Source organism: Paramisgurnus dabryanus, chromosome 19, assembly GCF_030506205.2.
Source record: "Paramisgurnus dabryanus chromosome 19, PD_genome_1.1, whole genome shotgun sequence".
In the NCBI taxonomy this organism is placed as follows: Eukaryota; Metazoa; Chordata; class Actinopteri; order Cypriniformes; family Cobitidae; genus Paramisgurnus; species Paramisgurnus dabryanus.
In genome coordinates, this window is record NC_133355.1 from 22,013,290 (window position 1) to 22,301,647 (window position 288,358).

At 37.4% G+C, this 288,358-nt stretch overlaps 11 protein-coding genes and 1 long non-coding RNA gene across 18 annotated transcripts in view; 6 read left to right on the top strand and 6 right to left on the bottom strand.

The window, feature by feature from the left end:
• Positions 1-7,724: 7,724 nt before the first annotated feature.
• LOC135773707 (CD209 antigen-like protein C) lies at positions 7,725-10,059 on the bottom strand. The gene is made up of 5 exons (XM_065283445.1): positions 9,966-10,059; positions 9,571-9,894; positions 9,310-9,437; positions 8,342-8,448; positions 7,725-8,231 (listed from the first exon to the last, which is right to left on the bottom strand). The coding sequence occupies exons 1-5, from the start codon at positions 10,057-10,059 to the stop codon at positions 8,102-8,104; spliced, it is 783 nt and encodes a 260-aa protein (XP_065139517.1). The 3' UTR covers positions 7,725-8,101.
• Positions 10,060-22,380: 12,321 nt separating this feature from the next.
• rnmt (RNA (guanine-7-) methyltransferase) lies at positions 22,381-49,008 on the bottom strand. Its single transcript, XM_065293096.1, has 11 exons — positions 48,926-49,008; positions 48,477-48,616; positions 47,631-47,769; positions 47,273-47,395; positions 37,868-37,983; positions 37,063-37,244; positions 35,380-35,544; positions 33,567-33,684; positions 31,614-31,715; positions 31,488-31,521; positions 22,381-23,313 (listed from the first exon to the last, which is right to left on the bottom strand). The coding sequence occupies exons 1-11, from the start codon at positions 48,942-48,944 to the stop codon at positions 23,276-23,278; spliced, it is 1,176 nt and encodes a 391-aa protein (XP_065149168.1). The 5' UTR covers positions 48,945-49,008; the 3' UTR covers positions 22,381-23,275.
• Positions 49,009-49,585: 577 nt separating this feature from the next.
• Positions 49,586-53,446, top strand: fam210aa (family with sequence similarity 210 member Aa). Its single transcript, XM_065293110.2, has 5 exons — positions 49,586-49,719; positions 49,953-49,985; positions 50,334-50,734; positions 52,050-52,161; positions 52,296-53,446. The coding sequence occupies exons 3-5, from the start codon at positions 50,358-50,360 to the stop codon at positions 52,548-52,550; spliced, it is 744 nt and encodes a 247-aa protein (XP_065149182.1). The 5' UTR covers positions 49,586-49,719; positions 49,953-49,985; positions 50,334-50,357; the 3' UTR covers positions 52,551-53,446.
• A 4,814-nt stretch (positions 53,447-58,260) lies between these two features.
• Positions 58,261-164,005, bottom strand: ldlrad4a (low density lipoprotein receptor class A domain containing 4a). 2 transcript variants are annotated; one of them, XM_065293122.2, is made up of 6 exons: positions 163,838-164,005; positions 119,155-119,599; positions 101,706-101,843; positions 61,281-61,435; positions 60,757-60,810; positions 58,261-60,599 (listed from the first exon to the last, which is right to left on the bottom strand). In XM_065293122.2, the coding sequence occupies exons 2-6, from the start codon at positions 119,192-119,194 to the stop codon at positions 60,069-60,071; spliced, it is 918 nt and encodes a 305-aa protein (XP_065149194.1). In that variant the 5' UTR covers positions 119,195-119,599; positions 163,838-164,005; the 3' UTR covers positions 58,261-60,068. The 2 variants fall into 2 exon arrangements, with proteins under 2 accessions (XP_065149194.1, XP_065149210.1); XM_065293138.1 differs by lacking the exons at positions 101,706-101,843; positions 119,155-119,599; positions 163,838-164,005 and adding an exon at positions 80,881-82,415.
• LOC135782687 (uncharacterized) lies at positions 78,438-80,873 on the top strand. Of its 2 annotated transcripts, XR_010545464.2 has the most exons (4): positions 78,438-78,797; positions 78,897-79,085; positions 79,790-79,918; positions 80,018-80,873. It is a non-coding gene; the product is annotated as an uncharacterized lncRNA (long non-coding RNA). The 2 variants fall into 2 exon arrangements; XR_010545463.2 differs by having other exon boundaries at positions 78,438-79,085.
• A 2,401-nt stretch (positions 164,006-166,406) lies between the features above and the next one.
• Positions 166,407-175,174, bottom strand: seh1l (SEH1-like (S. cerevisiae)). 2 transcript variants are annotated; one of them, XM_065293160.2, is made up of 9 exons: positions 174,921-175,174; positions 174,665-174,715; positions 173,140-173,286; positions 172,815-173,026; positions 172,382-172,480; positions 172,129-172,269; positions 170,212-170,369; positions 169,804-169,951; positions 166,407-166,926 (listed from the first exon to the last, which is right to left on the bottom strand). In XM_065293160.2, exons 1-9 carry the CDS (start codon positions 175,029-175,031, stop codon positions 166,758-166,760), a joined length of 1,236 nt encoding a protein of 411 aa, XP_065149232.1. In that variant the 5' UTR covers positions 175,032-175,174; the 3' UTR covers positions 166,407-166,757. The 2 variants fall into 2 exon arrangements, with proteins under 2 accessions (XP_065149232.1, XP_065149241.1); XM_065293169.1 differs by lacking the exon at positions 166,407-166,926 and adding an exon at positions 167,444-168,511 and having other exon boundaries at positions 174,921-175,173.
• Positions 175,175-176,348: 1,174 nt separating this feature from the next.
• Positions 176,349-195,210, top strand: ptpn2b (protein tyrosine phosphatase non-receptor type 2b). 2 transcript variants are annotated; one of them, XR_010545508.2, is made up of 11 exons: positions 176,349-176,561; positions 177,648-177,738; positions 178,795-178,895; positions 179,914-180,012; positions 182,974-183,111; positions 183,297-183,506; positions 185,473-185,634; positions 185,751-185,947; positions 186,717-186,818; positions 190,348-190,475; positions 193,836-195,210. XR_010545508.2 is itself a non-coding variant. In XM_065293340.2 (10 exons), the coding sequence occupies exons 1-10, from the start codon at positions 176,505-176,507 to the stop codon at positions 193,879-193,881; spliced, it is 1,203 nt and encodes a 400-aa protein (XP_065149412.1). In that variant the 5' UTR covers positions 176,468-176,504; the 3' UTR covers positions 193,882-195,126. The 2 variants fall into 2 exon arrangements, 1 of the variants encoding a protein (XP_065149412.1); XM_065293340.2 differs by lacking the exon at positions 190,348-190,475 and having other exon boundaries at positions 176,468-176,561; positions 193,836-195,126.
• A 2,347-nt stretch (positions 195,211-197,557) lies between these two features.
• psmg2 (proteasome (prosome, macropain) assembly chaperone 2) lies at positions 197,558-201,789 on the bottom strand. The gene is made up of 7 exons (XM_065293344.2): positions 201,617-201,789; positions 201,290-201,461; positions 201,135-201,193; positions 200,918-201,036; positions 200,654-200,827; positions 199,611-199,731; positions 197,558-197,782 (listed from the first exon to the last, which is right to left on the bottom strand). The coding sequence occupies exons 1-7, from the start codon at positions 201,671-201,673 to the stop codon at positions 197,702-197,704; spliced, it is 783 nt and encodes a 260-aa protein (XP_065149416.1). The 5' UTR covers positions 201,674-201,789; the 3' UTR covers positions 197,558-197,701.
• A 6,038-nt stretch (positions 201,790-207,827) lies between these two features.
• ncaldb (neurocalcin delta b) lies at positions 207,828-228,465 on the top strand. Of its 2 annotated transcripts, none has more exons than XM_065293272.2 (4): positions 207,828-208,029; positions 218,760-219,156; positions 224,304-224,409; positions 225,064-228,465. In XM_065293272.2, exons 2-4 carry the CDS (start codon positions 218,779-218,781, stop codon positions 225,156-225,158), a joined length of 579 nt encoding a protein of 192 aa, XP_065149344.1. In that variant the 5' UTR covers positions 207,828-208,029; positions 218,760-218,778; the 3' UTR covers positions 225,159-228,465. The 2 variants fall into 2 exon arrangements, with proteins under 2 accessions (XP_065149344.1, XP_065149350.1); XM_065293278.2 differs by lacking the exon at positions 207,828-208,029 and adding an exon at positions 208,855-209,104.
• Positions 228,466-230,003: 1,538 nt separating this feature from the next.
• Positions 230,004-257,218, bottom strand: grhl2b (grainyhead-like transcription factor 2b). Of its 2 annotated transcripts, XM_065293246.1 has the most exons (16): positions 256,921-257,218; positions 254,526-254,712; positions 254,232-254,299; positions 253,792-254,149; positions 253,335-253,390; positions 252,916-253,072; positions 250,637-250,748; positions 243,254-243,348; positions 238,066-238,224; positions 237,751-237,808; positions 234,848-234,987; positions 234,278-234,315; positions 233,969-234,060; positions 231,616-231,701; positions 231,176-231,240; positions 230,004-231,015 (listed from the first exon to the last, which is right to left on the bottom strand). In XM_065293246.1, exons 1-16 carry the CDS (start codon positions 256,941-256,943, stop codon positions 230,901-230,903), a joined length of 1,809 nt encoding a protein of 602 aa, XP_065149318.1. In that variant the 5' UTR covers positions 256,944-257,218; the 3' UTR covers positions 230,004-230,900. The 2 variants fall into 2 exon arrangements, with proteins under 2 accessions (XP_065149318.1, XP_065149310.1); XM_065293238.1 differs by lacking the exon at positions 256,921-257,218 and having other exon boundaries at positions 254,526-255,158.
• A 9,319-nt stretch (positions 257,219-266,537) lies between these two features.
• Positions 266,538-270,168, top strand: znf706 (zinc finger protein 706). Its single transcript, XM_065293182.1, has 3 exons — positions 266,538-266,658; positions 268,230-268,365; positions 269,478-270,168. Exons 2-3 carry the CDS (start codon positions 268,231-268,233, stop codon positions 269,571-269,573), a joined length of 231 nt encoding a protein of 76 aa, XP_065149254.1. The 5' UTR covers positions 266,538-266,658; position 268,230; the 3' UTR covers positions 269,574-270,168.
• Positions 270,169-274,257: 4,089 nt separating this feature from the next.
• Positions 274,258-288,358, top strand: part of ywhaz (tyrosine 3-monooxygenase/tryptophan 5-monooxygenase activation protein, zeta polypeptide) — a 19,822-nt gene continuing 5,721 nt past the window's right edge. Inside the window, exons 1-3 of the mRNA XM_065293192.2 lie at positions 274,258-274,416; positions 275,992-276,294; positions 278,990-279,113. Coding sequence (XP_065149264.2) covers positions 276,004-276,294; positions 278,990-279,113 — 415 coding nt within the window. The 5' untranslated portion in view covers positions 274,258-274,416; positions 275,992-276,003. The remainder of the gene's footprint in view (positions 274,417-275,991; positions 276,295-278,989; positions 279,114-288,358) is intronic.

A 288,358-nucleotide genomic window follows, 5' to 3' on the forward strand; every position in this document is an offset into this window, starting at 1 on the left:
GCTACCACGCCGTTACCCGTAAGACTGGATCATCTCCAGACCAGCCAGAGCGGTGCGGTCAGCCCCTCCAACGATCTCGAGCCCATGCAGGTGGGTCGAGCTCGGCTTTCCCGGGAGGAGAAGCTCCGGCGGAGGTCCCTTTGATTGTGCTTATACTGCGGTAAGGCCGGGCACCAGATCCATCAGTGCCCGGTAAAAGACCAAGCCCGATAGTAAATCTGAGGCTACTATCGGGCGGGATCTCCTCCATGAAGACCTCATCGACATCTACGCTCCTCCCGGTGAAACTACGGTGGTCCACTCATTCTCACGACTGTCACGCACTTTTGGATTCGGGAGCTGAGGGGAGTTTCATCACACAGCTCACACAGCTTACTCACCAGATTGCCCCGTTCGCACTTAATAGACACAAGCTTCCTACCATCACCCACATCACGGAACCTGTCTCCCTCATCACATCGGGCAATCACCATGAGAACATTTCTTTCTACGTCACTGACTCCCCTCTCTCACCCATTGTTCTTGGACACACCTGGCTTCATCAACATAATCCGAAGATCGACTGGTGTCTTGGGACTGTTATCAGCTGGAGTGAGGGGTGTCACAAGTCTTGTCTTTTGTCTGCGTGTCTAACTGTTTCTGAGTCTGTGTTTCAGGGGGAAGCAGTGGATTTATCTAACGTGCCCGCAGAGTACCATGACCTGAAGGAGGTGTTCAGTAAGTCGCGGGCTGATTCTCTACCTCCTCACCGTCCCTATGACTGTGCTATAGAGTTACTTCCCGGTACTTTTCCGCCTAAAGGCAAGTTATACTCTTTATCTGTTCCTGAGATGAAGGCCATGGAGAAATATATTTCTGATTCTCTAGCAACGGGGTTCATTCGTCCTTCCTCTTCTCCAGCGGGGGCGGGGTTCTTTTTTGTGGGGAAGAAGGATGGATCCTTGCGACCTTGTATTGATTACCGAGGGTTGAACAACATTACGGTAAAGAATACGTATCCTTTGCCGTTAATGTCTTCAGCTTTCGAGAGGTTGCAAGGAGCGTCCGTCTTCACTAAATTGGACTTACGTAATGCTTATCATTTGGTCCGCATCAGGGAGGGGGATGAATGGAAGACTGCTTTTAACACCCCTCGTGGCCATTTTGAGTACTGCGTCATGCCTTTCGGATTGACGAACTCGCCAGCGGTCTTCCAAGCACTCGTTAATGACGTGTTGCGAGACATGATAGATCAGTTCATATATGTCTACCTGGATGACATATTGATTTTTTCGTCGTCTCTCCAGGAACATGTGCAACACGTACGACGAGTGCTTCTGCGGTTGCTAGAGAATGGGCTTTTTGTCAAGGCGGAAAAATGCGTTTTTCATGCACAGTCTGTTTCTTTTTTAGGGCACATCATTTCGACTGAGGGTGTCCGCATGGATCCTGATAAGGTTAAGGCTGTGGTGAATTGGCCATCCCCAGATTCTCGCAAGACCCTGCAGAGATTTCTGGGGTTCGCCAATTTTTATAGGCGTTTCATTCGCAATTTCAGCCAACTAGCCGCTCCTCTGACTGCCTTGACCTCCCCTACTACTGCATTCAGGTGGTCAGACGCAGCCGAGGCTGCGTTTGCCAAAATCAAGAGCTGCTTCGTTTCAGCTCCCATTCTCGTGTCCCCTGATCGCACACGTCAGTTCATAGTGGAGGTCGATGCATCAGAGGTGGGGGTAGGAGCAGTGCTTTCCCAGCGCACACCCTCAGACGGAAAGGTTCACCCCTGCGCGTTTTTGTCTCATCGGTTATCCCCGGCGGAAAGTAATTATGACATTGGTAACAGAGAGTTATTGGCAGTCAAACTGGCTTTGGAGGAATGGCGTCACTGGTTAGAAGGTTCGGGTGTACCTTTTATCGTTTGGACCGACCACAAGAACCTCGAATACATTAAAACTGCCAAAAGACTTAACTCCAGGCAGGCTCGGTGGGCTTTATTTTTCGGACGTTTCGATTTTACTCTTTCATACCGTCCGGGTTCCAAAAACATCAAACCCGATGCTTTGTCTCGACTTTTTGAGCGTTCCGATCGCACTTCTACTCCCGAGCGTATTTTACCGGAGACTCTATTCATCTCCGCGCTCACATGGGAGGTCGAATCGAAGGTTTTGACAGCCTTAGAAGGGGTAACGCCCCCGTCTCGTTGCCCACCGAACCGCTTATTTGTGCCGGAGAAGTTACGGTCCAACGTAATCCAGTGGGGTCATTGTTCCAAGGTAGCTTGTCATCAAGGGGTGAGTCGCACTAAGTTTTTAGTCAAACAACGATTTTGGTGGCCAGGTATGGCTCGTGACATTCACGATTTTGTTTTGGCTTGCTCGGTGTGTGCCACTGGTAAGACTTCGAATCGCCCTCCTGACGGGTTACTTTTACCGCTGCCAGTCCCTTCGAGACCCTGGTCCCACATTGCGCTAGATTTTATTACCGCCCTCCCACCCTCCCAGGGGAATACGGTGATTTTAACCGTAGTGGACCGATTCTCGAAGGCGACTCATTTCATCCCCTTGCCCAAATTACCATCAGCCAAGGAGACAGCGGTCACTGTCGTAGACCACGTCTTCCGGTTACATGGCCTTCCGACAGACGTGGTCTCCGACAGGGGTCCCCAATTTGTGTCCAAATTTTGGAGAGAATTTTGTAAGTTGTTAGGAGCGACTGTTAGTCTGTCCTCCGGGTTTCATCCCCAGAGCAATGGTCAGACCGAGCGAGCCAACCAAGATGTTGAAAGAGTGTTACGATGTTTGGCCTCCAAGAATCCTTCGTCCTGGAGCCAACATCTCTCTATGGTGGAGTACGCACACAATTCGTTGCCAGTGTCATCTACGGGCCTATCTCCATTTGAATGTAGTCTAGGTTACCAGCCACCTAATTTTCCCAGTATGGAATCCGAGATTGCGGTTCCCTCCACTCACGCCTATGTCCAGAGGTGTCACCGCACCTGGACTAGAGCTCGTGAAGCTCTACTCCGGGTGGGGGCGCGCACCAAGGCTAAAGCCGATCGCCACCGGTCTAAGCCTCCCGTATACGTCGTCGGTCAAAAAGTGTGGCTTTCTACTCAGAACATTCCGATGCGTTCCGTCTCGAACAAACTTGCTCCCAAATTTATTGGCCCATTCGCTGTTGCCAAGATTATTAACCCGGTGACAGTTCGCCTTAACCTCCCTCCTGCGTACAGGAGAATTCATCCTGCGTTTCACATTTCTAAAATTAAACCAGTTTTTCGTTCACGACTTAACCCGCCAGTCCCGGTTCCCCCCCGCCTCGTCTCGTAGCAGGGGAACCCACCTATTCGGTGAATCGTATTCTGGACTCTAGGCGGAGGGGACGCGGATTTCAGTACTTGGTGGACTGGGAAGGTTACGGTCCGGAGGAGAGAAGTTGGGTACCTGCTCGGGACATACTGGATCACTCCCTTATTGATGATTACCATCAACAGGTACAGCAGGCTAGGAACGTCAGGTGACGTCCTAGGGGAGGGGGTACTGTCACGGTGGGTAAATACACTGCTCTCTCTGTGTCTCGTGTATGGTGTTTACTCACCTGTGATGTCATGTGCTCGTTATCCCGATTCCCTTCACCTGTGTTGATTGTCTCACTCCAGCTGCTCATCATTACAGACTCTCCATATAAACTCACTCTGCTCTCTGTTCCTCGTCAGATCCTTGCTCTTTGTTTGGTCTCTGTGTTCCTCTGGATTATGTGTACAGCATTTGTGGATTGTATTCGTGTCGTCTTCGTGTTGGATGTTCCGGTCTCTGTTTCCTGGATTATATTTCACTACAGACCCATCCACCAACGATCACTACAACCACCGTCACCCGCTTACCACCGTAGTCCTTCGAGCACCATTACCATCATCTGGACATTGTATTGTTCCGTGTTGCTGTGTTTGTCTGCATCTATAAATAAACCTGTGTTATTTTTCCTGCATCTGCTTCCAGCGTGTTCTATCGTTACAATTTGTCTGTAAGTACAACATATTTACCATATATGAACAAAGTAAGTACACGTACTGTAAAAGTGCTACTGAATTGTTTCTAAACACACTATATTAATTGTAGAAATCTATTGCTGAAACATGTTACAAAAACTGTGAGCTATGTAGTCCTGAATTGTAAGGTTACACCGTTACACTGTTTTTCCATATTTCTCTGTTTAGGATTATTTGGGCGGGGCTTACAATGGTGGCTTGATGATGCACTGGAGCCATTGACCATTGCCCCACCCCTAACACAATCGCAAGCATCCATTCAGGTTGTAATGAGTTGAGAGCTGAGAGAGATGTCAGTTTTCCCACCAGTGGGCGTGGTTTCAGTGTTGACAGAGGACACGCCCCCCAGCATTTAAGAGCAGAGAATGCTACTCATTTTTCCCAGATTTTGATAACTTCTTTTATTTACTTGCCATTATTTTTATCATTCAGATTTGTCTGGGTGGTTAATAAGACATTTTTCTGTGGTGTGACAAACTCAGAACGCATATTTAAGATCAGTTTACACTGACTTTTAATTTTATGCGGCGCTGCACAGCCCGATTGGCATGTCACTGTGTATAAATGTGCCGCAAGAGCAATTCGAAAGCATAACAAGCAGTCTGATCTAAAGGTGCTTTGATGTAATATGACAATCGCCCTGTGCAAGTGCTGCATACAGTTGAACATGCTTATTATCAACATGGGTCTTAATATAATGCGTATGCTTGTCTAAAAAAGCTAGCGTGTGTAGCAGAGAAGACAGGAAAGCTTATTTACTGCATGCGAGCCACACATTAAAGCTTGGTGAGACGTGCAATGAGGAACACTGAGCCATAGTATCAAATGAAAGGTTAAACCTAAAACTTTCTATTAATTAACTGTGTAAAGTAAAAAAAAATACTTTTTCATTATTATTCCCAAATCTTTGAGTACTGTTTATTGCCAGCTCGTTTTATGTTAAAATACTGCGGAATGATTAAATGTCAATGAAAAGGACAATTCAATTCTGATTCATAGTCAGTTATTAGTGATTAGTTCTTCTAATATAAAACAGACTTGTGGTGATTTCCTCAGAATTTTCATATCCTCAAGGCTCAGTGTCCTCATCACACCCTCATGAGAAGCGTCTCAGTCCTCTTCTTGTTTAATGTTTTTGATATACCCTGCAGGCAAACACCAGGCTGTGAAGGTGCCTCATAACTAAGTCAGTGTATCTACTGTCAGCTGAGTGAAGAACATGAGAAGACCAGGGGTCTTTCTGTTCTCCTGAGGACGATTAAGAATGAAAAGTGATACGTGTTAACCTGATAAGAGCCCTGTCCTTTGCAGAAAACATTTATTTTCAGAACATGACAGAACATCTGAGACTACAATTGTATTGAGGCTATGAATTTTCATGACAGCTTTCTTCTGTTAAGCACAGACGACACAACTGAAGCTCAATCAATTAAACTTTATTGTTGGAATTTCTTCTCACATCCCACAGCATTTATTGTCTTACAATGATCTACAACAGTAATCAAATTACTTTAAAAAAATGAGACACCACAGCATCAAACAATAACAATAAACACAACACGTCCAAATACAATTACAGTACCATTTTCAAGCTCCTAGGGGCTATTTAGATCCCCAATTCTGATATAGATATAGTCTTTTATTTGATTGTTAAAGTTGATATTCCTCATATTATATATATGAGAAGGATCAGACATGACATTCTCTGTCAGGAACAGCATTTCTTTCTCATAAAACTTATTAAGCTTGGCTCAAGCATACACAATCTTTGAACATATAAATATCAATCTGACCAATGCTCCAACAGACAAGGTATAGGCTTGTTGTTGCACTTTATTTAAAGAATTATTGAAAAAGGCCATTGAATTATTCAAAAATAATGCACACCCAAGGTGGTAATGAGGCCAGTACATTTACATACGCACACGGTGTGCATTTTTTTCATTTATTTTACCACTAGGCTGTTGAATGCTTTATTCTGATTGTCTGAAAAAAATGGGCGTTGATTATTTTCCTGTATAACGCACACCTAATCTGTCAAATGTCTTAAAATAACAACCGGAGCAATGTGCGTGGTGACTGGTATAAACAGAATAATTGATTCTGGTCCTTTGAATTACTTGAGGAATGGGCCGTTGAATTATTCAGAAATAATGCACACCCAAGGTGATAATGCTGCATTTGAAGCGGATAGGCATTATTTAAAAAATTATCAAAGGTCCGGGGTCAAATATACCCAGTGTTGTGCCTGAACGAGTTCATTGAAGACAGTTAATGAACTCGTTCATATTTTGGGCGAACGTGAACTGTATTACTGCCTGATGAACGTGAACTGTATTACTGCCTGATGAACGTGAACTGTATTACTGCCTGATGAACGTGAACTGTATTACTGCCTGATGAACGTGAACTGTATTACTGCCTGATGAACGTGAACTGTATTACTGCCTTTTGAACGTGAACTGTATTACTGCCTGATGAACGTGAACTGTATTACTGCCTGATGAACGTAAACTGTATTACTGCCTGATGAACGTGAACTGTATTACTGCCTTTTGAACGTGAACTGTATTACTGCCTGATGAACGTGAACTGTATTACTGCCTGATGAACGTGAACTGTATTACTGCCTTTTGAACGTGAACTGTATTACTGCCTGATGAACGTGAACTGTATTACTGCCTGATGAACGTGAACTGTATTACTGCCTTTTGAACGTGAACTGTATTACTGCCTGATGAACGTGAACTGTATTACTGCCTGATGAACGTGAACTGTATTACTGCCTTTTGAACGTGAACTGTATTACTGCCTGATGAACGTGAACTGTATTACTGCCTGATGAACATGAACTGTATTACTGCCTGATGAACGTAAACTGTATTACTGCCTGATGAACATGAACTGTATTACTGCCTGATGAACATTGTGAACTTGCAAAACCTGCGAGTTGTCATACACATTCACAAACCCCCTTGAAGCACCTGGCTAGCCTTTCAAGGTATATGGAAGCAAATACAAAAATTAAAAGACAGTCAATGCTAATGTAAACTCTGGTTGGATAAGGATTTAAAGTTGGATATGAAGATGAAACTGATAAAATAATTGCTGTCTGTGGTTCTATATGGGCTATAATGGCAATAATTAAAAAATAATAATATGGGGAAAAATAACTATAAATTAGTTCAATTTTGGAACTGTGAACTAGAATTTTGAAATACCAACTATGAACTGAACTAGTTCATTTTAAAATTTGTGAACTGTGAACTGAACTAGTTCATGTAGAGAGTGAACTTTCCCAAAACTGAATATACCACGGTTACCCCCAACATTGCTCTGGTGGTTATTTTAAGACATTTGACAGGCCAGGGGTGCGGTTTACAGAAAAATAATCAACACCCATGGAACATTTCTCAACCAATCAAAATAAAGCATTCAACAGCCCAGTCACAGTGGTATAAAGCAAATATAATCTATATGCGCATTCCATGATTAAGAACAAACAAATAAACATTTATCGTTTTAAAGATATTTTGGAGCATCTAAACCCACCCTTTCCCTAAACCCAACACGTTAGCAAAAGTACAGTCACAGGTGTTTATTGCATAAATTGACCAAAAAAACAGCATTATAAAAGTATTACAAACTATTTGCGTGGCAAACCTTGTGAACTGTAGTCATACGATCACTTTATATGTAAAAATTCATGAATGCGATGGAAACGGTCCGATCTCATTCAAATATAAACTGGAACATAGATCATGATGCAGTCGCTCACGACAGCCAATAGGGCTTCAGTTTCATAGCTAACGTAATGATGAAATCGTTCACGAGACACATGTCAAAGATGACGTATAATCGCCACTTCTGGCGGCAGTTTTTGAATATGTATACGGGTATTTCTCAGATTAATGAACAAATTGGGTTGCTGCAATTTTGAAAATTAAAATTCCAAATTTGACTAATTGGTATACATCAAATTATCTGTCCTTAAGTCAGGAGCGACGTTATGAGCTTGGTTAAGCTCTTGTGTGTTCACAGATTATTGAATTAACATGTATTTCATTTAACAACTTATATCAAAAATTTCTTTTCACAGATGCATTTATAAGCATCATTGCAGGGGTAATCAGCCCAAAGTGATGAATGTTTTAGGGCACAGTTCTCTTTTCTACCACCATTGGGGTCTCCAGTATGCCAGAAGCTGAAACAACAGATCATCATTAGATCTTCAGTGTTGTTTGCTGTGTGATATAATACTGACTGTGAGAATCATTTATTGGATAATAATCGTTACATTTAGTGATTTCTTACTTAGAGTTCAGTGTGCTGCCATCAACCCATTTCCATCTGCCCTCCTCATCACTGTCAGACAAACCAATCCAGACATATTCTGTACCAGACATTTTCTGAAAGAAATCCTAAGAAAAATGATGAAACAACTGCATACTTATACTATCCCCCCCCCCCACACACACACACACAGTGCTCGAATTGAATCAAGTCTTATGGGGGATCCACATCATGACAGCAGCAAACCCAAATTTTTTTAATTTTGCGCGTCAGAGTATTTATGATAAAAACGGCAAATCACAAGTTCCGTTTTTATATATTATTGGTATAGTATTATCATAATGATAATAGGCTGTATATTAATATATTGGGAGAAAGTTTTTATATGTGAAATCAGATAATGTGCACCCTTATATAGCCAAAATTGAATAATCCTCATTTCATAACACATCTGCGACGATTCGACTGTGGAAGTATTGGAATCTTCGACATTCAGGGTCACCCCTAGTTTTTTTGTTGTTGTATATATTAAGATTGTTCAGAGCTCTGTACAATGCTCACTATAGCTGCAGTTTTTGTGTTTGTATTACCAAGATGTTTGTTTAAGGCGCGTTAAAACTTAACGTACCAAAGCTATATGTATTTTCTAGCTGGGGAAATTATATGCATTCAAGTCGCCCCCTCTTGCTATTTTAGACACACCCCTTCAGCACTTGGCTGAAGCAGCGCTAAGCAAGTACAAAACTAACACGCGCTTAGCAATGGACATTCACCTGTTTAAATTAGTGTAAAAAAATTAATTCACAAAATGTACTACATCCTTACGAGTTTATCAAAATTATTTCTACTAAAATAAAAATATCCGAGGGACCCCCTGAAGTATAATTTTTACTTCTTATAGGGGGTCCCTAATGCCTTATGGGGGATCCCGGATCCCCCTAGCATCCCCCCCCTCAATTCGAGCACTGCACACAATATCTTTTACTCACATGTTCCTCTCCATTGTTAATGATGATCAGATCTGCTCCTCTCTCTCTACAGTATCTTCTGCTCTCATCCCAGCTCTTCTTCTCAGATGAAATGTAGTACAAAGTAGATTGATAGTAAATCCATCCACCTGTAAACACAAACAGCTAAATCTTTATTTTTGACCACAGTGAACTACTTAACTTAGTGCTGTTCAGTATACAAAATATATTTAGTAGATTATTTTAATATTTAATATTTGTGTTGTTCCGTTGTATTATTACCATTAAAATGTCTCCGCAGCTCTTTTTTCTCCTGATTCAGTTGTTCATTTTGTTCAGTAATAATATTGTATTTGGCTATTAATTCATCTCTCTCATCTGTCATGCTGGTATATTTGGTTAGAAGCTGTTTTCTCTCTTCTTTGAGGTTGGTGTATTTGGTTAACAGCTGGTCGTTCTCTTCTGTGAGGTTTTTGTTGTTAATCTGTTGATTGTTTGTATCGATCAGGACACACAGAACTATGACTGCAGTCAGTAGAAGAACGCAGAAGAGCACCAAACACACTGTAACTGATCTGTAACTTCTTATCCTCACAAGCTCACTTCCTGAAGATAACAGATGACAGAATTGTATCTTTTTTTGTTTTGTTTTTAGGCAAATAAATAAAATTCATTACCTGTAGACTGAAGTGGTTGTTGTCTGTTTGTATCAGAGTCTGTCTGGGTCCTATAGACATTTTCACCTTCATAGATGTCCACCATCATCTCCATTCTGTCAAAACCCTGAATCTGAGTCTTGAGCACATTGTGATAAATAACTTTAGATATTTCAGATCTTTTACACTTAAACATAATGGATATGTGCTAAAGATAATTGTTCTTCCTGTGTAGCTTTCTGCTCTTCTCTGTCTTCTGTTTTTATATTGATGAAAATGACTCAAGATATCGAAACTGATCTGAGAGCAAAGTGTGAAGACCATGAGCTATTATTTGCACCTACTAGTGTGCAACATGTATCTCTGTGCAGTTACCATAACATGCAATTGCAAAAATAATGTTTTCATAAAGGTTTCTTGAGCTCTTCTCTCATGTACAGATACAGATACTGCAGACTTGAGCCATTTTATTGAGGGGCTTTTAAAGTAAAGAGAATACAGAAAAAATAAGGAATAAAGTAAAAATGTGATCAGATTCAAATAAATTGTCCATCTGAGCACCATAACGTTGACCTTTATAAAGCACTTTTCAGTATTGTAAAAAAAAACTAGATAAAGGAAAATCGTCAGAGATCTGTGCTGATATCAGTTGGAGGAAAACAAAATTAAACCTCTGTGGTCAATGTGTCAAATCTGAGACCATGTGACATCCAACAAGCACAAGAAGTTGCTTGTAAAGTGAAGCCCACGCACAAACAGGTTATCAGCCATTCAACAATATTTACATTATTATTATTTTGTTTTATTTTTTAAACAATTATTATTGCTGGGAGAGATCGCAATGATTAACATGGTCATTCTAGGCCAAACTTACAGTAAAAAAGCCACTTATCAACCATTAAAGAATGACATCATCTGGGGAAGGGACGGGTCTTGCTTTAGCAAACATGACGGCACCGTGATGCGACTTTCTTTTAAAGACTTTTGTAGCATCCACTCCACATAGACATCCAGATATTTATAAGGTAACATAATTTCAATTAGTTTATTACTGTCACTTTATTTGATGCATATACTCTGACAAAAGATCATTTCCTTTGTTTTTTCATCTATAATAAGTGAACAACTTTCCACCAATCTATTTGTACAACATTAGTATTCATCTTAAATCCCCAAGAAAGACAACAACACAGTATCATCTGAAAACTTTGATTTATATGTGTTTACATTGTCAGTTTTACATTCATCTGTATACAAAGTAAAGAGAACGGGGAACAAACACAGCCCTGAGGTGCTCCTGAATAAGTGACATTGGATTTTTGAATCAGTATTTTATCAAAAATTAATAATACCTTGAAACAGATAAGGACTAATTTCCATTTTAATTATTTTTGTTAGTAGAAGCTCTGGTTTTATGTGGTTAAATGCAGAGGTAAAATTAAAAACGGGCCAAGCCATAGTTTTAGGCTTCTCCAGACGTTTCAAAATTAGACTTCATGTGCGATTTAACTTATATGCAAACTGATACATATCCAATTTATCCACTACAGGCTTTAAAAGCTGTTTTACCACAAAAGGTTTTCATAATATAGGAGTTAAGGCAACAGGATGATTTTTCATTCATTTGCAGAGGTATTACATGCACTGTAAAAAATACTTTGCTCCCTTAAATTTTTTTGTTGAATCAACTCGGATTTACAAGTCATTTTGACTTACTATTATTTATCTTGACTAGAGATTAGTTGTTAGGTAACACTTTATTTCGATAGTCCACTGTAGACGTTTTACTAATTATAAATAACTTTGCAACTACTTATCAACTACCTAACCCCAACCCTTACAGACTGCTAATACACTAATGACAGTTAGTTGACGTATAGTTGCAAATTATCGAAAGTTGGTTGACATGTAGTTGCAAAGTTATTTATAGTTAGTAGAATGTCTAAAGTGGACTATCAAAATAAAGTGTAACCAGTTGTTATAACTACAGGTAAATTGTTATAACTTATAAAATTAAGTTGACTTTTCTCAACTATATTTTATAAGTTGTGACAACTCATCTCTGTTGATATGACTTGTAAAACTGAGTTGATTTAACAAAAAATTTTAAGGCAGCAAAGTATTTTTTACAGTGTGTGATGTCTTCCACATTTTGGGAATAATATGACTATATAGGGTGACCATACGTTATATTCTTCCCGGGACGCGTCCGGGAAGAATGGCATGTATGGTCACCCTATGACTATAGCTTGTTGCCCAGCAGCTCAGTACCCAGTACAAACTACATGACTGTAATTTAGTGCCCAGTACACAATACACGACTGTAGCTCCACGTCAAGTAGGCCTACACAGCAATGTACGTGTAAATACATTTACACAATCAAGCTGATCTGAAATACACAAATACGTCATTGTAATAATACAACAGTAGATTGAAATGTACCTAACATGCACACATTAATACTTACAGCCTTCTTATTCTTTTTCATGTTCATGAGACTGACACTTCAACTGGCCTTTAGGCAGCTGTTACAGTACATACATGCAGAAAAATACCTTATTGTAAAATTATACAATATCTATACTGTTTCTTTCTTATGAAATTGTGCATATTCCCTTTAAAAAGACATTTCATCCTTTTCAATTAGTAAATTGTTGTTGCTTTTAATAAAAAAAAATCTTCTAAAAGGTGAGTGTTTGAGTACAAAGACTATTTTACTGTAATTAATCGAACATTTCACGTCAACGCTAAGCTTTACTTGGTGTAATAATGCATAGTTTTATATTTTTAGCAATAGTGCAGCATGCTTTTATTTAGTGATAGAGTAGAAATGTTATTCCAGATTGAATTGGCGATGCATAAAAATAATTTAAGCATGTAAAAATAAAATGTAAGTATAAAACATCTGACAAAAGGATTAGAGAACTTAAGCAGTTTAGAACTTCTGCAAATAAATCAGAAAGAAGATCGTCTAACGGTCCGGAACGAACATCTGTTTCATCCTTAAAAGAAAACCGAGGTAATTGTTTCTGAACTTATTTTCCATCGGAAGTAAATCAAATGATTTCATTAAAGCAGGCATTTATGGGAAAACACAGACTGCGGTTGTAAATACCAGTGACTGTTTTTTTGATTTGGAGGTTTGATAAAAGCCTTGAGTAATGTGTATTCATTTGGTGAACACACCATATTATATCAGCAAAACCTATACTGCAGTCTTATATTTCATAATGAAATATGCTTAAACTTGTGCTAAGTTTAAAGTTTTAAAAGTTTCCACTTTTTTTTGTCTGGGTTAAATTTTTGGCCACTATACAGATGCTGGTCATATAATTAGAATATCGTAAAAACGTTCATTTATTTCACTAATTCCATTCAAAAAGTGAAACACTTTACACACAGAATGATTTCAAATGTTTATATATTTATTTATTTTGATGATTATAACTGACAACTAAGGAAAATCCCAAAACACCTCATAGTAGGCCACACTCTAATCAGCTAAATTAAATCAAAAAACCTGCAAAGGCCTTTAAATGATCTCTCAGTCTAGTTCTGTAGGCTACAAAACCATGGGGTAGACTGCTGACTTGACTGCAGTTGTCCAAAAGACAACCATTGACACCTCGCACAAGGAGACAAGACACAAAAGATCATTGCAAAAGAGGCTGGCTGTTCACAGAGCTCTGTGTCCGAGCACATTAACAGAACAGCGAAGGGAAGGAAAAGATGTGGTAAAAAAAGTGTACAAACAATAGGGATAACTGCACTCCGGAGAGGATTGTGAAACAAAACCCATTCAAAATGTGGGGGAGATTCACAAAGAATGGACTGCAGCTGGTGTCAGTGCTTCAAGAACCACTACGCACAGACGCATGCAAGACCTGGGTTTCAGCTGTCGCATTCCTTGTGTCAAGCCACTCTTGAACAATAAACAGCGTCAAAAGTGTCTCGCTTCTGGACTGCTGCTGAGTGGTCCAAAGTTGTGTTCTCTGATGAAAGTAAATTCAGCTTTTCCTTTGAAAATCAGGGTCCCAGAGTCTGGAGGAAGAGAGGAGAGACACACAATCCACGTTGCTTGAGGTTCAGTGTAAAGCTTTCACAGTCAGTGATGGTTTGAGGTGCCATGTCATCTGCTGATGTTGGTCCACTGTGTTTTCTGAGGTACAATGTCAACACAGCCGTATACCAGCAAGTTTTAGAGCACTTCATGCTTCCTGCTGCTGACCAACTTTATGGAGATGCAGATTTCATTTTCCAACAGGACTTGGCACCTGCACACAGTGGCAAAGCTACCAGTACCTGATTTAAGGACTATGGTACCTCCCTTCATAATTGGCCAGCAAACTCACCTGACCTTAACCCCATAGAAAATCTATTGGGTATTGTGAGGAAGATGCGATATGCCAGACCCAACAATGCAGAAGAGCTGAAGGCCACTATCAGAAGAACCTGGGCTCTCATAACACCTGAGCAAGGCCACAGACTGATCGACCCCATGCCATGCCGCATTGCAGCAGTAATTCAGGCTAATGGAGCCCCAACTAAGTATTGAGTGCTGTACATGCTCATACTTTTCATGTTCATACTTTTTAGTTGGCCAAGATTTCTAAAAATCCTTTCTTTGTATTGGTCTTAAGTAATTAGAGTAATAACCATTTTTGCTTCGTTTTAGGGTTAGATTTGGTGTTTGCGTTAGTATGTCACTTAAACTATTGGTTTATACAATTTTTTTTCTGCTTTATTCTTTTATAGTTTTTTAACTTTAAACAATTGTCGCCTGGCGTTTGGGGTCAGAGTTGGGTTTAGGTAGGGATGTCATTTCATGTAAATCTAACCCTAAACCAAAGCGAAAATGGTAAGAAAATAGGACAAAACAGTTGAGTAACCAATCCGTGAGAATGCCACGGAAAAAGACAGTCCGTAGCAGGGCCACGGAAAAATGCGGAGATCCGCGACTATCCAACGTAAATTAGTGACATCAGGCTGGCCAATAATCATGCAGTGTATCCCAGGCTTAAAGGGCTGATGCTGTGTGTGCAGTGAACATTATTTATAAGAAAAATTACTTAATTATGCACAATTCTATTTGTGAGTTTTTACTTAAACATTTACAAAGCAAAATCTGTAATATTCAGCACAACTACATGTAATTATAAAATGTTCATAATTTTATAAATGGCAACCTTTGCCTCAAACTGCAAAAAAATTATTACTAGTTGAGCCACTGGCACAGCTTAGCTACTTTACCTCAGCTATCCTTTCACAAACAATGCTCTATTTAATAATTCATGACTTGGCATTTTCTTTAGCCATGTGCAAAATGTATGCTGACATGCAGAAAAAAATCACATCTTCCCACACGGGAGGTTTCTATTTCAGTCTATTTTAATGGTCACAAAATTACCCAAACTTACCACATCTCGGCATTTTGTGCAATAGTAAAAGTGATGCACCACCACTAACAAAAAATTGATATGTGGAGACAAATATTAAAGGGATAGTTCACCCAAAAATGAAAATTCTGTCATCATTTATTTTGAACAACGAAATTTATACAGGTTTGTAACAACATGAGGGTAAAAAAATTATGACAGGCTGACTTAAACTAGGTTTCCCACTGTACTCATACAGTATGTGTTACCTTAACAGAGAGCTTTATTTGTGATGGCTTTTAGTATTCACCTTTCTCTTCGTTTCTCCCCATAGCGGTGACGCCATGGTTCAGAGGAGCTGTTGGTTTATCCTCCAGAGACCTTTTAGATAATGACACCTCTCAGTTTAGCGACTCTTCCTCTGCCTCTCGCGCTCAGACAGCAGGTGATGTTGCATAAAAGCCCTCAGCCTCAAATTCACTATTCTACTTCAAGCACCTGCTGCAGCTTTTGTCACAACATCAGCCGGGTTTTTTCATGATCGATTGGCTTTTGATTTTGACAGGATTTCAATAAATTTCATGCAGTGCCGATATAAAACGCCACCAGTTTCAGCACATGACTGTCAGAGGACAGTTCATCCACGACGTCTCTCCCTAAATGTCAACAAATATAATGGCATTGTTACTGTAGAAATATAAAAACCCTGTCTTTTACTGTTCAAGTAAAATAAGTGAGCAAATAAGTGTGGAATTTCTTTCTCAAACCATTTGTAATGACATTTAAAGTAATCATTTATGTGGCCTTTTAACAAGCACGCTTAGCCAATAATGCATTCAGGTTATACATTTGATCAGTATGCTTGAGATCGGAGTCGGACCCATGACTTTTGCATTGCTAACACATCTTTCATGTGATGATGTGAGCTACAGGATTTAGCTATTGGACCACTATTGTAGTTTACTTCGGTTTAGGTGCATAACTGTGACAACACGCGTGCATCCGATAAAACCATCAACCTTCAGTGGTTGTGCAATTTAAAAAAATGTATTCATTTTTATTACACTGAAAAAAATGATTCATTGAATTTAATAAAAAAATTTAAGGTAAGTGGTTGCAATCAATTTATTTAAGCTACATTAAAATAAATGTTATATATTTTATTTTACTTTACTAATCTTTTTTGTTTTAATGTAGCTTAAATAAATTGATTGCAACCACTTACCTTAAAAAAAATATTAAATTCAATGAATCATATTTTTCAATGTAGATTAACTAAATGTTCCTACATAATAATGTGTACTAATAAATCATATGATTAAACCAGAAATGTGCATTATAAAAATGCAAAGGTCTTTTATTGGTAGCAACTATTACAAAAAAACAAGTATTTAATGGCCATGGAGAAAATACAGCATGCCCTGGAGGTCTGGTTTGGACTGCAAATTGTTCTCACAACCAAGGGTGAACACCTGTTCATGACAGAGTTTGATGGTAATTATCTCAATTAGCATTCAAGACGATGAAACATGAATAATTATTGACGTACCAGACGAGGAGTTAAAATAAACCCATATTATGACTGCTAAATCGTGCACAAGCTGACGCAATATTAGGACATTGTGCAAATAAATCACGTTGAAGCTGTCAAAAAGGCATACATCCAGCAAAAAAATGTACAGATGCAGTCAGAAAGTGTCAACCAAAGTCCTGTCATCAACGATTCCTATGGGCATAAACAGGTGGGGCAGCATGTCATTGTCCTCATAATAGATCATGGGTTCATTGGGATTCAAGACAGAAAATAAATCCCACACGTCTGTAATGAAGCTCTTGTCGGGGCTGCATTTCTATTTTAACAAGCTTCATCATTATACCGCAGTGCAAGTACAGTATATGGACAGAAAACAAGATCAGGATTTAAACCCTGATAATAAGACCTGCCACTGTTTACACCTATTACTTTCACTTCTATTTGGTCAACCAAATTGCATGCATTTTTCCAAATAACCGCTTACCGTGCCACAAATGACCCGTAACTTTTGTATGTTCAGTCTGCCTTCAGCTTAGAAAGGAACGTAGTATCCTTAATTCATTGATTCACTATAGGTTTGTTTCAGCCCTCACATGCCCACTGTCGCCCAAACAAAATCGACTGAACCTAAGAGTGCTGATGAGCTTAAATGATGTCAACTAGTGATTTTTTTTGTGTGTCAAATACGCTTAGGAAGAGGACATAAATTTACTGCTTGAATGCGGTTTGTCAACAATATTACTCTAAATAGAGTAATGTTAAGGGGGGGGGTTAAAATTATTTAAACTTATTAACACGGTTTAAGAGTTGAAATAATCATGCTAAACATAAAAAGTGTCAAAAAGCAGTTGAACATATGACAGAGTATTTCTGTGCTTTATTTCTTTTATGCGCAATTTCCATGCAGGAAGTACAGTGGAAGTCCTTATATGGGCACTTTAACCAGAATAGCACAGGCACACACACCAACCAAGAGCTAATACGAAATTAATGTCACCGTTGTTGTTTGTGAGGGGAATTTATTTAGTGACTGCTTATCTGAGAGGCACTCATTCTAAATAAGTGTTCGGAGTGTCATGTGTGTTGCTTGCGTTTTCAAAATATGTGTTTGTTGCGTCATGTAAACCATGTGTATCACATGTTTTGTCAAAATAAGTGCCTGCTGCACAAGCGTCAAAACCGTTTATGATAACAGAGTTATCACGTTCACAAAATACACTCAAGACACTCACTTAACAGTTAACTCTGATTACGCATGAAAAGAGCGTCTCTTTTAACATAAACCCGTCTGCAGCCGGCACTTATTGTGACAAGACATATGATGCACACAAGATCTCTCGATGCACAGAACACATATTTTGAACAAAGGAACCACACACATAACGGGCTACATGCATGTTGTGACGAACTTTGCATCGAGCAACGCAATGATTGCACATCTTTTAAAAAACACAAGGGGGAGCTGCAGCGCTTGTCTAAATGAGACAGTATCTAATGGTGCTCCTTGATTGACAGTGTAACGCGATACATTGCAAAGCCATTCAATACAGTGGGAAAAAACTCTATATAAAGAAATGCTGCAAAACTTCGATAAGCAGTATGAACTGCCAGGTAAAACATACATTTCAAAAACAGCAATTCCAAATTTAGCGAAGTGAAGGATGCTATTCTTAAGGGTCTGTAAGGAATTGATTTGTTTGCAGCCACTACAGACGTGGTCCAGTATTAATATGACCTTAGTAGGATTGGCTAAGATATTTATAGTCAGTTTATTTTTATTGCATTTTTATTTTCATTTCTTTTTAGACATTTTATTGTGTTTATTTCTTATGAATAATTTTCAGTTTTTGAAAGATATATTCATTTAATTCATGATGTTATTTAAAGGAGTAGTCCACTCTGTAGATGGGGCCCATTGACTTACCATAGTATTTTTTTCCTACTATAAAAAGTCAATGGACCCCATCTTTAAAGTGGACTACTCCTTTAATGTTAAACTATGTGAGTGGTGCTCTGTGGCGCAACAGGTATTTGAGCAGTGTCCAGAGTCACAGCGGACAGCCGCCGCCGGTGTGTGTACATTCATAGAAAATAATGTGTTCTGTTTTAAGATTCATGGCTTGGTGCTGTGCGTCCGGTGTGGGACCCCCTTAAATAAAAAACAATGGTGTAGATGCACTTAACATGATTTTTTACATTTTATTAATTATGTGTGGTCATGGACAGCTTAACAAAGATGATGAAAATGTGGTGTAATTTATATTAAATCCAGATCATTCTTGAACAAAGAAGAAACAAAAAAAAGTTTAATGTTTGAAAGGACACAAGGCTGAAACGATGCATGGTCAAGGTCAAGCTTCCCTTACGGGCAATTTTTGGTACAGCTGTAGTCCAAAAATACAGGAAAAATACACAACAAGCTCATACATCACAATAAAAAATACATAAAAATAGGTATAAAAGACAGTAAACTTTAAACATTAAGTTTCTTAAAAGTATCCCAATGGTCATTTAACAGCCGGATAGCAAAGGGGACAAACGAGTATTTGTAACAGTTACATTTCATCATTGGAAGTCTGTAACATAAACCTGAGGGCAGCATTGTAAACTCTGGATACTGTGGATGTTCACGGTCTAAGACTACAGATTTGGCACAACTCTGTTAAACAGAGATGATAAACTTCTTTGCTTTTTTCCCCACTCAAAATAACTATTCTGTTTAATGCATTTTTATGTTTAACACTCAAGTTACCGAACCAACAACTAATGGAAAAGGACAAGACTGACTCAATATAAGATTTATAAAATAGTTCCATCAGAGTTTTGTCTATATTAAAAGATCTCAATTTTCTCAGACAATATAGGTGCTGCTGTCCCTTTTTGCATAGTAACTCTGTGTTTACATCAAAACACAATCTGTTATCAATACTAGTCCCCAGGTATTTATAATGGGTTGTGTTGTTTATGCCCAGTTCTGAACCGACCATCTGCAAGTCACAGCAGAAATCAAGATTCATATGAGCAGGCAACATTTCCCTTCATTTTAGCTTGGATGAGTCTGACTACTGCAGCTTTATATATCTGCAACCTGATGTTACCATCTGCTGTGACCACCCACCTTCAGGCTGAATGTGTCTTCAGAGATGCTCATCTGGAAAGCACAGCTGAAATAGTGCTCATGGTCAATTTACCCCAGTTACTATTCTCTTTCTGACAGCATCTTCACATACGTCTATATGAAAGGTTTTTTTGTCCACATGCAGCTGCTGTGCTGCTCACTGGATTGTTTTCGAAACTAAAAAGCCTTACATGTCTGGATCACGTTTCTTTACTATTCTGACAGTTGGTTTAAAATGGTCATTTTATGAGATTTATTTTAAGATGTAAAATAAGTATTTGGTGTCCCCAGAGTGTGTATTTGAAGTTTTAGTTCAAAATACCCTACCGATCATTTATTATAGCCACTTTGTATAGGCCTGAGCATAAATGTACTTTAAAATGCAAATAAGTGGATGAAATGCAATGATGGTGGTTTGTTGCAATTGAAACTCAATTGTGCTGTCAATTATTTATTTTTCTTTCTTTCTTTATTGGACAGTGCAGATAAGGGGCGGTATTAGGGCCAATCTCATTTCTCTGTCTTACCCCTTCCCCTTTGTCTTCGAAACCAAGTGAAGGGAAATGGGTAAGACAGATCGTTCGTCTAAAAAATGAGACACCACTCGATTACCGTTTGCATCACCTTCCCTTGCCGCTAACTGGCTGGTACGTTAACAGACAAGCGTTGACAAGAAGATGCCGTCGTCTCAGGTTGTGAGCGGAGCTCAACAAATAGCGCATAACTTAGCGGCTATAGCTAGCGCCTTAACTAGCGATTCAAAACAAAAACATTACAATTAAAATCACTTGAACATTTTATTCAAAGTATCATAAAACATGAGTGTCATAATATAATCTCAATTAAACTGCAGAAAATAACGTTACTTTCATTTTTGCGACTCCTTGACAGTTTGACGTTCATCAATAAAACGTCTTGATGCCGGCTCTCCTGAGAAATTCCTACGTTAAACTTTACCCCTCTCTTTCAAGTGTGGTCATTATCACACTTCGTTTCAAGGGCTATGTATCCCTACGCCTTGGCCCTAGCCCTTGATCAAACTGAGAATTGAGATGCCACTTCGCCTCACATGAATGCGCAAAACCGAGGGGAAGGGGTAAGGGGAAGGGGTAAGACAGAGAAATGAGACGCACCCTTAATGTAATTGGCCTTGCTATCTACCTCACAAAACAGGCGAAATCTGAACAACCTAATTTTTCACATGCTTGCAAAGAATGGCTTACCAAAACTAAGTTACTGGGTTGTTCTTTTTCACATTTTCAAGGTTGAAGAACATGGAAGAAGTCAGATTTTCATGCTATGACCCCTTTAAAGGGATAGTTCACCCAAAAAAAAGATTTTTGAGTTTCTTTATTTTGTTGAAAACAAAACATAAACGATCTTAAGCACAGTTGACGGTACCCTTTGACTTCCATAGTGCTTGTTTTTCCTACTAAGGTCAGTTGTGTGGTTACCATCATTTATCAAAATATATTTTGTATTCAGCAGAATTAAGAAACTCATACAGGTTTTGAACAACTGCAATTTTATGATCCCTCCGATTTTTTTTTTTTAGAGTTTGCAGATTCAGATGGATGTTAACATGTGAGCTCACACTTTCAGACAAAAAGGTACAAAAGTTGTCACTGGGACAGTACCTTTAAGGTCTTTATATGTACACGTATGCACCTTTTATGTACAAAAGTGTACTTTTTAATAAGGTACCACCCCAGTAAAAACTTTTGTACCTTCTAGTACATTTTCTTTCTGAAAGTGCATCTATATATTTGACATCGGTTTGTTTGTTTACGTAACTTACAATCGCAAAAACATTTACTTAGGTGTTGGTAAACAGCTACACCTTAACCATGAGAAATGTGTACTATTTTTTTTTCATTTAAAATGTTCTTTTATCCCTTAGACATAGTCAGCTAACTCTGGGGCCTCATTTATAAAATGCTTCGTAGAAACCATCCTACATTTGATATTCTTACGATCATTTATCAAAAATGCGTACATGGGTTTCATAAACCGAACGTACGCGCAGAAAACGTGCGAACCGCTTTCTTTCAGATGCGATATTTATAAATCGCAAATGATCTTGAACTTGTGCGCAGCCAAGCAGTTTCAGATCCCCGCCTTTAAACAATGCCTTATTAATGTCATTGACCTATAAAAGAGCGCTTGTCAATGTTTAAGCCTGATTTCGAACAGCATTTTTCGAACAGCGTTTTTATAAATATGGAAATTTTTGCGTATGCACACTTTACGATCAAATCTGTGCGTACACACGCTATATAAATGAGGCCCCATCTTTCCATGTTTACTGTATTTTTAACCCTTTGAAGCTCCTGTGGCCTCATGCATGAGAGTAAAGCATCAATAAGAAAATAATGAAAAATCTATAAAATCAGTAGACCATCTGGGTATTTTTGCGTAGTTTTATTGAAAACGTAGGATTCAGACGCACACTAGTCAAGCGTTACAATTTTGATTTCAGAGAAAATGTGCAGTGTTCTGGGTCAACAACATTGGTGAAATTAATAACCACAAACCTTAAGTCACTAAAACAAAATGTAATTGAATATTTAAATCACCTAAAATAGATTTACAGACACAACACCAAACAATGAAATCCAAAACTTTATATTTTCAGATAAAGAAAAAGTAAGAATTACAATCTTAATTAATTACAATTGATACTAAATTAAAGACTAAAAATACTGAACCCAGTTAAACCTGCATTTACATGGATTGCTGTGAAGGCTCCTTTCGTGCATAACAACGGCACATCATCCTACAGAAAATGCATTGGTCACACATCAAACAACAAACCAATTAACACTTCACAGCTGGACAAGACAGTTTGCCTGACAAACAGAGCTTTGGTTGAAAGAAATGAAGAAAGAAAAGAGATTTCCTGGAGGTGGCTGTTTTTTTAGATAATCAAAGTGTTCAAGTCAAGCCTAAGGAGAAAGCGGAGTCTGCCGATCAAAACAAAACCCATAGGGACTGTAAACCCTGCTTGTTTGTTAGATAGACTGACTTGAAGAGAAAGGGTGCCAGGTGAGCAAAGGTTACCAGTAAACACATAAATACAGTATCCGGCTAAATATTTATCACATGCCAGTCTTTTCCTAACACATACTCAAAACCACCATTTCTTTCTTCAGCCTCCCACTCGGAAAGATCCGACTGTATAAAATATTTGATGTTTTGTGAAATTGAAGTGCTCGGCAGGCTTCTAGAAGCTGAGCGATCGGACAGGAGACGTCTACTGCACGTCCGCGGTAATCACCCGGCACCATGGTCGATTCCTTCGACTTATGACATTTTCTCAAACACAAACACCAGGTATAAGCCTGAAAAAGAAAAACAGAAGACAAACAACGAGACATAGACATAATTATTGTATTATTATTGCTAGTTAGTTATTAGCAATAAGAGACATTTCAAACTAGCCTGTCAATGCAATACTAATAAACCTAACTGCACATGAAAAAAGTGCATAAGGAAACTACAGAGCAATGACAAGCTTGTGATGTTCTTTCACACAAACAGTTACTTCGGCATAAACCCAGACGTACCCGAAACAAACAGTCTCTTGTTTTCAGTAGCATTAGTGCGCACATTACCCAAGTGATCGTATGCTAGGTGCGTCAACTATAGCATCATTCTCTTTCAGAGTCCCGACTGACGCTACAATCCTGAAAAACTCAACATTTGATACAAAGACAGGCCTTGTTGCTATCTTTGCACTGTGCTTAAAAAGATGTGAGGACAATTTGATTATATTTATTCATTTTCAAACCTCCCTCCCAATGCATCACTTTAATTCTTGCTTCACTGTCTCTTCAGAGAGTACAGAGTAGAGCCTGACCGATATACCGGCAGACCGATATTAGGCATTTTCCAAACTATTGGTATCGGCGTTCATAATGGCCGATAAATGAATATTTAAAAAAAAAAAACGGACGAAACAGCCTTCATTAGATTTCCTCACTGTTGGCGTTTTTGACAGAGCGCTCTGATCCAGTAGTATTTTGCTGTTGTTGTTATTTATCAGAACTTAACAGAATTTGTCTCCAGTCCTATTCAAAGTTATATTTATAAACCAAGTCTTTTAAAACTGGTAACTTTGATTTGGTTGTTGTTGTTTTTGTGTTTTTGTTCCAAAGGGCTTTACGTTTCATATCTTAAGTTTGTATTTTTATACATTTTATTTATCAGAACTTTAATATATTTTGATGTTCCTCTGTTCTGTTGTGACAATAAAAGAAACAAGTTTCTTTTTAAAATGCATTATCACATTTTTTTAGTTAAAACTCATAAATAACTACAAATAATATCGGAATATCAGATTTTTAAAACCAACAAACATTTGTATAGGTATCAGCCTTCAAAATCCTTTATCGGTCCGGCTCTAGTACAGAGAAACGTATTTCTGACATCTAAAACAGGCTTCCATCCACTTATTTTTATGCACATTTTGGGATGAAAACTAAGATGGGAATAAAATTTACAAAAAGTGCATAAAAACCTCATCATCATCATCTTGATTGAGGTGGACAAAAAGAAGATTTGAACAAATTGCAATTTGTTGAATCATATAATGTATGTTTAACAAGATGTGAATAATCTTTTATGAAGTTCACTCGCACAAATATGAAGCTCAGAGCTTTTTCTCTGCATGTCCCATGCAATTTATTACATAAACAGCATGCTGGTTTCTCAAGTGGCTGCAAACATTTCCATTTCGTGCCTGTTTCCCTGAGGAAATTTTTGTTATCTTGAGCAAATGGATGGAAATGCTGTTTTGGTTTTATCAGATTTACTGTATAAATGAAATTTGATGCTTCAATTGAAACTTAAGGGCTAATGTCAAGTATCTCCTTTAACCATAAAACAAATAGTAATCTGGAGTTTTATCACACACTTGATTGTCATGAAATCTAATGTATTGTGAGTAGGAGGATCAAAAACAGAAATAAATTCTAAATAAGCTTAGTCGTGTCTGGGACTCTACTGATACAAAAGCTGTACCTCACCCACACATGTATTTAAAAAAAATATATATATATGTAAAACAAGTCTAGATTTACTAAAAATAATCGGCAGGGTTAAAATGGGTTAAACTAATTCACACTTTTAACCACTTATAAATCACAAAACGAAAATGTGGTACTATTTTTACATTTAAACTATCGTACCATGGATTGACACCATAAGAAAAAGCTATTTGTTGCGGTTTAACACCAAAAAAAGTGTCTGCACAATCTTTCAGGGTTTAACGTGGGCAAGACGGGCACAAGAGAGACTTAACTGTTTAAAAAGGCCACAAACTATCAGTTATTCTTTGGAATTTAACAGTATGCTGCATATTTTCTTTGAATATAAATAAATATTAATTTCAATTGTTACCTTAGTTAAATATACAATTATCCATAAGAATTCATTTAATGTCATATTAATAAATCTCATTATAATATATTAATGTCAGCAATTAAAATGTATGCTGTACACTGTAAAAAACTGCTGTTAAAAAACAGCCAAATTTAACAGTATGATTCTGTTTTTTAACAAAAACAGAAGTATACTGTTAAATTCTGCATTCTGTAAAAAAACAGTTTTCAGAATAATGTGAATTTACAGCCCTGAGAGTCCACTGTTAAAGACTGCGTCCCAAATCACACCATACACCCTCATTCACTATTCCCTACATTAGTTTCCTAATGATCCACCTGAAATCAAGTCAATGAGTTCAGATACTGAAGCATTAATGATGGACACCTGCTGCTAATAAACAGAATCACTGAAGAAAAGATAAACAAAAAAAGAGAAGAGATGAGCAGAAACATTTACAGACACAAAGACTTAGATGAACATCAACTGAAAATAACACAAGACATTAAATCTCTCCATATATCACCAGATGAGAATTAAACATTTACACAAACACCATTACCATCTTCACTATAAACCACTTTGACTTTATTTCTGTTATACATCTACAAAAGTTCTTACTGAGAACAAACAGGGCTTTACTAGACTTTACAAGCATTTTCTTTAAAGTCACCATTATGGTGATCACTGGTTTCATTAGTTGGGCTCTTGACTTGGTTTACAGTCTGGTTGCTATAACTGTGGCTTTATGATGCATGTTTGTTATGGCAAAGAAAACCAAGAGATGATAGACTCTTGTGAGGTTGGATGTCTGATTATTGATCAGTAGTTTGTCTTACCAGCCTTATGAAGCTTAATCATAAAAATTAGTAGTTCTTAGGAATGTTTATGAATAAGTATTTACATATTTGAATCAGAATCATTACATGAATTATTAGTAAAACAGTAATCTGATAGCTTGACAGAGTTGCCTACAAATGTATTTTTGCAAACTTGAAAACAGTCCTCAGCTGACACTCACAGACATCAAGAATCAGCCTATGATTCTCAACTAGGGTGACAAAAGAAAATGGAAAAACAGTTCATCGGCCTAATGAGTTTTGTACTATGCTGATACCCAGCATGCATTGCAGCATGAAGCTTTTCATTTGATAGTCACCATTGTTGAGATTCGTAGCCTGATTCTTGATGTCTGTGTGTGTAGTTTGCTCGCGTTTTTTAATTTCATTTAATCCCAATGTTTTTAAGATTCCTCTGGCTACCTCAACACTCAGTTTCTGTCACATTATAAGACTACTATAAGGGGTTGCCACCCATCTAATCAGTTATGAGCTTCTGTATAAATCAGTAAATTACTTTTGACTCATGAGACTTACACCATAACAGTCATTAGTTAGTGATAATACTTTATTTATACTTTTTTGCCATATTCAATGTCTTTCAAATCACATTGATAAGCATGAATAAATATAACACCAAAGGGTAAACCCAAGGATCAAGAGTCCTAGTAAAGTAAACACTGATCACGAGAATGGTAACTATTATTTAGGGATTAGACTATTAGACTAGAGCTGTCCAAACTCAAAACAACTTGCACTGACATATTTTAAAATACATCAGTGCCCTTTGTTTCGCCTGAAAATGCACAAGTAATGTTTTTAGTTAGGCATGTTTGTTAAAACTTGTTATATTTCCTAATTAAACTATTCCTGGTTTAAGATAATACCTGTTTAGGAAACCCCACCGTATGATTTATTTCTCAGTAAGAGCTAATGTACATATAAAATAAAATCTAACTGGTTTGTAATAAGTGAAGATGGTAATGCTGTTTGTGGAGTTGTTTGATGATCTTCTTGTGAGATCTTAGAAAATCTGAGTAAGTTTGAGTCTCTTCTAAGTCTGTAAGTTGAGTTTCTGCTTGTTTTCTCTTTTACTTGGTTCTTGTTCATCTTTTATTCAGTGATTGTGTTTGTTAACAGCAGCTGTTCATAATTAACTCAATCATCACTTCATTATCTCATTAACTTCAACATTGGCTCTGTTTCTTTTACTCTTTGTAGTGTGGACACATTAAGCAGTGTTCTTTTGACACCAAGGATTTTGCGATGGGGTTTAAAGGGTTAAATATGTAAGATATAAAAACACAGAATGCTAATGTTTTTTAACAGTCCGAAGGAGACCGTAAAAAAACATTATCTTGCTGGCAACCAAGCTGCCAGTTGATTACTGTTATTTAACAGAATGTGCTGTTAAAAAACAGAAAGCTTAACAGTCAAATTTGCATACAGAAATATGTTTATTTCACACAGACATTAGAGAAAAGTCCTTGTATTTTGTTTTTTAAATCATGTGAACTTAAAAACTGATCAGGGGATTTACACAAGATGATAATGTGAGAGATCTCTTAGTGTTTAATGTTTTGTTTTGTTAGGATTTGGCTCAGTTTTTGGGTTACCATTGTGCTGAAGAGTAGTGTGGTTGTTTAGGTCAAGGATGGGCAGTAGATCATTGACGTTATGCTGCCTGTTGTTTTATTTTAAAGCAGGAACTGTGTAGTTTGCTTATGGTGAACTACATGAGATTTGTGTGAAAGTTTAAATGTTTGCAGTTCAATTTTAGAAGTAATATTTGTTTTCAGTGGACTCAAATTAATTAAGTTCACAATACTAACACCACCATGTAAATATATATATTTATAAACTTGAATGGATCAGGCAATTGGTTTCCTAAATGAAATGAGTTGCTTTCAGGGCATTATAAAATTAACATACTGTTAAAATAGGAGAGCTGTAAATTAACGGAAGTAGAACTGTATTTTAACAGAGGCAGAACCGTAAAATAACATTATCTTGCTGGCAACCAAGCTGCCAGTTGATTACTGTTATTTAACGGCACAATTTTTTACAGTGTATTCTCCATTCTAAAAATGTAATGTTTTCACAATGTGGGGAACGGTGCATAGCGAAAATCTAATTAAAACTCGCTTTGCAGTCATATTGATTTGCTACTACTTTTCTGGCTACGACGACTTTCAAGACCGTTAAATGACTTCACGGATGCAATTTAATTCATTTGCATGCTCTCCCGTATTTTGCGAAAGTTTAAATTACAGGGATAGTTCACCCAAAACTTCTGTCATCATTTACTCTCTTATGTTGTTTCAAACCCATATCATTTTCTTAATTTTAATGAATTTTTCCAACCAAACAAATCAGATATAAAATTGACTTTTATAGTAGGAATAAAGAATACTATGGAAGTCAATGGGGCCTCTGACAAATATCTTCTTTTGTGTTCTTCACGACAAAGAAATGTATACATGCTTGTAACAACATGAGGGTGAGTAAATGATGGTACAATTTTCATTTTTGGGTGAACTATCACCTTAAAGAAAACTCACAAAAACAAACATAAGGCAACCCTTAATAATCTGCATTAGTAAATAAGCGTAGACCTTTTCAGCAGGTGATCGAGTCTGCACTTCTGATTGAGTCAGAAGGTGAATAAGACAAAAAGGATTAGTCAAATTTCTTTAAAAAATCCATATAATTTACTTACCACCATGTCATCCAAGATGTTCATGTCTTTCTTTGTTCAGTCAAGAAGAAATTATGTTTTTTGAGGAAAACATTCCAGGATTTTTCTAGGGATGCACCGATACCACTTTTTTGGAATACGAGTACGAGTACTTGCATTTCAGTACTTGCCGATACCGATACCGAGTACTTAATAAAAAACATGATTTAAATTTACAGGTAACAGCTAAAGTCATATAATTTAACAAGAAAACAAGGGACTAATTTTCCAGTTTGTTGTAAACTCTGCCTCTTTGGACAACACAAGAGGCATTAACCCCTTACACGCCGCTCAAACATAGACATTTCTCAGACCGTGGTATCGATTCCAGGTATCGAGGGACTTTCAACGAGTACGAGTACTTTAGAAAATGTGGTATCGAGGCCGATACCTGATACCAGTATCGGTGCATCCCTAGATTTTTCTCATTTTAATGGACTTTAATGGACCCCAACATTTAACAATTTTAATGCAGAGTTTCAAAGGACTCAAAATGATCCCAAACGAGGCATAAGGGTCTTATCTAGAGAAACGATTGTCATTTTTGACAAGAAAAAAGATGCACTTTTAAACCACAACTTCTCATCTATCTCTGGTCCTGTGATGCACCAGCGAGACTTCACGTAATATGTCATCACGTCAAGAGGTCACGGATGATGTATGCGAAACTACGCCCCAGTGTTTACAAGTGTGGAGAAAGAGGACCGATCCGACGTTGTTGTATGTCAACTGATACTAATTAATGTCTTTATGTCAGATTATTGTATAAAATGGTCCACAAATGTGCGTTTCATATATGTAACACGTGACCTTCCACGGCATTACGCAATTACGTGAGGTCGCATTGGCGTGCCGCAGGACCAGAGATAGACGAGAAGTTGTGCTTTAAAAGTGCATATTTTGAATTTTTCTTGTCAAAAATGACAATCATTTTGCTAGATAAGACGCTTATGCCTCGTTCAGGAGTCCTTTGAAACTCCGTTGAAACAATTTTAAACTGCACTGAAACTGTTAAGTGTTGGGGTCCATTAAAATGAGAAAAATCGTGGAGAGTTTTCATCATAAAACATAATTTCTTCTTGACTGAACAAAGAAAGACATCAACATTTTGGATGACATGGTGGTGAGTAAATTATATGGATTTTTTTTAAAGAAAATGGACTAATCCTTTAAGTGGAAGTATTTCATCATTTGGGGGTTTTTTCAAATCCGATTTTGTGCTGCTTGTCAAAAGAAGGCTAAAACTTTTGAAGATTTAAATATGGTGTAATAGAAATACCTCAGATTTGGAAAAGTATAAGCTCACTGTTGTTTACAGAGTAAGTTGAGCTGATTTTTGTCTGTCTTTATGGTACTACGGTGTTATAATAGGTATATATTTCTGGTAGCATACAAGACAAATCATATAAACTGAAATGCATCATTTTGATACATGCATATTCTGTTGTCAGTGTCAGTCAGAATGTTCATTAACTTGACATAATAGATTATCTGGTACAAAATAGTTAAATTAAAGACTTTGTCTATGCGTTTAAGAACTCTAAATGTCCCTTATGAAAAATTAACCATGTTTTTTTGGTGTATTGATAACTATTAGCAAAACCATGGTTTATCTATGGTTTTCAAACCCATGCTTATTTCGTGGTTACCATGGTTTTATTACAGTAACCATGTTTCTTTACTGTATTAAAACAACGGTTAATTTTTGTAAGGGGTATAATGCAATGTAATAAACCAAATAATAATACCATTGAATAACTATAGTGCATGATTGAATGTTGGGTACAATATAGTTTTGGTTAGTAAGGAGGAAGGTCAAGTAACCCCCTTAAACTTATTTTAAGTGCAAATAAATTACATTTAGATGAAAAGACCCACATGGTGTGCTATAGCAGAGGGGTTCATCCAAATGATAAAATATGTAATTTAAGAAGAGAGTTCCCACAGAGGTGCTGTGGTCTTATTTGACTTTGGTGTGAGCTGAGATACCTTTCAATACAGACAAGCCCTTTATAGATGTTATGCTCTGTGTTTAAAATAAAATTTTACCAGAAAAATGTAATAACGCTCACTGCTTCCAAGATGTATATGTTATTTCTTGCTTACAGTAAAACCAAAGTTAATAAAGAAAAATCATTAAAGCATCATCACTGCAAATAGATATTTTCTTTCACAAAAGTAGTGTTTTGCTTCAAAAGACTTCTTAACACAATGGAAATGGCTTACTGTACTAATAAATCTATGTGCTTTTTGGCTTTAACATTGAGTCCTGTGTAAAAAAAGTACTGCATTTTAATATATTTGTTTGTTTGTGACTGAAGTAAGGGATTCAAATACATCTGGGATGGCATGAGGGCAAATAATTAATGTTTTTTTTAAACAGCTTCGTTAACAGTTACTACCATTGTCGTGTTTGGTACAACAGCTAAAGCCTTTAAGAAAATTAGCTGAGGTAGTATTTGAGTAACATAAAGCATCTTTTTGTCACAACGTGATATTTCAAAAGACACTCAATAAAATAATCTGATTTAAACAGAAAGTGCACATCACTACATACTTGTAGCCTCCCACTCAGACTTGCTCAAGGTTCCCTGTGGAGAAAGAGGGCTTAGTATTAAAACAGAATTATTAAAAAGGGGAATAAAATGATTTCACTAGATGAAAAATGATGTTTAATGCTCACCAGCGGAAGCCTAACAGCAGGATTTTCAGATAACGTCTTGGCGTGGTCATACTCTCCCGGTAAATCGGACGCCAGCCGGCCTCTCTCATCCGGAGGGTATTGCTATGACAACAAGAAGAAAGACAACTGTTTGATTCTGCTGAAGTAAAGATAAGATGGGGCAGATAAACAGACATCATTATCCACAGATAGATCGGACTCACGGAGGTAACCAGAGGATGAAATGTGCCGTAACATCCAGTCTAATGCAGCAAATATCTTCACATTGCTACCTGAGAAGCTAAAGGATTACAAAGGCATTTCTCGAACTGCCAAGAGGCCTGGAGTAGGGCCGTGTGATATTTACAGAAAATGCAATATATGATAGCATGCTAAATAATGCGCTATTCTCTAATCTATGCCATATTTCTTTTTCCAAAATCAAAATGAAATGATATTAACAACATATTTTTTATATCTCACCATCAAAACAACTTCTGAAAGTGAACATCCATGTTTTATTTTTGCATAAAACAAATCACATTCTTCAATAATGTAAACAAACAATTAATAAACAAAATACATTTTACCGCTATCATGCACAGTATCGCACACGCACGCATATCCCAACTAAAATCGACATGCCTGAAAAATATATTATTATCTCATCAACCATATGTTACTTTTTAAAGTATAAAAATAAAATAATTTATTTATTACAAACCGTTGCGATATGCATATGCATATTTCTATGTAAAGTGCTATAGCTGGGTCCCCAGTGCTAGAAAATGTTAAAAAGATCAACCCAGTAACTTAGTTTTGGTAAACCATTCTCTGCAAATGGTATCTGAAAAAATAGGTCATTCAAATTGGGCTCCCCTTGTGATGTCAGAGGGGGGTTACACAGATCCACTATCCAACCACAACACTGCTATTTAATGCAGAGTTCAGCTCATTTGCATTTAACGGGACACACCCCAAAACCATATTTTTGCTCACACCTACAAAGTGGCAATTTTAACAAGCTGTAATGGATTATCTGTATGATATTTTGAGGTAAAACTTTACATACGTACTCTAGTCTGGAGACACCAAAGATTTATTTGACTATTTAAAAAAGACTTGTGAAATGTCCCCTTTAAGCAGACGTGCACAACAAAGCTAATATGCCCACAGCCGGCGTATGTTTTCAATTGTTTTCCAATGGAAGCTCGACGTTTTTCAAAAAAGCCAGCAACTAGCGTTTTTTCTGCACCCAGCACTGAGCACCGATTTTAATGTCAGTTCTCACATGGACGTCCAATCACAGTGAAGGAGGGCGGGACAAATATCACAACAAGCAACCAGCTCACCTCTCAAATATCAAAGCTACCAAAGCGCTCAGCTGAAGAAAACAGCTGGCATTCGGTGTCCTCCAGGCATTTCCAGGCACGTTTAAAAGTTGTGGTGTGCACGCCCCCTTATTTTGTAGCCCCCTACTATTACAAAATAATAGGCATATTTGGTAAAATTACAGTCACCAAATCGTTACTGTGTCTACATGGCGATCCTAATTTCCTAACAAAATCATTCAAGACATGTAGAAATTTTCAATATAACACCAAGCCCAGTGTGTGTCGTAAAAACAGACATTTTATATTAATATTCCCATCTGTAATATTATCACTTAATGCAGTGTTTCTCTATCCCCCGATGTCTCCCTAAATAAAACACCTGATTCACCTCATCAACCCTCTCCCATGAAAGGCTTGCTTAACTTCATGTGGTAGTGTGAGAGCGATGTGAAAGCATACGGAGTCCTCTATTCCCAAATCGCTCTTGCCAATTTTACAGATATTTTCTGGGACCAAAGTGCTGTGTGAATGAGGTTATACGGAGAAATCTCAAGTATTCTTGGAGGGAAGGGTGCAAGAGCTGGAATTAGTAGTAAAAAAAAAAGATATAATGTCGAAAAAAGGAACAGAGCACACAAACCTCTAGTGCCTGCATCCACTGCATGAGAACTTTGTTTTTCTCATCTTTAACTTTCTCCTCAAAGAATTCTTTGAACGTTTTCTTATAGACCAGACGCATGTTGTACTTTTTTGCCATCCTGGATAGAATAAAGAAAAAAAAGAATTTACCTTTTTTTAGCACAAACCAATGAGTGAATATTAGAGGAATACTTCACACAAAAATGAAAAGTCTACCATAATTAACTCATCCTCATGCCATACCAAATCTATAAAAATCACTATTGGATAAATGCTCAAATGTGCATAATATATAAAGGTGCCAAAAAGTTAAAACTCCTAAAAGCACATCTATCTGTCATAAATGTCATCATTAAAGTAATCCAGAAGACTCCAGTGAGTTAATAAATGCATTCTGAAGCATATTCAGGGACTGCCCGATGGCCCGAGGCCAGCGTGAGAGACGCTCAGGCCAGTAAACAGTATTGTCACTGGCCAGATTGGGCCAGTGCTTTGCCCTCCTCAGTCACTAAAATATATTTTCTGTGGTCATTTGTATGCATGTATTCTTATGCAATGTTACCATGAGACCATTTTAAGCGTCACAAGCTTTAACTTCTCAGCGATGTCAAAAGGTTTTTCCTACCTTATTGGTTGTTGTGGGCACTTCGCGTGTTATGTCAGCTGGTAGAGCAAAGAGATGTTAAGATGGCGCCGCCGCCCTCGAATTACGAGGCCAAACGAAAATGTAATTATTTAACATCTTTGACGCAGACATTTACAGTATTTTCCGGAACAGAAGTCACACTTTTTTCACAGTTTGGCTGGTCCTGCGACTTCTAGTCAGGTGCAACTTATATGTCAATATTAAGTCATATGAACCAACAGAAACCATTACCGTCTACAGCCGCGAGAGTCCGCTCTATGCTGCTTCTGTATTTATGTAATTCAATGGATTCAGTGACTTCAGGACCTTTTTGAACTTGATTTGGCTTGTCGTGTTAATTTAGCCTATTCAGCCTCCAAGGTATGTTCAATATGCTATTGTGTTCGGTGAATAAATGGTAATGTTACGTTAACATGTACAGACACCTATTCAGCTTGCTGTTCTGTGTGCCATTGTTTAGTTGAATAACTTGCCTTGCCAGATTAAATGTCTGTTCTTCGGCTTGGATTTTGTGAAATCATTTTCTAAATAAATGTGACGTGGAGTCCAGTGCAACTTATATATGTTTTTTCCTCTTCAAAATGCATTTTTGACTGATTCGACTTACACTCCGGAGCGACTTATACTCTGGAAAATATGGTACTTGGGTAAAACATGACGAAAGAAACAATGCAATTATTTGCAATCAGCTTTTTAATTTCATAATTATTATTCTAAATACGTAAAACTGAAATCTTTGTTGTTGGGGCCAGTAAAAAAAATTGGCTGGGCAATTAAAAACCTGAACAATTATAAAAAATCTTTTTGTTAAGCCCTGAAACTTCATATCTCTGAGTATACATCTGTGATGGCATAAGGCCGGGTAAATTATGAGAGAATCTTCATTTTAAGGTGAAATATTCCTTTAAACACAGTTGCTCTATTTTCAATCAAATCAAAAAGAGCAGGTTTTAAATAATAATCCCATAATCAATAAAATAAACTTGTTATTCTATCCATCTAACCTATCTGTCAAACATTTCCTAGAGCCAGACAATCACATGAAAGTATGACATCATTAGTATCTCAGAAACTACAGATGTTTAGCGGGAGATTTATGAGTCGCCTGTGCCCTCTGTTGGCAAATCATGATATTACAGCTGCAAAAAAAACAATATGCAATACTTACTCCTCAAACAGAGGGAAATACACCAGAAACTCTGGGACATTTACAACTCCCTCCAGGCTGAAATCATACTGACAGCCGAAAAGAGGATAGTCGCCTTTCTTCTGGAAGTTTACAGAGTAAACTTCATTTCCAAAGCTGTTGGAGTCCGACTCCTCCAAGCGCTTCCTGTGGACCAAGACCAAAAATATTAAAATACAAACTGAAGTGAAAACAGCTCAGACTCAGTACATACAGCGACAGACAGTAGTTTGCAATTTTTTTTAAAGTTAAGTATTTGATGAACATATAATAGCATACGGTTAATATCATTTTTTTTTTTATTGACGTAGGTGGGGTTTAGCACCTCATGCATCTTAATAATTGCATTGCGTTACTGTGCATAAATCAGGGGCTATACAGTTAAATAAAGCACCACATTTAGTGATGATACAAAATAACATTTTAATAAACATTTGTGTCCTTATATTTTCGATTATTAATGCTGAAAAAAAACATTGTGCCCAATAACACCTTCCAATCAAGACTATATTTATAATAATTCACAGCTTCTCATAGCTTATTGCTTAAAGGGATAGTTCGGCCAAAAATGATATTAAACCCATGATTTACTCACCCCCAAGCTGTCCGAGTTGCATATGTCCATCGTTTTCAGACAAACACATTTTCAGATATTTTAGAAAATATTTTAGATCTTTCAGTTGATTAAATGTAATGTTACGGGGTCCACCCATAGCCTCCGTAGGCTGCGTAAGCTCTCATGCTGAATGCAGACGCGACTAAGATGGCGGCGCTACCGGAAGGTAGTTATACGTTAATAAAACTTTAAATATGGATATTTCTACAACAACACCGCGTGGATTACCCTCAGAAGACCTTTGTTTATCATCCTGGAGCCGTTTGGATTTAATTTGTGAAGGATGGACGCACTTTTTTTGGACTTGAAGGTCGTGGACTATGGGTGGACCCCGTAACATTACATTTAATTAACTGAAAGATCTAAAATATTTTCTAAAATATCCGAAAATGTATTTGTCTGAAAAACGATGGACATATGCAACTCGGACAGCTTGGGGGTGAGTAAATCATGGGTTTAATATCGTTTTTGGCCGAACTATCCCTTTAAAGGTGACATAGAATGATTGAACGGAGTATTTATCCTTGTTCTGTGATGTGACATGTAGACAAAAATATTTTTGTTTGGGTCTGTAATGCCTTAGAAGCTTCCTAAAAACCTCTCTCAGATAGCTGTATTAGGGTGGGGGATTTTAAACAAGTGGTTTTGCACCTATTTGACTCCCCCTACTGGCTTAACTTGCAATCTCATTACTGATTGGCTGACTTTGCTGCCACTCAAAAAATGTAGCCAATTATTTTAAAGTGGAGGGGCAGTGAGATGCCTTTTATGTCATAAGCATCAGTTTTTCAGATTGGGCCGTTTTCTGGCTGACATTTCTAAAAGAGGAATTTCTATGAGACTGAGATGTTTAGCATGTTTAGCACTTTTTGTATGTTTGTGAATGCGGGTAGACTACCATTATTCAACAAAGACAAGGTAAAAATGCTTTTCATTCTCTGTCCCCTTTAATTAGACATAAGTATGACAATAAGTGTGTGTGTGTGTGTGTGTGTGTGTGTGTGTGTGCGTGCGTGCGTGCGTGCGTGCGTGTGTGCGTGCGTGCTTACACCAGCTCATATGCATCTGGTGTTGTCCCAATAAAGAATCCTCCAGGTCGCAGTCTGTCACAGGCGTTTCTCAACATGGTGTCAGCCTGCTGTTCGCTCTCAAAGGAATAATGATACACAAACTGACAGCTGCACACGTCAAACTGCAACTCAGGATCTCGCAACTTTTCAGACAGCAACTCCTGATACAGAAAGAAAGAGAGCATGTGACATTGTACTGTCATGCGTTGATGCTCAAAGACTTTATTTTATGCTTCTTCCTTTGGAGAATAAAACTGAGAACCCCTGAAGATTTCAACATGAAGATGTGCTTTGCACAAATGAAACAAGCTTTTAAAAAGTGCAGTGTTTAACTACTGACGTTAAACTAAAAAAAATTTAAAAAAATGAACCGGTTAGCTGAAATATCTGAATAGGTTTACGGGCCAAACTCAAAAAATTTGTTGAAGATAAAAATGTCAGACAGCTCACACAGAACAATGTTTTAAAAGTGGTTCTGTATTCTTCGGAAAGTCTTACAAATTACAAATTACTCCACTTTGCAATGGGGCAAAGTATTAAAACCGTTGAAACAGTATATTATAAGAGGACACTAAAATCTGTTCTTATTTAATGTTAGGTGTCTAAACCTAATAATTTATAAAGATTTTACCTGTACAAACAGTGTACCCTATACAAACTTCTGTCAGTGTTTCTAATGCAGTTACATGAGCACATCTAATGCAGATCTTATAACTGGTGTAGGGTTATAGGTAAACTGTAAATCTGTTTTTCCAAAAAAAAAAGAAAAATGACAAGCACATACCCTGCTGCAATCTGCAGTTATAAACTCGGCTGAGTATGTGCGATCATTTGGGTGTCCTCTCCGTCTCATGTCATTATAACGCTGCTGACACTGTTCAATGGACACAGCTGCAATATCTATAACATACAAATAACAGTACAGTCAAGCACTTACAAAACTTATGCAAAACCATGAGCTGTGCTACTTTTTTGGCTTATGTTGTTCTCTAGTTATAGGAATTGTTCACCCAAATAATGAAAACTCAGCCTCATGTTATGCCAGATAAACATGACTTCTTTCATTTTTTAAACACAAACATATTATATTAAAATGTGGTCACATACAGTTTCGCTTCAGAAGACAAATATTACACCAATTAAGTCAACTGGTTTGTATTTAATTTTTGAAGCTTCTCCAATTTGAGCCCAATATAAAAAAATACCATGATGGCATATTAATATAAATAAAAATGTGTTGTTTCATTAAATGTGTTCCATTAACTAAAGAAACTGAAAGACTCTTGATGTTTCTTACATATAAGTAAGGGTGTTTTCACATATACACTGTTTAGGTCGGCCCAAATGACGTGTCGCTCCGAGTACGGTGCGTTTGGGTCAGTGTGAACACAACAGCCGCACTCGGGTGCGCACTAAACGACCGCTCCGAGACCGCTCTAAACAGGTGGTCTCGGAGCGGCTGTTGCCGAACTCTGGGGCGACCCACCTGTGGTGTGAACACTGCTGTACCTCGGGCCGAACCAAATACAGGAAGTTCTCCACATGTTTGAGCCCCTGGGCTTTCGTTGTGACGTGAGCCTGGTGTTATATTGTGGGTTAACAACAAACAAGCCAATCCTGGTCCGTTGCATAGAGATTCGCTGTCTCCTTTACGTTTGAGCTGATGATTTTATAAATGCATAGCTGTCCTTCACACACAAATAGTGACATTACGGGCTTTTAGCAAACGGCTCCGTGAGAAAGGCTTTAATAGAACAGCTACGCAATTTCGCGTTAAAGCAAAGAAACTTCCCAAAGACGTGCATCGTTTATCTCCACATCTTGATAGCTGCGCTCTCTCTGTCAAGCTGGTTGTCGTGGAAACGTGGGGGTGGTCATGAGACGGTAAGAGCTGTCAGAGACCAATGACAGTGCTGACCGTTGTCACATGGTGTACGGTGCGGCATTTCGAGTAAAGTAAAAAATATATATATGTGAACACGGACCGCACTAACTGAAAAATGATACAATGTATTTTGGTGCGCTCCGAGGCAGCACCACGGTGCGCACCAATATATGTGAAAACAACCTAAGTAAGGAAAGTCATAAACATCTGGGATGGCATGAGGGTGAGTAAATTATGAGATAATTTTCATATTTGTGACCACAAGACCAGTTATAAGGTACATTTTTAGGGGCCAAGCCCGCAGGGCGGTAGGCCACTATTGCAATTGATGGTTTTCTTATTATTAGGGGTCAAGCACCGAAGGTGCTGAGACACCTATTGTAATTGTTAGTATTATTATTATTATTATTATTATTCTGCTTCTTCTTCTTAGCCATAGGCGTCTATGGCAGCCCTATGAACCGTACATAGGAAAATGATGAAATTTGGCACAGTTGTAGTGGTGGTCTTAAAAAGTCATGTGACCAAAAATGGGGTCTCTAGTACTAACTCTATAGCGCCACCAGCAGTGCAAAAATTCAATGTTCAAAGGGTTATAACTTCTGATCCGCTTGATCTATGAAAATTCTACTTAGTACACGTGATTGCTCTCCTCATGCTTGTTGCTTTTAATACCTTACAGTAAAACTCCACCCATTACAGTAGCGGCCATTTTGAAATGTACAGTATTCCATTTTTTCGCTACTCCTCCTTCAAATGTTGTTCAATTCTTATGAGATTTGGCACAGATGATCTTTGGAGTAAGCCGCATAGAAATGACTGAACAGAATTTTGATATTTATCTTTGTTCAAAAGTAATAAATGCGCAAACTTAACGAGGTTGACGCAAAAATGGTTCTGAAGCTGTAGCTCAGTCATTCTTTGATCAATTGAAATTAAATTTGGTACACTTCATGTGGACCATGAACTTGGGGTCCATGCCAAATTTGGTGACAGCGCCACCTATGGGTCATGAGATAATAAAATAGGCTATTTTTGCCCATAACTTCTGAACTGTTTGTCAGAAAATTATGATCTTGATGTCTATGGATTGCTTACCTCATGCCGCATCTGTCGATGTGTATTATGCCGGGTTTGACCACACACATCTGTCCGACATTTTGAAATTTGTCATAAATTGTTATATCTTTTGAACTATTGGACATATCCGTGCAAAAATCAGTAGGGAGATTCAGCATGATGTCTTGAAGGTACCTTGGAAGTCAGAGTATAGCGCCACCTATGGGTTATAAACTATAACAGTTCTTATGGAACTGCTTATAACTTCTGAATACTTTGTCTGATATTAATTTCTTTGTGAAATTGTATTCACTGGTTTATGCCGATTGCAACGATACCTCGTTTGTCATTTTCCAACATTCTGTTCATGTGTTATTGTAAAGCATATGGTAGATGATTTTTTCGCTACTCTTTTTACAAATTTTGTTTATTTTATGCCAGGTACTGCTCGTATAATGTTTGGAGCAATCCGCACAGAAATGACTGAACAGATTTTTGATATTCTGTTTTCTTTTTCTTAGAAATACCACTCCAAAGTTGACCGTGCCTGTGACGTTGTCTATTTGTCATAGTAAATTAATGTTACTGTATATTACATTGTATAGCATTACTATACAGAATGATCTTCTTGTCTTCAATCTCACTTGAGCTTTTTGATTCTCATATACATTGTATTTCTGTTAGTTCTGCTCTGCACTGTCAGTTCTGCATCTGTGTTGATTGGCATATGTCAATCCTTGCAGCACCTAAGCTGTTTATTGCTGCCCTTTGAGCTGTGTTAACTGAGTTGCGCATCTGGTTAACCACATGCCATGAGATTCTGAGGTCATGGGTTTGAATCCCATGGGCTGTGATCTTTTGTCTTAACTTTTTTCTCACTTAAGTTTTGTGATTTTCATACAATACATTGTATTTCAGTTATTTGTGCTCTCTGTTGTCATTTCTGCACGTTTGGTAATTGCTGGATATCAATGTTTACAGCTCTAAATCTCTATTCTATAGCTTGGACACACCAACTCAGTGGTTTAATCGTTTACTCAGTGGCGCATGCGGTAACTGCTGTGCTTTTGGAACCCGAGTTCATGGGTTCGAATCCCATGTGCAGTGGTTTTTGTCTTAACTTTTTTTCTCACTTAAGTTTTGTGATTTTCATACAATACATTGTATTTCAGTTATTTGTGCTCTCTGTTGTCATTTCTGTACGTTTGGTAATTGCTGGATATCAATGTTTACAGTTCTAAATCTCTATTCTATAGCTTGGACACACCAACTCAGTGGTTTAATCGTTTACTCAGTGGCGCATGCGTTTAATGCGTTGCTTTGGGAACCTGAGGTCATGGGTTCGAATTCCAGCTCTTACTTTCACTTATTGAGATTTCCTTTTTTGTTCCCTTTAACACGTTCTTCTCGACCTGTCTGGTTTTCCACACGTGTTATATTTTTGCCATCTTTACTGTTGTTGCTCCGCACTGCAGTGGTTCTGCTCTGCATTTGCTTTACTTCGGGTTCGGGCTCTGTATTGCGCGCTTTCTGCGCTTTGCGCATTTGCTGCGTCGTGCCGTTTTTGCTGTGCTTTGGGTGCTCATTGCGCTGAAGGTGCTTGACCCCGTATCGCTGCTTGCAGCTATATTTATTATTATTATTATTATTATTATTATTATATTTCTTCTTCCCCAATGGGAGTCTATGGCAGCCCTATGAACCGTACATAGGAAAATGAAAAAAATTTGCCACACTTGTAGTGGTGGTCCTAAATAGTTATGTGACCAAATATGGGGTCTCTAGCATTAACTCTATAGCGCCACCAACACTTCAAAAATTCAATATTCAAATGGTTATAACTCTAGAATAATTTGATCAACAAAAATTCTACTTAGTACATCTGATTGCTCTCCTCACGCTCATTACAATGAACACCTTACATTAAGACTCCACCCATTACAGTAGCGGCCATTTTGAAAAGTACAGTATTTTGTTTTTTCGCTACTACTTTTGCAGCGTTCATTGCATTGTTACGCAATTTGGCACAGATAATCTTTGGACCGAGGTGCAGAGAAATGACCGAACAGAATTTTGATTTTTATCTTTGTTCAAAAGTTATAAATGCGTACATTTATCGATGTCGACCCAAAATTCGTTCTGAGTCATTATCTCGGTCATTCTTTGATCAATTGAAATAAAACTTGGTACCCTTCATAAGGACCATGAACTGGGGTACCATGTCAAATTTGAGGACAGCGCCACCTATGGGTCATGAGATATGAAAAATGGCTATTTTTGCCCATAACTTTTGAAATGTTTGATAGAAAATTATGCTCTTGGTGTCTATGGATTCCTTGGCTCATGACAAATCTGTCGATATATATTATGCCAGAAATTACCAAACCGCCTGTCCACCATTTTGAATTTTGTCATATATTGTGATAACTATTATTCGATATAATGTATCGGCACAAAAATCGGTAGGGAGCATCGGTATGATGTCCTGAAGGTACCTGGGAAATCTGAAAACAGCGCCACCTAGGGTTTATAAACTATATAAAACAGCCTATAACTTCTAAAAACTTTGTCCGATATTCATTTTCTTTGTGAATTTTTATTCACTGGTTTCTGTCGATTGCAACGATATCTCATTTGTCAGTTTCCAACATTCTGTTAATATTTTATTACATAGCATATGTGAAGTAGTTTTTTCGCTACTACTTTTGCAAATTAAGTCTATTTTATGCCGGGCTCTGCTCACATAAACCTTAGAGCAATCCGCATAGAAATGACCAAACACATTTTTTATATTCTCTGCCATTCCCGAGAAATACCTCTCCAAAGTTGACTGTCCCTGTGACATTGTCTCTTTGTCATATTAAATTATTATGACTGTATTATAACATGTTGTACATTCCTATACAACATGTTTTTCTTGACTTAAACTTTAACTGTTCTCACTTAAACTATCTGATTCTCATATAAATTGTAATTTTGTTATTTCTGCTCTGCAATGTCATGTCTGCATCTTCCTTGATTGTGCCATTTGAATGTTTGCAGCTCTGAAAACCTTGGCTAGCTACACTGCCTGTGTAGCGCAGTCTACTAAACGCATGCATCAAAACTCAGAGGTTGAGGGTTCGAATCCCACCTGATGCATGTGTTATGTTTTACTAATAAGATTTTGTTTTGAGTTAATTCTCACCCATTATTCTTAACCAGTCTGTTTTCCATGTTCTGCACTGCTTGTCATAATTTGGTTGCCAATCGCCACCACCATTTCAAAAATGCAGTAGCAGCCATTTTGAAAAGTACAGTATTCAGTTTTTTTGCTACTACTTTTGCAGTGTTTCTTGAATTGTTACACAATTTGGCTCAAATTTTCTTTGGACGGAGCCGCAGAGAAATGACCGAACAGAATTTTGATTTTTATCTTTGTTCAAAAGTTATAAATGCGTACATTTAACGATGTCGACCCAAAATTCGTTCTGAGTCATTATCTCGGTCATTCTTTGATCAATTGAAATGAAACTTGGTACCCTTCATAAGGACCATGAACTGGGGTACCATGCCAAATTTGAGGACAGCGCCACCTATGGGTCATGAGATATGAAAAATGGCTATTTTTGCCCATAACTATTGAAATGTTTGATAGAAAATTATGATCTTGGTGTCTATGGATTCCTTGGCTCATGACAAATCTGTCGATATATATTATGCCAGAAATTACCAAACCGCCTGTACACTATTTTGAATTTTGTTTTAAATTGGGATAACTATTATTCTATATAATGTATCGGCACAAAAATCGGTAGGAAGCATTGGTATGATGTCCTGAAGGTACCTGGGAAATCTGAAGACAGCGCCACCTAGGGTTCATAAACTATATAAAACAGCCCATAACTTCTGAAAACTTTGTCTGATATTCATTTTCTTTGTGAATTTTTATTCACTGGTTTATGTCGATTGCAACGATATCTCATTTGTCAATTTTCAACATTCTGTTCATGTCTTATTTCATAGCATATGTGAAGTAGTTTTTTCGCTACTACTTTTGCAAATTAAGTCTATTTTATGCCAGGCTCTGCTCACATAAACTTTGGAGCAATCCGCACAGAAATGACCAAACACATTTTTGATATTCTCTGCCATTCCCGAGAAATACCTCTCCAAAGTTGACTGTCCCTGTGACATTGTCTCATTAAAATTATTATGACTGTATTATAACATGTTGTGCATTCCTATACAACATGTTTTTCTTGACTTAAACTTTAACTGTTCTCACTTAAACTATCTGATTCTCATATAAATTGTAATTTTGTTATTTCTGCTCTGCAATGTCATGTCTGCACCTTCCTTGATTGGGCCATTTGAATGTTTGCAGCTCTAAAAACCTTGGCTAGCTACACTGCCTGTGTAGCGCAGTCTATTAAACGCATGCATCAAAACTCAGAGGTTGAGGGTTCGAATCCCGTCTGATGCATGTGTTATGTTTTTCTATTAATATTTGTTTTGAGTTTATTCTCACCTATTATTCTCAACCAGTCTGTTTTCCATGTTCTGCACGGCTTGCAGTAATTTGGTGGCCAAGCATCATCACCAGTTCAAATATGCAGTAGCGGCCATTTTGAAAAGTACAGTATTCAGTTTTTTTGCTACTACTTTTGCAGTGTTTGTTGAATTGTTACACAATTTGGCTCAGATTATCTTTGGACCGAGCCACATAGAAATGACCAAACATAATTTTGATATTTATCTTTGTTCAAAAGTAATACATTTGTCAACAGGAATAACTTTTAAACCATTTAATCAACTAAACTTCTATGGAGAATATTTGATGGGGTAATCTATGCCTTCCCAGTAGCTCAACCAAATGCGTGATGGGCATGAAATCCAGAGGTTGCGGGTTCAAATCCACCATACGGCGGCAATCAAAATGGTTCATGTAGAGTCAAATGTTCGAATAGGTTTGACTACCTACAGGGGTTTTAAAAAATATTCTCTTCTTGAGAAAAATCTCTCCAAACTTGAACATACACATTGTCACTTCAGCAATCTAACTTAAGCAGCTGTCTGTACGTATGTCTCCCCTGTAGCTCAACCAGATGAGTGACAGGCATGACACCTGGAGATCATGGGTTCAAATCCTGGCTAGGGCAGCAATTGAAGTCTCTTACTTTAGAGTCAAAAGCTTCAATTCATTATTTGTATTTTACTTTATTATTTTAACAGGTATTATTTCGTTTGTGCTCTTTTGGTTTAAGTCTCATGTGTAACATGTATGATGCTTTAGTGGTTCAATTGTTTTCTAGGTCAGCATTGGACTAATCGGTCCTTCTTTCCACATGCACATAAATATTATACTTCAAAATTTTTATTTTTTCATTATGTTCATTCTCATCTCTGAGTCCTGTGTGCTGATAGTTCCCATACATATCTGCTACATTGCATTCTTCAATTGCATGTCCTTTCAGCTTCGTTGCGTGTTGCAGGACCATTGTTGCTTGGCCCCGTATCGCTGTCTACAGCTATATTTTGTAATTGAGATGTATACATTATAAATAAATAAATAAAATAACAAAAGCTTTCCATTGAAGCATAGTTTGTCAGGATAGGATATTTGGCTGATACACAACTATTTAAAAATCTGGAATCTCAAATTTCAAACAAAAGCTAAGTATTGAAAAAACTTATTACAAAATATTATCCTATCCTGACAAACCATGCTTCAATGGAAAGCTAATTTTTTTTATAAATATTATATTATTTATTTATTTATTTATTATGTATAAATCTCAATTTTGAGATTGACCCTTATAACTGGTTTTGTGGTCCAGGGTCACAAATATAAAAAATTATCTTATAATTTACTTACCTTCGTGCCATCCCGTGAAAGCTTCCTTTCTTATATGCAAGAAACATCTAGGGCCCTATCTTGCACCAAGCGCAGTTGACTTTGTCAGTGACGCATGTATTATTCGTATTTTGCACCGGCGCACAGCGGGTTTTTCCCTCCACAGACGCACGTCGGCAAACTAGGGAATGAACTTGCGCTCCCTGGGCGGTTCAGCGCAAAAAAGGAGGCGTGTTCCGGCGCAAACCATCCCTGATGCTATTTTGCAGTTTCAAAAAACAATTGCGCCACTGACCAAAAAAAACTAGTCTAAAGTCAGTGGCGCGTTGTTCATTATGCTATTTTAAGGGCACGTGCTTGACCATAATGTATAGCGTGCACAACGCGCACACACTTTGCTTATCTAATCTACACAAATGCAACAGTTATTTTTGCAAATCATAAATTGTTACAATAAAAAATATTAACACATGAGATAAGGGGAATCATAGTGGTGAGCATTGTGGTGATAGTTTTTATTTATTGTGTGGCTGCGTTAAAAAATTCTCATGCAAATAACGATTAAAATATTTTCATAAGAAAATTTACCAGTGCGCCTGGTAAATCCGTCATAATAATAGCAACCCGCCATGGAACTTGCGCCCTTGCGTTTAAAGGGAATGTTGGATGACGTTCTGATTGGTTTATTTGACGTTACGCCCAAACCACACCTATGAATAATGAACCTACTTCAGACCAACCCCTTATTGATTTGCGCCTGGCGCAAGAGTTATTTTTCCTGCCGAGAAAATAGCAACAGCGCCCAAGATCCGCCCACAAAGTCACTTGTGCATTGCGCTTCGCACTTGCGTTTCAGATCGTTAAAATAGGGCCCCTAAAGTCTTTCAGTAGAGGTTTTTAAGTTCCAGCTGAAAACATATTTCTTCAATCTGGCCTTTGAGGCAGGGACAGTTTGATGTGGGTATCTTTCATTATGTGGCTTTTGTGTACACTTGTTTTATGTATTTTTATTATCGGTTTATGTGTACCATATTTCTGTTCCTCTGCAGGATTTTAATTTGTGAAGCACTTTGGGCAACATATGTGCACTTAAATGTGCTATATAAATAAATGAAGTTGAAATTTGGACCTTTGGATAAATTATGATATGATGAAAGAGTCTAGAACCCTAAGCTGGTTGCTTGCTGGTATTAGATAGAAGTAACACGTTTAAAGCTGGTCTCTGATTTAATTTCTGAATGTAATAAAAAAAATCCCTAACTTTTTACATTTTTGGCTGTACAGTCTATAGAGTATACCAGATTTACATTTAACTATAGGTTGTAAATGCATATCTATGTACGTCACACAAAAATCTTGCATCTTGATTATACGACGCTGGCCAAACATGAAAGAAATTCTGTGGTTACCTGCACAGACCAGTTTGTCGATCCGTCCTTTTTTCCATTTGAGAAGATCTCCTCCTTTCCCACAGCCCAGATCTAACACAGCAACATCTCTCGTCCTCTTCCTCACGTTATCCAAGATCTCAGCTAAGAAGAGCAACATACTGACCTCAAAACAGTTTCTAATTACCTATGATTACTCTTATTTACTGGCTATTTAAATCACTGAGATTAAAAAGCCACAACATCAACAAGATCAGATGAGAATTACGAAGAACACAAGTGCAAAGTCTATTGAACTACTACTAAAGGGATCTAAAGTTTGCATGCAACAACACAAGCATTTCATTATTTGGTAACCATGCCATGCAGTGTTTCTTACCAATGAGCACACTCTTCAACCAGTTGTTGAAGTTGCGCAAGTGGACAATCCTGCTTTTATTGCGCTCTGCCAGACCACACTCCTGAAGTTTGTTATAATGTGTGGCCACTTTTTGACTGTGAAGTGATTCCTCTTTGACCTGAAAAGCACACAAAAGTTGAGTTATGCCACACATCTCACTCACCTAAAATGACTTTGCCTACACTATACATCAGCTTTTGTTTTACATTTTTATATCTATAAAGGCACATACATATAGTCTTGTCACCTACAACAGAGGTTCTCAAACTTTTTGCGGTCAGGAAACCTTGCAAGAGAGAAACATTTAAGGATCCTCTTAAAATTGTAACAGTTACTAAGCATAGTTACTAAGTTTTGTTTCAATTCCATTTGGACTCTGCGGACCTGTCGATCACAAAGCTATCATAAAATCAACAGTAGCAAGACAGACATGGTTCTTAGATGTATATAACCCCTTCTTAAAACAATGCAAATATATAATTTATTACAAATGATTTCACGGCCCCCTGGCTGAGCATTGAGGACTACCAAGGATCCCAGGACCCCACTTTGAGAACCCCCTGTCCTACAAGACAAGCAGATAAGTACTAATTCCTGTAGTTCCGCTGGCAGAGCATTGTGTTTGCAATGAAAGGGTTGTGGGTCTAATTCCCAGGGAACACACATTTTAATAAAATGTCTACCCTGACTGGACTTTATAAAAGCATCTGCCAAATGCATAAATCTAAAGGTATGGTATGTGCCTTATACAGACATTTTGAGAAAAATGTGTAACTTAACATAAACCAATCATAGAGGGTTCAGGCGAGTATGTGATTATCTTACCAGCTTCTTTTTGGGAGAATCATCTTTATCATCCTCATCGACATCTCTTGGTCTCTTCAGAAATGAAGATGAAGTCTGTGCAGTATCTCTCCTACACTCGACCTCTGGATCGGTGTATTTACTCTCTGTCTCTAACAATCCTGTCAACAAACAGTGTATTAGTGTATATATGTTTTAGGGAGATCAGATGCATATTATACAAACATGTGAAATGCTAACAGGTTTATAATGACATTAACATTGTATAATTTCGTAATGCACTGTGTTGTTTTTAATATTAAAACATGAACGCAACTTCCATGTCAAGCACGTGCTTCATGTGTAACGTACAAAAACAGATCGATGCTTTTGCACTATCGAAACCTTACAAAACATATTTAGATTTGAATGGTGAACAGCGGCATCAAAGTTGACTGCTGAAGACTGAATGAATGTTGCTGTATACTCACTTGAGTTTTGCGCCATCATGTATCCCGCACCAACAGTGTTCACGATTGTTCACTGGAGTAATATTGTGTGCAGTGCAGAAGCTTAGCGCCACCTACAGGACTGGCGTGTATAAAACTTTTGTACGCTACGACGAAAATAACAAAGTTAAGTTAAATTTATCCAAAGTAAATTTGTTTATTTTTTTGTTATTTTTATGATTTATTTCAGGAATATTCTACAAGGCAGCTCATCTAATGTTTGCTAAAATATATGTTTTTTTACACTTTTTTTTCACTTCCTGAATTCATTTCCTGAATAAATACTTTTTAACAATACATACTATATAATACTACATAACATTACTTTTCTCCTTTCCTTTCGAAACATTGAAACATTGAGATATATACTTCAGTACAGCTGATTTGAAACCAAATGTAGTTTATGTAAGCCAACGTTTTTTTTTTTTTTTTTTATCATTTTATCAGTTTCATATTTTAAAACTTTTAGGAGCTTTTCGGAGATATATTGTGAATACTTCTAAAGAAAATGCAGTACATAAACGTACATTAAATAAACCAATAGTTCAGGTCTTTGCGATGCATTGTGGGAAATGTAGTTTAACACAGTTTCTGCTGCGCGCCTCTGTTAAGACTTCACTACAATTCCCACCCTGCATTGCGGCTGTGGTCATCATCATGTGCAATGTCGGTGCTGTCCTATGGTGCTGTCTCACGCTGAATGACAGAAGATACGTAAAATAAATAAAATGTGGTTTCGGTGGAAAAATGGCATCATCCCCGTTAAAGCTATCTATGTATGTAGCCCGATAATCGTTTTACGGCAGTATGAGGGCCATTTGATTTAGTTTAACAGGTCAAATATTAGATATTTGCTAACATTATTAATGCTAGCGAACTTCGCACGTATGATAACTGTTATAAAATACTCATGTTTATTGAAATAAGTTTATTATCATAACGAGATTCGTCTTTATTTCATTGTCGATGTGAATGTAATGTTCTAATGTTGTTTTCTGTATTATTTCAGCCGTTAAACCACAATCACTGTTAAAGGATAAAGGTAGGGACGTTTTCTTAGATAAAAAATTGATAAAAAAAAATTCTGTCATTATTCTGTTAAATGAGTGCACTCACCAATGTATACATGTTAAAGTATTTTCATGTGATGCATGTAAACTTTTACCGTTTACAAGTAATTCAAAGTGAAAGCATATGCTAAATGTACCAGTTATTTCATTTTATGTTATACTTATTAAAGTTGAAAACTTGGAAAAAAGTTCAGTCTTTAAACTGTTTGTGTTAGCATTGAACATTTGAACACCAGAAAGAAAAGTGCATCCATCGAGCCATTTTAATAGCAAATATATGCACACACAGTCTAACTGTCTGCTGGTTTTTGTGTCGACAGATTATAAGACAAAGCTTGTGTGAGATGCAAAGATTTCTATGCATTCGAGTCTTCAGGCAGACTGATGCTCTGCTGCAGATCAGACCTCCATCTTTTTTAAATTGTACTACACAGTCACCGGTACCCACAGAACACGGATGCTGGAAACACCTGAGCTCCAGCCCACGATGGCTCAGCACATCTACTGTGTCTTTCTGTCCGTCTCCTCAGAGTAACTCCACCAGAGATCGTCCAGTCAGTGCAGTACCAGGACAGGATGAGCCCGACCCTCTGCAGGACCAATCGATGGGCCTCATGCAGCGATTCAAAAGGACCTTTAAGCAGTATGGGAAAGTCATGATCCCTGTGCACTTGGTGACGTCCACAGTGTGGTTCGGCACATTTTATTATGCTGCAATGAAGTAAGTAGTACGTTAGTGATTATTAATTATCAGGGGTGCACCGATAAATGCCGATATACACTAAAAATACCTGGCCGATAACTTTTCTGAATCACACAGCCGATATTATTCACAGCTATTTCATGTACTAACGTTACGTCTTTTGATCCGTAAGAACATATCAATATGAAATCAATGTTAGTTTGAGTCATTTATAACATGCATTTGAAAAAGCAACACTCATCAAACATAATCATTATACATATTCTTTATTATCATGAAAATACCTGCAAAGGTTTGAAGAACAGCAATATAAATATATCCTTAAGCCTTTTCCTGGAGCTGCGTGTGTTTATGGTTCTTCGTCTGCAGCGCATAATTGAGTTTCTGCACGAGGGCGCCCTCTGGCTTTTGGATGTAGCGGCATTTCACCGTAATTCTTTGAGAAGCGTAGTAAGCATCATCGGACGATTTATCGATGCATCCCTAATAATTATGTGGGTTTGTTAAGGAGGTTAAGACATTTTTGTCAGTTTAAATAAATACTGGAGACCCAGTTAACACTGGCATAGATGTACTTACTGTATGTCCTGCTTGTTAGTAAATAAAATATAATCAATATGACAAAATACAATCAATTGCAAATACACCCTGAAGGAAATTGCACAGGCCCTTGCTTCCTATTTTTTGCACATGTGCAGACATTAGCAGTGTAGATGAGTTTTGTTATGGTACTTGGATTAGCCTTAGTAGTCAAGTCATATTTCCTACTGGTTTATTTAGGCGTAATTTATTCCCTACTATTGTAGATTTAACCCGATAAAAAAGGAATTTGTAGTTGAAGTGCACATGCATTACAAGAGTCAGGTGGTAATCGGTTAACAAAGTGCTTGCATATTGGTACGTGCGTTACAATGACCAAGCAAAAAGTCTCTTTATGGCTGGTGGTGAATCGAGGTAAATGGCACGTTGGAATGTTTACTCTGCAATATATCTGGCTGAATGTGGGTCACCACTGTCTAGACGTTTCAGAAATGTGGGAAGTGGTAATGGATGCTCAATAATGGGCTGTTTCATTCGCCATGACCTCACTTGTCCCAAATGTCTGAGTTATCAGATTATTTGCCTCACCAGATGCCCACAGCTACAGTTTATAGCTAAAATTTAACATGGTATTTTGTTCCAGTCATTTCACTTCCATAGCATTCGTCTTTGCACTGTCTGTGGGTCTTTTAAAATTATTTAAGGTGTCCTAAAATGTCTTGCATTGAATAATTTGATAAGTCGATATGAAAATATTGGCACAAACACGGAAATTCTTTATTCTTTCTCTTAGAGGAGTGAATCTGGTGCCATTTCTTGAATATGTTGGATTTCCTGATAAGGTTGTTAAACTCCTGGAGAACTCTCAGAGTGGCTATGCACTAACAGCATATGCCATGTACAAGGTAGGACTTTACTTCATATACCCACTCATTTGTTCTATCTATCTATCTATCTATCTATCTATCTATCTATCTATCTATCTATCTATCTATCTATCTATCTATCTATGCAAACAATTTTCTCCAATTTTCTAAAGATTGCCACACCTGCAAGGTACACGGTCACTTTAGGAGGAACGTCACTGTCTGTGAAGTACCTGAGGAGGCACGGCTACATGTCCACTCCTCCACCTGTGAAGGAATATCTCCAGGAGAAGATGGAGGAGACCAAAGGGAGAATCTCTGGCAAAATGGAAGAGACCAAGGATCGTTTATCTGAGCGAAAGGACAAATTCAGTGAAAAACTTCAAGAAACCAAAGACAAAGTGTCTTTCCGAAAGAAAAAGGAGTAGGTTTATAATGGCTCATGAAGGGAGTTTTTAGGTGTAGATTTATGTGTCTACACAGTATGTGAACAGGGGCAATGCACTAAAGCTTTGATCTGATGTCTCCCAATAACGGTATAATGATTCACTTGATGTTATTTGACAAAATAATAGAGTTAAAGGAAAAACACATATGCAAAATCTAATGTAGGCTGCTCATTCTATACTTATTGTTCACAAAGTATGCTAAGCTGTTACAAAATAATAAAGTCGTAGATATAAAAATATTATTGCACATTGAAGGCAAGAAAATTGTTAGATTCTTGTAGTATATTTACAAGAATATGTACATGTTTTTATTTTCTAAAAAAAATAAAAAAATAAAAGTAGACGAGTCTACTGTTATGTGTCCACATGTTAGGTCTGTGTAATACTCCGTAACTCTGCCTCAGTCCTTCTTATTAATAATTATATTATTAAGCTAAGATTTGTAAACAGCCCAGAGTTGTCATACGTTTAGCGTACGGAAGATGAAGTAGAAAACCTGCATCTTTTAAATTCTCTATACTGTACACTGAATTTGTGATGTCCTGTTTTTATCATTGTGTGAGCTCATATTAACATACTGTTTTCTTTCTTTACGGTATGTGCACTGTCATGCATTAAGTCATCTTTTTGCTTTAATGTTATATTTTGCAACATAGATTTTATAATCAGCAAATGTTCTGGTCAAGCACTTTTTTGGAGACACCTACATCATGATGTGATGACACCTGGCTGTACACTTACAATAAAACATTTACACAGCATTCTGTTGTTTTATTTAGGGCAGGCCCCTAGCATTTTTGCTTATTGGTCCCATAACCCCCCCCCCATTACATTACAGAGTATGCGGCTACAGCAGATTACTGTATTACTAGAAGTGATGTGTCAATTGACATTACTGTGCTTGACTACATATTATACTCATTAAAATGGATTTAAACAATATTTAGTTACACTTTATTTTATGGTCTCCTTATTACAGTGTAATTATTAATTTAATATGGAGTAATAATGATTAACAACATTATTGGGTATGTTGTTGGGTTTAGGGTTAGTTTCATGTAATTATACATAATTTACTGTTATTACGATAATAATTAAATGTAACAAAGACATGGTAAAATTAAGTGTTTGAATAACAATTTGTATGTATGTAATTACAAATACACCCAAAAAGATAACAAAGCTGTGCATATAAGATTTATTCGGTAATACTTTACAAGGTTTTGTTCATTAACTAATTCATTAGCTAACATTAACAATAGGCAATATATTTTAACAGCATTGATTAATATCAGTTATCTATAATTATATAATATTAGTAATACTAGGGATGCTTAACGATTAATCACGATTAATCGATAGCAGAATAAAAGTTTTTGTTTACATCATATATATGTGGGAACTGTATATAATAACTTTGTATAAATAAATGCACACACATGCATGTATATATTTAAGAAATGTTTACATGTGTATATACATTTGTATATTTATTTATAATTTATATTATATATAAATATAAATACCTAATATATAAATATTATTTTTCTTATAATTATACATGCATGTGTGCATATTTATATATACATAATTATTATACACAGTTCACACACATATATGATGTAAAAAAAAAACGTTTATTCTGCTATCGATTAATCACGATTAATCGTTAAGCATCCCTAAGTAATACTAATCAATTGTTTATTGATTATTAAATCTGTGCAATACCTACTAACACAACCTCGGAGAGGGTGCAAAATAGCTGTCAATTTTTCTGGTGGTTGGGTGTTATGAAAATGGATGGGTTTTAATAAGTGCTTTAATTTGTCCCAATATCTCCCATTGACCCTAATTTGGGGGCCCTACGACATTAATACTATAAACAGCATTATAGTATCCCATACACCAAAAAAATATTTTTAAATATATTTCAAAATATACAAACAATAGCCAAAAAAATATATTTGCTGAAATATATTTTGGAATATGTTTACAAAAATGCATTTTTCACTAATAAAATTTTAAAAGCATTAAAAATATATCTAGCCTACTATATCTACTTTGTTTATGTTACAAACCTGTAAACATAACTGTTTTAAAAAGATTCAAATTAAATATATTTTCAACTTATAAATATACTTTATACATTAAACTTGAATTTATCTTATATTTTAAATATATTTGTGCAAAGAATACTTCTTTTGCCATATGGGATGTAAAATTGGTGGTGGGGTGTTATAGACAAAAATATAGTAAACAAGGTTGGATGGTTTTTAATAAGTGCTATAAAAATTTGTGTCTTTCTATCAAGTTGTTTTCTCTGCAAGGTTAACTAATTGTGATAAGAGTTGAATTTCCCAGAACTGGATGTTTCAGAATTGGTGTGATTTGTTTTTATGTTTGACCAAAGTTTTTCAGACCTTGTGCAGGAGGTCAGGCGGCCTTCTTGAAAAGACCAAAATACAAGTCTCTGTGTTAATTTTCACTTCAGCCTCACATGAGATATAGTTATTTCAATTTTTTTTACAACTTGAGGCAATAACCTTGTGTATGTGTGTGCGCGCATGCCAAGATGCTTCTTTAATGCTGTTAATAGAGTGCAGGATATTGTGAATGTCATGTATGTATAATAGGTATTAACTTTATTCCTCTGGAGATCAATCATATGTTTGACATTTTAAAGATCCATTTACTGGGACTCCTGCAATATAGGACCTGTCAATTACTGACACTGGCTATTTAAGCCAGTTTATATATAGAAGCTTGGGGGGGAAGAGGAGTGGGCATGCTTTTGAAAGTTTAGGTTTTCTTTATTAAAGTGGAGACAAAATGCTTCAAGTTTTGTTTATCTTTGCACCTTTATGTATTTGCTACCTCTTCCCTGGGAGCAAATAAACACTTTTTGGAAAGAAATAGGAGCCTTCCTATCTCCCATTGACACTAATGTGGGGACCCTATGACATTAATACTGAGCATCATAGTGTCCCTATAACTTTTAAATATATTTCAAAATATACAAAAAAATCGCCAAAAATATAAATATTTGCTGAAATATATTATGGAATATGTTTACAAAAATTCATTTTTCACTAATATATTTTTTTTTGCCAAATTTTAAAGCATTAAAATATATCTAGCCTACTATATCTACTTTGTTTATGTTACAAACATGTAAATGTAACCGTTTTAAAAATATTAAATATATTTTCAACTTCTAAATATACTTTATTCAGTGAACTTGAATTTAGCATATATTTTAAATATATTTTGGCAATGAATACTTTTTTTGCTATATGGGATGTAAAATTAGAAATGTATTTGCTTGCCACCCTTGAAATACATTTTGAAATATACAATATGTTGATATATGAAGGTTAAACCTAAATATATTTCCAAATTCAAAAATATATTTAATTGAGCATAACATTCTACAAAATAGATTTCGCATATATTTAAAATATATTTCTGGCCGGAGAAATGTATTTTTTGCCATATGGGGTATACTACACCGTCAGAAAAAAATGGTCAAATAATGGTCCCTAGCTTTCACTGGGGTACACTTTCGACGAGTATATAGGCTATACCTAAATATTACATATTAAGACCTTTTCAAAAAGTGCCAGTTTGGGACCATTTTGCTACTGTATTGTGTACAGTAAATACACTATACTACAGTATTTTATAATGTGGGAAGTGTAAGAGGATCTTTCAAACTCTTACCGTGCTCCTTTAATTCTTCTTACATTGCATCTTTTTTGAGATGTGTCTTCATGTTTAAACATATGCCCACAAATCACTTCTGCTACATTATCAACCATTCAGATGTTTGTTACTATATTTCTTTTCAAACATATGTTTTAAGCTTGATAGATAGATAGATATACACAGATATACACTAATAATACGTGTCCGATAACTATTCTGAATCGACAGCTATTTCATGTAACTTACTAACATTACGGCTTCTGATTAGTAAGTCCTTATCGATCTGAAATCACTGTTAGTTTGAGTCGTTTATAACATGCATTTGAAAAAGCAACACTCGTCAAATCAAATATAAGTTAATCATTATAGATATTCTTTATTATCGTGAAAATACCTGAAAAGGTGTGAAGAACAGCGATATAAATGTATCCTTAAGCCATTTCCTGGAGCTGCGTGTGTTTATGGTTCTTCGTCTGCAGCGCATGTTGAGTTTCTGCACGAGAGCGCCCTCTGGCGTTCGGATGTAGCGGCATTTCACAGTAATTCATTGAGAAGCAGAGCAAGCATCGGTGCACCCCTAATGTACCCTTTATATAAAGAGCACCTTTGTACCTAAATAGTGCAAATTAGTACCTCAGAGGTACATTGCTATACCTAAATTACATATAAGGACCTTTTTAAAGAGTACCCTCCCAGTGACAATTTATGTACATTATTCTGCCACTGTGGTATGAGGGTATCCTGTTATCATACTTGTAATTTTCCTAGCAGCTTTATTTAAAATGAGAAAGAAAAAAAACACTTCCTGATACTTTACAGGAGACATGTGATTTGCTTATGGTTGATTTCAATTTAAAGAGAATAACAGGATGACACAGGCACAAATAAGACAGTGAGTTTTTTCCTCAACTTTAATTGCTCTCTCTGGCCATTTAATGACAGTGAAAGAACAAGCGTGGAATTGTTTCATGATGGGCTACAACAGTATCTTTAAGCAATAGTTTTATTGTTTTATGTATTTATTGTTTTTTTTTTTTTAAGATTTTTAGTCACTTTTTCCTGTAAAAGTATTGCAATTAACAGACCTCAAACTGAAAACCGCTGACATCACAATGACTTAAATAGAAGAATAAAAATAAAAAGGCGCAAGGACAGCAGCGTTCCTCACTCACATAACTCTTAAAAAAAATGCAAAACAGTTTGTAGTCCACAACAGGTCAAACGGTCCTGTGATGTGATCTCGCTCAAGGCCAATGACGAACATTGCTGTGGATTTCTGAGTAATCGAAATTCCAGATCCATGGAACAAGATGAACTGACCCACACAATTTATCAGCCATTCACTCGTTTATTCGTTCAAGCACGTACAGTGAACACACAGTGTGTTTCTGGAGAGGAACCTTTCGGTGCCGAGACCGCCATGCCGAGAAAAACAACAAAATGAACATGCAGTAACAATCAGCTATGGGCTGGATTTCCCCGTGTGCATCTGATATCCCACACACTTGACTGTGTATAAAATGTTATTCAAAATGCATCCCATTGTTGTCAGGTATAAAACCAACACAATACAGCCTCAACCTGAGTGGCTTTCACTCAAGTAAACCTTCTGTGTTTATTTTCGTTAACTACGATACAATTATGTTATGTCAGGTTATTTTCTGCGATCGACTGAGCATGGTTATTATTACAAGTCCAAAGAGCTAGCAGTCACAAAATCAAATTCAAATAAATAAAACGACAAGCGCTGGCGTTTATAATCCTTTCTCTGGAAGCTACAAAAGCAGCAGCTAGTTATCCTGTATATAACCCAGAATATTCGTGTTTCATCACATAACAGATTTGCATTTACTGTATAGGAAAAAAATATAAGAAGTCTTTTCGTATTTATATGGCCATACTGTAGCATTTCTCTTTGCAAACTTTACTCTGTTTTACAAAAAAGACAAAGCACAATTGAAGGCATTCACAAAACTCGATGCCACCTTGTTAAATTTCTCTTTTTAATATTATCTATACATTATATTACAGTATTAACAATGCTTTCTTGTTGTTGTCTACCCATTGGGTAGGATATGTGCATAATATATTCAAGTTATATACAGCACCGTACAAATAAACAGAGTTCGACTACTGAAAGAAGCACCATAGGAAGTGAGGCACAACAAAGGTGGGGACTTTTGAGTGCAAGTGGGTTTCTATGTCTGCTTAAACATCACCGTCAGGCACCGAATTTGCTCGTGTAAATAAAAAACATGCTGCCAACGGAAATAATAATACATTTGGATTCCTAGTGTGAATATGACAGCAGAAAGTTACGATTGTTAACAAACTAAAATAAAAAAACAATTATTATGTCACGGTTGATAAGCAAATATAAAGGAGAAGCGAACATACAGAAAAAACAAACAGCAGCAGCAGAAATAGCAGCGCGTAGCAGCAGCAGCAACAGCAGCAGCAGTACAGTACAAACTCAAACTGTGTGCTCAGAATGAGTGATGGGAAGCAGAGCCAATGACAAGAGCTCATTTCAAAGCCAAAGCAGGATGACATTTTCAATAACGTTTGATCATAGGAAACATTTAACGAAGAGGGTGGTATTTTTCCACCCGCATGAAGTAATGTGATAACTTTAATAAATAGCTAGTTGATAAATAAATAGCCTCAGCCCTGATAGGTTTTCTATGGGACCTTCTTAAGGAAATTTCGAATGAATGAAAATCGGCGTGCCTGAAATGTGTGATGATCGAAACCAAAATCGGCGCAAATGTGGATGTACCTGGTACACCAGGGTGGAAATCCGGTAATGAGCAAAGAATAAATACTGGTGACAGATAAACTAACAAAAAAAAAAAACAGTGTTCCCGTGCCATGGAATAAAATGGCAGAGGACAATAAGAGATAAAATATGACATCTGTATATGATTGTCAACTAAAGTATATCATGGATAACTGGAAAACTATATGCATGCTTTTTAGATGAAAATGGTAAACATGTAGCATGAGATATGACACGCTCATTCAAAAGAGGATGTGCATAAGACTAGAGTTCCCATGATTCCCTTGCACTTGGACCCCATGACAATGCTGAAGTGACGTAAGTTTAAAGTGCTACTCGACAGGATGAAAGCGGCGTATGTGTCGTTACTTCCATCCGCAGATATCCGTGCCAATATCTCTCGCTTGGTCAGTGGAAAATGATCTGGAATTCAAACAGTTTTTTTAAACCCCCTTTTTTTTAGGTCAGTGCCACGATGCAGTTTCTTCGTAGAGGTTTTAGGCTGGATCAGAGTCTCCGAAAAACTATTTCCAGGTACCATCAAAGACAGCATACCTGTGCATATAAAAAGTAACTAAGGGTAGCCATATATATACTGGTTAAAGAATAAGTGCAACGTAAAAACGTTTTCATCATGGCACTCGATTTGGGTTTCGGTTGTTCGTGTTTTTTGTGCACAGGTCCTGGAAATGCACAAACAAATGGTAAATTTCTCAATCCTATGACCGATGTGGTCTCTGACGCAAACGATCTGTGCCGACACGCGCTTTTCTTTAAATACAGGAAAGCGTACAAAACTGAAGATAGAGGGCACGAACATCCATACAAGGCCCCAAAGTTCTAGCAAAAATGAAAATGTAAAAAAAATAATAAACTTTGTAAGCTTGGTTCCTTAATTTTCTATTTAAATTGTGCAAGGGGAGTGTGCCACGAGTAACGCCACTACCTCTTCGAGATCCAGGAGGCGGTACCAGAGAGCACGGGCGACGGATCGGGTGCTCCGAGTCTTCTAGTCACACGGGCTTGTCACGCCGGCCTTCCTTGACCTTGACGAACGGGGTTGTGCTTGCGCCAGGTTGGGTGGAGCGGCCGGCTGTCCTCTGATTGGAGGGTGGTGCGTTATTGCTGTGCTGGTGCATAAAGGAGGCGGAGCCCGGATACGTCTGACCCATCACCTCGCTGTAGGTGGGTGGCGGTCCCTCCACGTGCGAGTTCGAGGCACTCTTGCCAGAGTTGCTGCTTGGGGGCCGTGGCCCGCCTCCGTGCACGTAAACGTCTATCAGGTCGCTGTCGAAAATGGTCCGGTTGGGGGGTGCGCGCACGGACGCGCGGCTAAGCTCGAGCTGTTGCTCGGGGTCTCTGAGCTGCAGGGTACAGGGGCCCTTGTAGGGCGGCAGCTCCTCTCCATCTGATAGACAGATGGTGGGTGGCAAGTGGATGTCCTGCTGCAGGTACGGGTAGGTGGGCTGGAAGCGGCTGAATCGGTCCCTTTGCATAAATGACGGTGCGTTGAAGCGCTCTCCGCCTCGTGGCCCATACATCGCCTGAGTATGAAGAAGATTGACAGGAAATTTTGAGCACATCTTAGTATTAGTTAAACACTGAATCCTGTCTTAAAGTACACAATTTGATCTATTTTATCCAGCAAGTATATTTAGCAGTGCGGTTAAGTAACAAGTCATGTCAGTTGACTCAACTAACCTCAGTGGCTCCTTGTTGCGTCACCAAACTATCTGTTGGCCATGCACAGCCATCCTAAAGACAAGATAGAAAGAAGTTTGAGTCAATAGGAAAATAAATGAATATCACGCATCTTTAAGTCAGCTGGTAAGTCTCGCCAATGCCGTTTCAAATTTATGAGCTTGTACAACATTATCCTATCATTTTACGACTCGCTGTGAGGTGAAATGGATGGCAGTCTAGACAAGCGAGCGAGACTCAGCACTCCAAACTACAGGATGTAAATCAGACACGAGGAAGTATAACACGCAGGCGTGGGTTTACCAGCACTGCCACAAAGACTCAGAAGTGGGCGCACACGAGTCCCGCGTGAACACGGTCAAAAAGTCACACATGTGGCGATCAAGCGACACAACAGGAACTCGACACCCACTCGGCTCAGACAGTACACACATGGTGACTCCATAAACAGATACAAACAAATGTGAGGTGGTGGAGCTCACACGTGAGCTTGCGTTCGACAACATCTGGAAAGATGCACTTACCGGTTGCATGCCCTCTTCTCTGCGACGTGCCTGGCTGTGGCGTGTGAGGAAGGCCCAGGCCGACAGACGATAGTGGTTTAGCAAACAGATGATCACAACTACCATTACAGTCATCACCACAATTATGATTATTATCTGAACAAACTCCAGTTCAGCTGAAAGACAAGAAAACAGAGAGAAAATCATTATTGTTCATTCATTTACACATTTCACATGTTAAAGTAAGAGCATTTTTGATATGGCTTTAAGTTTATAAGAACTTGTTTTGTTTATTTTAACATCCACCATGTCACTTAGGTGAAATGAATAAAGCTTTATAGTCATATGAATGTGCAAGTAATGTCATAAGATGTTCTTTATTTTTACCAGGAGGGGGCAGTAAATATGACAAATCTGAAGGTTTTGAGATTGGGTGTGGAATACTGTCCAAAATCAGACTAAAGAATGCTTCATATTTGCAAATAAAATTTGGCATTTTTCTATTTTCACAGGACATTTCAGTTAATGTCAGTTAAAGGGAGATATGATGTGAGCTGGATTCAAAATCACATTGTCCAAATGAACTGTAGACCTCAATTGGTAACAACTTCAACAGGATAATAACTCTTTTACCCCACACTTGGATAGTTTCATGTCTATCATAGGTAGATCTTTCCCAATCGAATGAAGGAGCGGATTGTTTCCCAATCTAGCCATTCCTCTTTTTCTTAAGAGCAGGCAAGTGTGAATGAACATGAAGCTCGACACTTTATTTTTCATTTTGGTTCACTTCTCTAGCAATCTAAAAAAGCCACTGCATAGGATGTGTTTTATCCAGGCCCTTGTTGCATACACCCTACCCTTCCCAACACGCAATCGCTCAAAGACAGGTCCAAGTCAATAGGCTCTTGTTTCCAAGTCAAATAGAAATGTGCCACACATACATTTAGAGAAATCTCAGGAACGTTCACAATTTCACTCAACACACTAAAGTTTATGAGACAATGGAAAATCTGCTGCTAAGCTGTTAAAGTAAACCCAGCTGTTTTAACACAATCTACACTGCCGTAAAGTATGTACATGACATCAGCAACACACTGGATTTTAGGACCACAGTCTGACTTTATATCCTCTAATGTGTGAATCTACAATAAATGTTACGGCTTAAAGTTAAAGATGTGCAAAACTACACATTTCCAAAATCATATTTGTGGTGGGTTGTTTAAAATACATTTATATGACCTTTATAAAACCATTCAGATTCTATATATATATATATATTAGTATTGTGCAAAAGTCTTAGGCCACCACCACCAGACTTGTTTTAGAAGTTTTAATGTCCATCCACATTTCTTTTTCAATCTTCTTTATTAAGATACAAACAGAAAATTCAGGAAATATGTACAAAAATAAAAATTTAATTTTCAGGACTAAATGTCTTCTTTAGACATTGTCAGTGTTTAGTGTGACCTCTCTTGGCACTAAACACATCTTGAGCGTTTTTGAGCAGAATGAAGTAAAAACACTCCTTTTTTTTAAATAAGAAACTAGGATTTAATTTTATTTAGATTTCAGAGATCCTGCAGTTTCCTTCTATTGCTCAAGTGGAAGGGGAGTTTACCCTAAAAACTTGACACATCAGTTCACATTTTTATACAGTTTTTAATACTATATAAACATTTCCTGTATTTTCTGGATGTATTCTATTAAATAGACTGAGAAATAATTATATTTTATCACCATAACATTGCATAAACAAAAAATCAAATTCTGGAATGGTGGCCTAAGACTTCTGCGCACAGTACTGTATATATAACAAAAAAATAGTTTTTAAAAAATATTTTCATTTAAAGGCTTTATTTTTACCTGTCATACATGTTTGTGTGTTGCTTACTAATAAAAATCATCATGTCCAGTTGTTGTTTGTATACGCAGACATTTAAAAATAACACATTCTAGGGGTGGTTCCCAGACAGGGATCAGACTAGTCCTAGACTAAAATAAATGTAAGAGCTGTCCAAACTGAAAACCACTTACACTGACATATCCTAAAACACATCAGTGCCCTTTGTTTTGCCTCAAAATGCACGCCAGTAATGTTTTTATTAATGTAGTTTGTTAAAACAAGTTAAATATCCTAATTAAACTAAGGCCTAGTCCCGGCTTAAGCTAATCCCTGTCCGGGAAACGGCCCCATCGTGTTGCAATGGCTAGTTTCACATAACCACCCGTAGTTTCTTATTATGAGCGGTCTTGTTCTTGCGAATGTTTCTGACCTTCCCATCATGGCCACTCTCTCACTTACAGAACATACCCAGAATGCAGCTGGGCTGCGTAGTGACATCATTAAAAATGGCACTGTGCCATGGCTCCATTGGAGAGAGTGCTTGCGAGACAAGGCCCCATCTGTTAAGGGCTTGGAGGAAAGGACCAGAGACTAGACGTATAACAGGAGTTAACCCAGCACAGGAGATAAAACGGCTTAAATCTGCCACCCCTAACCGGATTATAGCCTGGACCAGCTCAACTCAGACAACTGGTGGTAGATTGTGGAGGGGAGAGGGGGCAAAAAAGTCTCCAACTCAGAGACTCGACAGTTCTGTTATCAACTAATCTGGAAGCTCCTTATCCAGGACCATCCACTGCAGTTGTAATATGCTGTAACAGTTTCGTCTTAGTGGCCAGGAAAACTAATTTTATCAAGTAGCTTCACCCTGTCCTGCTTCGAAATGGTTCTGACCTACACAATACACAAAACAAGAGAGGCTTGAGTTTATTGTGAGGAAACTGGCCAAGGGTGGACATTCTGACAAAAGTATTGTCCGTTTGTTAGGTTTACCTGTCATAATGTCTTAAAGCGACACTATGTAGTTTTTTACCTTTAAATAATGTCTCTAAAATTATTTCAGTGATAGAACAACTTTTAACTGGACAAATTGTACTGTTGCTGCAACATGAGCGGCCTCCTAGCTGCTACAAGCACACTCTGAAAGTGCCGGTGGAGGGTAGAGCACACAGCCCCGCCCCTCCCCCTGCCTGCAAAAGAGTGTCTGACACCAGGCACTGTTGCGCTTTTCAACCACATGGGGGAGCTGTAAGTCATTTTTACATGGAAGCTACATAGTGTTGCTTTAAGTAACATCTAATTCTCACAACATGTGTTGTCCGGAGTTCTTTGTTTACTGGATTTTCTAAAACCGTAATTTATTTTATTGTTGATCGCCTGAATGGTTGACACCAAGTAACAGTACGATTCTTTGAACAAACTACTTCTATCCCTGAAAGGGGACAAAGAAATGAAAAACCATTTTTACCTTGTCTTTGTTGAATAATGGTAGTCTACCCACATTCACGAACATACAAAAAGTGCTAGACATGCTAAACATCTCAGTCTCATAGAAATTCCTCTTTTAGAAATGTCAGCCAGAAAACGGCCCAATCTGAAAAACTGATGCTTATGACATCACAGGCATCTAACTGCCCCCTCCACTTTAAAATAATTGGCTACATTTTTTGAGTGGCAGCAAAGTCAGCCAATCAGTAATGAGATTGCAAGTTAAGCCAGTAGGGGGAGCCAAATAGGTGCAAAACCACTTGTTTAAAATCCCCCACCCTAATAGAACTATCTGAGAGAGGTTTTTAGGAAGCTTCTAAGGCATTATAGACCCAAACAAAAATGTTTTTGTATACATGTCACATCACTAGGCCTGTCACGATAACAAATTTTGCTAGGCGATAAATTGCCTCGGAATTTATCGCGATAGGCGATAACATTGATGCTCCGGGACCATTATAATAATGCAGATACACCTTTTCAAAGATCTATAAACTTTTATTTCTAAACAATAAGTAATACTGGAACTGGAAGACATTTTAAATATCCACAAGAAATGAACAAAATAACAGGATGATTGCGTTTTAGGTGCATATGCATGTTTGTCGTGTTGCCACTTTTAAGTGCTACGTTTTTACCACAAATGCGACATAACAGCTCGTTCAGGTTTAGTGGTTCACCTCGGTCATTAGGTTTAAATCCAAAGTACTCCCACACTGCAGCTGTAGCGTTTGGTTTTGAAACTTGGCTGTTTACACTTGGTATTAAGATGTGTTTTTGATCAGATCACAAGTGGACGAGAAATAAGATTGCGCAACTTTCACACGCTTGCAAAATGAAACTGCGTGCGGAGATCACCCGCTTTAGTTTATCAATGAAAGGCTAAAAATAGCACTGTTCACCTTGTGTCAGAAAAGTCAGAAAAGACGTAAAACATTGTGATCCGATCGATGAAAACGCATGTTAATGACAAGTGTAAACAGCCTCTAGTAAATCCATCTTTTTCTCCAACTCTCGTCTCAACTAGTGTTTTCTCCTGCTACACTCCTCACGCGGCGCTCATCCTCCTCAGTACGCCTACTGTGATAGGCTACGCCAGGAGTCCCCCCTCCCCACACAGATCATGCGACTGACAAATGACTGACGAGTGTTCACTTCTTGTCACTCGTTGCACGGAGCGGTCATCCAGTCTCTTTGGTAGAGAGAGAGAAAGACAAGGAAAACAAACAAGCATGCAAATGTGAATTATTGCGGCCGAAAAAAATGATCGAGCTCATTTTATTTACCGTGCGATTAATCGATTTATCGTTTATCGCGACAGGCCTACACATCACAGAACAAGGATAAATACCCCATTCAATCATTCTGTGTCACCTTTAACTGAAGGTTGGAGCTGCTGGTATAGTGGGTAGTGCTCCAACACGTACCTCCGATATGCTTTCAGTGACTCAAGTTTAAGTACCAACTCCTGGTCTTTTGCCAATCCTGTTCCCCTCTCTTCACCATGTACTTTTCTGTCTCCTTACAATACTGTATGCCAAATAAATGCAAAAATGCCCCTCAAAAATTGCATCAAAAAAGTAGAAACTGAGTATTTCTGCTTTGGTTCTTTAGAGTTAAGACAAACCTAGTCAACAGACAACCATCAGACCGCTTAGTTACAATGTGGTTCACAGCACAGGCCCGGGTGAATCCACGCTGGTCAATTTTTGTCCAGTGTCACAGGAAAGTCAGTGAGGGACTTCATCCTAAACTCCTGAGCTTTATCAGCCCTCACTTGGATACAATGTTGAGCACCAGACTTAGCTCCAAGTTATTAGCCTTATTTCATTTTATTGCTTGGCTAACAGTGCAAGACAAGTTACATAAACTCATAATCCTTACATAAAATCATATTTATCAAAACCTTGTTTAACCTATCTGGGGCTAATCGGAGGACTCAAGTCCTCAAGTCAGACGTGAGGGCATGTCAGTAGATCTGTTAATGTGTTATGATTACCGGCGTAAACCTCAGACAGAGCAGACACAACAAACCGTCGTCAGCCTGTTTGCAATGGGCCAGAAATGTAAACAGACTGCGATAATGTAACGACAACTGCACAACATCGAGCCTTAAAGCGAAGGAGAGAGGCAGCTGGGCTAATTCGGGTTAGCCTCATGTGGACTTCTTGAGATCAGACAGCTCAATCCTCTTACTGCCATGTATGCTGCTCCATTGTGTCGTTAGCTAAGAGATATGTGCCAACACCTGTCACCAAGCCTATAACAGGCTCTTAGCTAAACTGTTCAAACTCTGCAAGTAACCGTCTCTACCACATCTCTAAGGTCAGAAAGTCTTCCCGCGCAGACACGTTGTAGAAACTGCAGGTCTGTTGTCTTTTGTGGAGACCAATCTGTTTCTGAGCAAGGAAAAGGAGGAGGCATTACATAAGCTTATCCAAAACTTTTTCCCCTCTTGCTTGCTTGCTTGCTTCCCTTTTTTATAACATGCTCAAAAGACAACCGAGTCTGGCCACCAGATTTATATTTCATGAAGCCATTTCCTGTTTCCTCTTCTCCGCAGTTTCATAACAGAAGGAAAACAGCTGTGCTCTCACGATTTAGGAAGAAAGAAAAGGAGAGGGTGGAGGAGGTGGGGGAAAGGCTGGAGAATGGGGAGCCATCTGTGCTTCATCTCCAAATGTCTTCCCAGTACAGTACAATTCTCATGGAGTCGGGCACAAGACACGGATACGTCATGCCAGATTCAACAGTAGGGCTCACGGTCACAAGGAAAACTCCTTAGACTGGGCTTTGACTTCATACCAAAGCACACATTACACAACAGATTTCCACAGCAAAGAGTTTTGTGTGTGTGTGTGTGTGTGTGTGAATAACTAGTTTCCAAGTGACTTCATCGGCATGGCAAGACAGTGAGGACCAGAGAAAAACAATGAATTTTTTTGCATCCACCCATTGAAACAACATTTGAAAATGAGTATCTGCAATCAGGTTGGATATAGCTGATCAAAAGCTATCAGCCATTCATCTTGGTCCTCTTAACAGTTGGGTTGTAAGAAAAAAAAAAAAAAAAATGACAACAGCACAGTTTAATCGAGCACAAGCCGAAATCTAGTTAAGCATCCTTTCACCCACGTCAGACCAAACACCAGACAACAAAGGCATTATGGGAACTTGAGAGGGGAGGCATTGCCCCCCTTCTTCGGTGTTATCTGAGTTGTCCCATCAGAATGCCAGACAAAAGGGATAGGGCCATGCCAGACGCCCATGTGGGCTGGAGACTTGAAAGAAAGACACAATGATAAGGCAGAACAGAATTGTATCTCACTGCTGCAGTAAATGCCCCTTTCTAGAACATTCCCTAGCAACATACTATGAGTCACTTTATGAGAGGCTGTGGAAGGGGCAAAGAAAGGAAAGCATGCAAAAACACGAATAAAAGAAAAACACATCCACGCATTGTGTAATAGCTCTGTTTTTGGGAAAATGAGGAAAAGACTTGCCACACAGAGTCTCTCACCAACAGCAGCTCTTTCCTGGTGTGACAGACATTTTCCATTCACGCACAAGGTGTATGAAAAAATGCAAGTGCAAGAGAGAGAAAATGTGAGAGAGAGAGACAGAGGGAAGGAAAGAAAAGACAGTCCAATAAACTGAGTCTCATGGAACAAATGAGATCAGTGAACAACCCAAAAAAAGGACCAACACCATGGACCTAATGCACATCATATTCAATAAAAAGCTTAGTAAAAACGAAGGCTGCCATTGAACCCACAGCTTTTCAAAATGGTAGAGATAGCAGGAAGTGCAGTTAGAGAACTAGGGCGCATTTAATCGTGCCAGGAGCAGAAGCAATTCATCTGTGCTTCGCTGGCAAAAGCGGCACTGTCACCTAAGCAGGGCGCAAGCCACTGACCTCGCTCTCTAATCTGAGATAAAGTGCTCGTATTAAAAAGAAGCCCCATACGTCTAGACTCCTCATGCCATAACACCCACTTTTCTTTAATTATTTAAAACCTCCTGGTAAGACTGTAATGGTTAAGCTTTGCCTGAGCCTAGACACCACCTGCTATAGAGTCCCCCTACGTCCACCCCCTACTACCTACAGCTCATCACGTCCCACTGGTGACACCAACTTACCACGAATATTGTCTTACACCCCTCTGCATCCCTCCTCCACCTCTCAATCCAGGCAGATTGAGTCATATCCCCTTGAAACAGGACCCAGCCCAAGGTTTAGTTCTTCATCATGCAGCGTTTGGTACATTATGTTCTCTCAGTATTTCGGACAGCTAACATAGCATAGCAGGCACTTTGCAATATAGATCTTTCTCTACAAATCTTGTATGCTTGGTATGCATGCTCAAACATACACAGAACATTTTATCAAAGCTTTAGATCCATCGTTCATCCTCATAATCCCGTTTCATCCCCATAATCAATGTTGTTTTATAGTCAAGCAGTTTCTCACTGGTGGTCTCTTGTCCACAGGGAGACCCTTGAAGGCATGTGGGGACCTCACACTGAGGCATGCTGGGATACCACATCTCAAAACAACTCATCTCAACCCATATCCTGAGGGGATGAGGAGAGGAGCATCTCACACGGTTCCGACTGAGCACATCAGAGCTTTTTTAGCATCACTACTGTTCATCCGTACTATTATAATAAGTTACAAACAACCATAGAGACAAAAGCTTGATTCTAAAGGGATGCTTTGCTTTCTACAGTCTACATTCTGAGATTGCAAATAACTTGTATTTGTACATTAGTGCATTACCCCTTTTTTGTAGGGGCAACTGAATACCATTTTGGTTTGTTACACACCCTAAACAAGACCCGATGTTCTTGTTTGCAATGCACGGTTAGGCAACTAAATAAGTTTAAGGAAAGAGTTAAGAAAATACAAACTTCCAATTACAACTTATTCACACATCCATTGTCAAAGCTACTAGCAGAAAGTGACAAAATCATGCAAAATATGGAAATTGTGCCATGTTGTGTCTCGTTGGAGAAAAAAAACAGAGACTCAAATAAGGCAGCCAACCAAATAGCAGAACAACAACAGCCCAAACTATCAATTTTGGATAAAAAAAATTCAAGTCTAGTCACCTCCTTTTTTTTAAACCTCAATTTTCCTCCATTTTGTGCTTTTGCTCTATGATCCAAACAACATGAATGGTGGGACAGCAAATGTTTCAGTGGCTTTTACAACAGACGCAAGTGGCGCAGAGCAAATAGCTCAGTCTCAAACACGTGTCAACCCGCCAAACACCAGACAAACTCTACATTTCCAAAGAGATAATGGAAATTATCGCAGTGGGAAACCATAAAGAAAGATTGATTAGTCTTGCTAGCTTTGGACTAGGCAGAAGAAACATCTAAACATAGTGCTGGGATAACAGAGAACATCATGTCAACATCACTATGATTATGTCTATGATTTAAGCATGAGGCTTCGGTGATTGCAGTACAAGTGAAGATAAAGGTATCCTTTGAAAACTGACTCACTAAATTGACACACACAAAAAACCTCGCCCTGAGGAACACACAACCTCTAGTGCATCATCTACACAAATGACACAGTGCCGTACATGTAAGTGGTTAATAAATGGAACAAAAAAACAGAAAACAAGAAAAGAAAAAAGACAAGAACAAAACGTGCTAGTGTTTGCAGTACCAACACACACACACACACACACACACACACACACACACACACACACACACACACACACACACACACACACACACACACACACACACACACACACACACACGTAGTACTATGAATATTTACAAAGTCTTAGGCCACCATGCAACCATTAGATTTGTTTTTAAAACTTTGCTAAAAAAAAACAAAGCTGGTGGTGGTGGCCTAAGACTTCTGCAGGGTATATTATAAGGAGGAAAATGTATTATATAGGCCACACACACACACACGTATGGCATATGGGTGATTCTTGTGAAATTAGACTTAAAACATTTTGATAAAAAATGTAAATGCAAAGTAAGAGTATCAAAATAAGAAGCAGACAGTTACAAACATCTCTTCGTGTACTATTTTGCAAATGATTTCAAATGACATCATTCAAACCAATTTTGTTGTTTTTTCAACATTTAAGGTGAAAAATGTCATTACCGCAATGTGTCCATGACTGGATTTGAGTTCTTCTTTGACATGGAAATTTATAATAAAAAAAATCTAAAAAATACAAAGCTTCAGTGCATGTTATACTATAAACATTTACAGTAAAGAAACATGTGGTATTTGGTGATCATTGGTAAATGAGGAGACAATACTACAGAATATAAATGTGTTCAAGACCAATTTTCTCATCCTCCGCAACAATTTTTAATCATTGTTAAGCCCTCAAGGAACTAACATTTTCAAAAAAAAAAAAAAATGTTGGAAGGGACATAATTGACTGTGACACTCAAGATGGCTACCAGGTAAGCAGTTCTTATTTTTTCTCTCCAGATAAAAGTAGAAATTGTGTTTGTCATAGTACCTAGACAACTTTTTAGTTCTCATTACCGAAACATGTATGTAAATGCATATATTTAATGTAATATCATGTTATGGTAATGACAATTTTTGATAATGATAATCTAAAATAATAGGGATGCACCGATACCACTTTTTTGGAATACGAGTACGAGTACGAGTACTTGCATTTCAGTACTTGCCGATACCGATACCGAGTACTTAATAAAAAAACATGATTTAAATTTACAGGTAACAGCTTTAGTCATATAATTTAACAAAAAAACAAAGGACTACTTTTCCAGTTTGATGTAAACTCTGCCTCTTTGGACAACACAAGAGGCATTAACCCCTTACACGCCGCTCAAACATAGACATTTCTCAGACCGTGGTATCGATTCCAGGTATCGGGGGACTTTTAACGAGTACGAGTACTTTAGTTAATGTGGTATCGAGGCCGATACCCGATACCAGTATCGGTATCGGTGCATCCCTATAAAATAAGTAAATAATTTTATAGGAAATATTTTTTAAATCCTCTAAAAATAATGGTTATAGTAAATTCAGACCTTAATCTTATATATGCAACAAAAATTTTTTTTTTATTTTACTAATGCTGGATACCTTCTAAATCGTGATTTCGTGACAATTACCCATATATATTATATAATTATATTTGGTACTACTGTTGCTCCTGTGAGCAGTGTGAATAACATTGCTTTAAAGCATTCACTACATTCACAATATAGTCTTTACATAAAACATGATACATTTTCATGAGCAAGAGATGTTTTTCTTAATAGGACTGTATCCCTTTGAATTGAACTGTGTATATGACTAACATTCCTAACATTAAGGTCAGACCATTGCTCTTATGACCGACATATTACGTACTAGAGGTGAGTTTTACTCGTATTAAGCAATTGCAGAGTGTTTACTTCAGACACGGCTTATAGATAAATCTAATATCTATTATAAAACAACCAGCACCACATGTAATACAGTCTCTTGTGACTGACTCAGTGTCTGCAATGCAGCGAGCACAAATTTGATTTCTACCTCCAACAACACAGCTAACACATGCATATTTCAAACATTTGGTAACTTTATTTACAGGCGTAATATCTTCAAACAGACCAGCTGCTGTCTACATACTAATAAAACAATCCTCCCCCACTCTCTTGGTTTGGGGTCAGGTGCAAAAAGGGGCGACCACCATAATCTGGTCTCACTTTGACAGACTTTTAAATCAGGGTCATGTCACATCCCTCCCCCAATATCAGACACCAGCCACACAACAACAAAGCTTATTATGACATAAAATGAAAATGCTAATTTAAGCTCTTAGTTTGTGCCAACATCTAGAAGAGTTCCTACATGAGATTTGGTTATAAAATGAAGCAACATCATGAATAACAAAATGAGTTTAATGGACTTTTTAATTTGGCCATTAATTATCCAAACATTTAGTTGTACTTGTTCGCGACTTAAATTAGCAAGAGAGCAAACGTCTCTGGTTGAAACTACAGAGTTGTTAAGTTTGATTCATTACATTAATCAGTTCAAACTGTTCATTTCAGTAAATTAGTTTAAAACTTTGCATTATGCATCATAATCCAAAAAAGTTCCAAGTTCCTGCATGGTTGTTTATTTACATGCTTAAAAAGTTTTCATTTATTTAATACCCATGTAATATGTTGTCATAGTAGTGCATTTGAACAATATTGTTTCTAGGTCTGGGCGGTATATAGAGTATTGGTAATATATCAGTATTTTTTCCCATTGGGATACGGGATGAGACAACACCGTCTATATCTGTATGGTCTAATATGATCTTCCTCCATTACAACAGAAGCTTTGCCAGAAATGTAGACTGAGGTCAGACGTAAGCTTTCCAACCAGATTGCATGTTGTGCAGCTGTGTATTTTCAAAAAAGATGTGTATAGCACATTCTCTCTGCACTTCCTCTTCAATCATTAAACACATGTATTAAAAATTAAAAAAATTGAAATTAAAAGCTGGTTGCACAACAATTCCTTAAAAATGAATACTGATAAAACGTAGGTCATAGTAGTTAGTTCATCACCTATTTTAAAAAGCCCCTTACAAAGTTTACTCATTAATGGGGTCATGCTTACTCAAACACATCATATAAATGTTCTGGGATCGCTCCCATAAAGAGGACCTATGGGCGGTAGATCATTTAAAACTGTGGCACTGAATTCCCTTAGCCTGGTATAACCAGACTCTCGTACATTCATTTCATTTGTACAGAGAGTCTGGCCACGCTCCATTGCAAAGCGTCACTTCCGTTAAGGAGGGTCCATTGTTGAAGTTTAAAACTATTGGATCTGCCCAGAGTCACTCAGGATCTGCCAAAGCCAATCGCTAACATGTGGTCGTGACGTATATCATGCACCGAAACCGTCCGGATACAACAAGTCAGAATAATCAGACAAACAAAAGTTAGCAAACCTGGTTCTTGCTCCGGCTTTAACTTCTGTATATTCGGCAGTTTTGCAACAACGCACCGAATAGCTTTTCTCACGTCTTTCTCCGCTGCCATTACTGAACTACAACTCAAACTGACGCACGACCTCAACGTCATCGTTCTTAGCAACCCCCATCTGTTCGCTGATTGGTCCTGCAGATTTTTGCAGGAGAAAACGAAACTCTATAGAGCCATCCCAGACGTACTGCTGAAGCGAAATGAAAAATAAGCGGAAGCACGTAGGAGGGCGGAGCCAGGCTAGAATTCCCTCCCACTAACCATCACACCGTGTATTATCACTTATGTCTATCCATGTATATTCATGCTCTGTGTTGATCTGTACTACGTCTGTGGTGTATTCCAGAAAGCGGGGTTAACTTGGCATCAGCGAAACTCTAAATTGCGGTTGATTAACCTAAAACCTGCTTACCCTGATCATATCGGTTCTATGGGCACCTGATGGAAGTTAAGCGTCCTACACCGTACGCGCAATGTTGTAGGATGGTGAATGTGATTTTACCAAGTAGGATGTGATCCTGGATCAACAGCATTGTTGGTCCTGGATCAACATTTTCATTAACCAATCAGATAGCAGGATTAGTATTTGTGTGTGTTAGATTTAGGTTTTGTATTGGGTTAGAGGCTTTTAAGAAATACTCCTCAAACTATTATTTCACACTAATTTGAGGGTTTAAAAGTGGTTAGGGTTTGAGTTAAGGGTAAGTTGGGGTATCTTTGATTAAAACGTAAAATTTTTACTTGGTGAAATCACGGCGACCGTTGTAGGATACGCGTCAGTTTTCATATATACTTCTGCGTCGTCGTCCGCGTCGAGTGCAAACACACGCGCAAACCGCTGGTAGTAACCAAAGTAGCAGCGCGACCGTCAATGAAGAAGCAGCTTGGCTAGTTTAACTGGTAGCGTTAATGCACGCAAATGGAGAATATATAAAGACGTTTTTAATTTCCAACAAATGTATGTCACATAACCAGCTTTCTGGAATACCACCCTGCTCTTTTTGATACCTGACTATGTCCTGATGATATCCTGATGCCTTTTTTTTGTGACTGACTTTATGATTGATTTTTCAATCATCTGACTTAAAGTATAAAAATAATATCAATACATACATACATTTAAACAATTTTAAGATAGTAATGTTAGGCTCCCATGAGTCAAAACAAGATTTATAATGAACAATGTTAATTTTGTAAACACTTCTTATTGTGCACTGTGTAATATATACCCCACATATTTAAAATTATTTAAATGTTTCTTTGTGTTGTTGAGGCTATAAATTACATCAGAGTCCCAGCTGAAAAGCAAGGTTTATTCTAAGTAAAAAGCCAGAACAAAGAAGATTGTTTTTATATTTAAATCAGGCAGACTGCACTCCACATGGACAGACACAATGAATAAGAGCGGGGCTAAGGGTTACCGCGACGACTTTCTGACCTTTGAACCCCGAGAGAATAAAGCAGGGGGCAGGAGGGGTGATGTCTGGGAGCAGAACCCAGTGCATACACGCCTGATGAGAGGGGATGGGTGTGAGACACACAGTCTGATAACATCACGTCTGATCTGACTCTGTTGCGTCTGCTGTCTGCTCGACCGTCTCTCTCGATCAGAGCACCAATGCACCATTTTGCAACAACAACAAAAACAGCGGAAGGGAGACCAGACACTGTGTGTTATACAGAAAAATCGTTTACATTCCTGGGTAAAAACTAAACAGTGACACTGCTGTAGATGTGTCTGCAATCTGCTGAGACTGTTTTGAAAACCACAAGGAGGATTTTTATACATCCCTGTCTATGTTTTTTTCTCTATAAACTTCATACAACGCTATTCTTAGGTATTCTCCTTACAGCTAACGGACATCCATATAACTAATGTGAAACAAACTAAATACATTTTGGTGAAAAACATTTTTTACATTAACATTGAATGTTACAACTTACAGTTTATTATAACAGCATACATTTGTTGCTTTGTTTTGTGACTGTTAGATTTAAGTAAAAACCTATTTTTGTGCATTAGCACTGAATTGTAATGTTTGCTCATTATTGATCACAGAGTTGTGTGCCATACTACAAGAAACAGCCTTTTAAAACAAAACCTGACATTAGACACAAGCCTGGTTCTCTTGTTTCACAAAAGCCAAACACAGACGAGAGACATCCCCATCAGACGGCATAAATACATACATAAGTTTGTCCAGATACGACTTGGCCAGACCCATACAAACACACAACTCCCCGCAGGGCACGCAACCTTCCGACGTGACTACCGATCTCCTCTGAGATGGGTCCCTGGGGGCCATTGGTGAATCCCAGGGAGAGGGTGGGGGGCCCAGACACAAAGGAACGGACCATGGCCAATGTCAAGGCTGGCTGACTGCTGCGGGGTGAGGCTCAGCTGCTGCTGTCAGAGGGCAAAGCTTATCGCTGGCAGGGGTAAAGGGTGGCACTCCACCCCACAGGCTGCTCCCTTCTTTCTGGCTTCCAAAGACACCCAAGAATACCATGGCGAAACAACCCAACACCACTAAAACGCAAGAAGGGTGGGTTCTTGGCTATCCAGTCACTGTTGGGGAGTAAAAGTAGCTAAAAGTAGCAATGATATAGTGACAGTACATTAGATGTTTTGGCTTATATTAACTATTCCTTTTTTCAGCAGGTAGCATTTTATGGCAACAAAAGGCTACATTACAGTGCCCTAAAGCGCTGTAAAATGGTATTTATTTTAATTCACGTTCACATTAAAGAAACGATTCACGTGTCTTCTTGGTATTTTCATTTTTAGACAAACATTTTAGTTAAGGTACAAGTATAGTCCCGTTTTACGTATTCACAAGGTTCCACATACAGTGTATGACACAAATTTCGTCATTAGAATAGTAGCCCAGCAGATGCATCGCATTTTCTCGCAATGCTCATGCGTCAAACGTCGGTGTACACGTACGAGGTACACTCACACCCCATTCAGACAGCCAGCGACCAGTAGTAGCAGAGCGACGCATTCTCATTCATTTCAATGGAAACCGGGGCGTGAGCGGAAGTGACCGTTGGCGACCATATGTGCGTGTCCAGCGACGCGAGAAAGATAAGAAAAGTTTAACTTTATGCAAGTGTCCAGCGAATTTCAGGAGCGACTACCAATGAGAACGAAGCAGTGGAGTTCACGTCATCCTTCTCTCGTCAGTTACTGGCGTGGATGGTACTCACTTGTTTATGACACGCAGATTTAGAAACGCCTCATTGAAAGAGACGGGCGACACACGGCAATAACATCGCTGGCTGTCTGAATGCGGCTTTAAAAGTACAGTACACGTACGATATATACTATACTATGCTTTGCAAGGCTGTGCGTTAGATTGTGCACGTACGTTTGGTGCACGTACGTTTGCGTGCACGTACGTTTGCGTGCTCTAAGTTTGCGTACACGTAAAAAACTGACTATACACCAAGCTTAAAACACTGCTGTTTCGATATTAGTTATACAAATTACTGTATCCTATTTTTGTTGAATTTAGAGCTAATTAAATTGCAATATAAAAGATCACCCGTTAAACCCTTTCAGTGTAGCTAGCTACTTTTTGTTGATAGCTTCTTGTCTTGCTTACTACTTTGTGGTACTTTGTAGTTAAACTACTTTAATAATGAGTAGCTTGTAACCCAACATCGGCAGTCGCAGAGACAGACATTTTTAAGTGGACACATTGCATTAACAGACTGTCATTATCTTGGTGAAGTGGATCTTTGAGACCTTTAATAATTGGACGCAAATGGAATGGTATTAGCGCGTTTCATTTTAGTAGCATTGTAAATGATAAATCTGGTTTCCCTTCCGCAGGCTGACCTCCCCCATGAGTCTTAAAACCCCTTTGACTTTACACCCAGCGCACACACCCCCTATTCGGTGTGGGAGCAGGCCGTACGAAAATTAGCAGGGGGGGTGACAGCTGACCTCCGGCATGACCTCATCACACTCACTCGCAGACGTGCACACAAATCCCCCCTCCCCTGTGAGCTCATATATTTGGTGCATTTCATTATTTCAAGGAGCTCAGTTATGGCCGGGGTGGGCCTGTAAAGTCCAACTTTGATTGCCTTGCCTGGGGTTACAGGGGCAGGAGAGTGACCTTGAGGCAACCCTGGAGCAGTGCGTGAGAGGAAGAGTCGAGCAGTGCATGCAAATTCTATTGGATCGAGTGCTAGGGCCCAAAGGGCTGTTTGACTGACACCTCTCTAACAAGGCAATTACGGATGCCTCCGATGCGTTCGCGCACTTCACAAAGTGCTCGTCGCACAAACACTTATGCACAACAATGTGAATCAGTACCGCATTTCCAGCAACGTCACTTAGCTAATAACTGACTGTAATAATAAATGTAAGAAAAATAAATGCAAGCCCACGTTATCAGCATTAGTCAGACACAATACTATCTGGTCAAACGGTACTCCGGTTTCAAAACTACCATAGTTATCTAGCTTCTCCCTACCACTTTATACTATTCTTACATAAAACATAACAAACTGAAAACGACTGCTCCAACCCTACAAAAACAAAGAATAAAGATATTCAAAAATAACATCCTCCCATGCTAAAAACTTTATATAGCAAGTTTATAGAGGCGTTATTTGCAATAAATAGTTAACCGCACAGACAGGACCTCTGGCCTCCGACAATAAACACTCGACTCCTGTGTCCCGTCTCAGGCCTCACCCTGCAGCCCGTGCCAAGCTTCGGGCCGCCAGTGGAAAATAAAAAAGGTGCCAAATTGATGCAGAGATCAGATATTGACGAGGATGGTGTTTTTGTCCCTCGCGTATTTGTTACAGCGCACTGGTGTGCTGAATGCCAGTATAATATCCTGTTTCCCCATTCTGGTGCTTGACTTTGGCCGCTGCCCCGTCGGAAATGGATTACACTAACCCAGTGTGCAGACCGAAGATGCAATAGTCGTGTATTTCTTCTTGCATGCAGCACAGTAAACCATGGTGCTGTTCCACACGGCACCCTAATAATAGCAGAGTTCTGTTTTAAATGGCCGTATGCGTTGAAGCCGATAAGATAAGGAGCCTTTAGATTGCAAAACCTCAGATCTAGAGCGTGCCTAAAACATCAGACAGGACGATGAGGCTAGATCGGGAAAAGGGGAACAATGGAGGAGACCTAACATGCACACTCATGGAACTGCAAGATAATGTGTCCACTTGAGGTAAGCCAATGCTGATGCTTATACGACGCTGATTATGTTGGTGGGTTTTGGAAGATGTGTGTCCTTTGTGAGTGTCTGCTGTGTCACCGACTCCCCCAGTTTCTAATCCTTGCTGGATCACGGGCCCTGAACACAGCCAGCACTGCAGTAAAATGTGAGTGCCAAGTCACTAGGCATTCCACTGTCTGCACGTCCCGTCCTGAACACCACGGCACAGACACAAAAACCCACAAACTCACACACAACCATCGAAAGCATGTCAATGTCAAATTTCATCCAAAAATCAAAGTAAGACATTTTTATTCTGCTTATTTTAAGGACTTTGCTTTGCAAAAACATAATTTTCATGAGAATTAAATGATATTCAATTACAGTAATGTGATAATATTTATAGAGGTTGGTATACTGTCCCATGCTTGTTTTAATTAATTGTATTGCAATACTTTTTACTGTATTGTAGTAATAATGATGTATTCACTGTTGAGAATAAATGGAATTTTAAAAAATCTTAACATGTTGCAGTAATACAAATTTGGCATTAAAATGTGCACTTTACAGTAAGATTGTACTTGTTGACATTACTTAATGCATTAGCTAACATGAAGCAATAAGAAATACCATTTTTCAACATTTCATCTTTGTTAATGCTAATACAGTTATTCGTGTTAGTTCATGGTGCATTAACTAATGTTACCAGTTACAACTTTCGATTTATTACTATGTATTAGTAAATGCTGAAAATAACATGACCGAAGAATAATAAATGTTAGCTAATGCATTTAAATGCATTTAAAGTGACTCAAAATCCCCCCACTAAAATCAAATTGGTCCTATTTGTCATGTTTTTATACAGAAAAATACTATTTCCTTGTTTTGTATGATATTGAGCTTAAATGTGACCCGCATGTTTTCATGAGACCCCTGCATCTACACAGAACCCTTTTAATATCCATTTTACATTTAACTCTTTTCTCAAATTCTCATTTATGTAGGATTCACTAGCTACAGGACCTATGCATCACACGTCATGCAATACAAAAAGCAATTCAAGTTCATGGGCATAAGAAAAGTTTCTGGGCCAGGACATCAGCATCGACTACCAGGGGCCTTTCAGAAAAGAGGTCGGCTCTTCGTATAAAGGGTTTACTTTTAATAATTCATCCCATTTGGAGCAGAAATAGCCCAGTGCTTATTATGACAGGCCCTTTTGTCCTCCATAGATTCAGACAGCTCCAGGTCTAGGCTGGACTTGAGTAAGACAGTCTGGTCTGATGTGAGGGAAGGGTTGACTGACTGGCTGCCTGTACTCCAGACTGCAGTAGACCCATTTCCAGCAAGACATGGCTATATAGAGCTTTGAGATCTTCGGTTACAGTTCAGTCTAACAACAATACGTAATCGCAAGCAGGTCCAAAGTAAGGGCGCATTAAGTCTAGTTCTCATGTAACATGACACTAATGTAAAATGTGATCAAATTGTGTTTTAACGGTGGGAATGAGTGCATCTGATCAACTATAGAGGTGTGTTTGTCTGGGAATACAGCAGAAAAGGCAGAGTTGAGGAAAAATGTGCGCAGCCCCCACAACAACCAGCAAAATTCAACTAATGCATAGAGTTGTGTTTCAAAGCCATCATAAGAATTTACGCGCATTATTATTATTTTATTTAATCGACCAAGTCTTTTAAATACAGCGAGAACGCATGCGTTTTTAACAAATAAATCACATTTTTGGGGGAGCTTGACGAATACTTTAATACGCCACAGACAAATTGGGTGTGCAAGTGAGATACTGACAAATAACGGTCAAATATTTTAATAATTCAGCGTGGGAATGTTATATATATATACATACGTGTAGACGTCTCGTTTGTCATAAAAAGCATAAAGACTTCAAAACAGGAATATTATCAAAACGCGTTGGAAATAAAACCAAACGCTTTAATTAATCTATTCGCGGGCACGCGCGAATCAAACGCGACCGTTTCAACGATTCGTTTCATTCGCGCGCGTGCAATACCGCTTCAAATTAGTAGCGAATTCGAAAACGTTTAGGAAAAATCCCACCAAACCCGCCCTACTTACATATATCCATTCCCTGTGGCTGGGATAGGGTGCAGTTGCAGGAGCATGTGTCATTGGAGTTGGCGTTGTTGTTGCTGGAGCTGCTGTCCGGTGCCGTGATGTTTCGCATGGAGGCTCGGGAAAGTGACGGGACGGGGGGCAAGAGAGCCGCCGCCGGCTGCGGCCCTCACGCGAACTGACGGACACTTTCACAGCAGCGGCCCGCTGACAGTGTCGGCCTCTCGGTTCGCTCGCGTTTCATGCCATAGCCCCTCGGTTTTCCGACACGTTTAGCGCTGTTGGACTACGGTAAATACGTTCCCGGCATCTTGACGGTGTTTTCCAGTCGCTTTCATTCAGAAGAATGGCTTTCTGTGACTGTGACGGTCTCAGGCTCACACCCCACCTCCTCCCGCGCCTGCCTCCTCCTCCTCCTCCGAGAGGGGAGCAGATCCAGACAGACAGACAGGACTCAGGAGCTGTGGGAGGGGAGACTGGCGCTGACAATGGCAGTGGTGTGTGCGCGTGAGAGAGAGAGAGGGAGAGAGAGAGACTGCGCGTGTGCGCGCGCGGTTAGAATTACACACACGCACGCACACACACACTCATTAGTGCCAGCCACGAGCAATCAAGGCAGGCATTGAAGAGGCTTTAACCTTGGGCTGACCCCACAGTCTAGCAGATATTCAGCAGATGTGTCAGACACCCCCCTTCTTTCCCAAACTGTCTGCGGTCTATAAATATATCCGGGACGGTTTGGTGTGGGGAATGTCCGGCTGAGTGGCCAAAGTGAAGTAAACTCAGTTTGTGCAAACACTGCAGCTACAGTTGACATTTGAGTCCGATTTAAAATGTGTAAGTGTAATAATAGTTTAATAAATCGAAAAATCAAATTATGGTCATACAGTTACAATAGTTAATGCATTAGCAAACATGAACTAATGTGTTGGCATTAACTAAATATTACCTAATATTAATAAATGCTGAAGAACTACATTGCTCATTGTTAGTTCATGTAAGCTAAAGCATTTATTAATGTTAACAAATGCATTGTTACAGGGTCATGTAAATTGGCTAGGGCTTTATTAAGTGATTTTTGTTGATTTAACTCAAATGTAATTTTTCTAAACAGTATATTTTATTTTTTAGAATTAGAAACATTTTGTTAAATGTTTTCCTAAGGTCTATTATGCTGTCTTTCCCAGAAATGCCATTTGGTAGAATTCTTGTTAACTAATGCAATAGACATTTTAAGTGTGGTTTGAGTGTATAATGTATCCCATATTCCTAAGAAAGAAATACTTAAATATACTTGGCTTCAAAAACTAATTATATTTAATTTAAAATCTGAAAGTACATTTTCTGAATTTCTCAGATCATACTTCACATTTTTAAGTATGCACAACATTGTATTCGTTTTTATATACTATAGAAGCATAATACATTTACTGTAAATACAAGAATGAAAAAATCTGTGATATTTAACCAAACATCACTGGTTAATGGTCTACTACAGTAATGTAACCTAGTGTAAACTATCTACTAGAATAGACAAAACAAAACAAAATGTTTACGTTTTAAAAATAAAAACAGAAAAAAACTCTTTTAAACTATTTAACTCTTGCAGTTGCGCCCTCCGGTGGCGTCTGGTGTCATTGCACCCCTGCATTGCTTTGAAAATGGACAGAGTGACCTGTGTTTGTGTTCTACTTTCTCCTGTGACCTCTCACTGATGGTGTGATAGTTTAAAGTGTTCCAGACGGAGTTAAAAGCACATTTACAACGAGAAGAAATCCGCAGTGAGACTAGTTTTCTCCCACAAACCGGTCATGATAAGGTCATAGAGATAAGTTTATACCAGTATACAGCCTTTGCATTTAAATCTTAAGAGGAATGAAAGAAAAGGTAATGTACCACAATATTTATACCATTTAAATAACATATCTACTTTAATACTGCATTTGTACACCATACATGTTGCTATAGCTCAGTGGTACACCATTGCGTTAGCAGCACACAAAAAAATGTGGGTTCGAAACCCAGGGAATGTAGTTAAGTTTGATAAAGATGGGCAAAACAATAAGCCAGATACATATACTGGTCCAAACATAAGTGTTACAAAAATGAGAGTGACATATTGAGGATCCAAATGCAAAATTTAATGTAAAGTTAATCCAGAATTATTAATTCAAAATAACAGGCAACTTGTAAACAATCCAAACAACCAAGACCCCAAACTAAACAATAAGGACCATGTTAGAAGTAAATCTGATCACTGTAAAGTCTGTATATAGCAAACAGCTCTGTAATAAGTCACATGATTTGAGGTATCATTCATGTCGATAATCATAAATTCACCAAAGGAAGAGGTTTGTCTAAATCGCTTACCCACCATAAAACCAACGGTAATGACATTTACCTTAGGAAACAAACACAAAAGTCAAAGACTTAAATGAAAATGCAAGGAAATCTGAAATAACATGGTACAGATTTTAGAGTTTCCGAATATCTAATATCAAGCCTTCTCATAACATCATCTCACACCACAAACTCATTTCAATCTTCTCCAGTGTCTTTTGGAATGAGTCACAGCGTCTGTTCTCAGAAGCGAAACTCCTAACGGCTGAGACGCAGACACATCAGTCTGGCTCTGTTACACCACCTGTGATTGCTCAGGTGCAAGTCTAAATCACACTGCCATCAGCCACCACATCAGCAGAGATCAACATCACCCTGGATACACTGACAGACCAACCACTGCACTGTCTGGACAATAAGACAAGAATACGAAAATGTAGGCAGGATCACAACACACAGACAAACATACACATACATTTAGGCTACATCCACATTCATCTGGATACATCTGAAATAATCCTGCAGTTTAAATCAAATCCAGCTCCTACTGCCTGTGATTTTTAAGTGATCCCTCGGGTGGGTCCGAAATAGCCCCCTATACCCTCATTTACTATTCCCTGCATTAGTCCACTAATATAGTTCACTCAAAGGATTACTCATTAATCCACTCATTATTGCGCTGCATTGTGGAGTTGATTGTGTGCACTCAATGATGTCCACTATGATTTCAAAAACACCACTAAAAATGGATGTTCCCTCAAATAGTGCACTATTTAAGGCTATAGGGGGCTATTTCGGACACAGCCCTTAATTTAGATGGTTGATTGGAGTTAGGGTAGGGACACACCGAACCTTTTTTGCAAGTTCATTCCCTAGTTTGCCGACGTGCGTCTGTGGAGGGAAAAACCCGCTGTGCGCTGGTGCAAAATAAGAATGATGCGTCACTGACAAAGTCAATTGCGCTGGGTGCAAGATAGGGCCCATAAAGTTTAGCACAGTTTCTATGAGTATGCATCCTATTTGCAAAGATACAGACTTTACAGTAATCTACTTTACATCTCTGACGTCTCAAACACCAGATTATTGTAAATTAGAGGACTCACTGCCATCAAAACACAATGCTGCATATGTCTGAACTTCACAAAAGACCACCTGGATATGCCACTTCAATACTGGAAAAACATTATGTGCTGATGAAACCAAAGTTGACTTGCTTGGAAAAAACACACAATGCTGTGTGTGGGTATGGAAACGCTATGGAAAGGCACAGTACAACAACATCGTTTTGTCTCAAGGACAGCTTACGATCACTGATGAAAAAGTGCATTGTTACGTTTTTCAGAAAATTTGCCGGAGAATGCAAGACAACGTGTCCACCAACTAAAGCTCAGCAGTAGTTCGGTGAGCAACGGTGAGTAAATAAACAGCAAAATGGCTTTAACAAAAGAAAAATCAGGGTTCTGACTGATCCAGTGAATTTACCGTGTGGCCTCAAGAGAGCGTTTCACACCAGACATCTCAAGAATATTGCTGATCTGTAACATTTTTCTAAAGAGTAACAGTGGAAAATCTCGGAAGCATTCGGCAGGAGACAAAGCAGGTAGATTTTGGGAGGTTGCACTGTAAAAAATAATTTGGGGCTTAGTAAATTTAACTAAATAAAATGGAGTAAATTCTATAAAAAATTTATTCTTATGTTTCAACCAAATTTTTGTAAAAATTAACACAAAAATGTGAGTAAATTAACAAATTATTTAGTAAATTCAACAAAATTTTCTCATGTAAAATTTGTAAGAAGGAAATGTAATTTATAATTTTTGGTTGAAACTACTTGAATTATTTTGGTAAATATTACTAAGTAGGCAGTGGAATACAAAAATAATAGGCTATATTTACTTAAAAATGTAGTGCATAATTTTTGCATCCACTTTTTAAAGTAAATTTTACATGGAATTTAAAGCAATTGCTTAAATTGCAAAAAATTTCATGTAAACCTTACTTAAAAAAGTGGATGCAAAAATGATGCACTGTATTTTAATTATTTTAGTAAACCCAGCTTATTATTTTTTTCAGTGTAGTTATGAGGCCATTTTTAGAAATCTGGCCCCAGAAGTCTAGCGAAACATAACAATTGCAGACAATTTCCGTAAAATTGGCAGAAAGGCTTCTGTGTGAACACAAACACGTCCCGTAAATGTTCTTTGATCGCTCCCATAAAGAGGACCTAGTAACATTGCCGTAACATTCAGGAAAAGCGTTCTGTGTGAACAAGACTCCGAAACAATGCCGTAAGGGGCCTGCTGTAGTAAGGACGCCCGTGTCATCACAACCAGAAGTTATGGTTCAGCTCTTTGACACAGGAATTTAAACGCAGATCAACATTTACATTGAGAAATGTCAGCAAACTGGACTGAAGCAGAGATCAGGAGCTCTTCAATATCCACGCTGACGCCGAGATCATTCACCAGCATGACAGAACAGCGCATCGCGTACTCCTTATGATCTTGTCCTAAACTGAAATGCACGGTTATGGTTTCCCAAAAGAGAAATCATGGATAATTAGCAAACTTTAGATGCTGTGGAAAATACGTCACGTGTCTTTACAAGATCTTAACGGTTTGTGTCTGAATTCACGCATTCATTGGCAGTGTGAAGCAACCAAAAATCAAACGACCCGGAAAAATCCTGGATGCATTTTCCGTTTATTTTCCGTAATCTTTGTGTGAAAGGGCTTATAATGTTAGAGCCCTGAACTGCCGCCCACAAACTGACCACAGTCTATTCAATGACCCAAAAATGTTTAATTTAATTAAATTTGATTGCTTAGATTTCCACAAAATTTCAGGAGTCGGGAACAGTATCCAAACTAGATGTGTATATTCTGATATGTCTTTGAGTTGTCTGTAAAAATATGAATTTTAAACGTTACAGAAATTTCAAACAAAAAGTCTACACACATTTCCATTAAACCTATGGTGTTTTCTGTACAAACAGTCAACAAGTGACACTGTTTTGATATTACATGAACAAATGCGACCCTTCCTGTGAAATCCAGGCTAAAGTCTTAAAATCTAATGATGAGATTAGGAGCATAAAGTTGTATTTGAATTATTGATTTCACATTGATTTTAATCTTTGACATGACCTTACTCCTTCAATGTTATATCAAGGTTATATTTTCCGAGAATATTTTTGACATTATGTAGGATGTTTTTTTTAAGAAACAGTATGACTTTATCTAGGTTTTCGTACTTTTGTGGTATAAACTTATCAACAATTAGATAAACCCTAAATGTAGAAAAAACAGCTGTGGTTGGTTACTTTCATGTCAGATGGTGTCTTCTCATCTAAGTGGGTGGTTCTCGGTCAAAATAAGATCCAAGGTCGTTCCATCAAAAGTTTGGCTATGCAAAACTAAGTCAAACAAGAACCAAAGCAGTTATCTAAAGACAAATAGGAAACAGTTGTGATTAGGTTTGATTAGAGGAGCTTCAGTGTAATCCTCATTAGCCATCTCTCTGTCTCTCTCTAATAGGACTATGACTAATACTATACAATAGACACAAGGTATTGAAGAAAAGCAATTCCAGACAAATTTGAGTTTCTGGTTTGTGTGTGTTTAGCTGAGGATGGGAGATATTGATAGGCTGTAAAGTCATGGGCGGTGAGTGTCCGTGCCCCTGGGAGCTATGCAGTCTCTTACTCCTGCTGTGATGAAGTGTTTACATGAAGGGATCGCCCTGAGGGGCCGGTATTCATTAACCAGACTTACAGACTCAGACTATTGACTTCACGCGCCAGACTGAACCTCTCACGCACACACAGTTACCTTTAGCACACTTTTTAAAACTTCTGTATGAGCTTATGCTCTTGAACTTGGACTTATGTTTCTAATACCATTTCAAATTGAATTAATGAGTGCCTCATTTTGTTTGGTAATGAACATTGCAAACGAGCCCTAAACTACAGCTCGAGGGAGTCTTTAATACAAAAACATTAAGAATGAAAGTTAGATTTCTACATTTTCTAGATCTGTGCAACGGTGTTGCTTATTCACAATCATAAATTCTGGTCGCAAAGTATGGCCCAGTTTCCATTTCTCGCCCGTTTTATCATCTTTCAGGTGGAAACAATCATTTGAATCATCGTTGATATCCATAGCACAAACAGTATAATTCTAAAGTATCATGTTTATTGAAATCCATAATCTTAAAGGGACACTCCACTATTTTTTAAAATATGCTCATTTTCCAGCTCCCCTAGAGTTAAACATTTGATTTTTTATCGTTTTGGAATCCACTCAGCCGATTCCCCGGTCTAACTGTACCACTTTTAGCATAGCTTAGCATAATACATTGAATCTGATTAGACCATTAGCATCGCGCTAAAAAAATAACCAAAGAGTTTCAATATTTTTCCTATTTAATTCTTCTGTAGTTACACTTTGTACTAAGACCGACAGAAAATTAAAAGTTGTGATTTTCTAGGCAGATATGGCTAGGAACTATACTCTCATTCTGGCATAATAATCAAGGACTTTGCTGCTGTAACATGGCTGCAGCAGGCGTAGTGATATTAGGCACTGGCCGAAAATAGTCCCCTTGGTTACTTTCAATAGCAGGGCACTATTTTCAGGCGATACGTAGTATCAATGTTACAGCAGCAAAGTTTTTGATTATTATGCCAGAATGAGAATTGTTGGCAATCGGCGTGTAAGTGTGTGTAATGTAAATGACACGAACATTTAGTGAATCATAAGTTATCCAGAGATAGCAGGATAATGTTTTGTGTGTATTGCTTGATTGTGACTCGCTCCACCCGCGGTACGCCTCCAAGAGCTCTGGTTTATTCTGAATGAATCGGTTAAAGCTTATCTGTCTTTTATAAATCTAATCAAACTAAAGACTCTTTGGATATATGAAAGATGAAATACTACTCTATAGGTACTCAAGATTAACATGAGATAAGCATGTGTTATGTGAGCTTTTAGCATGACTAAAATGATAGCGAGTCCTTACTTAGTAAACTTCACTAACTCACCATCTACATCTGGCTAAATATACTTTACATGTGGCACATTCAATTGTGTTCTCCTTTTCTCATGAAAAACACAATAGACACAGAATGAGACACAATATGACACAACTTCCTATAAAAGCAAAAGCTAAACAGACAGAGGGAAACCACAGGCCTGAAGATATATACATACTGTATGTATATATACAGCCTATACAGTTTTGAGAAGGCAGAAAACAGCATCGCATAAACCACACTTTAACAAGTTCTTAGAAGAAAATTCAGTGTTGCGTCTGTGCAATTTCCTCCCGCTTCATGCCTAGTGCAAGACAGTTGCGGTAACACAAAAGAGCATTGCAATCCACCGAGGGAAAACACACACACACTGTGGTTTGTCCTTTACTGACTTTCTTTCATGGCTTTTAGCAGCCTTTAGAGTCTCTGCTGCATTATTTTGACCTCAGCTTAAGCAGCCTGATCTCATGGGAATTCCTATATATGAAATTGTAAGAATATTATCGTTATAATAATTATAATTTATTAAAAATTATTCATGGGTGCAATATTTCAGAAGGCTCAGTAAAAAAAAACAAATAAAAATAATTTTACTGAATTATCAAAAACAGTTTCAAAGTCACAGAACAAGTAAACATTTTTTTACTTTAATACGAATGTGTGGAAGATGTAAGACAACAAAGCATCCTATTTCCAACTTTATAGAGATTTCTGAAATGCATCTGCAACATGCAGTTTTTATGCACCAGTTTCTACAATTATGTATCCACCTTATTTTCAATGTACAATGGGAAAGTCAGTCGAGTGTTTGTACATGGAATATACTCAGAAATCGTGTTTTTAACCTTTTCAGGCAATAGTTTAAATGTCACAACTGTCCCTCTGGTGTGAGTTTTTTTTTTACGGCAATTTTTAATCGATTTCGTTGTCGAGTTTTTATGGCGACACATCAAGCTTCACACGGTCTGACAGTCAGCAGCATCTTTCCAATTCAACACATTTTAAGTTTTTTGAACGAACTATAATAAACATATTAAACTACTACTACCACTAGACTATCATTAGCTGTAGTGGCTCACTGGAAGTCTTACACAAAGGAGCTCAAATATGGCGCCCACATTTATGTCAAAAATAAGGTGGATAGGTGGAGCAGACGATTTACCGATCAATTTCACCTTTGTTTGAAACAAAATGTAGCACTTATGCGGCTTATGCAGTCTTGGCTTCACAAATCCTGTAAAAACTTCTGCGTGTTAACAGATCTTGCCAATTCTATATTGGCATGAGTGCTGCAGAAATTTACTGCAAATGCAAAAGTGCAAACACACAGTATACACGACTACACTGTAAAATATTTTGCTGTAGTTATGCAGCTGTTTCCCAGTAACTTACTGTAGATTTAAATGTACACTGTAAAAAAATTTGCTGTAATTATTCAGCTGGTTGCCAGTTACTTACTGTAAAGAATAAAGACTGAAAATGGTTCATGTTCATTTAACTTTGTACAAATTGTTGCTAATTGTTAAATAACATAAATGTAAAATCTACAGTAAGTTACTGGCAAACAGCCAGTAATACTGTAATTTCGACATAATTTTACAGTGTACAAATTTGTTTTGTATTCTCGACCTTTAAATATAATACTGTGATGTCAGAAAAAAATGTTATATGAACATTAAACATTTTCAGTCTTTCTCTTCTACAGCAAAATATTTTACAGTGTAGTGTATACTGTATGTTTGCACTTTTGCATTTGGAGTAAATTTCTGCAGTCTTTATCTTTACCCGTATAAATAAACAGCCTAATGCAAAGCATTCTGGGAACTCATCAACCTTTTTCTGCTTTTTCCTTCAGATTGTGGTTCCCAGAATGCTTTGCATGAGGCGGTTATTTTAGTTTTAATCTGTAAAGATAATCCTTGTTAATGTTCATTTAACTTTGAACAAACAGTTGCCACAAAATAACATAAATTTAAATCTACAGTTAGTTACTGGCAAACAGTTGCGCATTAAATAAGAGACATAACATGTCCGAGTGTATATATTATAGACTGCACTGTGAGGTTTCAAAGCGATGTATATATTTGTGTATTTTTTTTTATTGAGTGCAAATGTCAACTGTCTTGTGCAATTGAGAGGCCGCGGTAAGAATAAGTATAAGATAAAACTTTAAAATACATAAACATAAAATTAAAACAAAGCGAAATAAGGAAATACGACTATTTGTTTAACATGAAGCCTGTTGAGAATTAAGTTTGAAGACAATGAGATCCCTGATTTGTGGGGGAACAAAGCCTCAAGTAACTCAAGACCACCTTGTCTTTTCATTTATGTGAGCGTTATCCCTGTCTTTCTTCATTACTTGCAGAATAATACATAATACAATACATAAGCAATGATCTCATGCGTCTCACATTTTAACTCAGTTCAGTTTAAATTGATGATAGGTTCGGTTTACAAATAAATCGTGAGGCTTAATATAAAATCAGTGTCATCGGGCAGAATCTAGCTTTAAAATCAGAAATCTGCAGTCTTCTCCCCCCCTGTTGCTTGTTGCTGATGCAGAGTCCCTGTCTGTTTTGGAGATTGCTGCAGAGAGAGAGAGAGACCTGAACATATGAATACTCTCTGCGCACAACTGCCAGAGGGAGGGAGCGAGCACAAAAATATTTAAGGGCCGACTCCACTGGACTGACAAACAGCAGATCGACATCTTGAAGGCCAGCGACGGTAACTAAAGCACACTGTTAGCATTTCACAACCTCTTGCTGCATTCAGAAAATACAGAGAGGCATTTTAAAAGCACAAAGACAGATTTCATAATGCTGACGGTATTGTGTTTGTCTTAAATCCACCTATGCATTCTTGAATTATTCTTTTGAAAACTGAAAATCCTCTCTTCAGGCAGCACAGGTCAGGATGTCGTGTTTGTTTGTGCATGGCAGACAGACAGAAACGGCTGAATATAACCACCGTGCTTTTCAATACGCTCCAATTACATCCCACAGATTTTTTTCTTTTGTGTTTTCACCTCCTAAAGTTCCCTGTGGAAAAATACAGTAAAGACCACCGGATCATACATCTTCAAATTGGTGGACAATCAAATTGGTGGCCATAGATGTTTCCTTTATACTTCCAAACTAAGGGGCTGTGCTGTTTTTCAATTGTTGCTCTTCGAACACATCCACTAGACAGATGTCATTGCGGCACACAATGTATAAATCATTTTAACTGTATTGACTAGATAAGTTGCTGTAACTTAGAAAATAAAGTTGACTTAGCTCATCACTCACTTGAAATCCTAGATGACTACTAAAGATAAAAATGTAAATGCAACAAGATTTCTTTTTACAGTGCATCTCGGTTTATTTGCAGCACTTTATAAACGTCACAGATTTTAAGATGTCTTGTTAAAATAGTTCCACTTTTAACATGCAACAGATTAATGTCATTTCTAAAATAACAGATCAGTCATATGAATCTGGAAGTGAGGTAAGCACATTTAGCACCAGACATTTAAAGGGATAGTTCACTTTAAAATGAAAATGCTGTCATCATTTACTCATCCTCATGTTGTTTTAAATCTGTATGAATTTCCTTTTTTAGATGAACACAAAAGAAGATATTTTGAGAAATGATGGTAAACACACAGCAGATAGTGACACAGGGCTTCTATGGTTCAAGTTGTACCTCTCAGATAGGTCATTTCCGGTATCCTGGAGAGGTGACATCTCCTAACCCCCAATGTCTTGATACCGGGGTGCCTCAAGGCTCTGTGCTTAGACCGCTGCTCTTTTCGATATACATGACATCCCTGGGCTCTGTCATTAGAAAACATGGCTTTTCCTACCACTGCTATGCAGACGAAATTCAACTCCACTTGTCGTTCCACCCGGATGATCCCACGGTTTCTGCCCGCATCTCGGCATACCTGAGGGACATCTCACTCTGGATGAAGGATCACCATCTCCAGCTTAACCTTGCGAAGACCGAACTGCTTGTCATATCATCTGAACCAAAGATTCAGCACAACCTTTCCATTCAGCTAGGTTTCTCGACCATCACAAATTTAAGGCTCTGCTCCTGGCCTTTAAAACCACCACTGGGTCAGCACCCCCTTACCTTCGCTTACTTATAGAGCCTTATAGCCTCTCGATCACTGCGCTCTGCCAACGAGCGACGGCTTGTGGTACCATCTCAAAAAGGGAAGAAAACATTAGCGCTTACCTTCTCAGGAACTGTTCCACAACTGTGGAATGATCTGCCGGTCGTGACACGATCTTCTGACACTGTAGCTGTCTTTAAGACTCGGCTAAAAACCCATCTCTTCCGCCATTACCTCACTTCCTAATTACAGACTTACTATCTTTCTTTAGTTACCTTTCTCTTCATCTCTTTCTCTATTTACCTTCCTCTTTATCTATTAAAAAAAAAATTACTAACATACCCTTGGCTATGTATATTGTGATGGACTTGATGAGACTATTTCCAGTGCACTTATGTATTGCTGTTCTTGTGTTGCCATAATTGCTTCAATTTTTTATCTCACTTGTAAGTCGCTTTGGACAAAAACATCTGCTAAATGACTAAATGTAAATGTAAATGTAGTGACCATTGACTTCCATAGTAGGAAAAGAATATGTTGGAAGTATTGTGATAAATAATGAAGAAAATATTTTGATAAATGATGGTTTACAGTTGAACGTACCCATTCAATTCCATCATATTTTTTTTATTCCTACACTGTCAGAAATAAAGGTACAAAACTGTACCTTTTCTGTCACTGGGGCTGTACCCTAAGTTTCCGTTTGGTACCTTAACATGAAAAAAAAACAGAATACAATTTTGGGCAGATTACCGTACCTTTAGGACCTACATTGTTAGAAAAAAGTCAAAATATGTACCCTAGCTGTCAGTGGGGCAGCACCCTTTAAAAAAGTAATTGTATAGAACATTAGGTACAGATGTGTAAACATTTAGTACCAATATGTACCTTTGAGATACTAATATGTATTTTTTAGGTACTAATAAGCTCTTTTTGGTCCCAGCATGTACCTCTGAGGTACTAAAATGAAATCCTTAGGTGCAAAGCTGTTCTTTTTGAAAGGGTACAGCCCCAGTGACAGAAAAGGTACAGTTTTGTACCTTTATTTCTGAGAGTGTACTATGGAAGTCAATGATTACTATCTGCTGTGCGTTTACCATCATTTCTCAAAATATTTTATTTTGTGTTCATCAGAAAAACAGAAATTCATACAGGTTCAGAACAACATGAGGATGAGTAAATGATGACAGAATTTTCATTTTAAAGTAAACTATCCCTTTAAGACATAAGCACCAGTATACACAAATAATGTACAACACACATATAAATCCCTGAACAGTTTTCGAATGAGTCATGTTCGAAAATGCTACACACACGACCACATATTTTATATTTACAGTATGCTTCAGATAGTTCACCAACAAATAGCGGCTTGGCTTCTTGTTCTCCATAAAGAAAAGCATATTCTAATTATTTACTATTAGAAAAAATTGTTAAAATATGTATCCCATCTGTGCGCGGGGGCCCAAATGAACACAGGGGTAGTTGTAACATGGACCGTTTACATTGTTGCACAGGGTTGAGCGAGTTCTTTTTCAAAATATTGTTTTCACGCTACCAAAAGACACTCTCGCGCAAATTTATGGAAAGGTATAATGTTTTTTCATAGAGTTATTGATGAACGAGTGTTTTGGTGGCATGTAAGTAAGTTTTTCTTTGAGTAGTGTGTGTAAGATATCAAATCCAATGCTATGTCATATTAATCAGTGTCTTGTTGACTAAAACATAGCATTGTTTCGAAATATGTCTGCAGCTCTTAGCAACTTTTTTGGTGGGCTTGAAAATATTTTGACCCAGCGGGGTTAATTGTAACGCTGTGTTACAACTAACCCCTCAGCACTTATGATATGAGAACCGCTAATGTTAGCGTAATTCTTGCCATTGTTTTAAATAGGCTACACACGAATGATTGCTGGCTGCCAACAAAATAAATGTTCCTGTGTTATCAAAAATCGTGTATTTTGTTAATATCTTTAATATTGATTGAATAAGGTCATGTCAAAGATTGAAATCATAATGAAATGAATGGCTAAAATCAGATTTTAATGCTCATTATCTCAGAATTTGATTTTGAGACTGTAGTATGGTTTTTACAAACTGGGTCACATATAAAAAAAAAATTGTCATAATTGTGCTAACATTTTTATTCATTTGTAATTGAACTACGATTAGATGAGGGATGAATAGTGTAAATACCTGTCTATTATAGGCAGATATATAAACAAAATCCACTTCAAGTATCTAGACAAAATAGTATTGAAGAAATATTTGCCTGCAAACTTAATTTTAGCAAGTGTTACAACTAACCCCACCTATGGTAATGTTTGCACTTCTGTCACGTTTGGTTTAATTGTCTAGAACGGTAAGTACTAGAAACAAACTTCAAATGTTCATTAGTAGCAGAGATGTGTGTGTAGCTTGTGTAAAAATATAATTAATCAAACCCCAAATTTTTTTTTATGATTGAGCCAAAACCAAAAAGCGTTAGGTTATGCCCCGCTCTCCCCTACTATTATCAACTCTTTAGGTGCAAGTTGTACTTTTTAAAGGGGACAGCCCCAATGACACTGGGGTACAAATTTTGACCAATTTTTCTGACTGTGTAATAATAAATGTAACAATTTATTGAACTATACTGGCTTCTGTTGCCATTCATTGATCAAAGCAAACAGCCATTCCAGTTGTTACAGTTATTTTAACCATGGTTTTTGCATTGTGCAAAGCATGTTGGTAATAATAGCTGTAGAAGCATACGTGGATGCACACTCAGTATTTGATCCAAGCACAATTATAAATATAAGTACAATGCTCATATGTATAGCTCAATGGTTGAGCATTGTGTTAGCAGTGCAAAAAGTGATGTGTTCAAATCAACATACTGATAAAAAAATGTATAGCTTGACCCAAAACTCCATCTCAATCTTTTCTCTCATCTCATGAGCTTTGAAGTAAGGTCACTGCAAAGCAGGAGAAAGGACTTGGATATATTAAGATGTCTAAGCAGTTGTGACTATCTAAAGGCTTTTCTCGTACATACACACATTGAGATCTTTGGCGTACAGTATGTCTTCCATTAGTCAATGAGGCACTGGTATAACTGTTTATCTCGTTCGTTTTATATATAACATGAGTTCTTCCTGTCATGTAAGCGTGTCTGTGTGTTTACTCAGAATGTCTAGACTAAGAGACTGAGAACTCTGAGGTAATGAGGACAACCACTCCTGTTTATTCAGGTCAGATAAAGCAAAGCATGTGAAAGATTTGTAAGCGTGTGTACAGTATGAGCCCAGATATGATTGCATATCAGCAATGAATTCTTCATGATGACCCTATGATTTCATGTCAGGTGTCAAAGGCCTCATAACATAAATGATTGTAATGTTCACCTACACAGGAAGAGTTTTTAGTTTAAAGGAGACATTTCACAAAGCTTTTTTAAGATGTGAAATAAATCTTTGGGGTTCCACAGAGTGGGTATGTGAAGTTTTAGCTCAAAATATCATATAGATAATTTATTACAGCTTGTTAAAATTGTCATTTTGTGAGTGTGAGCATAAATGTGTCGTTTTTGGGTGTGTTCTTTTAAATGCAAATGATCTGATCTCTGCACTAAATGGCAGTGTCATTGTTGGATAGTGCAGATTAAGGGACAGTCCCCTTCTGACATCACAAGGGGAGCCAAATATCAATTACCTATTTTTTCACATGCTTGCAGAGAATGGTTTACCAAAACTAAGTTACTGGGTTGATCTTTTTCACATTTTCTAGGTTGATAGAAGCACTGGGACCCAATTATAGCACTTAAACATGTAAAAAATGTTTTTTTATGATATGTCTCCTTTAAACTAAATTTTTACGTTTAAGCATTTAACAAAAGCTTTTATCCAAAGCGACCTACAGTTTTTTATAAGATATACAATTTCGGCAGTATTTGTGCTTCCTGGGAATCAAACCCACAACCTTTTGAGCTGCTAATGCAATGCTCTACCATTTGAGCTATAGGAAAATAGTCATAACCGTAATAGTCATAACAGCAGATTTACATTAAGACAACAGAAGGGTCATACAATCTATAAATTTGTAAACATAAAAGGTCAGTTGTGTAGATTTTTCGTGACATCTAGTGGTGAGACTGTGAATTGCAAATAACGTCACAGCTCACCCCTCCCTTTCGTACCGCATGGAGAAGACAGACACGTCATCATCTGAGACATCATAGTGACAAAACGGACTCTATAGAGCAGATTGTCCGTTTAGGGCTACTGTAGAAACATGACAGCGACGTTCATGTATGTATATAAAAACGTCTCATTCTAATGCAGGGTTCACACCTGACGTGGTAGAGACAGCAAGCGCGAGTGATTCACATGTTAAGTCAATGCAAAGATGCGATTAGGCATCCTTCGGGGCGAATGGTGCGGAACGCGCGGCGTGGATGGCGCGTTCCGCGCAAATGAGTGTTGCAATGGGGAAAGCGCAAATTGAAAAATCTGAACTTGGCCGGATTTCCGCGCCTCGTTAACCAATCAGGACCTTGCTGTTGTAGTGATATGATTACAGGAAGCGAGCGGAGTCTCAGCGGAGTCGCAGAAGCCCCTCCCATGACGCGAAGTTCTGCGTGAATGTCTTGAATGACTAATATTTAATGCGCGGCTTTCACACGCGAATGAAGCAAGCAAACTCAAATGTTCAAGTGTCCAACAACGTGCTTTCTCTTGGTGGAAGGTCTAACTGAAGTCTAACTTTAAGCAGCTTTTGAATACATAAATCTAAAACGTAGGTTGACAGGTATGACAATGCATGCATACAAATGCCAATAGTAGGTGACACAGGGCCTGTGGTATTAAAGGGATATCTATTAGAAACATTGACTTCTATAATAGGAAAGAAAAATACTATGAAAATCAATGGTGCTCCAAAAAAGTTTTTACTCAAAGTATCTTCTTTGTGTTAAGCAGAACAAAGAAATTTGGTTTGGAGCAACTAGAGGTTGAGTAAATAATGACAATTTTTTCATTTTGGGGTGAACTATCCCTTTAAGATTCAATTTAATACAATTTTCATTAAATAGTTTTCAGGGTTTGCTCAAGCAGTTATTTTTCAATCCATGTTTAACATCAATTTAACGCTACCTACTCCCACCTTTTTCTTTATTATCCAATAAAGACCTCTATGATGTAGAGATCAGCCTATTTAACATGTCTGTGTAATGAGCATATAATAACAAATATTTATTTGTAATGCTTTCAGTGTCTCCATTCACTGTGTGAATATATGTGTGTGTGTCATGGGGGTTGGGTGGTGCGAAGACCCCTCTCTCATATACAGAGCCCCCCTGACTCACCCAGACACACAGCGTCTAGACCATATTCATGATCCATCTGTCTGAGACACCGCTACGCTACGGCCGTGACCATTAGAATTGAAATATTTTTGCCTCGTCCACCCTCCCCCCGTCTCTCGTCTGTACGTCTCTCGTTTTAACTCCTCTGCGTCTCTCTCGCTCTCTTGTCTTTTTCTCGACGCGAAATCAGCACTCCTGAAAATTCAATCACGGTGCACACAGGTGTCTCTAAAATAGCAGCCAGCCGCAGACGCTTTCATTAACATGCGGCCCAGACTGCTAAATATTTTAAGTGCAGAGCTTGGACCTGTGCCATCAGTAAAAAGTGGCCCTTGTTCGGCAGGCAGCAGGGAAAAATAGAAAGAAAATGCATGTTAAATAAAGTACACAAAACCAAACGTTCCCAACTCGATCTGGAGACAAACCAAGAGAAAGAGAAGGGGAAGTAACAGAATAAGGAAGGAAACATATAACCCATAAAAGCGGAGTTGTTAAAAATGTTGTCTTGGTGGTTGAAAATTTTGTGAACGTTGTGCCAAAAAAGGCCCTTGTAAGTCATCTTCCACCTTTTCACACGATCAAGCATCTGTTATGCCTTTTTTACAGAAATGGTGCTGGGAGTTGGAGCTGGTTATTGGATGGGAAATCAAATTCAGTCCACATGTCCACTGACTTCATAATCCAACTAGGACGTAACTGACAACTGCTGCTACATTGTTACATTGTGCACTAGCAAACATAGTGCACCATAGCCAGAGTTTGAATATGAATTCAATGTTGATTTGAATATTGATTATAAAATTAGATTTCTTTAATGAAAAATGTACTTGTTATTACATGCTAACCTTGTGTTACCTTGCTACATCTTCCTTCCCTGGACCCCAAAGCAAATGTGACCCTGGACCACAAAACCAATACCGAAGAGTTTTTTTTTACCTTAAAATAACGTTTCCAAAAAAGTTTCAGTTGTTCATCCACTCGAAACAGGGTGACGGCACTTTCACATTCATTTGCAGCCCTCTATCGGCCTAAACCGCACTAAAGAAGTTTCCAACCATCTGGTCGCGGTCCTGTAGTTCGAGTGAAAACTACAAAAACTTGCTTTACATCAAGTTACAATCCAATCAGAGCCAGCTTTGCTGCAGTAGGCTAAATTATTTACAACGGTGCTAAAGGACAATTCCGCTTTCAACCTGTAGGGGGAGCAAAGAGCAAAAACTCTTTAGTGTTGCTTTAAAGGAACAGTTTGTAGGATTGTGGCTAAAACTGATTTTGCAACCACACAACTGGTGGCCAATACAACATGACAACATAAACATCAGTTGAGGGCTGAAACTAAACTTTTTAAATGACAATATCCTGGCCAGACCACTGTTGTGAGTGATATTTGAAATGAAAATGATTTCTAAAGATCTAGTGACATATCAGGGTCATTTTGTGATTAATTGTTATACATTTCTTACATACTGTTCCTTTAAATGTGAAAAATTTGGATTTTTGCACCCTCAGATTCCAGATTTTTAAAAAGCTGTATCTCTGCCAAATATTGTCGTATCCTACATCAATAGAAAGCTTATTTATAGTTTTCAGGTAATGTCAATTTAAACAAATTTACCCGTATAACTGGTTTTGTGGTCCACGCACACAAATGTGAATCTCGCAGGAGTTGCAAGAAATAGTTTACAGTGCTCTGAAGTTTAAACAATAACTGCACTTTTAAGATTAGGGAAGTCCAGCAAGAGTTGATTCACTTAAACATGTATCCACACATTTATTCATTGTAAAAACCATACAAACGTATTTAGTAAAATACCTTATTAAAGGCAGTGTTACTGATTTTGAAAAATGTCAACTTTAGCCTACTAGCATTGAAGTCACGATCCCACCCTCCATTCAAATCGCCATATAAAGCCACATGAACACGCACAGACCAGAATCCCACTCGTGTCTCATTCACTGGTGAGAAAACGTTGCAGTACGAAGTAAATAACATTACCAAAATAACCAACATAAACAACTGTATCGAAGTTAGATACAGTACGTTTTCGTTTGTGTAGACGTAGTAGTTTGCTTGTCATTTCGAAAACATAAATATCCTGTGCAGGTTGTCAATTCAGCAGGAAAGTTTGTTTGGCTCTGTTTACAGAGGGGATTTGAACATGCTGATGACGTATGATGTCTGTGTGAACAGGGTGCGCAGTGGCATGCAAAACACGTTCACAGAAGAGGAGCAAAAAATCGCATGCATCCAATTATTGCATTCGGTCCGAGTTCAATGATTTGTAGAACATTTTTTGGTCTTATGCTTTTCACAGATGACATATATTTATATTTAGTGCTGGCCGACATTTCTTTAACGATAAATTTACTGATATAATTTTAAAACAATAATGACCGTTCGATAAGTGATCGATAATGTTTATGCACTGTGCGTAAAGCTGCACAAGCACTTCCGGATGCCGCACGCGGTCTTGATTTACAATTACAGTGTCAGTTTAGAAGGAATGGAGTAATGATGAGGCAAGTTATTCATTTTGAAGCGAATAATGCGAACAGAATCACAAGATTCAAATGCGCAGAAACATTTCCTTTTGTGTAATGTTGGACGTGCAAACAGTTTTCGTCAAAGCCCTACATACACTCTCAGAAATAAAGGTACAAAACTGTACCTTTTCTGTCACTGGGGCTGTACCCTTTCAAAAAGTACAGCTTTGCACTTAAGGATTTTATTTTAGTACCTCAGAGGTAAATACTGGGACCAAAGAGAGCTTATTAGTACCTCAAACATACATATTAGTATTTCAAAGGTACATATTGGTACTAAATGTTTACATATCTAATGGTCCATACAATTACCTTCTTAAAGGGTGCTGCCCCACTGACAGCTAGGGTACATATTTAGACTTTTTCTAACAATGTAAGTCCTAAAGGTACGGTAATCTAACCAAAATTGTATTCTGTTTTTTATTCATGTAAAGGTACCAAACGAAAACTTAGGGTACAGCCCCAGTGAAAGAAAAGGTACAGTTTTGTACCTTTATTTCTGACAGTGTATATTTATACAAATACATTTAAACACACAGGATTTTAACAGAATTTTAACCAGCATAACTAAAAAATTTTCTGGATCAAATCAGATACCATGCCTTTAAACAAACACACACACACAAACACACACAGACTGCTAAAAAATGGAGAATTACCAAAAAATGCAACCTTCAAAGTTCAACAACACCCTAGGCATAACTGATGCAGACAAAGCCAATTACAGTAAAGAGATGTAGAGTAACTTCCAAGAATAAGGAGAAAGCTTTAAACATAAAGTAATGAAAAAGCCCTAAAACTATTATAAATCTGATAGGTCAAACTCTGAAATCTAGTCATGGTCGAAGCCATAGTAAAACAGTTGGTGTATGAATTCTGTATAAGTGGCAAATAAAACTTTAAAAAAATACAATGTACCGTGGGAGGGACACTGCATTATTTGACAGAAAACTTTATCAAATACTACAACTCAAAAATAAAAAGCTAAACATGTCCTGTATCTTTGGTGCTGAAATTCTTGTGATTCGAATGATGTAAACCATTTTAAGATACAATCAACACAGTGGGTACAATTTGTGTCCTGTAGTAGCCTCCACTATATGAAATACACATCTACAACAGGACTGCCAGCTTTGCAAAGCATTGGCTGAGAATTTGCATTCAAGTTTGAGTAGCACCTTATGTTTTTGGCCTAAATGTGGTCAAATCGATGTAACAAACTGTCTCTCACGGCTTACTTTACTATACATCAATGGAAACAACACACTATACCACTTTCAAATTGCAGTGGAAAGTCAGCGAGTGGGTTTGTCTGATGAGCTTGTTTGAAAAATGATTCACTGATTCATTTCAATGACTCCTCAAGTTTTGTTCCTGGAACTCTTTAACACATTCAGAATAACTTCCCCAACACTGATACCATATCAGCAGCCACAGAGGTATGTGTGGTGTTAAGACACTTACACTGGATGGTGTCTGGAGGAGGAGGTACAGCAGCGGGACAGTGTTCCTCATCACTGTTGTCTCCACATTCATTCAGATGATTACAAATCAGCGAGAGAAGTTTCAAACATCTGCCATTGGTGCAGCGGAACTTGCACTCTGTAGTCAGATAGAAAGAGATATGAGTCTTTAAGAGTACATGGATGGGATTGTTATGACAAAGACATCACTGTGATAAGACTTGAGGCGTTACATACCAGACAGATTGGACAATTAATCAGACACAGGTTGCTGCAATGCACCACGTGCAGGAAAAATAACAATTACGACTTTGGGTGGAGCGTTTGGATCAACAAATATTTCAAAACCGTGCAAAGAGTTATTCTTAAATTAGGCTCGGCCTCAGACGACACACCCGCTGACTGTTCGCAGACTGTCTCGTGGATATTGCACACGGTGCTAAAATAGCAAGCTCCAAATTGATTGGCTGGCATCCGTTTAATATGCATTGTTTTCTGAATCATGAATTTCTTTCTTTGGTATTGACTGTAAAACTGTTTACAGATACAGATCACAGTGGCATCAGGTCAAGTAAAATCATCACCTTTATGTATACAAATTACAGATTACTTCAAAACAGCTTTACAATAATAAACAGGAGGGTAACTAGAAATTATTATTATTATAAAAAAATTTGAAAACTCATATTCAATTTGATTCAATTCTTTAATTATGAACTCTATTGGCCTTAATGTATAGCAAGGCTTTGAACCGCGGTTCACGGAATGAAAACAAAAAAACAGAAACTCTTTTGTTTTGCAAGGAACAGAAACAAAACCTGTTTTTTTGTTTTCACATAATATATATATTCCGGAACAGAATAGTTTGTTGAAAATAATGGTAACCGGTTAATACCGTTATTTTTTTTTTTCGTTCTTTGACAAGATTTCTGTGCAGTATTCGGTAAAGTTTACTTCCGGTCGTCGTTGACTCATCGGAGAAATTAGAAGCTTGCCAGCAGCAAGTAGCCTACTCAAGCCCAAGTCTCTAATGCTCAATCATAAGAGGTAAGTATTGTAGGCTAACAAGTATCTCAAGACGTTTGTTTTTTAATACTAATTAGTGGTGTAACGGATTGCAGTTGATCCGTGATCCGTACAGATCACGACCCATGGTTCGGGTCGCTTGCGATTTGCGGATTAATACGCAAATTTAAATAGGGTGAAAGTTGATAATTTGCAGGTGTTTCAAATACATCTGGCGAATATAGCCCTGAAAACAACATCATTTTCACTTTATGTGGAGGGACTGTTTATACTGCATCTTCTTCCTGAAGCGCCGTTTGGAATTCGTCCTCCGTCTGTGTTTAAGTGCCCTCATCAAATGTAGGCATGTCAGAATTACAGTTATGCCGCTTACATAATGTAGCCTTTTTTAATATTTGATGACAAGATAGAGACTTTAGGAAAATCATGTAGACTAATAATTTTATGTTGAATGTTCTTATGATCAGCCTACTTATTCGAATGTCCCACAGACATATCAACCAGTTCGGGAACTTTATTTTTTTGTTCAGGAACGTCAATTTTAGGGTTGAACCGAAAACGCTAAAATACTGTTTCTGTCCGGAACAAAACAATTGGGAAAAAATCTGGTTCAGAGCCCTGATGTATAGTCAAAAAAGTGGTGACCAACAAATCCCTTAAAATTGTTTTGTTGAACACGCTGGGCACACATAATGTGACCCTGGACCACAAAACCAGTTATAAGTGACACCGGTATATTTGTAGCAATAGCCAAAAATACATTGTATGGGTCATTTTTATGGCAAAAATTAAAGTAAATATTATGTTCTATGAAAATATTTAGTAAATTTCCTAGCGTAAATATATTTAAAAAGTTATGTGTTGTAATATGTATTGCTAAGGACTTCATTTGGACAACTTTAAAGGCGATTTTCTCAATATTTAGATTTTTTGCACCCTCATTCTCATACCCTCATGTATCTTGAGCAAATATTGTTATATCCCAACAAACTATAAATCAATAGAAAGCTTATTTATTTAGCATAAATCTCAATTTTAAAATTGACCCGTATGACTGGTTTTCGTGGTCCAGGGTCACATATTTGTTCTTTACTAAATATGTTATCCTACTTTATTAAATCGCGAATCATTTGATTCTTTAAATGATTAACAAAAACAATCGATTTACGATTTTTTTTTAAATCACGTTTTAAGATCGATGCATATGAATCGTCAGAATTCAATGCGTCAAGAAAAAGAGTGAATCTACACTCCTTTTATACATAAAATGAGTTAAAGTGCACCTACTGTATTTCATTGCTAAAAACAACAACATTATTTATGTATTTGGTATAATACAATGTGTTCGCATGGTTTAAAAAAAACATTATTTTCCACATACCGTACATTTTTGTAACTTCAGATATACTGCTTTCCTCAAACGCATTGATTTTGTACAAAACTCATCGATCTGAAAAGCTTTTTGTCCCTGATTGGCCAGCTAATTTGTACGTTGTGCTTGGCCTGAACGTACTGACTTCAGCCAGAAATGTGACGCTCTTTACCATGTTTGAAAGATTTGGTCCCAATGCAATGCTAACAGGAGTTAACTTACAGGCTGTGAGTCCGAAACGAGAGGAATTATGATAATGTCAATCATCTCTACATCACCAATCCCAGGAAGTAAACTGTTGCCTACAATCCGTGTGTTTGTTGTAGTCAAGGAAAAGAGATTTACGTTGGAGACGATAACCCGTGTCATCGTTTACTTTGGGGTTTGTACCTTTTGCATTCCGTTAACATGTACTAACACACACTTACACACCAAAGGAAATGTAAAATCATGCAACCATAGTTGCTCTTTACATTTAGCCAGGTCCCTTCAACATCTTGCATAAAAGTAGACCAAAGTGATTGGTTGCTTCACATGTCCTTCACATGGTGCAAAGTGGCCAGGCTACTAAACAAAGTCTGGATAATCTTTGCTTCCTGCAATTTTGACTGATAAAAACAGTAGAAAGAAAACCAAAAATGCAGGCCAGATATGAACTAGAACTGCCAGCATAAACACAAAATGTCAATGTGTCGGTGCATGTCAGCTAACACATTAGACCATAGCTAAGACAAATTAATAATGAAGTAAATGTACAGCTTGTATGCCACAATCCAAGTCTTCCAAAACCAACTGAGGGTGAGTACATGATGACAGCATTTTTTTTTTTTGGCTAAAGTATTCCTTTAAGACTACATCAACACCACTATATTAAAATCCAAATGTTCTTGCATTTGAGTCCTCCAAGAGACTCCCTCCAAAAAAAGGATGGGAAAAAGGCACTTATTCAAACAGCCTTTAGTGACTTTAAAAGTTAAGAAATGTTTTGACAGTGTTTTTGTATCCTGATGACCAATAACAATACATTATAAAACATTAGCTTTTGAGCCGTTATAATAGGGGGCAGGATTTCGGCAGCTCGTTTCAGACCGGTTGCCGGCCGCTGTCTGGTCTGTGGCGGTAATCGCAGATTTGATCACTAGCAGGGGAAATGAGACACCATGTTTGAGACACCAGTCTCCACACACCAGCCAAACAAACTCGAACACACTCCAACGTCTGGTTGGGGACAAACAACTATCTGTCTGTCCTGAGCAGACAGCCGTGTCATTTAATTCAGATCAGGGAAAACAGGGAACATTCTGAACCATGCAGTAAGAAAAGCCACACAATGTTGCTCTTATCTTTTTGAATTATAATATGTAACTCATTTTAACATTTCATAAAGATATTTTGACTGGTGCGTCCCAAGAAAAACACAAATTAATGTATCACTTATGGCTGTAAAACAAACGGCGGTACAGGTTAAGTGCCAGATTTAACCATTAAAGGTCGCTACCCCAAGTATGAGTTGTAGTATTAGTGAGGCTTGTTTTTGCTAACATGATGACCACCACTCTCTCTCTTTCCCCAGTGTGGTGAGCTAAGCTGATGTTCTCCGTGTCATCGGCCGCCCATGGCACAACCGCCTGCCATTCATGTGACACGTCCGGCTCTGATAAGACCTTAAACCACCCTGCATGTTTGGGTTCTCTTGGGTTTTTCTCAGGGTTTTTGGATTATGTCACCTGCCCTCTGCTCGCCTTTAGCAGTCAGAAAAGGCCATCTGAGCAGCTGGGCAACATTAAGGGATGGATGGGTATGAGAGTAGCCTCAGTGTCTAAATTTATTCAGTATTTAGAGTCACCAGTAAGATACGGGTGAGTGTGTCAGCTGTTCATGACTGTGGTTTGTTAGCTTTTGCATCTTAATTTTACTCCAAAGGTCATCATTAACCGGAGATGGTTGAAGTTTATTTTTATTTTACTCTTTTTGAGTTCGGGTTTGTTTGAATAGATACAATTGAGAATGTGTGTTGACTTATGCAGTATGTTTCGTCTTCTTAAATTCTTGCTTAGAATTTTGGAAAATTTTCCACTTTGTAGTTTTTCAACCTTGATAATATTTTCAAGACCCGCATCTGATGGTACATCGACTTAGAATAGGTTGAATGACATGTCCACCGTAGCCTGACGGGGTCTGTATCGCTTTTACTCGTACTTTTAAACTTGTGGTTTCGGGTAGTAACCAGAGCACATAAAAATAACTGAAAAAATCTGCTTTACGGCATTCGTCACTTCCTCCACTTCATCCATCCTATATTTCATCTAACTTCTTGAATCAAAAACCTAATGAGTTGTCTTCGTCCTTTGCAACAGTGCTGCGGCGCTTGTTGCCTCTAGGGGGCGCTAGATGTGAAAATACATGTCTAGCGCCCCCTATTGGCCAAAAAGTTGCGCTGTGTGCCTTTAAAGGAAAACACCACCGTTTTTCAATATTTTACTATGTTCTGACCTCAACTTAGGCGAATTAATGCATACCTATCTTTTTCAATGCATGCATTTAATCTTTGTACAGCACGTTGTGAATGTGTTAGCATTTAGCCTAGCCCCATTCATTCCTTAGGATCCAAACAGGGATGAATTTTGAAGCCACCAAACACTTCCATGTTTTCTCTATTTAAAGACTGTTACATGAATAGTTACACAAGTAAGTATTACACAAGTACACAAGTAAGTAGTGGGACAAAATAAAACTTTTGTTTGGAGCCATACGAATGAATGGGGCTAGACTTAATGCTCACACATTCAAGAAGCGCAGTCCAAAGATTAAAAGTGCATGCATTGAAAAAAGATAGGTATGTATTAATTCATCGAAGTTGAGGTAAGAACATAGTAAAATATTGAAAAACGGTGGTGTTTTCCTTTAAAGGGGGTCACACACCGAACGGGCAGCTCAGCGCTGCGCCGCGTCGCGTTTAGGACAACTTGGAGGTATCGTACACTGGAAGTGCACAATAAAAAGTGTGAGCTTAGTCAGATAGCGTCTACTTCAAAATGCAAAATATACGTTAGCAGCCAATGTTAATCGTTAATGTTTTGGGACAAATATGATGCTATTTTATGTTAAACTATGTGAGTGGCGCTCTGTGGCGCGACAAGCATTTGAGCAACTTCCTGAGTCGTAGCTGGGCGGCCCGGACAGGCACCATCTGTCGGCGCCGGTGTGCGTATACTCATTGAAAACAATGGCCCTCATTTATCAAAAGTGCGTACACCAAATTTCCAGCGTACACCTTGCGTACACCCAAAACCACGGTGACTTTGAGATTTATCAATATGGACGTTGGTGTACGGCACGCTCAAATCCTACGCCAGCTCAGGAGGTGGTGTACGCACATTTTGAGTTAGTGCAGAAATGCGCAAAAACTTCCTAACACCACAAAACGTACTGACAAACTAAAATATGATATATTATGACCCACTGTAAAAAACATAGTAATTATAAACTTTAGTGTTTATTTTTTTGCAACAATGTTCAATGTTTAATTTGTGAGACTTTACCAAAGCATTTGATTTGTATGCATATCATATGTATTCCTTCAGTTGAGAGCCTGTGCGCTTTACCTGATGTTTCAGAGCGAGCATGTGAACGGAGCTTAGTGGGAGCGGAGCGTTGAGCGGTGCGGTAATATTACCATCAAAGCGCCTTTCCGAAAATTCCGCTCCCTCAGCACCGCTCGTTGAACCCAGAACGCCCTTTGATAATTTGCTAGTTCGAGAATCTGTAAAAAACGTCTAGCAATAAGTTATGGAATTCAAGCCTTATACATAAATGTAAAGTAAAAATCAAAGTTAAGATTGAGCAGGAAGAAAAAATTGAAAGGGACTGCGGAGAGACTGTAAAGAGTTAGCAAATATTCTTCCTGGAATCTGAAGCGGCACATTGCAAGAAAGCACAAGGATGTGCTACGAAAACATGGTAATGCAATAAAAGGTAAGCTAGTTACATACTATTCAATGATAAATAAATACAGATGAGGTACGGTAAAATGCTTGTGTTGAATGGAGCCGTAAATCCGATCATGATGACATGCGGACAAAATTATGGCCACGAATAATTTTTTATGCTTTTCTTATTTAGTCTAAAGTATGGCCATAAATTTAGAATTTGTTCCCAATATTCAACAGTTTGTTCCTTGGAATTAATTATTATAATATTTAGAATATTTCATAATTACTATTACAATTATTATTACTTCAAATTATGAATTAGCTTAGCTAAAACATGTGGATGTCGTGGAAACAAATTGTTAATTTGAATTATATCCGGAGCTCCGTTTCAAACTGGATCTAAGATACAGCTAACAAACAACTGTATGTAAATACAGAACAACACACTACAAAAGTTACTACATCATTTTAAAATATTATATAAAAAAAATTAACTGAACCATTAAGCAGACATAGAATTTAGATGTAGGCAACAGTAAATAATAATAATAATAAATAATTATTCTTCTAAATATCAATTAATAATAATAATAATAATAAGAATATTACAAATTGTCATCCAATTATTAATGTGTCTTTAATTCCACTCTTTAAACTGCCAAATAAAACAATTTTGTTTCTTTTCACTTTCCCGGATTCTCTTCTTTGCCGTCTTTCGTGTGTCAATGGCGTAAAATGAGGGCGTGGGGGAGGCGGAGAATTGAATTTATATGGGCTTGTTATTCTAATGACGCTCGTTTTCGGCCGCGGCATTTATGAAGGGCAGATATTGCATACACCTGAATATCAACGGTACGCACAGTTTCATAAATCAGGCGGTGAGAGGAGTGTAAGCATAATCTTACGCCAACACATACGCCCGTTTCTACGCAAGAATGATAAATGAGGGCCACTGTGTTTGATTTTTTTAGAATGGCTCTGCGCGGTGCTGAGCTGCGCGTCCGGTGTGCAACCCCCTTAAGATTAATCATATAAAATGCAATCAAAATAAATGTTAATGCCATGAGATTACCAATACAGTGTAATTTAATGTTTTTGTAACTTATTTTACTTTTGTAATGGGACACATTTCCATCCTTCAGATGAGACGTTAACCCGAGGACCTGACTCTCTGTGTTCGTTCAAAATCCCAGGATGTCTTTCGAAAAAAGAGTAGGGGTGTGCCCCGGCATCCTGGCCAAATTTTCCCATTGGCCTTCGAATCATTCCCATATTAAATGCCTATATCAGTGGGCATTCTGGCACAATATGGCTGCCGTCGCATCATCCAGGTGGATGCTGCACATTGGTGGTTAGGCGCTTTAGCTGTTGCAGAAAAGGAATATATAAATGTAACAAATTATTAATTATAAATTATAAGAAATGAAATTTAGCAAAAAAAAGTAGGTCAAGACTTGACTTAAGTTATCAGGAATAGATTTGATTGTAAAAAGTGGATGTGGAGCAGGACCTGAATGTGAGTTTGCCTGCTATAGGTAAAGCAAACAGGTAGGCTTGCCCCCAAAATCACACCCCATAATGCTCACACATATGAAGCAAAGTCATAGTATAGACTGAGTGTACATTAAAACTATAATGAGATACGCTGCATGTGTTGTATTGCAGTGTTTCCCAATCCTGGTCCTCGAGAACCCCCTCCCAGAATGTTTAAGATGTCTCCTCAGTTAAAGGGGGGTGCATAATTTTTGAAAAACACTTTGGAAAGGAAGTCGGGCTGACTATCAAAATACACTTGTAGCCAATCAGCAGTAAGGGGCTGCTTTGCTTGGGTTGCGTATGTGTGGGGGTCTATCAAAAGAAGGTCCAGATTCTAGCTTGTTAGGTAGACATGTCAACCATTCTGGAAGGACGCTGATGAGTTGGATCAGGTGTTTTAAATAAGAAGACATCTAAAACTTTCTGGGAGGGGGTCCTCGAGGATCAGGATTGGGAAGCACTGTTGCACTGTTACTTCCCTGTTTAGTTTAGGATACGGTGTATTGAGATGTGTGTAAATGTCCAAGGCTAAGAAATGAGTTTTGTTCTTAATACCTTTAATCTTATTTGGACCTCGTCTCCCACACATCCCGCTATATCTTTTGTCACTTTCAACACTTCCCTCCCTGTCTTTCCCCTTCAGTCTCTGTCTGTCGCCGCCTCCAGGTCTTGGCTCCTTTATTAAGAAGAGAAAATAAGCCTGCGAAATTTTCAGCGCCAAATTCCCCAGCACGTTGAGGGGGAGCAATGTGTGTCGTGGTGAGAAGAGAATGACCTCCGCCGGCTGAGCTCAGATAATTAAGAGTGTGTGCATTGCAGAACCGAGTCAAGAAGTGCGAGACGGAGCAGCCGTCGCAATATGTTCTCACTTTATTAACATTTCTTAGTAAAATGCAAACCAGACGAGGGCTAGACGTCATACTGAATATAGCCGGCGTGATCCGCTTTATTTAAACTGTGAAAAAAATCCCTCGCTGTAACCTTTGAAAACTATTAAGCTAATTTCGTCAAGCCTTCGTATTTGTCAGGTAGGTAGGGTTTAAACGGGTCGGCCAGGTTCAAACTTACAAACAAGCATGGCTAACCACGATTTAACCTTGCGGATATCGATTGTTATTCTCTCCCTTGACCTGCTTGTTTCGTAGTGTTATATTCCCCGTCATTCAGCCCACAGTACACTCCCCTGACCTTTCCAAACCTCCCTACGCAAACCTGTGTGCCGTGGGCTCACAGAATGACGGCAATCGATTTGGAAGCTGTCCACACTCCAAACGCCTCTGCCGTGAAACACCAACACGATTCCCACTCCACGAAGAATATGTGTGTGTGTTTGAGTAAAGTGTGTGAGAAAACACAAGCTTCAACACTGAGTAGCTTCGGTCTGTTGCTAGGCGAAATCATGAGCAAATTAAATCATATCGACAAAAAAATCTGTGGCGTTTGAATGTCTTAAATTAAGATTAAATTAATAGAAATTTATATTAAATAAGGAGTGGGCTGACTGAACAATGCCTGAGATATAAAACAATCAAATTACAAGATCTTTAGTTATATCTGTAGTTATACAACAGCTGTCAAAGTGCTCAGTGGCTATGGTTTATATTTTCATTTCTCTTTCTCAAACATTGCAAAGCAGTAATTTTGTAACAAGTTAAATAATTATCTTTAAATTAAAATAATTTAGATGCAAAACCCTCTAAGTGCATCTGACATAATTTCTTCTAAATGGCATTTTTTTATCAGGCTCTTATGTTTAGGTTTAGTAATTTCACTTTGATGGCAACAAAAAGATTTTTATTCAGTAATTGAAATGCTTTATTTTTTACAAATGTCACTTTTGGCATTTCATTGGTATTTATTAAGTTTGACCGTCTTTCGCTGCAAAACCCTCTAAGTACATGCGAGCTTTTTGGGGGCAAAAAAAATTCACTACTTTGAACAAGACATAGTTAACAATAACAATATTACAAAAAATTAGGGTTGTAAATCTGTTCGTTTGAGATACAATTAGGGCCGGGACTCGATTAAAAAAATTAATCTAATTAATTAGAGGCTTTGTAATTAATGAATCGAAATTAATCACATTTTAATCACATATAAATATTTGACCTGAGAACATTGAGAAGTTATTTTTTCACATGGATTTTTAGTATACCATGAATAATGACTGAATACATGAGCTTAAGCAACAAAATATTGTGTATTTTTGTTCAACCAAGTCGTTGTACTCGGAATCGGGCTAATGTCCACGCTAGCTACTATATGTTTTGCATTGAGATGATACTTGAGGCTCGATGTGCTGCGGTGATATGTGAATTTCTTGTTGCATAGCTTACACACAACCATGCTCTTATCGACGCTTCCATCCGTTCGTTTTTTTATAAAAGAATTTCCCATCCACGTGGCCAACCAAAGCGATCTCATCAGCTTCTTCGTTCATGTTCACTGTGGTTTGTTGTTGTCTGAAGTCATGAACGCTAGTTGGTGCTCCAGTATAATCGGTCTGCCGAAACTCATCCAATGAGAAATGTTCTGCGGTGCAAAAATAAGTGCGATTAAAATGCGTTAAAAATGTTATTTTTTGTGTAATTAATTAATCTAAATTAACGCGTTAAAGTCCCGGCCCTAGATACAATACAATATTGATTAACTCCAGTGTTTGCCAATTAGGGATGTAACAGTATTATAACTTTTGCGGTATTCCGGTATCTGTTTTTCTCGGTACTATCATGGCCACGTGATTCGATAAAACATTGGGTCTTCCGGGCAATAAGTGTAGTTTTTTCCGACCAAGTGGAGCGAGCAAAGGGACGCGGGAACTACAATTCCCATAATCCCATGAGCACCACTCTGATGCCTCTCTACAAGTAGAGTGACAATGACAGATGCGGCTAGTGGCAAAGAAACGAGAAAGGACAAAATGTGACCATCATACAAAAAACGAGTGTGAGGATATCTGTGAATGAGGAGAGTGTGTGTGCCATTTTTTAATTGGAAGGCTGCAGCCTCCTTAGGTCGCATATGCAGGCTGCATCCATCATTAAGCCTGGTGTAATTAAGTTAACTGAGTATTACATTCACTAAATATAAGCATATTACAACAATATACGATTAAATAAGAATAATAGTAAACTTGAAAAATTTTAATATTCTGAAATAAGACGGTCTTCATGACGTATGCAGCCTACAAATGCAACCTATGGAGGCTGCAGCCTTCCGATTGAGAAACTTCCTGTAGTTCGTTTCCCAAAAGCATTGTTGCTAACCTGGTAGCAACTTAGTTGGTTGGCAATGGGAAATTGTATTGCAACCAACAAAGTTGCTGATTTAGTTAGCAACTATGGTTTTGGGAAATGCACCCCTATATCATTGAGTGAGCTGATCTCAGCTAGGTCCAGCTGCAATAAGTAGGCTGCTATTTTCATGTTTATTGGGTTGTTTCTGTTTTCAGGAATTGCCCCATCTTAAAACCCATCATCTTTTCTTGATTCTTTATTCACAAGTGTTGCTTTCATAGGAGTACCAAGCATTAGCATTAATAATAAAAGAACTAGGTCAATTGAGGGAGTGACTCAATTCTTAAAACCTGACTGATTGTAAGTTGTTTAAAGTTGACAAACTAAACTGAAACTTATAATAAAAACTTATTTTTTTATTTTATTACATGGTATAATATTTTTTTTCTTTTTTATAGAAATTGTAAACACTACACTACACTTTGTACACCATTGTAATGTTCAGTCTTGTTTAATAAACACTTAAAGCAACACTATGTAATTTTTTTACCTTTAAATAATGTCTCTAAAATTATTTCAGTGATAGAACAACTTTTAACTGGACAAATTGTACTGTTGCTGCAACCTGAGCAGCCTCCTAGCTGCTACAAGCACACTCTGAAAGTGGCGGTGGAGGGTAGGAAACACAGCCCCGCCCCTCCCCCTGCCGCATGATACCAGGCACTGTTGCGCTTTTCAACCACATGGGGGAGCTGTAAGTCATTTTTACATGGAAACTACATAGTGTTGCTTTAAGGCAGTTTTTCCAAGTCTTCATTGTTTTTTCCTTCCTGCAAATGGTCCAATAAATACCGTTCCGTGGGCATCATACCGAAATACAAAGTAGCGTGAATTTTTGATACCGTTACATCCCTACTGACAATTCATTAAAGCTTTCAGTTGCTGAGACTAGTGGAAATGCGTAGATGGACTTTACGTCAAGGAACAAGGACGCGGAGAGTGTCAAAATAAAGGTACGTCATATCGATATTTTATGTGGCGTCAATGCATCGTATATTTAGAAATATAATGCATTAATCCATATCGATGTAATGTAACACCTCTACTAAAGACGCAACTAAAAACAAATAATGAGTCAGAATGTGTAAATGAAGAAACTAAATCTCACATTAGGGGCGCTGTGATCCATGTGGCAGCCAAATTCAGGTTGTATTCAGGTTCAAGTACACACAAGGGACACAAGTTTGAATGTGAAATGCAGTATTTCGCATGCTGTCGTTCATCCTTCCTTGCACTTCCTTCCAATTTATCTTCCTTGCACTTAGAGGACTTTGCTGAAATATCTATGTTTCGCATTCTGCCAACAAAGCAGTATTTCTAAAAGTCTGGGATTAGGTGTATTTGAAGCAAAGTTATTTGATGAACATATAATAATATGAGCAGAGAGCATTCAGTTAATATCATTATCTCATTCTTAAAGCAACACCAAAGAGTTTTTTTTACCTTAAAATAACGTTTCCAAAAAAGTTTCAGTCTTTCATCCACTCGAAACAAGGTGAACGGCACTTTCACATTCGCTTTGCAGGCCTCTATCAGCCAAACCCGCACTAAAGAAGTTTCCAACCGTCGGGTCGCGGTCCTGTAGTTTAAGTAAAAACTACAAAAACTTGCTTTACGGCAGCCCTACAATCCAATCAGAGCCAGCTTTGCTGCAGTAGGCGAAATTATTTACGACAGTGGTAATGCACAATTCTGCTTCCAACCTCTTGGGGGAGCAAAGAGCAAAAACTCTTTAGTGTTGCTTTAACGGTGGGGGCATTAAGCGGCTCTTGCACCTGAGCTCCTCGTCTGGTCATTTTTTACTCGTTTACCTACTGTACTCAAACCATTCAATCCCATATGACTTTTTTGCATTGAAAACAAGGGGATGTTTTAATGAACCCCCGAGCTGCACTTTTCTATTTGACAAAAGTAATAAATAAGGCTGTCAAGTTAAAAAAATGAAAAAGTGGAGCATACATACCAACATGGTAGTCTCTGAAAATAAATGAGCTAAAAAGGATTTACAGCAATGCCACAGAGAAACCATTTCTTTTTCTTTAAATATCCTTTTCTTCTTTCTTTCTTTTCTTTTAAACGCCATGCCAGCTTCTAAGGCTATATTCATGGCGAGAATAAAGTGTAATTAAATACAGTAAGACTAGAAAACTTTTTTCCCATGCGTTTTCATAGTCTTTAAAACATTTTTCCACTACAAAGAATCTATTGATAAACAGATGTTTATGTAACCATACATCCTGAAAAAGAACCTTCAAGGGAAATGTTCTGATTATTTTTTTTTGTGTTACAAATGATGATAAACAGACATTGATGGTACCCATTGACTTCCATAGTATTTGTTTATCCTACATAGAGGTTTAGAACAACATAAGGTGAGTAAATGATAACAGAATTTTCATTTTTGGGTAAACTATTCCTTTAAGGACGCTTGAAAGAAGCTGAATGTTCATTATTATAATGGATAAGTCTACTTTCATGGTGCTTTTGCATGCTTTTCCATTTTGGAGTTGTACATAATCATTGTATGAGGAAGAGCACCTATGAGATTCAGCTGAACTACTTTTATTACACATAAGAGAGTCAAACTGCTATGGAACGATAAGTGGATCTGTAACCATTGTAGCGTTTCTATTGTTTATCAGAGTTTGCTAGTTTAGGACATTTATTTATATCATGATTTCTTTGATTGACAGGTCGCTTTGGATCGTGGGCCAGAACTCTTTCCCCTCAGCTGGATGGCCGGTCACATGTTTTTGAACAGAATGTTCTGGTTTTTCATTTCTCTCCGTGATGAATAAAAAAGCAGAACATTGTGACCCCATCTCTGCTTGGGGGCCATCCAGTTGTTAAAACAATATCCTCTACCTCAGGTCTCTAAGGAACTTGTGGATGTGTGGGTCCAAATTCCACTCCAAGTTCAAATTCCACATCTGATATTAAAAATCTGGATGCTGGAGTATTTTCAGAGTCAGCATTTGGCTGGTCCTTGCACAAAAGTACAAATTTCACTTTATGAAAACTGCTTTTTATTTGGTGAAACATGTGTTGATTAATGTTTAAATGCTGTCACTGGGACAGTACCTTTACAAAGGTTGTAATATGTAACATTTTGGTAGAGATATGTACTTTTCAGATACCAGTATGTACCTCTACAGTACCAATGTGTACGTTAGACGTACCAATATGCATCTTTTAAGTACAAAAGTGTACTTGAAAAGGTACCGTCCCAGTGACTTTTGTAACTTCTTTTACCGTTTTATTTGAGAGTGTATGGTATAAATTAAATCATGCATTCTCAAACATTTAAAGAAAGTATTTTTTTTATGTTTACAAGGTTAGGGTTGGGTTAGGGTTAGGTTAGAGTCCCATAGACCCCATGTTAAAATTTTTACAACAGAAAATAATTTGTTTACAGCCTGGTACAAAAAGTGTATTAAAAGTGGCGCTGTCCCGCTCACGGGACACCTAAGTTTACGTCAATATTTTCCATATAAATTTGATGTATATCACAACAAACTATATATTGTTGGAAAGGTCTAAGCCTCTAGAATACATATATCAACGGTGTTTTATAAAATAAATTATGTAGGGAGAGTAATTGATTCAATTTTAAAGAGAGTGCGCCTCAAAACATTTATATCCTGATAAATGTCACTGTCCCGTCAGCGGGACGTCAACATTTACTTCAGTGTTTTTCATGTGAATTCTTATCCAATCATGACAAACTATATATCATGTGAAAGCTCTAAGAGTGTAGATTTCATTTATTATCACTATTTTGGTAAAGGAATGACATAGTGAGAGCTATTTGCTAAAATGCCACGGGTATACAGGTGGGCCCACGTTGTTGTTATATATTTGTAACACTAATACCCTGTTCCAAACCTAAACAATCATGACAAACTATATATCACTGGAAAGCTCTAAGAGTGTAGTTTTCATATTGCATCACCATTTTGGGAAAATAATGATGTAGTGAGAGTCAGTTTCTAAAATGTCACACTGCTACAGTTGGACTCAATTTGTTTTTGCATATGTATAGCACTAATACCCTGTTCTAAACCTAAACAATCTTGACAAACTATATATTGTTGGAAAGCTCAAGGTGTGTAGTGTTCATATTTCATTGCCATTTTGGGAGAATTATGACGTAATGAGAGTCAGTTTCTAAAATGTCACGGGGCCACAGGTAGGCCTAATTTGTGTTTACGTATTTATAAGACTAAAACCCAACTCTAAACGTAAAAAATCATGACAAACTATATATCACTGGAAAGCTCTGAGAATGTAGTTTTCATATTTCAAGGTCAATTGATGATAGAAATAATGTAGTGACAGTTTTTAGTTACATGACCCCACCCCCCATGGAAATGCATATTAATTTTATATATTCATAATTCTAATATCATATTATAAATCTTCAAAAATGTTGACAAACTATATATTGTTGGAAAGCTCTAAGAATGTAATTTTCATATTTCAAAACATTTTTGCAGTAATAATAATGCAGTGATAGTAATTGAATAATTTGTGACAAGTGTATGCTGCAAACCGTTGACACCTAGTGGCCGTTGTTGGCAAAACCACTAAAAGTGTGACACACACCTCATTTTTTGTGATTTTAACTTCAAATTTGGATCAGAACTACTTGAGACTTATGGCTTCATGTTTGCATTATTACTTTTGTGAAACATTTACATTTTTATAATTTTATTTATAAAAATAATTTTTTATGGAATTATTTTTATTTATTAAAACAAATGTAAACTGCTATAACAATTTAATTATTTAATATGTTCGCCTCCTTTCACCTCTGTGAAAACCCCCAAAACAAGACCAAGATTAGGCTTCTAGACCAAAAAATGCCAGAGTTATATTAATTTGAAGATGTATATCACAATTTCACCCCCCCCCCACTCTAAAGGTATTTGCGCCACCTAAGGGGTTAAGTCTGTATAGCTAATTTTGTCCTTTATGACAACTGTGAGGGGGTGATGAGTTTTTTTGTAATTCATCCATTTAAATTGTATTAAGACTTAAAGTTGTGCATAATTAAGGGCGTGGCCACTTGAGTGGCAGATGAACGGCCACTGCTGTCACTAGAATCAAGCTAGGCGGGCGTGGTTTCAGCAACCAGTCACCTCAACTTCACCCATGTCCCGCCTCTTTACCCATTTTCGGGTATCCGCGAGTGATACGCGGTGACGCACGGCCAAGATGGTGACGGCAGGCACTGCCTACTTAAAGCTTAAAAAAACCTATGGGTGACGTCATGCCCATATTTTTTTACAGTCTATGGTCAACAGGCAAAGGAAGTAAACTGCCAACATTTGACTTTTTTTTAAAGTGGGGAAGAAGCTCATTCAGTTCGAGCATTATACGTGGATTAAACAATACCCTATTCACAGAAAAACATAGTCATTTCCCATACTTACACTAAACACTACAGTATGTACTCTACCATCTAGTGTATGAATTTTATAAGTGTGGTATAGTTACAGATGGAGCACTAATGTCTTTTTATCTAGAAATATAAGTGGAAGTATACATTTGCCAGATGAGGGCAAAGGACATGAAACACACAACACAATGTGTGTCAAAATGAAAGTTAATTTGTACATTGCACTTTTGATGGCAGCGTCTGTTCACCCAACATGACCTCATCCGCCGTCAGACAGGAACACAATCGCCTCCGCAAATGAACTTTGCTCACACATAATATAGTAAGTTGTGTTTGCGACTACGGCTTGTGGTTATCCTCTCTTCTGCTACATAAGCAAAACTGTGAACTAGGCATGAGCCGGTATAAGATTCTGGCGGTATGATAACCTTAAACAAAAATACCACTTTTTTTCGGTATTGCCATTCCAACCTAAAATCTGTTAATATTAAATGAAAAATCACGCCTTTAAAATTATAATATAACATAATAACCAGTAACCGGCCCATGCTTACTGTGAACCATTACGTAAATGATTTTTGTGTTGAATGAGTCCATTATCTGGGTACTTGAAGCGCAGCTCTTGTTGGAATTTTTTATGTGAACACACTACTCATACTATTTATACTACAAAATGTTGTAGAAGTGTATACAATTTGGGACGGTCAAGCACCTCACGTGTGATATTAGCATGGTGGGCCACATGAGGTCCCACCTTACTGTATGAAGAATAAAACAGCTTTTCCTACTGTAGTCCCATGTGAGGTGTACATCATTTTAAAACTTTTGTCATTAGGTGTACAATTGTTAAATGCATCTTTACGTCTATAAATAAAAGGGATTCTTACCTGTGTTATTATTTGTGGCTGGGTAGTCAGCAGCCTGCATACTGCCCTTGCAGTAATGCCTTTGACTGCAGTTTTAACCAGTCCTGCAGAAATAGCGTGCCTGTGCAACCTCCATTTTTATCCTCTGGTTCAAGACGTACGTTTCTCCTTCAACCTCCACGGTCCAAAAAAGTGCTAGACTTATCTTAAAGAGCCGTTTACACACTCACTGTGGTAAAAATGTGTGTTAAACACGAGACCCTATCCTCCGAGCCATGGAAATGCAGCCATGGCTAACAGTTAAAACTTTCACTTTGGCGCTTTACAAGTCGTCTGCTATGATTTTCTTTAATCTCACCGCTCAGGCTTGATGTGTGAGTGACACTGATGCCCATGGGCACCGTCCTATCCAGTGTGCCAGGGTTACCATCCTTTTTCGGGGCGCTGGGGTTTCATCTTATGAAAACTGTGGAGAAATAAAAAAGAGAAAGAGAGAAATCTGGTAAACATGATTATATTTGAACAAGTGATCCCCGTTCCCTACGGCTGGCTCATTTCGGAATAGAGCCATATGGAAGGCTACACCGAAGAAACAACCTTCTTTATTTGCTCAGATGCAAAAACGCAGCGGGTTGGCACTTTGAAGTCTGAAGATAAATATAACTGGGGGTGGCGTGTACACCTCTGAAAGTAAAATCAGCTTCACTTCAAACGCTACAGGGAAAAGAGAAGCTCAACAAGAGAAGGCAAATGAAACATTGTTAGCAGAAAGTACAAGTGTGGATAAAAGACAAAGCATATAATCTGGATGGATGCTCTGGAAACAGTGTGTGCCTTTGACTGATCCCATGTATCAATGTACCGGTTTGGGACGCAGGCCATAAGATACACAAAAGAATAGAATTACAGTAAAATAAACCATGGCATAGATGCCACCAAAAGTGACACAAATACCCCAGACAGGGAAGAAATGTGCCTTGTTATTCAATTCAGTTTTTGTTTTTAAAAGGGGCCATTTCACAAGACTTCTTTTTAAGATGTAAAATAAATCTTTGGTGTCTCCAGAGTACATATGTGAAGTTCTGGCTCAAAATATCATATAGATAATTTATGTTAAATTAATTATCTATTAGATAACAATGTTATAATTGCCACTTTGTAGGTGTGAGCAAAAATGTGCCGTTATGTGTGTGTCATTTTAAATGCAAATGAGTTGATCTCTGCACTAAATAGCAGTGTCGTGTTTGGATAGTGAAGAATAAGGGGTGGTATTATCCCCTTCTGACATCACAAGGGGAGCCAAAGTTCAATTACTTATTTTTTCACATGCTTGCAGAGAATGGTTTACCAAAACTAAGTTACTGGACTGTTCTTTTTACATTTTCTAGGTTTATACAAGCACTGAGGACCCAATTATAGCACTTAAACATAGAAAAAGTCAGATTTTCATGATATGTCCCCTTTAAGTTATCATCCTATACAATGCGTTCTATTGTATTCTAGTTTTGGACAATCATGTGGTTATGATGGTTTGGCACACATTCAGTAGATTAGTCAGATATCGTTATTCACTGTCTCAGTGCCAAGTGTTGTTGAATGTGTAGCTAAAATAAAGTGGTGTCAATTAAAAAAAGAATACTTTTTGCACTTAAAAGGGACATATCATCACTTTTTTCATGTATAAGTGCTATAACTGGGTCACCAGTGCTTCTATCAATCTAGAAAAAGAAAAACACAGTCATTTAGTTTTGTAAACCATTCTCCGCAAGCATGTAAAAAATAGATCATTGAAATTTGTCTCCCCTTGTGATGTCAGAAGGGGATAATACCGCCCCTTAATCTGCACTATCCAACCATGGCACTGCAAGTGCAGAAATAAGAGAGAAAAAAATAATTGACATCACCATTGAGTTTCAATTTCAACAAACCACCATCATGGCGATCAGTGTTTGCATTTCATCAACTCATTTGTATTTTAAAAAACACACCCAAAAACAGCAAATTTTTGCTCACACCTACAAATTGGCAATTTTAACATGCTATAATAAATGATCTATATGTATTTTGAGCTAAAACGTCCAATATGTTCTCTGGGGGCACCAAAGATTAATTTTACATCTTAAAAAAGTCTTGTGAAATGTCCCCTTTAAAAGTTTTTTAAGAATTTGGCTATTGGTAAAGCCATAACTATTTAAATTGAGAACTCTTATGAAGAATTTTTGTAAATAGATTGCATTGTGTTTCATGTGTCTAGAAAAACACCACCAGAAAATCAATTGTGTAATCAATTTCACTTAATTAAACATTTCTGACACAGCTGTACTGTCGATATTTTAAAACCGTAAAGGACCTTTTTAAATCGTTCACATCAGCGTACCCCAGTGCATCCCAAAGGGCGACCCCTTGTGCCGCACAGCAAGCAGATCAAATAAAGTTCAAACAATGTCAACTTTCGTAGTGCAGCAATTATCATTTGAATGATAAATCATTGGGAAAGGCACAAAATATCAAAGATGAAAGAGTACCTGATCATGTGCATTCCTAGAAACATTGAGTTGTGTGATATTATTGAAGGCATATATCAAGTATACACTTCCCTAACTAGCATCCTCTGATAGTAAAACCCAGCACATGAATAAAATCCAAATCAGTTTTTTAAAGGGCACATATTATGCACATTTTTTCAAGATGTCAGGGCTCGCAAAATCGCTAGCCCGACGTCCAGGGGCTATTGTGCTTTGCAGTCGGGCTATCAAAATGCATCCCCGCCCTGCCCGTCGGGCTATCTTGACTTATAGGGAGGAAAAATATATTTAAATGCTTATGCATTCTCTCACAGATTTAGATGGGTAATAATGGTGTATGAAATTCAGGCATTGGGTATTTAAATTGCGTTTGAGCACGCGCTCGAGTTTTACTTTCACTTTTGCGATCGCGCGAAGCCGCAGTACAGGAAGCAATACGTACTGATTTGTCATGGATTTGTTGAGCAAATCCTCCAACTTCGTCCTGTCAGTCATTACTATCCTCACGTAAGAAAATTAAATCTCTCTCAGCAAGCTATAAAGTGATATAGATTGTATGAGCAGTGAAGAGAGTGACTGAATCGCTCTTAAAGCGACAGTAGCCCCTTTTTTTCTGATCGAAAAAATGATCCAATCTGTGACTGGATGATCCAAACTGTGAGTTTTGTGAACCACTGAACCACTTTTAAATGGTGAGTTTATCTGGTGTGGGGATGAGCAGGAACAGTTTTTTGTTTGTTAAAAAAACAACAGCATCAAAACAACAACAAGAATAGCAGATTAAACATTGTGCTTAGAGGACCTATTGGCTTTGTATTGGCAAAATTTGGTCCGTGGTAAAACTAATTGAGGAACCCTGTGATATGCCCACAGAGTCAAGTGGCATTTTCTTATCTGTGACTTCAGTTAATATTTCAGATTCAGAATCTGAAGTTTATAGATATTTCACTTCGGTTAGAAGAAAAATTTTGTACTGATGATTGATATGTACTGAAATGTTATTTGTGTTTTGATAGATGTTTTGTCTTAATATTATACATTTAAAGTACTGTATTTTTTATTCGGGCTTGCATTCATTTCGGGCTTCCAAAAACTGAGGAGTGCCTGCCCGAAGGGCTACCAGGGATTTTGAAATTTTGCGAGCCCTGGATGTAATATAAGTCTCAGATGTGCATAGAATGTGTCTGTGAAGTTTTAGCTCAAAATACCCCATATAGATCATTTGTTATAGCATGTCCAAAATTTGGGTGGGAGCTAAAACGCGCTGTTAAATGCAAACGAGCTACTGCCCTCACTCCCTTACCAACAAACAATGAGCGCTTTCGGTTAAAAATAGATCTGATTCATGTGAATACAGTCTGAGACACATCTTTAGCTACAATGTGCACAATTAGAAAAGTTTTGGGGTAAAATTAAGCAGTCAGTCAGTGGCCACAGGCGGAGCTTTATCAGTGTGACATCACATTAACAAGAGAGAATCAAAACAGCATGTCTTATGAGACTGCTTTGGTTTAATGGGGATTAAAAAGAAGGAGAGGGTGTGTTTTTTTATTGTAGGCTGGTTGTGATCACGCACTGCCAGCACACATTTATGTCCGAACATATTTTGCATAATATGTGCCCTTTAAATCACATCCAATTTGAACATCAGCTGAATTATTTTATAGAGATAAAGATGTGGGAGGAAGTTTGGAAGGAGCGTGAGTGAAGTTTTTCTTTTTGTCCCCAGGACACAGTTTGTTCATTTTTTTGACTGACAGCTCCGATATCAGCCAGAACGCAAACAGTCAAGACGCTCCCTCGCTTCAAACCTCTTTTTTCTAGAGACAGTTTCTTCTTGTGTCAGCAGTCTATGCTCTGAATATCTGTTTTTGGAGATCGGCCAGCATGCCGCAGCTCGCTGTGACCGACTGAAAATGGAAGATAGAGCCTCAATGCAACAACTGCAGCAGATGAACAATGTAAAAGACTGATCTGCGTTATTTCTGCTGTCATCTTAAGCTCCAAGTCTTTTTACCAATTATCTTTCGTGCCTAGTGCTTTCAAAATGCTAAATGTAAAGGACTGATGTTCTTTTTAATGTGTTATGCGTTACTTTTTTTCTTATTTGTTGATGTGTTAATGAAGCCAGAGACAAATTTCCACAACGTGGATAATAAACTTTTAAAACTTATCCAGATGGCCTTCTGTTATTTTATATATTCTAACGGGTATGCATTATTTTTTGATAAACGCACACCTGACCTGTCAAATGCAAAATAACTTAAAAATAAATTAAATAACTGACTCTGGTCATTTGAATTATTTGAAAATAATGAAAATAATAATGAAAAAAATAATAGCGAAAATAATAACGAAAATAATGCTTCGCGTCATGCCGCATTACCAATAACCGGGCATTACCCGGACAGAAGTGGTTCATGTAGGTTGTCTACAAACCGGAAGCTGATAACCCAAGCTGACCCCAACGAGCTGGATGGCCCCTTGCATGGCAGACACCGCCGTTGGTGTATGAATGAGTGAGTGAATGGGTGAATGTGAGGCAAATTGTAAAGCACATCATCAATGCAGTCCATCAATATTCCAACAGCCTGTTGTGAATTATTCCGTACATATTCCTATATAGCTAATCTTTGTTTCCTGGTTCAGAGGTATTCACATTGTGATCTTGATATAATGTAAAAACAAGCCATCCATCGCATTTACAGAATGAAGTCACACAAAACCCCGCCTACCCATTATTTTTCCCTCCTCTTTTGTATGCTCCCACATTTAAATGTTGTCTGCACAGCCATTTTTTCTCAGTAAAGATGCCGAATTTTCCCACCACATCTTACAACGATTCCGGACCCATATGTTTCTTTTAACCGTTCGATTGCTGCATCTATCCAATGTATTATTTATTCCAACCTCCTCATCATCCTCATTTGTAAAATCTCCTGTGACTGAAATTAGAGCTTACAACCTCAGGTCGACTTTGCACTGTTGGTCATATTTCCACAGCAAATGTTATTATTATTATAAATATTACACGGCATGCCGATATCCGATCAGGTGTCTAGGTACAGAAGCAACATAGAGACAGAGTTAAGCGCGTCATAACTTGAAAACCAAGCCCACCGGGGGGAAAACAATCCAACCGTCTCCATTGACTTTGTATTGCGAGAGACCGCCTCCTTGTCATTTCTGGCTTATAACAAAAACAGAATAATGCCTAAAACCTGCTGTGTGACAATATGTACAGCTAACAAGCCAAAAAACCCAAAAATACGTTTTTATAAGCTGTCGAGCCGTAAAACCCAGCCTTTAAGGAGAATAAAGTGTATCGCTGACTACGTTTCCCCATAGTGGACGCAGTTCTACTAATAGAAGTACTATGAAAAGTTGCCTGTTTCCACTTTTGTGTCTTTAAACGCTCGTTTTTTGGGGTCGACACCTTATAAAAACTTATTTACAGGTTAAACTTAAAACAGAATAATACTTAAAAGCTGCTGGGTGACAAGGTGTACAGCTAACAAGCCAAAAAACCCAGAAATAAGTTTTAATAAGCTATAGACCTCAAAAAACGAGCATTTAAAGACACAAAAGTTGAAACTTTTCATAGTCATATTAGTAGAACTGCGTCCACTAGGGGGAAACGTAGTCGGCGATACACTTTTTTCTCCTTAAAGGCTGGGTTTTACGGCTCGACAGCTTATAAAAACTTATTTCTGGGTTCTTTGGCTTGTTAGCTGTACATATTGTCACACAGCAGCTTTTAGGCATTATTCAGTTTTTTGTTATAAGCCAGAAATGACAAGGAGGCAGCCTCTCGCAACACAAAGTTAATGGAGACGATTGGATTGTTTTCCCCCCGGTGGGCGTGGTTTTCAAATTTGCATAACTGCGCTCTGTCTCTATGAGTTTGACAAGTGTAAATGTGCCATGTCCTGATTGGTTGATGATCCATAGTGAGTGAGTGATCACATGTTAATATCAAAAACACAGTCTATGGATGCCCCCTTTGTTGCATAATAAACACTGCGTTCAAATGAGTAGACCTACATCTGATCATAGATGAGAAGATCAAGTTTTGCTCTTCAACACATATGAGAATGAGGATATAAGTAAATGGTTTTCCATCATGACCAAAATGCTAAACAAAAGGCTGCATGAGACAAGAATCCTGTTGTTCTGCTTTGACAAAATACACCACCTAATCCTTGCATCTGCCCGTCAATGGCTGCCTATACCGTACGTTTTTGAAACAGTCACGTGGCATCACTCTGAAACAAGAAACACTGGAGGTCATGTTGCTCTTCTGACATTGATTAATGAACTAACAACTTCATACCAGATCAAGGCAGTTGGAGCAAACACAAACATACAATGAAGATACAGTTAAGGTGAAATCTCCACCAAAAGACTATCAGTGTTCTGATCCACTTGCAGCCATGATGTGCAGCCCCGACATTTATATTATAAAAGTTACATTTTGCAAGTATTTCTTACCCTAATTGACTTGCAATGTATCTGGAAGTTTCTAGGACAGTTTAGTAGTCTAGACAGTTTAGTATGTCACCGCTAAAAATACTATGCAAGTTAAAGCCAACTCTGTAAGGTTCCATCATTAAATCTTCCCATGGATGCCCGTGTGCTTTATAGAGTCTAAATTGTACGGCTTAAAAACTCAACTTATGATATGCAAAAACTTTCCTGAACCTTAAGTCTTAAAAACCAATAGAAAACAAACGATCCAAAAAACAGATTATCTTATATAAGTAGAAATGTTAACTTGGGAGAGCTCTTTTGGCTTGTGTTAATAGCTGTCTACTGTCTGTAGCTAACTCTCAGTATATCCGCAACATGCTAGCGATGGTGTAATAATGACCCAAAACAGTTTTCACAAATCACATATAGAAGCAAAGCATTAACAACCAACAACTCTTTAGCATCATGCATTAAAACATACACTAGCCCAGGCAAACATTGAATTGGTAATCATGTTACTGAGAGCCTCTGGAAAGATCAGCACAGGGGCGTTAAATACAGGTCAAGTGCCTATAGTCTGAAAGCACTCAAGGGGGCTTGAGAAAGAGACAAGTAGACCAGCAAGACGTCAGTTGTATTAGCCTGTCAATGAAATAACTACTGCAGAGCTGAACAGATCAGTAAGAAAGAATAAAGCACAGGTCTCCCATGTTGTGGACCATAATGCATTGGTAAAAGGGCGTTTTTTTACAACGAGGTCAGCAAAGTAGTGCTGGATGTGTATGCGACTCCTACTGTTTTTAAGAACCTGGAGGAGATGTTAACTTTTAGTCAACTTAGATTTGGTTTGAGAGGATTTGATGTTCTGTCTGAGCTCAGTTTTGTCAAGATTAATGCTGCATTTCATTTAAAGTCATTTTAAGTTGCAAGTAAATCAAAACTTAAATGAGTCTACCTTTCTACATTACATAAGGAAATCTGTACAACCTAGCACATATACAACCATAAATAATTATCTGTGTTAATAATCGTACACCTGCAACACACAATGCTATCAGCGCATTGCATAATTTATCCACACAATTTAATCTTTGTTTACACCTGCAATCCAACACCTGCAAAGCAAACAGCAGCATTGTCATTTTGCTCTGAAGTGATGGGCAATGGAACGCCTTTATGGTGTCACGAATATCCCACATTTGACTATAAATGGTTGATAAGTAGGCATCCATTTTTATGTTACAGAGGCATGTCAAGATCTCCTCTGAAATAACAGGTGTAGAGACAATTAGGAGAAAATAAGACATCTCTACAAAGCAGTACAGAGGAGAACATGCTGACTAAAACACAGATCTATGCGTAAATGGAGAACCTTATGAGACCAAGTACCGAACCCTGTGGTACTCCAGTGATGAGGGTTCAGGAACAGTATGATATGGAAGACCAAAACAGCCAAAGCCAAAAGACAGATCACCTTTACAAAATACCACCTGCACCTGCTTCAAGGACATCACACCCTATACAAGTTCTCCTAGACCATCACATAAAACCAACTCACTCCTATCAATATTTTATGTCATTAAAGGGGCTGAATGTAAGTTATTACTTAAAAAAATCTTTAAGATAGAGTTTTCCTTTGTATATTTATGAGGCAACCATAATGTAATAGAAAGAATGACACCTTGAGTGTCCTCCACGGTTGTCTCTATCAGCCTGTAGGCTCTTTTCTGTGTGGAGAAGTCGGGTCCGAATTGGCGCGAAATTCAAAATGTGACGTCATGCGCGTGCTCGTCTACCTGGGCGTTCCATATAGACGCGTACGGCGTCATTAGTAAACAGCGGCAATCGCTAGCATGTTTCAAATGGACTCTGTAGACGGAAAGAAGCGACCAACTTCCAGCACAATCCAGACACTCACGGAAACTCCTCGTAAGTTTAAAAAAAATCCTTATCTAGTGCGGCCAAAATAGTGCGTGACCGGCGTCGGGGAAAAGACAAGAGTAAACATCGGATTGGCATTTGATTCTTGGAGGGAGCTCCGGTCAGCGCTGGGTATGAAAACAGACCTTGAGCAGGTTTCCTTTTTACTGCAAAGGTAAGACATAGTTACAGGGCATCTGTAATATATTATGTTATTGTTTTTGTGGTGTAATGCTAACGATAGCATTTATTTTGTGGTGTAATGCTGACGATAGCATGTAGCAAAGGACCATTTCAAAAGTTACTTTCTTATATGAATTATCTTTATTCAGAGCACGAGTGCATTAAGATTGTTAAGAAGTGTCGGGAGTGTTACAAAACTTTTAGAAGTAGACTTCTGTTGAAAATATAAAGTAGCACTGCAACATTTTGCTAAAATATGGTCTGTCAAACAATAACCTTACAGTACTGTAACTTTTCTTACATTTGTAAACATGCTGGTGAATCTCAATGAGCTGTCTGTGGTTGCTACGGCAACTCTGGTTGTTGTGGTCGTGCTCGTACGAGTGTGCCCACCGAGAACGAGCATGAGACTGGCTGCAGTTTCTATAACGGCCACTGGTGTCAGTAACGGTTAGAAATTTCTCAACTTACGGAGAGCACCTTTAAATGAAAAACTTTTTGGAGCATTAAATTAGAAGCCTACCATAGCACAAACTGGGTGTTGATAGAGTGTATTATTAAATGAGAATATTGACTAGTTTAGTATTTTAATCTCCACAGACTTAAAAATGAAGAATTCTGATCCACTACTACAAGGTCAGTGTGCTGTAAGGCACTTCAGTGTCACTATGTAATAAGGAGCTTTCCAGGATTTAAGGACTTATTTGCCAACAAATGATCTTTTAGTTTCAACATGTCCCAACTCCCATTAATAGAGCCGACTAAGAATTCCTAACCAGCCAACGGTGGGGTGCCAGTAAATACAAAAATGTGCTGTTCACACACGCAGTGACGTTCCGTCTTTTTACCAGTAAGACATCATTCACACATCAGTATCAAAATACCGGTAAATTCTTTGAGAAAGCGGAAGTTACCTGTGGCGCGCGGCAAGCTCATCTACTTCGGCAAGTAGATGATAAGCTGTTTCAAACAACTTTGGTGAAGAAATGTGGACGTAAACTTCAAGTGTGCTCGACTTTCAAGCAACGTGTGTGTGTGGAAACATCCGTAAACAGTGCGGGGGTAAACGCGTCATCTGTATTAAAACGTTATGATTGGCCCGAAGCTGTCAGCACGGTCTGACGTCGTCCGTTCTAAATGGCAGTAATCTATATTTTTTGTTCACACATAGCGCTTAGCGTTAAATTACTGGTAATCTTACAACCTCTCTTACTGGTAAATTGGCAGCACTGATTTACCAGAAAGGTTCTGTTCACACATGACATGTTAATTTACCATTTTTCAAAAAAGCCACCGGCTGGCAGTTTTATTTCGCGCTGAAAGTCGTCGCTTTGCGCAGAGAGTTGAAAAGTATACAACTTTGGTTGAAAAGCTCAGCTCGTCAATGTCAGCTCTCACACGGCCGTCCAATAACAGTGGAGTAGGGGCGGGACAAATATCACAAAAACCAACCGTGGCAAGTGTGAATTATACTTGTATAATGTATTATGATTTTCAGATCTTTTTTGAAAAGCCCTAAACCCAGTTATCCAATCTTAATGAGTGTACTTAAATCAAGTTGTTGTGTGATCTTACTTGTCATAGGCCTAAATAACAACAACTGCACTTATTTTTGTAAATATCCTGTTTAATACTGATTCTAATGAAAAGCACCACTGTTGCTATGGTTACCTTCTCAGCCAAACACTTTAACAAGTGTCTATTTGATGGTAGGTCTTCTGAATAACTTGAAGCCAAACTTAATGTTTACCAAACTGCTGTTAAAAAGATTTCTTATGTAATGTGTGGCCAAAAACCGATTAGGTCTAGTGTTTTGTAGACCACCTTTAAAAAAACATCCCTTCCACCCCCGTCCAGTTGCTGTCAGTCTCAAAAACATTACAGACCTGTTTATAAGAATTTATGCCGTACAGACAGTTATAGTTTATGTCTTTGGTGTAGGTGTGCACATGAAATAATCCAGCAGGACTATCCAATAAATCTTTAATCTTGTATATGATCCCAAAACCTATCACTGTCTCCGTATTTGCTCTCCCATGAAGGATTTCCATCTCGCTTCCTTTTCATTCTGTTGTTCTTTATTACAAGAAGCTGTGAATCAGCCCGGATGTGCAAAGCTCGGGTTTCATCCACTCAAAACACACGCAGATCCAAATACACACACCTGCAGATAACGTCCTGCTATTTACAGAGCATCCACCCACACTCTAACCTTCATTTTGCACATTTATTTCTTTTTTCTTTTACCAATTGTCCATCCCAGACTGGGCAAGCACACGTTCACACCTGTTGTCTTTAGCCACAACTGATTCATTACAGTCCTGCCATGCACCCAGTGTGACACAAGCTTGTTGCCTTCTCCATTAGATGAGTCACAGCTCAATTAAACCTCCCCAGGCAGACACACACACACACACACACATATGAAGCAGACAGAGAGTTCACAACGACAGCCCTGACTGTAGTGGGCTTCAGGCAAACATCTCATCCAGACTTTTGACCATTGTCACAAGTCTGGCCCACTTTGCAGTGCGTTCTGGCCAAGAACCACCCACTCAGATGGGAAGACACCGTCTGACCAGTACATAAATCAACCAAGCGCAGTTCATTTGTTATTTCGTTTAAGGAAAAATACTGAATTACTTCTGCTCAACCAAAATCAGCTAAAAATATCAAGTCTGTTAAATTGTCAATTCTGCCATATGTGCAGCACATACAGAGAATTGAATTGGGTGTACAAAGATACAACTCAAATACTACTCAAATATTAATGATTACACTTAAAAAGTAATGTGTTACTTTACTCGTTACTTCAGAAAGGTAATATTATTACATAATGCACGTTACTTATAATGCGTTACCCCCAACACTGGTCACAATTTTGGATAACTATACACTTAACATTAGGCATTGCAAAAATATTGCATGGGAATTCAAATGTTGCTATACTGAAGTCCAATAATAATACATTTGTATACAAATCTAACTCCCATAATAACATAAAAAACTGGAGCAGCAATACCTGCAGAAAGCTATCAAGAAAATAATGAAGTATATTTATGTCTGCCTAGAAATAATAAGGTCTTATTATTTTACATTGAATTCACAATTTTATTCAGCCTGTCAGGTGCCTTTGTTTGTGCTGGTATGTTTTATTTAGCCTAAATTCAAAGAGCTTAAGTCAGATCATTCTGCTTTTCTTATAAAACGTAAAATTGTAGAAATATTTTAATCATATTATATATGTTTGTAGAAAAAATAAATCTAATTTATAACAAAAATAATAATGTTGATAATTGTGCTGAAGATGCAGTTAAAAAAATCCAGCGGTTTTATTACCATCTGTTTATATTTTTAGTCCAGACACCAGACAAATATGAGTCTAATGCATGTGCTTTCTGTTTTAGATGAGGGTGTTATTGATGTGAGAAAAAAGTTTTGGGAAAACAACATACTTTGTGTGAATTCTGTGAATAAAAATGCCCAAACAAGAACCAATAATGCTCAACAAATGCAGAAGGGTTTGGTCTTGAAAAACATATTAATATAAAATATATAAAATATTTATATTTATTTAACTGTAATTTTCATGTGTGCATTTATAAGAAAAAACTGCATTATGGATGTGACATTTATCGGGTATGTAACGTGACAATTCTGAAATCTGTGCTTATCTGACTCAAAAGTAATGTAACTTAAGCCACCACACCATTTGATATTTCAGTTAAAAACATTTAGTTAAAACTTTATTTTATCATGGTAAAGTTGACATTTGCATGGAATTTCTCAGCTCTTGTCTAATTTCAATTTTACAGGTAACTACAGATATTTTTATTTAAAGGCACACCATGGAACTTTTTGGCCACTAGGGTGTCTAGACATGTATTTTTCACGTCTAGCGCCCCTAGAGGCCACAAGCGCCGCAGCACTGTCGCAAAGGAAAAGAAGACAACTCTTTAGGTCACAAAGTGTGCCTCCAGCATGTCATATAATATAATTTAATGGGTTTTATTTATTTTTTTCAAATGCCAAAAGATCACGTAGCTCACGTTTACAAGCCAGTTGTAACGGTTGTCGCTTGGTTAAAGTTTGGTTAAAGTCAGAACCCCCCCCCCCTCTTTAGTTCACGCAAGCGAGCAAACGCTGGCCCAATATAATTGATCCTCGTCCTTCTTTTTATTCTGTCACTCTCTCCTTATCTCTTTCTGGTCTCCTCCGACAAAACCTTGGGTTTCTTTTTCGTAGTTGCTGCTTCAGCCATGACAGAAACATCAGGAAAATAAATAGTTGAGCTCTCACGTCCGAATTTGAGGAAGTGGAGGAAGTGACGTATGCCGTAAAGCAGATTTTTGTAGTTTTTTTCTTTTGTGCTCTGGTTACTACCCGAAACCCCAGGTTTAAAAGTACGAGCTAAAGCGATACAGACCCCGTCAGGCTATGGTGGACATGTCATTCAACCCATTTTTAGTCGATGTACCATCACAAAGGTCTTAAAAATTTATTATAAAGGTTGAAAAACTACAAAGTGTCACTTTAAGGTCAGTTTGACCTGTCAACAAACAAACAAAAATCTTGTTCATTTACTCTTTCATTCTGTCTTGTCTGTTATTTAAAGAAATATATCCGAAATCCGTATCGGCCCATTTGCTTGTAAAACAATCAGCAGTTGAAACCGCCATGATCAGTGCATCAATACTGTGAAAATCGTACAAAGGTTTGATACTGTTAACCTGGTTAATCCAGTGATTATTTCTTCTCTAAAAGTGTTAATTGTATCAACTTGTTACCTTGTAAACACACCTCTTTCCAGGTAGACCTGTGTACCCTGTTTGCAGAAGTTGCATAAATCCAGCCAATCAGATTGGGGCTTGAGATTTTGGCAAGTACCTGCCATATTTGTGTGCAGTTCATATCAAATGGTCTGAACAGAATCATTTGAATTAACAGTTAACACAGTAAGAGAAATGCACAAATACCAGACAAGGAAAGAATTATACCAAAAAGTGATAATGAAAGTGAACAACACAATGTGTAAATGTCAAGAACTGTTGTGTCTGCGTGTATATACTATATATATTTGTGTCTTACAACTAAAATATGTGTATCATTGTGTCGTGCTGAGGCTTCTCAGTCTCATTATTGTCTAGGTTTGTGTGTGCCCAGGGGTTTGGGGCTGAATGGTGCCAGTCTGCGAATGTCTCTGTGGTGCCTGCCGCGTCTGCCAGTCTAAAGATTGATTTATCAAGACGCACAGAGTGAGACAACACCCCCTTACGCCATCTCCGTCTCTCTCCTGAAAACACAAAGTGAGACAGCCCACCCCTAAAAACACCCCCGCCATGGTCGCATTTTCCCCAAAGACAGTCTCACACAGTCTCAGGCGAAGCGGGAGGCCGCTGGGGTGGGGGCTGTCACTGAGCTTTATGTTTGTCGGAGGTAAACAGCATCGTTTTCTCTGTTATTTTGTTTACGGCACAATAAAATATGGAAATCAAAAGCGTGGGTGGATGTTCTTCCCCCTCCCTGCGCAAAAACTTCTTTCGCCTGCATCATTATCCGTCTGTGTCTCTCTCGATCGGCTGGCGAGACGGGAAAGCTCACGGGGGGGAAGAAAAGCCAGCAGAACATTTTTAATCTCTGCTGTGTTCGCGACAAGAAAAAGGACAAAAAGCAAGAATGATAAAGCTGGGGATGAGAGGAAAGTGAAGCACTGTGTGAGTTATGACACAGGCTCGTTCCAATAAAAATTGTGTTGTGGGAGTATTACGGTATAATGATGATATCTATCAGTAATAATATTTTAGCATTTTAATGTATACTTGTAGAATTATTACCAATTAATTGTCCAATTCTATACTATGTAAATTAAATAATCACAAGCAGCCTCAATTCATTCGCTTTTTTAAAGTTCTTTTTGGGCCATTATTGTCTTTATTGACAGACAGACAGTATATAAGTAGAGGACAGGGATTACATGGTAGATAGAGGGGAAAGGGATCAGCAAAGCACCTTGAACCAAGAATTGAACTTGGATATGTTGGAGCACTGCCTATTACACCATTGGCTCCAACAATTAATTAGCTTTTAAAGGTGCCGTAGAATGTAAAACTGTATTTATCTAGGCATAGGTGAATTAGAGTTCTGTACATGGTAATGACATGTGGTGAGCCTCAAACATTATTGTTTCTTACTTATTTAAAGGGACACTGATGATATAACGCAACGAGAAGTTGTGGTTTAAAAGTGTATATTTGTTATTTTTATTGTCAAAAATGACAATCGTTTTGCTAGATAAGACCCTTATGCCTCGTTTGGAATCGTTTATAGTCCTTTGAAACTCCGTTGAAAAAACTGTTAAGTGTTGAGTTAAGTGTTAAGTGTTGGGCTCTATTAAAGTCCATTAAAATGAGAAAAATCCTGCAATGTTTTCCTCAAAAAACATAATTTCTTCTCGACTGATCAAAGAAAGACATCAACATTTTGGATGACATGGTGGTGAGTAAATTATCTGGATTTTTCTTTTAAGAAAATTGAATATTCCTTTAATAAAGCCACATACCTTCTATGCAGATATCAGAGAACAATGTAATATATTATTTCAATGCATTTTTTTGGCACCTTGAATGTATTATGCGTTTAATGTGTTTATTGTAACAGTTATTAGCAAAGTCCTACTTTAGATTTCAACGGGATCCAAAATTGATATCAAATCTAGATACCTATACATTACTATTTTTATTCCTTATTAGTTAACTTGGTTATGCAACAATAATTTTGTTTACATAAGATATGTGTCAAAAATAAATAATTTATGATTCTTAATTTTTACAGTAAATATGGATTAAGCAGAATATCAATACTTTAAATGACCTAAACTGAAATAAAAAGCCAGCAGGACCATAATTTTAATTAAGAACAGGTGCAAAATGTAGGCATCTTGATTGAAGACCTTCAAACCAAACCATCCAACGTTGCAGACTTTACCATTGTACGTGGAGGATTCCCAAACTTTAACTGTTAATTCGATAAGTTTAACACTTAATGTGCTAAGACAGCGTACAGCATTACTCTCATTAGACCACAACAATCAGAAAACGATGTCAAAAATATGGTAAAACCACGCTTCTTATTTGTCAGTGTCCTCTGAGGGTGAGAGGCCTGTGGAGGGACACACATCCTAAATCTCTTCCATACCGCAAGACAAAAGACACAATGTTCCAGACTGTTAAAAAATCATATTTTATGTCTCCAGAAGACTTTAAACTCAAAGCGATGTGAGTGATACGAGTATATCAGGGGCTGAGATGAGAGAATCAGATACTTGCTCTGATAAATGCTGTTTCAGCCTGATACCTTGTCAAAGATTTTATCCATGTACTTGCGCCTTTTTAAAAAAATTTGAAGCCGACACAATGCGTCTGGTACAGCCAGACAAAACGGTCTTATGTATCTGCAGCAGAAACTTTCACAGCTCATTGGATGGCGTTATTGGCTGGAGGAGTGCAGACGTGGGCTTCATTTCGTCCTTTCTAATTGACCTTCTAATTCTTGCTGACGGGGTTATTCATGAGTTTCTGTCTTAAAGGAATAGTTAACCAATAAATTCTGCCATCCTTCACTAACCCTCATGTTGTTTCATAGCTTTATTTCCCCACTGTATACAAAAGATGTTTAACATAGTGTTTGATCGGCTCTTTTCTATGCATAAACCACAGATGGTGACTATTAGCCTGACAAAGTTAATAACATAAAGGTTTGTTAATGTTGTACGTAAGATTACGGCCAATATCGTGCCTAGAGACCATTCAACCATTCATTGAAGCACGCGTTCTCACCGTGTTTTTTGAAAATGTCTGAGGGTCGCAAGAGAAAAAGTGTCTACGAATTGCGTGACAAAAAGAGAAAGGCCTCTGAAGAAAGAAACAAGACCAGAGTGTTCTTGGGAGACTATTTCACATGCTGGCGTGCCCTAAATTCACAGGTTGGGCTTCCCACGCGAAGTTATATATATAAACGTTAACCAAGCGACAACCGTTACAACTGGCTTGTAAACGTGAGCTACGTGATCTTTTGGAGTTTGAAAAAAAAAATAAAACTTATGAAATTATATTATATGACACATGACATGCTGGAGGCACACTTTGTGACCTAAAGAGTTGTCTTCTTTTCCTTTGCTACAGTGCTGCGGCGCTTGTGGCCTCTAGGGGCGCTAGATATGAAAAATACATGTCTAGACACCCTAGTGGCCAAAATGTTCCATGGTGTGCCTTTAAGTAAACAGAGCGAAGAGAAAAACTAGGCTCCTGCGTGCTCTCTCTCTCTCGTGCAGGCGTTTAATAGGCGTTCCCTCTGGAGCAGGTAGAGTGTTGCGCATGTGCATTTTTTTTTAAGTGGAGGGGTGGTTCTTTTCAAAAATTCAGGAAAATCTTCCGCTATACCTTTAAGTTTAGGTGACAAGCTTTGTGTGACAAACACAACAAAATGTAAAAACCCTGCTCTGAAATATCATCGCTCGCACATGCGCTATTAAAGACAGATTCATTTTCATTTGTGAGACATGCAAGAACCAATGCTGTTCTATGTCATTAATGTCAAATCTAATGTGATGGATCTTAATGTGTAAAGCTCGAGGGGGCTCTGGGCTAGACTAAGATTTTAGAGGTACTGCAGAGTCATATGGACCATATTTAAGATACTCTAATGTAATTCTAAAGGTGGATTGGATACAGGAAATATCTACACATAACCACACTATCAGAAAAAAATGTCAAAAATTGTCCTTAGCTGTCATTGGGGTAGTACCCTTTCAAAAAGTACATCATTGCACCCAAAAAGCTCATATTAGTACCTCAGAGGTACATTTTGGTACCAAAGGGTGCATATGAGTAACTCAAAGGTACTACTGGTACCGAATGTGTATAAAAATGTACCTAATGGCACTTTTCCATTGCATAGTACCCCACGGTTTAGTTTAGTTTGGGTCGGGTCAGCTCACCCAACTTTGGCGTGGTTAGCTTTTCCATCGAGTTTAGTATCAATTTGCAGTGGGAGGGATTATAGGCGTGTTGTTATATTTGCGCTGCCTACTGTTGTGACATCATACAAGTGAGAGCGCCATTGTACCCATACATTCATTTATTTCTCAGTACGCCACAAAATTAAAATTGGCCACCACAAATAGATGTTTGCACATCGCGTTTATCACCTCGTTCTCACATGACAATTTCTGTTCAAACACCCGTGGCGTCATTCGACGGCGCTCCGCTGAGCCTCATTTAAGTTGCATTTAAGCATATATAATGCTGACGTGCTCGTCGCGAATGTTCCGCCACAAACTGAAAAAATGGAAAAAACTGTTATGGTGTCCCTGATTCTCAACCTGTGGATGTTTTTTATCGCAGAGCACAGAAGACAACATGTTTGCTCAGGGGCGTTGCACAAGATCTCGGGCCCTATGCATAGGCAGCCCTGATGGGCCCCCATGCCCCACCCCCATAATATATCCCAGACTTTTCAAGGGCCCCCTCTTCCTTTGGGGCCCTGGTAATCAGTACTGGTTTTACCCCCAGTCCGACGCCCCTGTGTTTGCTCGAGACAGCGCAAGCTAGCACTGAGGTAAAGCTAATATTTACATTATAGCGATGACGCTGTAGTGACGATTCTGTCAGACCAATCAGTGACCTACAGTGTTTTCGCTTCACGTTTGGTATCAACTCGGGTCACTTGGAACCCCAACCGAGGTGGTACGAAAAAAGTATTGGGTACCACGTTGTGCACCTAATGGAAAAGCTCCCAAAAGTAAGCTGACCCGACCCAAACTGAACCAAACCGTGGGGTACTGTGCAATGGAAAAGCGCCATAAATGGTACATATTAGGACCTGTTTAAAGGGTACTGCTCTAGTGACAGCTAGGGACCATTGATATTGGACCTACTGACCAACTGACACAGTCTGGTCCCAATTTAGTTACTTGTACATCCTGGTTTATTTGATTAGTTTAGATTACTTTCATTTGTAAGGAAGATATTAGGGTTAAAGGCGCAATATGTAATATTGTCACAAAACAACAAAAAAGGCGTATATATATTTTAAAGGAAAACCCCACCTTTTTCAATATTTCAATATTCTTCGTACAGGCGGTAGGGGCGGGCGAGAGAGTCTTCATTCGTCCTGTAAGGAGTCATTTAACCATATACCGACTTACGAAGATGATTTATTAACATAAAAATGCTGCCTTGTGTCCTTTTAACCAAAGGTAAGAATTTATGACAGATTAACATAATCAGTTAAAAGAAAAAAAAAATTTTACGCACGGTGTGTCGTCATGAGCCGACAGACATTTCGCCACTTTTCTATCTTTAATTTGTAAATGTCCTGTAAATGAAACAAATTATTGCTGCCCTGATGGTCCAATAAAGTAATAATTTGTATGAGAAATCATTTGTGTGTGTGTGTTTGAATATGGTTTGGAAGCTGAGACGAGCGTGCGTGTGCGCACAAGATGACGCGGTCCGTCTCACGCACATCCGGACAGACCTTCACTGATGGCCTCTGACCCTGACCATAAACATCTCTCTTTTTGCACAAATGGAGAAAAACGATGCAAAAGCAAAACTTTTTGACCACTGTGGTAGATGAAAAAGAGACAATCTGCCCTTTTTGGATATTAATCCTCTGGACTGATCGCGTGCTCTTTGTTAAGGTAATTTTGCGTGAATATCTGATAATGTATGAATCCTGGTTCTGTTGTTGATCTGTCGCTGCTGTTTGCACGTTCAAATGAAATAAAGTGTTTTGTTTTTACCAGGTTACAGCGGATAAAAAATGAAAACTATATTGCATGGTGGAAGAGCACTTACCATCGGCGCGCAATAACATCATCACTCCTGACTACTCCCCGCTCGCTCAAACTTCTGTCAATATTACTGTACCCGAGGACGAATGCTGCAAACTAAGTGCTCTTCCGCCATACAATATAGTTATCATTTTTATCAGCTTAAAAAATCGCCACGTTTTGTTTTGTGACACAGTCTATAAATAGGAAAACATGGAAGTGTTTGGTGGCTTCTAAATTCGTCCCTGTTTGGATCCTAAGGAATGAATGGGGCTAGGCTAAATGCTAACTCATTCACGACGTGCTGTACAAAGATTAAGTGCACGCATTGAAAAAAGATAGTGATGTATTAATTCATCTAAGTTGACGTAAGAACATAGTAAAATATTGAAAAACGGTGGTGTTTTCCTTTAATGCAAAAATCTTATTGAGCCTTTTAATAACTATCACCATTAAAAAGGCCACCCCCAATGCTTGCACTTGTATTAAATACTTATTTAGTCCATAAACGATGACAGATTATTCATTTTTGGGTGAACTAATTTTAACTCAAAGCAAGCTGATGTAAATCAGTCCACACTAAACAACAACAGCAGTACAGATATGAGACAAAATAGTAGTCAAGATGAAAAATGAAAATGTGTTTATGTCTGGTGCATGAAGACGTAAGGTGTCTGTGACCTTCCTACGGCCCCTCAGGTGTCAGCTAAGTGTCCATCTTTGGGGCCTGCGGGAGGACAAGAAAGAGACAGAAAGAGAGTGCATGGAAAGGACACAAGCACATCAGCGTCTTGCTTGGTACCGGGGGTGCCAGACAATAATGAACAGAGAAGGTGATGTAAAAAGGAGTGAAAGAGAGGTGTGAGGATGCCAAGCGTCAGGAGAGAGACAGAGAGACGCAGTGGTGATAAAACATGATTAAGTCAAGGGGTAGATTCAGTATGTCTGGTATTTTCTTTACTGCATACTGCACGGTATATAATGCAGGCTTTAAAAGTAGTCAAACAGTATGAAATAAAAATATTTTAAACTATTCCTACGTGACCTCATTATGATGCATGTTTGATTGGTATCACTGACAGTTTATGTGTCATACTGCACTGTGGTGGGATAAAATAGTGTATGCTTTCTAGTTTTTTAACTCACATTTTCGCAAATGTAATCAATACATTAACTGCATACATACTTCAAAACTAGAACAGTATGATAAGGCTAAGAACACTAAGCGTAGTACATTGCTTACTGCGTACTACATTGCTATTTTTGTGATACTAGTACTTAAACAGTATGATACACGGCTGTTACGTGATCTCATTATGTTGCATGCTTAATTCAGAGATTGACAGCGATTTAAGTTTAATATTTATTTCTAATTTTTAGTGCTGGGCAAAGAATAATCGCGATTAATCGCATACAAAATAAAAGTGTTTTTTGCATAATGTATTTGTGTGTACTGTGTGTAATTATTATGTATATTTAATCACACATACATACATATATTAATTTTCCAGAAATGTTTAATATATATATTTGTTTTATTTATATATCATATAGAATATATAAATATATATATATATATATATATATATACAACTCATTCATTTAAAAAAAGACCAAAACAGTGAGTGCGTTTACATGCACAGTCTTACGCCGATTATGCTTAATAAACTGATAACACGTGGGGTCATGTAAACGCGTAAAGCGATTTTCTTTAATCGAGGAAAGCCCATAAACAGCGTAAGCAAAAACCGATCGGCACAGGTAGTTTTTTGCTCATTACGCCGATTTCGCGTGGCATGTAAACACCTTAACTGGCTTTCTCATGGTTTTGTCCATGTGCGCATGTCTCCGCGTATGAAAGATAAACGTCACACGCGGAAGTAAGCGCAAGGTAACGCATAAAAGTCTCCGCTCGACTAAAGCAGTTGGCAGAGAAGCTGTTAAAATAGAAGCTCATGTTACATTTACAGGTTCTTCAGACATGAGGAGAGATACAACAGTACAGCTTAAGACAGATATGTTGTTGACTTTTTGATCGACTATTGTGTACTATAGGCGGTGACGTCACGGCCTGCGTGAAAACTGATAATTCTCCAAGTACCATGTAAACGCAGTTGTCTGCATAGCCGGTTTATTGATTTGCATGTAAACGCATGAAAACAGTTTTCTATAATAAGCAGATTTTTGATAGTTATCCGCTTATTCTGTGCATGTAAACACACTCAGTGTTTCATTTAGACCGGTTTGTAAAGATTTGCTAAAGATCAGAGCACGTCACACCTAGGGAATTTAAAGGATTAGTCCATTTTCTTAAAAAAAATCCAGATAATTTACTCACCACCATGTCATCCAAAATGTTGATGTCTTTCTTTGTTCAGTAGAGAAGAAATTATGTTTTTTGAGGAAAACATTCCAGGATTTTTCTCATTTTAATGGACCCCAACACTTAACAGTTTTAATGCAGTTTAGATTTGCAGTTTCAAAGGACTCTAAATGATCCCAAACAAGACATTAGGGTCTTATCTAGCAAAACGATTGTCATTTTTGGCAAGAAAATAAAAAAATATGCACTTTTAAACCACAACTTCACGCAATACATCATCACGTCAAGAATTCACGGATGACGAATCAAAACTACGCCCCAGTGTTTACAAGTGTGGAGAAAGAGGACCATTCCGAAGTAGTTGTATGTGGAATGAAACTAATTAATGTCGTTGTGTCAGTTTATTGTTTAAAATGGTCCACAAATGTACGTTTCATGTAACACGTGACCTTTCAACATCATTAAGCAATTACGTGAGGTCGCGCTGGCTCGTCACACAGCCGGAGGAAGAAGATAAGTTGTGGTTTAAAAGGGCATATTTTTTATTTGTCTTGCCAATTGTTTCACTAGATAAGACCCTTATGCCTCGCTTAGGATCATTTAGATACCTTTGAAGCTGCGTTGAAACTGCAATATTAAACTGCAATGAAACTGTTAAGATTTGGGGTCCATTAAAGTCCATTAAAATGAGAAAAATCCTGGAATGTTTTCCACAAAAAACATAATTTCTTCTCAACTGAACAAAGAAAGACATCAACATTTTGAATGACATGGTGGTGAGTAAATTATCTGGATTTTTTTTAAAGAAAATTGACTAATCCTTTAAAAAAAAACACATCCCGGCATGTCCTAAAGCAGGGGTCTCCAACCTTTTTGTGAGCAAGGGCTACCACAATGGATAAAACAATCTGGAGGGCTACTTTTTGTTTTACTTGATTATATTTTATTTAACTTATTCATAGGTTTTATTATTGTTTTAAATGTTAACATATTTAAAATAAGCCAAGCTAATATAAAAATATGTAAAAAATATATATAAAAATTGAGGCTATTAATAGAATGTGCTTTGCCGGGCACCTCACAGACTTTGTGCGGGCAACCTGGTGCCCGCAGGCACCATGTTGGAGACCACTGTCCTAAAGTTATGTGTGTGTACTGTATGTGTGGAGGTGTAGACAGCAAAACGGCCCTGACATTAATGCCTGGGGGCAGTTTCCATACACTCGGTCAGTAACACACATTCTCTCTCTCTCTCTCTCTCTCTCTCTCTCTCTCTCTCTCTCTCTCTCTCTCTCTCTCTCTCTCTCTCTCTCTCTCTCTCTCTCTCTCTCTCCCTGAGCGATGGTGGAAGTGTCAGCTTGCACCCAATCAATGACTTTTACGGTAGTGCTAACAGCGTCTAGACGACGGGGTCATTGACTGCTCTTTAGAAGTTTATGTGTGTGTGTATCTTGGTACAGAGGTCAGACAGAGGGTATGTGCTCTACAGCAGGACAGACGAAGCATTGCATAGACTGTGTGTGTGTGTGTGTGTGTGTGTGTGTGTGTGTGTGTGTGTGTGTGTGTGTGTGTGTGTGTGTGTGTGTGTGTGTGTGTGTGTGTGTGTGTGTGTGTGTGTGTGTGTGTGTGTGTGTGTGTGTGTGTGTGTGTGTGTGTGTGTGTGTGTGTTTGAGATCCTTATCTCGTCCTCACATACCTCAACACACACAGTCTATTGGTAGACTAAACATTTCACTTCAAAGGCCACGAGTTGAATTAAAGCATGTCTGTTCGGTCTGCGGCTCTGATGTATGAGGACGCTAGAGAAACGAAACTAAAATATAAACAGCGAGTGTCGTAAAGACCCAAGTTTAGACATGAAAAAGTGTGGGCTTGACAATCAGGGTTGAGCGAAATCCAAAATTTAAGCACTGGTTCGCATTCAATTCAAAGAATCGGAATGACAGGAAGTATTTAGTGAACTTTTAAAAGAAACTATTAGTGCAGTCACTCAAACGTTTTGGATAAATCCATAAACATTTTGCCATGTAAAAAATAATCAAAAAACGAACACTCCACTTTCCATAAAAATACAATCAGGATAATTTACTCACCCCATGTCAACAAAGTTGTTTATGTCTTTATTTGTTTAGTCGAGAAGAAATTACAGTTAAAAAAAAAAAACATTCCAGGATTTTTCTCTATTTCATAGACTTTATTGGCCCCAACAGTTTACAGTTTCAACACAGCTTCAAAAGGCTCTAAATGACACTAAATGAGGCATAAGGGTCTTATCTAGCAAAACAATAGTCATTTACAACAACAATAACAAAAAAAATCACTTTTAAACCACAACTTGTCGAATTGCACTACCCATGTGACGCACAGGGCTTAATTTGTGCCGGATCCTGCCGGAACAGGATCCGGGACCTTTCTGGGTTTGACTCTCTGTGTTCCGGTACCTATTTGCATGGCTCCGCCACATCACGTGGTATAAAAACAACAAAACACAATATATTATATTAATATTATTAAATTATATAATATAATATATATATATAGATATATCATTAACATTTTTAAGGACATTTCGCGTATTCGTTTATATTTTTCTTAAGTGGGATGCGGACGTGAAACTGCCTAATTACGTCATCAACGCAACTCTGCTGACAAAATTAGTATAACCACTAAAATGTCAAGGAATCGTGCGCCGTGAAAATGTCGAAAAGACAGTTAAATTTGTTATCATTTTTTAAAAGAAAAGAAGATGATAGTAAGCGAACCAGGATTAAAACTACACACGAGGACGGCGGCGGTACCAAGCAGGTGCAGCATGCTACCGGCACTGTTCAGATTCGGAGGGAGAGGAGGACGGTGCTTGCAGCGGAGAAGTTGGGACATCTGGCGACAGGTAGTGCGCTAATTGGACCGAAGCTCAGCTTAATATTAAACAGTCCTGTTATCCCTGGCTGGCTGGCTTGTAATGGACAAATGTAGATTGGGCTGCACAACATGTAAAGCAGTAGGGATAGTTTTAGACAACTAGACAAGGTAAGCAAGGGTTTATCTATTAATATTATAGAAAGCTTTGTGTGTAGTTGTGAACTATATTCAGTAGCCTATATACGTGTTGCGAAATTAATTGCTGAGTGTGGGCTTTGTGTGTTTTGAAGATTAGTGTAGTACAGTACAGGGTCAGGGAGTATTTGAGCAAATACTGTAGCATGTTGTTTTCAGCACCGTTTTTTTGCACATTCCGGGACCAGCACCTGCCTCGGCACCCCTCTGTTTTAATATGCGTTTTGCGTTCCGGCACCTATTGTTTTACAAATTAAGCACTGGTGACGCACCCGCGAACCTTGCGTATTTGCGTTAGCACATCGAAAGGTCACACGTCACATATTTTAAACGCACATTTGCGGATCATTTTAAACAATAAACTGACACAAAGACATTAATTAGTATAATTTTACATACAACAACATCTTTTTTTTTAAGTGGAGTATTCCTTTAAGCTAAGGGCTTTAATTTTGCCATATAGCACAAAAAACACAATTTTTAGATAACTTTAAAAAAACAAATATAAATCACAAATTTGTGTAAATAGTCCTGCTTATCTGAATCAAATAGAAACCTGATTAACAATTAACAAGTTGTTAAGCAAAAAGTGCAATACTCTAAGAAAAACTAAATCAGTAAAAAAAGAAAAAAGTTAACAAATAATAATAATAATAATAATAATAGTTATAAGAAATATTATTAATATTAATAAAATGTAAAAGATGTATTCACATATTTTATACTTGTTCTATTTATAATATTATAACATTTTTGTCGCTGAGCTACTGTAGGAGTGCATGTCTTCTAAAAGTAGTGAACCCAGGGCTTGCAAAATCATTAGCTTGACATCCAGGGGCTATTGTGCCTTGTCGGGCTACCAAAATCTATCTCAGCTGTGCCCGTTGGGCTATTTTATGGATGGAAAATATTTAAATGCTGTGGGATTCTTTCAGAGAATTATGTTTTATGCAAAACGTGCGTCAGGTATTGAAATTGCGTTTGAATGCACGCTCGCTTATTAGTTTCACTCTCCATTCGCGATCACTCAAACTGTACAGGTAACGCGCAGTACTGATTTGATGCTCTGGATCTGTTGCGCAAAAAATCTTCCAACATATAACGTCTTGTCAGTTATTACTATTTTCACATAGGATTTGTGAAATTATATGCCTCCGTGCAGAACTTGCTCTTAAAGCGACAGTAGCCCCTATTCTTCTGATCTAAAAATGATCCAGTCTGTGACTGGAAACATTATATGATTCTATGATTATATGAGTTTTGTGGCCTATTGGAACCACTATTAAATGGTGAGTAGATCCAGTGTGGAGAAGGGCAGGGAACGGTTAATCTAGATGTTTCCTGCATCAAAAACAACTACAAGAATAGCAGAGCAAATAGTGTGGTCAGTTGCCCTTGGCTTTGTATTGTTGGCAAAACTTGGCTCGTGGTGAAAACTAATTAAGGGACTCTGTACTACTGTATGCCCTCAACGTCGAGTGGCATTTTCTTATCTGTGACTTCAGTTAATATTTCAGATATCGAATCTAAAGTTTATAGAAATGTTTAGTTCAGTTGTTTGGATTGATGATTACTTTTAATGACTATTATCTGTGTTTTGATAGATGTCCTGTCTCAATATTCTACATTCATTTTTTAATGACATTTTTTATTTAGACTACTTGCATTCATTTCAGGCTACCAAAAACTGATGAGTGCCTGCCCAAAGGGCTACCAGGGATTTTGACATTTTGCGAGCCCTGAAACCCGAACAGATGTTTATATTAATTTATTTAGGCATAAAAAAAACTTCCTCTGGACATTTTGACATTTAAAACTGCAGGGTTCTTTCAGCTGAAGTCTTTGTCAGATCAGGCTGTTGTTGTGTCACATTTTCTTGAAAGCATCTGATTGTATTCGAAATGTTCCACAGAGTGCCGACCCGCTTTCTAAAGACGCTTTGTGTGTTAACAGATGACAAGACACACACGACACAGCTGTACACACGGTACAATCTGAAGAACGAGGACTTGTACGGTTCTGTTCTGTTCTGTACGCTCACACATACACACACAAATCCTGACTGAAACCATGCCAACTGCAGACCGAGTCTGCCACAGCACCAGAAAACATTTATAGCCCAGTTTTCACACAGAAAAAGTGAGGTGTGTGTGAGAGAAAGAGACGCAGGGTGCATAAATGTGCGTTAGCATTTATGCATTACTATTTAAAGATTTTGCAACAATTTTCACACAGATGCCTCTCAGTAACCGTCTGGCGAACAGTTTAGAGGTCACCCCTCGCTCCAAGGAAAAGTCTTACTTGCCTCATTGTGAAGTTTATGGGTGTTTCTTCAACTATTTTTATGTCCCAGAATTTGATATCTATAAAACCAAAGTCAAATTTTTTGTTTTTGTTATATAAAGGTCACAATAAAAAGTTTTTGTTATGACTTTTAGGCCCGGTTTCACAGACAAGGCTTAATTTAACTAAAGCCTAGTCCTGGCTTTAGCTAAGACGTTTAAGAATTTTTATAAACATGTTTTAGAAAGGTACACTCACCTAAAGGATTATTAGGAACGCAATACTAATACTATGTTGGATCCCCTTTCGCCTTCAGAACTGCCTTTATTCTATGTGGCATTGATTCAACAAGGTGCTGAAAGCATTCTTTAGAAATGTTGGCCCATATTGATAGGATAGCATCTTGCAGTTCATGGAGATTTGTGGGATGCACATTCAGGGCACGAAGCTCCCGTTCCACCACATCCCAAAGATGCTCTCGTGGGTTGAGATCTGGTGACTGTGGGGGTCATTTTAGTGCAGTGAACTTATTGTCATGTTCGAGAAACCAATTTGAAATTATTTGAGATTTGTGACATGATGTATTATCTTGCTGGAAGTAGCCATCAGAGGATGGGTACATGGTGGTCATAAAGAGATGGACATGGTCAGAAACAATGCTCAGGTAGGCAGTGGCATTTAAACAATGCCCAATTGGCACTAAGGGGCCTAAGGTGTGCAAAGAAAAGATCACCCACACCATTACACCAACACCACCAGCCTGCACAGTGGTAACAAATTCTGACACTACCATCTGAATGTCTCAACAGAAATCGAGACAACATCTTCAACTGTCCAATTTTGTTGAGCTGGTGCAAATTGTAGCCTCTTTTTCTTATTTGTAGTGGAGATGAGAGGTTACCCGGTGGGGTCTTCTGCTGTTGTAGCCCATCCACCTCAAGGTTGTGCGTGTTGTGGCTTCACAAATGCTTTGCTGCATACCTTGGTTGTAACGAGTGGTTATTTCAGTCAAAGTAGCTCTTCTATCAGCTTGAATCAGTCGGCCCATTCTCCTCTGACCTCTAGCATCAACAAGGCATTTTCTTGTTGATGCTAGAGGACTGCCGCATACTGGATGTTTTTCTCTTTTCACACCATTCTTTGTAAACCCTAGAAATGGTTGTGCGTGAAAATCCAAGAAACTGAGCAGATTGTGAAATACTCAGACCGGCCTTCTGACACCAACAACCATGCCACGCTCAAAATTGCTTAAATCACCTTTCTTTCCCATTCTGACATTGAGTTTGGAATATGCATTGAAGCAACTGCCATGTGATTGGTTGATTAGATAATCGCATTAATGAGAAATTGAACAGGTTTTCCTAATAATCCTTTTGGTGAGTGTATTTTACTGGTTGTGTATCTTAAGACAAATTAATGGCACTGGCATATTTTAAAATCTGTATGTGCAACTTATTTTCAAATGAGACAGCTCAAACGTGTTTTAGTCTAAGGACTAGCCTTAAGCCTTGTCTGTGAAACCAGGGGTTAGCATTAAAAATACATTTATCTGTAGATTTTATTGTTTTATGCTTGCTTGTGCTTTTTTAAAATGATTACATTTTATTTCTCAAGCATTAACATTCTTTTGCACTACACACAAAAATATGTTTATTTTAGTCAAAGCTTAACAGAAAAATTTTTATGTAATTTAAATGTTATTTTAGTAAATGTCCTGGCTCTTCCAAGTCCATTTTTTAATAAGTAAATCATAGGCACATTTTTTGCTGAACTATCCCTTTTAGAAAACAGTAAGAGTATAAACATTTTATTTTGTAGTCCACATGGCCAAAAGTGCCATTTGCTTAAGATACACTGTAAGACTCCATCCTCAGGGAAGGAATACGGCCTGGGTCAAAGGCTTTGCCCCAGGAGGGGATTAAAAAACCACTATTGAGGCCTAAAGCGTCTCCATCTGGACCTTGTATCAGAACTTCTTTCCCACAGGCACTAACTTGGGGTTATGTCCATGCAATATGTTCCACAAAAGCTAGCCAGAGCTTGGCAGGAACAGCAGAAGACTGCAAATGCTACAGAAAGACAAAGGCCTTCATTTGTGGTATGAGGCACAATGCTCGTCTGTGCTATAATGATGGATAACCAACAATACTGTAAGCATGTTGTAAGGCCAAGTACTTCAGTACTCATTTAAAGCGTGAATCTGACCACTTAAAATAAGCAACATGGTAAGAGAGACAGTGCTGTTTTGTGTATATAGTTACAGCTGAAGGGTGTTGCTAGACAACTCCTTTTGTCACGACTATATCCTGAATATACCGTAATATAAAAAGTGCCTTATTGCTTGTATAGAACAGTTATATACTGTACCGTATCATCAACATCAACATGCTAACCAAATATTCACATTACTACTAATTTCCACTGTATTTCTAATACTTTGATGATAGATGCTGAAAGTACAATGTGCTGTTTCAAATTCAGAGTCACATCACAAAAAAAAGGGTCAAATTTACTGGTCACACATGGGCGACTGGATGTTAAATTCAGTGTCACACTCTCAAATTTTGGTGGCAGTCTGGAGCCCTGACCAAGAAAGTGATGATTTCTTTTCCTAGAAATAATGTAATAATTTATGTTTGTTATATAATTTATAGTAAAAAAAAAATAAGTATTTGATTCATCAGCATTTTGATCAGTAAGGGGATTTCTAAGTGAGCTACTGACACAAAATTTCCACCAGATGTAGCAATCAAGCCAAATATTCAATTCATACAAAGAAATCAGAACATTTAAGTATACAAGTTGAGTCATAATAAATAAAGTGAAATGACACAAGGAAGATCCCCTTGGGTCAATGTGTTAGCATGACAGAAGCTGTCCTGTAAGAATAGTTGTCGTTTTTCCATCGCCCGAGTTGCTTACGTTTCTTCCTCGCCACAGCAGTCCACCACTAGAGGTTTATCAATGCCATCAAAAGTATTATTTTGTTTTTGTTTGTTGATTACAAACAGTAAACAGTAGATGAGGAAAACTAGGATTCCTTGTGTATTCAACGCGCCGCCATTGTTGTTTAAAATGCGTGGAATGGTGCGCAGTGATTTGTTGAGCAGATTTATTGCACCGCGTTTTGGGAAAAAAGATAGAAAAGACGACAGAATAACACGGCGGATATCGGATTTTGCGTAAAAATTGAGACCTTACTTTCTAATACTGACCTGATACAATACTGATTTTGGCGGTAACTATTTTTTTAAAATGGGGTTTATCATGCTTTGGAACCAAACTCTTCAGATTTACATATCGCATATTGTCTATAAAATTGTTTAGCGAAGTTATTACTCAATTATCAAGTTATCGCAGTCCTACATAAAATGTTCAAGTAATTAATAAATAACTAAGTACCATTCCTCTGGAGAAAGATAAATATTACGCAGACAGTGACATTCCGACGAATTTGAAATCTCTTTAATTTCGAGACACTGATTTTGATCCACAATGCCGTTTTTAAAGATACTCAGAATTGCACATTTACAAGTCCACTTAATGCTGAGATTACTTTAAATTGAATTATTTGCATCTTAAATACTGTTTTTAAATGTATCTACAAAAATGATGTCTTTGTGTGTAGAGTAGGCCAACATTTACTGAAAATTAACATTTATGCATTTGGCAGACGCTTTTGTACAAAGCGACTTACAGTGCAATACAAGGTATATATTTTATCAGCATGTGTCTGCCCCGGAGATCGAACCCATGACCTTTTTGCACTCTTAACACAAAAGGGCTATCCACACTTGAAATAGTTAACCCTTGGATTTTATATCTATCTGGTTAAATGTTAATGTAGCAATGCATTTGAACTATGCACAAAAATCTCCATTATGGTACATTTATTTATTAACAACAAACATTGTCTGTATTCAAATAAATAAAGTAAAAAAAAAATGTTAAAGGTTATGAGTAACGTATGGCTTATTAAAATATTCTGCAGTCTCTTTATAGTTTTGTTTTCCCTCCTCTGCACCATTTGGTCAGATTTGATCACTAAGCAATGAATGTAGTACATTATGTCACTACTACAAAACCCATCCCTCTGTTAACTCTATCTACAGTACGTATTACACTACTACTGGTTTCTCGTGATAGAAGTTGCAAATCACAGTGATCAGTTTAACATGTTGTTAATGACAATCAAACTAAACACACTAAAGCTAAATATAGAGACTCCGTAGAGACATGGCTTGTTAAATCAGGACGTCTAGCTGCACTGGCTATTTAAGACCTAATTTTCGGTAACGAAAACGAAAGATAAATTTGCCATAATGTTCGCTTTTTATCACTGACTGAAAAAACTGTTAAATTACACAAAAATCAATGCATTTATAACAAACGCTTGCTTTAACATTTAAGTAACTGTCACCTATTTTATGTATTGTGGTTCATTATTACAATTGCAACACAACAACGCATTTTAATTATGTGCAATTGGTCCATTTGCTTGCAACATGTCAGTCAAGTATTCAAATCTGCAATCTTTGCAAGAGTGTCCGCATAACACGTCCAAAAACATCAATTACACTGCCACGTTTTAATGAACTTTTAAACCATGTACCTAATTCATGGTTGATAAATCAAAAATCTGCCTGACTGTAACACCTTTTCTCTCTAGGCCAACAAAGTTGACTGCTGTCCAGAGAGCAGTTTGACCAAGCGGTCGGAGAGGGACGTCACGCATTCCCCGCCTGTGTCAGGAAGCTTTCCCGCTATGCTGCAGGAATGCAGGCTTCTCTTGGATCTCTCTCCTCGTGCCAGGAAGGGAAGAGGGGGAGGGAGGCAGAGAGAAAGAGAGACAGGGAGACGTGGGCAGGCTGCAGGCGAGAAGCTGTCTGCCTCTCCACTTATGGGCATGTTAGGTGGCAGCAGCAGAAATGACCATACATGAGTCTGAAGCCAGTGGAAGAAACCGATCACGAAGACTGATTGTGTCCATGCCGTTTTGTGATGCCAGGCTTCAACATCGACCAATCAAACACAATGTATGAGGCGCTTCCCACTAACAGGACACAAAATAGGTCCAGAAAAAGACTTGCTATTTTTCAGCAAATGATCAGTGAGAGGAGGCACTTCATTTTTTGAAAATATTATGCGTCAGTGGTCAAAGTATCACGAGCTGTTTTATTCTCTTATTTTCTTTGTACCAAAAATGTCCATAAACGGTTTTAAACCGGTGCGTGTTGAAACTGACATGAGATTCGAAATAAAAAACAAACAAAAAACATACACCGGAAACAGTAACAGGGATGCAACAAGGTTGCAAATTTTTGCCCAAAGTAAGGTATCTTACTGTGGGGTTAGTTTGCAGTTGCTCATAAACTTAGTATTCCATTAATTAAAGAAAATAGTTGAATTGTCATACAATTAGGTTAAGCTTTTCGAGTTATCTCTCAAATTCTCAAAGGAAAATAAAGTGGTAACCGGCCTGAACACACACAAAAAAAAAAAGAAATATCTGTGGTTAATAAATGAGATAATAGTTTTAAAAAATTCTTACAAATTGAATCATTATTTATATTCAAAAGACTTCAAAATGATGCTTTATGCTACATGGTGCTATACGATACTTTACTAATTAAGATAAAAGGGTCATGATGTCTGACCCTTAAGAGGAGGAGATTAATACATTTAAACAACATGTCTAATAACAATTTCTCTAAAAAAAAAAAGAAAACTCAATGTGCAGTGTGCTGTAATTCATTCCCTAATCTTGTTCTGTAATCAGGACCCCAACCCTTATCTTTGCCAAAGTCATACTTTCAGCATACAGGCCTGATCTCAAGTCAGCTGAGCTGATGAATGCTGGACTGCCACAGCTGGCTGAGTGATGTCTGCATGAATCAGCAATGTCATCTAGACTCATTACACCATGACTATCCAATTACAGATAGCTCGCTTGCTCACCAGACGTACAGCAGTGGGAGTGTTTGTATGTCAATTATTGTGTAAACAACAAAATTGAGCATATAATAATTTCTTACTATGTCTGCTCCTGACCTTACTATAAAAGGTTTGCTGCATGTTATTCGCAGACTTTTTCTTTTTTGAAATGAAAATAATCCGACATTACCATTACCCTCTTTCTTAAATTTTATAGCCAGCTTCGTTCTGATATGTAACACTTTTTTATCTAATGGTTATCAATTGACAAAATCAATTCCCACATTGCATTTTTCCCATTAAAGACCACATGCTTCATAGAAAAGTAAAATAGAATGATGTGTTTATAATGCCTTTGAAAGTCCATCTTATACAGCAGGGTTAAAAAATAAGGATAGCCCGATGGGGCGAAAGATTAGGCAAGTGCGGCACCATCACTAAAGTTTATCATTTGTACTTGCTTTTGAGGCCTTACCACTTTAAATATATTAATGCAAAAAAGACACAAAAAAATATATATATAAATGTGCTACTCACGTGCTGTTTGAGAGGTTTTGTGGGTGCGCACATCCAAAAGCGCATGCACGGAAAGCAGCATCTCAAGGCCTCAGAAGGCACGCAAATATGGGTTCAAATTAGGGCTGTAACGATTAATCGTGCAAATGCGCGTTTTCTCAATGAATGAATTTGAACTATATTACAGTGAAATCTCTGCACATCTCAAAGCCAGGGGGCGCTCTCGTGCAGAAACCCCCTTTGTGCCACAGAAGAAGTTGCATTACAAACGCTATTCCAGAAAATGTCTATAAGGATATTTATATTTCTGTTCTTCAGATTGTTTCAGGTATTTTCATGATAATAAAGAATATTTTAAATGTTTTTGTTTAACGAGTGTTGCTTTTTTAAATGCACTTTATAAATGACTCAGACTTATAATGATTTTAGATTGATAAGGACTTAGTTCGTACCAGGCCTGGCGCCACGAGAGGGCAAAAGGGTGCATTACCCCCTCAGATCTGATTTGTGCCCACTCTGTTTTATTTTTAGATTAATGGCGACAAATAAAATTTTTATCTTTTTGAGTTAAATAATAATTTAAACTTATCCCCATATGGGATTTAAAGTGACGTGACATTACTGACAGATTCAAACGTCTTTCGCGTTGTTTGGCGCTGAGCCAGAAGGACGAGTTAAGCGTTGTCATACTATATATCAACCCTATGCAGTGTTTTCAACCTCATAATGTTTATTTTAGATTTCAGACATTTAAATACATATAAGCACTGGTAAAACAATAGCCTATAGTTTATAAAATACCCACTGATGTCTGTGGAAGCAGCAATAAAAATCTATTCAAATAAGATAATAATTTGCAAATAATAAATACAAATTATTTTCAAATAATAAGAATTTGCCGACGTGTGTTATTCACATCAGACAAACACAGTGGAAGTAACTATAAAGTTTACTCTATTGTTATAAAGGTTATAATGATACCTGTTTGAAAGACGAGGATGCGCACCTGTCAATCAGCTATTACATAACAGAGCGAGGCCAGAGACGAACGTGCTCTTAAGTAAGCAATAAGGTACGAGAGGCTGTGCTGTATCGTGAATAAGACGTGAAGCGGGGTGCCTGCAACCCCTTCAGCCGTTACTTATTCACGATACAGCACTTGCCTCAAGTACCTTATTGCTTTTATAAAACACTGTTGTACACACACAAGCTGTGCATGAACCGATTTCAGACAGGCATTTTTAATGGGACACGCCATTAATCGTTACAGCCCTAGTGCAAATACTGAGTTCACAATCACTTTCTTGCACTTGAACGGACATATTTACACAAAAGTATCTTGAAGTCCGCGTTTTTCTTTGTAAACATAATCATTTAGTCTTAAAGGGAAACTCCACTTTTTAAAAAAAATATGCTCATTTTCCAGCTTCCCTAGAGTTAAACATTAGATTTTTTACCGTTTTGGAATCCATTCAGCTGATCTCCGCGTCTGGCGCTACCACTTTTAGCATAGCTTAGCACAATCCATTGAATCTGATTAGACCATTAGCATCGTGCTTAAAAAAATAACCAAGTTAAACATTTGATTTTTACCGTTTTGGAATCCATTCAGCTGATCTCCGGGTCTGATTTCAATATTTGTCCTATTTAAAACTTGACTATTCTGTAGTTACATTGTGTACTAAGACAGACAGAAAAATAAAAGTTGCGATTTTATAGCCAGATTATTACGCCAGATTGAGAGTATAGATCCTAGCCATATCTGCCTAGAAAATCACAACTTTTATTTTTCTGTCTGTCTTAGTACACGATGTAACTACAGAAGAGTCAAGTTTTAAATAGGACAAATATTGAAATCAGACCCGGAGATCAGCTGAATGGATTCCAAAACGGTAAAAATCAAATGTTAAACTCTAGGGGAGCTGGAAAATATATTTTCAAAAAAGTGAAGTGGTGTCCCTTTAAGTAAATGTGAACAGTTCGGAAATAAAACATGCGTATAATAGATCTGTCCATTTAGTCTTAAAGCGACAGCAGACCAGATAAACCTTAAACTAGTGTTGATTATTGTGTAGATTAATCAAACAACCACAGATACTTATAGTGCTTTTTAAAATACACATTGTTTCAAACCAGCTTTAAAGAAACAAAGCAGATTATGTCCACTAATCACTTCATCCCTACTGTCAATGCTAGTTAACTGACTGTGTTTGCTAAGGTATATTAGAACTTGTTCATATTAAATCATAGCACATTGTGTCAATGCTATTTTTGATGGATTTTGTAGTGTGAACATTTTTAGCTGCTTTGCCTACAATCTTTAGAATTGACTTAAGCCCTACTCAAATTCGGGTTTCCCACACATAAGCTGCACTGTGATTAGTGAATGAAAAATAACACAGAAGGTAAATAACACATTTAATGTGTTGTCCCTATACTAACACACCTTGTGTGTTATTTTTCATTTTGCCGCTCACCACAGTCCTAGGATGTTAAATCGGAAATGTCTTGTTTGCAAGTGTTCATTTATCACAAAGTAGAGTAACGTGAGTAACCAACTGCGTTACTTGATTTAAAAAAGAAAAACTTCGTTACAGGTTTATTACCGCTAAAAGGAGTGGAATTACAGTAACGGAATTACTTTTTAACCATTACTCCCGTCACTGTTTTTAACACAACTTGTGTTGTCCCTTTCATTTATTTTAACATGAAATAACGCCTTAAATGGCATGACACACACAATGTGATTAAAATTAACAAATAATTTTTTGCAGTGTAGCTAGATGCTAAGCTACAAGCAGAACAATAACAATATGCTAGTTCTGTGGTAACAAGATGATATTTTATAATGATGTGCTACATACTATAAATGTTTATTATAAAACGGTTAGTTCCAATCCTTGATTCTGATTGGTCAATAGGTGTGCTTTATTCACGATAAAACACTGCTATGACCGCTTCACCCAACAGTTCTATTTAATATCACTGCGCCCTTAGCAACACCCTTAGCAACACATAAACATATAATGAGACAAAGTCTGAGAGCAGTTTGTTGTTTTTATTTGAGCTTCCATGTTGTTGTTTGCATTCAGGGACTATTTTTTCTAGCGGAAGGAATGTTTTTATTGATTTAACTTCATGAAAGTTGCACTAAAATAGTTTTTTGCTTTAATATTGTGTGGTAACCGTTTTATAAAAGCAATACAGCACAGCCTCTCGTACCTTATTGCTTAAGTATAGGTATGAGAACTGGAACTGAACTGAGGGGCAACAGGAGAATGAATGAATTAATAATTCTACATCAGAAACAAGGCTGAGGATAGACAACACTTCAGTGGTCACAGTAGAGAGCAGGAGAGCGTTCTTGAATTCAGAATAAATTTTGGCAAGCAAAGTCTTGATATGACATCTAATATTTGATTCAGATCTTTTTCAGTAATCTAATATATGATTCAGATGTTTTTTTGGCTGGGGATTGGCTGAACAAACTGTTGGCTGAACGTCTGATGCATAAGGTACACTTAATTGGACGCACTTCAGCAGATTCAAAGTCACTCTCTGATTGGTTGAATTATACAGGATTTCCAGGAGACGTGTGTGTGTGTTGCGTTCTTTTGGAAACAACCAAAAGCCGTCTGATTGTGTCATGTTTACATCGGTGACATTGGCTTTATCAAGATTTAATAAACTCTGTATTTTCAAAAGTATCTTAGGTTCACAGCATAGAGTCTTCAAAAGACATCCAAGAGTTTCGCTTGAAGCAATTAGTGGAATCTATAATAGATATTTGAACTCTTTCCCCGCCAATGACGAGTTATCTCGTCAATTAAGAGAAAACATTTTCCAGCCAATTACGCTTTTGCTAAGTTTTATTCCCATTAGATGGCGCTCTTACCAATTTATTAAAAACTGAAGTAAAAACAAATTTTACAAATGTTAAACTCCGTGTAAGTTTTGATAATCATTCTGAATCTGATCTCTAACTAAATTTCTTTACAAAAATGCAATAATTTCAGCTTTTTGCTCAAAAATTTTAATTTTTAAAGAAACAAAAAGAGAACTAATAAGGATAGAATGAAACGTTTCCCGTTTTGTTTGTTTGTTTGAAAGCAGTCTGGTTTTTTATTTGATATATTTGTATGTTTATATATGTGAAAATCACAAAAAAATACTGGTGGGCAACTTTAAAAAAAAAAACGCTGGTGGGGAATGAGTTAAAGTGTTTGCCATTGTTGTTAAAAACTTTTAGACACATTCGTAAATAAATGATTAACTTGTTGCACAACGTTCCATTATTGTAAAGATTTTCATGCCTCTAAACATGACGCAGCACATGATTGGCTGCCTGGAATATAGCTGTTTTTTACGTGTACATGAACGTATGTGCACGGTCGAATGCACAGTCTTGCAAAGTATAGATTATTTGACTCGTGGGTGCACACAAACTGCGACAAAATGCAATGCATCTTCTGGGCTACAGACTACAGTCTCCTTTAGACGCATACGGGTGAAAAAAATCCAGCGGTGTGCATACTACTGTATGTGCACACTCTTCATATGACGAAAATTGCATTGTGCGCACTGTACACAGACCCTCGCGTACACATAAAATATGACCATACTTCGGCCTTTACGTGTCAATCATATGGCCTCTTGGACGGTCCTTGGTCATTTAAAGCAGATATTCAGTATAAGCATTGTCCCTAATATATGGATACCATAACCACACTTTTGATAGCAAGTCAGTTCGCAAAAGTTGCTAATGCATTGCTTTGGTACATTATTTGTGGTTGCATCAGCTAATCATTGTTGTCGTCATCATAACACGCACATTTTTCACAGCACCAGAGTGATTTGTCACTTAACATTTACGGACCAATTGATTGGCTAGAAAACTGAAGTGAATGCCCATGTGCATTGATGTTAGCAAAAAACTGCATGCTTCCAGCAAAGCAACTTGAGGCCGAAAATGCTGATAGCTCTCCACAGACAATACGACGGACATTTGCTTTTGTTGTCTCTCAAAGGAAATAACAATAAATAAATAAAATTAAATCAATAAGATATCATAATACCATGCTTCTGGCGCTATTGTGTTGAGCGTAATATTAAATTTATGTTACAAATAAATGAAGGTTAAAAACTTCATTATGCATCAGAACCTCCGGGCTCGGTCCAAGCCTTGACTAAAGGCTCTAAACCCAGACTCGTCCTCTTACGCTTCCTGTCCGATGAATTATTCCTGCAGGAAACTAATCCATCAATAAGCCTTCAAAGCAAAAAGATGCGTTCAACCAGGACTCTGATCAATATTAATGGAGCTCAGCATACATGAATAAAACTGAGATTCTTCAAAGAAGAACCTGCAGACAGGCCTCTTTTACTTTCACACTATAGCCTTAGATGCTAAAACACGATGAATTTCGAGCCTTAGCCTGAGCTAGAACAGAGAGACTCCCTGGGTGGACTGGGAAGAGTGCCTGAAATGGCTAAAAATAAAGATCCAAAGGAAAGAAGGAAAATAGCAGTCTGTTAGTCCCTAATCATCAGTAGACTCCCTACCTTAGGAACAAGTACATAGATGGCTTGTTGCTAACATGCCTGTTCCCCATGCCTGTTCCACACGGGTGAAGATTTATGTGCAATATGTATTATAATGTAGTGATTATTAATGGAAAGCATGTGTATGAGTCATGCAAAGCACTGCCGGCTGGCTCTGATAGATATACTGAAGACTATAAAAACAAAATTACAGTTTTGTGGCTTTAAGGTAATGTCTGCTAGCTGTTAGATATGCAAGTGTACTTTTAAAGCACACCATATGCGCTTTAAAAATATACAGTCTCTTTGTTTCATCGCTGGTTCAGAAGCGAATACAAAGTTTTGTCCAATCGAATGCACACCAATCAAATGATTATCCAATCAAATGCTCTCTAAAATGAGGATGACCTCTTTTACCACCTGTTACCAGCTGGCAATGACTCGTACTACTTGATTAAAAAGGATAGATACCCAATGATTTACTCACCCTCAAGTAGTGATAGGCCAATATATCGGGGCGATATTTGCAAGTTTTATGTGTATCGGCATCGGCTGACACGTGGCTGCCGTGTTCGCCGATTTTTTCCGGCATTATTTACAGACAGAGTAATGGATGCCACAAGCGATTGCAGGTCATGTGACTAAAAACAACCAACCTTTCCATGACAACATCGAAAGCTCGGCCTAACAGCTGATCATAGCTGGACAAAGCGGGTTTATATTTCTCATCTCTATGGGGCGGTTTCCCGGACAGGGATTAGACTAGTCCTAGACTAAAATAAATGTAAGAACTGTCCAAACTAATAACATCTCTTTTTAACATATCTTAAAATACATCAGTGCCCTGTGTTTTGCCTCAAAATGGACAAGTTAAGTTTTTAGTAAGGCATGTTTGTTAAAACTAGTTATATTTATAGAAATCAATATCCTTTGCTGATAGTTCCTCGTCATTGTGGAGAGTGCAGTTCATGATTTCATATCTCCTTCACCTGTATTTACTATTTGTTAAATATAGGGTTTTTTTTTTTGTTTAATAAATGTTACTTTTTTAAATTGAGAATTTTAACATCTGGCATCATCATTGTGTCATTTTTATGATGTAAATTGAGTGAGTAAAAGCAGTATCGGCTCAAGAAAATTGGCAGCCTGTATCGGTCATCGGCTAAGACTGATGAAACAAAAATCGGTATCGGCATCGGCACTGAAAAATCCATATCGGTCGATCCCTACACTCAAGTCATCCTCAATATAAATTATAATCTTTTTTCAGATTAACATTATAGAAAATGTCTTGACCGTTCCAAGCTTTATAATGGTAGTAAATGGTGCTTCTGATTTGAAGCTCAAAAATGTCCATTCATCCTTCACAGAAGTAATCCACAAAGCGGTTAATAAAGGCCCTCTGAAACCAATCGATGCAATTTTGTAAGATACGTTGATTTTTAAAATATAAAATTATTACAATTATTTCGTCACAATGTCTCGTGTGCTACATCATACGCTGGAAATACACTCTCTCGGCGCATCAGCTGTTACCGGAAGTTAACTTGTAGTTTGTAAAGTTTTGAATATTTATATTTTTCTTACAAAATAACATCAATTATCCACGGAAAGCCTTTATTAAACCCCTGGAGGGTAATTTTCATTTTGGGTGAACTACTCCTTTTAATAGCATACACTAAACACAACATATGTATTAAATATGTATTAAATACAATATTTTATACAATGTATTAAATATTTAAATTACCGCAATACGCATTTTGCAATATTTTGCCTTAACCGAGCCATTCTAACTATTTAAATGGTTATGCATAGTCAACGTTTTAGCAAAGAGACTGGCGCACAAATGTTAGCACTTGCGTGTTCTCTGACGTGCGTAATATGATCAGCAATCAGAAAGAATGGAAAATGTATTTTCATCAAGTCCATGTTGATTTTATAAATGTAAAGAATACTCATAACTAGGGCTCTTACAATGATCAAATAATAATCTCATTGCGATTGTTTGACCTCATCGCAATAATTTCAGATCACCTCAATGATTGCACATCTCTTTAAAAAACACAAGGGGGAGCTGCAGCGCCTGTGTGAGACAGTATCAGGTGATGCAGCTCCTTAACTGACAGTGTAACGTGATACATTGCAAAGCCATTTAATAAAGTGGATTTAAAGAAATGCTGCAAATATTTGATAAGTAGTATGCACTGCCAGGTCAAACATACATCTAAAACAACAATTCCAAATTTAGGAAAGTGAATGATGCTATTCTTAAGGATCTGTAAGGAATTGATTTTTGCATGCCAGGTACTAATCTAACCTTAGTATGATTGGCTAATATTTAAGGCCTGTTCTGGTATAGTCAGTTTATTTTGGTAGCATTTTTATTTTCAGTTATTTTTCAGACACTTTGTGTTAATTTCTGATGAAAAATGTTCAGTTTTTGAAAAATATATTTATTAAATAATTACTTTTATGTGTATTAATATGTACTGCAAGGTAAACCTTCCAAAAAATGTATGAGAATCAAATGTCAAAGCAATAAAACAGACAATTAATCGTCATAATCATCACAATTTAATAGACAATTAACTGTCAGCCAAGTTTCATAACCGTGACAGCCCTAATCATAACGCATATTGTTTATCGCAGTATTTAGCAAGTGGTTGCATATCACTTTTGTGCAGCTATACTACATTCTGTACTTTGATAGCAGGTAAAAGAGGAAGGCATTTTAGTTCAGTTTCAGTTCAACACCAGTATGCTACATCATTGTCGCATTGCATGAGTGAGCGGCGTCCAGTTTTCATCTAGCTATTTTTATATCACACATTGCATTGTCGGATAAAGTATTTCACATAATGTTAGTACTTTATACATAACGAAAACTTTCCTAGTATAGTACTATAAACATATACAGTATGTATATTTAAATATTACACTATTATAAGGATTATATGGTAGTATGTTCTTCTAAACTTAGCCATGGTATTGTTAGGCTTTGACATACTGTAATAAACTTAAACTATATCCTCCATCATGTTACAACAGGATGTATATTTCATCAAGCAATTTCATGGTGTAAAAAATACAAAGATCATCCAAACATAAAAAGCACTTATTTTCAAATTCAGTTATAAAAGTCAGATTTACATTCTGATAGGCGTAGCCATTTACAGTAGTACATACACTACGCATGAATGGGCTCCATAAATATACTGAACGGGTGAGTCACGCTATCAACATATTTGTGGTAGGATTCAAAAGATTGTGTAATGCTTGCTCCAAATCCAAAAGACTGCATTAGTCAAAGCTGTCACGTTTTATCAATTGTTTTTCATATAAGGTCATGTGTAAAATACTGCGGCGTAAAAAACAAAGCCGAACACCAAAAAACTGCAGCACCTTGCGTAAAATTCAACTTCACGTTGGTCAACAAAAAACAAACCATCAGGGAGGACAGCTTCATTTTCATATTCATCTCACTAATAAGAATCATATCTGGGTAGGACATTCTAGTTCTCTCGAGCAGCAATTGCCGCAGGACATGATCCAGGGTTTGCTTATGCATAACAGCATGACAGGGGCCGGTACACCACAGGACTAAACAAGAACAAGAGTTTCCATGATGGGTTTAAAGCAGAGGTGGGATGAAATGGATGTAGAGTGAGAGAGAAAAGGAGGGAGGAGGTGGTCAGCGATGAGCATTACTTGAAATGGAAATCACAGGCCCTGTTACAACACCTAGTGAGTTCCTATGCAGCATGCTCTGTGCCACAACACTATAGGCAGCTTATAAGCAGAATCCAGATAGAAATGAAACATCATAAGTGATTTTGAGGTTACTACTTTGTGCATCATAGAAACTGCAAACTACAGAGGAAGTGCATGGGAGACTCAACTCAAAACTTAACTCGCCCAACTATAAAAAAAAGGGGTTTTAAACATGCATGTCTAATGTGCAGATAAAGTTGGAGGTCTGCATGTTGCTCAGCCATTCAAAATGAGATAAAAACCGAGGAAGTCATTCTAAGATTTCCTATTGGGCCACATTTAAGGAACCTGTAGGGGTGAATTATACATCTGTGTAAGCCAGAGAGAGAATATTTGTGGTCGTGGTCTCTGATTCACCTCTCTGTCATTCATACTTAGGCTTTAAACTGACCCTTGAGGTTGCTATGTAGGTTATGAAACAAAGGCAGGTGGATTGTGCTACAGCAAAATAAAACATTAATATGTATATAATAAATATTGTATCCAATGATGTAATGCAATCAACCTGACCCTCCATTTCCAGTGTGATGAATAAACTGCAAGTAATATCAGCAGGGATTTTAAACGGATAATTTTTTACTAATAATTTAACCAAACATTACATAACTCATTTCCAGGCAAAAGGTAATGCATTTGCAAACAACATTTTGTTAACAAAATGTATGGATTACAATGTATATAACCATTTTTTTTTTATTATAACTGGACACTAATTACTAAAAATACAGTAATGTGATAACATTACACATGACTGTTTTTTTTTTTTTGCTCAAAATAAAAATATACTTTTAATAATAGTGCTCAGTCAGCATCAATAATGCAATATTCAATTTCTAACAGCCATGTTTAAATTAAATATAATAAAAATATAAAAAAATATCAGCACAATGCCCACAAAGATTCCAAGTAATTAAATTGTGTAGATAAAAAAAATGCTTTTAGCACACATGCAGCTGTCTATATTTTAAAGTATGTAGTATGTTTACCTTCTTCGCAGCTCCCTGCACATGCGCAGAGAAACTTTTAATTAGACGAGAAAGCTGTGCAGCAAAGTTACACTTCAGCGCATTCTTTAAATTAACATCACTTGAGTTTTTGCAAAACGGAGTGCATCTTAAAACAAATAACACAACAGTCTTGCACATCGGCAGACTAAAGGTTTGCGCAGGATTAATCAATTCGCAACGGCCCCTTTAAGACCGTGAACGCGCGTAGGGTCTTTTCCATTGCGACTGTCTGCAACAACTTCAATGCTTTTTCTTGCAGAAATGTAGCGCATTTACAGTCTCCGACTACTCAAAGGCAACACAAAATAAGTTGATATGACAGACATGAATGGCTTACGTGTGTGAATGTGTCGTTGTTGTGGGGACTGAGCTGCAGAGGGACGCGTCTCTCCTCCAGACGAGGCTGTCAAGAGCGTCTAGACTGACTGTCTCACTCTCATGGCCAAAACTCAGCCGAGCACAAACTCCCGTTGCGTTCCAGTCAGTCCAGCCCTCTGAGTCATTTTACAACACACTGTAGCGACACCTGCAGGTCAGGAGTACATATGACAGCACACAGACTATGCCTGATAAGAATTAAAGACAGGGTTTAAATTAAACTAGGATAAGGGGGTAGTTATTATGTGGCGGTTTCCCGGACATGGATTAGCTTAAGCCAGAACTAGACCTGAGTTTAATTGGGAAATATAACTAGTTTTAACAAACATACACTACTAAAAACATTGCTTATGTGCATTTTGAGGCAAAACAGAGGGCACTGATGTATTTTAAGATATGTCAGTGCAAGTTGTTTTCAGCTCTTATATATTTTTTATAATTTGGACTCCAATACTGGTGTGCATCTTGAAACAATGGCACTAATATATTTAAAGATATGCAAGACAGCTCAAATATGCAGTTTAGTCTGGGACTATGCTTAAGCCTTGTCTAGATCAGTGGTTCTCAAACTGGGGGCCGGGGCACCAGGGGGGCCGCAAGATGGTACCGCGGGGGCCCAGTTTTATGACATTTTTAAAATATATTTATTTATCATGAATTGTGTGTAATTAAACCTAAAAAAAAATAAGGCTACTAACCAACAGCGCTACTTTGTATAAGTTAATATGTTTTGTTTAATTAAAATGTTAAGTTTTAGAACAAATTTGTCGTAAATTTTCTTTGGGGGGCCGCAAAAGAATGCACCGTACACAAGGGGGGCCGCACTCTGAAAAAGTTTGAGAACCACTGGTCTAGATAGATAGATAGATAGATAGATAGATAGATAGATAGATAGATAGATAGATAGATAGATAGATAGATAGATAGATAGATAGATAGATAGATAGATAGTTGTCGTTGTGTAAAAACTGAAGGTTAGACCTCACCCCATGACTGGTCTAGAGGGATGAAGAGGGCTTTTGCCTTTTACCTTTCTAAAAGACTTACCAAAATGCATTTCCCAAAGCGTCTGACCCATAGCTGGGATTTAACAAGCCTGCTTGCCATTAGTGTGTGGTGAGATTCCTTAACAAAGCAATGCGGACATGGTCACATGAATGACAGGTGTTTAACTGGGTCACAATACTGTGCATTCCCTTGATTAACATACTGTCTGCAGTCTGAATACCAAAGCCCTGACCACCGTTACATCTGACACAGATAAGGGGGAAAATTACAATACAAATACAGTGGGACCCTTCACCCATTTTTAATGATTTCTGACCTTTTTCCTCATTTTATGTCCTATAAGTCATTGGACGTAAAAAAAAAATACTAAAAAAAACTATAGAAAGAAGTTATAATACCAATAATTTCTCTGCTGAAAAAAAAACAATAAAACCATTACAGAAAATTCGAATGGTTTCCATTAAAATACCAATAGGAACCATTAGCTTTTACCATTAAAACCAATACACTGTAGTGTGTTTTGGGCCATATTCTATTAGAACCAATAAAATTCCCAATAAAACCAATAGAATTTCTGTGATGGTGTCCATTTTTTTTTTAGCAGGGTTATAACCCAGATAGCATGCAACCATTGAAACAATGTTAAAAATCATTGATTTGTCAATGTTAATACCATTGAATCAATATCACGTTTGCACCCTCCATTAATATTGAAAAAAGATTGAAATTTCAACAAATCACCATTATCGTGATCAGTGTTTGCTTTAGTTGGGGCCTTTACTCTTGTGTTTTAATGGTACGTTTTCTTTGGCTGCTGAAGCAGTGTTTTAACAAAGATCTTTATGTTATCAAGTAGTTTAATTCTTGTAGATATACTTAAATAATATGAATGAAATACTGTTAAAGTTATGCAAAAAATGGATTTTACAGTACTAGTTGGAAACAATGTCAGGTCTGTTATTTTGAGATTACAAAAACACAAAAAAAAAAAGTTAAACTACTGACTCTATCTCTGACATCATGAATCGGTCTACGAATCTCATCAATGGTGACGATCAACAAAAAGCTTCATGCTGCAATGCATGCTGGGTATCATCGTAGTACTAAACTAATTTATAACTCCCAGCATGCATTGCAGTTGATCGTTTTATATGAATTTGTTTGATGATTGTCACCATTATTGAGATTTGTAGGATGAGTAATGATGTCTGAATGTGTTAGCAATTTCTCTGTTTGTCTTGTCAGTGTATTTACAAACCAAAACAATTATAAATGTCAAAAATGGATCAACATAATCATGTAAAGCAGCTTAATTTTATATAATCTTCACAAAAAGCAATCAGTTTCAACTAAACTTTGAAACACATCTTTCTTTACCAATGCACATGTGTTTCTACATAAACACAAACACTAAAACAAGAAAAGAAAAAATTAACTTAGTTAATGTCAAGAGTCAATGACCCAACTAAAGCAAACACTGATCACAATAATGGTGGTTTGTTGAAATTTCAATATTTTTTCAATTTTAATGGAGGGTGCAAACCTGATATTGATTCAATGCAGTTAACATTGACAAATCAACTGTTTTTAACATTGTTTCAATGGTTTGCATGCTATCTGGGAAAGTAAGTTATCATTTGTTTACTTGTTTAAATGTATAGTTCACCCACAAATGAAAATCCTCTCACAATTTACTTTTGTGTTGTTATAAACCTATATACATTTCTTTATTTTGATGAACACAAAAGATATTTTGTGAAATGTTTGTAACCAAATCGATCACGAGCTCCATTCACTTCCATAGTATTCTTTTCTTCTACTATGGAAGTCAATGGGGCTTATGATATAACAGCACATTAGTTGCACAGTCCTCAGTCATGCTCAGCGGGTTGACTGCTGGAATTGGCCGTGTATCGATGTCGTGGCTGAGCAGCGTGGGCTGATTCAGTCTCATACATTTGCTCGATGAGAGAAGGGGGAGGCAGAAGGTGAGCCAGCCGAGATCCAGCTCTGGGGGAGTCCAAATGAGGGAAAAAATACCTGTAGGTAAAAACAGTGGATGTGATGCCAAATTAACCAGAGAATAGGCTACACCCACAACACGAACACACAAGCACAAAAGATTATGTAAAAACTGACTAGGCAAAGCAAAGGTGCATTTCTAAAAGATGGATGATATGTAAATTATTAAGGAAAACGTTATTGCCACAGCAACTATAACATGCTATAAATGACCACAAAAAATATTCTCATATAAAAAAAATTATATTGTTGCATTCATAGGAAATGCATTCACAATTGTGGCCTTCAGGGTGAGGCATTGCAGAGGAACAAACATTTAAGTTCTTACTTTAAATTCTTTCTTTTGCTTATGTCTATGATCTGTGTGGGACTATAATTGTATTTTATTCCAGAATCATTTAAAAAAAAAAAAATGTACTTGAATATATTAAAATAAAGGGTCTACTCAGACAAACTCATACCTTTACAAGGTCTTTTCATGAATGACGACCATACAATTTAAAAGCAATATAAAAAAACAGACAACACATGCCAATCTAAAGAACACATTTTATTTTACAAACTAATACTTAGGCACACTGTATTAATTCCTCCTTACTTTCCCCTCAAATTCATGAAACATGGTTTAACTAATACATAGACCAGTTTTTCTGTATTTGAGAGGAAACTTGGCATAGCTGAAAAGCTATAACTGTCATGACATTGGCACATTTATTCATATATCAACCATTGAATTGACACATTCTTTTGGTGACTTATAAACTATCAGAATGATGAACTTGTGACATCCTAAACTGTTGACACCACAAAAATTATTTGCTTTTGAAAATTTAGATCTTAATTAACCAACTGAGATAATGTTAGGTCTATTTTTGGAGACAAGGGTCTGATCATAAATGTGCTGCATGGCACTCAGTGTCCCTCTAGTGTTCACAGTACATATAGCCTAATACTTAAGTTTACCAAAAACATGGCTAACGTATATCACCTTAACTGTGTTAATAATATGTGCTAATAAAACTAAAATATTACCAAAACATGCAAAAGTTTCTTATTTTTCTTCTATCTTTAAGTGAAATGCAACCTTTATTCACTTTCACACTGTTCACTTAGCACATGGGTAGAGGACATTATTTTACATGCACCCAAAAAATAGAAAATCTGGTTAACTGATCATTAAATGATTTATCTTCATATAACCAGATATCCAAAAACGAAGCAGTCAAACTATGGGTTTGACTTTGCAATGAGCACTTTGATTTAAGTTGAGTGTTTTAAAATAAATAAGTAACACAAAATTATCTCACAACAAATGATGTTAATGTTAAATTAAGACTGAGGTTATCATGTTTAGTGTAACAGTGTTCAATAGTAGAAAACATCAGTTACTGAACAGAACACACAACAGTTCCAGCAATCAACAAACACACACACGCTCGCACTCGCAAAACGCACACTTCTGACAGATTAGTAGCTGGATGAGTGTACAGGTGTCACACAGTGCAGGGGCGGGGTCAATGAGTGCTCTATCCAATCCCGTTCATGCAGCAAGCAGCCAATCAGCACATTATGCCATTAGCCGGGCATCAGCTGTGCTTTCTTTCTGTTAAAAATAAGATAAATGGTTATGCATAAACCACAACGCAGCAAACTTGTTGAAAGAAATGCAAACAAGACAGGGTCAAATGTAAATATCAATCTATCATTTTGTAACTACAGGACTATTTACACAATGAAAGGGATGAAATATTAATGCTGATATTAATGCTGAATACTTGACGCTTGATCTAAAGAGACAGTTCACATAAACTTGAAAATTCTGTCATTGTTTTCTCATCCTCAGGTTGTTTAAAACTTGTTTGAATTTCTTTTTTCTGATGAATACAAAAGAAGATATTTTGATAAATGATGGTAAGTACACAGCTGATTGTAACCATTGTCTTCCATAGTAGGAAAAACAAATATGATGGAATTCAATGGGTTCTGTCAACTGTGTGCTTACTATTATTTATTAAAATATCTTCTTCATTTATCCCAATACTTCCATTATATTTCTTTTTTTATATATTTAATATATTGTATGTTTATATATTTAAAAAAGAAAATTTTCTGGAAGGCATTAAACTTTTGTGAAAATCACAAAAAAAATGCTGGCGGGAAAGAGTTAAGTGCCACAATCTCCCCATGCTTTATTATTTATACTACTGTTAAAATGTACATGTTGAAATACTAAATGAATGCTAACCTGTTGAGGTCAAGTAATAAACAGTTTGTAAACAAAAATCTTGCCGCAGATATCAAATCTCAGTCAAAATCAAGTTCAATGTCTTACTATTTAACTCTTTCCTGACTATTGACGATTTATCTCGTCAATTTAGAGAAAACATGCCAATGACGCGGCTTCTCTGAAAAAAGTTTTTTGCGATAATCTTTAATTTCGCTATTATCCCCTAGGTGGTGCTCTTTCACAAGTGATAAAAAAACTGAAGCATCAGCCAATTCTACAACATAGAAAACTCTGTACGTTTTGATCTTGATTCTTCTGAATCTCGTCTCTAACAAAAGTTCTTTACAAAAATGCAGTTATTGCAGCTTTTTATTTCAGCAAGAAACCTTCACGTATTTGAGAGGTGATAAAAAGAGAACAAATGAAGATTGGATGAAAAAAATCAGTTTCATTTGTTTAAAAGGAGAGGGTCTGTTCTTTCGTTTTAAAAATATATTGTATATTTATATATTTATATAAGAAATTTACCAGGAAGGCATTTTGTGAAACTTTTGTGAAAATCACAAAAAAAATGCTGGCAGGGAATGAGTTAATATACACAGAGATGATTAGGAACACCACATATATTGCATCACTGTAATATAAAGCATGGCACCAGCATTACATACCTGCCAGCAGAAGCTGCTCCAACAATCATCTGACCCGTCGCAGATACGCCCACCGCACCGAGAGCTGCTGTGTGTCCAGACGAGCTGTTCACTGGACTCCCGTCTCCTCTGAGGATCCCTGTGCACTTCCAGTTGTCCATGTAATTAGCTGCAGAGTTACAAAAAAAACATAAGGAATTAGAAATCATGTTAACTTATGGAATATAATGCATTTTCATGCATGACAGAATATTAAGCTGAAAATAATTAAGGTGAGGGGTGAATTTCTATTTATTTATCAGAACACCCTTAAAAAAATTAATAAATAAAAGTCTATTGACATTCATAACGAAAAGAATAAAAGATAGTCAAATGTTAAAGAGCTCTCATTTGAATTCGTCAACGAGACGAAGATGAAAACAACACGACCTTTCCAGAGTCGCACGCAGCCGTCATCTCCAGAGGAGGCCAGCAGAGAACTGGTGATGTTCCAGCTCACACGCCACACCTGCGAGTTATGACTGTCAAACTGAGCCATCACCTGCACCTCAAATTTACTTGGACCGGAGCTGCTGGTGCTGTCTTTTCTGTCAAACACACGACACAGATCAACAACTCCAATTGCGTTCACACCTAAAAGTAGTGCTCTGAATGAAACTATTCAATACTTTCAGAACGTGTGGTGTATTGGAGACATATTGGGAAAATTGCACGGTTCACACTGCTCACGGTCTGGTTTGTATAGCTTTTTTATGGTGACGTTTTTGGTGCGATTCGGCACTGGGAATGTTCAGAAAATCATTCTACTGCCAAATCAACAGAACACTCTTACAAAATAATTTATTGTTAATTAAAAAACATCTGAGCTTTCCAATAAACAAAATGTTTTTCACCAGATGAGCAGATTAAAACACCGCTTTGTGTTTTAGGAATGTTTGTAACACAGATCTTTCCATTTTAATCTGCTGTCGCCTTAAATAACTTCCAGTTGCCATGGATGTCAAAACGTCAGGTTCTGTGCGCTTGTCAGTTCGTTCGAGTTTCATCATAGATGTAGCCTACAACTGCTGCTAAAGTACATAAGGCGAAGGGGTGCTGTCCATTGTTTCAAGAGTTTTAAACCGCAAACTCTAGAGCTGGGGAGTATTCCAGAAAGCAGGTTATGTAATTTACCCGGATAAGTTTAGGAGTAAGTAAGGGGAAACCTCTGCTTTCGGTTTCAAAAACGGAGATAAATTTTGGGTTTATGTAAATAACCACAGCAACTGAATATCTGAGGATGACCTGCTCCAGAGCAGGTTATGCTCTAGGGTTGGTTTATTTTAGTTAATGACACGAAGCTTCGGAGGATGTCTGTGCATGTGTGCACTTATGATGAGCGTTCAGCGAGCGTGGAAGCACATATTTTGGATAATATTATAATGTTAGCATTTTTACATTACATTTACAGTAGCAATCGCAAATATTTATTGCTAACTAATAGACAGTGTCTATTTCTGTCTTCAAAAATGTATGTTTTCTTTTAAAAAATATATATTTTTTTATAAAATTGATTAATATTTGTTAATTCATTCCTTAGGATCCAAACAGGTGTGAATTTAGAAGTCACCAAACACAAAAAAATCGCCATGTTTTATTTTGTGCCACCATACTAACTTATGTAACTACTCATGTAACAGTCTTTAAATGAGGAAAACATGGAAGTGTTTGGTGGCTTGTAAATTCATCCCTGTTTGGATCCTAAGGAATGAATGGAGCTAGGCTAAATGCTAACACATTCACGATGCACTGTACAAAAATTAAATGCACACATTGAAAAAAGATGGGTAACATAGAAAAATATTAAAATATTTTTATAGTAAAATATAGTGAAATATTGAAATGACAATGTCGTTTTCCTTTAAATTATGAAAATTTAAACAAAATTAAGAAAGAAAATATGTGCAAGAATTGAAAACGAAAAGAAAAAACTTTATTTTTATTTTAATAAATCATGGTGACAATGCATCGTCACTATCAAATTAAAAACATTTTATGCAATTGATGATTTGCTACAATCTCGAGGCAAGACTGAATTGAAGAAACGGCAACACATTTTTAAAAATTGCTCACGCAACAATCGTAGCAAAATCAATTAAAATGTAAAGTTTTCACCATATTTTCCATGTTGTTTCATACACAGTTAAAAATGAAAAGTTTGATCAACTTAAATTACTTCAAAGGGTAATGGAAAAAAACATTTGAAGTATTACCAATTGAAGTATTTTTTTTTCTTTTCAGTGTAGTTTTCATTTAATTGTATTAATTATTTAAAACTGGCAGAATATGCCTTCTATATCTTCTTACCTAAGCGGTATGAGTTTGAAAATGCGGACGTCTTTGGTTGCTATTGCCAACACGTGGAAAGATCTCCCAAGGTTGGGGGCAAAGGCGACGTCGTGAACCGGATCAGTAACAGTCATCAACGTCTCAACTTTGGCATATTTCCTGTACAGTAAACGTAAACACACGGTAAACTCTTTAGAAGACACACTGCAAACTTGCCCGTTTAGCTAACCAGAAGAATTATGTGACTCATAAAAATATTGGAATATAATACCTTGTGTTTTCATTATACTCGTAGATTTGCACTTTGCCACCGTACGTCATGTTGCTGTCATCGCTGCCAACGGCTATCATTGGAGGATGAGCTCGAGAACTAAAGGTCAGAACAAACAGCAGACACAGTTCATTTCATATTCAGGTTAGCTAATAATGCTGCTTATGAATATTAAAAGCTTATATCATACATTTTATTATCATTTTATATACAGTACACACAGCCAGAAACAAAACAAACTTTGCTGGATTTGCTCATTTTAGCGCAATTGCTTGATCTTCCAGTGTTTTACAGTACCTTGAGTTCTCTTATACGTAAACATCAAGGGAATGTGACCTCTTTAAACTATGTAACCTTGTAAAATGTTGTATAACATTTATCACAGCAAATAGCATGTTATTTTATAGATGTCATTGTGTGAGTTGAGTTGGACCTGGATGGGTTCCAGGAGATACAGGAACAGGAGAGTTTGCATGAGATCTCGTGCTGCAGAGACCACTGACTAAGGTTCATCACATCAGGGGCTTCGTAGATGCGAACCACACCGTCTGCAGAGCAGGTGGTCAACATCAGACCCATGTGCTTTGGTGCAAACTTCACATCAGTCACAGATGTCCGACTGTCCACCAGAGTAGTTCTCTTTATCTATATGGATATTCAATAGAGAAACTCTTACACTGCTTCAGCATTGTAAATACAAAAACTATTTACTCCCAAAAAATGACTAGCCTCCCACAAATGCAAAAGACTTTACATACCCAGTGACTTTGACCTCGCTGTTTGTCGTTGGATTCGCCAACTATTTCTTCCCATACGGCTGCAGTACGATCAAAAGAACAAGATGCCAAAACCTGACCAAATTCTGGGTGTGCCCATGTCACTCTCCACACAGATCCACTATGAGTCTAGGACAACCAAGAAATACACTTTAATACATCACCAACAAATCTTAACATTTACCTTAATAAATAAAAAGAATGCAATAAAGTATATATAACGCATATATAAAATTATAAAAATGAAAATGTTTCACACCAGAATATAAATGTTTTGAGGCACACTCTTTTCGTAAATGAATTTATTAATCTCCCTACATAATTTATTTTATGAAAAATTGTTAAAATGTGTATTGTAGACCTTTCCAATGATGTTTGTAATGATTAGAAGGTTTACATGATAAATATTAAACTAAACTCAGGTGTCCTAGCCCTTGGTAATGGGTTAAATATCTTAATATAAGTAAGGCCTAGTCTTGGAACAATCTAAACCCACTCTGGGAAACTGCCCCTGAAATGTGTACATGCATCAAATATGTTTTTATTTACTTACTTATATACATTTTTGACATGTAAAGAATATACTGGTGAATTTAGGTTCCTGAGAATTTTTTTCTAGTTTCCATACCTGTTCAAAACATATAGCAAAACATACAGCACTAAAAGTTTTATTTATCATTTAAATCAAGACATCCTGAATATCATGCAGCGTATGAGAAAGACACGGCGGCGCGATCCTGGGTATCTGCTAAATGCACAAGGATGGAGAACGAGAGACTTTAGCTCTTTATCTCATGTCATAGAAAGACAAGGGCATCAGCAGTATGTAATAAAAACTTCCTTAAAGCAGTAAAGTCCTACAATGACGAACATGCTTATATTAAACAAGAAATAAAACGTTTGTCAACAGTAAGCTTTTCGTTAGACCGCTTTATTGAGCGCTTTTTCCTCTGTCATCTTCTGTCAATCTTGCAGCCGTCTCTCTCTCTCTCTCTGCTCATGCTTGACCGTGCACACAGGCACACATCTGCTGCTCAGCATACAGTAATATATAAGTGTTATTTCAAGTTTCTTAAGGCAGAGTAATGAATAGGTATTTGCATTTTGCGCATGAACAGAAGATCGATTAATATCTGTTTAGCCAAGACTCATTTATGTGGTTGAATGTTTCTACATATATCTGATCAGAGAACTGGCCAGGTGAAAAAGGCCCTATAATGACTGCTGGAATGTTAAAAAAATTCATTGTTAAATCATGTGAAATACATTTTGAAAATGTAACTTGTGCAATGGTGAGAAAATTGGAAAAATTGGAAAAATTAAATAAAAATTGTTTGGTTCTTCGGCTGAGTTTTCCTTTCGGTGGATCCCTATTTTATTGTCTTTTAAACAAGTTTGCAAAGAAAATGAATGTTATTGTATCTGCAATGTTAGCAATGCATTCTAGTTCGGTGGAGGTTTACAGATGACCAAAACACAAGAAAAACAACAACAAAAAAATGCACACCTTCCAGCTTGCAGTACAGAGCCACTCTCCATTGTCACCTTTGTCCCAAACCTAAAGCAGTTCAGAAAAGACCGAAAATGTAATTTGCAAAAAGCTGGAAAAAACAATACAAGCAAATGGCCATACTCAAACCTGAAAAGGCATATTTTAAGATCTGTAAGTGCAAGTTATTTTCTGTTGAGACATCTAAAACGTGCGTTTTAGTGTTGGACTATCCTTAAACCTTGTCTGTGAAACCAGGGTAAAGATTTCTTGCCTTGACACTCTGATCACTGGAGCACGTCGCCATCCTCCGACCATGGAAGTCATAAGAAACATCGTGAATAAGATCCTTATGATCCGCTGCAATACTTTTAACCACAAACATCTCCCTGTGCAACTCTCTCTTGATATCGTCAAGAAAGTACCTCGACCGATAGCGTGATATCGGTGTTCAGTCAGAAATGCTGAACTCCACCGGTGCAATATTTTCAGACTCAAACTTACTGATGTCGTTCGCTGCTGAATAAAAACTGTTTTCGCGCGTTAATACTGCCACCTGCTGGACCGGCGGACACAACTAAAATAAACACACACACACACACACACACACACACAGACCATAGACTGTAAAAAAAATAGGGTGCATCCCAATTCGAAGGCTGGATCCTTTAAGGATACTTCCATCACCATTAATTTATGCGCATTTTGAAGTATCGCATCAAAGCTGATGGAAATGCACTCGTAATCTGCATTTGTTTCTTTTTCTGTTTTTTTTTAATGCCAATGCCAAGCACCAATTCAGCTAATAAGGATCAGCTAATAATTTAAAGTTTTTTAGTTACTATATAGTTCCCAAAATTACATTTGCTGGAGGTATATATACACTACTGTCCTATGTAACGGTAGTTTTTCACAACTATATGAGTGCCTGGCAGGTATTCTGTGTTTTTTGTGTACTACAGTTGACCAAAAAGTTGCTTATATTTCTTAATGGAATTACAAAACCATGTTAGACACAATCAGGGACATGTGAAATTTACAAAGAAATTCATTAGGAAACCATTCTAACATAAACAAACGTGTCTGCCACAGGGGCCTGACATTTTAGGGGTGAAATGCATATAAAAATGTATTTAATTAAATCATAAAAACATGCTGAGATGTATTTCTCATAGTTTAACATGTCTCCATATGACTCAACGTCCAGATGTAAGTATAATATGTTTTTATGTAGGGGATTTACCTGTGTATGGGGCTTCACAGCCACAGATTGATCATATGAATGTAAAACTGAACCATGGAGCAATAAAATAAGGTTGCCTGGTCTGATAAATCAAATGTTTTAGATCAGGTGGACGGTGATTGTTGCAGAAAATTCTTGCACCCCTTCATTGCAAAGCTCTGGCCATTGCAGTGTCCTCCTTTCCCAGATCACAATCCAATTGAGCATCTATGGAATGTGCTGGACCACAAATTCATTAAGGCCCCACAATTTGGAAATACTTAAATGATCCTGCTTATGTCTTGATGCAAGATACGGGATGCATTTTATTTATTTATTTTTTATGTTGTGGCAGATCATTGTTGTTACATAAAAAAGCTCTAACAGTGTTTTCTTTGACTATTTTATCTATTTATGAAGTTTCTTGACGCACATGCGCAAACCAACTCAAGCTATTATTTTGCCGCGCATGCGCAAAGCGCTTAGGTTCTCGTCGCAAATGTCAGCGACGCGGACAAACATTGACAGATTCTTTCGGCGGTTCAGAGCGTAAAGATGGGAAATGAGTGATTTCTCTAACTTTAATATATATTCTAAATAACAGAGGAGCTCAAAGCAGAAGGGATTAACGCAGACATGGATCAGGAGTTTGAGGATATGGATTCAGAGAGCCGCTGGCAAAACCTTTATTTAGTAAGTAAAGCTAAGAGCTAGCATGCTAATGAGCCACGCAATCTACAGTTAGACATAAACTACGTCGCTGTATCCCTCTGTCTTTACCTAAATGCTCTCATTTTTGTGTTTTGTTGTTAGCCCTTTCCCCTCCTTTAGTGTTGTTGAACTGCGAGATAGTGAAAGTGAAGCTGTGTAACTGATGGTATACCGGTTGTTATGTTAAAAGTGTAACTTAAATTATGTGTCATGAATAAAACTATGGCTGCCACTCAAGTGCTGATTTATCTAGATAGCATGCCTGAATATAATAAGCTGTTTAATTATTATGTATATCCATCATTTGGTTCACTTTAACAAGAAGTTCTGCTGAGGAAAACAGCTGAGTCTTGTACATTAGATAACATACAGGCTGTATCTAAACCTAGTGTGTTGTGTCTAACCAAACAGCAATTATAATGCTATCTAGATTTGTGACAGCAATGCAACACATTGCCTTGGTTTATTAAAATAGCAACAGTCGTGTTTTATTTACTGTAAACGGTGAGATAAATGTTACATTACTATTATTATGTTGCCAAACAATGTTCAGCATAGAATGTCTGACGTTTCTTATTTACAACTTTACACACATAAGCAAGCACTGGACTGGACTGATCTGTTATACATTACAGTACAAATGCTATTAACAAATGTGGTGAATGCTACAAAACTTAGTTTCGGTTTCAAATCTGCACCTTATACTCTTAATTGTATATTTTAAAACTTAAGTTTGAACAAATGTTTTGAATGACTTCTGTTTATTATTGTTTTGTATGTGTTTATTGTTTTGAAGCATTACATAGATTCTTCTGTCTCTAACTTAAAAACAACAACATATTCCTTACTTGGAAAATTGTTCCAGTAATGTTAATTTACTATTTCTGGAAACCGTTCAGTCACATTCGACATGGTCAGCTGATTTCTTTAAAATACGTTTTTCTTCTTTTGCTGACCCGGAGATTGGCCTGAAGCTGAAATGAAACTTGATGAAGGCAGTGTGCCAGCATTTTTCATGGTCAATAATTGCAAAATTCATCTAAAGCTCTTTATGTCCTTTCCCCTCAGGAGATACGCAACCAGTCACACGAGTGTGCTTTCAAAGTAGCCAAGTATCCAGAGAATCGCAACCGCAACAGATACAGAGACGTCAGCCCATGTAAGTTAAATGCAGTTTGTGTGAGAGTTCATTAAAAATACTCCACATCTTCTACAATGCAATAAACAAACTTTAAGGGGGCAAATAATATTATGGCCATTTGTAATATAAGTCTCATGTGTGCCAAAAATATGTCTGTGAAGTTTCAGCTTATTAAAGATTATTATAGCATGTCCAAAATGCAGGAACAAAAAGGTGCTGTTTTCATGTCTGTACCTTTAAATGCTACTGCTTTTAGGTAAAAAAATAGATCTGATTTCAGTGAATACAGACAATAGTATAGCCGCATTAGTGCTACAACGTGCTAACAAACACATTTATAAAAGCTTTTAGGTAATGTTAACCCATCAGTCAGTGCCTGTGGGTGGGGATTTGTTTGTGAGACATGACCAGGGTTTACCGCAGCACTTTTCAGTTCGGGCGGCCCACCTAAGCTGGGATACCCTACCACCTTAACTAGGTCGTGAAAAAAAAAATTTGCTGCACAAAAGGCTGTCAAGTGCATCTCGGAGAACAGTGTGGATGCGCTTTACACCGCGAGCGGGCATGCGCCACATGGCCGAAATGAGAGAAAGACATGGTCCGTCGCTGTCTGGAGGATAACTAGCCTGTTGATAAAACATTTAATTAATTAATAATCTAGTATGTGTTTATTTTCTGTCATAGTTTAATTTGGGTGTTTTAAATAAAAATATTTTCATCATGATGCGTACGCCCCGGCGCTTTGATTGCCACGCCCCCGGCCCGCCCACCGGCACTACCCTACCACCTTAACTAACACATTTTCTGCGGGAAACCCTGATGACATTAACAAAAGATTCAAAACAGCATGTCAAATAAGACTGTTTGGGTTTAATATGGATTAAAAAAGGAGAAGAAGTTAGAGTTTTTTTCATTGTAGGGTGGCTTGCTTATACAATGCACACACATTTATGTCCAAACACCTTGTAAAAGTAGATTTTGCATAATATGGGCCCTTTAATAATCAATTTTGTAAGCAGTGTTGACTGAGCGTGAACAGTAATAAGCATGTTTTGATTTTACCCCAAACATTAGTTGACCACAGTCGGGTGAAATTAGAAAACACAGAGAATGACTACATCAATGCCAGCCTGGTGGTAATGGAAGAGGCTCAAAGAAGGTACATCCTTACCCAGGTGAGTGAACTATTCTTATGCCACAACACTGACATGATGGTTTGTGTAGCGCATGAACGTGATTTGTTAGTCCTGGTTTAATTTCCAGGAAACACACTTACTGATAAAACAAATTTATAGTTTGAATCCACTGTAAATCACTTTGAAGAAAAGAGTTTGCCAAATGCATAAATGTGTCTGTCTGGGTTTTCTCATTTTAATTGTAGTGGATTGTGACTGCTTCTTCTCAAGCTTCATAACATAAAAGCTTCATGAAATAATGTGACTTTGGCCATTTTATATTCCAAGTGTTTCAAGGTAAAAAAAACTAAAACATAATCCATTATTTAATGAAAGTCTTGAAATTTAATGACACAAGGATGAGTAAATAACTTCATTTCCATGGTTACTTTTTCATTAGAGTGATTTTTTTACTCTATTGACTGGGGGTGGATTGGCTATGATGTTACTGTAGGATGATGTGTAGGCAGACAGGCAGGGGAGGTTTGACTATTAGCAACTAAAATCTGTGGGTAGATAGTACTTGAATGATGCATTTTATAGGTCACAAGCTATTAAGTACTTTGAGTCAGCCTTTTACAGAAATTTGGTTTGTTATTTTTGGTTTGTTATTTTTGGTTTTTATTGCTTGTCTGGCACACCTATACACTGATATTTTGGCATTACATAGGTCCCTGTAATGAGTGTGCAAGGCGACATATTTTTAAAATCAACCAGCCGTGGGTGTTTGAATGACTAGGTTACAAATCATCTTCCCTAAAAGTCTATTTTTAAAGCGTCTTAAAAATTCGACATTCATGGTGGGTGCTTACAGCAGCCAAAGACCTGAGTGTTTACAGCTGTAGCAGCAACGCTTTAAAAAGAGGGTTTAAACACATATTTGTAAGAAATCTAGATGCTGTATTTATAGACTAGTCTGCATCAACAATTAACTAGCTGGTTGTCAGATGGATAGTAGACCATTGGATTCCATTCCTACTAACCATCATGCTTTTTGTGTGTGTCACTTTGTTTATAGGGTCCTTTGAGAAACACATGTGGTCATTTTTGGCTGATGATCTGGGAACAGAAGACCAAAGCAGTTATCATGCTCAACAGAGTAATAGAGAAAGGCTCGGTAAGCTTTACTGTAAATAATATGCATTAGTCGTTTAGTCTTCCCCACTCGATGTCCATGGTAACGAGTAAAATGAGAAAGATGGTCCTGAATAAACAGTACGAAGCGCACCAGAATCTTAGGATTAGTAGAGATCCTAACCGTGGGTTTACACCAGCCACGTTTAAGGCGTCAAATTCGTTTCTACCACGTCTAGTTTGCCTCTTGAACATTTTGCTTTTACTCGCTTCATTCACGTGTGAAAGCTGCGCGTGATTTTTAGTCATCAAGACATTCACGCGGAAATTTGCATCATGGGAGGGGCTTCTGCGACTCCGCTCGCTTTCTGTAATCACGTCACTACTAGAGCAAGCTCCTGATTGGTTAACGTGGTGCGTTTTTCCACTAGACCCGCGAATGAGGCGGAATCTCGTCTGACGCACTGTGCTAAATGCCTCATTCGTGCATGCTAGGAATAGGACCGACACCTATTTTTCACGCCACACGCAAGCGTCTTGGAAGCGTTTCCAGACAAAATAGAACACAAAAAGTGGTTTATATGTCAATTTGACACGACTTTGTTTGACATAAATGCAGACATGTAAATAAAAACCAATTTCCAACTATTGAATCTGTCAACAGGCTACAGAACAAAAGTCTTTGTGTAATGTTGTGTATGTTTTACATGAAGTAGCCTATTGTAGGTAGTTCATTTCCATACGTTGAACAAGGGCGATCCAAATCACATGACGTTTTTGTAGTTGAAACCAGACACTTTCCGGTCAGTTTATCAACAGGAAACATACATGTGTACAGAATAGGCTAGCAGCAGCAGCGCCACGTCAAAGGACGGTTTCACATTTGGTGCGATTGCCTGGTCCGAACCCGAGTTCGATTGCTCCCCCCTCCCCATGCCCCCCATGGACTGTGTTCACATATTATTTTCGCATCCGAACCGCGGTACGCTTGCATCATCAAGCTGCAGCCGGCGCGTTCTCATGTTGCTTGGCAACCGCTGTAAACGACAAGTGTGATTGACTAACTGCAAGCAGAGAGATGATTTCTGAATGCCTCCGCAAAAATTGACGTCGGCGGACAGACCGCGTTGTCATCGAAACGACTTAAGTATATTTGCGGCAGACAGACGAAAGTGCGTTTCTGTATTATTTCTTTGAAAACAAAACCAAAGGTTTAAAAAATAAGAACAAAACTCAAGCAAGCATTCTATGCATTTTGTTGTGAAGGTAAGTGCACGCACACAAACACACACGTCTGTTTTGGTGGGAGATTCCATATAATACGTAATTAACAGCGGTTCACTTCCGCGATTTGGTACGATTGCGATCACATTAGCAGCGAACCGATCTGGAGTTCACATGAAACGAACCACCCTTTTTAAGCAGACTCGAGTACGTTTCGCGGGTGCGCACCCGAGTTCGGAAGACAGCGTTCACATCATCCAAATGTACCGAACTCTGATGTCAATCGAATTCGGGTGCGCACCAAAAGTGCTAATGTGAAAACGCCCAAAAACGCTTCTGGTAAGCAAGGGCATAGAAAACGCCACGCAGCTGCCATGTGACAGACACGCCACGCATGCGGTGTGAATTGGCCCTTAGAGTATCAGGCACAATTTTGTATATACATGTATATACAATAGGGCTGTGCAAAAAATCGCCTGCGATTCTCATGCGTGTTTCATCAGTAAAGCCGGTTCCGTGATTAGAAGTAAATCACCATCAACTGCTTTCAGATGGTGCGGCATTTATTACACAGACCCGTAGTTCACCAAGAAGCTAGGCACAAACAATTGCACAGATATTATAGCTGTAAGCAAGACTATGCCGAGATTATGCCTATTTTTTTTCTTTTTGAGACTCTGTACTCCTGTATAGCTTAGTGATAGAGCATTGCTTTAACAGCACAAAAGGTCATGGGACACGCATGCTGATTTTTTTTTTACACTTGATGAAAGTAAGCAACTGTCATATGCGTAAATGTAAATGAGACATTTAAAATCACACTCAAGCAGAAAATAGTATGAATATGTGTTTTTTCTCAGGGCTGATGGCATTTAATGCATCCTTTTTGTATTTGTCCCAAAAGGTATTAAGACCCGTATTTATTTACATTTATATTTACTTTTCGTTACAAACTATCCAAACAAGTGATAATAGAAACTTTTTCCACAACTAATTTTACATTTCCAGTAGTTAAATAACTCTGAATGCATGAACCCAACTTAGTTGACTAAGTTATGCAGAATAAAGCTATAAGTATAGTTTTTTTGTAGGCGTAGGTCGCACATGTGCGTACAGGAGGATATAGTACATAGCCCAGGATATTAATGTTACAAATGTTACAAATAGTCTTTCTGTATGGACTACATAGTGTGTTACAGAAATGATCATGAGATCACCCGAAATGATCATCAGACTGTTACAAAACATTAGAGAAGCGTCATGTGGCCATCAATATCCTGTGGACTTGTTTAGAGGCTTTTTTTGTTGAACTTGGCTTATAAAGTCTTACATGGGCTCTGATCTCAATGCAGGCCTTTGTATCTAAATTACATGGGTTGGACATCTTGAAGATTGTAACAGCACAACTTGTTCTCATAGGCTTGCCGGTCTCAAAATTATAAAATGTCTGCGAGAGACAGGCAAAGGATATATAAAGACTTTCACACTTTGTACATTAGTGCATAATATAAAAAGTGGGCCCAGTGCAAAGGTGCAAACAGTTGAGGTTGCATATGTGACAACAATGTGGGGATTTTTGTTGATAGTGGGATGTCCACATGGTTGGGTAGATGGTCATCATTTTTCATTGGTGTTTTATGGGTAGCAGTTGGAAAGGCCACGTCAAAGATTAAAATCAATGAGTCAAATCAAACTTTGACGCTCCTAATCTTATTTTTAGATTATGAGACTTTCACAGAAAGGGTCACATATCTTACATGTCTGTTTTTACACATTGCAGGAAAAGTGTGCACAATACTGGCCAACACAAGAGGAGCGTGAGATGTCGTTCCGTGACACCCGCTTTGTGGTAACACTAGTGTCAGAAGATGTCAAATCATATTACACCATCAGACTGCTGGAACTGCAGAATGGAAATGTAAGATTCTTACAATGACCACTGAAACCTGCTCCCAGAATCCCCCTTCTAAAACATCATAAGTTTTTCTTTGTTTTAGGCATTTTACTTGCAATTATTCAATGCACAGCTAAACTAATATTATTTTTCAGCCAGATCTGATCTGTTCACTTATTGTTCTTTTAAAATATTTTTTATTTACCTAGACAGGGGAGACAAGAGAGATCTACCACTTTCATTATACCACATGGCCAGACTTTGGCGTCCCAGATTCCCCTGCCAGTTTCCTGAACTTCCTGTTTAAGGTGCGAGAGTCTGGATCACTCGGGATGGACCAAGGTCCGGCAGTGGTCCACTGCAGTGCAGGAATCGGGCGCTCTGGAACGTTCTCTCTGGTCGACACCTCTCTTGTCTTAGTGAGTTGGAATTTATAAACCAAATGATTCCAGTTGGTAAAAGATCTAGACCCAAGGTAGACCAGTGCAATGCAATCTTCTACTATAAAGCCATGTTGTCGTAATAGATGCAGTATGCGGTTTGTCTTGCTGAAATATGCAAGGATGGATGTAATCTGTAAATACCTTTCAGCATTGATGGTGCCTTTCCAGAGGCTTTTGAAATGATCACTGACAAAGTGGTTGGTCCCTGTCCTGTTTAGTTCAGAGGACATGCCATCCATTGTTGCTTCTTTGCATGTTAGAGATTTAAGCTGGATTTGTGGATGGCAAAGTAAACTGTGTTCAATGACAGTAATTTCTGGAGGTTTTTCCGAGGCCATGCATTGATTTTAATGACAGAATCATTCCTGGTTTTAATGTAGTGCTACATGCGGGCCTGGAGATCATAGGCTTTCACCCTTGTCCCTTGAGCAAAGAGGCTGCTCCAGATTCTCTGAATATTTTGATGATATTATCTCTTGTAGATAATGAGATATTTAAATTTTTCGCAATTTTATGTTGAGAAATGCAGTTTTGGCAGATCAGCAAGCGTTTGCCTAACTTTACTTCTAAGGGCCTTGATAAGATACTCTTTTAATACACAGTCATGTTATTGCCCTGTTGCCAGTTAAAGAGATAGTTTACCCAAAAATGAAAATAATGTCATTAATGACTCACCCTCGTGTCGTAAGACCTCCGTTCATCTTGGGAAAACAGTTTAAGATGTTTTATATTTAGTCCGAGAGTTTGTTGACCCTTCATTGAAAATCGTAGTACGGTATACTGTCCATGTCCAGAAAAGTAATAAAAACATCATCAAAGTAGTCCATGTGACATCAGTGGGTCTTTATTCAGCATTGTCTTCTCTTCGCGTCTGTTGTGAAGTGCATGCGCGAGACTAAAGTCACGTGACTGCAGTGACGTGGATGACGTACGACACGGCCGACGTGTTATCTGGTGCGTCCCAGCTGTTGTTTTTTTTGTGCACCCGGGCTTCGTTTACAGTCTGAGGGAGACGCACGTAAATTTTTTGCAAACATGTCTTAGGATAACACGTCATCTGCGCCACTGCAGTCACGTGACTTTAGTCTCGCGCATGCCCTTACAAAAGACGCAAAAGTGAAAGTGATGGTGATGCTGAATAAAGTTGTAATTTTTGTTATTTTTGGACCAAAATGTATTTTCGATGCTCGAGGTTGGAACAACATGAGGGTGAGTCATTAATGGCATTATTTTCAATTTTGGGTGAACTATCCCTTTAAAGGCGGGGTGCATGATATTTAAAAAAACAATTTGAAAAAGTAAATTGGACCAATTACCAAAACACACCTGTAGCCAAACAGCAGTAAGGGGGGTGTCTACTAACCAACATTGTTGCCTGGGTTGCGTATGTGTGGGGTGTGTTGGTTTAGGTGATTTCAAATGTCAACATTGGCTTTCAGAGATCATATACTTTTTCTTTTTCTGTTTCTCTTTTTTAGTAATACTTACTTCTTCGCCTTTTGTAGGCCCCGCCCCTACTTTTTTTAGTCATGTTGCGGCCATTAAATTTTAAATTACCCTGTTTTTCTTTAAAATGTTATATTTACTTAGTAAACATTCAATGTTTTCTATGTTTTACTTTAAATAAAATATGGGTTTATGAGATTTGCAAATTATTTGCATTTAACATTGTGTCCCAATTTGTTTGATTTGGGGTTTGTATAGTAGGATGATTTTATGTAGAAAACAGTAAATCACAAAAATATGACTTCAACTGAGATTCCAAAACCAGGTCACATATTATATTACCAAAAACAGTTTTAAATAAAATATGACTTTACGTTCATCTCGGATGATAATATGTGATTGTGGTGGATGGTGGTGTTATGGATCTGTTTCTATAAGACCTCAACGTGTTACAAAGACTTGGAGGAGATACATTTTTGTTTATTATTTATTTTAGATGGACAGGAGGAAAGACCCATTGGCGGTAGACATCAAAAAGATTCTGCTGGATATGCGGAAGTACCGGATGGGTCTGATTCAGACTCCCGACCAGCTGCGTTTCTCCTACATGGCTGTGCTGGAAGGAGCCAAATACATTATGGGAGACTCCTCTGTTCAGGTATATATCATCACACTGGAATGATGAACGTCACAACCAGTCTACTGTCATAGCAACAGAATCTCCATAAACTGGGCCTTGGTCTAGACGCGCTGTGGTATGTTGTTTTAATCCAGAAACAGTGGCAAGAGCTCTCCAGAGAGGACCAGGAGCCTCTGTCCGAGTCCCCTCCGCCACCGCAGCCTCCTAAGTGCATGGAGCGCTTTAACGGCAACAAGCTGTCTCGTCTGGAGGATGGTATGGACACAAAAACAACAAAGAAAACAGGTCTGGAGACCCCCAATAAAGAGCCAGACAAAGATGCTGGAACACAGTACGTAACCAGTCTCCAATAATGTTCTTCTCATGCATTTAACATGGTAATGACTAGAGGGGATACAGCTAAGGCCAAAACTCACGAGATGTTGGATTTAGAGTTATGTTTTGGGGTAGTATTTGGATGATAAACAGTGGTTCTGGCTAGATAGGATATGGCTACGGCCTAAATACAGTGAAAAATTGGGTTAAGGGTAGGAATGGGGATAGGATAAACAGCACTCATGCGGTGAGATTTTACAAGATTTTGCCTGTAGCTGTATTCCTTCTAGCCACAACCATTAAAATTTTTTAATCACTATTACAAACTAGTATTGGTTTTATAGTATTGTAAATTACTGTATTACACTAATGAGAATTATACAGTACTTACACAAAACGTAACATAAGACCTAGAGTCATAATGACAATTTTGTCTCAAAAAATTGGAAAATATGCTTAATTCACATAAAAATAATTTTTTTAAGTCGGCAACATTATCTTTTCTTTAATATTATTTTTTAGTTAAAATGTGACCTGAAATTTTTTTGAGGTTTAATACTAAACGATTAAGGCATTCACTTGAAAAATAAAGTTCACCAACAGTTGGATAAAACATGAAAAAGTTACGGATTAGATTATTTTTTCAGCTGTTTTTTTTTTCTTAGAGAAAGAGATAGAAAATTGCTAAATGCTGGAAACTTGTTGCATTATTTTAGTTAAAGAGGACAGCAGTAGATTTCTCAGTTTTATATTATATTTATATGCGTATTGTTTACTTTATCCAGTGGTCGTAAGAGGCCGAGGGATGAGAAGATGCCCAATTCTACACAGAAGAGTCAGAAACAGACGAAACCCAGGATCAACGACCCGGATAAGAAAAGGAAAAGGTGAAACTTGCTAAAGGAATGTGATTTTAAGAGTGCTCTGCCCTTCATTGACTCATTAAGTCAATACAACATGTCTCTTCATGTATTCATAATGTCATAAGCCCACAGATACATCAATTCACACAGTTTTTCATAATATGATCTAGTGTCTAATGTGTGTGCTTCAATAGACAGGTAAGTCATGGGTTATTTTCAAACCGGTTTGTCTAGGATACATACCAGCAGATTGCAGTCTAGACACTGTCCATGTCTACATTATATTATGTGGTGTAACTACTGCATAGTTGGTGAAATATAACAGATGGTGCTCTGATATCTCACACGTTTAGTCTTTATGATGATTTGTCTTTATTTGAACTGTTAGGATTAAAGCTTGGTTTATGTTTATGAGGCAAGTCAAATCAGGCATCATCTTTTTAGAATTTAACCACATGGAACAAAATGTGGTTACAGTAATATTGTGGCTTATTGTATTTAGGTTAAATTTATCGTGCCCATTAAAAACATTAAAGACACAGTCTTTTATTAAAATGTTATTGTATTAAGGAAGCTCTTGAAAGGATTAGTCTACTTTCATAAGAAAATTTCCAGAAAATGTACTCACCCCAATTTCATCCAAGATGTTTATGTCTTTTAAAAAATTTTTTGAGGAAACATTCCAGGATTTTTCTCCATATAGTGGACTTCAATTAAAGCCAACAGTTTGAAGGTTTCAATGCAGCTTCAGAGGGCTCTAACAATCCCAACCGAGGCATAAGGGCTTGGATAAACGATTATTTATTAAACGATTAATCGGGCGATTATTTTTTCAAATTAGTCGACTAATTGTACGATTAATCTAACGATTAGTTTCTGTTGCTCGATTAATAAAAACCATAATGTATCTCAAATAAATGGCAAAAACATTCTTGATAAAATACTCTAAAGGTTGTATCAGCGATTTCAGGCCCAAAAAAATGAATGATCACATTTGTCTAATCTTTCATAACGATCCGCTAGCTGCCCCCACCATAAACAGGCTGTCTCTGTAGGCAATTTGGGCTCTGAGATCTGCTCACAAAAACAATTGGTTTCACCAATCACTTAAAACTAAAATAAAGTGTTCCAACCAACAGTGGCGGAACTAGAAGTTTGTTAATGTGGTGGCCATGGGGGGCAAAGCTACTTTAGGGGTCCATGAAAGAAAACTACTTAATGTCTGAAATTTAATGTTTCGGTCTCACATGTGCATGTGGCGAGCTGTGTCGAAGCGTCGGCGCAAAAATATAATTTTAATTATAAAACTGCCCATCTTGCACTAGCCCTAGGATGCGCGTCTGCGACCTTATTTAATTTGTAATCACATCCAAAGGTCACCCATGACAAATGCGAAATGCACTTTTAACATTATACTGACAGAAAAATATTAATTAGTGCCATTCCACATAAAACAACTTCTGATTGGTCCTCCTTTTCCATCATCCTGTCGACATGTTTACGTAATGTTTAAATTGTTTTATCTCATCGCTAGATAAGACTCTTATACATTGGTTGAGATTGTTTAGAGCCCTCTGAAGACTTTCAAACCATAGGGTTCAATTAAAAGTCCACTATATGGAGAAAAATCCTGGAATGCTTTCCTCGTAAAGTTTTGTTTTTGACTGAAGAAAGATATAAACATCTTGGATGACTTGGGAGTGAATAAATTATCAGGAACTTTTCTTAAGGAAGTAGACTAATCCTTTTACGAGCTTCCTTGATAAAATAACTTTTAATAAAAGACTGTCCTTTCCTATACACAGTAACTTAAACAGATGTTTGGTATCATAGTTTTTACTATCCATCCACACTATTCCTGACGTAAATGCGGGCGACGCCATCTTTGAGCTCAGATGGGTAAAACTTCTGGTTAGCCACTACAGCTAATGGTAGGCCTATTGCGAGGGATACGAGTCTGGCATTTTAATGCGTATTATGAAATCCAGGAAGACAGGCATAACTTGTGCAGTAAGGGGTTGCCATAATAGCTGATACAAACGCAGTAAATCTCTACAAAACTTTAGTTTTCACTATAATACACACACAAGAACTGAATGTGACGCACGTGCATCTATTAACTGTATCCACACATCCATCCAGTAAAACCTTTCATTGAAACTGACAGTGAACAATAAATCCAATAATTATTCAAAAACAACTAATATTATGCTGATAAAAATATGCTGATTTATCTATTCTGCTACTATATATTATTACAAAAAATGAGATTACATTAACTGCTTATTAGTTAATGTTTATAATAGTTTGTGATGTGTTTGCGCGTACCGTTACTTTTGTTATGTCTTAAATGATTTTTTAAACAAATAATTTCATAAGCTCATGTCTTATCTATTGTATAATAATATTTCCATAAAATGAAAACAATAGTGAAAACATGTAATAGTAGTTAAATATGTTTATTATGGTTTGTTTAAATAACTTTAAAATGTGTTGAATGAGAAGCATAAGTTACTGCTGCTGTCGGATCGTGTGAAGCTTGATGTGTCGCCATAAAAACTCAAACAAGTCGATTAAAAATTGACGTTTAAAAAAACTCACACCAGGGACAGTTGTGACATTTTAAACCATCACCTGAAGGTTAAAAAGAAGAAGTCTCGGTATATTCCATGTATTAAACACTGACTGTCCCACTGTAAAGATACTGGTATGTCTCTGTGCCTTTATATTTGCTCATTGAAGACCCGTCACCCCCAAGGAACAACATGAAACGATTGAATATATCTTCATATGATGTATCAGGACACTTCTTAATTTCATCCTCACACTGGCTCATACATGAAATTATGACCGTAATCATCATGGAAAACGCCGGCTCTGGTTCAGTGACAGTACGCTGTGAAAGTCGAACCCATAATTCGCACAAAGCGTCATGGGGGGGCGTAGGAATAGTGTGGATAGGGTTTATTTTAGCAAAAGCTAAACTTGTGTTCCTGTGGCTCAGTTGGCATTGGTAGCATAGCAAAGCTCCTAGGTTTGATTCCAAGAAAATATAAAACTATACCAGCAATGCACTCTGGGTTGCTTTTCAGAAGGGGGTTTGCCAAATACATAAAAAAATGCTAAGATGTTTTGACCAATCAGCTTCAAGCAGAAGAACAATCTATTTTATAAGCTTCAATATGCATCAGATAATGAATGATCTGAGTCGCGCGATGTGTCTGGTTGGGTCAGCATTGTGTTGAAGTATTGGGGGTTTAATCATTTGTTTTTGAAGTAACAACATTATTTATACCACTCCTCACCGAGCTCTTTCAACTTCATGTAGATGAACTATATAACTTAATACATGTTGGGTTTATAAATTAATCTGTGCTGATAATGGCAATTTTGGACAGGATGTATATTTGCTTAACATTACTGTTCATTTTTAATCAGCAACATTTCACAAAGAGTGAAAACCGTTTTTTAGTTAATGGTAAACCTCTGCTTAAGTGAAGGAAAACGGCTTGTAGCATTTTGTGTGTAATTGCGTTTTATGTTATGGTTGCAGTCTGGGCTGTATTTGCTGTACGTGACACAGCGAGTGCTGCCTGTTGGGACATCTTCCCAATAAGGCAGCTGTGGTGAATCTCCAGGATTTTTGTAAAGTTTTCCCCGGCTCCTCTGAATCCTCAGACTGTACGTGAGAGTCAGACTCTGGGTCCTGTGTGTGCGGTGATGTGCTGGTTTTCTGCTGCTCTTATAGCCGTGGCTTCGTTTTTATTTGACTTCGTAGTCAAAACCGCGCTTTAGCATGGTGTGATAATGGCTTTTTGTTATTTATTTGATATGTTGGCTGTACTTTACTAATTTAATTATAAAGGTAAGTCTGTCAGAGCCCATAGATTGTGTTTAACTTTGCTTTAATGATAGGCTACGATAAAAATTGTTGGATTAAGCCTAAATAAAAATGCTGTTTTAAAGAACTTTAATTTAAGATTGACATGATGGAGATGTTTAGTACCCCTAGCAAAGCCTCAGTTAAATTACTTGTTTGAATTTTGAAATATGTTTGTTTTCTCATAACCTGACGGATGATACTTGTGTGTTTCTCAAGGTTGAGGTGTGAATATGTTTTGCTTGTTTATTATGTACTGCCACAGTTGCTGTCTTTTTTTTTTTTACCATTCTGAAACAGTCCAGACAGAATGCATGTTTTTAACATAAATATTCAGTTGCTTTTTGAGCTTTCTGCCCCCATAATCACACTGAAGTTTGCAGTATTTCTTTTTTCACAGTATGCAGCGCATCAACAGGGTTCTGGAAGTTAAAATCTTATCCGTTTTCTCCATAAAGTATTTTCATGACCAGCTTTATTGCTTTAGCAAAGTTTAAATGGCCATTCTCTATATTAAGATACAAACAGAAAATACAGGAATTATCTACATAAAAGATAAAAACAAACCACAAGTGTAAAACAAAATGGCTTCATCTGGTAGAAGTCAGTATTTTGTGTGACTTTCTTTGGCACTTGCACATTTTTGAGGAGTCTGAGGCTTTGTCCACATGAAGCCAGTGCATTCCCTATCCGATCATTTTTTTTGCCTCGTCCTAAAAAAATAATCCGTAAACACGGCGTCATCTCAAGAAATATCTGCGCACAAACGAAACCACTGAAACCGACTGAAAGCGGTGTAGTATATATGCCAGACCAGTATGGGGCGCTGTACTTCTGGCACAGATATACACTATACACGGAGAAGAAGACTTTGAGCATGCGCATAACCTTGCGCGCTGTATACGAACCAAGAAGAAGAAGTGATGGCAAACGCAACAACTTCAAGAGCAAAAGTCTCTTTTTGTCTTGCTCCTGGTTGTCTTCCGTGGTGGTTCTAAGAGCATGTGGCGTATGGTGTTGTCCATTATCGCTTGCTCACCACAATTGCACAGAAGCAATAGATTTTGCTGTAATAAAGCTAGTAGGCTTAGTAGCTTCTGTAGCACGAACACAATCATGTAGTCCGCCATTATTGTTGTTGCTGTTACGTGTGATGCTGCCGACACGTGATGTGATGACGTTTTCGCTTCACAAAATATACGGATTGGCTGTACACATGAAACCGCAAGGGTGTCGATTTCAGATTTATCCACTTTAGGACCCGGTTTCAAAAAATAGCGGTTCCAGTCTCCCAAAATGCCGGACCTGTGTGGACGAAACGCCAATACGATAAAAAATGTATACGTATACAGTGATTCGCGTCTCCGTGTGGACAGCCCCTGAAGTACTGAAGTCATTAGTGTAGAAATTAGAAAATTTATTTAGTGAGATTGTCTATTCGTCAGCCTGTGAGATCGACAATAAACAATAGTATCGAGGGGTGGGGCAATAGTTTACTCATCTATTTATTTGTTGATTTTTTTAAGGGGGCGTGCACACCAAAGCTTTTATGCCGACGGCAGGCGTATGTTTTCAACGGAGGTGTGGCGTTTTTTTCTGCGCTAACTGGGTGAAAAGCTCAGCTCGTCAATGTCAGCTTTCACACGGCCGTCCAATGAAGGAGGGGCGGGACAAATATCACAACAACCAACCGGCGCATCGTACAATGACAGAAGCAGAAGTATCACAGCAACCAAAATGCTCAGCTGAAGAAAGCTGTCAGTCGCTGTCCACCGGGCATTTTCAGCCATGTAAAAAAGGGGGCGTGTACACCAAAGGTTTTACGCCGGCATATGTTTTCAATTGTTTCCAATGGAAGCGCTGCGTTTTTCAAAAAAAGCCAGCAATTGGTGTTTTTTTCAAGCTGAAAGCCAGTGCGCAGTAACATCATCACTTCCACCATTTACTAATTTTGAGCGAGAGTTCACAGGAGTGATGATGTTACTGCACCAGAGGTCGAAGTGCTGCAAGCTAAGTGCTCTTCCGCCATTCAATATAGTTCTCATTTTTATCCACTTAAAAATCAGCACGTTTTATTTTGTGCCACCATACTTACTTGTGTAACTACTCATGTAGCAGTCGTTAAATAGGGAAAACATGGAAGTGTTTGGTGGCTTCTAAATTTATCCCTGTTTGGATCCTAAGGAATGAATGGGGCTAGGCTAAATGCTAACACATTCACAATGCACTGTACAAAGATTAAGTGCACGCATTGAAAAAAGATAGGTATGTATTAATTAGTTGAGGTAAGAACATGGTAAAATATTGAAAAACGGTGGCGTTTTCCTTTAAAATAAATATCTGAGTAACCAATAAATCCTAAAATTATAATGCAACAGATTTTTTTCTTTTGAATCTAAGTTTGTTTCCTGGTTGGTTTGGTTAAAGACCATAAACACGGATGTGAATACAATCTCAAGTCCTTGGCTGACACATAATGCCACATATTTATGCAATCGTACGCATTTTACAACACAACAAAGTTAAGAATATTTTGAAATGCTTATGGAGAAAATTATTAGGAAAAATACTTCCAGTATCAAGGCTACAGAGGAGATTGTTTGGCTCTTTTGCAACAGCTGCGAATCAGTTTTCTGAATGTACTGCATTGCACGCAGTCAGCATTGCAAGTCAGTCATATCGGCACAATCAGATTAACAGAGAAGATTGTTTAAACAGGCCCTGTCTAACATGTTGAAAGATTTTAACCAAGGATTGAGGAGTGGAAAACAATCTTGAATGCCATTCTGTTATATTTAATAAGAGGTTATGCCCTGGCTGCATGGTGGGCCATTAACTACCTATAATTCCTAACAGATTGGCATTCAGATGCAGTGCTTGATTTAAATTATACATGAATAAATTAAAGGTTTTATTTAAATGAATCGTTCACTATTCACCCTCGTGTTGATCCAAACTCAAAGCTTTTCTTCTGTGGACCACATTGGGAGTTTTGTTATGTCACATTTACGAATTATGATTGATTACTGACAATGTTTTCATGTCCCACATAAAAAAATCTTAACAGTTTGGAACTACATGAGTACTCGATGCAGTTTTTCTTTACAAAATCTTTTTAAATGCAATACATCTTACTTTGTATTCTGCGATTCTCTCAACAGAGCAAAAACAACCAGTGACTCTCAACTTCATGGCAACCTCAGCTAGAGACCTCCATCCCATAATGTTCTCCATTCGCCTATGTTTTTTAAACCGTTTACAGCATGAACTTGAGGAGAAAAGATCTCCGCACAACAGCACACACCAGCACTATTACAGTGGATGAAACTCAATATCAAGGAGTGCATCACCATGGTTTGAACTGGTTTTTATTTCATCTGACCTGTTTTGTGTAATGTTTTTTTTATTATTATTATTCTTGCTTTTTGTGTTTGGTAGAAAAAAGCAGCAGGTTCTGAAGTAGACCTATGCATTTCTAACGCTGTTTATACATTGTATTTTTAGACAACTTTTTCAGAGACAAAATGCTCTATTTTTTATAAGAAAGTACTTGAAATTTCCTATCATATCTGCAGGGCTGTATGCTCGTCCAGTTTGTGAGATTGTAAGACGTCTTACGCTCGAGTGCTCACATTGTGTACATAGTGTACCTTATGAGATGTAAAAAAAATTGTACAAAATCATGAACAGACATTTGAATAGACACACCAAACAAACCAGCAGTGTCTGATATTAAAGTGTCTTACATTTCTTTATCAAAAAGTAGGATCCATAAATAAAAATTGGTATCATTTAGTTTCTTTAACAATGAGTTGCTTTGTCCAATTATTCAGAAGAGCTTATTTAAAATAGTCCTATTGCTCATACTTTACCATCACTTTTCATTATCTCTTCTTACTGTTAGATCAGTTTGTTTTTCTTGCAGATTTCTCAAAGAAATGTCGGTCCAGGTCAAACCCAATAGTTTATTTAAGGTGCCAAAGAATGGATTAATACTATGGGCCCTATCTTGCACCCAGCGCAATTGACTTTGTCAGTGACGCATGTATCATTCGTATTTTGCGCCGGCGCACAGCAGGGTTTTCCCTCCACAGATGCACGTCAGCAAACTAGGGAATGAACTTGCGCTCCCTGGGCGGTTCAGCGCAAAAAGGAGGCGTGTTGCGGCGCAAACCATCTCTTATGCTATTTTGCAGTTTCAAAAAACAATTGCGCTACTAACCAAAAAAAACTAGTCTAAAGTCAGTGGCGCGTTGCGCGTGGTTCATTATGCTATTTTAAGGGCGCATGCTTGACCATAATGTATAGCGTGCACAACGCGCATACACTTTGCTTATCTAATCTACACAGATGCAACAGTTATTTTTGCAAATCATAAATTGTTACACTTAAAAATATTAATACACGAGATAAGGGGAATCATAGTGGTGAGCATTGTGGTGATAGTTTTTATTTATTCTCATGCAAATAACGATTAAAATATTTTCATAACTTTGTTGTGTGGCTGTATTACGTTTATTTTATGTAAATAATAGTTAAAATGTTTTCATAAGAAACCTTAATGTATATGAACTTGATTTGTAAGAGTACTTTGGGGTTGGACCTTGCTTGCGTTTCTTGGGTCCGATTTCAAAGCCCCCCAACCCTTTCAGCGGTGAGGGTGGACGCAGCGATGTCCTCTGCTGGCGTCAAGTCCTGAGGCAGATCCACCTCCCGTTACACGGCGTGCCCGATTTATGCTGGCAAGCGTGGGATTCCCCCGTACAAGGACGTCGGTCTCCTCGGCTGTGAACCGCTCCTGGCGTGCGCCTGGTAAATCCGTCATAATAATAGCAACCCGCCATGGAACTTGCGCCCTTGCGTTTAAAGGGAATGTTGGCTAGCGTTCTGATTGGTTTTTTTGACGTTACGCCCAAACCACACCTATGAATAATGAACCTACTTCAGACCAACCCCTTATTGATTTGCGCCCGGCGCAAGAGTTATTTCTCACGCCGGGAAAATAGCAACAGCGCCCAAGATCCGCCCACAAACTCACTTGCGGGTTGCGCTTCGCACTTGCGTTTCAGATCGTTAAAATAGAGCCCAATATGTTAAAATAGTTTTCTGATATTTGCATAGAAGGTATGTGTCTTTAAGTGCAAAAATGATCCAGAAATGGTTTTACATGTCCATTAACATCCCTAGGATTTTTCCTTAGAATGCAATGGTGTATTATTACCTTATTTGGAAGGGTTATGAATAATAACGTTGAGCTCTGCTCTGATTGGCTGTTTAACAGTGAGGCTTATGTCAGTAGCTCACATTAGTAAACAGACCTTATATGTTTGAGCCTGTATAAAACGAAGAGGTAACACTTTATTTGAAGGGTTGTTCATAAGACTGACATGACACATAAAGGAGATTTTATGCACATTTATGAAAACTGTCATTAAAGTGGGTCGCACACCGGACGCGCCATTCTAAAAAAAACAGAACACATTGTTTTTTATATAAGTGTACGCACACAGGCGCCGCTCCGGACACTGCTCAAATCCCTGGCGTGCCACTCGCATAGTTTAACATTAAATAACATCATATTTGTCCCAAATCGTTAGCAATTAACATTTGCTGCTAACGTTTATTTTGCATTTTGAAGTAGACGCTATCTGACTAAGCTTGTGCTATGAACTACCATGTAATGCTAACTTAAAGGCGCTCTAAGCGAATTGAAGCGTTTTAGACCATAAAACATTTTTTGTTACATACCGGAAACATCTCCTCACTATCTGCTTGCTGCCTGTCCGCTGATCAAACTGTAAAAAAACGTGATCTCTGTAGACAGCCCAGGCTTCACAAACGGCAATAACAACACAGTGGCCAAACCTAGCATCACAAAACAAAACAAAGTGTTCCAGCCAACAAACGACAAGAAGGATTTGGGGGTGGGGGTTGGGCGTGTTCATGAAAGCACGGAAGGGAGGGGTTAGCTACGCTCCGTCTGTTTGAAAACAGTTTCAAACGTCAACAATAACTAATGTCTCGCAGATTCGCTTAGAGAGCCTTTAATGTCATAACTTTGTTTTTAACATTGTAATTAATTTAATGTTGAGGCGTACATCTCGACTGTGACATCACAGTTGGTGTTATGTTGAGATTGATCTGTTTTTCGGTGGTCTTTTCGGGACTTCCCGACCCCTGAGATCCTGTCCCACAATTCTATGCATGTGCGTGGGGAATATGATTGGTCGAGTTCGAAAAAATAAAATGGCAGCCAAGAAAGCGTCTGGAGCACAAATTTAGTGTAAATAAATGTATATTTTCACTTTTAAAACCTTTTAATTGCATTTCTAGCGAGAAATTACCATTGTTGTTTTTAATTATGTGATTAGTTAGCACAAAGGCGCTCTCTGTTTATATTTCAATTACGCTGCCTTTGAAGTGTATCCGAAAACTTTTCTCTTAAATGCCTTCATTCTACAGCACCTTTAAAATTACCATAAAATGTAAAAATATATTGGTGAACATTATATCACAGAGGCCCTAACAATTGGGGTTTCATATTGCAAAATACTTTCCTTTCTTTAAAATGTGAAGTTCTTTAAAAACCTTGACTTTTTGTGACAATATTTCATGTCTATCCTCAATGATCATCATGATGAGAAACACCATTGTGTTTTAAATGTATATAATTGCCCTTCAACATTTTCACTTTCTACCTCAAAAATGCAAATCGACACAAAACTGGTCACAGCATGTTTAGAGTAGCGTCACATTACAAGAACTGCGACTCTGCTGGGAAACTCGTGGCAAAGCGCCAAGCAGGTTTTGTCATCCAGTAGTGGGTGGAGAGAGATGAGAACAGCACGTCAGCATGACATTAAGGGTAAAAGACAACACACACTTGACTTTGCAAAAAACAATTTACTTATGTACAAGCAAAATACGCATTTTGAGTGGGATGGTTGTACATCAGTCCACATTGTTTACTCTGTTTAAAGTGGCCATTTAAAAAAAACACACACATCTGAGAGCCTGCACTGATGCTTCAGAAGAGAAGAGGTGGGATACCACTGCCGAACAGCAGACTCCATGAGGGAGGAACCCTCCACTGCACAGAGCCCTGTGTCTGAAAGAAAAACAAACATCCTCTGTAAATCATCATTTTAACTTTTGAAATCCAGTAATCACATTTTCCTAAGGTAACCTGTCATGCAAAAGCAAAATGACATGCAGGTGAGTAAATAATGACAGAATGTTAATTTTTCTACAAACTTTTCCTTTAATCCACCATTACAGTGATATTTCCTAAATAGGTAGATTTAATTTGGCGTTTTGTCTGCCATTACAATTTAATGGGACACTCCACTTTTTTTGAAAATATGTTTTTTTTCCAGCTCCCCTAGAGTTAAACATTTGATTTTCACCTTTTTGGAATCCATTCAGCAGATCTCCGGGTTTGGGGCTACCACTTTTAGCATAGCTTAGCATAATCCATTAAATCTGATTAGACCATTAGCATCGTGCAAAAAAGATAACCAAAGAGTTTTGATATTTTTCCTATTTAAAACTTGACTCTTCTGTAGTTGTGTATTAAGGACAGCAATGATATTACGCAGCGTCCGAAAATAGTCTTTTCCTTAGTAACTTTCAATGGCAGGGGACTATTTTCGGGCACTGCGTAATATCACTACGCCTGCTGCAGTCATGTTACAGCAGCAAAGTCCTTGATTATTTCCCCAGATTGAGAGTACATAGCCATATCTGCCTAGAAAATCGCAACTTTAAATTTTCCGTCGGTCTTAGTACACGATGTAACTACAGAAGAGTCCATTTTTAAATAGGAAAAATATCGAAACTCTTTGGTTATTTTTTAGCACGATGCTAATGGTCTAATCAGATTCAATGGATTATGCTAAGCTATGCTAAAAGTGCTAGCGCCAGACCCGGCAATCCGCTGAATGGATTCCAAAACAGTAAAAAATCAAATGTTTAACTCTAGGGAAGCTGGAAAATGAGGATATTTTTTTTTTAAAGTGGAGTTTCCCTTTAAGGCTGATTTATAGTTCTGCGTCGGACCTATGAGGTAGGCTCTATGGCATAGGCCATGCATCAGTTTTTATTTATACTTATGCATCGTTGTTCACGTCAAAGTGCAATTACATGTCGCTAGTAAGCAATGTCCACGGGTGTGTTACTGGTGTATACACAGTATCAAGGCAAAAGCTAAAAAGCAGCAACTTGTTGGGTACATTTTTGGAGAAGCATAAACAGTGACTTTTGTTGCAGTTATTAATACTCAACTTGGTCCATCTTTGTTTTTACTGTCACATGAGGAGATGCATTTTTTTTTTTTTTGCCCAAGGGAGGGGTTCTAGCAGACTAATCACAGCGCATGCGTTCTACATAGAATTGACATGTTACATTTTTTGGGAGGTGCGCCATACACTCAGCGCTGAAGTCAGCCTTTAGGTTCATCAGATAATACGAACCCAGTCTCATGGAGATGCATATAAATAGCACGAAGTGTGAAAATTCGTGCAATACATACGGCAAATTCCAATTTTGCATGCAAATGATATGCCAGTCCTTCCTACATATTTTTGTGTCGTTTTATGTATTGGTTTCTCAATTTTTTTCTTTTTTACTATTGTTGCTTGGGTTTGGGGTTAGAACAACTTTTTGTTACATAAAATGACATCCAAAGCCTAATTCTTACCCCAACTCCAAGCGACCAATATGAGAAACCAATACATAAAATGACACAAAAAGTGCCATTATAAGTGAATGGGAAGGACTGGCATCTCATATGCACGCAAAATTGGAATTTGGTGTATATATATTGCACAGGTTTTCATACTTTCACTTTGTGTGCTATTTATACGCATCTCCATGAGACTGGTTAGGATAATACACATAGTATGTGCCAAGTTCTGAACTCCAGTTTAATCACTTACAGGTTTTTCTAGCAGATGTAGCCAGTCATTGACTTTGTTAATAAGGGTATAAGCATCAGGAATGTTGTCCCCTTCTGAACAGAAGATCAGCACGACAGCCATAGAGATGTCTTCTGCACAGCTAAAATAAAAGAAATAAACCTCAGTCCAGGAATTTCCCATCAGTCATTCTTAGATTATCAATAAAACCGCTGATAAAGCGGTTAAAATATAATGGATATCCGTGTCTTACGTGGGCTGAAAGGAATTTAAAACTTTCCCAACACAAGTCACATGCAATAAATACAGCAAGGCTTATCTGACAGTTTTCGTCTCACAATTGATCTGCTAGTACAAGCCTGACATTTCACCATGCCTATAGAGGGTATGCACATGAAGTCACCTTTGGCAAAAGTGACACCGGTTACGCCCACTAAGTGGCAAAAAGTCCGAGCGACAGCATTAGCATAGCGTGAAAAACGCGTCTAAAATGGGAAAAGTAGTTGTGTGATCGACTGTGCTAACAGATTCAACAGAAATTTGGAGCGGTCTTTTTCCAGACGGCAAAAAACACTCAATGGAGAAGTAAATCAGTAGCAGTAGCCATATGTCAGGTATGTAAAATTTTGGGATTAAAAATACACCAATGAATACTCTTATTCTGTGTAATTGCAAAGTTTTGTCTTAATAAAAACAAAACATCCATTATGATGAGCCTTGTTTTACAAAGGTGGGATGGTTTAATAGTGTTAGGCAAGACAAACACATATGCCAGGAAAAGCAATGTCTGGCCATATGCCAATGTCCACAGATTACTGGTTGTTTGGCAAGTTGTTAGGGTCACTGTTAAGGCCAACTAAATTCAATATAAGCTGATAATAGTCAGTTTTACACGCGTTTTCGCAGCAGCCGCTATGAAAACCAGCCATTTTGTTAAATGATTTGCCACTCAACAGGGCGAGCTCCGAAGTGGTCACGTAGAAAAGTGACGTCTTTGCATACCCTCTATTCTCACCAATCTCTAATAATAAATGCAAACATTTTTGTTCACTTGCAAACCGTACCAGTCTGTGTAAAGGGCTTTGGTGATTCCTCCTCCAGGAATATAGAGTCGCTGCTCTGAGTCTGATATGTCGGGGAACACACTTATTCTCTCCATCTCCCTCCAGCCCAGTTCTTCTACTCTCTTGCCTTCCACCTTATGAAGAGACGGCGTCAACAGGTACCGCACAGAAATGCTGTTTAACAATAAGCAAACATAGTTACACAACACACTTGTGGATAAAAAGCTGATCTAGGCTTTAAAGCCGGGAAGTGTCATTCATTACCCAAAAAGTTGTTGGTCATCTCTCTGATAAGCATGACTGCTGGACAGAAGCACAGTTCTGAGGAATCCACAACTCTTCATCCAGGAAACAAGCAACTTTCTGAATGATCTCACCCTTGTCTATGATAAACAATTAACACTGTTTATTGTGTTAACAAGAGGCATACTGTAACTAACAGACTTTATCCCTTAACAAGCATATCTTTCCAATCACAAACCTGGATGATAGGTGCCCGTATCTGCAGTACAACCAGTTTTAAGTCACTGTGGGAGTATACTGCACAGAAACATATTCACACAACATTAAATACTTGCATTCACATGGACACAAAATAGACTGATATACAGGTTTAAATGCATATTATACAATTACCATCTGCGTTGGTACTAAGTTGGAATGCATCTTCAGTAGATGTAGCATAAGGGTTATTGCCAGCCATAGGAATGAGACAGTCTGTGTGGAAGTATCCCACTCTGGGCATGTTCAGTGTTGAGATGATGAGATCCGCTGCGAGCTGCCCCACATTTCCAACAGATACTGCAGGCTATGTACATACAAAATATAATAATAAAGAGTTGGCTGGGTGAAAGACTAAGTGAGCAATGTTTGTGAGATCATTGGATGCAGCTATTGTAGCTTGAACACATGCGTACTGATGAAGTTACAAAAAATATACTAACGAAGAAATCGTTTACGTACCATAATCAAAGTAAAGCCTTTGAAAGAAGGAACATCGTCCCCCGTTGATATAAACATTCTTATAATGAACTTTATCTGCTTTCAATGTAAAAGTAAAGTAATTTCACTTGATCTGTAGTGATTTTTACTTTCAGTTCACGGTACTGAGAAGGGACCTGAATCATGCCTCACAAGGATACCTCAATGCCTGATTAAAAACCTCCAAAACAGATCACAAACATGATTTGTGGCATAAAAACATATGTAATCCGTTTCAAACGCGAATAATAAATACAACATAGTAATATTTGTTTTATTTTCAATAAGCGTGACGGATATTTATAGTTGTTAATTTGCCGCCTGATTAAATTTAAACATTTCAAAATAAAGGTCCTTCAAACTTTAAGACTGAGAGCATTTTCCAATTGGAAGGTGATCATCCCCATAGATGATCATCCCTATGCCTTGTTACCTTTGAAGTTTATAACTCTTGATTTGTAAACTCAAAAAAAAGAAAAGAAAAGAAAAACAACGTAATTCTCTTTATCTGGAGCGACTCACTGTTTATGTGGCGTCCCCTTTACGAAGAGCACTTGAAGGGTGCATTATGCCGTTTGGAAAATGCTCTGAATATGTTTAAACAAAGATCTTATATTGACCTGACAAGAAGTGAAAACCAATACGTTAAAAATTAAATAAATTAATTCAACAAATTAATTTAATAAGTTCATTCGTGTCGCATTCTTATAAATCATTATGGTTTTTATGGCTAGAATTTGCGTTCCTAAAAGGAATGTTACAACAACACTAAAAACAGTTAAAGTTATCAGAAAACACGGATAGTTTATTCCAGTTGACAGCTGAACATTGGGTTCTTTTATTTCATTTTGACTTCTTTTTCGTTGTTCTGTGTATGTGCTGATGCATTTTCACCCCAAAATGGCGGCCGCACTACATAAACGCCACCTAGTGTCTGTCAGGTGTCTGTTACCTAAACGCATCATGGTTTTACCTCTCGAGGGCTGCGCCCAAGGCAAATACCCACACTTGCGAGGTTATGTTGGACAAAACAGATAACATTGACATTAAAAGAACAGTGTACAAATTGATTTTCAAGGACTTCTATTGCACTATTCAGGGCTGCCAACTTCTTAGTTCAGCTTGGAGTGAGATTTTTTTTTTGGGGGGGGGGGATAATTTTTTATATAAGTCCTAACCATTTGCCAATTGATAATAGTGTGGATTTTAGCTATTTCTGTGTTAAATAGTTGGAAAAGAATGCGTAAAAAAATCGAATCATATTTTAGAAATTAAATTGAAATAAAAGCTTTTGCTGAGTTTAAATGCCTGAGATTAGAGTCTTTATTATTATTTTATACATTTCTTGATTTCTATTATGCTTTCCTTCTAATAAAAGTGCCAAAAAAGTTCTTAAAATCTAATGAATACTGGTCTCTGTAAAATGTATAACTGCAGATAACAGCAGCTTTGATTCAGTTTATCCACTAAGAAAGAGAAGCAAGTGATGATTTGTGATTGGTGATAGAGGCACTGTCACAATCAAATAAACCAAATGAGTACTTTATATTAAACTACAGCAACAGATAATGTGCATGTCAAGACCATATAATTATATTTCGTATATATTATTGTTTATAGATGTCAAATATCAATTGACTTTTTTCTCTTTAATTAAAACCTGTAACAGCAAACATCACGCAGGCTTGTACTGCTTACAAACATGCACACGCGGGTGAGGGTTGATTAAAAAACCCTGTTTTCTGAGGGTATCTGCGTGCGTGGAATCCGGGCAAGTCTCTGCTTTTCATCCAGACCTTGACGCTTTGTGTGTTCGACTGCGGCGGAGCTGACTGATCAGCGTATGACATCAGAGTAACGCGAGAGCAAAGGTAAAGGCGGACTTACTTGTAACATTTCTCTAATTGCTCTCGCGGTACTCTGATGTCCTAGCTGCCGAACTTTCTGCGCAGCGCCACATAAAGTGAAATGCTCTTTGACTCTTTGCAGCAAAGTACCAGCAACATGAGAAGGGGATGGCACGCAAAAGACAGTGAAGGTACGCTAAAATATAAAAGTGTCAGTACTGCGAGCACTGGTTTATAGCTACTTACATCGTGCGTTGCTCTTTCACCATCGCGCAGCCGCGCACTCGCTCTGTAGTTTGTAGCTGACGCTCCGGCATCTGTAAACAATAACTCCGCCTTCTTTGATTTGATTGGCCTTCGCATCATTTTGACTTTGACGAGCGCTTTATGCTGATTGAGGCACGCCAGATAGAGGTAGGCGTTTTACAGTATTTACAGTTAGGTGTATTAGGCAATTATTTAATGACTTTTATTAAACTCAATGGGAATCTCAATGGTGGGCACGAGCCTGCGTGAGAAAATGGATGTGTGGCGTGAGAGCGTGAGAATGGGGTCAATTGCGTGAGTCTCACGGCGAATGCGTGAGAGTTGGCAGCTATGCATTTGCACTCGTCTGAGAAACCGCTTATAAAAACTTGTAAGTGTTCCATTTGCGACGATACTACTCAATTAAAATTAAATTTACTAGACGGTTGAGTAAATAGTGCATATAGTTTGTCATTTGGACATAGCTATTGATTTGTACACAGAAACTCATAATGCTGAAGCTCGCTGATTATATAAATGACCACCAGATGGCGCTAAACCCATACAGAAATGTGTTAGGATAAATCATTTGTCCTATGTTTCTTTAAGACTGATGTAAGGACTTCTGAAAGATACAGTATGTTTCAAAGTGAGGATCTAGCAGCATACCAGCAGCACCAATTTAAGCACCTATTTAAATAGCACAATATATAGTTTTGAAACGAATGTGAAAAACTAACTGGGTATACAGTTTGTATGGGTGTAAACTGCATGCTTGCTTGTTTCCTTTTTCAGTGTGTTTGCTTGTGACTTCACTAGCCAGACTTCACCTGTGTGCTATCTATAAAGCATTAGATAATGACCTGACCAGGACAGAACGCTTCTGTTCACATTTTTAACGCAGCATGTCCTCTAACATCACGTTTCAATGTTATAAATATAAAAAGAATACTCCTATCACATTATATTAGGGAGAGGTTTACTGAACAGATTTGCAGATTTTACATACAGTGCTGTTGACTTAGACATTGCCATTGACTGTATTCAAAATAGTGTACTGTCACATTACTCTCACTCTTTCTGTTGTACCGCAAGCAGTCTGTCAATATATTTTACTCAAAATGGTACTATACTTTTAATGGGGACATTTCACAAGACTTTTTTAAGATGTAAAATAAATCTTTGGTGTCCCCAGAGTACGTATGTGAAGTTTTAGCTCAAAATACCCCATAGGTAATTTATTATAATATGTTAAAATTGCCACTTTGTGGGTGTGAGCAAAAAGTGTGCCGTTTTTGGGTGTGTCCTTTAAAATGCAAATGAGATGATCTCTGCACTAAATGGTAGTGTCGTGGTTGGATAGTGCAGATTAAGGGGCGGTACTACCCCCTTCTGACATCACAGGGGGAGCCAAATTTCAATGACCTATTTTTTCACATGCTTGAAGAGAAGGGTTTTTTAAGTTACTGTGTTGATCTTTTTAACATTTTCTAGGTTGATAGAAGCACTGGGGACCCAATTATTATAGCACTTAAACATGGAAAAAGATATATTTTCATGATATGGCCCCTTTAAACTAGTATGACTAATCTAAATGGTGTAGTTACCAGATTTACCAGTAGGTGGACCCTGACTGACACCCTGCTTCCAGGCACCAGAGAACAACCATGTGATCTTAAAAGCCAAGATATTTTACCATACCCAGCATGATCTTTATCACACATTCAAACCAACTGCTTTTGGCCACTGCTTGCCTTTCACACCTGAATTTCAGCACCTTAACCACAAATGAGACAGATGAGAAAAGGAAATGAAATAATGTGTGCTGTCTGGCACGCTAGCATGCACTACACTCGCTTTGAATTTAGGATATTGTGCATTGTTTTCTTTCTAAATCAGTTTCTTTTAGCAAAAAACTAGATATCATTCTTAAAAGAACCATTTCTTTCTTAAATTTTCATAGTGCAACCTTCTTCTCTACAAAAATCCTTTGGTAAAATAGAAAAGTTTTTGGATGTTAAAGGCACCATACAGTCAAAAATGGTTCTTCTGTGCCATTGTATAGCACCTTTCTGTGATGTGAAACAACAAGTATGCAAAGACCACACCACATGATTCAGTTTGGTTCTTTATACAATTTCTGTAAATGCGGTTGGCAGCAAAATACGGATGCGTCATATAGGAGGGACAACTGCATTTTATAAGCAAACTCACAACTGTAAATTTTTGGGACTCACAAACGCATTTAGATAGATATTCTGCTGTGTGAACGGAACAGCATTGGACAACAAGTTTTCTGTGACATCACCTGTCACCTTCTGCCGTTTGGTTGCTTTTTGGTTTGTAAAAATACTTCTGCTACATGAACGTAAAAAAAATTGATCTCGTGTCAGGGTGATCAACAGCATCTATAAATAACAACCACATTCTGAGAGTAGCGTGCAGATGTGTGATCTTAAACTAATAGGAAGTCCTCCCAGTGTTGATATCACTTTTTTGCTGACAGTGCAAGACCCACATGAACTGATGTCTTCAAATGTCTTCACAGGATTAATCCTCCAAAGCCTTGTCTTTAGGACAAAGTGAGCAAAGGGCAAACCTGCACACACACACACATTCATAGGCACCATTCTGTGGTTGAAGAGAGAAGCCTAAACAACACCTCACCTCTGACTGAAATAGCAGCTCCTCACGCCCGTGGGGTGTAAGCTTGCGGTTAGGTAACAGATAATCACACAGAGAGCTCGGCCTTCTCATAGAGCTCTCAATGTCCAGGCAAAAGCTGATTTTATCTGAAGATAAGAGCCGTGGCCCTGCATGGACCGGCTGAGAGAAATGCCGGCTCAGAGCCAGCTGGGAGAACATTACAAGATGGACAAAGACATTATTTATCCACTAAATCATATATCATCTTATCATATTTCAACTAAGAGTCAAATTCCTTAGGAATGTATAAACCGATCTTCAATATCTCATTTAATGCTCCCCAACAGCTATGAGGTTTAATAGGGATCAAATTGAGACTTATGTGTAGAAATCTTTAAGATGATGACACTGAGTAAATACCAAAGTTTGAATAGAGAACAAAAGATTTCAATATAATTTTTTGTCAAGACCAGATGATTTATGTTTTAAATGCACTAAAAACCATGAAACTGCATTTTGCATTAGCTTTTATGTTTTATCATGATGCATTCTGTTTAAAATGCACAAATAAGAACTAAACTAAAGTCCTTTCCTCTGCCTCTCTACAGTGATCAAATTATGTTTGTGCAAATGCATACGAATACCATTAGACTCCATAAGCATCATCAATTATGAAGAAACATCATGGTGTATTAGGTTTCATGCATTGTGCTTGCAAATCAAACCCTGTATATCTGCATAAGATTGCATTACATGTCTTTGCATATGCACCTGTTTTATTTTAATGCACTCATCGCTGGCTGTAACGTGAGGGCATGTGCAGACTTTGCATCTGCAGATGACTGACTCAGCATGCAGCTTTAGAAAAGTGTCTGTACGTTAAGGCTAATGAGGGGAGGCTTTGACTTGCTTTTAATCTGCTTAAGTAAAGCATGGCCGCCAATGTGAGGACATCTGTTCAGGTGCTCATTCGCTGGCACATTCTCCCTATCAGGTGCATAACAATGTGATCAAGAAGATAGTATCAAGAAAGTATACAGTATGAAAGAATAATAATAATCACAAATGCGTCGTATAAGATTCCAGATTGTTGCATAAATATAGTACATCTTCAACAAAGATGCTTTGTATTATTTATTTTCTATACATATGATTACATTTTAAGTTTAAGTTTCATTTTTCTGCCTTATTAAAAAGTAATTACGAAGTGACAGCGAGAGTCGATGCTGAGTTCCTGTTGCCAGGGCAACGCTGGCTCGCAGCTTGTTCGACTCCAGGCGGATGACGTCAAGGTACCGCGAGAGCGAGACGCAATCACACTTTCTCGAACCGTTCTCGCGGTGCTTTGACGTTACCCACCTGTAGTTTCTTGCGGTGCTCTGTGAATTCGAACAAGCCTATTGGCTTTTCAGACCGATCACGTGATCAGCAGCTTTGACGTCAGCATGAGAGGCAGTTTGGTGCTGCGGGTGAATCGCTCGCACTGAGTCTCGTGGAGTTTCTCTGAGCTTCTGCCTGGTCGCATCAAAGCACAAAGTTCCTGACACCTGCGGCTGCTTCTCATCACCGAGGCCGCTCAACGCCTCTTCCCTGCAGAGCTCCACGGGTTATGGACATCTAAAATTCGACAGCACCGCACCAGAACAATCGCCTGAGGTGAGTACGGTTTCTTTTCTCCAAAAACTGTCACGGGAAAGGTGCTATTATCTGACAGCCTCACCTGGTGCATGGGTGGGAAACAGGAAAATTCTTTTCAAAAGATACAGAGATTATTAAAACTTATATTTAGGACGAATGAAAGCAACGAATGTTTCTGTACAGCGGAGCAACTGTAAAAGTGAAGAGGATACAAGCGCACCCCGGGTTATTCAACTCTCTGGAAGAGTTTAATATGACATTGTGCCAGAATTGGACCTATTGGTTGGCTTTGGATAAATCCAGGAACAGAAAGTCATAGAAGATTCCTGAGGACAAACCTTTATTTACCTAAAACAATAAAATATCCACTACGATGTGCCGTATAACGACCGCTTAACATGAATGCACTGGAAGAAACGTCATACGTGCAACATATTTGCAACCTTTTCTTCATGCAAATGTTTTCAAGTTCCACAATAGTTAAAACAGCTATAGTTTAGTTTACAAAATCACACGGATTTATGTGAATGAGGAAATAATTCGGTTTAAACCTAACGTAACTTAATTCTTAGTTCTCATTTAAAGGTTGTGTACGACACAATATACAGCGCAATGGGATAGTAGCATACTCCTGTTTTTACAGTTAATGTTCATGGACGCACTTTCAAAACATTTAACAAAACAGCTCAGGTTGCAGGAAGTCGAGACTTTTTTCCTTGTCGCATTGTTGCAGCATGCATTTAGGTTGTGCCATGACGTAGATGACAGGCTGTTCAGAGACATTAAAAACTACACATCTGTTCAGATTGAGTTTTGGCCCACAATCCGTCTAAAAGGAAACATGTGGGCGCTTGGAAAATTTTGACAGTCTATAGGGATGTGGAAATAGAGAGGCTGGCTTGGTGAGAGAGCTTAGTAAAGCCCCAGAGAGCGAGAGATAGAGAGAGAGATTCAGAATAAGAGAGCGGAGTGTCTGATCTGCACAAAACTGAAACATCTAAACTTTAGTGACATTTACAGTAGAGAGGAGAGAAAGCGGACAACCTGACAAAAAAGGAAACGGGTGAAGCCAAATTGCATCATTTATGTCAAGGTGAGTAACGGGCGACAACTAATCTGGGTGTAGGAAGATAAGTGTGACATAGGCTACTATGTTATTACTATATTAAATATCTATAGTTGACTTGTGTGTAGCTTCCTGTCCTTAAAATAATTGTGTGACTTATTTGTCCTTAAAATGATCACTTGTTGTACTGCTGAACTATTTACTATAAGTGTGCTAAGGTGTGAAAGAAACACTGACTGCTTATAGCAACTAAACTTACATCTTATATATTTATAAACTGTATACAATTTATCTCGTATACTGGTGACAAACCTATTTTATTTTATTTTTTCCTAATGCTGTGTCTATATGGTCTCTAATTCTAAAACCAAACCAAATTTGTCAATATAATTCTTTAAGAAAAAGTTGTATATGGTTTGTTAGGGAATCAAGTCAGTGCGGTCCATTAATGTCTTCTCAAAGAGTTGGTGGATTGATGGTTGCCAGATCACTTTTAAAATTTAAGCTATGTCAAACTCTTCATTTTCTCACAGTAAAGCTGAAATTATCGTGTGCACTTTAGTTTGTCTAACATACAGAAAGCTTTTTCGTCCGGGGCCTTTGATTGCTTTTGAGTTTAGTGAAGTGTGATGCCCAGTGGAATGCAAATGTGTGTGGTGTCCAACTAAATGCCTTTATCTTGTTAGAATTGTATGTATTTTTAATGAGGCTACATTATCTGTTAAGGAAACAATTTATCACTCCAGTGATAAGCCAAAGTAAACACGTTCAGCGATGGCAGGGCAGAACAGTAATGAGGCTTCAGGAATCATCCACGTTCATTTCACGCCCGAGTCCCTCTACATTTGGTTTGCAATCTGTGTGATAATTTCTTGTTTGTTTTGACAATGTGAAGTGTCACGTAACTTCTGCTGGGAATTGATGATGATGTTACACTTGGAGAGTAAACCTCTTCTTAGGCCCGTTTCTAAAAATAAGAGCTTAACAAATATTTACACTAAAAGTATGTACCAAAATTCAGTCGCCGCATGTTTCTCGTGATGGCGTTCGATGGCTTTCTCAGAATAGGATTGAGGATTGTTTCAGGGTTAGGCAAGGATAGTTCACTAGGAATTAATGCTGATTTTAGATGTGGACGATTAAAGTTAAGGCAGCGAATTAAAACTAGACAAACGTTGCACATAAATTTTTAAGTTTAAACAACTTGAATTAGCAAGTCATTTCAACTTTCTCGACTAGTGAGGAGTTAGAATAAATTATAAAAAAAATAACAGCTTACAACTTTATTTTTATAATTTATAGCAACTTTTTTCAAGTCAAAAAAGTTGAAATGACTTATTAATTCAAGTTGTTTAAGTGCAACAAGGAATTTTTACAGTGTGGAAAGTCAGCATAGTTTTTTTTAAAACACCACTTTGTCAGAATGAAAATAGTAAGGTTAACCTTTCATGACATTATGGTAAAAATAGTCAGTTATGTGATATTTATAGCTACTTAAAAAAGTAAATATGTTGAATTTTTCCATTTACAGTATAGTTAAAGTGCATCAACATTACCACTTTATTACATACTTTATTATGTATATGTTATTTTGAAAATCCATTTAAAGTGTTTCATTGAGTTTTAAAACAAAATTGTGAGAGCAAAACTGTCAGCGGAGGTCAAACCTGAGCGAGAAGGTTGTTATTTTTAACTTGACTCTTTAAATCGTATTACTGTGCGATAAAAAAATGGATTTTTTGTTTGTTTTATATGTTACTATTGTAATCCTGCTGCTGTTCCTTCATCATCTATTGCTATAAGATATTTAGGGCTTACACAACAGTCTATATTTAAATCTTATAGCTTTAGATTAACTCGACAGGCCCTTGAGTTAATCTTACAAGTACAAGAAGAGTGTGTGAGTATTTATATGCATATAAAGAGAGATATCTATCGGTACCATTATGTCTTTTAAACCATATTATGGCCACAAAAAGTGAAATTGAACATTTATCTCTCTTCAGACATCACATTCACCTCTGTGGTCAGCTCAGTCTTATATCGGAATTACTATCATTGTCTCTAAATTAAAGATAAGCCATCTGAAGGTAGCTCTGTGTGTTTCAAAGTTAAAAAACACTGATCAGACCAATGGTTGCAAATAAATAATTTCATATTTTGATAGACTTGTATGGCACACATGGCAAATGTAGATTGAGGTAAACACTTGGTACCAACTGTGTGGCCACTAAAACCAAAAGTCTTGCAAAGGTCATGATATATTCATGGGGTATCATGGGTTATTTTATGAGTAAATTATGCCTATTGATTCTGTAAAGACATGCATAAACTAAAAATCCCCACTGATTCATGCGACATGTGCGCATTATACACAAATTAAATTCTTTTGACTAAGAAAGTGACGACAGCTTTGCACATGTTCATTCTGTGACCGCATCAGACGAACACAGCATTGACATTTTCCATTGTCATATATAAGCTTAGAAGGTTGGGGTTATTGGCCCATGTGGTTTTAAGGGGTGTGGGAAGGCTTTTTCGTGACACACACCTTCCTGTAGTGAAATCCTCCTCATTTGTTTGTCTATCCATCTCACGTTCTTAAATCGTATGTAAAAAATCATACCACATGTTTTTGTTATAGGCCTTAGACACAAATCATAGATTAAGCAAAGAATTTGGTTTAGTCATTTGCTCAGCAAGTCATGTTGGCGAAGTCTGGCAATGCTTTAAAGAAATAAAATATAGAAAATAGTTGACTTTAATATCACGGTTAAAGACGTGGACTAGAAGTAGGCACACTTTTCTCAAGACACTGAGGTCTGATGCTCATCTGGAAGTTTGAATCTGGCTTGCAACATTTATAGATCATATTCACTGTTGTTTCTTGCTATTTCTCCAATGTCCACATTAATTAAAAGTGCAAAAATGTACAAAAAAAGAGCAAAAAATAAGGTGTTCTGGAGGTTTAATACCGAACTGTAAGATTCAACTGTATACTAACTTTATTTACTACCGTTTGTATACTGTAGGTCATCCTCGGTCAGCTTTAGATATGGATAAAATCTTTGGACTGAATGACTTATGGACTGCATAGTTGTTGTTGTTGGAAACAGATGTATGACTGTTTGGATAGTATGAAATTACCACAGTCACCTGTTCATCCATCACTCTTAGGACATCAGTAATTTGTGTCCACCTGCAACACCACACGGTGACATCGGTCTGTCGGCCTGACGTTATGTAAGCAGGACGTCACCAGGGTGCTTTTGAAGACGCTAAGAGTCTTAGGGTTAATTTGAGACAAAGATCTTTGAGCTTTTGACCCTGGTAATAGAAAGTCCAAGAACATCACTAAACCCACAGGCCAGCAGCTCTGCTTTATAAATACAAGATAATCTCAGGTTCTCAAGAACACGGGTTGTCCTCAGTTGAGTTCAGAGGTGATGATCTTTAAAACTTTGTACTAGCAATCGCCATATCATGGGTCTGTCTGTCTGGGAACTATAGTACATGCTGAAAGCATTCGGTCAATATAATTATCTTGTTTTTGACAGAAGTGGCGTTTAGCAGCTTTTGCATCTGAGCCTTTTATTGATAATACCTTACGCGGCTTACTCTCCGGGTCTGGCGTTACCACTTTTAGCCTAGCACAATCCATTGAATCTGATTAGACCATTTCAGGGTTTCCCGCAGAAAATTTGTTAGTTAAGGTGGTAGGGTTGGGCGAGTGGGCAGGGCCGAGGGCGTGGCAATCAAAGGGGCAGGGTGTATGCGTCATGATTAAAATTAAAATATTTTTATTTAAAACACTCCAATAAAACTTTATTTTGAAGAAACTATGACAGAAAATGAACACATACTACATTATTAAAGGGATAGTTCGGCCAAAAATGATATTAAACCCATGATTTACTCACCCCCAAGCTGTCCGAGTAGCATATGTCAACACCGCGCGGATTACCCGCAGAAGACCTTTGTTTATCATCCTGGAGCCGTTTGGATTTAATTTGTGAAGGATGGACGCACTTTTTTTTTGGACTTGAAGGTTGTGGAGCCCGTAACATTACATTTAATCAACTGAAAGATCTGAAACATTTTCTAAAATATCCGAAAATGTGTTTGTCTGAAAAACGATGGACATATGCAACTCGGACAGCTTGGGGGTGAGTAAATCATGGGTTTAATATCATTTTTGTCCGAACTATCCCTTTAATGAATTAAATGTTTTTAACAGATACCTCTAATGGGAACAGCTGCATGATGAAGTGAAACTAAAGGGTTAATAAACACAAACTAAAGCAGATGTTGTAGAACATTCTGGCGAATGATGATAGATGGCGCAAAACTTGTAAAAACTTGTTGATTATTTCCCACTATTTATTACATTATCTTAAAGGAGTGTAACTACTGTAGCATGTAAATAATGCACATGAATAACGTGTGCAAGATCGCTCAACAATTATATCTAATCAACAGGTACATGAAACCTAGCTAGCAGGTTGCTCAAACAACAAAATTACCAGCTAACTTACTTTAAATTTGCGAGAACTATAGATGAATACAATAACAGGCTTAAATAACCCTAAAACATAAGTTCACTTACAGTTCTCACAGACATGTGTTTTATCAACTGGCGATCCTCCAGACATGACGGACCATGTCTTTCTCATTTCAGCCATGTTGCGTGTGTGCCCCGCTCGCGGTGTGAAGCGCGTACGTGCTATTCTCCGAGATGCACTTGATGGCCTTTTGTGCAGCTAATTCTTTTTACGACCTAATTAAGGCGGTAGGGTTTCCAAGCTTAGGCGGGCCGCCCAAACTGAAATGTGCTTCGGGAAACCCTGCAATTAGCATCACGCTCAAAAATAACCAAAGAGTCTCGATATTTTTCCTATTTAAAACTTATTTTAAGACTCCTTTGTAGTGACATTGTGTACTAAGACCGATTTTTCTAGGCAGATATGGCTAGAAACTATACTCTCATTCTGGCGTAATAATCATGGACTTTCCTGCCCGTAACATGGCTGCAGGAGGCGCAATGACATTACGCAGTGCCCGAAAATAGTCCCCTGCAATTGAAAGTTACTAAGGGGACTATTTTCGGCTGCTGCATAATATCATTGAGCTAGAAAATTTGTATATTTAAAAAAAAAGTGGGGTGCCCCTCTAAAGCCCCGTGGTACAGTCTGTTTTTTACGTGTATGCATAGCTTTGCAAAGTATAGTTTATTTGACTCATACATGTACACAGACGTTCAACGCATGCATATTGCGACAAAATGCAATGCATCTCCTGGGCTACATACTAGGCTTGCCGCGATAGTCGGTGAAACGGTGATAACCGGTACTTCAGCCTCTCACCAGTTATATCACTTGCCCACCGCGACACCGTCTTTCACCATCTTTTTGATATTTTCGTGTAATTAAATCATTTAGTTTCGTTAGAGAGAGCAAACACTTACAACGGAATGTGTCTGTTGTCTGAATTCAGCGGAGCTGAACGCGCGTCACGTCACAGTGCAGCAGGTATCAGATTTCATTTATTTCTGTCAGAGTTTGCGAGGCGAGCTGACTGACCAGATGATGACAGAAGCCGGGTGCTTACTCGTTTTTGTTATAATATACATATATGATGTTTAATATAAGCGAGATCGTTTTGTTGTTGTGTTTTTCATCAAGAAAAATATTAGACCCATCATTCAAGCAGCGCTTTCATGGATAAGAAGCAGGTTGCTCTGCTTGGGACTGGCGGGTTCTGTGAAAATTACCTGTGCACATTGACTCAAGCACTTAAGTAAACCAGCTGTTGCACTCGCATTGCACGCAAATTCATACGCGATTTAACGCAGCTTACGCAAGTGCTGCACTAAACAGTTGCGTAATTCAAAAGTGAAAGTAAAATGTGCACGTCTGCATGCGCATTTATAAGCCCCTCCCACTCGGTGATACCGGGATCACCGAGTTTGTGACGTGCCGATTAACCGGTGGGAAAATTACGTCACCGCGGCAACCCTACTACACACTAAATTCTCCTGTACATGCATGCGCGACCTACGTGTACAATGTACGGTGGTGCACATACAGTATGGCCGCACTCTTCTGGTGACGAAAATTGTGTCATGCGCACTGTACACGGTCCCTTGCTTTCACATATAAAATGAACTATACTTCGGCCTTAAAGCCTGTTAAGTGGCTTAATAAAACATTTTATTTTTGAGTCCATGTCTCACTGCACTCATAAAGCCGTGTGCGTGATAATGTAATGTCCTTTTTCGTTTGTTTAATCAAGCACTTCTGTTACTGGACAATGACACATTGATAGCAAGTTGCTTCAAATGCGACTAATGTGTTTTGTGCCTGAATAACGTCAAGATTAGACCGTCTGTTACCATGACAACCCACTTGGACGTAATACGAATGTCGCATATCCATTAAGTAATTATACTCTGTTTGAAAGTGACCATTTCATGACGTCCACCATCCACAGCGGTGGAATAAAAGCTTGCTGGGGACAAATCACTCTGTTGTGGGGTATTGAGCTTAAAATGGAGGGGATGAAGGGGTCTTAGAGTCCATGCTGATCTGTTGCGGTCTTGCCTCATGCATTGAAACCAAAACAATATTTTTGCAACAGTACAATGGTTTAAGGAATGGTTTCAGATATTTAACGTAATGGATTTAAAGATTTCACATTGTACTGTAGGAGAAGACATTTAAAAGCTGTCACTGGAGTGGTATGTCCTTTATAAAGGTCCTAATATGTACCATTTAGATATGTGGATATGTATCTTTGAAGTACCAGCATGCACCTTTAATGTACTAATCCAGCGTTTTCCAATAACTTTGTTATTGGAGGCACACCAACAGTGCACATTTTGGATGTCTTCCACATCTGACCCCATTATGTCCCATCCTGGAGTCTCCTCTAATGGGTGATAAGTGGATTTAGGTGTGTTCGAATCGGAAGAGCCGGAAAATGTGTAGTACTAATAATTGCATTTAGTCTTTTCTTACAGAAATTATTTAAAGCATAAAGAAAACACTTTAACTACTCTGAATAACATCCTCCAAACCTTTTAGTTGACATTCAATGACCTGGTTTTAACTTCAAAGCTTTCTCACCATCTGTGACTGACAGTTTCCGGATAAACATGCACATAGTGGATGTGATAGATTTTGAACTGTTCCTCATTTCTAGCTGAACTTTTAAATCAATGGGGTTTTTAAAGAAGATGCTATATATAGTGTGAGGTTGATGGTCACATTTGTTACGTGATGAACGTTGAAAGGCAAACTGATGAACTGCTTCCTGTTTACAAGAGGAGGTTCAATTTCTCCATCGCTTCATCTCTCTAAATGTTATTTTTTCACCCCCATCGTAGAGGGTTTTCTCAGTCCTCTCTCATCTCGCTGGACATGGTTGTGTCCAGCTGCCTTTTGCTATATAAGAGTTACATGAAAACACGAAAACAAAATTGGATATATGGACATAAAAGCTAGCACTTTCTCTCTTTTCAGATTAAAGTGGCGTGATTCTAGGTTTTGGTGTCCGATATGTAGTGGACAATCTTAATATGTCAGTCCTGTAACGTGATTTTGTGGGTGAACATCTGCTAATTGAATAATATCTACATTATATTAAGCATTAATATAATAAAATAATTAAATTCTGACCTTAACATTGACCAAAGGGTTTATAACGTGAATTAAACGATAAAATTGGTCAACCCTGTGACCTTCACCCCTGTTACTTTTCTAAAGAATAATTATAGCCCACTTTGTAATACAATTGTACAGTAGGGGAGAACCGGTGCAAAAGTAACGTGGGACGAAAGTAGCCCTGATAACATTTACATCCCAGACTATGACAGGATATTTAGCACACAAACCCTTGACAGAGCTGACAAATATCACGTTATTTATTCACCATTTTCTGTGTGTAGATCCAGAAAGGTGTTTTCAACCATGATAAGTACATTTCAAAAGCGGTGATTTTTTTCTTATAACGCATTGTGTTTCTCGTTTCATGTGTTATAATACGGATCAATCTACAGGTTATTTAGTGCTCTAACACATCCTGAAGTGTGACTTTTCAGAGTTTTTCAAAATAAAAGTAAATCTAGTTTAAATGTGAGGAGATCCTGTCGGGTTGAAAGTAACACTTGTTACATTTGTCCCACTGCTAATAATGTTGTATATGTTGAAAATTGATATCATTCTTATTTGATTTAATTTCATTTACATAGTGTTCAAACTTTTGAAAAATATTTTATTCTCAACAAATTAAGTTTGTACTGTTGGTTGCTTTTGAAACATTTGATAAAACTGAAATTTAAAATAAAAATGTATTTTCATTATTTTTTACAAAGATAAATGACGAAGTGAGTTTGCAGTTACATATTAACAAGGTCATAGTCATGTACAGTATATTCGATACAAACAAGTGTAACACAAAAATCTTTCTTGTTTTGTCCTGTTACTTTTGACCCACATATGTGTTACTTTCGTCTCAGCTGACAGGGTCAAAAGTAACAATTCACTACTTATGTTGAAAGTGAAATTATACTGAAGTCGTTTTACATTTGTTCAAAATTCCACCTGGTATTGATACACCACACTTGTGAGTTATTGACCACAGCAAAAATATATCTCTGTCTATAACATTATCTTTTAAAATTAAGTTTTTCTCTCCCCTATCTTAAAATGACACCATGTGTATATATTTCAAGTAAAAAACTTGTGATTTTTCTGTAAGACAAATAATCTTCATCCAACTGATAGAAGTTCCTGTTTGATGGATTGAATCTTATATGAGCTCTCAGGATCATTTTTACTGTGGCTGTATGATACTGCGTGCACACACAGGTCTCAAAGAATGATATTTGCATCAGGAAATGATTGTTGTGCAGCCACACACACACACACACACACACACACACACACACACACACACACACTGCAGCGGGTGAAAGCATCACTGTGGTCTACCAGTGGAAAGTTCAGTTGACAGATGGGAAAAGTAAGACAAGTTATAGATATGTGGCAAATACACAGTGCGTTGTGTGAACGTGAATACGTCTTTTTGCATTTTACATTTACATTTATGCATTTTACAAACGTGTCTTCCTTGGGTTTGACCGACGTTGCGCTTTGCCAAATGACTTACAGGAATCCTAATGACTGTTTATATATTGTTAAGCAGATGTTTTTAAAGCTCAGAAGACATAGTCGAGTTCACATTTATGTTGTAAGTTATGTATCATCATAGTCTCATTCTTCTCCAAAAATCTCAACATGAGAAACAGTTACTGGCATACAGGGTTGTTAAATTACAGTATTATGATAGCATAGCTCAGGCAATTTGGAGTTGAAAGCAGTGGCGGGCCAGGGTGGCACTGGCCCACTCAGATTGACACCATGGTCCACCCAGTCAGAAGAAAACTGAAAAAAGCACGCATAAATGATAATAATAGCTATCGGTATCGAAGGAAAACTTTACTATTGGTGCATTTCTAATTGGATTGTTTTCTGTGACGCTTTTTGTTGTTGCTCTTTCACTTAAATGTGTGAACCCAAATTTTTAAAGACAAGTATACTTTATAATTGCTAAGGATCAGGTAAGATGCAATATATTTATTTACTTCAAAATTACTAAAACATATTTTTTATCATATCACTAGGTGAAACCCGACCGTCAACATGGGCAAGCAGAACAGCAAGCTCCGTCCCGAGGTGATACAGGACCTATTGGAGAACACAGACTTTACCGAGCAAGAGATTCAGGAGTGGTACAAGGGTTTCCTGCGGGACTGCCCCAGTGGTGCGCTTACCATGGAGGAATTTAAGAAGATCTATGGCAATTTCTTTCCCTACGGAGATGCGTCAAAGTTTGCCGAGCACGTCTTCCGAACCTTCGACGCCAATGGAGATGGAACAATAGACTTCAGAGAGTTCATCATAGCCCTAAGCGTTACGTCACGGGGACGTTTAGACCAAAAGCTGAAGTGGGCTTTCAGCATGTACGATCTGGACGGCAACGGATACATAAGCAAAGCGGAAATGCTAGAGATTGTACAGGTATGTGTGTGTATGTAATTCTGTGCTTTAAATGGTAAATGGACTGCATTTATATAGCGCTTTTAACATACCTATGGCTATCCAAAGCGCTTTACAATTAGCCTCACATTCACCCATTCACTCACACCGAGGGCGGTGTCAGCCATGCAAGGCGCCAGCCAGCTCGTCGGGGGCGGCTGGGGTTAGGTGTCTTGCTCAAGGACACTTCGACACTTGGTCCGGTGGAGCCGGGGATTGAATCACCAACCTTCCGGTTTGTAGACAACCTACATGAACCACTGAGCCACTGCCGCTCCATCAGCTTTAGTGATGATGCTTTGTTGAAATGATACATTTAAGATGACGACACTGATTTAACTTTTCGTAAAAGAGCAATGCTACGATGCCGTAATTTGGTAGCAGCGACTGGCTTCGTTGAAGTAAATCTAAATCTAAAACTAAATCTCACTAGACAATGAGATAGTCTGAAAGCGTAAAAAAAGCCTAGAAAACTTTTTATTTTAGGTTCTTTGAAAGCCACGTAACATTTTTGCTATTGAGTTGAGTGTTTGACATCCTTTTCGATTGCATATTTTTGTTTTCCTTAAGTTTGTTCTTTTTTATTGGCACAAATCTGATTCCAATCCAGTGTGAAATCACATTTGTCCATTATCAATCTCCATGTCATATGTACTTAACATCGATTACGTAATTAACATTATTGACAATTGAATACAATTGGCTAGGGTTGCGCATCTTGGTTTCTTGTGTTGCTCTTAGTTATGAAGCACATCAGACCTTTAACTCTTTCCCCGCCATTGACGAGATATCTCGTCAATTAAGAGAAAACGCTTCCCCGCCAATGACGAGATTTTCCGTCTTTCCGCAATACCGCTATTATCCACCAGCAACTTTTTAAACCCGGAAGTATTGCCCTATGGCAAACTGCTGCATGTCCGTGTCTGTTTTAAAGATCGCTCTGAATGAGATCTCTATGAAAAGTCCATCACAAAAATGGAATTATCTCTGCTTTTTGCTCAAAATGTGGTGTTTTTGCAAAAACCTACCCATATTCAAAAGCTGATTGCAAAAGAACCACTAAAGGTGGTTTGAAAGCAGAGGGTCTGTTCTTTCATTTGGTATATTGTATGTTTATATATTTAAAGAAGAACATTTTCTGGAAGGCATTAAACTTTGGTGAAAATCATGAAAAACGCTGGCGCTGGCTGGCAACTTTTTTTTAAAACGCTGGCGGTGAAAGAGTTAATCTTTCATTGTAGGACATTAGCTTATGCTTTCTTTGAATTAACAGCTGTTCATTGTTCGCATTCATTATGTGTCTGTTTTATGCGCATCATTATCTTTTTGAAGAAATGGTGCGTTCAAGTCATCCTGGGTTGTTTGTATTTAAGAGCTAGTAAGATGTGTTTACGACGTCAGGTGCGTTCAAGTCACTTTCATTGGTGCAAGATGGCAGTGTACCTTCTTTCAATGAATTAAAATGAAAATACAGCAAGGTTTGTTAACTCTAAACAGAAAAATAAAGAACAAAGAAAAAGTGCATATTATTAACTCTTTTACCACCATTGACGAGTTAACTCGTCAATTATGAGAAAACGCTTCCAGAAAAGCGCTACGTAAAGTCAAGTGTAATGCTGCGTTTACACCAACCGCGTTTCGGGCGTCAAAATCTACAGCGCCTAGTTTGCCATTTGAACAGTTTGAATGAATTTGCGCGTGTAGAGCAAAGTAGACGCACGGAAAAAGCAAGCATTTGAAGCGCGTCAGAGGCAAAATCCGCTTCTTGTGGGAGGGGCAAGTGCTATGTGGTTGTCTGTTTGCAAAATGACTGATGTTGATTGTGCATTTATCAAGAGAGTTACCAGTTTGTATTTGGTAACCTTACTATAGAGGGAAAATAAACGGCGCGGGTCGATAAACGGCGCGGGTCGATAAACGTCACGTGAATCAAAAGTGAAGTGTGTATTACAACTTACCAGGATGCCCAATGTCCTCACTTACACTCTTCCAAGCGAGGTCCTATTTATTCCTGTCTCCTTTATAGAAATAAGAACTTGTGTCATATAGCTGCGGGTGACTGCTTACGAACAATATCAAGCGTTGGTTGAATGAGTGACTCGGGCCAGGCTGCCACCACAGCAGCAAGCAGGCTCCTGATTGGTTAATGTTGCACAAAATTCCACCAAAGTTCACATTTTTCAACTCGGGCGTAGGGTTGTAACGGTATACCGGTGTGTCATATAGCTGCGGGTGACTGCTTACGAACAATATCAAGCGTTGGTTGAATGAGTGACTCGGGCCGGGCTGCCACCACAGCAGCAAGCAGGCTCCTGATTGGTTAACGTTGCGCGAAATTCCACCAAAGTTCAAATTTTTCAACTCGGGCGTAGGGTTGTAACGGTATACCGGTTTGGCGGTATACCTTGATATTAACTTTAACGATTATCATACCGTAAACATTTGCTTATACACGGTTTTGGAAAAAAATAAAGCAGATCTCACCTGCGCTACTACACACATGCAACTTCATTCGGCGTGACTGCTAGACTCTACTCGTTTATGTATAGCAGAGAAAATGTCAGAGACTACAAATTGTATCCTCTATCCCCCACCAGAAAAAAAGTTAAAATCTACAGTATGGGAATACTTTGGGTATACGAAAAACGAACGCGGGGTTGTCCTTGAAGATAGATATCCAGTTTGCAAGAAATGTGGATGAAGAGTGGCTGCAAAAACAGGCACTAAAGCCCCTTTAAGTGATTTATATTACAGATCAATTGAAGTTGATTATACTTAGGCCATATAATAAAAACTATACATTTCACTCACTATATGATGATGTGAACAAATGAATATATCCAGAGCAGTTCTGAAAGAATTTAATGAGAATTTTATCATTTTATTTAAAAGAATCAAATTAAAAGAATCCAAAAAGATTAAGAATCAAAGTTTACTTTTTTCGAAAGTGTATTTTTTCCCAAAAAAGTTTAATATAATAAACCTTATGTTCAACCCAAAACCCTATCTGTTTTTTATTAATTTAAGGGTCTTTGTAGCTAATGATAATAATAATAATAATAATAAGTGTTTAATACCGGCAAACAGCGAAACCGTGTTAGTTTCTAAGGCGATTATCATACCGTGGAAATCTCATATCGTTACAACCCTACTGTCGGGCGACAGCCGCAAATTCGCGTGTACCGCAAAATGCACAAAAAGCCCCATTCGCGCACACAACGCTCAATTTGCGTCTTTTGCATGAACTAGATGTGCGAATGAGGCGGAAATGTGTCTTATGCACCACGCAAAATGCCTAATTCGCACCGTGGGACCTACAGACGCGCGTCAACGCGTCTTCACATTGACTTAACATTGAAATCACTCGCGCTTCACGCCTCTACCGCGGTCGGTGTAAACGCAGCATTAGACACAAAACGCTGTAAAACAATAACTGTAGAATTCTGAGGCGTCACTGATATCAATAAAAACAACGGTCATTATGTTAATCAAACTACAGAAGACAAAAGGAAAGCCACTTTTATAGCTTAAAAAAGATGAATTATATTTAATTTATAGAATCTTACTTTATTTGTAACTTTGTTCTTTTCTATGCTTATATTTTCTTGATTTGTTCTTTTTTTATTTTTTGCTTCCTCAAAGACTCTGTCTTGACTCGGACTCGGCATAGGCGGTCTCGTCCCCATCACTACCATATAGTCAAATTAAATCATTTTTTATGACATGTAGGTCTTCAGGTCCACCCTATTCCAATGCCAACTCAGTTAAAATGTATGGCCTTGCGACTGAAGGTCAGATGATGGCACAATGAATAAAATTATTGCAGATGTAAAATAGTAAGGGAATGCTACTTGTTACAGCTTTCCACATTTATCAACCTATTTAATTAAACATGGTTTCGGTTACTAGTCAAATGTTTACATTTTAAATGTACAATCTAAATTGTCCATTAGAATCAAATCATTGAAATAATGGTCATAATGTATTTTTTGCGTATGTTATGGTGTGCATTTTGTTTCTGTGGGGGTGTGGGGGGATGTTGGGTTCCTTTCTTCTTTTTTGTCTTTGGCCAATCACATGCCTAAAGAATAAACAAGTTAAGTTACAGCATGTCCACCTACCGAGGCCGTAATATTTATTCTGGGGGAGTTCCCCCACCTCCCTGCCCCATCAGAGTCCTCATTGCCCCTTGAGCACCCTTCTCACCTTTTTTTACCCCTGATATGTTTTCATGCCTGGCTAAAAATCTACACACTGGACCTTTAAACAATTATTGGATCTAAAGAGCGTTTTAGTTGGTTTACATAGCAAAGATGATATTTTTGTTATTTCTGTTTAGTAAATAAAACCTTTTGGGAAATCAATAATATTGGATTATTCAACGTTTTTAAATTGCGTTTTATTGAAAATTCATTATTTGTGTCTAACATTTTCACTTAGTTAAAGTGCAGTACGCAGGTGTTTTTATTGGTTAGATGCATCAAATTTCTAAGACTTTGTTCACACTGTCAGTTTAAATAAGATTTTTGTGCATATCCGATATGAATGATTGACTTGTGACCAATTTGTATTTCCAGTTGTACTTTTTCGTTTTCCTGAATAGCTGCATCAGTTTTTCTATAGCAATGATGTTATGTGGAGGTGTTTTAGGTGTGCTTGAGTTCATGTGGCACTGTGCAGACTGATCGGCGTGATATCAAAATACCATAAGAGCAAATATGTAGAAAAATTTGATTTGGACTGACAGCATGAACTAGGTCCAAGTAACCTCTTACTTTACTTGAACATCCATTTACCTCTCTGAGTCACTATGTGACATTAAAATCGGTTTCCAGTGACAGCTTCTATTCTGCTACTCTGGGTTCTTTTCTAAATGTCGTCTTCTTGCAAAAACAAAGCATGAAGAATCTGTCACGATTAAACCATTGGCACCAGCAGACGTCAGATGAGCTGACAGAGATGTTTTTTTTTATATATATAAATAGTTTAATTCAGTATTGAAAGTACTAAAATGATTTTTTTTTTTTTTTTAAGAGTATGATTTTAATAGACTGGCATGCTAATGTTACACTGTTGAAATCAATTGTAAGAGTAAAAGTTTGCTTTTTTTCTGATATTTTTTCCCTCAGGCAATCTACAAGATGGTTTCTTCTGTCATGAAGATGCCCGAGGATGAATCAACACCTGAGAAACGCACAGAAAAGATCTTCCGTCAAATGGACACAAATCGTGATGGTGAGTAATAATAACCCTTTATATGCAAGGCTAGAAATTGAGACGGTTGAGTCCAGTGAGTAATTTCAGATTGAGTTCCAGCTAAATGCAGATGATGTCCGGCTTTTAACAACATTATCGCCTCTAAATGCTATGCAGATGTTATAAATAAATATAGTGGGCATTCTTGCATCTATTAAACATGTCCCCATGTAGAGTCCCCCATTGAATTTCTGTCATTTAGAGACTTACAGTAGATGATGAAAGATATCTAACCTATTCCCATTCATTTCAATTCATTTCACAACCGAGCTGTAACCCCCTTGAAAATTCATAAGGCTCATGGGTAATCGGTTCTGGGCATATTTTTAGCCTGAGCCATAAATGCATTGTAAATAATCACTGATGTATGAATTATGTAATGACTATTCTGATTGGCTGATGGAACCACATTGGAACCACACAGTCTCAAGCCCTTCATCTGATCTGTTTTGTCAAAAGCTGCAGCAATATATTATATAAGCACACTTTAGTAAATAGACAAAAAATCTTGCAAAATAATGTGTGATTACTTTTACAAAAGATGCTTTGGTATAGTTACAGCATCTACCAGCACAGGATAACTATTTCAAGTATTCATCTTCAAGTATTTTAACTTCTAGTGTTCCCCCTCAGGTAAACTGTCTTTGGAGGAGTTTGTAGAGGGCGCAAAGAGCGACCCATCCATTGTGCGACTCCTGCAGTGTGATCCCAGCAGTGCCGGCCAGTGAATCAACAGATCCGTGTTTTACCACAGGGAATTATGTAAACACACAACCATCATTTTCCACGTCAAACTTCATATCAAACTAGCAGTGACTAACACAAAGTTCAGAGACACTACAAGCATGTGCTCACGTGTCCCGCTGCACTCTGGATGCACATATAGGGCTTTTTGTAAAACAACAGGCAGTGAGGTAAGTGACCTCACATCCTGTTGTAGACATTCGGTACTGAAATGTACTCCCTTAAATTGCAGTTAAGGGCTGTAAAGTTAACGGAAGATGAGATGTATTATGTGCTTGTTTATGCATTTGAACGTTTGTTTCTTTGAGTATTTATATTTAGAAAAGAAATCATTTGAGGAGGGGCATTTTTTTTACTTGAAATTTCATTTTGCAACATTTATTGCATTATGATATGAGAGCAGGACATCTTAGTCCTTGTGACCCTACCCAGCTCATGTCTTTTTTTTGTGATTTACTGTTTTCTATCAAATAATCTTACATAATGTAAAGAGCATTCTGTGAATATATAACCTTGACAGACTTTGCTGCTCCTTATATCAAAATTAGATTATAAGTAGTGATGGGCAAAGATTAATCACAGTTATACCACGGGTCTGTATTCTGATTGGCTGAGAAATGTTCTGTGGGTATGCATTAATTTCTGATAACCGCACACTTAACATGTCAAATGCTTTAAAGGGGACAGAGAATGAAAAACCATTTTTACCTTGTCTTTGTTAAATAATGGTAGTCTACCCGCATTCACAAACATACAAAAAGTGCTAAACATGCTAAACATCTCAGTCTCATAGAAATTCCTTTTTCAGAAATGTCAGCCAGAAAACGGCCCAATCTGAAAAACTGATGCTTATGACATCACAGGCATCTCACTGCCCCTCCACTTTAAAATAATTGGCTGCATTTTTTGAGTGGCAGCAAATTCAGCCAATCAGTAATGAGATTGCAAGTTAAGCCAGTAGGGGGAGCCAAATAGGTGCAAAACCACTTGTTTAAAATCCCCCACCCTAATAGAGCTATCTGAGAGAGGTTTTTAGGAAGCTTCTAAGGCATTAGAAAAATTTTTTTTGTCTACATGTCACATCACAGAACAAGGATAAATACCCCGTTCGAGCATTCTATGTCACCTTTAAAAATAGGTACCAGAGCAATGTTTGTGGTAACCGTGGTATAAGAGGAATACATTTTGTATGCGATTAAATAAGGAATAATTGAACTCCGGTCCTTTGAATTAATGCTTCGCATTGCACCTTGGGTGTGCATTATTATCTTATAATTCAATGGCCCGTCGTCAATTATTCCTTATTTAATCACACACAAAATAAAGATGTTTTTTGCATAATATATGTGTTTGAATTATAATGTATATTTAACCACACACAAATAAATATATTCATTTCAGAATTTTTTTATTTACATATATTTTTTTTAAATGCATACACATGTAAATGTTTCTTAAATACATACATGAATGTGTGTGTATTTATATATACATAATAATTACACACAGCACACATTCATATATTATGCAAAAAATTACTTTTATTTTGTATGCTATTAATCTTTGCCCATCACTTACCTGGGTTTTACACACAGGGTCACAAATAAAGACCCCAAGAAATCTCCTCACCTGGACATTTTTTTTATTATTTCCAACGGGCTTTAGTTTTATTTACACCCTTTAAAGTGGCATTTTTATGTTAGAGACTATATAACTGAAAATAAATTATTTTGATTCAATAATATGCTTTGCAAGGTGACCTCAACGCTTGCAGACTCGTACTAAAAGCCACTAAATTCACATTTCTTGGGGTCTTTAAAGGAACGGTTGAGCTCAGATTTTCACGTGATATGCAGCATCACCTTTAAAAAAATAAAAAAATCTTTTAAAACATTTTTTAACATTTAATGCTCAATGCATAGGACATCATAGCAACCATAATGCTGTTTTTGCTGCTTCAAAAGAGAGCGAACATGGACAAGTGTTAGACAAAGAAAAATGTAGATATTATTTAAGGTTTTATTTGGTTGGGAAGTTTCCACACCACAAAAATGCTTTTTATTATGAAACTGTTGTGACATTTATGACATTTTACTTTTGTTTCAAGTAAACCATTTGTACAGTGAAAGTCTATTGTGAGAACAGCAAAGACCACACGTTATGCACAATGAATCACTGCAACATTTACCGTCAGATACAAACCAATAGGGTCACTTCTGCTATCTAGCACACACTTTCAAAATAAAAGGTAAAAAAGTTGTCGCTGGGGTGCATATTGGTGATTTAAAGATACATATCTGTACCAAAAGGTACCGTCCCAGTGACAACTTTTGTACCTTTTTTCATCTTTCCAGATTTTGATTCAGTAAATGTGCTGCCCGTACAATCAGTGGTCAATCTCATCAAAGAAAAATGCATTGCAGACACAAATAATGTGAGACTGATTCATCATCTTCAATTTGACTGAATCCTGTAATCCTTAAATGTTCAGATTTGAGGTGATTTGGATGTTTTTAGTCGTTTCAATTGTACATCTTGTGCTTGTTTAGCAAATACTAAATGTGGGGCTGCACAAACTGAATGTATTTTCTGTATCGGTTTTCAAGATAAATCTGTGAATGCGTTTGTGGTGTGTATATATGGTGCTTTGTAAGTAACTACTGATGTGTTCGATCAGCGTTGACATGTACATATCACTCATGTGCATATGCAGTCGGTGACATAAATATAGCGAGACGACAAAATGCATATGAAAAGATCTCAGCAAAAGACATTTCTACACGTCCTCAGGGTTACAATTCACTTTAAGTCACCAGGAAATATAAATGGAGATGACATACTTCTGTGTGATGCAAATTTATATTAAAAATACACACCTGCTCAAAGTCGAGCCACATATATCATTTCCTCTCAATTTCCCTGACATTCAAACTTTTTCACATGCTGACCAGATGAATTAATGCAACACATCAATGAAGAATTTCCTTGAGTTTTTGCTTTATTTTTAATTTTTGGTTGAATCTCCATCATTTACATAATACAGAATCCGGTATTTTACATTTAAACTGCACAAGACAACATGTGGTCAAGTGCCAAACACAGCTAAATAGAAATGGCATAACAAGCAGTGTTCATAACAGTTTCTTTTGGACTGTTATCTGTCGAATGAAATGTTTGTCATTATTGTTTTGTAGATTTTGTATGGTATCTTGTATATTGTGTGAGTGTAGATATTATAAATACAGGCATCTGTTTTGATTGATCATGAATAAAGTCTTATTGAAAATATGACTCTGTTTAATGTGAACATCTGACTGCATCAAACACAAAGGCTTTTAACTGGCCTTTCATCCATTTTTGAGGAATTTAATAACAATTTTACAATGCATACCTGAAAATATATCTATAAAGTTACGCAGTCGTTGAGTGATCGAGAGTAAACCTTCATGAAAACATCAGTGCATTTTAGTTTTTTTTAAACCATCCAATAAACTTTTAATATTTTCATGTGTCACCTTTTTGAAAAATTATGTCACATCTGGAAGCATGATGTCATTGGGGAAACTTTGGAATATACTGGAACTCTAAAATCAATATTAAAGCCATATTTCAAAAAAACAGAATGAATGATTGAACATTTCTGTAGATTTATATCGCTTGTACACTTTTTCCTCTCCAGGGTGCGGTTATCCTTATCGCTTGTACACTTTTTTCTACCACATCCTTTCCGTCCCTTCGCTTCTCTATGAATGTGCTTGGACACAGAGCTCTGTGAACAGCCAGCCTCTTTTGCAATGGCCTTTTGTGTCTTGCCCTCCTTCTGCAAGGTGTCAATGGTCGTCTTTTGGACAACTGCAGTCAAGTGCAGCCTACAGAACTAGACTGAGAGACCATTTAAAGGCCTTTGCAGGTGTTTTGAGTTAATTGATTAGAGTGTGGCACCAGGTGTCTTCAATATTAAACATTTTCACAATATTCAAATTTTTTGAGATACTGAATTTGGGATTTTCCTTAGTTGTCAGTTATAATCATAAAAATTAAAAGAAATAAACATTTAAAATATATAATTCTGTGTGTAATGAATGAATATAATATACAAGTTTCACTTTTTGAATAAAATTAGTGAAATAAATCCACTTTTTGATAATATTCTAATTATATGACCAGCACCTGTATATATATCTAAAAATTTTGTCCATATATCTAAATGTATGTATGTATGTATGTGTGTATATATATATATATATATATATATATATATATATATGTATGTATGTATGTATGTATGTATGTTTGTATGTATGTATGTATGTATGTATGTATGTATGTATGTATGTATGTGTATATATATATATATATATATATATATATATATATATATATATATATATATATGTATATGTATATATATATATATGTATATGTATATATATATATATATATATATATATATATATATATGTATATATATATGTATAAATATATATATATTCTAATAGCAGCACATTTAATGTTCCCAGCATATCTTAATATATCTTTAAATTAAAAAAAAAAAAATATATATATATATATCTTAATATATCTTTAAATGAAAAAAAAAATATATATATATATCTTAATATATCTTTAAATGAAAAAAAAAATATATATATATATCTTAATATATCTTTAAATGAAAAAAAAAAAAAAATATATATATATATATATTCATTTTGAGATATATTAAGATATATTCATTTAGAGATAGGAACATTAAATGTGCTGGCTATTAGAATTCAGTGCAGTGTAGAACAACCTTATTACAAAGACGTATAAACACTAGATAATATATAAAAACACATTTATTTACAAATTATTATTTTCCAAAGTGCCCTTTTACATAATTTCTTTTTGGAAGACATGGAATATGAAGTACATAATTATAAACATGGAAAATGCAAATATCTTGGCCATAAAGATGGCTGAAATGAATCTCGGCTACAAATGCCCAATGCTTTTTATAAATTGTGGTGCATTACAGTTCAGCATTATTCAAACATGTTTCCTAATCATAAAAAACTTGAAATGGCACACGTGGTATGTACATCAGAAATATGTCAGACACTCAGAAACTAAATGATATTTACTATGTTAAAAAAATAATAATATTAATAATAACGTTAAACAAAAAGAAACAAACATTTACAGTATTGGACCCTTTCACAGATCAGTAGCTCTACAGGTAACAGTGTAATTCAGCATTACATTCCCAATGGAAACACTTGCTTTATGTATCATATACATCAGAGCAACTTTAGTTTTTATGTGAATACCGCATCTCTCTTACAAATGTCTCTAATAAAATTCCACTCCTTTTGGATAAATTCTGACTTGAATTTCTGGACACTCTTCAAAACTACATGAAATGTGATTCAGTCCGCATTTGTATCCTGTACATAAGGAATTTTGGATGCGTTTCACAGCAGGATAATGACAAACATCCATCAGCATATTTCCCACTGGACAGATCCAGGATCATTTGAACCCTCAATGAATTATTCATACTCGAATCCATGTTGAGGTCTTTTAGGAATGAGGTATATCAACTTTTAGTGATTTCAAATGAATTGGCAGATCATATTGAATCAGATGTAGCTGACGGTCGGTCTACGTGAATTTAACTGCATGTTGACGGCTACAGTCAGTCCAAGTAATAAGTCTGTACAGTAAAATGCATGCGATGAAGATCATATTTCCGTTAATGTGATTTTGTATCCATCACCGTAGTTTTCAATGTTCAGGATAAACGTGTCTTCATTAGAGTAATGCTCAATGATATTGTCATCCATGTTCACCAGGATCCTGTATTGGAGAGAGTTAATATGACACATTACTTAATAATGTAGATATCCAGATTCACAAAACATCTTGCTTCTTAACTGCTTAATTAAAAAAAAATATATATGTTGTATTCCCAAAAAAATTTCTTAAGAACTTGTATCTCACTCCGTACGTCACTTACCCTTTCTTGCTCTTCTTGTAAATCTTGGCCATTCTGTCGATGGGCACACCATATTTCTCTGAAATCTATGAGGATGAAACAAACATCACAACGTCACTGTGTATTTGATGGGTAAAGCAAAAGTGAACTGAGATTGAGAATAACAAAAAAAAGACATCGTTCAACAATTAATTGTGATTTTTAACAAAAATGTGCAATGCATTATCAAAATGCACATTGATTTAACTGAAGGAATGTTTTTATCTAAATGTAGATAAAATCACACACACCAAGCATTAAATGTGTTTTACACTAAGTATTAATACAGAAATTTAATTCAATTGCATTACATTGATTTGAATCAACTGACAATGCATAGCCTTTGTAAAGCCCTAGTATGTTGCCTGCATGGAACTTCATTAGATTAGAGTATAGCGCCCTCTATAGGAAAATACACTTACTGCATCCATCAGTCCCTTGAGAGTGGGTGTTCGCAACATTAGAGCATCAAACACCTCATCAGACTCTTTTCTAACATACAGAAGCACTGCAAACACATAAACATTGCTTAATGTCAACACTATAATCCTCCGTGAATACCATAACATTGTGCAGATTCAGAGCATGTCACAGAAAACTGGTATAATACGCTATATTCGTGCTTTTCTGAGGAGGCACAAATGCGAAAATCGCCAAAACATCGTCATGTGTGTGGCTCGTCATGTCAAAATATGTGTTCCATGCATCATGTGAACCTATGTGCATTGCGCGTCATGTCAAAATATAAGCCTACACTGCAAAAAAATTACTTTCTTAGTATTTTTGTCTTGTTTTCAGTAAAATTTCTAAAAATTCTTAAATGTAAATGCTTTTTCTTAATGAGCAAAACGACCCAAGAAAATAAGTCTAGTTTTTACATCAAAAATATAACATTTAAGTGATTTTGTGTATAAAACAAGCTAATTTTTCTTGAATTAAGTGTTAAGAAAAATGTTCAAGATTTTTTGCTTACCCCATTGGCAGATATTTTTGCTTGTTTTATGCAAAATAGCGCTTAATTTGACATTTTTGGTCTAAAAACTAAACTTATTTTCTTGGGTCATTTTGCTCATCAAGAAAAAGCATCTTCATTTAAGATTTTTACTGAAAACAAGACAAAAATGCTAAGAATTTTTTTCTTAAAATTATATTTTTGCAGTGTAGAAAAAAAGTCAATTTTTAAGACAAAAATATAAACTTTAAGTAAATGAGTGCTTAAAACAAGCAAAAAAATCTGCCAATGGAATAAGAAATTTCTTCTTCAAATATGTTTACTTTTTTCATAAACAATTAATTCAAGAATTGTTTTCTCACCCGAGTAGCAGATTTTTTTGCTTGGGTTTGGATGGGTTAGCAAAGTTGGGTTTGGATGTCATTTTATGTTACAGAAGAGTCGTTTTAAAGGGACACTCCACTTTTTTGGAAAATATTTTCATTTGACAGCTCCACTACATTTGATTTTTACCATTTTGGAATCCATTCAGCTGATCTCCGGGTCTGGTGGTACCACTTTTAGCATAGCTTAGCACAATTCATTAAATCTGATGAGACCATTAGCATCGCGCTCAAAAATAACCAAAGAGTTTAGCTATTTTTCCTATTTAAATCTTCACTCTTCTGTAGTTACATCGTGTACTACATTGTGTTATACAAGCAAAACAAATCTGCCAATGCCTGTTTTATGAACAAAATCACTTACATTTGATATTTTGGTCTAAAAACTAGACTGATTTTCTTGGGTCGTTTTGCTCATCAAGAAAAATCATCTTAACTTAAGAATTTTAAGATTTTTTTACTGAAAACAAGACAAAAATACTAAGTTGTGATTTTCTTGGCAGATATGGCTATATATATATGGCTATTTTTAGTCCCCAAAATCTAAAAGGTGACAATTTTCAGCTGCTGCATAATATTATTGAGCGCGATGCTAATGGTCTAATCAGATTCAATGAATTATGCTAAGCTATGCTAAAATTGATAGCGCCAGACCCGAAGATCGGCTGAATGGATTTCAAAATGGTAAAAATCAAATGTTTAACTCTAGGGGAGCTGGAAAATGAGCATACTTTCCAAACAAGTGGAGTGTCCCTTTAACTCCAAACCCAAGTGACAATGGTAAGAAAATAAACAATTGAGTAACCAATATGTAAAACTGACACGGGAAAAAATTCTGTGGTACGGACACGGAAAAATGCGTAGATCTGTGACAATGACACAGATAAATGAGCAAAACATTCCGTGACTATAACACGGAAATTTGTGAGATCAGGCTGGTCATTTTGCTCATGAATAAAATACATCTTAATTTAAGAATTTTTTGATATTTTTACTGAAAACAAGACAAAAATACTAAGTACAAAAGTCTTTTTTTGCAGTTAGATGCTCGCATTACTTAGATACTCGCTTAACCTCATGTGTAATCAGATTGTAATCAAGTGTCTTGCGAAACATGAGCGTCTCTTTTATCATTAACCCTTTCGATGCATATGCAGCAGGCATGTATTTTGACATGACATGCGATGCACATAGGTTCCCATGACGCACCATATACAGATTTTGACATGACAAGCCAGACACATAACACCCAAAAGACATGTTTTGTTTTTTGCCTCGGAAGAAGAGAGACTGGTCGCCACTGCACTATAGTACAAGCTTAAAACATCTGAGTTTAAAGTAAAGTGTGTAGTTTTAATGCCTTTTTAGCATTTTGTTACTGGTTATGATGCAAAAATCACACACTTTCAAGTTTCGAGTGTGCCTATATGATGAACTTACCTTTCTTGAGTATTTCTTCTTTAAATTGTTTATGAGGAGGGGGACTGAATTCATCTTCGGATGACCGGAACATTCTCTTCACCAGGACACTTCTATCACAAACACACATACATTTGGGCTGAGAAAGGCATTGGAGCAAAATGTGGTTGTTTTAATTTAATTTTAGATTGAACATTTTCATATCAAACTAAATCATGATAAATAAATTAATAAACCGTATGAAATTACCCTATAAATAAATATTTATCATTGTGATCGACAAAGCTGTGAATGCCACTTACAATGCTGAACCATTAAACAAAAACTCACCCCTCTCTGTCAATTTCCTCAGTATTAAAGGCAAATACCTGCAAATATATACATATACATTACTGGTAGTAAACAAGATATTTTGGTAAGCACACAGCTGATTGTAACCATTGTAGGAAAAACAAATATGGTGGAATTCAATGGATACCGTCAACTGTGTGCTTACCATCATTTCTTAAAATATCTTCTTTTGTGTTGAACAGAATAAAGAAATTTATACAGGTTTAAAACAACATGAGGATGAGAAAATTACGACAAAATTTTTATTTTTGAGTGAACTGTCCTTTTAATACTCTCCAATATCTGTGTAACATTTAATCAGACTTCAGTAGATACATACACCCATGAGGAAGTCGTAATGACCTTTTATGTAGACTTATTAAAGGTCATGCGTTCTTCTATTGTGTCTCAGACTCATTAGGAGCACAATGGACTGCTAAGGTTACCATGACGGTTCTTTAATGACGTCCTACAACCTTTCCGATGAAACCACAACTACTGTAAATGGCAGAGCAACAGAAAGAGCTGGATGACTGTGCTCACTGAATGTGTTTTCAGAGTGACTCATACCTGGCCCGCTCTTTGCAGGTTCCCAAAGTGCACATCAGGTATAAACAGAACAGGCTGGGCGTCCAGATCACTCATCATTTTAAAGAAGGTGGTGTCACACTTTTTTTGAAGGGTAATTGCTCCAACTCCTCCATCCTTTCCTGATGAGATGATGCCGTTAGAACATGCAAGAATTCAGATTAGAGAATTAGCTGTAAGTCATAATAGGCATTTTTATAAAGGGGAACACAATTGGCTAAACGTCCATCTTCTCAGAGATCAAATTAAATTTACATAAACAATTTATTTTTACTTTGCCAAGATTTGCCATTTCTACAGCACTGTTACCAGGGGTTTAAAGCATACAACTAAAATAAAATAAAATAAAAAATCATGTAAAAAATATGCCACAATAGGTCACAGGATTAGGCAAACCTAGCCTAAATTAAGCTTGCCTATCACTCAACTGTGCATAGAGTCCAGGACATAAAACATACAGTATCTTCTATAACAAAACTCATTTATTGAACCACTTTTTCTTAAACTACTTTTGTAATGAAATTAAATAGTCGAGCTGTTGGTACCATATCACTGTAAAATAAAATGCAGCATGAAGTTAAAGCATCTTGGTTTTGCAAGTCACTTCCATACTATTGTAGTTTAAGTTTTGACTTGTTATGAGTTGACACAACAAGTTGAAATTGTTTAACCTTTAACTATCACTGTCCCACAGGTGGAACGTTTAGCATTACATTTTAAAACAATAATTTCTTAGTCTTAACCAGCACTAATCTTGACTAACAATATATCGTTGGAAAGCTCTCAGATTGAGGTTTTCATAGTGTATCACCATTTTGCAAAAATAATGAGATAATACGAGTAATCTTCTAAAATGTCACTGGCCAACGGGTGAGCCCATATGATTACACATTTATTATTAGATATCCTATAAAAAAATTCTTTGTATTTTTGTATTGTTTTCAGTAAAAATATCTAAAAATTCTTAAATTAAGATGCTTCCAAAAATATCAAATTTAAGTGATTTTGTGCATAAAACAAGCAAGAAAATCTGCCAATGGGTTAAGTAAATTTTTCTTGATTTTTTTCTTGAATTTAGTGTTTTGAGAAAAATGTTCAATATTTTTTTGCTTACCCCATTGGCAGATTTTTTTGCTTGTTTTATGCACAAAATCACTTAAATGTGATATTTTTGGTTTTTTACTGAAAATCATTTTTTTTGCAGTGTAGGAATACATATTACATACGACTTTCTTACAAAAATGCTAGCCTTGATTTCAGTAGAAATATCTAAAAATTCTTAAATTAAGATGCTTCATCTTGATCGCAAAATGACCTAAGAAAATAAGCCTAGTTTTAAGACAATTTTTTTTTACAATTTACAAGCAAAAATATCTGCCAATGGGGTGAGAAAAAATCTAAATATAAGTTTTATTTTTTTCTTAAACACTTAATTTAAGCAAAATTTTCTCACCCCATTGGCAGATAATTTAGCTTGTTTTAAACACAAATTCACTTAAATTGTGTATTTTTTGTCTTAAAACTAGGCGTATTTTCTTAGGTCGTTTTGCTCATCAAGACAAAGCATCTTAATTTAAGAATTTTTAGATATTTCTATTTAAAACAAGACAAAAATACTAAGTAAGAAAGTCATATATTCATAATTCTAATATATCTTATTATAAATCTTCCAAAATCTTGACAAATTATATATCATTGGAAAGCTCTAAGATTTTCGTATTTCTTTTTTCATTAATAATAATAATGCAATGACAGTCATTTATTAATTTGTGATTTGAGTATACAGCAAACCGTTGACACCTAGTGGCCTTTGTTGGTAAAACCACTTGAAGTTTGACAAAACCTCATTGTTTGTGATTTAAACTTGAAATCTGGATTGGAACTAGTTGAGACTTTTGGCTTTATTTTAAGGCATTTTGGGAGTAAATTAAACTGTTTCATTTATATGGATTTTCAATATAAAATATATACTTTATTGCATTATTTTATAGTTTAAAATAATATACTTTTTAGTTTAATATTCACAACTCCAGACACCTTTAACCTCTTCTTTAAAAAGAGACCAAGAGTACGCTTCTAGAGCAAAGAATGCCAGAGTTATATTAATTTGAAGGTGCACATCACCTTTTCACCCCCCCATACAAAAAAAAAGGGGGGGTGACAGTTAAAGGGACAAAAATGAAAATCCTGTCATCATTTACTCACTCTCATGTAGTTACAAACCTGTATAAATGTCTTTGTTCTGTTGAACGCAAAGGAAGATATTTTAAGAAATGTTTGTAACCAAACCATTCGTGGACCCCATTTACTTCCATAGTATTCTTTTTTCCTACTATGGAAGTAAATGGGGTCCACAGACGGTTTGGTTACAAACATTTCTCAAAAATCTTCATTCATGTTTATCAGAAGAAAGAAATGTATGTGGGTTTGTAACTACATGAGAGTGAGTAAATGATGACAGCATTTTCATTTTTGGGTGAACTATCCCTTTAAAGACTTAACTTAATTTGTTAATTTAAAGTAACATAAAACATATCTTGATTTGACATCATTACTACTACCACAGTGTAGTAGCTGGGTTGTAGCCAAATGAAATTACACAAAAATGGAATAAAACTAAATAAAGTTTTTCTACCCCACTGCACAAAAAGTCCAGTTGTGTTACTTTCTAGATATTGCATAAATATATAACACAGTCACATGCAAATATGGGACACATTTGAAAAAAATTTTGTTTACCAAAACAAAATCTAAATATGTAAATTGCAAAACATAAAAAATGCACCAGCTTGTGCTCTATTTGTAGAATAGAAATGTATTTGCACTATAGTAAAAAAAATGTACGCTACGTGAATTATAAAACATTATTTTTATTGCCATCAAACCTTTTGTTTTCTTGCGGTTCTGTTTCCTCTCCTCATCTCTGATCTTCCTCTCCGCTCCCTGAGACATGCAAAGACACAGACAGAAATACAGTGAAGAAGAGAAATGAGTAAACATGATCCTTCAGAGCTTATACATTAGCACGTGTAAGGGAGGTGTGTCTGGTCAAAGCAACAATACTTAACACAACCGCATGGAGGCAATAGAGAGCTTCACCTTGCTTTAACGCTTGTCATTTTCACTTATTCATTGCTTCAAAACATGACATAACAACATATACTGTAGACACAAGTTGAAAGCTGAGGGTTGGTGTTTACCTTATCACAAAAGACCTTGATCTGACAGTAAGCTCTGTGTAGGGGTTTGTTACTGCGGTTGTTGTAGCTGTACGTGTCAATCTGGATCATGAGAGGAAGACCCTTCACACCCTTCTGAGAGGAGAAATCTGTGCTCAGACAGTTCACTGTGATGAAGATCTAACACAGAAAAACACACAACAACTCTCCATCAGCATCACTGCACATACACTTAACACTTAAAGAGACAGCTCACCCAAAAATAGAAAATTTACATAGTACAATGATTATTTTTGGGTCAACTTTAACACAAGACCTGATGGTATGAAATCATATCCAACAAAATATCAGTTCGTTTTTTTATTTATTATTATGTGTCGTGTATTCATATTTCCTACCAGCGTATTTCAGATTTGACCTACAGAGTCCTGACCGTTAAAAGTGCACCTTGTTTTTCCCCCAGCAGCCACCTACACACAGGCAAAACAGGTGCCTGCTCTGACACGTCTGCTATATCATTGAGCCACAGGCGATGCTCAGACAGCAAACAGTATACGGTAGTTTCGTCACACGGACCAACTCTTCAACTGGTGGGAATATTGGCTGTATACTAACCGAAGGCTTTGGATTAATCTTAAACATCTCTGCCATTTCAATCCTAAAGCATTTCAATGTCAATGCTTTCAAGTCTTGCTCAATAAATATTTATGTGGTTAGTTATTAACGGTTTCATATAATCAACCATTACCAATGCCAGAGGACAAGTGAGAGGTCAGTGGTGGTGGTGAGACACGCTACAATTTAACATCATAAGAGACAAGAAAACTGCATTGAAGCACTTTGAAGACTTTGTCTAAATGTACACTGTAAAAAAATTCTGTAGAAATTGCAGCTGGGTTGCTCAAATTTTGTTCAAAGTTAAATGAAAATGAAACATTTACAAGTCTTTGTCTTTACAGAGTAAAACTAAAAAAACAGCATCAAGCAAAACATTCTGGGAAACAAAATCTGAAGCAAAAAACAGAAAAAGGTTGATGATGATTTCTGGTTCCCAGATTGCTTTGCATGAGGCTGTTATTGTATAGTTTTATTCTGTAAAGATAAAGACTTGTTAATATTTAAAATTTATTTAACTTTGAACAAACTCTTGCCAGTAAATAACATAAACGTAAATCTACGGTAAATTACCAGCAACACAGCTGCAATAACATTGTAATTTCTACGGATTTTTTTTTACAGTGTACACAAATAAGGTGTACTTGTTTAAAGAACCTTGAAGAACGGTCGACATCTTTTTACTAAAGCTGGACCCAAGTAAACTTACAAGATGATACCCTGAACCAACATGCAAATAAAACTAAAACTAAAACTAAATACAAATGGGTTTCAGTCTGCATGTCCTGGTTAGTCGTAGGCAGCAACCACAAATCAAATATTAGGGATGAACTTTTAAAACTTACCGATATTCAATTATGGTGTTTTCTAAGTCGATACGGCTCACTTTTAGAGGGTTTTTCACCGTAGTACTTTTTTATTACCACCTTGTTTGAAGGTCCAAGCGAGCTGTATGAATACTAAAATGTGTAAACACTGCAGATCACTGATTGGCAGAGAGAATCGCTACCATACTATCATGCACCATCGAACAAACTTGTCATTGTCTGCTCTTTTTTGTATTTGTTAATATAATCTTCCACAATCATCGGCTGTTTTAAAACAATTGTTTGATGCCCGATAGTGGAAAAAATCTATCTCATTGCAATTCAGATATATTTTACAAGGTGGCTAATTTGTATTAAAGAGCATCTATTTCATTGCTAAAAAACAACGTTATTTTGTGTATTTGGTATAATACAATGTTTTAACGTAGTTTATTGTGAAAAAACACATTATTTTCCACATACCGTACATATTTGCTCCAGATATACTGCTTTCCTTAAACGCTCTGATTTGTTACAAAGCTCATTGATCTTAAAAGCACTGTGTCTAATCTGTATGTTGCGATTGGTCTGAATACCTCTGACGTCAGCCGGACGTGTTTGTGTTTAAGTCATGGTTTAGTCATTAGTATACTCTTTAAATATGAAAACATTGACTACTTACAGGCTGTGAGTCAGAAGCGGGCAGAATTAAGATAATGACCGTGTGTCCATGTCAACATGCCGAGGAAGTAAACTGTTGCCTACAATCCGTGTGTTTGTAGTAGTCCAAGAAAAGAGATTTACGTTGGAGACGATAACTCATGTCAACGTTTCCTTTGGGATTTGTACCTTTTGAATATCGTTAACGTTCTAATACACACTTACACACCAAAGGAAATATAAAATCGTGAATCTGATAATTGGTGCCCTTTAATTAGTGTGATCACATTTGTATATTTTTGTAAAATTTCCCTTGGCCCCTGTGACATTGGGGTTAAGATTGGGGTTTCATTATTGTTTTTTATGATAATTGTATGTTTTTCTTCAAAAATATAACTTTTTAGCAAAAGCTGAAATAATTGCATTTTTGTGACGGAATTTTGTTAGAGATCAGATTCAGAACGATTATTAAAACATACACGGAGTGTAAAATTAATAAAATAATTTTTGCTTCAGTTTTTTAATATATTGGGTAAGGGGCTGGACACACCAAAACTTTTAAACGCGGCTGAAAACGCCTTGAAGACGCCAAATGCCAGCTGTTTTTCAGCTAAGTGCCCGCTTTCTTCAGCTGAGCGTTTGGTAGCTGTGATACTTCAGCTGCGAGCTGGTTGGTTGCTGTGGTAATGTCCCGCCCCTCCTCCACTGTGATTGGGCGGCCGTGTGAGAACTGACATTGACGAGCGGAGCTTTTCTCCCAAAGTTGAATCTCTTTCAACTCTCGACGCTCAGCGCCGAGCGCGAAAAAACCGCAGAGTGCCGGTTTTCAGCGCGGAAAAAACCCGCTAGCTGTTGGCTTATTTGAAAAACGCCGAGCTTCCATTGGAAACAATTGAAAACATGCGCCGGCCGCGGGCGTAAAAGTTTTGGTGTACACAACCCCTAAGATAATATTGGCGGGTTATGAGTTAACTTTGTACAAATTCATACGAATTAGCCAACTCGTAAAAAAAATGATGAATTGTCATGAGATCACGCTGGGAAAAATTGGTTTTGTCAGACATACGATTATAGGCCGTCATATCGGTGCAGATTCAACCAATATTAATGCTAAATAACAATGAACATCAATGCATACACTGTAAAAATTCCTTGTGGCACTTAAATTTAAAGGATTAGTCCATTTTCTTAAAAAAAATCCAGATAATTTACTCACCACCATCTCATCCAAAATGTTGATGTTTTTTTTTGTTCAGTCGAGAAGAAATTGTTTTTTGATGAACACATTCCAGGATTTTTCTCATTTTAATGGGCTTTAATGGACCCCAACACGTAAAAGTTTAAAATTGCAGTTTCAACAGGGTTTCAAAGGACACTAAACCATCCCAAACGAGGCATAAGGGTCTTATCTAGCGAAATGATTGTCATTTTTGACAAGAAATATAAAATATGCACTTTTAAAGCACAACTTCTCATCTATCTCCAGTCCTGTGACGCGCAAGCACAACCTCACGTAATTACGTAATGCCGTGGAAAGGTCATGTGTTATATATGAAACGCACATTTGCGGATGATCTTAAAACGATAAACTGCCACAAATCCATTAATTAATATCATTCGACATACAACAATGTTGTAGCGGTCCTCTTTCTCCACACTTGTAAACACTGGGGCGTAGTTTCACATACGTCATCCATGACCTTTCAGCGTGATTGTGTGAGGTCGCGCTGGTGCGTCACAGGACCAGAGATAGACATGACATTGTAGTTTAAAAGTACATTTTTTTTCTCTTGTCAAAAATGACAATCGTTTCGCTAGATAAGACCCTTATGCCTCGTTTGGGATCATTTTGAGTTCTTTGAAACTCCGTTGAAACTGCAATTTGAAACTGTTAAGTGTTGGGGTCCATTAAAGTCCATTAAAATGAGATAAATCCTGAAACGTTTTCCTAAAAAACCATAATTTCTTCTAAATTGAACAAAGAAAGACATCAACATTTTGGATTACATGTTGGTGAGCAAATTATCTAGATTTTTTTTAAGAAAATGTACAAATCCTTTAATCCATTTGAAATTACAATTCATTTCTGTATGTGAACAACATATAATTGTATGTGATACCCTAGTGACCCGTCTGTTCTGTTCGTCTGCATGTATTGCATGTAAAAAAAAATATTTCAATTAATTTCAACTTTCTTGACTAGGAGTTGCTATATAGTGAACAAAGTTTCACAGACACATCTACTGCTCTCGTAAAAGAAAACCAAGCCCTTCCACTCCACCAGAACATCATTTCCACCTCACAGATCAATGACTAACGGAGAAACCGAGTTTATGGCTTCCTTCATTCCAGCCTGCCATCATGAAAAGCCCTTTGAAGAGACTAATAAAAGCCGAACACACATCAGTTCACATTATAACATGTTAATCAGATGTAACTGGGAGCGTTTCGCACTCCGCTGCACGTTTAATCCCGCACTCAAAAAATAATCGGATCCACTCAAATATCCTTTCTTGTGTTGCTACGCATTTCTGTCGTATTACATAGTTCACACTAATAGGTTTAACCTGTGCGCTATGAAAAGCAAATGTTTGCATAGAGAGATCTAGTTGAATGTTTGAACTAATCTTTATTGCATCAGAAGAACCAAACAAGAGCCACAATAGGAGGGCAGGGACTCTGCCTGTGAGGCGGGGAGGATTTGGACTCAGGTTTGTGTGCGTTTGGTCATGTACACAGACCTGATCCGTATCCTACGGGCGGTAGCGAACACGTGAAACCCGAGATCCTGTACAGAGATCTAAATTAATAGATAGGACTAAGGAAGAGGTACTGGTGTATTGTGAATCCCAAACATAACGCTTGGGAGTGTTCAGCAAAGGGAGAGAGACCAGTATGTGTAAAATACACATATCAGATGTCGTAACACTCCACCCTGTGTCTCAATAACATTTGTGTATTGCACACAATGATGCCAGGGCTGAATAAGAATCCAAACGTGGATGCAGTCTGAAAACTAAACCCTGGTCAAACTGCACCTGCCATTTCGTCATCTGTGTTGATGAGTACGGTTGGCAGGATGTTCAGAAATCCAAAACAAACACTGGAAAATATCCCATTGTGCTTACCTTTGCTTCCTCATTCACATCCCAGGTAAAAGACACGGCGTTGTAGGCGATTTCTTCAATATTCCCGATTGTGTTGAAGCTTTCTTTGTAGTCAGCTGTTGAAAAAGAAAAAGGTCAGCGAAAAACAAAACCATATACTGTATAATCTGCATATGTTAGTCTGAATAGCATGGGTGCACTGGTCCATTAGCGCCACTAGCCCAAACCAGCATGCAATTCATCTACAGACCGAGTCTTATTTTCTATTATATTTTTTAAACAATGTATGGTAAATAAATCATTTTTGCAAGAGCCGCGTGAAGTGTATGATCTGCGTATGCAAACAAATCGTGTAAGTGTCTATACTAAATATTCAGTCTGCCAAAGCAAGCTGGGTATTGTTGAGGCTGATAAACCGAGTGGATATTAAACAGCTCGCTAGCTTCCAATCCACGCTACTAGATAAGGCTTATCTGTTCATGTAAACAAACACTTGCTTTTTAAAGTAGCCGCTTGATAGGCTAATTCACATTTATGACCACTTACACTTAAAACAAGTCTGTGATTCAGATGATATGATATTACTTTATAGATTTAAAGGTAATTTTGTTGGAGTCTTCTTGTCTATCAGCGCTGGTTCAGATAAAGGAGTTAACTTGACTGACACTCTTAACCTGACCGTCTGTAAAGTTTGTCTACAAGATGCTAAGGTGCTCTTATTGATTTTTTACTTCTTGTTATGTGGTATTCTGGGTGGTTGCAGGTCATTGCTGAATGGTTGCTAGGTGTTGTAACTCAGTGGTTGCTAGGTGTGTAGGTCATTGCTGAGTGGTTGTTAAAGTGCAATAATATTACGCAGTGCCCGAAAATAGTCCCCAGCTATTGAAAGTTACCAAGGGAACTATTTTCGGGCACTGCGTAATATTATTGCACCTGCTGCAGCCATTACGGCAGCAAAGTCCTTGATTATTACGCCAGTTTGAGATTATAGTTCCTCCTAGGCATATCGGTCTAGACAATCGCAACTTTTAATTTTCTGCTGGTCTTAGTACATGATGTAACTACAAAAGAGTCAAGTTTTAAATAGAAAAAATATTGAAACTCTTTGGTTAGTTTTAGTGTGAAGCTAATGGTCTAATCAGATTCAATGGATTATGCTAAACTATGCTAAAAGTGTTACCGCCAGACCTGAGGGTCAGGTGAATGGATTCCAAAACAGTAAAATTCAATTGTTTTAATCTAGGGGATCTGGAAAATGAGCATATTTTTTAAAAAGTTGGGTGTACCTTTAAAGGCGCTCTAAGCGAATCTGCGAGACGTCACTTTTTGTGTTAGCGTAGCTAACTCCTCGCACTCCCTTCCGTGCTTTCATGAACGCGCCCAACCCCCACCCCCAAATCCTTCTTGGCGTTTATTGGCTGGAACACTTTGTTTTGTTTCGTGGTGCTAGGTTTGGCAACTGTGTTTATATTGAAGTTTGTAGAGCCTGGGCTGTTTACAGAGATCACGTTTTTTGAAAATTTGATCAGCAGACAGGCAGCAAGCAGATAGTGAGGAGATGTTTGCTGTATGTAACAAAAAAATGTTTTATGGTCTAAAACGCGTGAATTCCCTTAGAGCACCTTTAAGATAGGTGTGTGTAATCATAGATACAGTACTTAATATTAACAAGATGCGTCAATGATATGAATGGGGAGATCACAACGGTCAATATGGCCTCTCTTGCCCCGCCTTCGAGTAAAAAGAGCCAATTGTCAACCGTTGGAAAATGAAATTTCTGGTGGAGGACTTTACCCATGTGCAGTATTTAACAAGTCTTGCTTCAACAAGACATGGATGAGTTTGGTGTAACCAAGGGGCAACCTTCCGATCTCTCTCGTGAAGCCAACACGTAAGTGACTTAAAATGCAATTTATCGATGGGCTGTTGGATACTGAATCCAAAAGGTTGTCATTGTAACTCATCCATTTAAATTATATTAAGCCTTAAAGTTTTGCATAATTACGGGCATGGTCACATGAGTGACGGGTGAACTGCCGCTGCTGTCACTACCGTCGAGCTAGACGGGCGTGGTTTCAGCAACCAGGCACCTCAACTCCACCCACATCCCACCTCTTTGCCTATTTTCGGTTATCCTACTTCGACTCCGCCAACTTTGGACTTCAAAACCTGATACTGTGGTTGCGTGTAGACGAACGTCCATGCAGCATAAAAAAGGTACGGTTTTGAAAATACCAGTGTACGTCTGGACTGGGCCTCAGTCGCAACCTGTGAGACTCGAACCGGCGGTCTTCAGGTTACAAGCCCGACTCTCTAAACATTAGGCCACAACTGCCCCCAAAAAGGTCATTGCTGAGAGGTTACTAGGTGTAGGTCAATGCCAAGTGGTTACTTAACGTGTGTATGTCCTTGCAGAGTAGGGCTGTCACTTTTCGTTCGAAAATCGATTGCACAATCGATCGGACCAACCAACAAAAGTTTCGAAAAACGAAAATAGGCAATCGATTTTAACCAAATATGTACACTATTAATTTTAAAAGAATTAAACAGTTAAAAATATAGATGTAACAAAACTCACAAACAAGCAGAAAAAGAAAATAAATAATTCCGAAAGTGCATTAGGTGTGCGAAAGCTAGACAGAAAATACCCAGCAATTTTACGCACCTATAGTTTCACGCTTTCAATCGCTGCATCTAGTGTTTTGCAAAGAAAATGGAGGACAACGTCAATAAACCTGTGCAACACGAGAGAGCGTCGAAATTGTGACCTTACAGGAGATGATGAGTTATGACAAGGAGCCACCCTTGCGAGCTGACAGCGACCCGCTTTTGTGATGGAAGATTGGCAGTACGAAATACGCAGCTGGCAACGAAGTACCCGTGTTTCCCTGGGACATCAGTGCAGTCGGAGTGCGTCTTCTCAACAGATGGACATGATTGGCTCTTGACCCCTAAAATGTTGATCGACTTGTTTTCCTGACAAATAATTTGTAATGGCCCTAGTCTTTTTGCGCATTTCATTATGCCTGCCTAGTGCCGCCTAAGTGTCGGTTACGTTTAATAAAAAAATACACAGCATGTTCTCAACTTCAAGTAAGTCTATTTAAAGTTTCATTTTTGAACAGTTGTTTGAAATGGATCGAATCATTATTTAAAATATTTTTTGAATTGCCTAAATCATAAAAGCAGCCGGTTGAAGCCCGCAGTAATGTTTTTCATTTATGGCAGCAGTCCACTCTGCATATTTTTTTAGAGAATGTTGCACTTCTGTACTGTTGCTGTGTTTTATCCTGCACGAAACTTAATGACAATGAATTAGAAATATTGCTGACTTGTGCATTTCAGGAGCTCTCTTTACATTTGTCTGTTACTTGGCGTTGAAAATGGAAACGTCTTTTTAGACATGGAAAATCGATTTTACAATCGATTCAATGAACACTTATATATTAAAAATCGAAAAGTGACAGCCCTATTGCAGAGTGATGGCTGGTTAAGCCAATAGGACTTAGGACAATAGGACTTATTGCTAGCATCACCCCAGCAAAATGATTAGTCAGATCACCTAGAACAATTACACACTTAAGTTTATACTAAGATCTTGTTCAAATCCCCAACATTATTACTTAAGATAAATCAATAGTAATAGTGACCCTTGCTTTAGCCCAACCACTTCAGTTACAAAGAACTTTGCCATTTAAGTAGCTATTATTTGTGTCATTTCCAATGTAGACTGATTTAAGTATAACCAATATCTGTTTTACTCTGAAGCAGATTAGAAAAGCAAACCCCTTTTCCGATGGACCACCATTACGTGGTTTACCAGGACTCGAGCACACCCGTTCATGTCCGTTAGCCTGCCCCCCCCTTTAAATAGGCCCATTCAAATCCCAGCTCTAATGTCATGGCCCCAAGCCTAAGGAACAATCCCACCTCAACTGCTATTCAAATCTCAACCGTGGCAGTGTCACATTTCAGTCCCTGTCTCCCCTACTCGGCTTCGGCAATTCACCATATGTCTGGGGATCCGTCCACCTCACCTCTCCACCAACTCTGTCTTCACGCCCATCAGCGTTCATTTCTGTTACCTTAAAATGTGTCATCAAAGGTTTTTCTCTTTTTTTATCTATTAGACAGGTTTTAAAACAAAGATAGCTCAGATATTCCCTAAGGGTGCTCCCATGCTCTAAAAGTCTCCAGGCCAAAACTTGACAAAAGACATAGCAGAGCGTCTGATTACGTGAGATGAGGGAAGAACATGAAGAGACAGGCTCAAGATGATGGTTTACTGAAGGTGTGACAAGGTGTGAATGAGTTGTGAATCATTTGGACAAATGCAGCCCTGCTTCTTATAGACTACAACAATTTGAAGAAGGCATGATTTGCCTTATTGCACCTACAGGAGATGCTGGACTTGGTAAAAAGATTGGGGATTCATAAACTGCGATCTCCTATAACTGTGCTTTAAATAACCATGGGTCTCTCCAAAGAGGCTGTAACTGTAATGAAGTCAATAGTTTTCATGTGACGTCACACACTTAGGGGAATGCCCTGCTGGAGGGCAAAAGACGACTATCTGTTGTTGTCCACAGGGTAAGAAGTGAGTGATTTCTTTCAATAAAATGCACTAACTGATACGGAGACAATCCTTCTACAAAATGCCGTCAAAAACGAAAACCCAGATAAGAGGCATAAATATATGTGTCTCTGTTCCCCATAAGGGGAAACAATGGCAGCCATCAATATACACTTGTATTTACAGTGACCACTTCATGAAGGTAATCTCACGTAAACACCGAATATAGTTATCATTATATTTTTAGCCATAAATCATATCTTTGCTTAATTTCTTACCTGGATTGTTGTGAATTTGAAGGATTACTCTTAAAAAAGAGGATTTTCTTAAAAATAAAATCCAGATCATTTACTCACTCCCATGTCATCCAGAAAGTTATTTAAATGCAGTTTAAAATTGCAGTTTTAATGCAGTTTCAAAGGGCTCTAAACAATCCCAAACTATGCATAAGGGTCTTATCTAGCAAAACGATTGTCATTTTTGGCAAGAAAAAAAAGCACTTTAAACCACAACTTCTCGTCTTGCATCAGCCGTGTGATTCGTCAGCGCGACCTCACGGAATTGCATAATCACGTCGAAAGGTCATGCGCTACATATGCGAAACGCACATTTGGAGATCATTTTAAACCATAAACTGACACAAAGACGTTATTTATTATCATTCCACATACAACAACGTCTGAACGTCCTCTTTCTCCACACTTGAAAACACTTGTAGTTTCGCATACGTCATCCGTGACCTTTTGACGTGATGACGTATTACGTGAAGTCGCACTGGCGCGTCACATGGCCGGTGCAAGATGAAAAGTTGTGGTTTAAAAGTACATATTTTTTATTTTTCTTGCCAAAAATGACAATCATTTCGCTAGAAAAGACACTTATGCCTCGGGTGGGATTGTTTAAAGCCCTTTTTAAGCTGCTTTGAAACTGCAAGTTTAAACTGCATTTAAAGCTCAAATATAGTCTATTAAATTGATAAAAATCCTGGAATGTTTTCCTCAAAAAACTTAATTTCTTCTCGACTGAACAAAGAGAGACATCAACATTATGGATGACATGGGGTGAGTAAATTTCTGGATTTTTTTTTGTATAAGAAAATTTTGTATTCCTTTAATTGTTTTTCAGTAATATGATATAATATATTATAATACAATACAATATGGTGCAATACTAATATTAATATAATCTTAGTGGGAGTATAAGGCAAGGCATTTTCTAAACATAGCAAGAGTGGAGGTCTGGTGGTTTTAGTGACTATAAAATATGGAATCGGGTGCTGTGTATAGATCGCAAGTAGGGATGCACCGATACCACTTTTTTGGAATACGAGTACGAGTACGAGTACTTGCATTTCAGTACTTGCCGATACCGAGTACTTAATAAAAAACATGATTTAAATTTACAGGTAACAGCTTTAGTCATATAATTTAACAAAAAAACAAGGGACTAGTTTTCCAGTTTGTTGTAAACTCTGCCTCTTTGGACAACACAAGAGGCATTAACCCCTTACACGCCGCTCAAACATAGACATTTCTCAGACCATGGTATCGATCCCTGGTATCAGGGGACTTTCAACGAGTACGAGTACTTTAGAAAATGTGGTATCGAGGCCGATACCCGATACCAGAATCGGTGCATCCCTAATCGCAAGTACCCAAAACTTTGTAGTTGTGTTCATATTTTAACATTTCTTCTGTTGAGAGGTGATTATAATAGTTTTGGCTTGAAACTTTGTGGCTGCCTCTCTATGGAGAGCCCAATGAAAACTGCTGCTTTTTTGCCCTCCAACCCCCCCCCCCCCTCCCCAGATGGGTCACGTGACTGAAAACTATGGATAAACAAATTAATACCACACATCCAATAAGGAAAGAAACTGGATCTTAAAACCATGAAGTGTGACAATAACAATATAATTCCTGAGCTCAGTTTCCTTTCACTATTAGTTATAAAAATGTTTATGATTTGCTTTATCGAGTCTTTTTTTACTTCTTTAATACGTTTTCCTTCTTGTGTATTTATTTATCTGGATTAGATGATTCCAGTCTACAAAAAATACTTTAACTTTTTTTATTAACGCAACACGTAGGGCTTAACATTAACATAGGGCTGCTCGATTATAGGAAAAATCATAATCCCCATGATTTAACACGATTACGTACTGACTGTAAAACATGCAAGTTACAGTAAAAAAGCATTTAAAACCATCCTAATGCATTTTTGGTTAATTGTCAGAAACTGTATCCAAATCAATGACTACAGCTGATGTTCATAAGACCATTTAATCGTCATTTTACTTACTAATTCTACAAAGCAATCAAAGAACTATGACTATCTACAAGAAATACAAATATCAGTTCAGACTCTCCAGACAAAGTTGTGTCCATAAACATTAAGTGAAGCCAAGGGGAACCAATCTCCTGAGAGCCCTGAGGGGTCTGCGACTCAAAGCTCCATCAAGCTTCAAATTTGTGGTGGACACATTTTGAAGCCAAGCAAATAGTTTGTTCAAGAAACAACTTATTAAAGAGCTCTGAGCAGTAACTTAAGTGCATCATTTTAGAAAATCATTTAAAACATAAAGTGAAAGCATTTGCTTCCCCGCATAGTTGTGAAATGTTTTCTATGTCTGTTTAACTACTGGTATGGCAGTAGAAATCTGACATATCAATAACTGGAACTGTGAATGTGTCTTTATTCATCGCCCCTCGTGAGTACTACATATAGTATTGTAACTTTCATTAAACATCTGCTTTGGCAAACTCGCATAGGTCTGTTTTTTTACTGACCTCAATGAGACTACAGGTATATGAAGACAAGAGAGGAACCCTTACCAATGTCCAGAACTCTCTGCTTAGCTGTGTGCTGGCGAGAATGCCAATATTTCCAGTACTTGAGCTGCTCATCGCGGTTCTTATCTTCGCTGAACACAACCATGATGACACTCTGACAGAGAAAAATGAAGAAGAAAAATTTAACACAGGTTGCTACAAATCCACATGGTGACTTTAAGCATCATGCAAGAGCTGTGCAAGTTGTAGTTATGGTGTTAAAATATTACCCTAACGATACTGAATGCCTTTTATTTCAAATACGCCACACTTTCGCAGCATAAATTGCAGATTTCCGTGCTCAAAATATGCAGGGCTTGCATTATTTCATAATCCCCGCATTTTCGTAGGAAAAATCACATATATCTTAGCAGAAAGCATTTACTTTCACACAAGTGCAGCCATGTCCCCTGTTCCCATGGGAACGTTATGAAGTGACATAATTACGCGACGTGAACCTCATTGAAAAGCTGCAAACAGTTTCTCCAAGTTCCCGCAGTTTTTGCAAGTTCACGCAATTTCATCGCATAAAATTGCATAAATATCCCGCATATTCCATCGCATTTTTTAAGAAAACATGCAGAAAAATCAAGAATTTTTTCCTGCAACAATCACAAAAAACAGACGTTTTTCTGGAAGGACTGCTTAGAACAGGCTCATTGGAATTACATACCTCCGCCTACATTTCTGCATAACCTAAAATATGTTGTTTTTGGTACATTTCACTAGATCTTTTTGTTGGGGTGACCATTGGGGCCACTGGAGGTGCTTGTTTTTTCTTTGTTTTGATGCGGGTTCATTCAAGGTTACTGTCAGACTTGATCATGTTCGGCTATGTCAAAAACTTGTTGTTTACAGGAACGGGCGGTGACTTACAAAAAAAGGACAGTTATGAATAAAATACATCTGTATTTTTTAATTGCCTGTGTTTTATTAAAGGGGAAATATGAAATTCTGACTTTTACATGTTTACGTGCTATAATTGGGTTCCCAGTGCTTCTACCAACCCAAAAAATGTGAACAAGAACAACCCAGTAACTTAGTTTTGGTAAACCATTCTCTGCAAGCATGTGAAAAAATAGGTAATTAAAATATGGCTCCCCTTGTGATGTCAGAAGGGGATAATAACATCCCTTAATCTGCACTATCCAACCACGGCACATTTATGGTGCTTTTCCATTGCATGGTTTGGTTTGGGTCAGGTCGGGTCAGCTCACCTCACTTTGGCTTCGTTAGCTTTTCCATTGAGTTAAGTATCATCGCAGTGTTAGGGATTATAGGCGTGTCGTTATATTTGCGCTGCCTACTGCTGTGACATCATACAAGTGAGAGCGTGTTGGAATGCTAAACATCCCCATACATTCATTTATTTCTCAGCCTGCCACAAAATCCAAATTGACCACCACAAATAAATGTTTGCACATCACATCGGGTTGCTTCGAACCCCACCAGATGGTATTAAAAGAGAATCGGGTACTATGTTCTGCACCCAGTGGTAAAGCTCCCAAAAGTAAGCTGACCCGACCCAAACCAAACCGTGGGGTACTATGCAATGGAAAAGCGCCATGAGTGCAGTGATCGGCTCATTTGCATTTAAAAGGACACACCCAACAACAGCACATTTTTGCACACACATGTGTCTGCTTCAAAAAAAAATCCTGCATCAAAACGAACAAAAATCAAACGCCTGTAGTGGACATTCCATGGAAAGATGCAGTGATACATCGAGCAATGTATTTTAGGCTATACAGAAATGTAGACAGAGATACAGGCCAAGTAAGAATGCCTTCAGAGGTGGTCTGTGTCATCAGGCAAACATGAAAGAATCCAGTAAATGATAAACATTGTCTTATATAAGCAAATAAAGCGCAATAATAAGGTGAAGTTAAAACCTGTTCGGCAAAAGATCCTATCTGTTGATAATCATGAAATCTCCAGAACAAATACTAACACTGTTTATTCTCTGCATTTCGGTTGCTTAGACACTTCTTCATAGCATTGCCATTTCAAAACATCTTTATGGTCATAAATCAGACATGTGAAATGGGATTTCCCATGTTGGACTTTAAATGGAATGCAAAATCCGTATATAAAAAGTATGCAAACAATGCTACTGGGATATAAAGTCCATAAATCAGTGCTCTTTGGATGCTGTATTTCTTAATTTATCAAAAAACTCAATAATATAATGGAAGATAAAAAGTCTTCATTCTCACATGGCTATACATTAAAAACAACTTGAATGCTGTATTAGTTGGATGAGAGATGTGTGTCACACTCACCCTCACTTTGCTGATGGGATGTCGGAGACGTTTATTGGCACTGGTCTCATTCAGTGTAATGGCGTAAAACTGGCCCTTGTTCAGGTAGGTCATAGGCCCCTCACCTTGTTTTTGTCGTAATGACCGGGTAGCTTCTAGTGTGTACTGAAACGTATCTCTGTTGAAGAACAGTTTAGTATGTTATTCAAGTATGTGAGACATAATTGTCAGAAAAAATGGTCAAGATATGTATCCCAGCCGTCACTGGGGCTGTACCCTTTCAAAAATTGCAGCAATTTTGCAGTTCATATTAGTATCTCAAAGGTACATATTGGTACTAAAAGTATACATAAACTATCTTAACCTTTTTAAACGTTACTTCCCCAGTGACAGCTGTGGTATGTATTTTGACAATTTTTTCGAACAGTTTAAAGACTTACATATCGGTCTGGTCGTATATGAAGTCATCAGCTCCAAGAGATGATGGGCGATACTTCTGTTTCAAAAGAAACAATTCATCAGTCATCCATTTGCTTTATTATAGGAATAGTTTACCAAATTTATGATGACAATAATAAATGTGTCATCATTTACACCATGCATTAGTGTCTTGATGCAATTTTGATTTATTATAAAAAAATTCACAAAACAAATTGATGTCAAGAAGACAATATAGTGCACTATTCATACTGGCTACATTTATGATACTTTATTGGTGATTTTTGCTCATTTTTTAGCTTGCTTTTCATTAAACTGAACATCAAAGCTCAATGTGTTAATACTGGAATAAAACAATATGGACTAAATGACGACTGAAGAATTTCTTGGGTGAACTGTTCTTTTAAATCTACTTAGGTTCGATGAAATACAAATGTTCACCAGACATAAATCACTCACTTCATTGCTGTCTTCTTCGTATGTGCTATCTGGACTGCTGCGGTGATCGTCCTTCCCAAATCCACCATGGCAGACAGCAGACGTGTCGAACGAGTGGGCCTGCTCGTAGATGACCCGCGTTTGTTCTTCCCCCTCGGTTCTGTAGTGAACCCCTGAACCCAAGAGGATAGGGGTGTAAACTTCAGCTTTTACCACCGCAACGGTCCCGCTCTCCCCCTGGCCTGTGATGTACTGTTCCCGTTTACTGTCCTGGTGATCGGTGTTGAGCGACAGATTCACCGGTACTGATTTTAGCACCTGGACGTGGTTATCTACCGTCTCCGGCTCTGTTTGACTGCTGTTTCCTACTGTGGTGTTTCTAAAAACGCAAACAAAGATGAGGTGTGCATGATGGCAATATACTATGTGCAATAAATTGCTTTTTATCGTTTAAATCAGACCTCTTTTCTTGCTCTTCTGAAATTTCAACCACTTTGCTAATAGGTAATACTCTTTTATCTTTGGGCACCTGTAGAGTATTAAACATTAATAAACAACAATTAATATGCATATAAGTAAGCATTATAGTTTCAATGATGAAAAGCTTACTCAATTATGTCATTCAATATTATACTGTGCTCATTGGGTTTACTTTACTAGAATGTTAATGAATAAAAACGGGAGCTTTCATTATTTCATAGTTCACATCGACCACTTATATACTATGAAGTATAAGATTAAGGTGATGTTGTGACCTTGTAGTACTCATAGAGGAGCCCAAGAGCTGCTGCACTGTCCTCATCTCCATTGATGCTCATCATGGCCTTGGTGGCCGCAGTGAGAGGATTCTCCAGGTAAGACCTCCATGCTTCATCCTCGCTGGTGTAGGCCCGCCGCGAGTGGAAGGACGGCTCATTGGGCACAACTACCACTAGCCTCTTACTGCAACACACATACACAAACCAACATATCAGCACATCAGCAGACAGCAACATGCACACCGACATAAGTGATCCAACTGATAAAGCTCCATGTAAAAGCTCTATTTTGCATACTGTTGCAAACAAACCTGCACACTGCACCTTTTGTCTGATGTATCAATGCCAGAAGATATCAAACAAATCAATACTGACAGTTGATAGGTGACAGCCACTTGTATTTATAGAGTAGCCACAAAAAGTTTTTGCAAATGTTTTGTTTTACTTATGCTAAACTTCAAACTATACAAATATCACTGTGTTAGAGAACAAAATAAGAAGCCAAGTTTGTTAGGTGTACATTACAATAATAATAATACAAAATGAAAAAAAATTCAAATGCTAGTACTGTATACATTGTTAAAGGGATAGTTTCTTCAAAAAAGAAAATTTGGTCATCATTTACTCACCCACATGTTGTTACCTGTATAAATGTCTTTGTCCTGATGTACACGAAAGAAGATATTTTGAGGAATGTTTGTAACCAAACCAATTAAGAGCCCCATGCACTTCCATTGTAAAGAAAAAGAATACTATGAAAGTAAATGGGGTCCACGAATGGTTTGGTTATAAACATTCCTCAAAATATCTTCATTCGTGTTCATCAGAACAAAGACATTTATACAGGTTTGTAACAACACGATATTGAGTAAATGATGAAAGCATTTTAATTTTTGGGTGAACTATCCCTTTAATGTGATAAATTACACCTGTGGTTACTTTGCTAGGACACCTATTTGAATCTAAAAGGGAACTAAATGCACCACAATTAAGACCAGCTGCTTAAAACTTACTGGAAGTTTTTCTCAGAAAAGTTTATTAAGGTTTTGAGTAAATATCTGTGCTCATTTGTTTGAAGATGTCACTTACAGACGTTGTTCAAAGACTATTATAACCAACTGTCTATCAATGAATTGTAATAATACAATAATAATACATAATAATGACACAAACATTAAATAATACCAAATAAAAGTCTTATCATTTAAAATATAAACTCAGCATTTTAAAGATGATGTTGACAGTAAATGTGCATTGTATACTGTTCTGCTTTCCTTTGACTTGAACAAGTTAAACAATGCAATTTTTGTTTTTCATACTGGTGCATTATTGTGTTTATTGTGTAAACCTGCCAGTAAAAACTGCCCATTTTAAGATCTGGCTTGGGTGCACTTTAGTCAAAAATAAATGTGTGTTTTCACTTTCAGTCGAGTTTTTATATGAAAAGTATTATTCGATTAGAAAAGTCATAACAACAAAATGTTAAAGAATAATCTGTAAAATGTTCTTCAGAATTAATCATTGTCTTTACAAAACAACACAAGTCATCCATGAGTAAACGCACGAGGACTGCAAGTACACTCCCGTCTTTCGCGGGAAAATGTTATTGTGACTTATTTAAAGGGAATCTTAGTGAATTCAGATCAAAATGACACACCTTAAGATTAATTTTCCTGCTATGATAGATGACAAGATCAGTTATAACCAACATCACTAAAAACGATTTCTAAACAAAAAAGTTTTTCACTCACCACAACCAAAATAAACAGGTTTTTTAATCTTTTATTAATTTTATTATTATTAATAGTATTATTATTAATCTGCACTGCGTTTACGAAAACAAAATAAATGTTACATTTCGGATTTATCCAAACGATCAAAACAACTGATCTCTGCAAAAATGTGAATAACATATTCATAAAATTTATTCATTTAATTCAGGCATCACATAAACGTTCAAATCATCTAAGATTATCCAGGATTACTAACATAACAATGGTGATCTAAAACGAAAACTTTATCTAGCATTATTTTAGCATAAAAGTCACAGGTAGTAAATAAAACGTCTGTTTTGCAACTTAAAACAATTGTAAATAAACAAAAGGAATTTCTGTCTGTTTGTATTCAAGGTGTTTCCTCCGCGAAAAATGGCGTTTTGACCGCAAAAAAACTTTCCCTCCATGTTGTCCTTTATCAATTAAACAACAAAAAACCGACCAATATCCACGTGTATAATATTATACGACCCTAACGTTAATACTACCAGCATGAAAATAAAGTTAAAGGATGATATTGTTGTTCTTTAATGTAAGGAAATGCAGAAGGGGTCGCGGTGACGTTCCGACACTCGCGCGAAGGTAATGAAGCTCATGTCGCAGATAATGACTCTTACCTGTCTGCTGTCTCCTGTGACATATTTCTCTTCCTCCGTGGTTCTTCCTTGTGAAACTGGACTTTCAAGTCGGTGCAGGTAAAAGAAGACAGAGTGAGAGTGAGAGAGATGCCAGAACCCGAGCTACAGGTAAATCTGCTTTTCTCTCCCGGATTATTTCACAAGGTCTGAAGGAGCAGGTAGGAAACACCTGATGAGATGCGCGGTCCCGTCCTTCCCAAAGATTTATTGTGTTAATTTCAGCATCAAAAAGAAATATTAAACGGTTTAGAGTAACAAAAATACTTTACGTTTTCTATATTCTTATTGTTTGCGTATTGACATATGGGTAAACTTTGATAGGTTTTTTTTCTGTGTGAAGTATTTGGGTTCAAGTGGGGGCGGGACACCGCTCTGATTGGTCGACGTGCGTAAAGGAGGCTCGTTGATTGGCTGGCGCTTTTAGAAGACAGGTGAAAAGGCCCACCTCACTATAGCCATAGGTTTGTAATAGAACCAAAGCAGGGAAGAGACTTGTTGTCCTTTGTGTTATGCCAGGAAACAAGTTGTTTGTTATTGACCTTTTTAGAGCAATATCTTGTTGTTCCAGTACCAACATGGCTGAACTAACACATCGCAATTGCAATGTTGATTGGCTACTTAAATTTGGAGTAGCCTACGGTAGGCTTAAAAAAGAAATATAATTTATTTATTTTGAGCATTTTTAATGTTGTAAGAAGCAGTTTACACAGTAAACTATGGATTGTTGGGCAATGGTACAGTAAATAACACACGTCCTATTTTGATTCTTTCGAATTCAAGCCATCAAGACCTGACATGCCCACAAGTCAAATAGTAATCAGTCAATATTATTTCCTTAACTGCAATTTTGTGTGAGAAAAAAATCATTCGAGTTTTATTTCCCACGCCCCAGAGACCTTCAACCTCTTTTTTGGTTCCAAGTGTCAGGTGTGAACATGTAATACACAGCAACATCACACGATGACAATATTTGGGAAAAGAGAAATTACTTAAACAAATACTTCACAGCAATAGTTCGGTATAATATTAAACGTCTGCAGCATTAATGCACTACATATAACTCAAGGTGAATAATTTCAAACAACATGAAAGAAATGAAATAATCACAAGAAAAATTTAACTGGGAGCAGCTTAATAACTTGTTTACCAAATGTTACAATCACCTTAATGAATCTATTGTGAGAGAACTTAATGATTGCCATTAACCCTTCTAAACAAACCAATTTGTGGTGGCTTTGGTATACCTTGGTTCACTGAAGTGTAAACACAAGGCTATCCATTGTGAGGGAGTTTGAAGATTGACACCTTGGGCAAGCAAACACAGGCCTTTGTTTTAAACATAGCTTGACCATTCAAGGCACAATAAAAAGCCCTGCCAGGGACAATGGGTCTGTGCTTTAAGGAGAGGGGGTCAGATAGTCAAGGGTATTTGAGCGAAATTAGTCAGATAACATCAGCATGGTCTGAAGATCCTTGCTCTGACCTCATGCTCTATGAGGAATGCTGAGACTTTTTAGCAGACAATGAAGCAAAGAACTGACCTCATCATTCATGTCTATTCTACACTCAAGTGCATGGCAGAGATGTCATAATGATGTTTTAATATTAGACTGCTTTAAATTACGGCTAAAGTAAACAGGGATATTTACGAAAGTTAAAATACATTGCCATAAAGTCACTGCCTATGGCTAAATGGTTGCCGTAAGCACACAGCTGATTGTAACCATTGACTTCCATAGTAGGAAATAAATATTATGGAAGAATTGAGATAAATGACAAAGAAGATATTTTGATACATGATGATGATAAGCACATAGTTGACAGTACCCATTGAATTCCATCGTATTTGTTTTTCCTACTATGAGAGTCAATGGTTACAATCAGCTGTGTGCTTACTATCATTTATCAAACAACCCTGTATCACGAAATTATGTATCTATAGTCACGTAAATTTTTCATTCTTTTCCGTGACACTGTCACGTTTTTCTGTGTTTTTCCGTGACCGTATCACGCATGTCTGTTTCCGTGTCGTTGTCACGTATTGGTTACTCAACTGCTTTTTCCTAGTTTCAAACCATTGTCGCTTCGGTTAAGGGTTAGATTTGGTGTTTGCGTTAGGATGTCACTTTAAGTATTGGTTTATACTATTTTTTCTGATTTATTTTATTATATTTTCAGATTTTTAAACCATTGTCGCCTAGCGTTAGGGTTAGAGTTGGGTTTGGGTAAGGATGTCATTTTATGTAAATCTAACCCTGAACCAAAGCAACAATAGTAAGAAAATAGGGCAAAACTGTTGAGTAACCAATACGTGACAATGACACATAAACAGAAATGCGTGATACGGTCATGTAAAAATGCGAAAAAACTGGACAGTGTCACGGAAGGAATCAAAAATTTATGGGACTATAGGTACGTAATTTCGTGATACTGGGTTGCATCAAAACATCTTCTTCGTATTCATAAAGGTTTAGAACAACGTAAAAATGAATTTTTTTATTTTCAACAATAACATATAAACTATCAACAAGTAAAATAAAATAAAATCAACAAGTAAAACAAAAAAGTTTTGAGTATACATCAAAAAGTAGCCATCCAGATTGTTTTATCCATTGTGGTAGCCCTTGCTTACAAAAAAGATGGAGACCCGTCTAGGGCATTGCTAGATAGGGCTTTTTTTAACCTGATGATAGATGTTTGTTTACCTGCCCAAGTATTTTTGGCTTGGGTCAGTGTAGGCAAAGATATTGGATATAACAAGTTTGTGCACTGTTATTAGGGGATAACCCAACGCTCAAAATGGCCGCTCTGGCGACGGAAGTCCTGCCTTCAATCGATAATGCAGAGTCATATTTTAGCGCAGTTTGGGCATAAGAAACAAAACTTATGGTAGAGTTGATGTCAGGTTTTAGTTGGTCAGAAATATGTTAATCGTGATCTTAGCATGTGAAGTAAATCATCTTCGACTACGTTTCTGATCTTAGTATTTATCATGACACGGTTCTAATCTCACATACAGAGCACCTGGTCTTTTCACTTCAGTGTGCAAATGAGGTTGCTAAATAAATACAGGTGGGGTCTCAAAACGGTATTCTGCAAGCTTTGCCTGAAGGATTATGGTTAATGCGGAGAAACCGCAACACTGCGAGCAAGCCTGCCTCACCATGCCCTGGACAGCCCACGGTAAAAGGACAGGATGTACAGCAAGCCAGAAGGATACAATAAGGTGGATTACGTACCATATGTACACACAAGCAAACCCTGTAATCTATTGGGTTGCACCTAGATAGTCAGGACTTCAGAGACCTGTAGTGAAAACATTGTTCCTGTAGCTCAGTTGATAAATGTTGCATTTGCAGTCCAAAAAGTTATTGGTTTGATGCAGGGAATACACATACTGATAAAATATATAGATTGGAAAATGACTTTGGGTAAATCGTCTTTCAAATGCATTAATGCAAAATGTAAAAAGTATAGCACAACTTTTTTTTTACAAGACCTACAATTTAAAGTAGAGCCTACCAACACAATTCCACGGCGATTCGTCGAAATTTTATTAGGTGGATAATTCATATTAATTCATATGACCACATTTGTATGGTTTTATATGATCTGCCTTGTGACTTTGGGGTAAGGGAATGGGTTTTATTATTGTTTTTTTTTCTTTCTAATAATCATACACTTCACATTCGAATGAATTAGCCAACTTGTAAAATTCATACAAATAGGTGTAATTTTTTAAATTGATCCAACTTTTTAGTTTTTACAGTGTAGTTAATAATAATACTTAATAATAGTGTAATAATACAAATGTAATAACTGTAATACTTGATTTACTATTATGTTTGTTCATATCCTAACCTTAATATGACTAATAAAATACTTTAATATAATAAACTATGCTGTAATGCTGCATGCAAGTTTAATCAAATTTGTTATGCAAGTGAATTGAACCTACACTGTATAAAAATAATTGTTGCACTTACATTTTTAAGTTTAATCAACTTGGATTTACAATTAATTTAAACTTTTTTGAATTGTGAGGAGTTGCTATAAATTATAAAAATAAAGTTGAATTAGTTTAAGTTATTTCAACTTTATTTTGATATAAAAGTTTAAATTAATTGTAATTTTAAGTTGATAAAACTTAAAAATGTAAGTGCAACAATGAATGAAGTTTTTGATGAGTTGACATTATTTAACTTAATTTATTAAGTTATACAAAAACTTTTGTTTTACAGTGTACCCTATAGTATGAGTCACATTAATACTTTGACCGCTGTTCCAACCTAAAACATAGCAGGCAAGTATAGACACGGAGTAGCCTACGCAGGGTGTCACTATTTTTCGTTGTCCATCGCATTCCTACATAAACATGAGGGGCAGGCTATGGAAGACGGAGAAAGAGGGAGAGGTTGTGCATGCCAAGGATTTCTGAGATGGAAATAGGATGCCTGTTAGGACCTGCCCGACCGCCACAGCCTACCTGTTTGGCAGGTAAGTCCCAGCATGCAGCGGGAGTGTGGGGTAAGAGTTGGAATGTGGTAGGTGGAGGCCCAGGATGACAATCGGGACTCGCAGGTGTGTAGTCAGGGCATAGGCTGCTGTTAGGGGGTGGCGGAGGGGTCACACACATTCCAGTGGCCCTTAAAGGGGCAGCGTCATTTTCCCGACACATGCCAGAATATCCTCACTCCCAAACCAGTCCTGTGAGATGTCGGGGAAGCTGTTGAACAGGTTCGGTGAAGGGACTGATTCTTTTTGCATCAGCACCATAAGCTTGTCTCTGTTGCAGTCAACACTGATAAATATGTATCTGTAATACACCTATTCATTTGCATGGCGGTACAATGGCACGCTTCACTTGCATGTCATAGGAACCACTTGGAAGAATGTATGTGTTGATAATGCTTTTATTTCTTGATTCTTTCAAACCACCGTGAATTCAGTTTGACACCAGTACATTTGTCGTTGGTACTTCCACCATTGTGGTGAACCTCTCCGTTGAGTATTGTTTTTAAACACAGTCGTATATGTTAGAGGAAGTGACTGATGGGACGGATTAAAAAACAACTTCCTCTTGTGTCTTGGCCAGGTTGGATTCCTCCCCCACCTATGAGCATATGGGCTTCTTTATCTGGAAAGATGCAATTATTGCATATTATGACACCTTTACATGCACATGTTTCACCACAGTTTTGTTGAGACTTGAAGAAAGTTCTTAAGAGGTGGGAAAATAGTCAAACTGCTTATTACCGTTCATGATACGCCTATAATATAGTAATGAAAGGCATGAAAGGAATATTGAGACAAAAAAGGTATTGTCCTTTAAACTAAATGCGTCACAATTACTACTGGTTATATTTAGTCATTTATATTAAAGGGATACTTCACCGATTTAGCATTCAGCTTTGTATCTGTAGAAACCCGGCAGTATTACTGAATGACCATGTTTCCCTCCCTCATTTCCCCCTGAGAGGAGAGATATCTGCATTTTGGTTCTGCAAAAAAGTCCTCCGATGATGTAATATGACGATTTTTGCATCATCGGAGGACTTTTTTGAAGAACCAAAATGCAGATATCTCTTCTCTCAGGGGGAAATGATGGAGGGAAACATGGTCATTCAGTAATACTGCCGGGTTTCTACAGATACAAAGCTGAATGCTAAATCGGTGAAGTATCCCTTTAAGTAATATATGAAGAGCTTAGGTGCAAAAGCCGCTAAACACCACGTCCATCAAAAATAGGATAAAGATGTTGACCAAATGTTCTTGGCACTTATTTTATGTTCATCAAACGTATTTTAAGTGGCAACCACTCAAAACACACATGGTGACATCTTCTTTTACAGAAGACATCACTCACATTCTCTACAGGACATGTTTGTCAATGTTATTAGTTGTTATATGATATGAATAGTGTCGTTTATACTCTCAGAATGACCTAATGACAAACCCGATTGTCCATGGAAAATCTCAGAGATGTCTAAGAAAAATCTTTTTAACCAGGACAAAGGCCTAAGAGATCAAATTCTCATGTTGCTATTGAGGCCTGACACCAGGGAGATTTCCTTTCAGAAAGCCTGAGGCCAAACATCTCCACCCAAGCATATTCGAAACTACACTCAAGGTTCAATATAGGACGGCCAAAATGTTAAATGGGACATATCATTAAAATGTGACTTTTTGTGCTATATTTGGGTCTACGGTGCATCTATCAACCTAGAAAATGTGAAAAGATCAACCCAGTAACTTAGTTTTGGTGAACCATTCCCTGCAAGCATGTGAAAAAAATGTCATTGAAATCTGGCTCCCCTTGTGATGTCATAAGGGGATAATACCACCCCTTAATCTGCACTATCCAACCACAAATTAGCTGATCTCATTTAGTGCAGAGATCAGCTCATTTGAATTTTAAAGGACACACCCAAAAACAGCACATTTTTGCTCACACTTACACCTGCAAAGTGGCAATTTTAACATTATCTATATGGTATTTTGAGCTTAAACTTAAAATGCGTGCTCTTGGGACATCACAGATTTAATTTACATCTTTAAAAAAAGTATTGTGACATGTCCCCTTTAAATATAAATACAAAGCATACAAATGTTTTAAAACTAACTTTTACTTTTAAACTTACTATACCAGACTTTTGTATTCTATTTTGATCAGAATCTATTCCTGCGTTTAATGTGAATAACGAAACATAACACCACTGGAAACTTCTCTCACAATGCTACAGTTTCCCAGTTTAAAGGACCATGAGATATGCATTTGTTTCCTAATATTTCACAGCAATAACCTAAAGCCTGTGGAGTGAGGGTGCTTTGCATGTTTAGACGTGCCGTTAGCGCTGAGAGCTTACAAATTTCCTGTCTGTTTACAAATGAGGAAAAGAGTTTACCTTCGTTAGACAACAACTTATAAAGTTCACATTTATCCACTAAATTATGGATTTGTTGATAGAGAAGAACACAGTCATTATAAGATTGATCATTGATTAGGTTCATCTTTATTCATTCCTAATATGCAGCCATTATTTTGTGGTTAGACCTCATACAGAGGAAATACTGTATCAATGAACAAAACATTTAAATGTAACAATAGTTTACCGTACTTTGGTATAATCAATTCTGCCATAAGATATAAATACTTCAAGTTCTCTTGAACAGAATTAAGCTCTAATTTAAACTCAAACCAAGGTAGGTTTATCATAAAAATGACATTGCCTTGTGTATGTTGCCAACGTGCCATCTGATTGCTTGCAGGAGACCAACCTTGTGTTATTTAAGAAGGTATAACGCTGCCACCTACTGGTAGTAATCAGATCAGACGATCAAAATGTGTGCTTCCTTTAAGATATGAAAGCTATAATACAACACATTGTGTCTAAAACAGCTTTATTAAATAAACACAGCATAGGTGCAACAAGATAATAAATACTGCTCTACATAAATATGATTTTATACAAAGAAATGTTTAAATATATTACTGTACAAATTTAGGGGATCTCCAACCATCTCACCTCACTAAACTTTCTATAACCGCATGTACATATAAAGCATTGCCTAATACAATTTATGGGTTTGATTGTGGACCTGTGGTAAAAACATAAAGTTTCACTGTATCTCTATGGCTTTATAGAAAAGGGGTACTTAAAAGTGCAATGTGTAACTTTTAGAAGTTACACTCTTGACGGAAAAGCAATATAATAATTCAATTCGATTCAATTAAGTGAGTATATGGCAAACGTGAGCGTCTCATTTATCATAAACCCTTTAGACACGTATGCAGAGTGATGCACATAAGTTAACATGACGCGGCAAACACATATTTTGAAATGAGGAGCCACACATATGACGGGCTACGTACATGTTGTGACAAGCTTCGCATTGTGCACCCATGAAAAAAAAGTCACCGCCCACCACTGATAATATACATAGCCTAATTATGATTTCAGTGGTATATAAAGACCTTACAAATGAGCCATTTTTATCTACATACATAGTGGGTCACCTACGGAGGCCCTAAGGGGACATGGAGCAAAAATTAAATAAAGTTTAGTTTTGTTTGCGCACGTGAAACTATTTCGTTTAGGTTCATGTGCGCATGAGAAAGTTTCACGTGCCCACTTCAAAACGAAACTTTTAAAAAAAATTCTGCACATGAAGGTTTCGCGTGAGCACATGAAAGATTCACACGAGCACGCGAAAGTTTCACATGAGCACGCAAAAGTTTCACGTGAGCTCATGAAACTAAACTTTAGTCACTTTATTTCACCTTAGGGGCTCAGTAGTCGCCTTAAATGTAAGTCACCGCCATGTTTCTACAGTAGCCCTAAATGGACAAAATGCTCTACAGAGCTTGTTTCGTCACAATGTTGTCACAGCCGATAACATGTTTGTCCTGTGGTGGCTACCGTAGACTCTATGTCTTTTAAAAAGGGAGTGGTAAGTGGACTGAGCTGTTGGTTGCGGTTCGCAACCACAGTGCAAGATGCCGTTTAAATCTACACAGTGCACCTTTAAGTACCCCCAGTATTGCATATTGTCACATTGTATATATTAAAAAGCTAATCAATTGAAGCATGTGTGCTAGATTAGAGAGACATCCAAAATGTGTGTGAAAATACAATATTTGAGAGGTTGGAGTGTTTTGATTAGTGCATCAAATAGTATGTTCTTATCTCTGAATCATAGTATTTTATACATAATACCAAAAATTATTTGATCTAAGCAGTTACTGAATGTATTTAGTGGACTTAAGTTGTTTAGCATTCATTTTGAACAGCTGAAGGCAGGAGAATGCATTTTGTACAACTTATTTGGACACAAAGAGTGCAAGAAACCTTGATTCCAGTGGGTGGCAGCATAGTCTATAAGTGAGCATTACAACCTGGAATTAAAATGGATCCCTCAAAATTAAACAAAATATTAAATTCAACTGCACTTCTCAAACCGAAGAGAGAATTAGCTGTATTGTAAACTTAAGGTGCTAAATAAGGAAAGCAACTTATAAAAAGTTTTTTTTTAAATAAACTAACAGAAAGCAAGCAACAGAAAAGTAACCTACAGTGGAAAAAAATATGGCTTTAAAATTCAAAAACTTTTGAGTGTATTTATTTATGTAAAAGAAAATGTGAACGTAGTGTTAACATTAATAACATAATCGACAACCATTGTTCTAAAACGAATATAATATTTTATTGGGAATATAATATTTAATATAATATTATTTTTTTTATAAATGTCTTACATTTTTGTTTTAGATTTTTCCAAAGGGTTTATGTATAATAACTCAAAGTAATTTATAAAATGTAAAAAAATTCTGTTTGCAACAAATCAACGGGCCTGGCGATGCGTTTTTTATTTTATTTTTATTGCAAGTAGAACACAAAAATACTGATACAGTATCAAACAATCTTGGATGACACAGATACAATAAGTACAAAGAAGGATAGAAAGGCAATCATTGAAAACAAATAAAAAACAAAAACTTAAAATTAAATAAATAAAAATAACATAACTGTCGATGCGTCTTTCGTGTTGTTCTACAAATTTGACGTCATGAGCGCATGTGGCCCTCTAGCGCTGTGCAATGTTTGTGGCCATCGTTGGAATTACACGTGTGTAGCTGTGGGAAGAGTACAGCTGTCATAAGCGTGCAGGAGGACACATAAAGCTCATAGCTGCCTACGGATCTCATCTGTTCGCCAGGTAAAACCAAAAATCTGGTCGTAGGTCGACAAGACCGCATGTTTACGTATTTTATTTGTTATATGTACGTGGATTGGTTGATTATTTTGTTAACGTTAGAAGGTCTGATGTTGATGGTCTGTGTTAGCATGCTAGCTGGCTAACCATATGGTTTTGTTAGCTAAGCCTGCATTTTTATTAACTTATCATAAACGTCAGAGGGGATTTTACATTAAGTATATTATTTTTAAGATCTGAACTGAGGTTTTAAAATATATATAATCAATATTAAAGAATAACGTGCAACGTGTCGATCTTAATATGCTTTGACAGCTAGCTAGTAAACAACAAGCCAATCTTAAAACTACTTGTTTCTGGACTATTGACATATAAATGGTGTTTTATAATGTGTAAAATGTTTTTTTGTTTCTCTGACATGGGTAACGAGCAATCTATTCTATAATCCAAAATGAAAGTGGTTTCTTTGCCTGTTTCTTTGATTTTTAAATCAAGCCAAAACATCAGCTGCCTGTCTTTTGTTATTGATTTAAACGGAGTCAAAAGACAGAACATGCTGAACATTAAAGGGGGGTTTCCTGGACAGATCTTATACTAGTCCCAGATTAAAATGCATGCTTAAGCTCCCTTACAGCTGAGATTGTACTGTATCATATTCTGTCCATGGGTGCCATCTTAAGCCACTTGGTTTTATGAAACAGATTTCATTATGGTTATAAATTATGTGGAATTTGACTCGATAGCTGTTACTGATAGGTGTTGTTTACAAATGTTTCTGATTCACGTTTACATTCACCTTGTCATATGTGACCCTGTCTGTGAAAACCCAGCATAATGTAAAGACTATTCTGTGAGAAAATAGCCTTGATATCTTAAGTATTGCCTGAGTAAGGTCATGCCAATGATTGAAATCAATAAGTGAACTAAAACTTTGATGCCTCTTATCTCATCATTAGATTATGAGACTTTAAGGGCTTTCTTACTCACATTATTCTAACCAGATCACCTGATCACTCTGTACCATGCCCAGCCCCAGACATGGCTTGGTTAATCGCACCCTGGCCGGCTTGCAGAGGTGGGCTCGGGCCAGGTGCAGAATGCGTAGTGTGAACGCAAACCGCGCCAGAGTGCGGTTCAAAAGGAAAGATGTCAATTGCGTGACCACTCACCTTCATCTGCCTTCATAAAAACCTCTGATGCGTGCGACAGGGTTACGTGAATGTCCGAGCTGCACAGGCGAGATATCAACTAAGCAATATGATGGCATGTGAGAGGGCTGTGTGTTATCGTGCACCAAATGACTCAGAATAAAAAAAACAAAGATTTCAGTTTAGGAGAGTGCTTTACTTCATGTTTTCTTCAAAACAATCGTATCCTAATAACGAAAGCATGCCCGGGTACAGATCGGTCAAAGTACAGTGTGAGTGCGTGCTTCTGGGGGAGTAGGGAGGGTGGACAATCGTGCTCGGGCACAGTTTGGTTGGGTTAGGTATGAGTGCACCCTAACCTGGATTTCACAGACAGGGTCACATATCTTGTCATGTCATTAACATCAATATGTTACCTTCCAACAGTATGGCTCGTGGACACCAGAAAATTCAGTCTCAGCAGAAAAATGCCAAGAAGCAGGCAGACATCAAGAAATCCAAAGGCCATGACCAGAAGACGGCAGCGAAAGCAGCGCTGGTGTTCACATGTGCAGTGTGCAGGGTCAGTGGCAATTATAGCCATTTATTGTTACCCCAACACATCACACTTAGCGGTGACTTTACAGTTTGCCAACATACTAACAGATTTCTTGTAAGAAACCTTTTTTTTTGTACTACATATCAGTTGACACGCGAGAAAGAGCCCTTTTATTTTTCAGCACGTAGATATATTGTGTATAAATATAAAACCGATTTGACATAAGGGTGTGTGTTGCGAATACTTCACTGTCAAGTTGGAACTTGTTTCTGACAGTGTGGGTTACTTGACTGTAGCTTAACCAATAAGGCTTGTTGGTACACCTACCAATCAACACAAAGTGAAATCAAAAGGATGAATCATGAAACTGTAAAATTTACAGTTTACTTTAGTAGTGTGTTGTCGTTCTGCATTAAACATCGTACAGATTTCGCTGCACCTTATGTACTGTAGGTAGATATAGATGCAAAAGCCCCTAATGCCACCTTTGTCAAAAATGATATACTGATATTGACCGAATGTGTTTGGCACGTATTATACTTTCATCAAATAACTATACTTTAAATTTGCTTAATCCCAGCCTCAGGCTATTCATAAATACCGGTTTGTGGTAGAATCCGTTATACGCCACAGCGTTTTTTCATCGAAGACTTCAAAGTGCACAAACCAAACCAACTGATTATGACGTTTGTTGAATGCTATTGTCATTACATAGCATTCAACGCATAGAATGAATATTATCGACTACTATTTCAATAGTTATTGCAGCTCTAGGGGAAATAACCTAAATATAGAGCCTGATAAAATGTTAATTATTTACCTGAGGGTTTTATATCTGAAATAGTTTTCATATTTACAGTTGGGAGAACTGCTTGCTTTACATTATTCCTTTTGCACTTATGTACTGATTATGCTTTCACTGGATAATCTAACAATAAATATTACTATATAGTTATTTAATATCTTCAAAACCATTATGCTGCTGCAAAGGAAGCCATAATATTTAGAATAATGTTCACAGGCTACATGAAATAAAATCAGTTACATTTTTAATGTTGACTTTTTCATGAAATAAATATTGTGATATTTTGAACCACAATGTGTTAAACCAAACATCTTTCTTGCTTTTCTTGCAGTCACAAATGCCAGATCCCAAAACCTTCAAGCAACATTTTGAGAGCAAGCATCCCAAGAGCCCCCTTCCTCCAGAGCTGGAAGGCGTGGAGGCATAAATTGACCAAGACCAGAGGTTACTGTATAAAACTTCATAATAAGAGTCCTGATCTCAGTGTTATGGTTGGCATTCTTATCTGAGTTTTATACATATAACCTCACCTTTACTAGTCCCATGGTTCAAAGACTGATGATGTTTAGCTTTTGAGATAAATTAATAGAACACTACCAGTGATTTTGTCAATTAATCATCTATAACATTCATTTGGTAGACATATTTGTCATGCTTTTTGCTTGTTAGGTAGAAGATAGATGAGTGAATAAAATTGGAAAATGAACATCCTAATACTTTACATAACGCCTGGGCAAACATTTTATTTAATTTTCTAATTTAATAACTTTCAACTGAAAATTGTTTTAGTTCAATACTAACTTGATTCTGTATACTGAAAACTGGAATCTTGTATGTCTATCTGAAATCACTGGATGTGCCCGAGGTGACTGTATTTTTAATTTAATGTTGCTGCAGAACTTCTTATTTCTCTCTGGAATTCTCAGACAATACGCCTCAATGTTTGATATTTCTGCTTAAGCCACCTGGTTTTCACACCAATGTAATATATCTCTTTAATAAAGTTTAACTTTGTTTAAAAAGTTGTGAGATGTCTCGTCAGCACTACGAGAAGTATCATCATAAACTCTTCTGAGAGTATTATGATTTTCTTTTCGCCAACAGTGCTGTGTTATTGTAAATAAAAGCGTTGAAAATCCTGTTTCAGCTAGAGTGGAACAAAATGCAAGAAGTGTCAGAAACAGGAAAGCAGATGCATTTCTAGGGCAGTAAATATGGATCCTTACCCTGCCAAGAACACAGCAGCATGTCATTTATTATAGAAAAAAATACCAGTTATGCCAAGAAGTGTGTAAATTGAAATTAAAATTGAATTTAGCAATCCTTGGTTTATTATGGAATTGTTTACATGGCTTACAAATGCAGAACATTGCAACATACCTACAAAGAAGTAAATGTAAAAGTTAAAGAAAGGTTAAAGGGATAGTACTTCCAAAAATGATAAATCTGTCATTTACTCAGTCTGTTCCAAACCTTTATAAATGTATATATTTTGAGCAATGTTTGTAACCAAACACGTCTGTAGATTTCCATAGTAATTTTTCCTATAGAAGCCAATGGTGCCCCAAAACTGTTTTATTTTCAAATATTCTTCACATATTTAATTTATGTTCAGCAGAACAAAGACATTTATACAGGTTTGGAACAACATGTTACAGGTTTGTTGTAAACAATGACAGAATTTAAATTTTTGGGTGAACTGTCCCTTTAAGATGATTGGATGGTGGCTTGTTGATAATTACCATTAAGAATAATTTGGTTTCAGCAACAGTTTGTCTGTTAATAGCCTTAAAACCAATCATGTTATATGTTACATGAGATTTGTGTGATAAAACTATTTCTAAACTATTTCCAAACTTCTAACATGACCATATAAAGCCCGTAAATGCAGTAATTTTTGCATTATAAACGCAAGGATACCAGAAAGGAACACAAAGTAAACAAGCAGAACAGTAACCTTCTACTAAAAATACACTACATATGCTGTTGGTTGGACAAACTGATCTTCCAGCCCCAAATTGGCAATGTTGCTGTGTCTGCCTGGTCAGAATGTTCAAACAAATAGTGCACAGGGTTTAACTTTTCAGATGAACAACATATTAATGGTTTTAATAAGAATTAAAATTTTTAAATTAAAATTAACCTCTTTTTTAGTCGTTTTAGTCTATGTGTTGTATATACTTATAATACTTATAAAAAAGTTTTTACTAATGTGAATAATGAAAAAAATATTTATGACTTATGCTGCACTCAATTGTTTTCTCCAATAAAATGTCCTCTAGAATGCCCCTATCACTTAAAGGAATAGTCTACCCTTTTGCCATATTAAACTATGTTATTACCTCAACCTAGACAAAGAGCGCGTTGTGAAAGTGTTAGCATTTAGCCTAGCCCCATTCATTCCTATGGTACCAAAAAAAAGTTTTATTTTGTGGCACCATACTTACTGGTATAACTCCTCATGTAACAGTCTTTAAATAGGGAAAACACGGAAGTGTTTGGTGGCTTCCCTGTTTGGTACCATAGGAATAAATGGGGCTAGGCTAAATGCTAACACATTCAAAATGCGCTGTACAGTGCAGGCATTGAAAAAGATAGATATGTATTCATTCGTCTAAGTTGAGGTAATAACATAGTTTAATATGGCAAAAGGGTAGACTATTCCTTTAAATTATATAATCTCTATGGGGCGGTTTCCCGGACAGGGATTAGCTTAATCCAAGACTAGGCCTTGGTTTAATTAGGAAAAATAACTAGTTTTAACAAACATGCTTTACTAAAAACATTACCTGTGTGCATTTTGAGGCAAAACAAAGGGCACTGGTGTATTTTAAGATATGTCAGTTCAAGTTGTTTTCAGTTTGGACAGCTCTTAAAAATGTTTTAGTCTAGGACTAGTCTAATCCCTGTCCGGGAAACCGCCCCAATATGTCTAACTTATTGCAAGAAGCAAATCATGTTTATGGCTGTGACATAAACTGAAGTTTAATACACTATGGGGCAGTTTCCCGGACAGAGTTTAGATTACATTTCCTCGATTAATTGTGCATCTTGAGACAAAATAATTGCACTTGATAAAATATATGTCAGTGCTAGATGTTAAAATAAGGCAGCTTAACATGCATTTATCCTCTAGATATCTTAAAAAAGGGACATGCTCTTAAATATCTCCCACCACAGCTTCCTGTTTCAAGAGGAAATATGATAAAAGAAAACTGCTTGTTGAGCCAGTTCACATGGAGTTCAATTGTAAGAATTGCCTTTGTGTCTAAGTCCAAATGGGTTCAGCCTGTTACCTTTACAATGTATTCAAAATGCCTAATTGTTTAAGTTCTCTAAGCTTACGCAAATCATTTTCAAACCATAATTGTCTCCTCAGGTATCAATAATAAAAATGCCTTGTTTATATAACAGTTCAATAGAACCAATGTGTATTAGTTTCAGTTATCAGACAGGAGAATGCAGGTAGTCAGTCTGATTAGAACATGTGGATGAAAAGGAAGTTGCTCTGCAGGTTTAAACGAGTCAGGGCTGATCTTTACGGGACGCACCCTCAAATGAGGCACTCAGGTGGGCAGGACCACCATTAGAATTTATGAGATTGGGAACAATAGTCTGGGGCCTAGCTCCCACACCCTATACAGCATGACCAGATAAATTGCTGATTTGGTAAGAATTATAAATGAATCATTAATAAGCTTATTTTATTAACGACATACACAGTTTAGTTAGAGTTAACTTTTTATTTATAACTAGTTGTTACTACTGACCTGGTTAGCGCGTATCTCTTTAAATGGCTCTGAGGTCATTTAGCTAAACAAACCTAGATAAATTGCCGTTCTGTGTCATCTGACTGAGTGCCGAGTAGGTGTGGCTTTGGGTGGGGTAAAAAAATCTTTTCTTATGAGTCAAAAGCTTACATTTAAGAAAGTGTGAGTTGTTGAGCACAATAATTATTTATGGTTAGTCACAATTACAGAAATCGTTTAACTTTTAAACCTAATTAATATCAATAAGATTCAGATCTGTCGGTGTGACTGTATCCGTAAAATTGGGTTGGTACATCTTAACACGCTGTTCCAAAGTCAAAATGTGACCGCGTTAAAAAATAGAACATTCTCTTTATAGACCTGGATGGAGATAATTGAGATTCAGCTTTTATTAGTCTCTCTTTCCTCTGCTCTAATTTAAGGGCCAAGCATGTTTTTCAAGACCCTGCAGCTGATTTGACAGTATTGTCTTCTTTCGTCTGTTGTTGTCTTTGTGATTAATGTATTGTAATAATACATCTGTCGTGGTTGTGATCTAACAACATGCACATAAGAGATCTGACTCATTGAAGTGTCATTGTTTTTGGGTCAGCTATTGTGCTACATTATGACAAATGCCATACAGTGCTTCTTCAATACAGAGGGTGTATCACCTTTTATGGCTATATGCATGTGTTGTCTAAAATAAATATTTTAATTTTGAATAACTGTTAAATGATTTATTAAATGTTTATTGTTATGAAATTAATTATTGAAATGTTCAAAAACATCATAAATTTGTGTCATGTACCCATTACAAAGGAAAATTATATTATTCTCAGGGTTTCCTCATTTCCAATCTTTCCAGTCATCTGTGATTACAAGGTGTAAAAATCCTTTTAGGGGAGCTTAAATCTTTAAAATTATTACATTTAAACAAATACATTTATTAGTCTTCAATAAAAATCTTTCTTTAATTGGCAGGCATGGGAAATTCATGTAAACCTTAAAATTTTAATGAGTAAACCTGCATTACCTTTAAACCTAACAATGATCGATATCTTTGGTAAACATACTTTTAGTTTTCTTTTGTTCAATTCAACAATGTATGCATCAAAGGGGTTAATAGAGATTTTGCAATCTCTTCTTGCGATACCTCAGGATCAAAAGCGCTCCAGGTTATCCTTCCAGCCATAGCAGCGCACGCCACTCAAGAGCCAAGTTGCCATGGCAGCGGTTGACGTCACAAGTCCCTGCTCCAAGAGGGAAACCCCGTGGACCGTACTGGAACGCGTGGTTTGTTCCCAACCGTGTCAATCAAACATATATTCGGCAAAGTTGTACCGCCTTCCGAAACGCGCCGAAGCGTCATTTAACTATAGTCACGTGATATGGGTACTTCGAATCACACTTCGGAGCAGTGTTTCGAAACATCTACGCTTCGGGATCTCGACACAGCGTCGAAACGTCAGTTTCGCGTCGGCCATCCCTACCGGAGAGACAGCGCGAGCAATCTCACAGGTTAGCTTACTTTTGTTTCATCCACCTCTACTAACTTACTGTTGAAAATATATCAGTCGAGTTTTTTATTATGAGTATGTTTGTTTAAATGTAACGTTAAGTGAGCCGTTGGTATTTTTCAAGTGAAGTTAATGGTTTGTAAAGCCACACAGTGATGCTTTTCATTTTCCGCTTTATAAATGTCTCGTTAACGGCTGAGTTCCGCACGGACAACATAAGAATGTAAAATGTATGTATTTTTGTTAATAATGGACCGTTTATTAGCGTTGTATTTCGTGTTTTAGATTTTTACAGTCTCTCAAAATGTTTCAAACAACGAAAGGATGCGTCGTTAGCCGTCCTCCGCCCAGAAATATTAGTTAATCTGATATTCGTGCGTTATGGGCTCAGAACATGGGTGGAAAGTGATGATTTATCACATTCAGTATTTAGTTATTGAATATCTTGCAAGCCAGTTCATGTCGGGCACATTAGGCAAGGAAGTAGGGCGTCTACCTCCGCTGTGCTATGGAGTTCCTGTCAGCTGAAGGTAGCAAGACCGTGTGCCATTTATTAGTTTCCTGGTGGAAATGAAATCTGTTTTGACCTACCTTTCATCAGCACATTTCATACTGATCTTGTCTAAAAGATTTATTGATGTTAATACAGTTCAAACAAGTATTATTTTTTTTTTTAAACATAATGCATAGATTTAAGGTAAGTACAGGTAAGAAGCCGTTACAGCGCGAGCGCAGGGCGGGAACAACTTGCACGTATAAATACCCGGATGTGGCGTGATCAGACATCAGAGTGGAGATGAGCTGCACAGACTGAGCTTTCTTCTTCAAACCTTGTGTTGTATGAACTGGGCGTGGTCGGCCAAATAATGTCCCCATTTTTGGGCATTTCTCACTCATATTCTTGCATGTTGAATGATAAAAGATGTTTTTGTTCTTAGTGTTTGTAAAGTTTATTAAATACCAACCCTGCCAACAGCATGACAACATCTAGCATGGGTGATGTCATCTCTCATGTGTTGGAGAAAGCTCTTAAGAACTGACAACGTATTATTTTGTTTGATCTGATCTAACTTAAATGTTTAGCGAATTTTAGTGATGAGTGGTATATTTTCTTATTAAAAAGTTTTTCAACGTGTTTTTATTAAATCACAACTCTTAAAATGATGAAAATGGGATCAAGACAGTAAAAGTGGACAGACACTCTTGTGGTCTGTTTTACAGCTTAGATGACAGCATTTTGAATTTGTTTTGCTCAATAGCCAGTTCAATAATATAATTGGTTACTATGAGCCTTTTTAAATGTTGTACAGCTTTTCCTCATATAAAAGTACAGACTAGAGACCTAGGGCTTTGATACTGATATGAAAATTAGTAAATATAGCTTCAGGTGTATATTTGCTTCTGTGTGATTGATCAGTTTACTCAGTTAAGTGTTTGCCCATTTAACAGCCCAATTATTATGCCAGAATATCAAAACTCAGTGTATTACTGATTATTATTATTATTAAGAACCGTTTTTGCATCAATTTGCTAACTTCATATAAATTCACATCTACAATTCTTCATTGTCTCTTAGAACCAAGCAGCCATGGATAAGAGCCAACATGTGCAGAGGGCAAAACTGGCAGAGCAGGCCGAACGCTACGACGATATGGCCGCTTCCATGAAAGAGGTGACCGAGCTTGGAAAAGAGCTGACTGATGAGGAGAGGAACCTGCTGTCTGTGGCCTACAAGAACGTGGTGGGTGCTCGTCGGTCTGCCTGGAGGGTCGTGTCCAGCATCGAGCAGAAGACAGAGGACAGTGACAAACAGCATATGGCTGTAGAGTACCGGGAAAAGATTGAGAACGAGCTGAAGACCATCTGCAAAGATGTTCTGGTGAGTTTTGGGCCAAGGATTGTAACCACTGTAGCACTTGACATCTAATAGCAGATACTATGATGAACAATTTGCCAACCAATCTGTGCTGCTTTTTTAGTAGTGGTACTATGCTGCTACTCAAAAGTTTGTTTTAAAAAGTCTGCAACAAAGTTTTAGCTGAGCTTGTTGCTTTTACTCTGAAATTAATGTGATAAGAAAATAGTAAATATAATTTAAATAATTAGGGATGCACCGATACAAAATTTCTGTGGCGATATCGATATTCGATTGCCTGGTGACATCTACCGATACCCAGAAATTTCAGATTTTCTTTTACATTTTTCTAATTATTATGTATTAATGTCTAGAAGTCCTAAATGTACAACTACATCTCATTACCGCCATTGTCACCCAATACAAAATAATCACACAGTATGAGTTCTGATGCATTATCAATCTGCCCTGATCATCGGCTGTTTACAATCAGACGATGTACGATAGTTGGAAAAAAAAAACTTTTATCTGCCGATAACAATTATAGGGTCCCTAAAAATTATATAAAATAGAGTGCTGTAGGGATGGCGTCATTTTTCTCATAGACTTTTGGAATACTGCAAAAAAAAGTTTGACACTTACACCTTTTGTCTAACAAGACAATATTCACATTTGAATACAAATTGTATTAATTTTGAAGTGTAAATGTGTTTACCATACTAGAAATATAATGACTTCAAAATATCATTACAGTTTTGTTTAGCTTAAGTTTTCCATTTTAAGTTGATTATTTTCATCTTGTGCGGAAGACACACAGTTCCTGTCATTCGCATCGTGCCGTACAAATTTGCGTCTGTTCGCGTCTTTGCAGTGACTTTTTTTGCTTCTAATGTATATGCAGTCTTGTCGTACAATAAAGCAGCGAAATTGTAAATACTTGTCCATAACTGCAGTAAGCTGGCTCCGCCCTACTACGTGCTTCCGCTTAATTTACTTTTGCTTCAGTACTACGTCTGGGACTGCTGTGTAGCGTTTCGTTTTCTCCTTAAAAAATCTGCAGGTCCAATCAGCGAACAGAGGGTGCTGGCTAAGAACGATGACGTTGAGGTCGTGCGTCAGTTTGAGTTGTAGTTCAGTAATGGCAGCGGAGAAAGACGTGAGAAAAGCTATTTGGTCCGTTGTTGCAAAACTGCTGAATATGCAGAAGTTAAAGCCGGAGCAAGAACAATGTTTGCTAAGTTTTGTTGGTCTGATCATTCGGACTTGTTGTTTCCGTCCGGTTTCGGCGCATGATATACGTCACGACCACACGTTAGCGATCGCCTATGGCAGATCCTGAGTGACTCTGGCCAGATCCAATAGTTTTAAACTTCAACAGAGGACCCTCCTTAACAGAAGTGACGCTTTGCATTGTAACGTGGCAAGACTCTCTGTACAAATGAAATGAATGTACGAAAGTCTGGTTGGACCAGGCTATAACGGCAGGGCATAGGTCAAGAATACATTCAGAATACATACGTTTTTTTAATATACCGTTATATTTCACTATTGCAATATAACACCAAAATAGTAGTAGTTTCCGTGTTTTGTCCAGTGCATTGTTGGGTGGGGATGCTTTACCAGAAGTATCATTATTTTAATCTTTTAAGAACTTGAATCCCAAAGTGCATCATATTATCTATGTTAAAAATAAATAGAGGTTTATTCTCTTTTGTTATGCCATTGTCCCAGAGCTTCTGCCATTCGGTTTTGCCTAAAACTCACTCCCTGCTACCAGATAAGCTGAACAATGAGGTCTATTGTTTGATTAGTCACCCAATCAGCCCTTCTTCTGAAAGTGGTCTTGGTTAGGTTTTTTCCTTCAGGCAACTGAAATTGAGACTTAGTCTGTGCAAGTGGATAAGTCTTTAATGAATCACTCCTCTCTCCCGGTATCGAGCTGTTTTGCTTGACATGTATGACATTCCTCTCATTCTCTAGGTGTTATTTAGACTGCCTTTACCAAAAAAAATGATGTTTAATTTGTTCGTTGGGTGGTTGAAGTGAGCCTCCACAAAGTAGAAGTGTATCTTTTAGGTGGCCAGACATTAGTTGAGCTTTACTCCAAATACAGGAAGAGACCAATGGCTGATTCTAGTATTTACGAATGCATGGTTTTGACTGAAAGACATTCCTGTTGAATGTTCACACCCTGTGTTAACAGGCCACGAGGCCCTCTGCCAACAAAAGCTTTCCTTGCTTTTTACATGCATGTACCCTTATATGTTCAGCCTATGCTTTCTTTTATTTGACTACATTTCCATCCTTCTGGGCTCCAAGCCCATGCACCATTCATTGTAGAAAAAAGCAGGCTTTGTACTCTTGTTTCTGTCAAAATACTTTTCCATCTATTCACTTGCTTTGCTCTTACAAAAAGATACATACACTGAAGCTTTGTTTCAAGCAGCTATAAAACTTGTAGATCTCAGATGAGTGTGAATGTAATCCCATGGGACAATTCTTATGCAAGGTCACTGTTTGATTGTTACTGATTTCCTGTGACTACCGATGTCTATGGAATGTAACTTGTGGCTTCATCCTGATATGTAGTCATATTTTTGCCTTTGATACATCTGTGTTTAGTTGAGGAGGATGTTTTGATGGCCCATCTTGAGTCACTCCAACAGTGATCTCTACAGCTGTGTATATGCTCACAGGCACATGTTTGTCTCATCCACAGCATCTGCTGGACAAGTTTTTGATCCGCACCGATTCTGTGCCAGAGAGCCAGGTGTTTTACCTGAAGATGAAGGGAGATTATTACCGCTACCTGGCTGAGGTTGCCACAGGAGATGAGAAAACCTGTGAGTATCTGCAGAGCTACAAATCTCTGCAGTTAAGGATTTATTCAAAAATTGTGTGTTGTCTAGTGTCATTTATATTTATTTGTTAGCCTAGGCACCCAAAAGTGACCTACAAAGGCGAGAAATCTTAACATTTTGGCTTAATTTGTTCATTTATTTGATGATATATTAAAAAGTGTTTGCCGTTTGTCCATTTTACCTTTGCAGAAATAACAATGCTTTCATATTTATAAGTAAGTCCTAACTGTAATCTCCAACACATTTTTTCAGTCATTTTGGTACAGTATGTCGTCTTGCCATCTGTGTGGCCACACCTCCATCACTTTCTCTCTCTCTCACACACACACAGAGATTTTTTGGTTTGATAGGTGCCAGTGGAACCAGTCTTAACTTGTACTTCCACACCCTTAATGTCTGATTATTGAGTGAATCTTTCACAAAGTATCTTATTTGAGGTTTATGTTTCAGAATTTAAGACACACTTACGATACATATAGTCCATATTTGTAATAGTGTAGACATAACTAAATCTGATATTTAATACATGGTGAATTTCACATTAATTCGAAGTAATATACTGCCTCTGTTCCAAACACTAGTGAGCTGCCTACCTAGAGAACATTTTGACAATGTTTGTACCTGGTCAGAAACAATATTAATGAATTATTAATAATTAATGTTGGTATCTTATGCAAATGTCATCCACATACAAACTTGGTCACACAACTTAATTTAAGGAAAAATGTAAATATAAGACTAGTTGTAATATTCAGGTTTTTCTGATATATATTATATTATATTAGGGTGTGCCAATACCGATATTAAATTAATTGAAATGATATCTACAGATACTGATAGTTACCAATAGTTTAGCTTTTTTACTTCTTGTTTCAAATTATTATGTTGTGAAATGCTAGAAGTGGAGCGCATTCAACTACAACTGTTGTCATTGGCACCCAATTTAAAATAATCACACGCACCCCTTTTGATTGCCAAGATATCTACTTGTTTTCTGGGTCCAAGCCTCCGGTCATTTTAATGGAGGATACAGCTGTTTATGAGCACTATTTATTCATATCGCACATTTAAGTGAACTTTTTATAAACTCACAGTGTACACAGCAGGGTGATTCTTACGAAATCCAGATTTAGAAAGTGTCCAGCATCAGAATTTTTAAAAAGCCCTTGAAGCCTAGCCTAGAAATCTAGACGCACCCTAGCGGCCGCAAAATATATTTGCTGCCAGGGTTTAGTCTAGGCACTCACAATACACTTAACCGGTCCAAAAACCAAAATTTGGTCAGGCCAATCACATCGTGTGTAGCGTCTGTGGGGCGGGCTTAACATGATGACGACAGAGCTGCAACGGTTCCTACTTGAAAACAGAGAATGGCTGCTGCTGCTGGCGAACAGCTTTCTTTTGAAGCGGCTTTGGCCGCGACTCTGGAGGACTTAGACTTATGTTTTTCTTTGAGAGAAGAGCAAATAACCCTACTGAAGTCCTTTTTAAGCAAGAAAGATGTGTTTGGAGTTTTGCCGACTGGTTACGGTAACTACGTCACCTTCTTCGTTGCTCTGATCCGTCATAGCGCTATCCTATTGCGTGCAGAGGCATTTTGAGGGACAACCTTATATCCCGCCCCTTGCATTGAGCCGTTTGTGTGAAGAGTTGCCAGACCTTACATCTTGATGTAGGTCTGGCTAACCAGGCTACTTGAAGCCAATTTTTTTGCACATATAAGATTAAGGTCTTTTACTTACTATAACCATTATTTTTAGAGGATTTAAAAATATTTGCTACAGAATTATTTACACAATTTAGATGATCATTACCGTGACATGATATTACATTAAATATATGCATTTACAAACTCATGTTTCGGAAATGAGAACTAAAAAGTTGTCTAGGTACTATGACAAACAAAATGTCAACTTTTATCTGGAGAGAAAAAAATAAGAACGGCTTACCTGGTAGCCATCTTGAGTGTCACAGTCAATTATGTTTTTTTTCTAAATGTTAGTTCATTGAGGGCTTACACAATGATTGAAAATTGTTGCTGATGATGAGAAAATTGGTCTTGCACACATTTATATTCCTTATTATTGTCTCTACATTTACCAATGATCATCAAATACCAAAAACAGATTTTTTTCAATTTTTATTTTTTAATTATAAAAAATTTCCATCTCAAAGAACCCAAATCCAGTCATGGAGACGTTGTGATTATGAAAAATTTCCCCTTAAATGTGGAAAAAACAACAAAATTGGTTTGTATGATGTCATTTGAAATCATGTGCAAAATAGTACATGAAGAGATGTTTGTAACTGTTTGCTTCTTATTTTGATACTCTTACTCTGCATTTACTTTTTTTTATCAAAATGTTTCATGACACCTCCATAAGTCTAATTTCGCGAAAAATCACCCAGCAGTCGCCAGGCTCATGAAACCAGAGACGGCAATATATTAATAATTTATTTTAAAAAATTACATGTTCATCAGTCCATGTCTGGTCATCTCAGATTTTGTTATTTGTTGTTAAATTAGGATCTGGGCTTTTGGTAGTTTGAAATTATGATATGAGTGTAGAATAGTGTTATTTCCCTATGGCATCTGTGAGCAGTTGGCCCCAGAAGCGGTGCATGACATCAGACTTAACAAACAGATAATCTGCCCTGATCATTACCTGGTTTAAAAAAAATCGTCCAATACTTTGGGCATCTCTGCTTAATGTCAAATATGTATAGAAAAGAACACATTTTCTCCTTTCATTAAAGTTGCAATGAAATTGTAATGGAAAAACTGTAATTTTTTTGGGAATATTGTGGTTTAAAAAGGCTTCCTTTGCAAACTGACTCACAGTGACTGACTCAAACATGATACACTGTTACTAGGGTGGGGATGTGCAGTTTTAAAACCTTTTAGTTTGTTTAGTATAAAGTGTATGGGCTGATGTTTGATTTTTATTTTTTTTTATTTTTTTCGTAATCTCTTACTGTACAATCACACGGGGCGTAAGCGTTAACGCTTCCTTATTTACTTTTAATGGGTGATGTCATGCATTTCTAAACTGAATTGTGGATCCATCAACGTCGCGTCACTGCCGTTGCTCACGGCAGAAGTTGAAATTTTCTCAACTTTTCAAGCGCCAACGCCATCAGCCATCATCAGATTGCCTTATGCAAATAACCTAGTGCGAGCCAGCCAGTTAAGTTTATGCAAGACTGGAGCATGTGTTGCAGCCACTGTGATTGGCTGTTGGCCACGCTTCAGACAAGACTTCCGTCCCGTGTGAATTTACCGTTACAGTAGGAAATTCTCTAGGACTAAAATGGGTTGTGCATAGGGGTGTAACGATTCATTCGTTTTCTCGATGCATCGATTACAAATCCTGCCGATGCATATGCATCGATCTTGAAACCTGGATTTTTGAATCGTGAATCGTTTGTTTCGATTTTATATTTAACAATCGAATGAATCGTGATTATATAACGAATATGATGGATAATAAAAAATATATAAATAAATTTTAAATTAGTTACATCTGCGACGTAAAATGAGCAGTGGATTACTTCACTACTCTTCAATTTGCGGCGCGCCTGTTTGCTGTCATTTGAATAAACACAGCAGACAGTGCACAAATGGAGGGACACGAAGGAGAACAACGCACCAGCCAACATGAGATCAAAGGTTTGGGATTACTTCAGTTTTCACGAAGTAAATTGAAAGACTGTCCGAAGTCCGTTGCAGTTTGCAGACATTGTAAATCTGAGTTAAAATACATTGGAAATACAACGAACCTTATTAGCAACCATCTCCGCAGATGCCATGCCATTAAGATAGACATACCTGCACTTAAAGCAGCTAGTATTTTAGGGTCAGACGTGAGAAGTGCTACTCCTTTACACACTTTGCTGTATTTACACACTTTGCTGTATTTCCTAAATTTTCAGGAAATGTATGCAATGTTTACAATAAACGTTTATGGTGCATTGAATATGTAGAAGTAGTATTATTTTTCTTGGTTTACTTGCTTTAATGTATTTTGAGTCCTAAGAAGTTAAGCTATTAAACTAAAGTCCTGAATCTAGTTAATGAAAATCTATTAAATGGTCATGAATTTCCCAAATATTTCTTTTATTTGCTCAGATGCAGATGTATACTAATTTATAGAACAGAATCGTTAATATTCGAATCAAATCAAATTTTATTGTTAATCGAATCGAATTGAATCGTTCTGGTTAGCAAAAATCGTTTTTGAATCGAATCGGAAACCTTTGAATCGTGAATCGAATCGATTCGCTGTCTACCCAAAGATTCACAGCCCTAGTTGTGCAGGTTTTTGTGGTGTACGCTGTGCTGTTTAGTGGTTCACTCAAGTGCTCTGACACTATACTGTGTGCTCCAAGCTTCATGTAAAGTTTGTTGCCTTTAATTGCAATGGTTATGGCAGGCCAAAATTTTACTTGGGCCTTTCCCAAAAAAATTCAGTGGAGGAAAATTTGTGTGATGTGCAAGTGTTTCAAATCAGTCTTTAATGATGTTCCATTTAGGTTAGGATGCTGTCTTAGAAAGTTGTTGCCTATGTAAGAGAGATGACATATGTTTGGTACAGACCCGCTTGATTGTTTGAACTCAAAGGGTCAATCAATTAACCCTTTCTAATAATGTTAGAAGAAGTCACACGTTATAATAGCCGAATTCATATATTATATTAATTATATATCTTGAGATGAAGTCGGGAGTTGGAGGTTTATATCTGAAGGCCTTGTGTCCTAGTTCATAAAGCTCTTGAGACGCAAGCTGCTTGCAGATTAATTTAAGGACATCCAGTGTGACTGTTATATCATTTCATGCCTCCTGTGTCTCAAGTAGCCCACATGTATTCTGCATGTTATGTCCTCTATTTGCTGTCAAATTTTAATGTTGCATCTTGTTGATGCACTGACCTGTACTGCTCTTTTAGTTAAAGTACAATTTAGGGATGCTTAACGATTAATCGCGATTAATCGTTAGCAGAATAAAAGTTTTTGTTTACATGATATATGTGTGTGAACTGTGTATAATAACTTTGTATAAATAAATGTACACACATGCATGTATATGTTTTAGAAATGTTTACATGTGTATATACATGTATATTTATATATTTATGTATAATTTTTATTATAAATATAAATACTTAATATATACATTTTTTTTTTCTTAAAATTATACATGAATGTGTTCATATTTATATATATATACATATTTATTATACACAGTTTACACACATATGTGATGTAAACAAAAACTTTTATTCTGCTAACGATTAATCACGATTAATTGTTTAGCATCCCTAGTACAATTTATTATAACAAAACATTCTCATACAAATGCAGTCATGCACCATATAACCAAGCTGAGTTAGGCTGAATAAACTTTCATTACCGTAAATTCGCTTTTTTATCATTACAAAGTACTAGGGATGCACCGAATATTTTCGGCTGAAAATAGCCCAAAAGAGCATTTTCGGCTTTCGGCCGAAAGACTTTTCTCACCGAAACAATACGGCCGAAATGTTGTGATGACGCAAACAGAAACCGCGACCTGCACGTGCTTGTCTGAAGCTGAAGCAACATGTATGCGGCGTGGATGTATTTAACCGCAAAAAGGCGCTAAAGTACGCACAGAGGCACCTGCGGTTGTGTCCGGTCCAGACGTGATCATCACAGTGAGTACGCCCTTCAAAGATAAGAAATCTTGATGTGTAAACTTTAGAGAGAGTCGTGCAAATGTGTCTCATACTGTATAGTCCATTGACATACATGTGCCGAATAAAGCAATGAAAAACAACGTAACGTTTTTATGCTGCGCTGTTTGGGATTCGCCTTCGTTCTGTGTGCGCACGCGTTTAAGTGCCCTCAATAGTGCACACACGAGTGAGACGCAAACAAGCTAACGTAAAATCTTTCTGTTATTGACAGGGCACATATAAACAAAATTATCTCCAAAGTATTCTTTTTCTAATAAAAACATATATGTTTTAAGTTTATGTATAGATTACAGTCATAATATATGTAATAATAATAATTATATATATATATATATATATATATATATATATATATATATATATATATATATATATATATATATATATATATATATATATATATATATATATATATATATATATATATATATATATATATATATATATATATATATATATATATATTTCATTTATACAATAAAGACAGTGTTATGGCTCATTTAATTCGATTTCTGTACCTAATGCTAATGTAAGCCCTTATTAATGTGCAGCTTTGTTCTTTTTTTATAAATGTTTGTAATTTCTTTATTTGTTATTAGATTTTCCCCACCCCCTTTTTGCTGATCGGAAAAATAATCCGATCCGTGCCTCAAAAACTGTAATGTGATCTGAACCGTGAGTTTTGTGATCTGTCACACACACCCCTAGTAAAGTTAGTACACAGTGACAGCCATAAATGCATTTGTACTAATAATTGGCATAATAATTTATTTCGGTGTTTCGGTTTCGGTTTTTCGGCCTTGGTTTCCTCGTTTTTGGTTTCGGCCAAGAATTTTCATTTCGGTGCATCCCTACAAAGTACACATGAATTCAGAAATGATGACCTGTGCTTTGATTCAGTGAGTTGATTCACTGAGAGTGACTCCTGCGATCGTTCAACTGATTCATTCGAGCTAGCCAATCAACACAAGTTGTGTAGATTCAATTATACATTGTTTTAAAATCCTTTGTCTTTCTATTAGGGGTGGCACGGTTCACAAAACCCTCGGTTCGGTTCGTATCACGGTTCTATGGTCACGGTTCAGTACGGTTCTTGTTGTTATTTTTTCTTTAAATTTTTCACACGCCAGAAATGTATTATCTTATTAATGTATTAATTATCCATAATTTAGGATACATCATTAAAAAAGTTATATCATGTAATCATGCACAAACTGAATTTGACTTTAAGCACATTGGACCATCTCTGAGGAAAGCCAGATGAGATTTTGATAGAGCAAGAGAGAAGACATTGATGATTTCAACATGCTTTTCATTTAATTGGCAAAAAAGAGAATGTGTATTGCCATCTACATAAACTTTATGTGCATTTTTAGCACACAAAGATAACTTGCATTTATTAAAATGCCAACTTCAGTGTAGCTCTTAGATTTATCACTGAGAGGCTGCTTTAATACTGAGAGTTTATGTGGACGAGAGAGAAACATAACCTTTGCACCTGTAATATTTAAATCCGTCTCTTTTGTCCACTTTTGACCACTTCTGTCCTGATTACTTTGAGGGGCAATTTCTGAAATAAGATCGCGCAACTTTCACACGCTAGCAAAATGAAACTACGCGGAAATCAGCCGCTTTAATTTTATCAATGAAAGGCTAAAAATAGCGCTGAATATGAAAAGACGTAAAACATTGTGTTCAGTACCTCAGATAAATGGTCGGAGAGAAGGCGATCTCCTGTGGCTGTTGGAGAATATTCAACCCATAGACTGCAGTTCAATCTGTTGTTTTATTTCCGCTGTCATCATAAGTAACATGAAATAAAAATATGTTTCCACACACCAAACTTATACGACGCTGGCGCATCCTCCAACTGCGGGCAGACTTCCTTTTCTCTCCCACTTGCCATTTCTACACGTAATATAACCTGCAGTACTTATACTCCAAACGAGTCACCTCTTCTTTCGCGCGAAAGGGAAACACGCTATCTGAGGTCACATACAGGGCATGAGACTACATTGCGCATGCCATGAACCGTTGAACCGTGCGGTACACACGCGCTCCGAACCGAGACAAGCGAACCGAACGGTTCGGATTTTTTTCATGGACCGTGCCACCCCTACTTTCTATGGTGCGCCATAGCAGATTTAGCCCCTAAATGCAGTGCAAAATATACTTCAGGCAATCTTTTGTACTGTTTTCTTACATTTTCCCTCCACATGTGGTCTTCACCTCAGGTGGGTGTGCAAAAAAAAAGTCTCACTTTCCAATAGATGCACAATACTATTAGGGTTTCTTCTGCTTCCTGCTGGGTTTGATGAATTTTTAAGAGCCTGGTGTGTTTCTATGGCAGCACAGGAGTGAACGATCTAAGAGATGTGACTGAAGCTACCATCTGTGGTGGAGACGAATTTGGAAATTGCTGCAGATCCTAGTTATGTTTGTGCAGTGTTATGGTTGAGCTTTGGGTTCTTAGTTGCTTATATCTTATTGTGGTTTAGCAGCGCTGACCTACTACTGTCAGCGTGATGGCTGCCTCATCATCGCCATGGCAACTGCATCTGGCACGCGCCCGTCGTCCAGCTGGGTGTCGGCAGTAGGCAGAACCTCCTGCGGGTAGGTTGTACACTGCCTTGGCCGCTATTCAGCGGTGTCCAAAAGCACAGGGGCTTATGCTTATCTGCAGTGCTGCTTGTCATTTAAACATTTGTGCATTTTTCTCTGAACACCAATTAATATAGAAAACCATAGACTCTTAACACATCACCGTATGACATACAAACATCCTTGCGTTTTGCTGAGCCAGGTCTTTTAAGAATCGACATGAAAATTTTATTCTGAAAGGTTCTTCTTTGAAATACAGCTTTTTCTGTTAGTCACATAATTTGCAGTATGATTCATCGCTGCGTCCGAAACGCGAAAAGCAGTAGGCGAGGAGAGTAGTACTGTATGTCCGAATTTATAGTATTTAAAAAACAGTAGGCAAAAAGTACCCAGATGACCTACTACTACTGGCAAGATCCTGAAGTGTTCAATCGATGGACACTTTACTATCCCGTGAGCCCCCGGGAGAGGAGTTTTTTTTTTTAAACAAATTTCCGAAAGCAATAATCCGACTCTATTCAAATGCAAATACATATATTAAACGGCTTGTTTAACGTCATGACTAGTTAATTGAAGATTTATGTCAGGTGATGTATCGACATGGCGGTGTACGTTGGAATTCATTCATACTATCCATATTCATACTAGAGCTGCAACTATCGACTATTTTTTCAACCGATTAATCTATCGATTATTTTTTCGATTAATCGAATAGTCTAATGATTTTTTTATACATATAAACCCCCTAACAAATAATAAATGTAACATCTGCAATTAACGCCAACATTTTATTTAAGCATTTTCTTAATTAAACAAACACACAAACCTAAATTTTCAACATGAAAAATAAAGTGGCAGTGCCACTTTAAAAGAGGCATTATTCACCTTAAA

Excerpts from the sequence above, each read along its gene's own strand:
- LOC135773707 (XM_065283445.1), bottom strand. The coding sequence starts at position 10,059 with ATGGAGATGATGGTGGACATCTATGAAGGTGAAAATGTCTATAGGACC. Across the intron at positions 9,895-9,965 it reads ACAACCACTTCAGTCTACAG|GAAGTGAGCTTGTGAGGATA; the intron begins GTAATGAATTTT and ends TGTTATCTTCAG. Across the intron at positions 9,438-9,570 it reads GCTGCGGAGACATTTTAATG|GTGGATGGATTTACTATCAA; the intron begins GTAATAATACAA and ends TTGTGTTTACAG.
- rnmt (XM_065293096.1), bottom strand. Across the intron at positions 37,984-47,272 it reads CGACAAACTGGTCTGTGCAG|ATATTGCAGCTGTGTCCATT; the intron begins GTAACCACAGAA and ends TGTATGTTATAG. Across the intron at positions 33,685-35,379 it reads TATTTCCCTCTGTTTGAGGA|GATGGCAAAAAAGTACAACA; the intron begins GTAAGTATTGCA and ends TATTCTATCCAG.
- fam210aa (XM_065293110.2), top strand. The coding sequence starts at position 50,358 with ATGCAAAGATTTCTATGCATTCGAGTCTTCAGGCAGACTGATGCTCTG. Across the intron at positions 50,735-52,049 it reads TTTTATTATGCTGCAATGAA|AGGAGTGAATCTGGTGCCAT; the intron begins GTAAGTAGTACG and ends TCTTTCTCTTAG. Across the intron at positions 52,162-52,295 it reads CAGCATATGCCATGTACAAG|ATTGCCACACCTGCAAGGTA; the intron begins GTAGGACTTTAC and ends AATTTTCTAAAG.
- ldlrad4a (XM_065293122.2), bottom strand. The coding sequence starts at position 119,194 with ATGCAGGCTGCTGACTACCCAGCCACAAATAATAACACAG. Across the intron at positions 101,844-119,154 it reads AGCCACAAATAATAACACAG|AGTGCAAGTTCCGCTGCACC; the intron begins GTAAGAATCCCT and ends ATCTGACTACAG. Across the intron at positions 60,811-61,280 it reads GAGAAGAGGGCATGCAACCG|GATGGCTGTGCATGGCCAAC; the intron begins GTAAGTGCATCT and ends TCTTGTCTTTAG.
- seh1l (XM_065293160.2), bottom strand. The coding sequence starts at position 175,031 with ATGTTTGTGGTTAAAAGTATTGCAGCGGATCATAAGGATCTTATTCAC. Across the intron at positions 173,027-173,139 it reads AGCGAGGTCAAAGTCACTGG|ATAAAGAGAACTACTCTGGT; the intron begins GTATGTAAAGTC and ends ATATCCATATAG. Across the intron at positions 166,927-169,803 it reads GGAGCAGCTTCTGCTGGCAG|GTATTTTTTCCCTCATTTGG; the intron begins GTATGTAATGCT and ends TTTTACCTACAG.
- ptpn2b (XM_065293340.2), top strand. The coding sequence starts at position 176,505 with ATGGATCAGGAGTTTGAGGATATGGATTCAGAGAGCCGCTGGCAAAAC. Across the intron at positions 176,562-177,647 it reads GCTGGCAAAACCTTTATTTA|GAGATACGCAACCAGTCACA; the intron begins GTAAGTAAAGCT and ends CTTTCCCCTCAG. Across the intron at positions 180,013-182,973 it reads GAGTAATAGAGAAAGGCTCG|GAAAAGTGTGCACAATACTG; the intron begins GTAAGCTTTACT and ends TACACATTGCAG.
- psmg2 (XM_065293344.2), bottom strand. The coding sequence starts at position 201,673 with ATGTTTATATCAACGGGGGACGATGTTCCTTCTTTCAAAGGCTTTACT. Across the intron at positions 201,462-201,616 it reads AAGGCTTTACTTTGATTATG|CCTGCAGTATCTGTTGGAAA; the intron begins GTACGTAAACGA and ends GTATGTACATAG. Across the intron at positions 201,037-201,134 it reads TACGGGCACCTATCATCCAG|ACAAGGGTGAGATCATTCAG; the intron begins GTTTGTGATTGG and ends TGTTTATCATAG.
- ncaldb (XM_065293272.2), top strand. The coding sequence starts at position 218,779 with ATGGGCAAGCAGAACAGCAAGCTCCGTCCCGAGGTGATACAGGACCTA. Across the intron at positions 219,157-224,303 it reads AAATGCTAGAGATTGTACAG|GCAATCTACAAGATGGTTTC; the intron begins GTATGTGTGTGT and ends TTTTTCCCTCAG. Across the intron at positions 224,410-225,063 it reads AATGGACACAAATCGTGATG|GTAAACTGTCTTTGGAGGAG; the intron begins GTGAGTAATAAT and ends GTTCCCCCTCAG.
- grhl2b (XM_065293238.1), bottom strand. The coding sequence starts at position 254,777 with ATGTCGGTGTGCATGTTGCTGTCTGCTGATGTGCTGATATGTTGGTTT. Across the intron at positions 234,061-234,277 it reads GAGGAAATTGACAGAGAGGG|AAGTGTCCTGGTGAAGAGAA; the intron begins GTGAGTTTTTGT and ends TGTTTGTGATAG. Across the intron at positions 231,702-233,968 it reads AGAAGAAATACTCAAGAAAG|TGCTTCTGTATGTTAGAAAA; the intron begins GTAAGTTCATCA and ends ATGTGTTTGCAG.
- znf706 (XM_065293182.1), top strand. The coding sequence starts at position 268,231 with ATGGCTCGTGGACACCAGAAAATTCAGTCTCAGCAGAAAAATGCCAAG. Across the intron at positions 268,366-269,477 it reads TCACATGTGCAGTGTGCAGG|TCACAAATGCCAGATCCCAA; the intron begins GTCAGTGGCAAT and ends CTTTTCTTGCAG.